General features: G+C 37.3%; 8 protein-coding genes and 1 pseudogene across 17 annotated transcripts; 6 read left to right on the top strand and 3 right to left on the bottom strand.

The window, feature by feature from the left end:
- Positions 1 to 59151: 59151 nt before the first annotated feature.
- On the bottom strand, positions 59152 to 67150 carry LOC121325307 (thyrotropin-releasing hormone receptor-like). The gene is made up of 3 exons (XM_041267740.1): positions 66771 to 67150; positions 65564 to 65987; positions 59152 to 59574 (listed from the first exon to the last, which is right to left on the bottom strand). The coding sequence occupies exons 1-3, from the start codon at positions 67148 to 67150 to the stop codon at positions 59152 to 59154; spliced, it is 1227 nt and encodes a 408-aa protein (XP_041123674.1).
- A 14814-nt stretch (positions 67151 to 81964) lies between these two features.
- LOC121325730 (zinc finger CCCH domain-containing protein 18-like) lies at positions 81965 to 117657 on the top strand. 7 transcript variants are annotated; one of them, XM_041268634.1, is made up of 20 exons: positions 81965 to 82148; positions 83781 to 84481; positions 85974 to 86058; positions 88698 to 88846; positions 89299 to 89391; positions 90190 to 90347; positions 90520 to 90552; positions 90893 to 91007; positions 91117 to 91463; positions 106637 to 106822; positions 107284 to 107415; positions 108029 to 108130; positions 108663 to 108806; positions 112949 to 113089; positions 113811 to 113819; positions 113983 to 114143; positions 114504 to 114736; positions 115101 to 115197; positions 116142 to 116229; positions 116830 to 117657. In XM_041268634.1, exons 2-20 carry the CDS (start codon positions 83798 to 83800, stop codon positions 117029 to 117031), a joined length of 3159 nt encoding a protein of 1052 aa, XP_041124568.1. In that variant the 5' UTR covers positions 81965 to 82148; positions 83781 to 83797; the 3' UTR covers positions 117032 to 117657. The 7 variants fall into 7 exon arrangements, with proteins under 7 accessions (XP_041124568.1, XP_041124569.1, XP_041124567.1 ...); XM_041268635.1 differs by having other exon boundaries at positions 106634 to 106822; positions 114513 to 114736; XM_041268633.1 differs by having other exon boundaries at positions 106634 to 106822.
- A 5829-nt stretch (positions 117658 to 123486) lies between these two features.
- Positions 123487 to 125534, top strand: LOC121326220 (interleukin-17C-like). The gene is made up of 3 exons (XM_041269447.1): positions 123487 to 123710; positions 123915 to 124201; positions 124469 to 125534. The coding sequence occupies exons 1-3, from the start codon at positions 123624 to 123626 to the stop codon at positions 124707 to 124709; spliced, it is 615 nt and encodes a 204-aa protein (XP_041125381.1). The 5' UTR covers positions 123487 to 123623; the 3' UTR covers positions 124710 to 125534.
- A 267-nt stretch (positions 125535 to 125801) lies between these two features.
- tango6 (transport and golgi organization 6 homolog (Drosophila)) lies at positions 125802 to 179805 on the top strand. The gene is made up of 18 exons (XM_041268773.1): positions 125802 to 125912; positions 129093 to 129748; positions 131258 to 131374; positions 132893 to 133043; positions 133431 to 133567; positions 134803 to 134965; positions 135384 to 135457; positions 136133 to 136245; positions 136766 to 136942; positions 137072 to 137198; positions 144768 to 144962; positions 146952 to 147086; positions 147623 to 148162; positions 149778 to 149835; positions 156900 to 157052; positions 161555 to 161706; positions 166235 to 166348; positions 177770 to 179805. The coding sequence occupies exons 1-18, from the start codon at positions 125852 to 125854 to the stop codon at positions 177944 to 177946; spliced, it is 3300 nt and encodes a 1099-aa protein (XP_041124707.1). The 5' UTR covers positions 125802 to 125851; the 3' UTR covers positions 177947 to 179805.
- Positions 179806 to 185974: 6169 nt separating this feature from the next.
- LOC121325340 (hyaluronan synthase 3-like) lies at positions 185975 to 206462 on the top strand. Its single transcript, XM_041267767.1, has 4 exons — positions 185975 to 186270; positions 192760 to 193380; positions 200326 to 200427; positions 201606 to 206462. Exons 1-4 carry the CDS (start codon positions 186103 to 186105, stop codon positions 202533 to 202535), a joined length of 1821 nt encoding a protein of 606 aa, XP_041123701.1. The 5' UTR covers positions 185975 to 186102; the 3' UTR covers positions 202536 to 206462.
- Positions 206463 to 206610: 148 nt separating this feature from the next.
- Positions 206611 to 213726, bottom strand: LOC121326236 (annotated as a pseudogene).
- A 55-nt stretch (positions 213727 to 213781) lies between these two features.
- LOC121325702 (U3 small nucleolar RNA-associated protein 4 homolog) lies at positions 213782 to 226653 on the top strand. Of its 2 annotated transcripts, none has more exons than XM_041268568.1 (17): positions 213782 to 213914; positions 214857 to 215022; positions 215250 to 215441; positions 215820 to 215904; positions 216329 to 216418; positions 216928 to 217139; positions 217304 to 217475; positions 218528 to 218619; positions 219175 to 219271; positions 219521 to 219585; positions 219689 to 219811; positions 222028 to 222184; positions 223265 to 223371; positions 223720 to 223815; positions 224122 to 224307; positions 224664 to 224774; positions 225519 to 226653. In XM_041268568.1, exons 2-17 carry the CDS (start codon positions 214864 to 214866, stop codon positions 225633 to 225635), a joined length of 2061 nt encoding a protein of 686 aa, XP_041124502.1. In that variant the 5' UTR covers positions 213782 to 213914; positions 214857 to 214863; the 3' UTR covers positions 225636 to 226653. The 2 variants fall into 2 exon arrangements, with proteins under 2 accessions (XP_041124502.1, XP_041124501.1); XM_041268567.1 differs by having other exon boundaries at positions 214834 to 215022.
- An 811-nt stretch (positions 226654 to 227464) lies between these two features.
- LOC121325703 (WAP four-disulfide core domain protein 1-like) lies at positions 227465 to 236183 on the bottom strand. Of its 3 annotated transcripts, none has more exons than XM_041268569.1 (6): positions 235807 to 236181; positions 232757 to 232952; positions 231990 to 232073; positions 231200 to 231340; positions 230250 to 230300; positions 227466 to 228505 (listed from the first exon to the last, which is right to left on the bottom strand). In XM_041268569.1, the coding sequence occupies exons 1-6, from the start codon at positions 235933 to 235935 to the stop codon at positions 228435 to 228437; spliced, it is 672 nt and encodes a 223-aa protein (XP_041124503.1). In that variant the 5' UTR covers positions 235936 to 236181; the 3' UTR covers positions 227466 to 228434. The 3 variants fall into 3 exon arrangements, with proteins under 3 accessions (XP_041124505.1, XP_041124503.1, XP_041124504.1); XM_041268570.1 differs by lacking the exon at positions 227466 to 228505 and adding an exon at positions 228512 to 228735 and having other exon boundaries at positions 235807 to 236183; XM_041268571.1 differs by lacking the exon at positions 230250 to 230300 and having other exon boundaries at positions 227465 to 228505; positions 235807 to 236182.
- Positions 236184 to 272534: 36351 nt separating this feature from the next.
- On the top strand, positions 272535 to 282811 carry LOC121326065 (potassium voltage-gated channel subfamily G member 4-like). The gene is made up of 3 exons (XM_041269215.1): positions 272535 to 272694; positions 273281 to 274105; positions 280580 to 282811. The coding sequence occupies exons 2-3, from the start codon at positions 273356 to 273358 to the stop codon at positions 281345 to 281347; spliced, it is 1518 nt and encodes a 505-aa protein (XP_041125149.1). The 5' UTR covers positions 272535 to 272694; positions 273281 to 273355; the 3' UTR covers positions 281348 to 282811.
- The last annotated feature ends 5547 nt before the right edge of the window (positions 282812 to 288358 follow it).

The raw sequence follows: 288358 nt of genomic DNA, 5'->3' as shown, positions 1-288358 counted from the left end.
ATGATGAAGGAAAATGAGAATAGAAAGTGGTTCTTAGCTATGTATTAGTAACTCTTTATTGCGATATGTTAATGCATTAAGTAGCTAATTATTATTATTATTATTATTATTATTATTATTATTATTATTATTATTAATAAACTTTTGCTACAAAATATTTTCCTATAGTTATTTGTTTTTTCGCGAAATTTCTAGAAATTATAAATCTCCATTGGGGAATGTAAACTTTTGACTACAACTGTTTTCTCTCTGAACAAATGTCACCAATATAAAAACTGCTATTTCTACCCGTTATATCACCACCCCACTGTCCGCCACCCACCAACTTCCCAAGCCAAGCAAACGTAAATATAATCATTGCAGTTTCCCTCATTGTAGTGCCACGAAATAATCATGGTCAATTAAAACACCAAAGTTATGCAGTTAACCTTTGACTCGCTTTCCTAATTCCTTGTTAACTGAACGTTCATACCAATGTCATCAACACTCCCGCTCCCAAAGCAAAACAGAAACGACAACATGGCGAGTCGACCCTACATTTAACACCAGAGCAAAAGAAACAAATCTGCATGTATGCATCTGAAAATGAGAAAGCATGTCAGCAAGACATTGCAAATGTTTTCTCGCCTAAGTGAGGCATATATTGTTGATCGAAGGACAATTGGAGACATTCATTTTCGTTTAAAAAAAGTGTTTGCCTGTACATATTCTTTTTTTTAACTACTTAAAAAAGAATGCTGTTGAGCTTAAATTGGTTTGTGAAGTAAATAAACGGTATCGTTCAATGGGGGATAGTATTCAGCAGGCTTACAGTCGTGCCACAAACAGTGAAGGTCAAATGACAGCACAGTAAAAAAGAAAACAACAAAAAAAGTATGCTTTTTTGTTTTTATGGAATTATTGTTTGTGTGATTTGAAACTAAATGAGTGCTTTTTTAAGTATTAACTGTTCCTCAAAGGTAACGATGTATGCTTCATACAGATGGGAAAAGATGATTAAACGTCACTAGTATACCTACTGTTGTGTTAAGAACTAGTACTGTAGTTTAAAAAAAAAGATGAATGTTTTATTAAAATGGGCTGGAGATACTGTAATTGTATAACAAAAAAATGAAAATGTTTGATATTACGAACATAGAAGGTGGTGTGTGTGTGTGTGTGTGTGTGTGTGTGTGTGTGTGTGTGTGTGTGTGTGTGTGTGTGTATGTGTTTGTTGACCCTCACTACAATGTCACCCTTGCTTATTGCCCGTTTTTATCCATGGAGGTATAAAAAGGGTTGACTGTATATATAAAAACAAACATTTACTAATTTCAATAAGAAACTGTAATTTCAAGGAAAAAGTAAGTTCAATTACTTAACAAAATATTATCATTACCCATCTCAAAATGGAAAAAAGAACTAATTAATATGAGTGCATTCTTGAGTAGTCATCTGTGATTTTGCAGTGAAGAAGACAGTATCTGAGGTAATGCTTATTGCTATTGTATGTGGGGCTTGCTTTTGCCTGTAAAGTTCCAACATGCACAATTTAAATTTATATGATATGTAGGGAAAAACAGCCTTTAAGCTAATTTTCTAACAATGAAACCTGACCCTGGCAGTTACTTGTCCATCCTAATTGTTTTCTGAGTGCTGTAAGAGATGATTGGCATGCTTTATTCCAATAGCACTGCTATTTTAGTAAAATTAAGTGCTGAAGGTGCTGGAAAGCCTATAATTTATGATAACCTGATTATAACATTGGGGCGTATAATGAACCGTTTATCTTCACTGTACAAACAATGTAGTCAATATCTCTGATAAACTTGCAGCCTGGATGCTTCTCAACAGCTCGGTAGAACAGACAGCGCAAATATATAAGTGCTTGTAACTCTGAGTAGGGACTTCTTGACTCGAGATGTGCATTTTTATTTCTGTACTTCTCCTGAATTTGAAAACGAATCTACATATAGTTAATTAGCTGGGCACAATTGACTGGCCGAGGCTTTTAAAAAGACTAGGGTACAACTCCATCTGCATTTACAATCCAAACTGCAGCCAGGCATTACACAACAGTAAGATTGCCTGTATGTAATGTTTTGGTATCATTTCCATTTATTAATTAATTTGCAATCCCCCAATGTCTAAACTATAATGTATTTACTGTCTTCATGTTCAACATCGGATTGAGTTCTGCCTTCCTGCAATCCCAGCATGAGTGAAGTTATCTAGCAACAAACTCCTCATCCCCAGTTGTAGAGCTTTCCTAGAAAAAGGAGAACATTTCAGATACTATTCTACTTGTGTGATGTCTTGCTTATTAAAATATTTAGTACATTTTTAAAAAGGAAACGATTATCTTTCAGGGATACCAAGATATTTGGTAAGTAAATGATCTGAGTAAAATGGGCAGTACAATCTTTATCTCTTCATCTAAATCATTTGTTGTTACCATAATTGGTTCCAGTACTGTATATTACAGAAAATGTGTTTGGTTTACTAAAACTAAACAGCTGACTAAATAGTAGCCAAGACATTTTAAAGATTTTTAAACACCATGTCAGATCTGCTGTATTTTGACTGTACTTGCTTATATTGGGGGAGCTCAGTAAACCCTTTATGACTCAAGAGCCATCTGTTGGAGAGCCCAAATATTCCTGCCACTACATACCTCACATTCTTGCCTTAACATACTGTAGAATATTGGTTGTAATCGGACTACAGGTACTCGTTGTATTCAGCCATAGATATATGTAAGTGTAAGAGCCAGCACCATCTTGTGATCTGCCTCTTTGGAACACGTTTTCTTTTTCTGGCAATACTCACCTGTGCATTAGATGGCTTACTAATATGATGACACATTGGCTGATCTAGTCTACCTTACACATGTCAATTGCAGGCAACTAGAACTGAAGAGCAGCTCCTGAACCCAAAGACAATGTACCTTAATACAGACAAACAAAATGCAACGTTAAGGGCACAGTAAAAAACAAAAACACAAAAAACAAAACAAACAAACAAAAAAACCCTTGAAGCGCCTTAATCTTTATTAATTATTTTTAATTTACAAAAGTGGACTGCACAAAAATATAAGCTAGGTAGAAACACAACGAGTTTTCTGAAAACTACTGGGGTCATTTGAATAAAAGAAAACCTAATTTAGTCTGAATCGCTGCCTACTGATGATAACAATTAGACTGGGGTCTCGTTTTTCTTGTGATCAACCTATTGCAGGTATAGTTTGTACAGAATGGATAGGAGCCACAAAACATTATTTGATGGAGTAAAATTAATCCTGATAATCAGTGGTCTGACCTAGGAGTTGCAAATCATGACCATCTCAAATTGTATTATTATTTTCACATTGTAACCATTGAGGTTATGCAAAGCAGGTGAAGAGAGGAAATTAGTTCAGAAAAACACTCTTTTCAAATATTGTATCTTAATACATTAAATGTATCATAAAAAAAGTGTTTAAGTGATTATACCAGTAGCTAACAAAATTATTTCATAAATCTGCATTGCAATAGTTACATACTGTAGCTCTCAAATGTGCAGTTGTGAAAGAAGCAAAAGTTATAGCAACCACATATTTTAATTTTAAAACATGAGATCTGGTATGGGATTTGGTTAAAGAAAGTTTTCTTTGAATTTGTTTGGAGACTTATATAATGAACGAACGCGCACAACATGTACATTTGTAGGATTATTTTGTTTGCTACAGTCACTTTAAAATAAATACTGACATTTTCAGTACAGTGGGCCCTATTGACTACACAGAGTTATTTCATTGTTTATGAAGCCTATTTTAACTGGATTAAATAGAGTTCTGAATGCCAAGAGTTCCTGAACTAACATAGGTAGTAGGTGCTTCTAATGGATAGCAGTATATCCTTTTAAGTGATGTCATTAAGCCCAATGCAGCTCTCTCACTGTTAGCAGAATGTGTGATTTGATAAATGGAAGGTTCTAATGATAAAAAAAACTAAACTCTTTTCTGCTATACTTAACCCTGTCCTTCAGCTGTCAACAACCTTTGGTCAAAATATGTGAAATGCTGTCAATTTAATGGCCTTGTCATTTTTCTTCTTCATAAGTACAATCATGTTTGATTTGCTATTTTTACCACTATTCTGTTTTATTACTGACCAAAAATAGCCACAATTTTCACCTCTGTTGTCTCTGCCAATTTCTAGTCAGTTATTATTTGAAGATTGTCAAATTAGAGGCCCTGTCAGTTCCAATTACCTTCTCATCACTGAAGCCTGAAATGGTCAATTTTTAAAGCTGCTTTATTCTCACAGGTTTGTTTTCTGCTTCGTTGCTGGCATTATTAATGATTCTTCATGTTTTTTTTATATAGATTTTTTCTGAAGAATAGCTAGTACTGAACACTTTTTCATGTTTAAGAATAATATCTACAGGGGCTCCCGAGTGGCGTATCCAGTAAAGTATGCGCCCTATAGCCTGAACGTTGCCGGTTCAAGTCCATTTTATTGCACAGCTGGCCATGGAGAGGCACTCCCAGCCGGCAGCACACAATTGGCCATGCATCACCCGGGTGGGGTTTAGGTTAGCCAGGGTGTCCTCGGCTCACCACACCCCAGCAACCCCTGTAGTCACGCTGGGTGCCTGCAGGCTTGCCAGTGAGCTGCCCAGAGTTGTGATTTCCGTAGCTCCTGGGTGGCTGAATCGTGAGTTCACAGTGAGGTAGGGGGGTAGGGTGGAGGGGGGAATTGGCAATGACTAAATAAAAAAAAAAGAATTTCTATATATTTTTGAATATTTATTTTTCTATGATACAAGGCTCACACTTCATAAGACATCCCTTTTATACCACTGAACCAGTTATATGGAGTCATGGTCATGGCTCCCATCTGTCCCATAATGCCACTCCACTCGCACTTTTATTCTGGTTATAAGGTGAAACACAAATAATACAGTCTCATAACTACAGCACCTGACTATAGCGTTATAGAGGGTATATTAGGGGGGTTGTTTCAAAAGGTGATCCCAGTTAGAGTAAGTCTGATAACCACTGCTGTAGTTCTCCTCAACATGACTCTGCTTGACTTTAAAGTTGTATAATTGAGTAAAGTCAGTGGTATTCACACCCCTAATAGTGTCCACAACCTTAATAGTACAGTTCATCTACTAAATTAGGAGGAAAAAAAAACTAAAAACAATAAATCCTAATCTCCTAACCTATTGCAGATACATCCAGTTCAATCACAAAATATAGCACCACATTACACTTGTGTGTGTTGAATGTTTCAAGTGGATTTTTTACAAACAGGTTAACTATTCCAAAATGTGTATGTGAGAAATAGCTAGAGGTTGATTTGAATTATCAGTTACTGCCTGAACAACCTAAATGATGCAGAACAAAAGATAATATGAGAAATAGGTAGAATACTAACCCTTAAGTGAACCCTAATCCCCATCTGCTGGTGATCAAGCACACTTCCCATATAATTGTTTATTCTATTTTGGTACAATCAGTGAGATGTTAATGCTAAGACATTAAGCAACAACCTGTTATGGATGAAATATGAATGTTTTCACTTTCATTTTCAGTTTCAGCCATCAACTCAGCAGTTTAAAGCATCTCCAAGCTCCCAGTATTGTGTCTAACTTCGAAGTACATCTGGTATACCAGTGTGTAACCATTAACCTCTCCTCCCCTGCAACATCAGCAAGAAAAAAACAATAGAACAGGGGGCAGGTTATTGGTTACACTTTGGTGTGTCAGATGTTCTTAGAAGTTAGGCATAATTTACAAAAGGATTGAGGTCACAGGGGTTTTTGACTGAAAACATTACATTATATGTAATGTTTATTTATACACAAATAATTCATTAGTTGATTCCTATTGCATAACCATCCTAGCTGATCTTTAAAGTACAAATAAAAAAAATAAAAACATCTTGCAGTTGTTCTTTATTTAAATATATTCAAATGGGTGGTACTGTGAAGAGCTTTTCCTCAGGGAGCGTTTCAATTTCAATTTTGGATGTGTACTAGTTATACTAGAAATGGCCAGAGAAGAGTGATGATGTATCACCCCACTTTTAATTGTTCACTCCCCTATGATCACAGTACTTTTTGGCCAAGATGTTAATGTCTTGGCTTGGTATTTTCTTTCTCAAAATTAAACTGATAATGTCACAGTTAATTACTGTAATAAATCAAGGGAGACAACAATCTTAAAAGCCATTACAAACAAAACTGATGTAAAGTATGCAGATGCAGTGCTCCCTCGCTATAAGGCTCTCGGTAATAACACGCCTTGGATATAATGCTCCTACAGCATGTCCCCCAATTCCCTATACTAGTGATTCATGCAATATTTATACATTAAATACAGTACCGGTGTTCAAACTATAAACAACTTCTCAGTCTCACTTCTGTTTCTGTCTCTCCTTTTGATACAGTATCTGAACTGAAGAAAAGCTGCACTGGCACTTAATAACACAGACATCTTATTCAGCATTAATTTAATTAAATAAATATTAGGTATATTAAGTGGTTGTCTTTTTTAATGTATTTACTTTTTTTGCTGCGGGAGGAGCTGCAGCTTTCAGCTCCGCTTCAGCCCCACTCCGGGAGCAAAACCGCAGGGCGAGCTCATTCCCTCTTCCCCTCGCCCGACCCGCACTCCTTCTCCTACTTGGTTTTCTTGTCTGTCTCTTCGAAATGAACTCTCGACTGCCATTTAGTCAAGCTACTTGTAGTTTAAAAACTATTAATTAAAATGATCCACAAGTGGGAATGTTAGTTTTTTTTTTTTTTTTGTTTTTTTTTTGTAAAAAATATGACGTTGATTACATGGTGCTTTATGCATGATTCATTCACAGAAAGTAACATTTCTGCTTCACTGTATGTGCATTATAGAGAGGGAGTTATTTTGTTTTGCATGTTAGTCAGAAGTGTGTTGCTGTGTGTCCCGTGGCGCCCCCCCAAACCCCCACCTCCTTCTCTGTTTATAACACTCTTCAGTTATAACGCTCATATTGTTTGTCTCCTGAGACCCACGTTGTAGCGAGGGAGCACTGTATGTATATAGAAAAACTCCAAACAATGGTGCTAATGCGCTGCTAAGGGGCATTGCTATGGATACAGGTAATAGGTGATGATGCTGAAGTATTTATTGAACATGTAAGCTGCTGTATAGCAAGAGAAAAATAAAATTTGAAACCAGGAATGCATTTTTTCTTTTTTTTTGTGATCAGATGTTTATTGGGGAAAATACAAAACATATCATCGTAGATACAATACAATAATTCCCCAGATTTTACACCCCCCCACCCCCAACAAAAATCACCCCCCACAAAAGACAGATAAAACTGAAAACAGATTAATCAAGGACCTAATGGAGTCTGCAGCCGATCTCCAGGCCTGCACAGTCCCCTCCCCAACGCCGTGGACCTGAGCAGTAAAAAGTTCCATATAAATTATATCAAGAAAGGCAAGGGTCCACTGATGGTAGGGGAGGGAATGTGGAGGTTGCCAGCAAAGAGTTATCATTTTTTTAGTAGCTGTGAGACTAGCCAACCATATCCATTTCTGCTGCAATGATAGATTGAGGGATGAGTCATTATTCAGTAATACTATCTTCTCAAGAATAGTGGACAGAGCTGAAGAGACCCAATCCCAAAACACAGCCACAACAGGCCACTCCCAGACCATACGTAAAAAGGATGGAATGCATTTTTTTCTTAAATACATATTAATGCTTTACTTAGTTAGGCAAGTCAAAAACATAAGATGGAAGAAGGTTGGTCATGTAAGTGTTTTTTTGTGACATATTTTGTAATGTATAATTTATTTTCCCCAAGATAATGAACAAAAGTATGATCTGTCTGCATCAGGTAACCATTGTGTTCCCTTAACCTGTCACTCCATTCATCTCAAGGCCTGTTTTCCATGGTGATATATCTAAAATTCACAGGGTTCATACCATCTTTTATAGTACACATTCAAAATAAACACCCTGCTTTTTTTGAGAGAAATAAAAACACAGGAAATAATAGATCACATTTAAATGCCAGTGCTTTCATTATTTTGCATACATATGAATTTTAAGATGCAGGTGAATTATGCTTACTTTGTAGGGCGGACTGTGATTAAGCTGTGTGGTGCAGTGTGGTGCGCGGTCAATGCTGGTCAAAGGCAGGAAAAGCAAAACAAAGCCCTTGTAAACTGCAATTCAGTGCTTTGCACACTTTTATTATTAACAATACAAAAGGTTTAAACAAAATCCAAATAATATTGTTATATAGCAGACCACCATCACAAAGTGTTTTACAGAGGTAGGCTGTGAACTGTGCATTATATGCAGAGTCACTTATAATAGGACATTGATTTAACATCTCATCCACAGGATGGAGCACAAGGAGGTTAAGTGACTTACTCATGATCACACAGTGAGTCAGTGGCAGAGGTGGGATTTAAACTGGTGACCTTCTGGTTAGAAGCCCTGGACTTTAACCCCTGGACCACACTGCCAGATGTGCATTTTTTCCATGGCAGTCCAATCATAGGTGAGTGGAGGCGGGACATAAACCGAAGGTATTTCAATTGAAGGTCTTGGGAGTTTAACCAATGGGAAAGTGAAAGATCTGTCCTGTTATGCAGGTGTTCAATCATAAGTGAGCAGAGGCAGGACATAAACCGTTGAAGGTATTCTCAGTTTCAGTTGAAGGTCTTGGGAGTTTAACCACTGGGAAAGTCAAAGATCTGCCCCTTGTTATGCAGGTATCCAATCATAAATGAGCAGAGGCGGGACATACACCATTTAAGATATACTCCATTTCAGTTGAAGGTCTTGGGAGTTTAACCATTGGGAAAGTCAAAGATCTGCGGAAACTTTGGTGGTATCTACAATCTCTGAACTAATCTTCTCTGTTCAATAATAAACAATATCCTGCTACTCACCCTTTTGTCGTCGGTTTCGACTTGCTTACTCACTCGGTATACAACCCTAGTTCTGGTTCTCTCTCACTCACTCTAATTCTCTCTCTCACACACACACACACACACACACACACACACACACACACACACAAACACACTTGATCATGGTGGATAAACGGTTAGGGCAGATACGCTGTGCATTACTGTACTATTTCTCAGCAAACAAACTGGTCTTTGTTCCCTTTAATAGAATGTGGCCAAAGGGCGGCCACCCTGCTTCAAGCTGTTCGCCCACTCTTAAGCAAAAAAGGCTGCCAGCCACAAAAACTCATATTTTACCCCTGACCTGCCACAAGCTGTTATATTAAACATTTTTTTAAAAAAAGAGGTAAAACTATAAGACAAATATTTCTCTTGCCTTAAATAATGAGTTTTCTTTTTCTTTTAGTTTTATGATCATGTTTACAGTCTCATTGTTTTTTTTGTTTTGTTTTGTTTTTTAAGACATACCCGGTTGCAATGGCTAATAAAATATTTAAAATGTCTGCTTGTCTTTACAACAGGGGTGTCAAACTCAATTTTACCAAGAGCCATATCTTAATTTAACATTTGATTCGCGTGCCACAAAATGCACACCTTTTACATATACACATGCATTTTAATAGTTGATATAGAAAACACATGTTTATATTCACAGTTTTTAATACATACACATGTATTTTATATATGACTTGTTAATTTAAAACACATGTTATCTATCTTGCCTAGTTGCTGACCTGTGCATTCTCATTTACTGAAGAAATCTGGTACCTTCTTTGTGAGACAAGCTTGTCAATATTGTGGTTCATGTTTTGTGCTGAAACGATCTTTAGCACAGAATGTCATTCAGGCGAGATCTTTGAGCGGATTTATTAATCTTCATCAGTGAAAATATTTAACTTTGCAGGGGGCCAGATAACGTACATCCAGGGGTCGTATTCGGCCCGCAGGTCTTGAGTTTGACACCTCTTCTTTACATATTATGATATCCACATGTTCTGACAGCTGAGCTGCAGTTACCCGGCAAGTCGCGTCATTCAGCTCTGACATTACAGTCCAAATTGGGTACAGATTGTATAATGCACATATCTAGATGTGCCCTCAATGGCACATCATTTTTAGTAGGATGCTGGGAAGGTGAAGCAATTCACTCTTATTGATTACAGCAAGACTCATAATGGTCTGTATCTAAGTTTACACAAACTGAAAGCACAAGGATTATACAAAGATGTCTAGTTAACAATGGAACAGAACTCAGGTAAGATATATGGAATTTGAATGAGATTTCCCCTTCAAAAACACATGGCATTTTAATAAACATAAAACATCATAGTTCATCTTTTAATTGTTATTTAAACGAATGCTTCAACCTCAATTAACGGTTTACTGTTTAATTTCTACTTTGTGATTTATAAATTCACATCAAATGGTTTTTAAATTAGTTATCTCATTTGGGTTTCTAAAGTCGCACTGACATAATCATTGAAATAAAAATCCATTTTGTATCTCTTAATTGCTTTGGCAACGTTATCACTACCTCTTTCTTTTGTGCTGATCATTGCAGGCTTATTTGCTTTTTTCAGGATAACTGTATGTAGATTTTTCAAATACAGAACACCTGTACATAATGGACTGTACGTCACATGGTTTGGTTTATTTAAGTAGATTTGAACTACAACACAGGAATGCACTATGTACTAGGAAGCAAAATGTTATTACGTAAAGTTATGATGATTAAAGAAAGTACAATTAAGAGGGGACTTGTCTGAAGACTGTATATAGAGTTACTTGAGCAAATACCTTAAGCACAGCGCATATACCACGACCAGAGGACAAAGCTGGAAATGGACAAGAGGGTGGGAGACTCCTGCATTGTCCATTGTTTTACAAGGACTTGTGTAATACAACACGTTTGTTAGTGACCAAATATAGGGCCGTGTTAACTTTAAAATGAAAAATAATTCCAATCATGTGTAAACTCAAGAAATCTCAACACCCGTCTGTATTAACTTTTCCTCCTGTTTATGTTGAGGTTGCCATGGAGAAATGACATCTGGGGTGATGCACTTTAGTTCAAGGCAACTGCGACTGGTTCAGAGCGCTGCTCAAGGGTAAACAGGTGGCTTAAATTATAAGACTCTTTTAGTCCAATCTAACACTACTCAGTTTGGAGTTTTAAGTGTAAACACATTGAGTGGTGAGCTTATGGATTGGGTTTACCAGCCACTGTGTTGATGCTGAATTATTAAGATTAATTAATAATCTGGAACCAGGCATGTATTGATGGGTCAAACTTTGTTATATTCTAATGTTCTTATGAAATACAGGTGAACAACCAAAGCAATCTTCAGCACAAGAAAAGTGATGCTGGTGCAAATTAATGGTAAGAAAATGGATTCAACATATTAAAACGCAGTGAAAAAAGGTATATCTGCTGCTAACTTATAATACACTGTATACACTTTTTGTTTTCATTATTATTAACCCATCATATTTGTTCCTCATCATGGTTTACTACTATGTTTGCACATGTGGGTCTGTGGCATGTTCAAAGCATACCTGGTAATTACTACTCCCCTCAGACATTGAAGTTGTTAGATATTTTCCCATTGCAAATCTCATAAACTCAGAAATTATTGGTGCACATCACAAGTGGACTTTTTTCCTTGTCCTCTTTACAGAAATTCTACCTTGCTCTGGCTTGTTTGGAGACTTTCCTAAAGGTCAAATATGTTGGTGAATTTATTAAACATGCCAAATATCTATGGGTGAGGAAACAGTAGCACAACATCATTGAGAACACATTTCAGATTATGATACGCAGATATAAAATAAATATTATGCAAATTCTGTAGGTATGAAGTATTCCTTTAATGGCTGTCTGTCTGTGTGCCCTACAGTGTGATGACAATGTCTTAATCAACCTAGCATGACTCATCTTTTTCACCTGTGGGCCACTATAGTTTCTAACTTAACAAAACATAACTCTGTTTTTTATTAAAATTTCTCCTAGAAAGTGGACAAGCAGCAACCCATAAAGGATGTTTCTGTTCTGTTTATTGTGAAAATCTATAATCATGATGAGGCTCTATTATTCTGACTTCATACAATAAAAAGGAATCTGACAATATTAGCTTTTTATATTCGACTGCAGTCCTTTGCAGACGTTTTGCTTATGGCCTGCAGTGAATTTTAATACTAAATAATGAAATTGATAATAAACTGGGGAGCAGCTGGCTGTTACACTAGCCGATTGTCTTTCATCTTCTATGTTCAAATGTGGATTAACCCCATGCAAATCATGTGACAATGTGAACTTTCAACTGTCCCAACCACATCTCTTTGTCTATATATGAATGTGGTTACTAAATAAAGTTTATATATATATATATATATATATATATATATATATATATATATATATATATATATATATATATATATATATATATATATAATCTTTTGTTTTATATCTATTGTTATCTATTGTTTTATATCAGGGTGCATCTTTTTAATAGGTTCCCCCTGGTGTAGTTCTGAGTAACCAGCAATAACAGGCTGTTTAGTTTAGTGTAGCTCTCTGTTTGGAGCGCAATGTTGATGTTGCGCTTATTTGCACTAGATAGAGGTTATGTACTGATTCTTCATTATTCTCACATTCAGTCCACAGTACCTCTGTGAGTGTTGCCTTGCCCTTTGAATTAATATTAAAACAACATTAACTTTTCAAATTTGGATGAATCAAAGGGATGGAAATTAGACTCCCATGGTATAGCCGTTTGATCCATTCCTGGTTTTAATAAGAGTTTAATTAGACACGACTGAGCTTGTTACCTATGCAATGTGACTAATAACAACCTAGAATGGAGGAAGCTGCTATGGAATAGGAGTCTAATTTCCATCCCCAATTCACTGTGGCCTAGCAGTGCATTGTACATTTAAATGTTTATGATGAAAGAGAGGTTGGAATGAGTTAATAATAATTCTATCATGCAGCAAGCATTCTTTGCACTTTAACTGAACACAACACACCCACAATGTTACACTAATGCATGAAGTATTGTCATTTGTTGAAGGTTTTTCAGCAATATCCCAACTTCTCATTTAATAGTATGCACTGCCAAATATAAAATAACAACGATGACCGACAACCTAAAAAAAACTAAATAATTTGAACAACAATTTCACGCTCTAAGGACCACCTACTCAGATAAACAGTCATTTATCAATTTACCTGCAAATCGAAAACAATTTGAAAGTAATATTGTGCATCTGGTTGATGCAACATACACATGTTTGAATTTTATTTTGTAATTTAAAATGTATTTAAGAGGGGCAAGGAGATTGATTTTGGGGTTATTTCAATGTATTTTTGTACTCCAAAGACAAATACTTACTCTGCTGTATTGTACTCAAGGTTAAATGCTGATGTCTTTCATTTAACAACTGATACATACATCATCAATCTTAAACGATTTGGTGACAAGTGACATCTCAAGCGATTAAGGATGGACTTTGTTTGAATTATTAAGAAACTCTGAAGGTCTTGAACAGGTCCTGGCGGAGTAGCCCCTATAGAACTACATGACTAATTTTAGGGGTGATCACCCACACTAGATCCTGTAATTCGGGCTCTAGTTTTGGGCCTGGTCCTCTGGGGATTCCCTGGCTAGCTGAAGGAGTTTGCTGGGATTGTGGGAGGACCCTTGCTAAATAAATAGATTTGCTTTGGGTTTTCACCTCCTACCAGTAAATGTGTGGGGAGGGATAAGGACTGACTGCCATGGTGGCTGGGGCATGACATTGAGATAGAGATATGCAACCCAAGTGGAAGGGTTTTTTAATAAGACCAACAGCATGAATAAAAGGACCAAGTTAGCTGTGTTCTGGAGCTCTGTAATACAGTCTGCTCATTGGGTAGGGATGTAGACTTGTGCTCTGACACCTGTCATTTTTTCCTGGAGTGTTGATAAAAGCACCTAGTGCCTTGCACTCCAGAGTGGGTGATTGTTACATTGGGTCTTGGCTTCTGCCTCTATGTCTCCCTTTATTGGGGGAGACTGGGTATTGGGTAATGCCCTCTCCTGGTACGTGACAGTATGTATTAGAACTCAAACATCCATCAGGAAGCTCTGTAAGTGGAGCACTGGCTCATGGCAGACAACTGCAGAACATTTTAATAGAACTTCCAGCTGAAGAAATGCAAGACAGCATTGAAAAGGTAAATAAATCTGTCATTTAAAATTGTTTATAAAAGCAATAAGGCCTTGTTTACCAGTTGCTCTGTTGTTTGTAGGGTGTCTTTTATTGTACAAGAGATGGCACCTTGTGAAGTTTGGGCAGGTTCTAGCTGGTCAGACTGTGCAAAATTATATACAATAACAGACAGCTTACACTCAGCGTCCTCCACTGTATTAACATGTAATAAATCAGTGGCCAACTAGCAGAGGGTTCATTAGAAATTGCCTCTGTTTTGCACAGCAAATCACTTCACTTGAAATAGTTTGAAAACTAATGCATCATTAAGATTCACTTCCTGTGTGTTGTTACCTAAAAAATTCCTAAGTAACCCAAATATCACAGTTTGGGTTGAAGGTACTTTAAAAGGTGTTCTTTTAGTTGTATTTATTTATTTATTTATTTATTATCTTCTGCAAGGGTTTTTATGTGTTTCTCTGTATGTCTTGATTCATCTGGATACAAAAATCTTCTCCTCCAGGCATATCTACTGTACACAACCCAAACCACAATTTCATCCCAAATCTGCCACTTAATCTTACCGTTAAAACAATATCATATTTCAAAATCGCTATTCCGTTGGTCAATTGAAAGACATTCACATCTAGACCAAAAAGTGCTCTGAGCAGAGGGGAGTGAACAATTCAAAGTGGGGTGGTCACTCTGCCAGTCAGATGTGTATAACCATGTGAAAGGGTGGCGTGGTGGTCAAGGCTTGTTACCTGGCAGGAAAGACACCCAGAGACAGAAACTGTAGTTAAGTGCAATGCACACTTTTATATACAAAAGAAACAAAGCCATAGCAGCAAAAATAATCAGTTCTAACAATACAGGCTGGATCTTCACATGACATACCATGACATGACATGACATGCACAGTATAAACACTAACCCCAAACTCCTCTGGATATTTCTTTAACATGGTACCAGCCTTATTATATTTATATATATATATATATATATATATATATATATATATATATATATATATATATATATATATATATATTTGTGAATAAAGAGCAATACCTAAATCTTTTACTGTGTTTTTTAAATTGTGCTTTAAAAATCAACTTGGCATGGTTATGAAATATCAAAATAAATTGATGATTTATTATTATTATTACTGTTTATAGTTCAGATGCTAATGAATTTGCAGGGGTTACCAGAGCATTTAGTACTAGAAGAATTTTCAACCTGGATATTTTACACTTGCCATGACATTTTAAGAACCTGAAAAGAAGTTAAACACCTTAGTTCAGACAACAAATGAGGTCTGTGTTGTAATGCTTCTGCTTATTACAGACATTCGTGCACACATGTTAATACAGCTATCACATAATAGAGGATTGAATCTGATGAAAATTTGCAATGCAAATATTCCATTCTGCATCCCTTTATAAATTGAAGCATTAAAAAATAATATGATTGCTGCTTCTAAATAGAAATGAAAACACTGTTCAATGACCTTTCAGCGTATCAGTCTAACAGGCACATACTGAGAATCATAATAATTATTATTATAGCAAGGACTTGAAACAAGCTTAAAATACAAATGAAGCTAATTATGAGTCAGAAGAGAACTCAACATTCATATCTAACTAACAATAGTGTACTAATGTAAATACACACAATCACTTAATTGTTGGCTAATTTTAAAAAATAAGAGTTTTTGTCATGGGCTAACCATTTCCTTGGTTCAGCCTCTCACTGGGTTTCACACTTATGTGATATGGTTCTATTCATTGTACATAAAATGTTCATTTATTGGATTTGAAGTTAATTGGAAATGTATTGTCGTGGTCAATACTGTATATGACTATTGGAAAGCTTGGCATGAGTGCATGTGTGGTGAATGTACAAAGTGTATTTACTGTATACAGGTTTATACAACGCTCAAGGTTGTTTCTGCCATTCTGATTTATAGCCATTCATTCATGAAGTAGCAGCACAAATCCATCTCAAATCATGTAAATATAACCAGTATAATGCAGTTATACTGCTATAAGTGTAAATATAGCCATTCAAGTACTGCACAGCTATGGCCAAAAGTTTTGCATCACCTAGAATTTAAATGATAAATGAATGATTGGAATATAATTAATATCTTTTATTAAACATCACGTAATCAAATAAACTACAAAATGATATTGCAAAAGTCTACCCGAAGCCATATCAATATGTTAGCGTAACAGTAGCACATTTTGTGAGGCAAAATTTGTTATTTCTATAGGGCGATGCAAAACTTTTGGCCAGAGCTGTAGACTATATTGAAACATACAGTACAAGTATCTATTTGTAGGATCCAAACCTAAATTCAAAGGATAAGAGGAGATAAGGGGAGAGTCAGTGCAAAATTTTGTAAATACGCCCCCTGACACTCAGCTAGTTTATTAAACTGGGAGCACTCTTTTTGGTGAGGTCAACTAAAGGGTTAACCACTGTGGCATACTCGGGGATAAAGCGGCGGTAATAACCGGCTAATCCCAGTAGTGATCTCATCTGAGTCTTGGTTTTGGGGATCGCAGCGCCGACTAAAGCCTGGATTTTGGTGACCATGGGTCTCACCCTTCCATTCCCCATTAAAAATCCTAAATATTGAGTCTGTCTTGTCAAACGCACATTTTCTCAAGTTAGCTGTCAGCTGGGCTATCCTTAGAAACTGAAGGACAGCTACAATCCTAGCCAAATGCTCTCGCCAGGTGGAGCTGTAAATAACCATGTCATCAATATACGCTGCTGCATATTCAGATGTGGGCGTAAAATCTGGTCCATCAGTCTCTGAAAGGCAGCAGGCACACCATGTAGCCCAAACGGCATGGTTTTAAAGTGAAACAGCCATTCTGGTGTTGAAAATGCGGTTTTCTCTCTAGAACTGCGGTTTAAGGGGATCTGCCAATATCCCTTTGTCAGATCCAGAGTGGAGATAAACTTTGCCTTTCCCAGTCTATTTAAAAGTTCATTGACCCGAGGCATAGGGTATGCATCGAACTTGGCAATAGCGTTTACCTTCCTGAAATCTATGCAGAAGCGGTTGTTGCCGTCTTTCTTGGCCACTATGACAATTGGACTGCACCACTCACTCCTGGAAGGTTCAATCACCCCAAGCTCGAGCATGTCCCATACTCTTGCGAATGCCACTTTGTCGACTTTCTGGAATAAGGTACGGTATCTCATGGTGTCTAAATCATCCTCTACATTGTCTGTTTAATAAATTTATATAATAAATTTCACGTTCATTAGGGTGATCGGGCTATCTAATTTCATAATTCACCCTCCCTATAGCCCAAATCACTTCATAAGGTCCCTGCCATTTAGCATACAATTTCAATTCTGATGAGGGAAGTAGCAGCATTACCTCATCTCCTGGCCGAAAGGTTCGTATTAGTGCAGCTATGTGAGTGCGCTGTGGTCCATGATCTCGTTTTCTGACACCACTTGTGGCAAAGTGGCTGCTGATTTAATAGGTGCAGAGGTGATGCAGTGCAGGAATAAAACAGACAGAGATTTGTAATCCGGTATGGAAAAGTGTGTTTTATTGTTTGTAATCCTGGTCTGGCGACCAAATAATAAGCTCTGGTTATACAAAAAGATACGTATACTATCACGCATGACCCCTTGGTAAACGATTGCAGCTGCCTCTATTGCCTGCAGCTGCTACATCATTTAACTTCCGGGTCAATATGCTCCTGCAATGTTGTCTCGCCTTCTTCCAGGCTGACCGACTTCCCAACCCTGGAAATGAATTGTCAGGCCAGCCCGTCCAAAGACTACCCCTTTTGCTACTTAACGCCCTCACAGGTCGGTCAGGAGATTTACAACCAGAACTCATTATATTTCTGTCACACTCTCTTGCCAGGAGCCATCCTCGGTTAAGGTGTGACCCCTGACACTCTCAGGAGTTAATCTTGGCTAGGTGATGGAGCATTAGCCCCTGTAGGGAGATGCTGCTGCAAAGGAGGCCGTCGGGACATCTGGGAAAAAGCAAGTGCTGTATTTAAGCAGCAGTTCAACCAATGATGGCAGTGAAGGGAGAAGCACAACATGTTTTCAATATGTAAATGCAAGAATTTCAGTTGTTTGATATTTTATAGGGGCTATTCAAGCAAAATTTGGTGTACAAAAAGAATGTTGATAAGAATGGTGTCTTAATTGTAATGGTTAATAGTGCTTCGGTCATATTAGGGCTGTGCTTGGGATAAAATGTACTTTACTTTCCTTGAGAACACCACCTCATTTTCATAAGCCAAGTAAAAGAAAAAGCCCACACTTTAAAAAAACATAAATCTTGAGCAATCACCAACGCATTTTCAACTTTGTCAGAAGATAAACATTACTGGATAATTAGCAGAAATATATTGAGGGAACAGTGCAACCTGCAGCCAAAGGAAATGTATTAACTTTAAACACAGGTGAAATGGTTTGTTTTATTATTATTGTGTCTTTAATCTTCAACAAACCTTATGCAATGATGTACTAATTAGCTCTAAATCATTAATATCTTTCTAACATTTACATAGGACATTAAGAATGACATTTTCCCTGCTGCCTTTTGCATCACTAATTAATATTTTATGAACCAAGATACCTAAAAAAAATAAAACTAATTTTCATGAAGTGCTAATTGACTGAAAAGGCTTCTTCACTGGTCACCAGGGGGTTCATTCAGAAAATCAGATACAAATTTGCATTTTAAAATAGATTTTGTGAGCGGTAATTAAAGGCACGTTTTCCCTGTCCCAGTTTTCTTTTGCTAATGGCTTGTGCCAACGGAACACTTCAAAACCGGCACCTTCCTCCTCCTCCTCCTCCTCGCCACCTTCTTTGCAGCTGCATCCAATTAGGCAAAATAGCTTTGTTAAATGAATCAACTCTTCATGTGGTTTAAAACTTCTGTACAATACTAAAAAGCAAGTCATTGGTTTCCTTTTGCTGTCCGTTTGCCAATCATTCAGAATGATTTGCATTGTGTTTCAAGTCTGTTTCAAGGTGAATTCAGGAGCTGCTCTTCAGTTTTAGTTGCCTGCCATAGACCTAGTTCAAATTGGCTCAAACTTTCTTTTTATAAGTGAGCACCATCTAGTCCACAGATATGTATTGTCAGCAAAACAAGAGGAAATGTTATCCAGTATGTCAGTCCACTTGATGACACCAGCTCTTCTGTAAAAGATCATTTGGCTGATCTATCTCCCTTGTCTTCCTTTCAGTTACAATGCATGCAGTTTTAGGTAAAGGGGACATTAGGGAATGCAATAATCCATTACAAAAGTATAAACAAGAGTCTGCAGTATCATGTGTATACAGTATGTCAGCCCTGCATTTCCTGAAATGATAATTCATTGATTTACTAGTTGCTCTAATATATACAATTTCAAAGTAAAATATTTTCACTCTACAGAGACTCCAAAATCTGCTTAGAAATACCAAATCATTTTAATTAACCAAAATATTTTTAAATTAAGAAAGCCCGCTGTATGTCAAACTGTTCTTAATTAGTAGTTCTGATACTCCAGCAGATTTCATATGTGAACTATTTTTTCTTGTTGTCTTTTTTTTTTTAATTATCCAACTTGTCTTGAATGTACTTGATTACCAACCTTATACAAAATCGTCAACAGATGGATTTGCTTTAAAATCAGATATTCTAATCAAGAATAGAATGGCAGGTTTCTGATTTTATAATTATCATTGATTAGATGGATTCCTAAGTTTGACTAAATTAAATCTGATTTGATTAAAGACACCTGCTGTAAAGCTGTTTTGTATATTAAACAGTTCTTCTGTCTGCTGTGAAGTGTAAAGGAATGTAAAGCAATGTGATGGTTCATGTACAGCTATGGCCAACAGTTTTGAATCACCTAGAATTTTATTTAACATCATGTATTCAATGAAATTACAAAATGAGATTGCAAAAATCTACTGGAAACCATAATAGTAATACAGTATTTCATGTTTAATTAAAAAATGTCACATATACCTAGTTTTTCAACTGCAAAGCAGTACGTAATTAAATATGGTAATGTAGCATTATACAGCCGGTTTCACTGAACTTTATGAAGCACAATTAGTCAATTCTATAGAGTGATGCAAAACCTTTGGCCAGATGGACAGTGTTTGTCCAGTGACTTAACACAAACCGAGTAAAATAATATCAATATTGGTGCAGAACACGGCTACTTTAAAACCTTCCTCAGGATTTCATATCTTTGGTCTTCACAGAGTTCATGAAATTGTTTTTTTGTACATAATCATTTTCCGGTAAACTTTTGTTCAATTCTCCAACTACTTGCAAGTGCCGATGCGGTAGTTTTAGTTTCTCCACACTGCTTCCCAAAGCTTGTAAAGGTCTCAGTTGCACTATTTAACATTTTAGCTGTTAGAGAAAGGTCTACGTCCTTAAACTGAAGCAGTTTTGAGTCTCTAGTACTTTGGACTGGATCACAACCATGAGCATAAACTCGAAGGTCTCCAATCACTTCTAAACTGTAGAATGACTGTATTTAGTGCTTTCATGATATCAACAATGCAGAAGCGTAGAGCAAGGAGAGCATTGTTCCTGGATGCCCAGCGTGTGGGACTTTTTTCAGCATCAGGTTTGCAGAAGACGTTACTTAAGTAAGGAGCTCTCACCGTTTGATGGTTTGACTAAAGAATGAGTATTGTCGCTGCAGGATGACATAAATTTCCCTAATTTCAGAAATGTTCTTCCAAGCATCATTCAGTACTAAATTTTAATTATGAGCAGAACAATGCTCATAGACAGTGTTGAATTATTTTTTACGTAATTATTTCTGGACACTAGAGTAAATTATGCTTGCTCCATTGTACCCATCCTCTACATTTTTTTAACTGACAAGCCTTTGTCTTTGATCATTTTCACTATTTCGGTCTCTAGCCCCTGAGCACATTGATCCGTAATGTTATGGAAACTCATTGATTTTTACCTCGACTGGAATTTAATTACCATCATGGGGTACAGTCACATATCAAAAAAGCTGGTCTTCCTGAATTATATCTTGTGTTGTGTCCATAATAACAGAATAAAATTGCGCCTCTTTTATCTCAGTAACTATTTCATTTTGTATTTTTTTATTTATTCATTTTTTTTTTTTTACAGCAAATCTATCAGCTCGTTTTGTATTCATGGGCTAAGATATTCTACTTTGGTGTCTTTTTCAATTAAGTGTTTTAAAACTGGGTCATGTCATTATTTTCTCTCCTAACTTTTCTCTGTGTCCTTGGAAAGCTAGATTGCAAGTAGCCAATGTAAACGTAACGTCAATGACTCTGTAAAACTTGTGTCCAACAGCTCACCTGTCCAACAGTCTCTATATTCAGCTTCAAATTCCAGGTCGATAGTCTCGTCATTTCTCCATGTGCCATAAATAACACAGCTGCTAAATGTGAACTTGCCATTCTTTAATTTTTCATGAAATGCCCTGCCAGTCTTTTATTCCAGCTGCCCATGTTTATTGGTGAGAAGCATGTTTGCGATCTCTAAACAGTCAACATGGTTCAGAGTATGCACTGTCTAGTTTTAAAGAATAACAGCCACTTCCTGGAAACCTTATCTCCATTCTTATTCACTTTGTAATAATATGCACTTGAAAGATATCTGTTTTTGTTACCTCTGTTTGTTCTTTGGGCTTGCAAGACCTGTTTTTAATAATTAACTTTATTACATTTGCATCATCGATATATACCAGATAATTTGCTCTATTAGTTAAGAATGGGCCATCTGGACAACAATTTCTAGTTTCAGCTTCCGGTTTGTCTTGTTTGTTTTCAATCAAAGTTTCATTATTTGCATTACTTGCCTCATCATTAGTCTCTAGTAGCATATCATCAGGGTTGTCTGTGTTTTGACTGGAGCAGGATAATGATGGTTGGTCAAGGTGTAACTCTGGCTCTGGCTATGATGATGACGATGCTGATTCCGAATCATGGGTAGCAGGCCTAAATAGAGTTGTTATTTTCAGCAACTTGCTTTGTGAACTGAACAAAATGTCTGTTAACACTCGTTGGTTCTGCAGAATGAATCCTACGGGGCAACGACATGCACGAGGCATTGACCCATCCTGATGCCGATTGGTCACAGGACCAGGAAAATTGCCAGGGAAAAAAATATATATACACCACAGCATTTTAAACCAATTAAGATTTACATATTGTCTTCTAATCTGAGGCCTCCTGTTAGAGACATGGAGGCGAGGCCCCCACACTGAGGGGTCTGCTGTTGCTTACGTTGTGCCACTGTGTTTGTCCTATTTATTATAAGTCCAGCATTTGTTTCTTCAATGTCTCTTAACCCTTTGCAGTCCATTTATTCAGCGCATGTCAGGCGCGTCAGGTCCAATTTAGTTTCACGCGCGCTGTTTATTTTACACACACTGTTTAAAATATTTTTTTTCAGAGTAAAGCAGGTTTAAAAGGCACTGAATCGCAAAAGAACACTCAATACTGCATCTCCAGCCAAGCCCCACCCCTTGTTCGTTGTATGTTTCACATACCTCTTTAGATGTGCATGTTATCTCTATGGTGCATGGGACTATCAGATACGTCCCTTTTTTCTGGCTTCATTCGGCTCATATAGGTCAAACTCGGCCATTGAAAGGTTTTCTCGGCTTTTTTTTCTAAAACACTATTTTAATGGCCAGTCTATGAGGGTCTCCTTGACAGTCCCTGGGATTTCACTGGAAAAAGAATTTTGTTATGTACATAGTAAAGCTTTTTCACTTTAGTTGTATTTTCTAAAAGGAAGAAACCAATCACACAAAATTTGAGTTTCATCTAAATTATTCCTCTGGAAGTTCATTTCTAGTTTTTGGTAAGTTTGCACTTATAAAACAGCCCCATATGGTTTGCCCTTCCGTGACCCTTGCCTTGTACACTGCTTCAGAACAAATGAAAGTGTGCAGCCTCAGAACTTTGAAAGACATTTTCCAAAATCATGATTATACCAGTCAAACATAATGAAGTCCCGGTGGGTCAAATCACTGAAGATGTACAAAATTGCCCTATTCGAAAGAAGTGAGGATTGATAGCTATCTATTGTATTGTTAAAAAGGATAATTTAACAAAGGCTTTTAGTTTAGCAATAATAGCTCTGACATGCTGCATTATCACTTAGAAAAGCATTAGGCAGTCTTATAAATAACGTGTATAAATAATACCTGCAGTTTTCCCAAATGGTGCCTAAAGTATTGAAAAATGCCCTACACCTGGTATCAACCTTACTTTTAAAGTGCTTGGCTGTGACTTGTTTATATAGTTAAAACATGCAAATTAATTAAATCTGGTTTATTCTGTAGACAGCTGTTAAAATTAACTATAACCTAGCAACCACCATTGTAGGAGTTGGGGAAGAACGCTGCATAGAGGAAGGAGCAAGTGCTACTGGTGCATTAATAATAATAATAATAATAATAATAATAATAATAATAATAATAATAATAATAATAATATAATAATATACATTTAGATTTATTAATGTTAAATGTGCATCATGCTGAGAGAATCTTTTGCAACATATATTGGCCATATTCCACTGTTGCTGTTGTGGTCGTTGTTAACATGGCTGCTATCTATGCTCAGTTTTAAAATTAATGCAGTAGTACAGCACCGCTATTACGCTATGGACTGTCACAATAGCTACCATTAATTGAGCCAGCTGGATTTTGACAGCAGTTGCAAAAGAGTTAGTGGGACATATGCATCTGTTTGGTTGTAACAATAAAGTGCTGTTCCTGATCACTAAATTCTGTCTTACGAATATATAACAATGGTATCCAAACAAAGCATTGGGTGGAATTTCTTTTCCAAGCAGGAGAAAATGGAATTTGCAAACTTCCCCAAGGAAATATTTCATTCAAAGGAAGAAGCACACTTACTTAATGTGCTCCACATTATTTTATTTTTATTTTATTTATTTACTTATTTATTTTTAAATAAAGGCTGCTTAGTTTATCTTTTTGGTAAGAAACTATGTCTGCGCAATGACTGTAGATAAAGCATTCCGTATTGGAAGCCACATGGTTATTAATGGATCACAGAGTTATCACTGACATAAACCAACAGGAAGTTATGTTGTTTTCTTTCCAGTTTAGTTCCTGAGAAGAATAGTCGCTTAAGACAGTTATTATTATTGAGGTGTACTGTGTGTTATTGTTTTCTGTAAAACACTGATATCCTGTCAATAAAGTTGTTCCTGATCACTAAATTCTGTCTTAATACATAACAATGGTATCCAAACAAAGCATTGGGTGGAATTTCTTTTCCAAGCAGGAGAAAATGGAATTATCAAAAGTATAACCCGGGTAGTAGAGACGTAATAGTAAGAGTTTAATTAAAAGCTATGGGCCCATCATCTCTGGGCCCATAACAAACCCATTAAATTTTGGAACTAAAAATGGTCCTTCAAAGTCCATGGGCAGTGTTGGAGATTATGGTTTTTTAAGAAGTGTCAGTCGATCAGTTTTTTGTTTTAGCAACAGCAACAGAGCAGTTTTTTAGAAAAACATCTGCTTAGGCTTCCCCTTGTTTCTTCCTAGACGAATCCGAGAGGGGAACAAAGAAAGATCACAGTCTTAAACTAAGACAGTGTGAGACATTATGGCCCGAGTGTGACCGGGTCAGCCCTTAATTTACTTTTGTATTCTTCCCCCTGTCTCTCTCAGGCAGGTATTCAGACTCCTCCTCTGTTAAATATTATTACCCTCTGCATCATCCCTAATCCAAAGCAACACTTAACACCCACTGACTGCTATCAATTGCCTGATGCTGACAAGAGATTGAAATGTCATCTGTGCAAGTCCATCTTTCCCAAAGTTATCAAGTACAGAAACTGTGAAAGTGTGACTTGCGATCTCTTTGCAGGTCCAGATGCAGATGATGAGATATGTCAGGCGATCATTGATCCGTTTCTGCGTGAACTGCAATGAAAACTGACAGCTGCTTTTTGCGCCTTGGAACTGTATTTGTCAACTGCCTAGCCATCCATTATACGCTAATCTGAAACCAGCAATTATTTATTTTTTATTGTACGCTCAAAATCGAGTTATTATTACACTCTTGGAAGGTGATGAATAAATTGAGTTCCGAATGACAGAAATGACAAAGTCCTCTGCCCTCAAAGTGTCACAGCTGTGTGTATGTAAAAACCACATAGCGAAATAATGTGGTAGCACTATACAGCTACGGCCAAAGGTTTTGCATCACCTAGAATTTTAAGATTGAGACATCATTTTAGATCTTTTATTTAACATCATATAATCAAAGAAACTACAAAATTATATTGCAAAAATCTACCAGAAGTCATAATAATAGTACAGTATTTCATGTTAGATTTTTCTATGTTTTCATTAAGTTAATGGAAACCTACAAAGGGGTATATAGTTCAATATATTAACGTAAAATTATTCAGCAGGATTCATTCGACTTTATGAAGCAAAATTAGGTAATTCTATAGGCCAGAGCTATAGATTATAATCTATCAGTTGCTTTTAAATAGCTTCAAATGACATGTTCTTCCTTTTTTACGGTCCTCATTACTTTTAATGATGTGAGCAATCACTGTGACTGGTTCTTATTACGGTTTTGATGTTTCGGTTCTGGGACTGAGTTTAGGAGCTGCTCTTCAGCTGTCATCAATAGACTTAGACATCATGACTCTATATAATGCAGGGTAGATCAGCCCAAGTGTCTTTATATTAGTAAGCACCAGCGCCGCACAACAGTGTATTGCCAACAAAACTAAAGGAAACTTGTTTCCAAAAGTGGAAGATAACTGGATGGTGCTGGTTCCTGCTTCTGTAAATCTATGGTGGACAACTAGAACTGAAGACCATTAAAAGGTAAATAAATTAAATCACAAGCTATATATGTCACAAAGTGACTAACAGAAGTATGTGTGGCAAATTATATACACTTAAATTGATGATGTATTAAGTAATCAATTTGTTGTTATTGTTTAGAGTTGCCGTTTAAATGCAACAACTAGAACAAGCCTTAATTCGTCAAAACTATAATACTCACAGCTGCAGTGGATTGACTGTTTAACTGTTTCCATTTACATAAATTGACCAGGCTATAAAGACTAGGAACCAGAACTATGGGAGGGTAGAGACTGAAAAGGAGACAGAAAATGATGCAGCAAGCAGCACACAGCATCACGAAGCACAAAGCACAAAGCACAAAGCACAAAGCACAAAGCACAAAGCACAAAGCACAAAGCACGAAGCAGGAAGCAGGAAGCAGGAAGCACAAGGAAAGTAAAACCTATTTAAGTTGTTTTGGACTAGGACTGTCAGTTAAGCCTCAAAATAGCAATGGATTAATAGGTCAAGCTGATTGTTACTCAAAAATTGCATTTACCATCACTAATCGTTGTTTTTTTTTTTTTTTTTTTTTTTTTAAACGTTATTGAATATTGTTAAATATCCATTATATAACAGCTCATTTTGAAACTCCAAAGAAGTGCAAACTATATACAATCAGTTTTCTTCAATGTGCACAATTTATTTACAAGCTGTTTGCCAGGAATACAAGCCTGTCTTCCTGCTTTGGATTCAAGGTGGCACGCTTTATTTATTTATTTTTTTTTACATCAAATACATAAAAGGGTGTACTTACAAAGCATTTTCAAAACTGGTTCACTGGTAGGGTAGGACCAGCAAATCAGGTGCTAGTTTTAACACGAGCAATAAAAGAAGAGCATTCCCACTGCTTGTCAGTTGCAGAAATACTGTAAATAGCAAGGTATTCGATGCATTTTCGTTGATAAACTTAAACAATGTTATTAACTCTGCGTGTTACAAAAATGTAATTATTGAATAGATTATCCGGTGTTTATATCTATCTCCAAGAGAACACTACTTCAAAACACTAAAGGCAAGGCAATAAAACTATAGTTGAAAAGGGAGGAAGAGAGAAGAATAAAGGAGTGAGCCTTTTGCCTATTTTTGTTTGAAGTTTAAACTGTGGGAAATGAATGTTTAGCCAAAGGTGCCACTTCCCTAAGAACACACAGTACAGTGCAATAACCTTTGTGATATTGTAATGTTCCCTTATATATTAATACTAGCTCGGCACCTTAAGGTTTTGAGCTCTTGAAAGACTGACTTCAAACTCCACCTCCCAACGGAGGAGATGCAGCATGGTTGCATGTGCATAATGAAGAGAGTTGAACAAGCATGGCGGTTAACAGTTGTGCAGATCTATGGAAACTCTTGCGCTACTATGCAGAAGCTATTTGTGGTTTCTGTACCCGAGTGTGAGGATTGAGTAATGAAGTATGTGATGACTTCTGTGCATTCTCTTAAGGACTCTTTCCTGCACTGTTGCTCTGGCAGAACTCTTACGACGTGCTAGAAAAAAAAAAAAAAAAATGAAATAAACAACTTGGGCTAAAAACAATTTCACTTTAAATTAATTACTTAATAATTAATAATCTTCATCCCAATAATCAACATCCTAACTGTTTAGTATATGCTAGAGCCAATGGGAGTGAAGTAGCAAGCAACAATGTTATGTAGAATGTGCTGGAAGGGCTCACAGATATATAACTATGCAAGGCTTTTTGATAGTTACTTAAAAATCAGAACAATGAACTGAAACACAGCTGAGCAAGGTTTGTATAGTTATTTAAAGTCTTTATTTAAAAAAAAAATTGCTTTTACAAAAAAACAACAAAACCAAAAAAAAAAGAAAATGTTTTACTTAAATATTATTTTCAGTTCATGGGGACTATTTTATGTTGTGGAAGTTATACTTCAAAATGTTAATAAATCTTCAGAAACAATATAGATTTCTCCTTTCTTTTTTATATAATTTTTATAAATCAATTTTATAATAGCAATAATGCACTTGAGGCCATGGGTTGTGCTGGCTATTGTCACTTCTTGGTTGGCTGCAGGCACTCGACTGTGTCTCATGCCTAACAACGCACCAAGAAGTGAAAATAGCCAGCACAACTCATGCCCTCTCATCCCTTATTGCTTTAACATATAAGGTTACATTATAGAAATATCTCATTTTCCATTGATCTGAAAATTTCACCTTATCTATTTACAGCAGTTTATTATTATTATTATTATTATTATTATTATTATTATTATTATTATTATTATTATTATTATTATTATTATTATATTATTATTGTTAGCTAGGAGATGAAAGCTGACCATGTGACCCTTTTCAATTACTAACGATTACCGGGAAACAATATACTGCACCATATAATTAACAAACCAAAACTTCAGCCAAAAGAACAAGTTCTGAGTGACAGAAGGAGCATTGCAATTTGAAAGAAAAAAATCTAAAATAAATGTAATTTTCCATTAAGTAGCAGTAGAACTATAGCCATCTTATTTCTGAACCCATGCTGATGTATCGTTCTACTTACTGGTCAAGCAATCACACATTGCTTTTGATTAATCCAAAAAAATTAAAGACCAGCAAATGATGTTACCTTAGCACTTTTGTGAATGAAGCAGAGAAAGCTAAAGAAGAGACCAGATATTTTGAGATCATATAACCCTTTCGATGTTGTACTCTCAAAACCTTAAGCTAAATAATGTTGCTACCACATTTCATTACAGTTGGATAAGTGGTTTTCCAGTTATAGAAAGATGGACATAAACAGACAGATGCACCTCATATATCCCCAGAATCTGGCATTCTCAATAACTTAAGCTAAATAATGTCACTTCTAAGTTTCATGACAATTGGTTAAGTAGTTTTCCAGATATATGCAAAAATGTGTGAATTGTGAAGAGTACTGAGGTATGGACTTGCGTCCATATGTACAACTGACTCAACTATACCCCCTCACAGGAGATTTCATTCCTAACTGGGGATAATAATAGGGAAGCACTTGCAACAGAATATATTGTTGAGCTGGGGAGCCAGTGCAGTTTGTCAGTTTTACACTTGAATATTTAGGGTTTCGTACTGGTAGCATTTGTGAGTTAAGTTAACTTTAAAATATATATATATATATATATATATATATATATATATATATATATATATATATATAGTCTTCCCATTACATTTTCATATATGATCATGTTAGTAGCCTCAGTCTTGGCTATTAAAGGGTTAAGTGAATAAAAAAGGATTGTGTTTTGTACCATTATACAAGCTCTGTGTTGGTATTTCATTTCATGCACCTGCTGTCATTGTAGCATAACTATATTTATGTTGTCGCAATATTGACTGAACATACTTAATGGATAGCACACTGCTGTAAAATAACAGAAAATGATATGTTTTCAGGAGGCCCTGTTGTTTTTAAAACTTCATACAGTATGAGCAAGGGATTCATGTGCTATTCACTATGTTGAAGAGTTGACAGGCATCGAGAGCTTCCCCAGACAGCTGTATCCTGAACACCCTGAGCCTGCCATTCAGTACAGGGTCAAGCAACCAAAATGCTTGGTGGTTTTGTGGCTTTAAAATCCCCTGGGGTCTAAGTTAAGACAACCAATTAAACATCAAGACATAACAGTTCTGAAAGGGTACAACAGTTGAGGTTATATTAGCGTGGGAGTGATGTTTTAAAGCGTAGTTGGTGTGGCAGAGATTAATCTACCTGATACAGAGAGGTCTCTCAATCACTGCAGTTGTAGAACTCATTTCACTTTGACCAAAGATGTGAACTCAGGGCTCCATTGATGAATGGCTTGTATAGATAGGGAGTTTACCCAATGCACCACTAATACCTTATGTGCTGCTTTATTTTTTTGCTTGGGTATGAGTCAAAGATATGAGGATCTGGTCATGTTGCATTTATTATATTTTTATTGGTTCGTTAAAATAGAGTAGCCTATTTATAAACCCTAACATGGTGTACATTTATTTAAAGGCACTGTTGCTGCAGTAATGGTTAGTGAATTAGTTTTATTGTAGTATACATTGTTTTTATTTGTTTAGAATATGGTTAGTATACTGAGTATTAACACAAAATGAACAGTATTTGTTAAGCTAGTTCTTCGCTATTAATAAACCTAAAAATGTTCCCTTAAAAAAAGTGTGATCACACTGCTCGCCGAGGGGGATGATCACTGAGAAGATGACATTTACCTGGGACCTTGATTTTTGCAGTGATAAAGTTATCTTATGTGCTGAATGCATCCATCTGTCTGTCACACTCTGCATGGTGAACTAAACACTTTTTGTTTTTCATTTAGCTATAATCCAATAAAAAATAATTTTATACAACCTGTCAGGTACTGTGCGATTATTATGTACTGTAATGAGGACCCTCTGAATGTGCATGCACTGTTTTTTATGATAAACAATGCATTTGTAATTATTATACATCAAATACTGATGTCCTAGACAAATGTGCTATACACCCTACTTAAAACATGCTCTAACACAAGATTATACTGTACAATCCCAGACAATATGGTATGACACGGGCTGGATGATGGGAAGATTGGTTCTTGTTTCAGCCTAGACCGAGATGACAGCAGCTGCCATGCACAGTGGAATGAAGGAATGTGTTTCAACTCAATACAATTACTACACTGCTCAGGGAAAAATAGATGGGCTGATGGTGTTCCGAGATAAATAGATTGTCACAGGATGGAGCTAAAGTCACGTACACAGAAATACTGGCAACTTTTGCAGTGTTAAAGCTGACAATCACTTGCCTGTTTTGCACTCACATTAGCTATGTAGAACTTGTGCAGTTTTGAAAGAAACTCATGTTGTATGGCATGATATCTGGTACTACACAAAGTTCAAGAAATCTCTGTTTGCAAGCCATTCTTTCAGATACTTTTGCACTTCCTTGGCCATTTCATTTTATTCGAAGGATAAAATTGTCCCCACCCCTTCAACAGCTTTATTCCTTTTAGCCAGGAAAATGCATGACCCCCCGAGACACACATGAGATGAAATTGTAACAGATTTCTTGAGAATAAGCAATGGAAAAATGATTTAACCTAATGTAGTTCTAGATACTGTATCATGTTTTAAAATGATAAATGTTGTTTTAAACCGTTAGTTGTTGTATTCCGCCCAGAAAAGTTCACTGGTGTTGTGTATTTACCAACAGTTTGTGAGTTGTGTAAGAAAAGAGGCAACAAGGTTGTAAAAGGGCTGGGAGCTTTGTGCAGGAGAAGAGGGCAGGACAGAGCCCTACTCCTATAAAGTGTATTTGTTTTGTATTATTATTTTTGTTGTTGTTGTTATGATTTATTATATATTTAAATGAAAGCCGTGCATTTATTATGTATTTATATATAACAGTGTAGCAGTGAGCTTTGTTTTTTGTCCTCTGCCAGTAATTAAAAAAAAAAAAACTTGTGCAGATTAATTTGTTGCTAATCGGGAGATGGTCACCTGCATAAAACCCTGAAGTTTTCCCTGCTCGAGGTGGGGGTTCAGAGGAGGAACGGGCGAGCGAGAGGTGAGACAAATTTAAAATAAACAAACGTATAGGATCAGTGAAGGCTATTGTCCACCCTCACCTGGCTTTTCTTTATTGTTTAGTGTTCATGATTATTTTTGTCTCTTTTGTGCTCTGTGAGCAAGTGTTTGTTTGTTTAAATATTTTATTTATTATTGTTTTTGAATAAACAGCGCACCACTCGCCTTTGCCCTGCAGTACCTTGCTATGTTTTTGCTACCTGCATTCTGGCCTGACATCACTACACACAGCCAGCCTGTCACAAAGGTAAATAGGAAATCAGCCATCCACATTTATTTTGGCACTTAATAATAGCTCTCCAAGGGTGGGTGCTCCACGTGATCTAGAGTAATCTGGCACTAAAAGAACATGTTGCCCTATTTATAACCTCTGCCTAGCGCAGGTAAAAAAAATCCTTGCGACCAACCAGGAGCATGCATTACATTCACAGTGTATTGCTCAAATGAATTACATGCATTGATGTATTGAACATAAGAACTGGCAACATTACATTTTCTGTAAGGATTTTATATATTTTTTGCATATATAAATGATTGCTAAGAGATGGTTAGCCAACAGCAAAGCCCAAGCACTCATAAAGGTTTGTTCCAGCATAGCTCTGTCTCAGATGAAAGGCATTTGCTATCTTGATATATTCTTTAATCAACAGAGTTTCAGATAGGAAGCATTAATACAATGTATTGGGTTTATTAATTTGTGCTACTGCTGAGTGCATCTCCGTGACTTGAGAAGATTAAAAGTGGAGCCCTGCTGTCTCTGCATACCCCACAGACACACAATCAATGATTTCTTCTCATTACTGCAAGTGTTCAGCATTTTGTTTCTAAAAATGCAGAAGACTGTCTCTGAAGTGAAGCCAGAATACCAAGGAGTTTATAAATATAGCTTCTAGTCTGGTGAATATAAAATCACAAGCTGCACTTAACAGTCCCTTTCGTCAAACAGATTAAATAAACTGAGAACTGCAATTAATTTATAGCAGTGACTAGACCAGGGGAAATGGAGACTTATGAGAATGATCGTAATTAACTAATTAAAACATGCACCCTGTGTATAATGACCATTACCGAGCAGCTTTGGATTACATTGTATTGTACATATTGCATAGCTCACACCTCGTCTATTACACTATCAAAATCACTACAGTATACTTAAGCAATCACTTTAGGGCTGGATAAGTATCCATGAAAGGGCTGTTTGTACAAGCAAGGGACATTATAGCAGCAAATGTTTTAAACATACCTTTAAAATGTCACTATTGTAGACCCAGAATGTGATTCATGTTGGCTTCCCTCAATAGAAGAATCTGTGACTGAGCTAGAAATAATATGCTATGGAACCGCTGTATATTTCAACACAATGTAACACATTTTGACGGTTTGAAATATACTTTTTTAAAAGTATTTATTTATTTATTTTAATTATATCGACAGCTATTTCATCAAAATGATAGACTTTGAAAGTGCCGGTTGCTGTTTGTTTAGTGGTTTGAGGCTACATTTTAAAAAGTAAAGCCTTTAAGATGGTGGGTTTACAGGATATACCGATGATGTACTGAGGCAAAGAATTCCACTGTCATATAACCATTTGTAGATAAAGCACAACTTTTACAAAACATGCAGCAGTTAAAAGGATGCATGTTATCCAGTACAAAACTGAGTATCAGATTACCAGTCAGCTAGGACATGGTCTCAATAAAACATGTATTTTTCTATTTTTTATCAAATGTGTTAGTTGATTGACTATTTCAGTTAAGCCTGTAAGTACTAAACCCTTTCATTTACAAGTATTTATTCACCTTTTGTCTCACCATTAGAGCAAAAGGTGCTCTCTTAATCTTACAGTATAGAAACCATGGTAACCAGCTGAAGCAAGGGTTCTGCTTCCTCATTCATTCTGTGAGCTGACTGAAAGGCCTAGCTCAAAGGATTCTGACCCCCTCCCACCTCTAGTTATCTGTTAGGTGCCTATGAGTATGAGAAGATCAGAGGCTAGAGAAGATGATAATGGATGCAAACGCCAGCTCAGACACACACTAACAATCAGACAAATACCTTCATGTTATGACACAATGAACCTGCACTGATTTGATCATAACCAAGGATTTCAAATTATTCTTTCATTTCAAATTTGTTTTTATTTTAGACATGTAATCGTCAAGACCATGAAGGTGAGATCCCCGTTATACAAGTTCCCCGTTATACAATACAGTCCTACATAAGGACAGTAGACAAAATTTCAGTCCTATACAAGGAGTGCAACTTTGCATATACTGATTTTTGTCCTTGTAGCCTAGCGCAGACTCACAAAGGTTGCGTTCGCATTCTGTGGTGTATCTAAATAATTAGCTTTTCATGTTAACTGACACCAGATCAGCCCTCTGGAGAAGATTTCCTCTAAAACGTATTGTACCAACAGTGGAATGGTAAAATATGGTTATGCTACAAGTAAAACATTTTGACAAACGTTTCATCTTTCCAAAAGGCTTCATTTAAAGATTCTTCACACCCAAAGCTAATTGTTCTGAGTTGTCATCACATAGGTATACTTATACATTATTTTCACCAAGAATAGAACCTGTTTAATTATTATCTTCAACTAACCTACAAGATTAAACTATTTTAAATTTGAAACAGGGTTTAAACCACGAGCTATATAATAAGTGTTATATTTATTACATGTATTTAAAGATTGTCTCCCCAGTGGCTTGCTTGTCCCTTTGTTAATTATAAAACTAATTAAACCAATTAGAGTATTAGGTCAAACATCTTCTGAATTACTGTCAGAAGAGTCTATTCATGGTTCACTTGACTGCAGGAAATGGAGGAGGGTCAATCACTCAAGGAGATATTGCTCCTACTACTAATAAGGGTGCTTGTAGAACCATGATTTGTAGTTCAAACGTTTCAAGTGTTCAAGTGATTTTAATGTCACCAGAACCTATTGATGGAAGTATAGCTTTTAATAACATCATATCCAAATTGATTTGACTAGTTATGGAACTGTATGCTTTTTGTTAATTAAAGTTCAATGAATCTGGACAGGTGGATGGACCAAATGATTCCAGGCAATCTTGTGTACTTGGGGCTGTTTGGACAACCTCTTTTATTCAATCCATTTCCTATCTGTCTGTCTTTTACAGTTCAGGCTTGTGCAGCTAGCCTTTCACTCCCTTTTACATAAGCCTCATTTCCACCTGCCACTGGAATTTCAAAGCGTTTTTGGAAAATCAGGCTTGTTTATTTCAAGATCATCTAGATTTCAATAGGGACTCTTTCTGACCTGGTTTGTTAACTTGTGCTAATGGTGTTACCTAAAAAGCGCTCAGTGCAAAGGTGTGGGTTTTAAATCACTGACTGCAGATAACAAAATATATAAGCAAGACAGGGTAAATTTGTTTTAATTACGCTCAGTAAGTCACTCATAGATGACAATTTTAGAGGGCATTCTCAATGGAATTATTTTTAAAATAATTTTAAAAAGATAAAAATCAATACACTACAGATGTTTACCAACAAACCTCCTGTGCATATTATACTGTGCATATTTCCTTTAGGCAAAAATTGCCTGCAGGGTCTCTTGTTATCGTAAAAAATATGGTAAGACCATCAGAAGTTTCCATCGCTGTCTTTAATAAATCTTGATTTACTGGAATTTGTCTACAGCGACAGATTGTTTTGTATAGCTGATAAATAATGCATATGACTGAACAGGCACAATAAAAAAGTACCTTTTATCAAGTCAATCAAGTCAGAGAGATACCATAATGACATTTAAATGTGCTGGCTCTACAAATCACTTTAATGCTGTCTCTGTAATGAGGTAGATGGAGATATTCATCTTAATTTAGTAAAAATCCACAGGGCAGTTGAGTGCTTATAAATTATCCCAGGAGAGAAATAAGTCCTGGAAGAGAAGCCCAAATTAGCATAAAAAAAACAATCAAGGGGTTTAAATTGATTTCACATTAATAAATAGCTCCCTTCACCTGCCTGCAATTTGAATGTTGGGACTGCAGAAGACAAAGAATCACACTAAACGATTGATGCATGCTACCTGTTACTTTATCTTAATGTTGTAGGTCTAATTTATCTCATAGATGTATAATGAAATACTTAGAATAAGTCAAGGCACCAACATGTGGTAACTGTGTCATTAATAGGATAGGTGTCCTTACCACGAAAGGTACTTTTTTTTTTTTTAACAAATTATTATCTTTATTAAGATTATTACTGGTCCCTGTGATGGGCTTACCCTCACGGTCAATAACAATGCCAGTGCTAACACAGGTAAACCTTGGTTATCATTTCTTTAACGATTTATAATAATGAGAACTTTATAAGAGTAATACAAATAAAGTGCCACCCCTATACATGGCATGCCAGTGGTAATCACATACCACACTTAACCAGGCAATTTTCTTTCTTTTTTTCTTTTTAGCGCCCTCCATTATTTCATCAATACAGTACTTTGACCCTTTTCATTCAACTCTGCAGACTACACTTCATAATTTAATTAAAAACACAAATACTCCCCATGACACTTTTAAAAATAGATTTTCCTTATTTCAGAAGCTTGTGAACTTATAAATCAATGGTAAAAATAAATAAATAAATAAAGAAAACATGGATTTCAACTGTAAACAATAAAAGTTTACCATGTTGAATTTTATCAGTATTTTTGAAGTTATACTGTGTGTTTACTGTGCTTCACTTTGGTAAATCATATTGTATCTTTGCATAAGATAAATGTTTAATTCTTAAAGACAAGAGTACAGTACTTTTTTTTTTCTTTGCAGCACTTTTCAAAGCAAAGGAAGAAATACAGTGTATAACAATGCTGTCACTTACAATAGTTTACCATAGTAAAAGCATGACAAAATGTAATAAAGCACAACAAATGCTTGGAAAGGCATAGGTAAGCATTGTAAAACCCAAATTTATGTTAAAGCTTGTTTAAAAAAACACATCAGTAAAGTAAATGTATAGTATTATCATGTGACATGCATGGGAAAACTGCCAAATTACTATGTAGATTTATTCTGTTAAACTTTTATTAGGGTAAACCAACTTGTTCTTGTTTTTTAAGATAGATAGATAGATAGATAGATAGATAGATAGATAGATAGATAGATAGATAGATAGATAGATAGATAGATTTCATTTTCATGTTCCAAAACATCAAAATAAATGTACTGTAAACCTATTTTTGAACTGGAAAGTAATATGCTGAATTAACACCTGCTCCCTGGTTGAAAGCAGAGGTCCTCTGTGGCTGGAAACAAAATATTATTGATTTGAGGGGGCAGAGATGAATTTACTTTCAAACAAACACCTTGAAAAGAGGATACGTTTCTTGGGAAAACGGTTCCATACTAATGGAGTATTGAGATAGATTGGTGAAACTACAAGGTTCCTGATTGGACTTTGGAGGGAAGAAGAAAAAAACATGAACATTCCAATCCATAACAAACCACATGTATTGTCTTTTCTTAATTGTATTATAAATGCTTTTTTCTGACAGAAAATTACAATATAAGGAATAATGTATATAAAACTCTTTATAGAGTAATATTGCTGTAATTCCTTATGGGACATGACTTTCCAATGTCATTGATAACCAGAGATCAAATAACAACATTATTGCATATACAATATGCACAGTAGGATGTAACTATTTGTTTTAATACATTGTAAAATATTTGAACTTCTCTTGTTTGTACATTTTTCACATCCCTATTAAATATGTATACCTCTCAAAATTTTCCTGCATGCTGTTTTTTTTTTTTTTTTTACATTTAAAAAAAATGGAATACATATTTTCTTCTTCATAAAGCAGCATGATTTGAAATCTGTTTGTGCAGCTGTTCTGACGAAGGCACTGAAGATGGTTGTCTTTATTAACTAAAGGTGGCACACACAGAACTATATTACCTTTTTGGTCCAGTGTTAGATGTACTGTACAATGGCAACACCATCTGAGTCTGAATTCATATACTCTTGTTTTTATATAGCATATGTCATCATTTGAATGGTGTTGTTGTCGGTTTGGGAGCTTTTCTCTGATAAAGCACATAAATACTGCAATATGATCACTCTAAATGTTCCCATTAATGTATAGTAATTATTGGATGTATTAAACATAAACCTTGCATAGGTGTGAATAGGCCATCTCTAGGTACTGTTCGTGACATAGGCAGGGTAACTTAAAGTTAAAAAAGGGAGATTAATAGTCAATGATTAAAATAAAGTTGAACATGAAAATGTTGCAGGTAAGAGAAAAGTGCAATTTAGTAAATTTGGAAAGTAAGAAAGATAACTGCAAGTGGAAACTGATATAGTTGCATGCTGTTTGAGGTCGTGATCATGTTAATTAAAGGTAATGGGACTGGAGTCACAATGCTCATAACATGTTTCTGCTGTACAAAACTAGTTGCCACTGATTTTCTAGTTTTGCAAATATACTGAGCTGTGAATTTATTACAATGAATGATGTAAATGCACTTAGCAGTTTGGCAATAAGGTGATGTTGAATACTTACAATTATATGTATGTATTTGTGCAATAACATATTTATAAGTGTAATAATATTAGGTTCTAACATAATGTATAATTTGTCTTAAGAATATTAATGTTTTTAAGAGCTTGAATTGTAGAATATTATTTATTGTTTTTTTTTTTATAAAATAACTGGCTATATTATAACAAATAACTTTACTCTGAATCACTGAAAGCTAATGAAACCGCTACAGTACCCTGCCAGCAAACAACAGACAAGCTATTTTAATCTGATCTTGTTCTGATGATGCATAGACTGGATTGATTTATGCCATTATTCATATTTCATTTATCACAATCTAGGTTATGTGCCGTTATGATGAATGCATTTTTCTTTTTCCAGAATAGGTCTGCACAGTGACAGACTGTGTTGTATAGCTGATATCAAGCACTCTTTTGTAAATTGTTCCCCTCCTCACAAGAAAGCATTCTGAATGTGATATTGGTGCTAGTTGAGTAATACACTGAATATTATGAATTACCTGGGCATTGTGTGAAAAACATTATAGAATATATTTTATACTGTTACAACTCCCTTTATGAAATATTAAAGCTTGTAACACCCCACCTATACTGAATCTCGAATGCCGAACACTAAAGGCATGTTCATTAATTAATCAATGGGACCAGAAGAAAGCAGCTTTACCGTCTGGTAGTATAACATAACAAGGAGGGCCTTGACAGATGGTAAGGCTCTCTTATGAGGGTACTATCGCTATTATTAAATAAATGCATGTATTTATGTTGGAGGTTCAATGCAGAACTAGTCTTAGTTGCTGATGACCACAATTGTTTTACTAAGATTTGGTCTATTCAGAATTCCATAGGATCTGGTAGATATCACGCTTCTGCTCAATTTAGAACTGATTCATTTAGGATCCTAAACAATATTAACAATATTTACTTTTTTCAAAGGAGACTGTTCATTATATTTTAGAATTCTAATGTTGGATAATAATCAAATTAATTGAATAATGCATTATTTAGAGCCCATTACAAAAACAAACAAACAAACAAAAAAACAGTAATGCTTCTTTTATCTGTTGTTGCGTTGCTTTATTGTAATAATTTTCACTGTTTTCTATATATTATAAAATAAAGTGAGCAATTAGACTGGGCAGATTAATGAAACATACATTGCTTTCACGATGAATCTGGTATTTAAAACCACATTCAATTATTTTTGATCTGCACAGTAGCTCAAGTTGTAGAAATCAAATCTTACTTGTTATAAGTAAGATCACGTTGGCGATGCATTGGTTTGCAATGCTTTTTTTGCACTGCACATTAAAAAGATAGATAGTTAGGTGCCCTCTCGTGTAATGATAAACAGCAGCAAGTGCTAACCTTATGAAGAAAGCAGTATAAATGAGCACAGAAATGTATTTCTTTCCTGTCTGTTATCAGGCAAAACTTCAAACCATCTGGACAGCAAGCAATGGATTTTAAAGGATAACTAATTGATATGAAGCAGAGACAGGTGTTTCTAACACAGTGTAATGCCACATTTACAATATTGCATTAAGATTGATTGAATTACATAGGTTAGTGATGATGACCAATCGTCTAGAGTTCATTTCCAATTATCTTCAAATGTAAGCTGTAATTCCTTCTGGCAGTCTTGGGAAGTCTCACGCTGGTAAATTCAGGTGTGAGGAATCCTCAGTGTTATTTTGTTGGATCGAAGGAGACACATTAGAGAAGTGCAGTTATAGGTGTTTCAGGAAACACAATTTATGCAATAGACAAATCTATTATATAAGCCGTGTTCCTGCCATTTCACTACTGATTCAATGCCAATATTTTAACATTGATTTAACTGCACATTGCTCAATTTATCTCTTCAGCCCCCCAAATATTCTAAGTTTCAAAAAGTCATCAAGATGTGATGATTGAAGCAGAAAATCATAAAAAGTGGATCTAAATAAGAAGAATAGAAACCATTCAAACCACAAACTTCTCCAACAGTAATACAGACCTTTCAATAACCTCCCTCATCTCAACTCTGTATGTTTGTGTCCTGCTTAATTTAGAAGTAAAGCAAAAGCATGATTGAGTGTTGTGTGAAGTGCTGGCTAATTACTTTTTTTTCCCAAACATGGGCACTGTACATTTCATTCGCAGAACACGAGCACTCCCACAATACATTGAGGGCCCTGCACTTTATTAGGTAATAACATCAAAGAGTATTATTATTAAACAACAATGGGGGAAAAAGAACATGCACTTCCCAGATTTGAACTTGATCACCATGGCAATGAAGGGAGACAAAAACCAAGAAAGCACGTTCTTTCCTGTGCCTCTCACTCCTCAGAACATCCATGCTCCAGAGATTAAAGATTCAACATCAGGTCCACTACTAGATCAAATTGGTTCCATAAACTGAAACTGAAGGGAAATCATCCGTAAGAGACTGTAAATTAAGTAGACAAACATTTTCAGTGTACCTTCGTCAGTGAACACTTAAGAAGAGACTAGCCAAAACATATGTCTACTTGAGTCAGTTTCTTTTAGTTTTACTGTTGAAACTTGAAAGGTACTGTATGGTTTATGTAGGTTGTGCATATACTCAAAACCAAAGGCTAATCTTTATATATATATATATATATATATATATATATATATATATATATATATATATATATATATTATATATATATACCATATATATATATATATATCTTCAAGCCTTATGATTTGGTGGCCCTCAGACAGCATTATCCATATTACTTTAATAATGTTACTTTGTGGTACACAATTAACACTGCTTCATACAACCTTAAGTTATCCTTCAAACAGCAAATCCTTTAACCCATATTTAACAAGGACTGGCTTCTCAGGTACATGTGTGCATCTGCAGGCCAGACGCTCTGCTTGTGACATGCTGCCAGCTGAGTTTTGTTTGCAGGGAATGGCAGCTGGGGATTGGCCAGCTGTGGTTCCCTGTCAAGCAAGTGTCCATGTCCCGGAGGAGCGTTGCGCTATAAAAGTGAGCTGCTGACATGCTCCCAGGCCGAATATCCACAGCAGAACCATCCACCCTCCCTTGGGTAACCAACCTGTGAGGTTTACTGGCGATAAACAAAGAACAAAAAAAGCAACCAAGTGTGTGGAACCGGAATCTGGGTTTTCATTCTCCAATCCCAGGGAACAGGGATTAGTTTAGTTGGACTGTAATGGAAAGGCATTTTATGGCAGGCAAGTAGTACTGAAGAGCAACTCCTGACAATACATGAAACCAACTTAATATAGACTTATCAAAAAATATAAAATGAGTAACTGCAGTCAGAACTGTAAAAAATTGCAAAGAGATGGTTAATAACAATAAGAAATCTGAATCTACAGAACTTTGAAGCTATTTAATTATTTTATTAAGAGTAAAAATGGTCCAGTCTATCACATGTCCGTTAGTCCTCCTTCTTAATCCTAAATCCATGTAGAAAGTTGCCTGTAACTCAAACTGACACATCAACATTAAGGTATAGTGGTTTCTCCACGCCTTGATTTGCTAAATGGCTTTCAGAGGCAAATAAATTTCCCAAGCACAGGTCAATGATTGCCTCTGAACATATATCTGATTAATCTAATGCTAAATGACAAAAGAGGACTGGAAAGCGATACATCCATCTATAGGAGAAAATATTTTTTTAACTGTATGAGGATTTGAAACCAAATTATGTTCAATTTATAGATTACCGCTATGTTTTACAAGACAGACACATATTCACAAAAGATGCATCATTGCTAATGGTCAGTGTTAGGACAGTGATATACAACATGATTAAGATAAATCCAGATGCAGAGCATTCGAATTACGTTTTCAGTGTGTATTGTACCAGTATTGTTTTTCTTTGCACTTTCCCATCCAAACCCTTGGGCACAATAATAAAGAAAAAAAAAAGAAAGTTGGGAAGTTCTTTGAGATCCAGGGAAAGAAAAACAGTCAACACATCACTTTAAACATTTTTTTTAAAGCACATGGGTCTAATCAAATATTTTCCTATAAGTGTTACCTTCTATAGGTCTTAATGGTAAAACTGTCTTTCATTTTGTAATGGGGTTTGTAATGAACAGTTATAGAAAAGGCAGTGATTGGTTAAGGTACTGGGAGTTGGAGTTATTTTCTCCAATAAGTAAGTTCTCAGTTCTCCAATGGCTCATATGCTTTTTATATCCTTGTAATCTTGAAGTGGGATGCAGGGACCTGTCAGAAATGCAGCTGTGCAGATATCTTCAAGGAGCGATCAGTAAATGTTGTTCACTCATTACCATGTGTGAGTCTTTTATAATGAAAATGTTAGAGCCAAATTCCCTATTAAGGATGGTTTCAGTACAGTTTTCAGCCTACTTGTGACTCAGCAAAGCTTTCTGTCATTTTCCAAATGACCCTGTGACATCACTTACTACAAAAAAACACAGTTAATTTTTAAAACAGCAGGAATAATTTGCATATCAATATGACCGTGTGGTGATTCATCACCATTTTCTTTATGACTAAAGGCACTGCGTTGGACCACTCTGACACTATATAGAAGGTTATGGTAGCTGGGGATGATATTGTATAAAAGCATTGAGCCAGGATGCAGTAACAATGCTGACTGAAACCCCCACGGAAATGACCCCGTGGAGTCTATGTTGAATGATTAATAACAGATTGGGTCAATAGATCCCACCATATCATCAAATATTAACTTTATTAACCTTTAGTTTGCTGTTACATTTAAGATAGGCGCTCTTGTTGCTTACGAAGGTCAAAATGTAAAGCTTATAATGGCCAGGATTGATATTTACTGATAAATACACTTTCACTTTGGAAATCTCAGAGTGATTATCATGCACCAGAATTTCTGAAAGCTTTTCATTGAATGGTATTGACATTTTCCAATTTGATTTGATCTAACTTGGGAAGCGGCTGATGGAAGAGCCAGACAGCTTCAGTAACAGCAAAGTATCGTACCACACTGCCTGTTAGACCTATAGTCAATACCTCTTGTTTACCAAGAGCAATGGTTCGTGTTCTGATAAGCTTTAATCAAATAATCAAAGGCAACTTTCAACATAGTCCCTCCTGGGCCACAGTTGAATACATCAAGCCAAGGGCAACACTTTATTCTTGTGAAGAATATCACTGAGTTAATCAGCTATCTCCGACGTGTCTTTCCAAAGAATCACTCTTGAATAGGTGGTGGGTACGCATGGTCTCAAGAGGAGAGGGATTTTGTTTTAGAAGATAAAGTGCCATTTATTTTGGCCTTGAAGTCTCCTTGAAGATTCTGAACCAGGTCACTATCATGTGCAACACAGGCTGACCCGTTCAAAATAAGACATACGGCCTAGCCTGTTTCAACTATAATATCAATTTTATATCTAAAAAACAATCGGATTTTCTGTAATCTTCTCTGTGCAGATAAAAATGCACAATGCAATCAATGTGGGCTGTAATTGTGTAATGTATCCAGTCCTTTTGATGCTCTTGTCACATGTGTTGGTTTCTTATTTCTGCTATCGTTCCTTTTTATTCCTGTGGCTTGGGTGTTGATTTCATATTTTTTATACTCTGTCAGATTATGGAGATATACATCTCTGTCAGGATTCATGGGCAATCCCTTCTTAATAAAAGATATGATTAAAGTTCAATGAGCGAAAGAAAGAAGTGAGAAATCTTTTTGTGTGTAAGGGGCTTTTATAATACACGGTAATGTGCATACTGTTCTTCAATAAGGTTGTATTGTGCTCTATATTCACAGGGCAAAACAGTGCACCAGAGGAGAATGCTTCTCCATTCAGCTTCCAACTGAAATTTCTACAAACTCCTTGCAGCTACCAGGCAGGACATTCATTATTTTTTCTTTGCACTTAAATAATGGTTGTGTCATTCAAACGACTACAGTGTTGCTAAATGGACTGTTTTCTTGTGCATATGGAGGCTATGTATGTTTTTTGTATACACGATGATCGATATAGAATTTCTGCCTGTTATGATAAAATGATAAAGTGTCCTTCATTAACTGGTCCTGGGGCAACAATAAATGAGAGGCAAGCAAACGACTTTGCAGCTTTGTACAATAGAGCCAAAGTATTTAAATGGTAATCAAGACATTCGTCAGCTAGTATTGTGTCTTTATAAGTTATAACTAGATGTATCTTCCCAGTCTCAGGACTGATAATTCTGGTCTATTTTAAGCCCATTTTGATCAATGGAATCATGTTTATAGTTCACAGAGCCTTTTTCAACTGTTTTAAAAAGGTTTGAAAGCACTGTTTAACACAAGAGATTCTTTAAAACCACTCTGAAAACACAGTCCCTAAAAACATTATAGTGCAAACTGGAGCAAAATCTCAATAAACCTGGCCCCACATCTTAAGGAAAGTAGGCTGGGATCAATAAGCGTGACACACAGGCTCAATGATTAAGTGATTGTATCAAGCAGACCTTGGTCTAAATTTGATTAAACTGAGCTGATTTCATTAGATTTGATGGCATTTTCTCTAAAAGACAAAAGAGTTTTCTAATACTCAGTAATAGTGGGGTTAGTCAGGTCTATAGATGTAATATTTACACCAATTCATTCTTTAACAATGCTGATTTAATGATGAAAATTAGAAATCTGAATGCATAATTAATTTGAAGTTTCACATGACAGACCTCTATTTAGCTGAATAATAGTGCATTTGCATTGTTGATTCTTTGTCACCCACCAGCATAAGCAAATGGTTCACCCCACAGCTGTATCTGTGCTGTAGATTGGAGGATCAAACCAATTAATATTTGGGACACAGTGCAATAAATTATTCGTGAAAAGTGGTGATAAGTGACTGCTGAAGCAAAAAGCTATGCGTATAACTGTTCTACAGAAACCAAACCCCAGTAGATCGCCATTTGAATTACACTGTGATCGTAATCTTTTTCTGCTATGGCTCAAATGTTAGGTGAGGTAATTTGCTTTTTAAGAGTAAGGGAGATTGAAGCACTATATTCAGGTTAAAAAAGCAAATTCGATAGAAACCGTCAACGCTTTTTAAGTCTGTAAGGGAATTGGTATCTGATTGAAAAATCGCTGTGTTGAGGTATAGTCATTCTGTTTGATCTGATATGCTACAAACCTGCCAGCTGTAGCAATGGGTTTACTTCACTTCTCAGGATTAAAGAAAGCTATTCAATGACAGAAAGGTGTTATTTTTTCCATTTTGTGTTAGTATTGGCGTTGTTCATGAAAGCTTCATTAACACTAAAAGCTTTACAAACCTGCTCTGCTTATCCTATTACATCGCTTTCCCATGTATTGGCAACATGGCTTACTGATATTGGAAAGCCTTATACCTTATATTTTAGCCTTCATATTTGAATTTTAATTGTTGTCTGTTTAATCTTAGTTAATCATGTGACAATGTGATTTGACAATGTAACCTTTCAACTTGATCAGTCCCATCCACTGCCTCTGTGTATAAACAGTATATAGAATATGTTGGGCTAGCAGAGCTGAAACATTACATTGTCACACGATTTGAATAGACAAATGACTGCTTCCTAACACAATTTGTCAAGGCACCGACTAGAGGGGAGGCATGCCTTAATTTAGTCTTTTCAAATAACGAAGACAGAATAACTAAAACAGAGGTCAGAGAACCATTGGCAAACTCAGACCACAACATTGTCTCATTTGAAGTGTTTTTTAAAACCCCAAAAGTAATGACTAAAGCTAAGGTTTACAATTTTAGAAAAGCAAACTATGAAGGTATGAAACAGAGACTAACAGAAGTAGACTGGAGTAAAATAGAGAAAACACCCACAGAAGAAGGATGGTTGTTCTTCAGAAATGTAGTACTAGAGGCGCAAAACAATTACATCCCTAAAGTAGACAAATCTAAATGTAAAACTAAATTGCCAAAATGGTTTAATAAATCAATTAAAAAAAATATTCAGCGAAAAAAGGCACTTTATAGAGCATTAAAAAAGGACCAAAAAGAAAGTACGCAGAAAGAGTACACCGAACTGCAAACGCAAGTCAAAAAGGAAGTTAGAAAGGCCAAGAGAGAAATAGAAACGAACATTGCTAAGGGAGCTAAAACCAATTCCAAAATGTTTTTCCAATATTACAACAGCAAGAGAACATTCAAAGAGGAGATTAAATGTTTAAGAGATACAAATGGCAAAATCGTAGATGAAGAAAAAAAATAGCAAATATATTAAATGATTACTTTTCACAAGTTTTTACAAAGGAAGATACTGACAACATGCCCCACATGTCATCCAGTTCCTATCCAGTTTTAAATAACTTTAGCATAACTGAAGCAGAAGTGTTAAAGGGACTAGGAGAGTAAACAAATCCCCTGGGCCGGATGAGATCCTCCCAGTAGTACTCAAAGAAATGAAAGAAGTAATTTACAAACCGCTAACCAAGATCATGCAGCAGTCTCTTGACACAGGGGTGGTACCGACAGACTGGAAAATTGCAAACGTAATACCGATCCACAAAAAGGGAAACAAAACTGAACCAGGTAACTACAGACCACTAAACCTGACTTCTATTATATGCAAACTTATGGAAACTATAATAAGATCCAAAATGGAAAATTACCTATATGGTAACAGGGTCCTGGGAGACAGTCAGCATGGTTTTAGGAAAGGGAGATCGTGTCTAACTAACTTACTTGATTTTTTTGATGATGCAACATCGCTAATGGATAATTGCAAAGCATATGATATGGTTTATTTAAATTTCCAGAAAGCTTTTGACAAAGTCCCACACAAAAGATTAATTCTCAAACTGAACACAGTTGGGATTCAAGGAAACACATGTACATGGATTAGGGAGTGGTTAACATGTAGAAAACAGAAAGTATTGATTAGAGGAAAAACCTCAGAATGGAGTGTGGTAACCAGTGGTGTACCACAGAGATCAGTATTAGGTCCTCTGCTATTCCTAATCTACATTAATGATTTAGATTCTGGTATAGTAAGCAAACTTGTTAAATTTGCAGACGACACAAAAGTAAGAGGAGTGGCAAACACTGTTGTAGCAGCAAAGGTCATTCAAAATGATCTAGACAAGATTCAGAACTGGGCAGACACATGGCAAATGACATTTAATAGAGAAAAGTGTAAGGTACTGCACGCAGGAAATAAAAATGTGCATTATAAATATCATATGGGAGATACTGAAATTGGAGAAGGAATCTATGAAAAAGACCTAGGAGTTTTTGTTGACTCAGAAATGTCTTAATCTGGACAATGTGGGGAAGCTATAAAAAAGGCTAACAAGATGCTTGGATACATTGTGAAAAGTGTTGAATTTAAATCAAGGAAAGTAACGTTAAAACTGTACAATGCACTAGTAAGACCTCATCTTGAATATTGTGTTCAGTTCTGGTCACCTCGCTATAAAAAAGATATTGCTGCTCTAGAAAGAGTGCAAAGAAGAGCGACCAGAATTATTCCAGGCTTAAAAGGCATGTCATATGCAGACAGGCTAAAAGAATTGAATCTGTTCAGTCTTGAACAAAGAAGACTACGTGGCGACCTAATTCAAGCATTCAAAATTCTAAAAGGTATTGACAATGTCGACCTAAGGGACTTTTTTGACCTGAAAAAAGAAACAAGGACCAGGGGTCACAAATGGAGTTTAGACAAAGGGGCATTCAGAACAGAAAATAGGAGGCACTTTTTTACACAGAGAATTGTGAGGGTCTGGAATCAACTCCCCAGTAATGTTGTTGAAGCTGACACCCTGGGATCCTTCAAGAAGCTGCTTGATGAGATTCTGGGATCAATAAGCTACTAACAACCAAATGAGCAAGATGGGCCGAATGGCCTCCTTTCGTTTGTAAACTTTCTTATGTTCTTATGTTCTAAGGCTGTTAGTCACAGCACTCTCCAGACAATAAGTCAGGTAGAGAAAATAGTAATAACTCAATATGGGATAACAAAAACAAGAACCACGAAGATTGATTGTAGTCACTTTTTCTACTCTTTAAATAGTTCCAATTTGATAGCTGATATGTTATCAAATTGTCTTCCTGTTTTTTTTTCTTTTTAGCTATCTAACTCTAATTATTTTGCAGTCTGCAGTCTTCCGCCTCTCTGTCTGCTATTCCTGCCGCTAGCAGGCCTTGACGCAACCACAAGCAAACTGACCCAGTATTGACAGCTGAGGTGAGCTTGTTTTTAAAAACATGTCTGCTTTAATTTCATTGTCTTAAATACAGCATAAGAGTCTTGCATCCAAAGTTAACCTTGAGTAATTTATAGACAGAATGAAGTAAATCAATGAGGCAAGGTAGGAACAAATAGTAATAATGATCAGGAAAGTACAGATATGGGAAAAGAATTGAGTTTGATTGTGTTTTTCCAGGATGAAAATAGTGACCTTTGAGACTTCATACTGTATGAAAGAATAGGGCAAAGTCTGTCCATTATTTTAATTATGTAAGCAAGCTTTACTGCTCAAAAGCATACAAATAGAAAACACTGTGAACATGAAATCTACTGTAAACTGTGGGGTAGCATTACTAAAGCAATCATCTGTGACAAAGCAGTCAATCCCTAGCACAGAATTTCAGTTGCAAACTCCAAAATAACTTCATACAGAATGAACGCTGTATTATCACAGCAATCCAAGACTCCTGATAGCTTTAAAGTGTTGCTTCTTGATGTCTGTGAGCAGGTACAAATCCATAAGAAGAGATGGTGAAGACCTACTGTATAATTACAGTACGGCCTCCAACAGCCTTAAATACCCTGTTTTGACAACTGTGACAGCTTGACTGTTTTCTGTATTGAATGGAGGGCATAGTTCTCTTGCTGCCTCATTTCAGTAGAAAGGAACATACCTGTTGTGTACCACATGAATTGATAGTATAAATACTGAAACAGAAAGGGTTCCCAAGACTGGGATTTAGATACAAACGCAGAAACTAAACTTTGAATCAAAATTTTATTATAAACCTAATATAATATTGGACATGGCCTTAGCCAATCATGATGCTGAAGTTCAGGTCATTATCTGCCAGTAAAGACATGCCAGTTTAAACAGAAAGCCTCATTACTGTTTTAAACAAGCAATATCATTTCAATTTAGTGAAAGTGAACAAAACGATACACCAGAGTATTTTCTGTATAGAGATTTAGCATGCAGGATCTTGACAGCTCTGTTTGTAAGATACAATGTTATTAACCCAAGATCCATGTCCCAAGTGTAGGTTTCTTTTTCCAGCTCCCAAAATTGCCTACGTACCCCATTTATCTGCCCAGTATAATATTAAAATAATAACAACCAAGTATCTCATAACATTTTGGGAGCTTATGTTAATATAGGTAAGTACAGAACAAAAACAAAATGGCCAACCATATATATACCAGTGCCAGTAGTTCATTTTCTTTTTCTGTGTTTATTCTCTTTTTCAGCTTTTATTTTCAAAATGTTCTGGATGTACAGGAAATGGATAAATACCTGTTATGATCAAGGCTTTACTCTTTTATACCATTCAGATTCTTTCTGGTGTTACCCATAATTACTCTTCTGTAGTTTTGATGTGTTGAGACATCCCTTACACTGCTGAATTCAAATAACAGCTGAGATGGGAATCACCGTCACAGTGTGTGCTATATCTCTAATGTGGCACAACACAGTAACTGGGAACACTGTCGTTCACTCAAATAAGATTAAAACAAAACAAAACAAAACATTTTTGGCTGCATTTATTTATTTTTGCCCGAAATCACTTTAGAGAGCAAACACAATACATGCATACGTAACTCACATTTGCATTTACAGGCCTGCAACAAATCACTGTTTATACTTTTCAAAACATAGACTTTAAGCATAGTAACATTGTACCAGTGGTATTATCCTGGTGCATCTACAGCTAATTGATGTAAGTGCATGGATATAAAAATAAAGATGAATAGAAAATGAATCTTTCATAGTCTGTTTTACGTAATAGTAAAACATTAGCTCTGTAGCAATGTTTGGTCTACAGTACATACCAATACACTTGTCTTTCTAATTGTACCAGAATATACAATGTAGTTAAGTGAACAATACACTTCAGCCTTACTGCTGAAGGGCATGGCATTTCTTACCAGTAAAAACAAATATTATTAAAAAATGAAGTTAGCCAATGTATTTTCACTGATTAATACTTTAACCATTCTTCTTGGTTTTATGTATTTAGTTTTATTTATTTAGTTTAGCTTAGTTATTTTTTTTATAAATATTGTTCTAATCTACTGGTTTATTGCAGGTGGTGCCTTTAATGCTGGATACAGGGCTGGCTTTAATATTGAGGTTGAGCGAATCAGGACTGTAAATAAAAGTGACCTTATTTGGGAGGTTTTTATTAGGGGTCTACAGATACTCGTATTTTCTGAGTAATTCTCTTTAAAAAGTTTTAAAAGTAACCAGACAATCAATGCAAACTAACTTGTGCCTTGAATGGTTTAAAAGCTGATTGGAAGCAAATGGTCCTTTGATGCAGGACTTTTCTATTTGCGTACCAATGTCTTAGACCGACAATGAACTATGTCGCACAACTAGCAAGTGCAACTGATTTGTCACACGCACTTGAACTATCCTTACCCTGCCTTAACAAGTGATCACACTAATTGAATTATCTACCGCTGTGTACAACATGTTTCTTCTCTGAGTTTAATCAGAGCTTACATCTTGCCCAGGACTATAATCCCACTATTCACTGCAGAGATATGCCTTTCAAAAGAAATAAGCAAGGTGGAATCAAAATGAATTTTTTTTCTCAAAAGGATAAAAGAAAATAATAATCACATATAAAATCTAAGTGATTTTAGTTGGTTTGATCAAGACAGGTTCTATATTGAACTGCATGACATTGTTATTGATTGGTAATAAACAAGGGCAACCAAGGGAACACTTTGTTTTCTGTTGAGTAATTAACATGTTTTATTCCATTTAAATAATATCTAACAACTTGAAACTTTCTAAAGGAAATTACAAGTAAAATATGAGTATGTGCACACGTCTGGTCCTTAATGAAGTGGTTTTAAATCATGTTTTTACTGTTTAAAAATGTATGAACCATGTATGCTTGTTTGATTCTATTGTACTTCTTTAGATGCATGCTTTTAATATAATGTATTTTAAAAATATATATTTTAAATAACATTTCTTATCATGCCACAAGGAAATTTCATTTCAACATTGTACTAATTGCACTTACATTCAGCAACATTTGGTGAAAATAAATACGCATCTTAATTATACAAATAACTCTTAAAGCAATCCATGTTAAATGTTGGGTTAGGTGAAGCAGTTTTCTGTAAAAATCATTGTTAACAAGGTTGATAGGAAACCGACAAGCCTCTAGGTCAATTAGTCCCTGAGATACGATTGTGAGAAAATAGGGGTCTACCTCCAAAAGTGTCATCAGAAGTACTGCACCTAGAGAGTTTAAACATTCAAAGTTCATTTCAAGCATGCTGGTGTTCAATAGTTCCAGAGATAGACTACAATTTGCAGGTTGACACGTTTAATCACAAGGAGCCAAATGACCTTCCCTTTACCTTTTGCTAGCTTCTTAAGAACGTTGTTAACAGACGAGGAATTATCCAATATAATAATGGAATAAGCCTTTAGATTACAATAGCAATCACATTGGCTAATGCAGTCACTTCACCAAAAATCATTGCTCTTGCTCACAAAATTGCAGGTTAACCTTGTTTTCCCATAGTTATACTATGCATTTACCATAGTTTACTGTACATGCTTTAACATTACTCTCTGTGCTTCACAATGCTTACCCAGGCTTTCACTCTGCTTTATTACACTTGCTATACTTTTATTGTGGGAAACTTTATTAAGAAAAGCCTGAAAAAAATGGTGCATCCTAATAAAACTTGTACAATAGGCAGCACTACCTTTGTCACATATAAGGATAATCCATACACATAACACATGCTGCATTACATAATACACAATACACCGTAATTGTAAAAAGACATATTCCTCAAGCTTTATGTACATTCTGTGTACAGTAGTATTTGCAAGGTCATTGTGCAAAGTGGTTTTCCTGCGAGCTTTGGAATGAGTTTCAAGTGCTTATGTGTTGTTGTATAAAGTGATTGTAGCTAACAAACTTATTACATGAATCTGACCTGTTGTGTTCCATTTACTATATACGTATGAAATCTACATGTACTACCCAAGAGTAAATTAATTTATTGTAACAGACTTCCTGAAAATAAAGCAAGCAAACAAAGAACTTTCTTTAACCTAGAAAAGTACCAAATAACAGTTTTAAAATATAAAATACATATTTGCTCAACCATATTTGTTTTTTTTTTGTTTGTTTGTTTTTTATTTCAATCTGCACATCTGCAAACTTAGCGAATGGATGTGTACACCAATAAGGTTTATGACATTATTTTGTTTGGTACAATCACTTTAAAACTAACAATCTACCAAAGAGTTTAATTTCAAACTTGTGATTGTACAGTACTTGTGATTATCTTCTAATGTATAAAATTAAGCAGGCAGACTGCTTGGAATAGTATGTTTAGAAGACCATTTTGTGTGTTTGTGTAAGTTTTTGGGTTTGAAACAAAAGCTGATGGAATAATATTTTGAAGATGCGTTTTTTTATGCTTAAAGCCCCCCCCCCCCCCCCCCCCCCCCCCCCCCCCCCCCCCCCCCCCCCCCCCCCCCCCCCCCCCCCACCCCCTTCTTAAGCTAGTGTTTGTCTACAGTATATAAGATGATGCTTGAATAATTCCTATCAAGTTAGCCCTGGTCTGACTCATGTTTGTTCATCCTTCAATACAACACAATGACTGCTAAAGACATCTAGCTACCAATAGAGGATACACATCAGTGCACATGCCAAATATCTATTAAATACTGTACAAACCATATCAAACCAGCACAGGCACAAGTTTTGCATAAACCATGACAATTAATAAAATGAAAATTTGTACAGTTTAGGATTGATTTAATCGAACTATACCCCCCTGGGATAAGCCACAGATGAGGTTTAGAGCATTTTACAGCACTAGGGAAACACCCCGGATTGTGTCAACCACTTATATATAGTTATCTCGAGAGTACCCCAAAATATAGTAAATATGGTCTATTTTTTACAAGGTTATACCTTAATTAGATCAACTCCTAAGTTCTTAACCTGAAATTAAAATTCAGTGGTAGGACAGGTAACATGGCATGGTCTAATTCATTGATCTAAAGAATGGTCTATTGCAAACATGTATCCATTGTATTTGTATTTTAATTTTTTATTGATGACTGACAATATGTTGTCACTGGAGTGGGGGGGTACCATAAGGATTAATGTTGCTGGTATATTTAGATCCACTGCTGTGCTGTTAAAGGATTGGTTTGCTGTTACCAAAGATTTATGAAGTTGGGTAGATAGGCAAGATATCTACAGCTGTGGACAAAAGTTTTGCATCACCCTATATATATATATATATCCCAAACCTCCCCAAGATTCTTCTACAAAAGCATGTCTGCTGCATCCCTCATCCACGTTGCTCTGGATTGTTTCCTAATTTAGTCTTGCCATCTTGCTGGAGGGTCTTCTTGGTAGCTTCATATCTCTTGGGATCCAGTCTAGTATCTCTTTGGTCCAGCGATGGTCTGTTCTTCTTTCTGCATGTCTGTCCCACTGCCATTTCAGTTTTTTCACTCTTATAATAAAATTGCATACTTTTGTTTGCATTCTTATCCATTCCTTCCTTTTCTTGTCTCTTCTTGTTATTCCCCTCTGGAATCTTTCCATACTCTGAGTCGTTTGTAATTTTTGAGTCATTTTGCATTGAGGGTCCAGGTTTCGCATCCGTAAGTTAGCACTGGCAGCATGCATTGGTCAAAGACTTTTTTCTTGAGGCATAAAGGTAGTTTCCCTTTCAGAACTATTATTAATCTTCCCAAGGCTCTCCAGCCCATTATTGCTCTTCTGTTGACTTGGTTCTCCGTTGCCGAAACTAACTGTCCTAAGTATACATAGTTATTGACTTCTTCAAGCTTGATCCTATTGACTTCAATTGCCTGTGGAGTGGTATGTTTATTGGACATGACTTGAGTCTTCAGGTTCATTTTCAAACCCACTTTAATGCTAGCCTTGTGTAGTTCTTGTATTCTTGTTTGTAATTCTTCTGGGCACGTTGTAAATATGAGGATATCATCAGAAAATCGTAGGTGATTCAAGTAGGCTCCATTGATCTTCAGCCCCTTATTTTCCCAAAACAGTGTTTTGAAAATGTCTTCTAGGGTGGCCGTGAAGAGCTTTGGGGAAATTGTATCTCCTTGACAAACTCTTTTTTCAATCTTGATTTTGTCTCTGTTTTTATGGAGTCTTACTGTGGATGTTGCATTCTAGTATATGGTGCTGATCAAGTCTCTGTACATTTTCTCAATTCCTTGTTTTTTCAGAGAGCTTAATACAGCTCTTGTGTAAACAGTCAGCTTTTTCACAGTCGATGAATCCCAAGCAAAGTGGTAGTTCGTACTTGTTGCTTGTTTGAATCAGTTGCTGTACAATTTGAAGATGATCCATTGTGTCTAAATCCATTCCTGAATCCTACTTGCTCATTTGATTGTGCAGAGTCAAATTTATCTTGAAGTCTGTTGGTGAGTATCTTTATAAAAATATTGTTGATTGTAGGAATTAAGCTAATAGGTCTATAGTTCTTGAGGTCTTCTTTATCTCCTTTCTTATGTAATAGTTTCATCGACTCATTGTTCTAGTCGTTGGCACTTTCTTTTGTTAATACAATCTGTAAAAATCTGCAATGGTATTTTGTCATTTCTTCACCTCCTTCTTTCAATGTCAATTGTTATGCCATCTTCTCCAGGTACTTCTTCTGGTAGAGCATCTGAAACTTTTTCATCGGGTTGCATTTTTTCCGCCTCTTCTTCGTCATCTGCTACATTTCCCTTTTCATTTTGATATCATTTTTTGTAAAAGTCTTCGACTCTCTTCAAAACAATTTTAAGGTGCTTGATGACAGTCCCGTCCTCTTGTTTGATTGCTAAAATGTGTTTTTTCCCAACGATTACTCTTTGTTTGCTTTCTTCATGCTTCGGTAGTTCAATAGTTTTCTCTAGCAACTTACAGTTGAACTACTGTATATCCTCAGTAATGCACTTTCTTACTGTCTTGCAGAGCTGAATGTCAGAACAATGTATACTAGATATATATATATATAGAATATATCTAATATATATATATATATATATATATATATATATATATATATATATATATAGTGACAAGATTAGTGACAGGGCCCTGCAACTTAACATGTTTGTTTTATAATATTGGCAGGGATTGGGGTTAAAATTCCCCTTCCAACGTAATTGTTTTCTGTTGTTAATTATCACCTGCACCTGGCCACGATTATCAATTAGAGGCAGATGCAGAGTATTTAGGAAGAGCAGGTAGTCTCTTCTGAGTATCTACTGTGTGAAGAGGCCTGAAGGTGTAGTTTTGTGTTGTTGCAACCAACAGGTAAAAAAAAAAAAAGGAATAAAAGCGCAATCGTGCATTTGAAACTAAGATCCTGTGTGTGTTGGTCAATCATCCGTAGCACAAATCCCTTACTATATATGTAATTAAGGAACTGTCTCAATTAAATGTTGGTCACAGTCATTCATTTTGTGAAGTTGAACAAACAAAAAATATTTTTCTTGTTGATTTGCGATCTGCCAACTTAGAGACTTACACTCTGTCAATTTATGATTAAAATATATTTTATTGAACAAACGTTATTTTCAAAACAAAAAAAGAACCACAACGCATTTTGACACAATCATAATCATTAACTTCCTGACAAAGACAGTGTGTTGAAACGCGTTGTGGTTCTTTTTTTTATATTTTGAAAACAAAAAATATCTGTTCAATAAAATATATTTTAATCAGAAATTGAGAAATTGAGTGTGTGACCAAGTGTTTCTTGATTATTGACATTGCTTATATTAGTCAGCACTACTGTTAAGCACTGTAGTGCACGGACAGTATCGCTCTGCTTGGAATATTATATCTATATCTATATCTATATCTATATCTATATCTATATCTCTCTCTCTCTCTCTCTCTCTCACTCTCTCTCTCTCTCTCTCTCTATATATATATATATATATATATATATATACAGTGCCATGAAAAGTATTTGCACCCTGGCTGATTTTCTGCATTTTTGCACATTTTTCACATTGAATTTGGTCACTCTTTTTGTAGGTTGTAGTAGTATATAGAGGAAGTCTGAGAGAAAAAATGACACCAAAGTTTGGTGCTTTTTTCATTTGTTTGGTGTGCAAGGTAATCAAACATGCAATCTTCAAGTGTGAAAAAGTTATTGCCCCCCTAGTTAACTCAACTTAATTTAAGTGATAATTAGGGTCAGCTGTTTGAATACTTTGGTTAACAATCAGGCCTAATTTGGGCCAGCCCTGCCCAATATAAATCTGACTAACTTTGGCCCTTACTATCAGAGTGAAGTTGTCAGCACACAGGTTCTAGAGACACATCGTGTCACGATCAAAAGAAATTCCTGAAGACCTCCAAAAAAAAGTTGTTGATGCCTATCAGTCTGTAAAGGTTTACAAAGCCATTTCTAAGGCTCTGGTGCTCCACCAAACCACAGTCAGAGCCATATTGTCCTAATGGAGAAAGTTTGGGACAGTAGTGAATCTTCCTAGGAGTGGCTGTCCTGCCAAAATCTCTCCAAGAGCAAGGCGTAAAATTGTTCAGGAAGTCACAAAGAACCCTAGAACAACAACCAGGGATCTGCAGGCCTCTCTCGCCTCGTCTGAGGTTAGTGTTCATGATTCCACCATCAGAAAGACACTGGGCAAAAATGTGTTTCATGGCAGAGCAGCAAGGCCGAAACCACTGCTCACTAAGAAGAACATGAATGCCCATCTCAGGTTTGCCAAAAAGCACCTAGATTATCCTCAACAATGTTCTATGGATAGGTGAGTCAAGAGTGTACCTTTTTGGCCAACATGGGCCCCGTTATGTGTGGTGAAAAGCAAACACTGCTTTCCACAGTAAGAACCTCATACCAACGGTCAAGCATGGTGGTGGTAGTGTCATGATTTGGGGATGCTTTGCTGCATCAGGACCTGGACAACTTACCATCATTGAAGAAACCATGAATTCTGCTCTGTATCAGAGAATTCTACAGGAGAATGTCAGGCCATCCGTCCGTGAGCTGAAGCTGAAGCTGAAGCGCAGCTGGGTCATGCAGCAAGACAATGATCCGAAATAAACAAGCAAGTCTACATCAGAATGGTTGAAGAACAAGAAATTTAAAGTTTTGGAATGGCCTAGTCAAAGTCCAGACCTAAATCCCATTGAGATGTTGTGGCAGGACCTGAAACGGGCAGTTTATGCTCGGAAACCCACAAATGTCACTGAGTTGAAGCAGTTCTGCATGAAGGAGTGGGCCAAAATTCCTCCATGGTGCTGTGAGAGACTGATCAATAACTACTGGAAGCGTTTGGTTGCAGTTCTTGCTGCTAAAGGTGGCGTAACCAGTTATTGAGTCTAAGGGGGCGATTACTTTTTCACACAGGGGCATTGGGTGTTGCATAACTTTCTTTAATAATACATAATTTTATGTATATATATATATATATATATATATATATATATATATATATATATATATATATATAATAATATAAATATATATTGACATTTTTTCTGATCTCCGATAGATATAAAAGAACTTTTGCCGGGTTTGTGTCTGTACAGTAGAGACAGACTTCATGGCCTTGAACTGCCAAAAGATTTCCTCATAAAAGCTTTAATAATAGATAGCCTTCGGAGCAATTAAGTTCTGCATCGTTGCAACAAAATCAAATTCTTTACATTATTTCGTTGATGCTGGCAGGTCTCTGATCAAGTGTTTACAGCCCCTGCCCGTATACTGTATGGTAATGTTATCAGTTTCATCTTCAGGTTCAGCCAAGCTAGAAGAGGAGCCATTATCCCAGGTAATGTGTACATTCTCATAAGTTAGCTTTGTCATATTACTGACTAGAAATACCTATGACAAAGATATGATTTATTTTGGGAAATGTAAACTTCATCAGCTGCATGTTCATGTAACACATTCATTGGACACCGTCAATTAAATGGAAAGAGACGGTGTATGGTTCATGTCACACAAGAAAGTCGCAATTAGCACTGCATCTGTGTTGTTGCTAGGAGATTTGGACATAGGGTTACCAAGGGGTACCAAGCTGTCGGTTGAGGGGGTGTCTGCAAATTTCAAGACCAGCTGAGCAAGGGACTAGGAAAAAAATATCAAAAGGTGTAAAACTTAATACTGAAATTAAGTGACACACCCTACTAAAATGCCACTGGTCTTCACTGAAGAGAGTGGTAAGTAACTTATTTTCCATTTCATTAAAAGCTGACCTGAATGTTGTCAATGATTATTTACAATAGCTGTCTCATTAATTTCAAATTGCATTTTTGCATTATTCTTTTTTTAAAGTTATTTTACATTGTTATGATGTTTGCAATTATTCTGAGTATTTCTTGTGCGGCTATTATTCAAATATTGTGTTTTTTTTCAATTGGGTAAGCCTATTCAGATGCTTTGACTATGGGTTCAGAAGCAACTCATCAGTTCTGGTCAAAAGTGTTTTAATGTTAGTAAGTGCCAGTACCACACATAACTGTGACAGGCAACTGAAGAGCATCCCCTGAACTCACTTATCAAAAAATAAACCACAGTATTTGAGTAATTGCAATAAGTACTACTGACAATGATTACACACATCATAAAAGAGAAAGATGCAGCAAAAGGGGAACACTGCTAAATAAATGTGAAGCTGTTTCATTTTAAAATAGAGAAAAACACTTGCCTACCTGTTTAAGACTGGCCAATTATATTTTATTCAAACTAGTATTGACGGTTAACTTGTGTGTTGCTAATGGACACCTAGGTTGTCTTACTGCATAAAAAAGAGAGAACTCTTAAACCACACTGAAGTAAATCTCCTCGTCTACACTGACAGTGGCCTGAAGCCTCTGAGAAGGACCCCCTTTTCCTTCTGCCTCCTGTTTTTTGTCTGTTTTCTTCCCATTCACCTCAGGGCTCCCGGTCACTGTGTCCCTCACCATACTGTAGTTCACTGGCGTCAAGTACATGGTGCGTCTCTGTGTCTCCTCCTCTCCACACTTGCACAGCTTCTTAAAAGCCGACCTGAATTTCTGGGACATGAGGTTGTACACGACAGGGTTGATGGCGCTGTTGGCGTAGATGCACATCCGGCAGAACAAGAGGAACCAGGCATTCAGATAGGGCTTCTCAATGAAGGAGTTGACGAGGACCAGGGTTCGATAGGGCATCCACAGCAAGGCAAAGAGGATGACTACAACAGCCAGCATTTTTGTGACCTGATTCAGAATAAACAATAAGAAGAAAAATGTCAAGAGAACACATCATGTCATTTTAAAACCCCTGCCTTATGCAGCACACTTTTGTGCGACAGATTGTGTAAACACCCCTGACATGTGTTATTTTGTGGTATCATAAAGTAAAGTTGACATTTAAACCCAAATGAATGCCTTTATAACAAACATATATGAAGGTATTAGTGGACATGCCTTTTTGTTTTGTTAAATAAAAGATCTAAATTATGTTCAGATATTTTTTTATTATTATTATGTCTCAATCCTAGATTATCAAACCTTTTGGCCATAGCTGTAGCTTCGAAAGTCATTTTATACATTTGTTTCACCTTATCCCTTGTCTTTTTGTGATGTTTACAATTATTGACAGTGGTCCTGTGTTTTCCAGTATTAAGTTATTATAGTTTATTTTTCTCAATCTCTATCTTTACCTGGCTTTAAACTTGCCTATAGGACTGAGACTTTCTCATTTCATTCAAACCATGGGACAGGGTGAGCAGCTGTGACCATCCAAGTTGAAAGGTTACTTGGTCACATGATTTTAATGGAAGGAGGGAAGTCTGTTGTGGACAGTTGGAATTTTCCAGTCAGGTAAAGGCGTATATGGAGAAAAATGATAGTAACTCAGTGCTGGATCAACAGAACCTAGAACCGCACAACATAATTAAAAAAGTAAAAAAATTACAAAAAATAAAATGACATTTGAATCTACCTCTTTTGTATTCTATGCCCAGGGGCTTGTCACAGCAACAAACAAGCATACGCAGTTTGAAACCAAAATGAGAACAGGATAACAATTCGCTCTAGAGCACTTAATCCTCATTGATTTTGCTTCTTGCAACAAAAAAAACAAATATTGCCCTGCGTGGTTCCCAGTCCTGTATTCACTTTGTACGTTTTTGAAGGATGACATTGTTTGTTCTTAAAATGACCACAATTCACTGCACTATGTGCTGAAAAGAAAATATGCCCTCTGGTTACGAGTTTAAAATGCAGCAATACATCTCTATTTGCTTGTCCCCTGTATCAACCACTTTATGTGAGAAAGGTAATTACAGAATTAAATCCTCCTCCCGCCTTTGCTAATGATGTCTCATGGCAGCATAATTCCTGTTCAGTATCTCTGTCATCTAACTTCCCTTTTCTGTGTCGGCTGTTTGTGATAAATGTAATTACATTCTCCATTGTTGCACTGCAGAATGGTACACTCATTAATAAAAAGAATACAATTTACAAAATTAAAGCCCTTTGGGGCTCATTCCAACACTTATTTCCAGTACATTTTAATTACGTTTATCACTTCTGTCTCTGACAGTTGTTATGAGCGTCAATGTTATTATTGTTTTTCCACTGGCATTGAAAACCCATCTTCCACAGAAAGCAATAACCAAATCATTTCAATACACCTTAGTTTCTTAAATGTAAATTAAATGATGCATTGAAAAAGGAAAGTTATTATTCCTGTAGAGATTAAACAATTATTGGTTTTGTAATTGATAAGTTAACATGACTAAAGCTCTCATGTTTGTATTTATTTTGCTGACAAGATAGTGCCAGAATCTGATAAATAATCAGCTGTCATCTTCATTTTTAATAGCAATGTTTTCTCAATGCAAATGCTATATATGTATAATAATATCCACATGCATATTTTCAGTTTTATTTCATTAGAGTCCAATATTTGATAAGGAAATTGGTTTATTCCACTCAAGTAGCTATTTGTATGTCATGTGTCCAGAAAAAAAAAAAAAATCATTGTTATATACTGCAACACGAATGCTTCCTATTCCCTATAGTAACAGGGGTGAACTGCCAACCTTGAACACCACAAGAGAGCATCTTCCACTATGCAAAACAGCCAGGCTCGTCTGCATTCATGGTTATAGAGTTTTTAACCTAAACTCATCTCACCTACAAGGGACAGAATCCATAACAGCAGTGCATCACACAACATGGCTCATTACATAATGATCTACATATTTACTTAGATTAGGGTATTTTAAAGACGTGCTCCATACTGCCTACTCTGTACTGCCTTGTAAAAGTAATAGATTACCGTACAGTAGCTTCAAATGAGTTAGGGTAGCTACATAAGCGGTGTGCGGCGAAGGATAGCAAACTCCCCCAGAGGCCTCTATTGTTCATTGCAGGTCTTTGGACCTCATAGCGCCACACAAGAAACAGGACTAAGGACTGGATTGGCTGCTTATTACTAATGAGCAAAATTAATAAAAAAAAAAAGAGCTGCAAGGCCCATTTCCTTACTACAGCTGACTCCTTTCCTTTCTGTATGTTGATATGTACATTCGCACAAGCTCTTACAGTTTTTAGAGAGTGTTGTCTCTTTCATGTTTTGTATCAGTCCTGCAAAGCTCAGCTGAGTATGCTTTATGTTACCCAGTTGATACTGGATTCATTACAAACATGTTGTATTGAATACAAAGAACAAGAAAACAATGGAGCTTGGAGTGAAATAAGAAGTTATATGTCATGGACTGGTTGCTGGCATGCTATTAAGATCTTTTTGTATTTAGCTCAATATGCATGTGGAGAGTAATGAACTTGCATTAATATGTCCCCTATATCTCAAAAAGCTTTACAGTTGAACTACTGACAAGCAGTTCCCCTTGAATCGGAAAGATGGGTGCACACAACCCATTAGCCTTCATTTTCTGGTGCTGTATTTTTATCATTTTATAACAAAGTGCTATCTGAACTTCTATTGCCCGTGTGCAAAGGTAAGGATGAGCAATACTTGAAGATAATATCCTTGAGGAATAGAAAGTAGACAAGCATTGAATTGACAAGAGAACTGGCAGAAGGCACAGGTGTCGTTGTCCTTCAACTCAACAGTATGGTCACTCTTGAAATCAGGACTTAAAGGATGTGTTGCAGTAAGAATACCTCTGTTAAGAAAGGGGAACAAGATTAAAAGGCTAAAATAGCCACAAGAACACAGAAATTGGACTATGGAACAGTGGTCAAAGGTGCTTTGGACTGTTGATGGGTGGACAATGACACCTGTGCCTCCTGCCAGCTCTGTTGTCAATTTAATGTTTGTCTTCTTTCTATTCCTTAAGGATATTATCTTCAAGTATTTCTCATCCTTGTTAGAAAGCTTTTTGGCTCTTCCAGTCCTGGGTTTGTCAATTACAGATGATGTTTATCTGTACTTGCTGATTATGCTTCGGATACCACACCTTGAAAATCAAGTGATGCGAGCTATTTCACTCAAGTCAAGGTTGTTATAATAGTAGAAAACACTAGTGGAGGCTTTGAGTAAATTGTTAACGTTCATAATGCATCAGAGTAGAAAAATGCAACATGTCTAAGACTTTTGCACAGCAGTTTATATTTTTTTTCCATGAATCATCCTTCTTTTCAGACAGAGGACAAAAGAGGTGAGTAAACTGATATGCTATCTTTATTTCAACCACCTTCTTGACAATAGCCTTCATAATACAGTGGTGATTTCTCCCTGCCTTTAGAAGGGCAATGGCTTTTGTTTTATTTATTCTAGCTGTATGGCAGGTACCAGCTCTAGTTTAGTGACAGGAGCCATTTGAGGCTTGAGGTTCATTGTGCTATCAGCATGAGAACAGATGCATCCTTTGGAAATGTGAAATGGTTCCTACCCTTTCACTAGGAGCAACAGCACTCTTCCTGGCATGCATTTTCAAAAAGGTTATTATTGTTTAATGCCGGGTATGCATCGACAGATAAGAATTTAGAGAACAAATCCTAAAGAAATATGCAGCAAATCGGGAAGAGGTTGGAATCAAAGTTTTATGTCCAGTGTTTCTGTTTATATATCTTTTGATTACGTGAGACATCCATTGAAGCCCGCTTTGACTACTTTTACAGATACATTAGCTGATATGTAACATAATTGATTTGTGCTTCATACAGAAGTGTCGCTTCCCTCTTCAGACTCTAGATGGCAGCATCATCCCTCTCATGGCTCCCTTTTTATCCCTGGGGTGCATATCATGGAGACAGGACTACACATTATTGGTGTCATAATCTCGAGGTAAATGGTCACAATTTGCGCATATAGAAGAGGAGAACATCTTGGCCAACTGTGATGAAACCCACAGAATCCCTTCTTTAGTTGAAGTTATTTAGTGTACCATAATCTGGGGGTGTGTGGAGGCTGTCTGACTGTTTATATGTGAAACTTACAGTTGCATTTATTTTATATTTGGAGAAACGTTATCCAGTTTATGACACAACTTGAAAAGGAAGCACAAATTATTAAAGAATATCAAAATTTGGGAGCATATAAAGAACTGCTTGTTCAGTGGTGGTAAAACATCACCAATCAATCTGGGAGAATACAAGAGATGTATCTACTTGTCAAATGTACATTTTTCCATACAGTGGATATAGGCCATAATGATCTATTGCCATGTTACTGATGGCTCTAATTTTGAATTTATAGCCGGAGGGAGAATGTCACTGACATTATTGTTGTTGCATCTAAAAAAATATTGCAAAACTAAAATCTAATATATTTTGAACTGTAGTTTTTAAATATAAAACGGCTAAGTACATTAAAACTAGTTAACCCTTTTTTTTTTTTTTTTTTGTTAATATATTTTCACAATTCAGCCTAGATAAGACTAATAGGGAGTCGGAGGAAACTGTATGGACTGAATCTTTTTCTACAGCAGTAATGGCAGTGAGTGGTACTCTGAAAGCAGAGGCTGATAGCTGTAAACCTGAATCAACACTTAATAGTAAAACACATGGGCTGAATAGGCTACAACCAGACAAATGCGTGTTCCTAAAACCAGGTGCAATCCAGCACTAATTGTACATTAGAGCACTGAATACATTATAGGTTTCTCCTTCATCCATGTCCGTCCAAGCTTCAGTTTACATTAGTATTAGCCACACTCTCTCTTTCTTCTTATCAATTGAGAAGACCAAATTACATTGAAAAGGTGAGGACTCTATAATGTGGATTTCTGTCCATCACAGATGCAGTATTAGACTTGAAATGAAGTACTGGGCATCTGATAAGAAATGTTTATGTTTCAAACTCATGTATGTGAAGTTGTTTCATGTAACACACAATTGTGAAGTAAATCTTAGAAGAGCTGAGCCCGAACCTGCTTTCTTTATTTCAATCTGTAACAAATCTTGCACCATTGTTTGCTAATCTTACAAAACTAAAGCACTACTGAGGCACGCTTCTTTATAATAATAATAATAATAATAATAATAATAATAATAATAATAATAATAATAATAATGTGGTTCAAATACAGTAGTAATCATTTTCATGTGTGTTTATTGTAAGATTTGTTTGAATTCCTTTTTGGTCTTGCAGTGGGTTGTTGTTTTTAGAATGTGGGTCAATTATGCAGAAAATCGGTAACCAGACTTCTTACACCTACCATTGGTCCGGGTACTTGACATTGTGGTGTAATTTGTAAGCCGTAACTCATATAATCCAAACAATAATTTCTAATTTTGTTTCCTTTCATTTGCTTCCAAAGAATCCCCATTCATGACATCAGGCATATTATAATACTTTCCAACGTACTTTATTCTCAATATCCATATGGTTGACGTCACCTGTTTGAAAAAATCATACTTGAGACTAGCTCGGAATTCACTTCAAAGTCGATTTAAAAAGGTGACAACTCAGCAGCCACTTTGGTTTTAGTCATTTAATTGTATTTTCTTTAACCTTTTCCCTCTTTTGAATGAAAATCACAATGGATTAAATAAAGGTCGTGCATAGAATACAAATGTAGCTGTTTAAAAAAAAAAAAAAAAAAAAAAGCTTGTACTGTATATCGTAGCACAAAAATAGACCTTGTTTGTTGACCTTGGTCAGTTCACTTATACTCATTGATAGACATTTGTCATCCTCCAAACCTATATCGTAACCAGTGTATCATCATATACTTCGGACATTACTTATCCTTACACCCCTAGTCCATGGGACAGTTCAAAATCTCACCTGCTTTCTTGAAGAGGGAGCTCTCTTGGTCTGTGGGCGATTGGTGGTTTTACTGCTGCCTGGTTCTGATCCGTTCTTCTGCTTTCCACTCTTGCCTTGCCAGCGCTCAGTGGTGGTGTCAGCCCGGTTCGGGAGGGGGTTGAGAAACAAAATGCGCGCAATCAGCCCGTAGAGCACGATTGCCATAAGCAAGGGGGTGACATAGAAGATGGCAAAGTCAATGAGGTAGATGGGCAGATAGAGATCCCGAGACACTTTGTACCCGCACTCAACTTTGTTGTCTTTGTTGACATTGATGTCGACCAGGAAAAACCACAGCATGCAGTAGACTGAGGTCAGGACCCAGACAAAGGCAATGATGCGCTTGGCTCTCGACACTGTGCACACTGTCTGCGCTCTCATTGGATGGCAAATGGCGATGTACCTTTAAAAGAGAGAGTGGCAAGCAGAAGTCTTACATTGTGCACTCATTTCATGATTTTTTTTAATGTATTTTTTATATCCCGATGTTGATTCTTTTAAGTAAATTATGTAGGCTCATATTCTAAAACTCATTCCTTTTGAATCTGACTTTAAGAGAAACGCCAAGAATAGCAGCGTCATTGCAATATTCAGCTACCAGATGAAGCAGGCATATGCGCTAAGGTATGCAATATCAAAGTATTTTCCTGGTTTCACTTTGTAACATTTTCTGTTTCAGCCATTACATGTCTTCAGACCTCGACGGTCTCAACAGAGCTCAGAGAATCATGTCTAACCTCAAAGTACATGTGGTACACCAGAGTGTAACCATTAACCTGTCCCCCTGGATGTACCACAATGTCAGGAGTGGCCAAAGTTAGCCCTTCCAGTCCTGGCTTTCGTTCCAACCTCGCTCTAAATTGCTTGATTTAACCAATTAAACCTCCATCCAGACCTGATGTAGCTAATTATCTAATGATCGATTTCTTACATCCACTGATGTTACAGGCGGACATATTTATAGTCACACTGTGATGTACCAGATGGGTTGTGATATACCAGTGATTGTAGCTAACAAACCAATTCCATTAATCTTACCTGTTTTGAACACAGGACCTTAAACATGAAGTTTTGAAGGAAAAACATGTATTTTCATTTTATATCTGGCTACTACAGTAGGTTAAAGAAAGTTCTGTTTCCATGTCATACTTTCAGGAAACCTGTTTATAGTAGGGGAGAACCTTACCTTTCCACAGTGAAGGCTGTGATGGAACAGGAGGATACATTAATTCCAAGGTACTGGAAGTAGGTTATCCCCAGGCAGCCAGCGTGCCCATAGACCCAGGTCCCAGAGAGGCTGTCTGAGATGTTGGGCAGCCCAGCCGCCACCAGCACCATGAGGTCAGCCACGGCCAGGCTCACGAGGTAGCAGTTTGTGGGGGTACGCATGTGACGAGTGGTGAGGACCACCAAGACCACCATCATGTTGCCAATGATGCCTATCCCACAGATGAGCAGCACCAGAAACACAGAGATGGTTTTGTATTCAATGGACCTGAACACAGAGTCCGTGCCAGTAACCAATGAGACATTGGTGGGCGTTTCAAATCTGCTGTTGTTTTCCATTATTTCTTTTAAAGATGTTTATCTGCGTTGCTAATGGAATGCTTTTTAATTCCACTTTACTTTAGAATGGTTCAATGTTAAGCCTTCTCTTTCCATTTCCCTGAAAAATGAAAAAAATAACATTGTAGCCATTAATGATTAATGCTTCACTGAATCTGTATTCATTTAAGGAATATACAGGGATTTTGAATACTCCATTGAGCAGCTTGTCAAAATGAACACACTCTATTTTTTATTAAGACTATGAAATTAAATACTTTATAATATCATTATTTATTGCAGAAATCTCTTTTGGAACAGAAAGAAATATCTTAATCTTGTGATATTTTAGTAGAACAATGTAAAACTGCCATTTTAGTCAGCGGGAATATAAATGTTCTGTTTGCTGGCAGTCAAAGGTTGAGAAAACACTAATTTTAGAAATACTATGAAATTTTAAAAATTCAGTGGGAAACATTACAGCTAAAATTAGTATGAATGCCTGACTTTTAGTCGAGATGTTTGTCATTGAAGGTAAAAACTTTCTTTTAGTATTTTTTAATTTAGCACTATTGACTGTTTTACTGTTTTATAGCTATGGATGAATCATTAATTTGAACTGTTAGGTGTGTCTTAGATACTAAGATTGCCCCTGCTGGTGTCCTTTTCTATGTCATGCAGTGATTAGAATCCACAAACACAGCCTTGCTACCAAAGAGGGCATTGTAGGAGTCTTTCATAATCTCAATTGTTGTCCTGGAAATAGTCCAAGTATAATTCAAGTATAGCAAGCCTCTTCTTTTTTTTCTGTCAAAGGTCATTGAGATCATAGCGAATCCTCAAAGGATTTTAGGTTGGAAATACCATTTGAAGATTTTTTTTTTTTTTTTTTTTTTTTTTTTTTTTTACAAAGCTTCTCGAATGTGGATTTTGTTTATTGCATATCAGAAAATAAAACGGTTGTTTGATTTTTAAGCTTTGAGTTGAATAATGAAAAAAAACACTGCAAATGGTGGACTTAGTAATGTTTCTTTGTAAGCAGCCAATCAAAACACTTTTTACAGAGGAAACCTGGTCTTTTTTTGTCCTTGGAATACAGTGCAGACACTGTAACAAAAACAACATCTTTGAGCGCAAACAAATCCCCAAAAAACCTAGCATTGACAAGGCAGGTGTAGCTGTTTGTGATTCTACCTTAAAATAGGTTGCATACACAGGTTATTTTCTTCTCAAATCACTTTTACTTGGAAACAGTTTCCAAATTACAGTATGTTAGGAAAACGTATTTAGAAAAGCTTTTCTTCACTGTCATATATTACAGCATCAACAGATAACAGACTTACATTTCACCAAAACGATGTAAATCCACATCAAAGGTTTCTTGAGCACCAAGCTTTCTACTCTCAAGCAAAAGGAAATTGCATTCCATCAATCTGTCTAGGAGTTATTGTATGGCTTTGACAGGGTACTGTGATGTCAGACCAGGAACTGAAACACACACACACACACAGCACTGTAAATGAATGTGAAATGTGTTGTTTGCGTGTTTATTATGAATGAACAAATAAAACAGTAGAACAAAACAAAACACTGCACACAAAACAAATGACACGTTGGCCAAAAACAAATAGACAACAAACAAACAAACAGTGAACGAACACTAAACAAACAAGTATAGATCAGCACAAGTAGCACTTGCTTTTTAGATTGAAGTTTTTACTCTCCTTCTCTCTTCCTTTCTTTCCACATATATTGGGATTCAATTGCTAATTATTCACTCACTTGAATCCCAGTGTGAAGTGATTGTGCAATCCCCATGCCTAAATGCAACAATATATTTTAAATTACTCGTGATAACCCACACTCCAATACATATATACCAACATTAAAATGCCACATACAACATGAAACATATAAATACGCACAGGGGCGGGGAACCTCGCCACATATCTCCCCCCTTGTGCACAACACACATGGCCTTAATGGCCACCTCTCCCTTAAAGTCCCAAAAGTCTCAGTAATAGTCCTGGGCCAGAAACAGTGGCATCAGGGGGCCCATGGGTAGCAATGTTGCCAGTAGCCATGCTTTCAGCGTCAAGGCTGACAGCTCCCAGGCTGGCTACTCAAGCCGGGGTAATTCCGACAGTGGAAAGGCTGCTAACAGCAATGCTGACAGCGGAGTGCAGTCCTCCTCCTTTGGTGATGCCATCAGCGCGAAGTCTGACAGCTCCCACATAAGCTCCTTTAGCCGGGTCAATTCCTCCTCCCCTGGCACCACTGGCAGTGTTAATGCTGCCAGTGGCAACGCTAGCAGAAGAACAGGGGCATACTCCACTAGTGGCCACAGCAAATCCCCAGGGGTCAGCAGCAAATGGCCCCCAGGCAATGGTGAATCGGCAGCCCCAGGCGGTGCAGGACAGGCAACCCCAAGCTGTGCTGGACAGGCAACCCTGGGTGGTGCAGGCTTATTCACCTGCAGCTTCTCTCCCTCTGGTGGTGGAGGTAGCTCCAGCTCCTCTGGTGGTGGAGGTGGGAGTGGCAGGTAGTCCTCCCATGGCGGCGAAGTTGGGAGCTGCAGGTAGTCTCTCTCTAGTGGTGGAAGTGGGAGCTGCAGGTAGTCTCTCTCTAGTGGTGGAAGTGGGAGCTGCAGGTAGTCTCCCTCTGGTGGTCGAGGCGAGAGCAGCAAGTAGTCTCCCTCTAGCAGAGAAGGCGGGAGCAGCAGGTATCCTCCCTCTAGCGGTGGAGGACGGGTGCAGCAGGTAATCTCCCTCTGTCCCTGAAGACTGGTGCGGCTCTCCCTTGGTCACTGGAGACTGGTGCGGCTCTCCCTCGGTCACTGGAGATGCAGGCTTCCCCTTCTTGGACGCGAACTTACCCTTCTTAGGTGCTGGATACTCGTGCTCCCCCTTCTCGGTGCTGGATGCTCGTGCTCCCCCCTTGTGGGCGTTGGACGCTCATTGTCCCCCTTCTATGGGCAAGCAGCTCCTTCTCTTGGAGAGGGCAGCATACCACCGTATTCCCGTACTCACCACATACAAGGCACCATCATTGCTCAAGACCACTGAGGAGGTCCTCCAGCCCGTCATCCCACTTGGGTGCTGGACACAACAGGAATTCGGGTTTATCCCGAAGTCCTGTTGTGTCCAGCACCCAAGTGGGATGTCCCTGTCGACCTCTGGGCAGCTTTCTTCCTCATGCCCATAGTGACAGCAGTAGGCGCACCACTCCTCATCCTCCTGCTCCACAGTGGAGTACTCCTTTTGTACCCACTGCAGGTAGTCCCATTGATGGATCACAGGGTTCACTTCCCTGCTTCCTCTGTCCCTCTGCTGGGCAGGTGCCTGAAAAGACACATGGAAGTGGCAACGCATGGTAGTGTGCCCGGGTATGGTACAGGCAAGGCACCATAACCCTGCTTCCTCCTTTTGGCTTTGGGACTGATATTCTTCTGCTTGCCCCTTCTACTCCTTCTCCCAATGTTCTCCTTTATTCCCAAAATAAAATCACACACAAAAAAAATGTTCTTCAAAAAAATATTCACCTGCAATACCGTTCCTGGTCTGTATCTTGGAGGCATTGTTTATCCCCAAGCAGGACAACATATGTGCCAAGCCGGCTTGAGCAGTGACCCGGAGATGGAAGAAACACACACACAGCACTGCGAAATGTGTTAATGTGAAATGCGCTGCTTGTGCATTTATTATAAATGGCAAATAAAACAGTTGAACAAAACAAAACACGTGGGCCAAAAACAAATAGACAAACAAACAAACAGTGGACGAACACTAAACAAACAAGTATCATGTTGACATAGGTCAGCACGAGTAGCAATTGCTTTTTAGTTTGTAGTTTTTACTAGTTTTTACTCTCCTTCTCTCTGTCTTGCTTTCTTTCCACACTGAACACCCAACCCCGGGTGAGTGATCTGTGCATCTATATATATATATATACATGCATACATATCCATATATTGTCCAGTGTCCATATTTATCTGCATGTGAAGGGATTGTGCAATCCCTGTGCTAAACACAACAACGTATTTTAAATCAATCAATCAATCAATCAATCAATCAATCAATATTTATTTTATATAGTGCCTTTCATAGTGGACCACCATCACAAAGCGCTTTACAAGATAGTGAGGAACTATGCAAATACATTAAATACAGTGAAATACAGGGCATAGTACATTAAATACAACAGTAAAAAAACAATGCAAATACATTAAATATTGGCATAATACATTAAATAAGAGCTGTGAATTCTAAATATTGTGGATGTGTGTGTCAAGCAGAATCATACGAGTAAGATGGAGTGAAAAACCTGAAATAGCAATTTAGACAACAGCTAATAACAGATATCAGGCTTCGAGAGCATTGAAAGGAAAAGAGAACAAGTGGGTCTTGAGAGTTGATTTGAAACGAGCGACTGTGAGAGCTGCACACACTAAAGCTGGGAGAGAGATCACTCTTGATAACCCACACTCCATGCACCAATACATATATACCAACATTAACACCCCACATACAGCATAAAATACTTAAATACACATAGGGGCGGGGCACCCTGTAACAGGTACATATAAGTATTTGTCAGTAGTCTAAAAGAAATCTGAGATGGACTAGCTTTTTATACCAAGGTTAAAGACTGTTGTCTTAAAGTACACTTGAAAAGGACATTCCTTTTTAAGGTCTTTGAATGTTTAAAAAAGGCTGTTTTTTGTAGCTTCTTTTGATGGCTGCTATCGTTGTTCTATCAGTAGGACTATTTGTGTCATTTGTTTATCCCAACACTACCTGTCGGCTGTGTTACATATATATATATATATATATATATATATATATATATATATATATATATATATATATATATATGTATTGAGTTCAGTTATAAAATTAAATTACGGTCTGGACTCATTATTATGTGATATTGTTGTTTAAATATAGCTCGTATAAAACATGCTGGTGTACAGCTTATAATCTGCAGTTGTAAATAGTTAAATGTAAGGTATGTATTTAATTTTTTTTTTTTTAAAAAAACACCAGTTGCCAGCCTGATTGATGATGACATGTTTCTAAAGCTGTTTTGTTGGTCTCCAGTCAAACTCTCAGCTAGTCTGTTCAATTATGTATGTGTCTGTCTGTTACAGACAGTGATAGCTATTCAATCAACTTACAACTCATCCATGACATTCAACAAGGCAGGGCTTAAACCATATTGCTTTAAACTAAATCAATACATATTACATGTTGTTCAGCTGTAATGCAATAATAATTGGCTGAAACAAGTTCTTCTAAATGTAAAGGTATTAAATGAAGCACACATACACTTTTTAAGAATAGTGGTAGTTAAGTCATTTCTGGCTACCTTAGTATAGCTTGTTAGAACATGTGTCTTTATGTCCTATACATACTCTAATGTGTATGTATATAAATTGTTTACAGTACATGCTCTGCTATTAGTTGGTACAAAGAAAAACAATTGGAATATAATATATTTTTTTAATGTTTCATTTTCCTTTTATGCACAGTCTAAGTTTATTCTTTTAAATTGTTTAGTAAAATGATACAAACTTAATCATTTTCAAATACGCTTTTTATAGTTACAAATATAGATGACAGTTATAGTTACAAACAGCTGGAATACCTACAACTGTTACTGTATGTTCTATGTGCTGTATGTATGTTCTAAGCTATATATACATATGTATATATATACAGTTTAGAACAAACACACACACACACACACACACACACACACACACACACACACACACACATATATATATATATATATATATATATATATATATATATATATAGGGCTGTGTGATTTTATTTATACATATAATATGTAAGACAATTTGGTAAATCCAATGTACAAATACAAAATCTAATCAACAAATACGTTTAGTTGAGAAAACAAATCTTATCTTTAAACCATTGTTGTCTTTCAGCTAATTTTACAAATAAGTACAAAGTGAATCTTACCTTAAATCCATAATCTGAATAGCTTTGAGAAACCTGTAGTTGTTTGAATCCACAGAGACTAATACATATTTTCTGTTTTACTTTGTCTTTCTGTGTGTTAAAATGCTTCTCTAAAGTATTAGGTGTGATAAAGTATAATGTTAACCCACCTTCTCTCGGTGTAGTAGTGGTTCTAACCTCTCCTCACTCTCTCCCTCTGTCAATATATCCTGCCTCTCTTGGTTAGGCTTCGGAGCGCCCTGCTGTCAGATAAAGAGGTCTTCTCAATCAGCTGATCCCATTTCCACTGCAGATTTGTCCTACAGTGGTGCGCTCGGCTCCCATTTGTATACAGAATGAATGCATATAGAGCCTAGAGCTTCAGCAAACATTCCTATTTATCAAAACTCAATGCACTCTTTGATTGGCAACTGCATCTCCTCATGTTCTAACAAATCGGATGAAGAGATTTTTCTTCAGTGACACATAGAGCAACGCACCTGTGTTTCTTGTTTTTCTTTTTAATATAATTAAGATTGTATTATTATTATTATTATTATTATTATTATTATTATTATTATTATTATTATTATTATTATTGATGTGTTAATCAAGGTAATTGTCCTTTCTTCAGGTGTAAGTTGAAATATACAGAAATGTTTACATTTACACATCAGAAGAATGCTCTGATTTTTGGAACAGTACAATTCTGAAATTTCATAAAGCATTCCATTCCTATGGTATAGGAATGGGATGCTTGAAAGTGACATAATAGGAGCAAATTTGACAAAAGTCAGTAATAAAAGTATCAAAGCACCAAAATATAAGGTGCACTGTAGCCTATATTCTCCACTATTATATTATTTTGCCCACTGTGAAAAATCAGACCCCACTATTTTAAGATTAACATTCGTACAGTTTACATAAGATTGAAAGCCCTTGTCTGGATTTACTGAATGATCAATAGAATCAAATTGGTCTCTGCTTCCCAAATGCTAAGTATCCTGTTTTATTAGAAATGTGTAGTCAAGACGGAAACAAAGTTGACAATAAAATCAAAGCTGCCATATCCCACAGTGTCCTTTTTAGTTGGATATTAAAACATGTTTGTTTTGTGTCTGTTTACTTCTTTCTTATGTGTGTTAGCTTTTTGAGTACTTAACTTCAGCATGTCAGGATTGTCTACATTCCCAAAAGGTAGCTTTGCCATATGGATATAAGCTTCCAAGCACTTTAAGCACCTGAGTTAACATCATTTTATAATAAATTGTAATAACAACAACAAAACATCAGTCAAATACTTTGATTAATACAACACTTTTTTTTTTTTTTTTTTTTTAAATGAACTGTTTTTTAAACTGTAAAATGATTGTATAAAACATACAATATTTAACTGTATAACAATTTATAATGTGTTAGGCTTTATAAATTATAATGTTTTTATTTTTTGTTTTGTTTTTATCTTTGAGAAATCCGCTTATGGACGATACCTAAGTTGCAGTCAATACAATTTTATTATTCCATTTTTCCATTCCCCATTTAAATCGAAAGATGGTCTTGCATACTGTGGTCACCATCGCACAGCACCAAGATAGGAGCTCCATCTAGTGGCACAACTCTGAAATGCAACATTTAAAATTACATTGCAGTGATGTCAAGATAGTATTAGTGACATAACCCAGATACACGACAGTCGCGTTTTATCGCCCTTGAATTAAAAATCAAAATAAAGCCCAAATGTATATGTAACAAATTAATGCACATACCCGCCACACGCGATTTCCAACCGTCACCAATTTTCTAATACAAAGCCCATCTCTTAAATGTACGTGTTTAACCGTTTTTCTCACATGCCAGATCTGTCTGTATTTATTGTGCCGTTTACACAGCGCTTCCTACAATTCACATAACGAAAATGCAGCAAAATTTGCATTATCTTGTATAGGCAGTTCTGTGCATGGGTAACATATTGAATGGAAAATTTGACTGCTACGATGCATACAGATTCAAAAGAAAGTTCAGTACTGTATTACAGTCCACGTGTTTACAAGTGTCTCAAGTCTTGGTAAGTGATATTTTCAGAATCATATAATTCTGAATTTAAATACTTGTGTTTTAAATAGAGTACTGTACAAAACCAGTTTAGTGCATCTAAATGGAAGCCAACTTATTTTTAAATACAGTCATTTATGTATTTTGACATCTGTGTCTTTCTTGTGTTCCCTGAAAAAACTGACAAGGATTGGAACGTGCCAAAATGAAATAATCAGTTCCCTTTCAATTTGAAGATGGCATCATTGGTACATGTGAGAAGTGATAGAAGATGTTCCTTCCCCTGCATGACGGTTAAGTACCCTTGGGAGGCGGGACCGAGGAGGTCACTGGGGGAAGGGGGCCAATCAGCAGCTTTGATATAGGAGCTCAGTGACACCTACAAATAGGCAGGAATGAATCCCATAACGATGTTTGGTGGCTATCTTCTCTTTCAGGGAATCAGGTTTACGGTAAGTAAACTAACGATGTGTGCCACACTCGTTTAACCCTCACTGAAGTGGACTTCGGAGCCTAAGGCCACCGCACACTAGACCAACCCGATAAGACACTGTGGCAAAGTGGTTTGTAGTGCTCCAGTGTACAGGTGATTCAAGGTGCTCCAACAAAGGACAAACACAAAGTTCACCGGTCAGGCTTCTTTAATTTCCTTACCGGGTTTCAAATAATAAAGCTGGCTCTACCCAGCAATGGGTATTACCAGCTACAAAACAAAGGGGTTGCAGTCCCGAAATAATAAACACAAAACACGTCTCCAGACTGGGTGCTCTGGTGCAGGTTCGGTGCTCTGAGTGCTGGTGCTCGTGTGCATTCAGGTCCGGACTGGCTTCTCGCTGCAGCTCCGGCTTCGTATCAGCCATCTGGCAAAACAAACACAACACTTTTCTCAATGAACCCACACTTCATTCTAGGTTCCGTCCCTGTCTCCTCCCATTAACCACAACAAAAGGAAGCGATTACGGCATCACGTCCCCCTAAAGTACCCTAAGCCCCGCCCCCTCCGATAGCTAGTTCAATCATGTCTCCTCCAATTCATGACTGAAACTTTGCTCACCGTACTAGGGCGATGACTCCAGGTACCGTAACGCCGCCCTCTTCCTGAATGGCCGGCTCCCGACTGTCCCCGGGATGAACTGCCCAACCATTCAGTAGGAAGCCCGCAGCTCCTGTTGTACAGTGTCCTCACCGGTCGAGAGGGAGACTGTTGATTCGGATTCATTCGCTCTTCGTCACAGACACTGACATGATTTATTTGTGTAGATGTCACGTTGGTTTTGTGCGCGACACGATACCGATGGATTTTGTTCGTCGTTGCTCGTAACCGTCCAGTGTGCAAGACTTTTGGTGGGACCCATAAAACCTGATGTATACTGAGGCCATGTTGATATAGACTGTACCAATAAAAAACACTGAACAACAACAGCAATGTCACAAAAGGTTTGACATTGCATGGCCTTCATATGGGTGGTATATATATATATATATATATATATATATATATATATATATATATATATATATATATATATACTGTACTAATATAATAATAATAATAATAATAATAATAATAATAATAATAATAATAACAATAATCTTTATTTTTATTTGGCACCTTTCATAGTGGACCACATATGGACCATATTCGACGTAGTGGAGGAGTGTGCTGGTGTGGATGTGCCCTTACATACCAGACACGACACGACAAAGCGACGCGAGAAAATCAATAAAATCTATGCTTTTCAACAGCATCCTTCACACCAAAGGCGACACGAGAAGCAATGTCGCCGTGACACAAATTCCACTGTGAACAATGAAAAAAAAATAGAACCTGGTCCTATTTTTGTGAATTCGTCAAGCCACAACTGCACAACTTAGCAATGACTAGAGTCAAAGCAACTATTTTTGTGTGAGTGCGGGCCAACAATCTGCAACAGGTCTTCAAACTGGGTTGTTGACATAAGAAAGAACTATCTGAATCTGGCACCATCTAATTTTAGTTAGGACTAATCTATGGAATTCACTGATCTCCTTCTTAGGATGTCGTGCACCCAAACCCGGTGCTTTTAATGCTTTGGACATATGTGGAGTAACAGCAGTAATAATAAGAGTTCTCGTTCTCCCCCCCAACACCCCACACCTTTTCATTAAAAATCAAAATTTTGGTATAAGACAAAATTAAAATAAATAGTTACTGGACCGGCTTTTTATACCACGAAATTAAGATGTACACGAATAGGGTTATTTCAATGACTGGAATCACAACATCTAATGGCTATTTTTAAATGTTATTTCCGTGTCAGCATCTCTCCGCTACTGCTGCCCTGGTCCCCACCATAACATTTCACAACCAGACAGACTGCAGCATGGATCACAAAAGACAAGGTTCGATGTTGGCTTTTGTTTCTTGTTAAAAAAAAGGAAAAGAAAAACCCTTGTATTTCTTAGTTATGTGAGGAATTGGTGCCATTAGAGGTGAGGCTCCCAATGACAATGACATTTCACATTGTGAGAGTCTCGCAATAGAGCTAAATGTGGAGAGATCAAAAATGTTGATACATCGCACCAAATGCCAATCAGTTTGCTTGCATCCAAGACACTGCGAAACAGAATTATTTTCGAATTTGACATGCTTAACATAGAGCCTTGCTACCTGGCCCGAGTATGACGGGAACCGACAATATAATGTTTTCGGGTTGGGTTGGGTGTAGTTTGTATATTATGCTTCCAGCTCGGGCGGGTCGGATTAGTGTTACCAGTGAGTGGATTATGACCTTTTTAATTTTAAGTGAGTATTTTTTTTCTTCCTCTGTGAGCAAAATTTTTGTAAAACTCACTTCCTGCTTCATGATTTTTGATAAACCACTCGCCATGCACCATACATGAGAAATGACCTCTCTTAATATAATCTCACAAACCTGCTTATTCGTTTTGTGCAGCCTGTCAAATATGGAGGATAAATAAATAAATTCAGAAATAAAAATAAAAATACATTGCATGATTTCCATTACATGAGAGTAGATGTTAAAACTTCATGCTGATTTGAACTTGGCTCTCGCCAAGATAAGCACCAACTAGGACATAGCTTTACAGTAAACTAATGTGATCCATCTGCATCTCCATCCATTTGCGTTTCTTTCCATCGGACGATGTTGATATCATTCTGTCTCATGTTGATAGCTGAAGTGTAATGCTGGCTCCAGGGATCAGCTTATTTTGCCTCCCCAGCACATCAGCACACACAATGGCTGTGATGCTGGCTCCAGGCATCAACCACAGTGAGGTCTCCACAGTGCATCAGCATGACAACCGTCTGCACTGAGCTAAGTAGGATAGATCACTGGGGTCATCAAGTGAGCACCTTCCGTCCTCTGTGTTTCGTTGACTAGCCCACGACACCTCAAGAGAGCTCGACAGTGATTCTGGCGTCCCATCATTACCCCCGTCCGTCCCCCAGCTTACTTACCCAAACATTAGTGTTGCTTTCTTTCTATTGTGTTTGAGATCCCCAGCCAGAATCTTTCCGTCTCAACCACAGCCACTTGCTCCTCCTTTCTGCTGCTTCAGATAAGTTCTTCACTGTCCGATGCAACTTGGCCACTGAACCCGACATCTCTGAGAAACCGGGTTGCAGAGTGTGCCACAAATCCTCAACATCTCACCTCCACTGGGTAAACCCAGACTCCCCATTCTCGCTGTTCCGCTTCAACAGCTAGTTGAGCACATGCCTCATCCACAGCATTCTCCCATGGCACTGTTAACTATACTAGATGAACAAGGCATGATGATCCAGACCACAAAACAATGTCTGGTCGAAAGTTAGTGGTGGCAATCTCAAGTGGAAAAATAAGCAGTTGACCAACATCTGCTAGCATCTTTCAGTCTCTAGTAGCTTCCAGTTGCCCTGGGCGAGGCTTGGTTTTAACACCTTTCCTTGGTGGTTGCTCTTCTGGACAGAATATTGTCTTTTTTTGTAACGCTTTGATGGAACTGTTGGCAACTTATTGGTCAGGTTACGCTTGTCTTCCAATGCTAAGGCCAAACATCGCAGCACCTGGTCAGGGCGCCAAGTAAACCATCCTTGGCTAAGACCCACCTTACATCCTGTCAAAATGTGCCTTAATGATGCAGGTGATGAACACAAAGGACATGAGGGATCCTGACCCACCCAGTGTTGGGAGAACATCATACGTTGATCTGATGAGGAAACTGATGCTGCTCTGTTCCACTGTCCATAGGTCTTGCCAGCCGATCTTGCGTTGTTTCACAGTCTCCCATCTCATCCATTCTCCCTGCTTGGCCTAGGAAACGGCCTTTACACATCTCGTCCTCTCCTCCTGACTACCAGCATCCTCCGTTGAGCAGGGGTTGCCTTCTGCCATATAGGGGAAGATGAATGGAGACCAAGCCCCTCTCTTCCATGCTGAACTTGCCCCATAATATCATCGATTCGAAAGGCAACCTTAGCATCTTCCACGGCATTCTTTGCTGCCCACTTTCTTCCAGTTTTCAACACAGGTGCTGCCACCCTTACGCATTTGTCGCTTGAATCTACTAATGTAATGTAATTTCCAGTGGGTCCTTGGCGCACTTAAACTCCTCAGTAAGAGTAGAGACTGATAGCTGCAGTATTTCTTTACAATAAAGTTCCACTCTGCTGAGGCAGTGTGGAACTCCCAACCATTTCCTGACATATGAACTGATTAAAGCTTCCAGCTTCTCAACTGTTGTCAATGAAACCTTGTACACAGTCAGTGACCACAGCAGCCTTGGCAGCAGACCAAACTGAAAGCACCAGAGTTTCAGTTGACCCGCTAAAGCACTGCTGTTTATGCTCTTCAACCCTTCCACTGCTTGTTGTCTAACTTCTCCCACACAAACGGTGTCCTTTAGCTCTCCGTCATATCATCTCCCAAGACTTTTCACTGGCTTCTCAGACACTGTCGGTATTGCCTCATCATTAATTTAGAACTTTTTATCTAATACTTTACCTTTAATTATAGATATGAGTGGGCTTGAATTGCACTTGTGCCCATTCAATGTTATTGGTTAATTTGCCCAATAGCAGATTAGTGCAGGCTACTGTTGTAGTCATGATTGTCATGTCATCCATGTATGCTCGAATTAGTGGTAGTCGCATTCCAGAATCCAAGAGCTCTCCTCCCACTACCGATTTTGAAGCCCTAATAATTACTTCCATTGCCATGGCAAAAGCCAGCAGAGAAATGGTGCAACCTGCCATTATTCCAACTTCTAGGCATTACCATACAGTGCTGAATTCTGAAGTTGAAAAACTTTTATGACCTTTTGTAACAGATTGAGTCCCTCCTGACTTTGTTCTGCTCTTCTCCATTGCTTCCTCAACTGCTTCCTTTCTCTAACTAAGTGTTCAATCTCCTGCTACCGTCTAGACTTTACAGGAATAATTTGAACATGTATTTATTTAAGCATGTATTTATTTATTTATTTATTTTCATTTTGGCACAGCCTTTAACTCTAGTATTTCTCATTGAGCGTCAATCATAAGGCCTGGACACTGCCGCTGGTGAGTTTGATTATCTACTAAATACGAGTCTGGTGGTCAACATAGAATTGAGAACTGGGGGCTGAAACCATTCAAAATTCTCAAAAAGAGGTTATAAAATAGGTGAACATTTAACAAATTTTAAGTAAATAAATAAATAAATAAATAAATAAATAATAATAATAATAATAATAATAATAATAATAATAATAATAATAATAATAATAATAACAACAAAAGCAGTTAAAAGGACTGTAAATTCCACAACTGCATAGCAAAGCAACCTACTTTCAGGAACCAAGTTTGTATACCCTAGTCCCACCACTGTTTCCAGCAATACTAATACGTCACACGTAACTTATTTGAGCTCAGTGAGAACCGGGGGCTCGTTTCTATATTGCGAGATAGCAAGTTCAGATGTGATAGATCGATATGATTGATTTGTTTCTTCATTTTTTTACGTTTTAACTTGAAACCAAAAATACTCTCCACTGAAGTTGGTTTCAGTAGCTTATGTTAGGAATATATTTGTGGAGATGGTCGGGTCGGGTATGCAAGTATTTCAAGGATCTTTGGTCCGGTTCAGATTTTGTTTAGTCGGGTCAGGTTCGGATCGGGTTTTAAATTTAGGCCCAAGCAGCCCTCTACTTCGAAGTACTAAAACAGTGCAAAGGTCTACAATGAAAACATTTTCGACGAAGCATGTTAAAGTCAATCCATAATACAGCTAGATCTATATAAATGCACCCACGGCATAAACCATGCAAAATAAATAATATTCTGTACAATAAATGTCAAAATATTGTTTACTTTGGCGGTGTTTCGCAGGTATCCTCCCACCCTTTTTTGTAGATGACAGTCTTGACCTGCCCCCCCCCCCTCTCAGGAAAGTCTGAATCCGTCCTGTATGATTTGTTTATCAATGGTAATAAATTAATGTCTCGACTTTAAATTGGCTCATAAGCATTTTTCACAAGTGACCAACTGCGTCAGCCTCGACACTCGTAATACGTTTTAGGTTCTTGCATGAGGACGTTACATATGAACAAAAACTAAAACTTTACGGGGCTGTCGGCTAAACAGCTTGCAATGCGTGCAGCACAAACTGCGTTGATTCATGCATTTATCAATCGTTTAAAGGCTGCAAATAGCTTAGTTACTTTTTACAATATATATATATATATATAAATCGTAACTGTTAAGTGTTTTTTTTTTTTTTTTTTACACAGACAACCTTGTTTTTTTTAATTCTGTGGTGATTTAGAAATTGGTCATTCTAAGGCGGACTCTGTCGTGCCTTGATGACGTCATGGCAATGGCAGCTCTGTTAGTATAGTGCAGGGGTTATGATTCTGTCCGTAAAACAAAATTATTTAAATAATTACACTGTTTCTACTTCAGACTCTGAAGCCGAGAGACGGGATAACAACAACAACGCCTAGTAACCCTGTCTCAATAGACGTACAGGTTGGAAACGGTAAAGAATGTCCATAGATCTCTAGAGTTCATTTTGTAAAGGGGGAGTTCTGTATTGTTGATGGAGGGAAGCATGGCTGATATTTACAGAACGCTAATTAGAATGCAAAAGCGGTATGTAATTTCGTTAAAAAGTAGCTTATTGGAGAGGTAAGTTAATCAGGTTGTAAATGTACGTAGATTACTCGCAAAATGCACAAAGATATGGAGCGATGTTAGCTTGTTCCTCTCGTCGTACCGTAGTTTGGGGCCTGCTTTATATTTTATGTTTTCACAGACGGGCTTTCTTGGCTTATTTATCATTAAACTTTATTTGATGGTGTTCTCGTGAACTTAACGTTACAAATATAGGGAAAGTTCTATAATTTCTTGAGTTTTTATGAAAAAGGGAGTACCTCGCCACAGACGCCTTGCAGTCTGTAAACAATACAACAAATTAATGTGTTTAAATGTTGCCAACATTGTAGTTAACATATATAATTGAAATATATAGTGTACTTCCCTTCTGATGCATAACAGAATATATTGTTTTATTCCTTTGACAGTGATCTGTCAGCTTCTCTGTGTACCTCTTCCTATCGCAAAGCAAAGTTGCTAATTAATAAAGAAAATGTGCATAACACGATCACAGATTTCAAAGTGGACGTATGTTTTTAGGTACAAAACAAATAAATGTTAGCCAATAGTAGGTAAGTATTTTGGGTAACAGAGATATCGCAGTTGTACAGTCAGTATGCAAAAACTGCTACTTGACCTGACATTTTTGTTGCTATGCTTTCATACAAGTAAGTTATTTGACTTGTCGCCACTATACATCTATTGCAGTAGTTCAGTCAATATCGAGGATGATATCGATTATAGTTCATTGTTCTTTGTTGTACAGTCTGTTCGTTTAGGAGCATTTAGAGTACAAGGGGTGGTACATTGGGCATCATAAAGCTTGAGTCCTGGGTCACAGTAGTGGTTGTCGTTTGCCCCCAGAACACAGTACTATAATTGCTGCAGGAACTGGAGATATACGACAGAAAATAACTTTCAAACACCATGGTTTAACTCTGTATCAAACACTTTGTAGTAGTAAGATTTTTGTAAGTGGTCTGTCCAGGGTTAATTAATTGCTTGGTCATTTGAACAAATACAATTAAGGGTTTTGAGTCGTGCATTTTCATTAAAGAAATATGATTTTACTTTTAATAATTATGTGATTATGATATTTGTTTATTTTGCGATTTATTTTGGTTTTGGATTGACGGCAGTGGAAATTTTCTAGCTGTCCACAGTGAGAATAGCGCAGGCAGCCCTCATGTCTGTGCTGGAGGGACAGCAGTTCAGGCTCCCTGTACATCCAATACCTGGCATCTCTGTGCCAAATTGTGGGGTGGTTTTTGTAATGTGTAGTGGCCTACTGCTCACTGAAGGCAAAGGTGAGCCTACCATAATAATTTCACATTATGTGGGCCATGTAACCTGCTTATAACAATGTTTTTTTTTTTTTTTTTTTTTTTTGCACGCACATACAGGCATTCAAAGTCTGTGTGTAGGTCATGGTACATTTTTCACACTGGTGGCTCTAATTTTTATTTTCTAGCTGTGGCGGGTGTGTTTGTGACACACTTGCCTTTTTTTATTGCAGAATAACCTCCTCTACTAATGGATGTGCCTGAAAGTCCAAATCATGACCCAAAATCCCCAGATGTGGAAGAGCAACAACTCTCCGACAGCGAACTCCTGAAGGATGAGCTCTGTGATGAGGATGGTGAGGAGGGCAGCAGAGACTCGGATCTAGAGGATGAGGAGGGAGAGCAGGTCTCTGATCACGAGGAAGATGAGCCGGAGGTGGTGGATTCGGAGCAGGAGGGGGAGATCAATCGCTCGGAGGAAGAGGAGGATCTAGGCAGCGAGGCAGAGGTGCGCAGTGAGGCCAAATCTCAGGACTCTGATAACGAGCAGGGTCAGGAGAAGGTTGTTTCACCTGTTAACAGGGAAGAGGGAGATGAGGAGGGGGTGACGGTAGAGGAGCAGGAGCATGAAGAAGAAGATAGGGTGAACAATCTGAAGGATGAGTCCTCCTCTGTGAATCGAGACTTGGATGAGCATGAACTAGATTATGATGAAGAGGTACTGGAAGAACAGAGCACTGTGGTACCTGGAGAGGAGGGAGAGGAAGAGGATGATGAGGAGGAAGAGGAGGAGCCGAAAAAAAGGCTGAAGGACGAAACGGCAGCCAAAAAAATAGAGCAACAGCAGAAGCCCCCCGAAAGGGGCCAGCGAGATTCATTCAAGGATAAAAAGAAAGATGAAGATGATGGGGAAATTGATGAAGGGGAAATCGATGTAAGTGAATATCTCTTTATTCCAAGTGTGACTAATGCTGTCTTTAGGAAACGCAAAGGATTGCAGTCCCTGTTAATCCGCATTCTGTCATGATTATGAATTCAACATGCTGACTGTTACGAAGTCATTTTCAAGGGATCATTGTCTTACTGCTACCATTAGATTAATATGTTTTAAAATGTGTTCCCAAAAGTTAATATTAGAGTATCTTGCCAGCATATTTACCAATAAACTGTCAATTTGCAGAAATTCAGTTTTAACAAAACTTAATTTCTGCATATTCACACTTCTGAAATCTATACCTTAAATAGTCTGTTAATGCTAGATGATTAATAAAGTTGTTGGTTTTGAGACTCATTACTAATGAGTATACTTCTATAACATGTTTAGGATCTATTTTAATGATAGATGAAAATACAGCTCCCCTAACTGAACCACTTCAGTACGATAACATTACATTGGAAAGAGGTCAGCATTAAAATCTCATGCAGGGCTTGAGGGAGCACAAATATATACTGCAGGAAGTTGAGTTCTTGCTGGCAAACTAACTGCAGTAAATGTCTTCCTTTCATGCAGTTCAGTAATTAAGTCTGTCATGCTGCATGCAGGGGTAGAGTCAGCATGTGGCACTTTGCTTATTACAACTCATTAAGGTTAACCTCTGTTTGATAAATACTTGTCACAACGTAATACTAAAGCAATAGCAGAGCTATTATATACATGGTAATATAACACGTACAAAAGGCTGGAATCTTGGTTCTGCAGGTAAAGTCATCTGTCTAAAAGCAAGCAGGTGACATCTAGCAAGATGCTAGTGCATTATTGTTATGGTTGCCCTGTCTACCTTAAGGATAATATTAATGGATATGAATATTTTTCAGCCTTGCCTAAGATTACATTTAAATCATGTTTTAACACCCCCCCCCCCCCCCCCCCCTACTTTTTGCTAGCTTGTGTTTTGAGAAGGAACCTGAAAAAGCTGTACCGTTGTTATAGACAAATTGTCTGCAGGAAAAGAGGAACAGATTACTTTAGTAGCAATGGTGCAATCTGTTTTGGCCTTACATGACAATATGTATTTTCTGCATTATAAATCAGAATGGCAGAGAGTAATTATTACCAGTTATGCTCCTCATCTTAATATAGGTTTAACTTTAAGGCTAACAAAATAAATACATTAACCAGGCAAATGGCAGAGCTTGTGACTTCTATGGAGATTCACAGCCCCGGTGACAGGAATTTGGACATATAGCTAGAGAATCCAAAGTAAAAAAGGCTTTACACAATGACTATCACTGTCTGGGGATTTACATGCAAAATGTGGATGTAGGGTGGTGTATTTTAAGCTATGATGTAAGATATGAAAGTTTGTACCTTGCTATGTTTTTAAATAATAGGTAATAACTGGTTAGTGATCGCTGTGAAACGATATTGCTGTACAGCTGCTGACATGCAGAAGACTGAAAAAATAAATAAACTGTGTTGTTTCCAGGATGATGACCTGGAGGAGGGAGAGGTGAAAGACCCAGCTGACAGGTGGATCAGACCCCGTCGCATCTGCAGGTTTTTCATGAAAGGTACAGGTATTGTGACATTAATGGTAAATTTAAATGAGCGAAAACCTAATCATTAGAGCTGTTGGAGATCTTGCTCAAATGTAACGTGACACATAGACTCCTCTGGCCAAAAGTAATGGTCCTCACAGTTAGCCTTGAAGTGTCTTGGATACAGGTGTCATTGTGGTCATACGACTTACTGGTTTCAAGGTGATAAAGACCTGACTTTCAGAGATTGGTTTCACATTTAATAAACAACAGTATTCTGTGATTCTCAAGGTCAAGTTAAAATATGGTCCAATAATATTTCACAATATTTTGTGAAAGCAACTTTATAACGCTGCAGCTACCTGTGAAAGCCTCTCTGATTTAATTTAATTTAATTTAGAAAGGTAACGGATCAATAACAACTGTTTTGACTACATGTCTCAGTTTAGCACTATGGAATGTTGTCTTGGAATGGATGCTATTCTGAATATGTTGGTGACTTTGACTTCTGATCCAGTGTGGTTGCCGCATTGAGGTCCTCTGACTTTCTGTGAGTGTGTTGTGCAGACGGCACTCTGAGATGTTGTCTTCAGGTGATTTCTATGAATTACGGATGGGTTGGTATACTGGTTTTTCTGTTTACCGCGGTTTAGGTACATTACGGTATTAATACCATTGCTTTCATTCTAAACCTCAATTATTGTAATTCGGTTATACACCGGTTAACGGATTTTTTCAACTGCAAACGCACTTCTTCCAAATCAAGCGATGGTACTTGCAGCCTTAGCAAAGTGTCTGAGGAAGATCTTTTTGTGAACTTGTACTACATTTTGATAATGGTTTTGAAGGAAACGGTCAGTGACACAGAATACATGTTTCAATTGCTCCCTTCTATTACCCAGAGCTTGCTGCGCCAGCTGTTTGTGGCTGCTGTCTTTCTGATGTCACACGCAGCTTTTAGAGAAACGCCTTCTCCAAACCCTGCAGCGTAGCACACATTTTCAACGTGCTATATTTACATTTGTCTGGATTATCAGCAGTCAGTTTAATGTAATAGATAAACGTTAACTATTGTAATTTTTTTAATTGATTTATTTAATATAGCGTGGACAAGGCTGTTCATGTCTTCATTGTATAATGATAAAATGTTGTTTGCCACCGTTAACAAGGTGGCAGCAGCAGTAGTTTTGTGGTTATTTACATTACAATTAGCAGGTCACTCGTGATCTTTGCATCGTCCATTTGGTTCACAGCCGCAGCCAGCCTCCCGTAGTAACATTTCAAAGCTGCGCTGGGCTATACAAAATCTGCACATATTTCTGTGGGTGTTGAGTGACGTCTACAGCGCATCTCCATGATTCTGTGCAGAACTGCGGGAATCTGCGCTGTAAGAACACGACCAATGTCTCAAACAAAACAGACCCACGATTGCAGCAGGATAGCCTACTTATTATCAACATAGTTTTGTTTAAACAAGTTGTAACAGTATTCCAATTTTCTTAGGTAAGTGAAGAAATCTTTTTTATATTTTTTTTTTTTAAATTTTACACAAACTCCACATGTGTAATAATCATTGGAATCTTACTTGTGCAATGTCGTAAATGTAAATCCAATAACATGTTTTAGTATTAATACTTTTTTTTTATTGCTATACATATTTTATTTATCCGGTTGAAAAAATAAACGACTAATCTCTGCTCTTAAATAATACCTGTAAGGGTACATGTTTGTGTTTTAAGCAAAAGACCGATCATTTCCCAATTCTATTTGCCATCAGCTAAGCAAAGTATTTATTTATTTATTTGTTTATTTAATTTTATACATTACAGACTACAGCACCATGTCATTTTGAGCAAATAATATATCTTAATACTGTTGTAGTATAAGATTGAGAGTGTAAACTGTAGTTTTTTTTATTATTATTCTGATTGTCTTTATAAAAAAGAAACGTACCACGTTATTTGGCATAGTAAAATACTAAATACCAAAAGTTTAAATCATTCCATGAAAGGAAGTGTGATTTGTTGGTTTTATTTTTGTGAATTACCGTAATCTAAGTGATTTGCATTAGTCTTTCTTTTGAGCCTTTATTTGATAACTTGCATGATGTACTGCATACCGTGATATTAAGGTTACCACTGTATTTTCTTCAATGGTTATCATAACGTGAAAATTTTAATATGTCCCATCCCTGCTATGAGTACATTTCTATGATATTCAGGAAGACAAAGAAAAAAAGATATTACTTGGTCCTGAATGGTGCATAATTACTGTTTAGACTGTTTTTAAAAAGAAAGAATGCAAAATAGATTTTAAACTCTCAACTTGCAAAAGACAAAATGCCTACATAGCTTTTTAAACAAGACTTGCTTAAAAAAATCAAATTTTCTTTCTGCTTATTAAATGTATTCTGTTTAAATGGGTAATATTTTTGGGTTCCATAATGTTACATGTATTGTCCCTTTTGGTTTTATAAATACATGTTACTTATTTAAAGTGGTTGAATCAAGTAAAATGACAAAATAATTGGTGGAAGGTCTTTTTTTTTATTCCAATTGTTTTCTTTTATTTAATCAAATTGACCTGGCCAAAAAAAAAAAAAAAAAATCTGTTAGAATGTCATTTCTATGCAATAGCGTCCTAACTGTTGTCTCTTTGTTTTAAATCTTTAGGTAATTGCACTTGGGGGATGAATTGCAGGTTTATTCATCCTGGGGTAAATGATAAAGGAAATTATTCTCTCATTGCCAAACCTGACCCCTTCTCTCCTAATGGGGGCCCCACTGCAGGACCTCACCCGCTCATGCCAGCAAATCCATGGGTATGCATGTTAATATCAACTAAAAACATTTTACTTACTAGCACTAATGATGGACTGCATAATGTTACTGTTGATACTATAGCCTGTAGGAATACCACCCGCTGTAAATGTCTGTACAAGAGCCTGTTGCCAAAGTTTTACTTGTCTGAGCGACAGAAATAATGCTTTTTTGAGAGGCGCTTTCAGTTTGTAAAACAAAAAAGGAATGATAATTGGGCTTCAGTGCACAATCCAACACTAGAGTTTTCAAATGTTTTCAGTCAATGTTTTTCTTGAATATTTAGAAACAGTGGAGAATGATAGAGAACATAATTGGATATTTAGATTAGAGACAATAAATATTAAGTTTCAACTGCAAACCAGCAGGTGGCGCTAGTAGACTTTCTCAAGCCTTTTGATATATAAAAAAAACTAGTTTGACATCAGTGCATCATGTTTGCTGTGCATTGTAGGGAGGACCAGCAGCTGAAGAAATCCTTCCTCCGCCCCCAGTGGAGCCCCCTGTGGAGAGTGCCTGGGAAAGGGGACTCAGACACGCTAAAGAGGTAACCACTGCATCCAGCACAGACTGCTCAACTAGAAAAAAAATATATAGTTTTGTGTATTTCATTTGTGTGATATTGTGACCTTTGCAATCCTGATTCCACGTAGTTCTATATTTTAATATGGCGATGGAGTCAGCGGCTGAAAGTTTATAGCTAAGTATTTTGAAAATGGCAGCAATAGAAAGACATTGAAAAAGACTTCTAGTGAAAATGTTTCATGTTTCTAAAGTAAAGCCATTGTTAACCATTTGCGGTCCATTTATTCAGCGCCTGTGAGGCGCGTCAGGTCCAGTTTATTTTCACGCGCTGTTTAAAAGTATTTTTCTCACAGTAAAACAGGTTTAAAAGGCACATACCTGTTCATAGTCTTGCATACTGATAAATTATCTCCTCATCACTTGTTTTATCGCTAAACTCCTCAATAATGCAGTCCAAGTCATTATTTTATTACTATTTATTATCCTATCGGTCTCACTCAGCCATTGAAAGGTTTTCTCTGCTTTTTCCGGAGAAAAAACAGCTAGAGACCTGTGCTTGATGTCTTTTTGATGATGTTGGACAGGGTCTGACATCAGACCGGAAAGGGAAAATTGTAATTTCGGACCTGGTCCGACATAGGACCGCAAAGGGTTAAAACTTCAAAACCAGCCAGAGTTGTTTACATTGCTGACCTGCTTCTAAAAGCATTTGTAAAATTGACCAAGCAAGCTAGAATAAAAACCGTGGTATCGTGCTCTCCAGTCCCTAGTAAAGCTGGGCTGAACAAGGTATTTAATTAGTTTACAATTTCTTTTGCAGGTTCTAAAGAAAGCAACAATACGAAAAGAGCAGGAGCCAGATTTTGAGGAGAAAAGGTTTAATGTCACCATTGGAGAGGATGAGAGGGATTTTGACAAAGAGAATGATTTTTTTAGAGAGAGAAGTTACCGGATAACAAGAGAAGTTCGAGAACCAGGGTAAGTCAAACAGAGACACAGGAGATGAATTGGTCTTGTCTAAGTCGAACTGCTTTGTGTTTCATTTTGCATTTCAATTCTAGTTGCAAAGGGATTTCCTTGCAATTTACAGCAGTATTGCAGGTGTTTCTACAGTCTTAATGTTTTTTTTTCTTTCTTAATGCTGCCTCAGTGATATGGAATACAGGGATACAAGCAATTATGGGTAAGACTTGCTGAGCTGTTTTGTCTTACCATTGTAGTAATATGAGCTTCCACAGAGTGGCACTGTTAAATACTACTTCTGAATGAGAAGAAATATTTATACAAATTTTGGTAGAAAATTCTCTCATGAAAACCCATGTTTGTCGCAGCACTGTTAATATACTGACACAGTAAATTATCTTGTTTCGGTGAAAGCCTTAAACTTAGAGTAAAATAAACTTTTTGAATCATCAGGGAAACTGGTCCACTGCCCTTGAGATCTTTCTTCAAACCTCAGAGCTTGTTATTGTCTTTCTTTTAAACACTTGAACATATTCTCTATTTCTCCGTTTCCCTATTAGGAATGATCCTTATGCTGATCCCTACTATGACTATGAAATGGAATGCTTATGGAGAGATGGACAGTATGAGAATTTCAGAGTTCAGTACACAGAAACGGAGCCTTATCCCTACAGGGTAAGTCATGGAAGTGAATAACTAAACAGTAAGGCAAAAACAACACTGGTGTATTTCAGGTTCTGAGTCCACGACTGTTCAATGTTGGAGGTTGACTTTTTTGTTTTAGGAAAGAGAGAGGGAGCGGGACACTCGGGATCTTCGAGACCGGCAGCGTGAGAGGGATCGGGAGCGTGAGAGAGACCGAGAGAGGGAACGGCGGCAGAGAGAGCGTGAGAGAGAGAAGGAACGAGAGAGGGAAAAGGAGAGGCAGCGCAGGAAAGAGGAGTGGGAGAGGGATCGCCTCAAGAGGGATGAGAAGGAGCGACCGCGGGAAAGGAAGAGAGAAGGAGAGAAGGAGAAGGAAAAGGAAAAGGAGAAGGAAAAGGAGAAAGACAAGGATAAGGAGGAGAAGAAGGACAAGGAGGAGAAGAAGGAGAAGGAGAAACCGAAGCCCAGATCACCACCTCCACCAAGGTAAGCATTTCCGCAATAATTTAAATAGATTTTCAGTTGATTTTTAAACTTTCATACAGTCACAGACTGCTTTGACAAAATAAACATAAGGATCTAGCTCAGGGGTGTCCAATCATGGTCCGGGAGGGCCATTCCATTCCAAGTTTAACAGGTAAAATCAGATAATTAACTACTTTAGGGTCAGGACTGGTTTAATTGATTCAATTAAACTATGTAGAACAGTGTTAGAGCAAGGACCCAGACTGGAAAGGCTAACTTTGGCCTCCCTGCTCCTGTGCTAGCAATAATCAAAAGCCAGGTTGAAAAAAAGAAGCCTATATTTAAAAACATTCACTGCATCTGCATCTCTAATATTCTGCTGGGTTTTCTGTTAGTTTTAATGTATGTGACACTTACAAGGTTGTAGGGGGCCGATGGGGTAGTGAGAGAGGGGTGTTCCCCCTCCCACTGGTACATTTTTGAAAAAAGGGATTAAAATGGTGCATTCTTGCACAATTTTGGATGGTTTAACCCTTTAAGTAGTACGAACGTACCGGTACGTTCACTGCTTTCTGGACCCCAGGGATTACGAACGTACTGGTACGTTTTGCAACTTCACATTTGAATTACTGAGCCTACAACACTTCTGATAACATGATATTGTAACACATTTTATTGGTCTCTTGTGCCCTGTGCTAGATGTTGACTGAATTACATACAATATACCTTCACAAAAATGTCAGTGATGTCTGTAAACTGGAGAAAATGGCTCAGTGAGAAAGAAGTATTAGAAATAATACTGAATTCAGATTCCGATTTAAATTAAAATAAATACAATTCTTCCACTGAATCGCAAATGACGAATATTTACCATCAACATCAAGTGACAGGCGTACAGCGAAGAGGCAGCGCCAAGCTCTGTTCATTGCTCCATGCTTCAGTATCATACGCTTAGACACTCACTCCTTCTGCCCCCGCCACCTGTTTAACTGGATATGATTTATGTGTGTCTGTCTCTCTCTAACTCGCTCTCTCCCTAACTCGCTCTCTCCCTCTAGTTCAGCTCTTTTTTTTTTTTTTTGTTAGGACGCGTTATTGTGGCTGTTGCAACCCGTTGTTTATTGTCTACCCGTTATTTTTAAGTCAAAACCTTGCCCTATGACAAAATAAAACATACTCTTTATTTCTTTTATTTATGGTAAAAAAAAATATTTGTCTGTATTTTCAGTGTTCATTACATACATGCAAACGTATAGCTTTCAGCTTGTTTGTACGCTGTACTCGTAATAATCAAGTACATGCAGTGGACAGAAAAAACACTCACTCCCGTAGGAGCGGCAGTGCATTTTAGAACTAGCTACTCAAAGGGTTAAGCATGTGCTTGACTAGTGGTCTGCTTTAGTGTGTGACAAAGTACTTTATTTCAGCACTGCTCACAGCAAGGCAAGTTCAACAAGAACAATTTGACTTTTGGAGCACCAAGGCCCCTGCAATACAAGATTGGCTGAAAATGTGTATAGAATTGGTGCCCATACCTTTAATTGTGTACAGCTCCCATGCTCAGTGTTATGTCAAGTCCTGATCTGACAGCATGTAACGCAGACCGCTCTTTATGATTACACGTTAGCGTTTATTTACTGTGGTCAAGCTGCATTACATTTCATTTTTAATTTCATAAATGTTTAGTAGTACACTTCCTAATTGCAGCCCCAAGTATTTGTATGCGTTCTATTTTTACCTTTCTGGTTAGTTTGAGAAATAAACTATTTTCTTTGCAACAGCTGACAGTGCTTTAGTACAACACTCACGCTACATTACAATTTTTCATTATGGTGTCGTCTTAAATTACCGTGCTTGCTGCTTTGGCTGAGGAGATATTATCAGCTCATCTAACCAGGGAATCTGCTGCGCAATTAAATCATCCTTAAACTCCTGATGGTAAACAGTGTTGCAGCTGCTAAAGAGGATGCAACTGATGATAAAAAATCTCTAAATTTTAGTCACTCTGCGATTTGACTGGTGAAAGATAAGATTGGTTTATTAGAGCTCACAAAACTTTTTTCAGTTTGTTACAGTAACATTTTTACTTCCTTTTTTGTTTAATTATTTAACCTTTTGCTGCATTACAGACGTTCATTAAAATTGTTTTTTATGTTACGTTTTTGGAGCATTTTGTTAATGGCACAATGTGTGCAACACAAACCTTAAGTGTATTTTTATTTTAGATTTTCCCTTTTCTTGTTTTAAATTTCTTGAATGCAACTGTTCATTTTTAAGCATTTTTTAAACACAACCCACTCACACACGTTTGGTCAACATGGCAACTGTTGCATGAAACTGGCCTTACCGTATTCTGCTGGTGTTAATACAGCACCTCTCTCTGCACTGAAGCATTTGTATGTCAGCTGAAAAGGGGCTCAGCTGATATCCCATCAAGCCTGCCGTCTTAAAGTAGTACAGCCTCCTTACATGAACCCCCAGCACTTGGGTACATATGTCTACGATATCACAACAAAAGAAATACACTTTTTTTTGGGCACATACGTATAGCTGTTATGTATTTTACAGTAAGGTAATGCAATGTGTAATGCAATGTAATGTGTTTTAATAAAGTAGCTGGCGCAAATATAGTATTCGGCGGGGGATTGCGCCGGTCGCCATCTTATTTTGATAACCCTGATTATGGCGAGGGCCATTTCGATTGAAAGTCCTTGATCCAGCTGATTTAAGCAGAAACATAGAGACTACAAGGAGACTAGCAGTCTGAGATATTGAGTGTTTATCCATAAATATCAAACTTTCAATAGTGCTACATTTTGAAATACTTTAAGAAACTTAAATTAAGTGACAAACGGTTTGACTAGAAATCTTTTTCGGTTGTCTTCGTGTCGAAACGTTTGTCACCAAATTAAAGTTTCTTTCAGTACTTCTAAAGTTCAAGTGAAAAAATTAAATTCAACAGAAATACAAAACTTGTGAAATAAATTCCATATGCCTGAAATATATACTAACATTTTTCTGCGAACTGAATAACAAAGGGGAATGTCCAGTAGAACAGTGGTTCTAAAGCCTTTTGGACCTTGCTTCCTCTCGTCTGGTACTTTTTTTTTTTTTTTTTTTTTTAAGGTAATATGTATAGGTTAAGATGTACATGTTATTTCTTTTTTCTTTTCTAAACCTTCTCATGATTATCTGTTCAGAGATACCAGGATCCAGTCACGTCTGGTGCGTTCACAGATTTTTACATACTCTTTTTTATTTACTCTGCACACACTCTTAACTCAGGGGAGACGTTAGGAGGACAGAGATGTTATAAACTCGTAGTGGTTTATGTTTGAGCGCTGGACGAGCTTGTATGTATGTCCATATAACCCATATTTTAATCAAGAAAAAACACTCAAGACTCAGTCATCTGAAGTTTTACGAATCAGAGCAATGCTCCTTCGCTTTATTAAAATGCTTTAATATTGAAAAGGTAGTTCGCGAATACCACCAAAATCCATAAACATGCAGTAACAATTAGCATTTCTAAGTTAGTTGCAAGTTCAGCATTAACACTTCAATTGGCATGATACATCTCCGTGCATCAGTGCAGCCACCGGGCCAGCTATACACACACCAATGACCTAATACACTTAGATGTATTTGTGTAGCACCAGGCCAGCTATACACACAGTCTAAAAAAGCACCCACTTCTATATTTCAGTTCATTCAATATAACACTCTCTCAAAAACTAAAACATAGTTTCAATACCTTATAGCTATGCAACCAATACATGTGAGATATAATATTGTAGATAATATGCTTACCTCATATTATAAGGAAGAGTAGTGTGAACAAAGGAATCAGAGTTGTCTAGTGGAGATCTGCAAATGATGGACCACTTCACTCTGCCAAGCTGAGTCTTGATTGTGGTACCTCATTGTAAAAGACATGAGGTTTTATAGGTTTTTGTCTCCATTGAAATACATGAAGAGACTTTATCAAATCCACTTCTTATCTTTCTTTGGCACGCAACAACCTAAAAATTTAGAGCCATATGTCAACAACTTTTCAAGATATGACACCTGTTCCAAACACTTGACCATGATCTCGCTCATTTCTCGACCCCCTCCTTTATCTAAAAAGTTAGGTGAAGTACAGTTTACTATTCCTTTATTTTATATGTGTATATAAAAAGAATAATGTTAATTTGAGTATATGAGTGTTGTTTAAAATATATACAACACTATTAGTTATGATTATATTGATTATATGTATTAATGTCTAAGTATATATTCCCTCATGCCATTCTATTCTTCAAATTAGTTTTCCTTCTCTCTTTACAGGCATGTGCTTAACAGATATTATAAGGAATTTCCATCTTATGTTTTTCTAATATCGAGTTTCTCTTCATGGATAATCTATTTGTTTTTTATTTAAGTGTAAGACTATAATGTCTCTGTCCTATGAGTTTCTTAACCGCGTGAACTCAGCTGAACTACGGACAACCTCCTATTTTTTCAGCAGCACACAAGCCAGCTAAAACCAGTTCGCTAGTGGTACACCAATCTTCCCAATTTCCAGCGATGAGCAGTGTTCCCCCTTCAGCATCTCTTTCTGCTGCATTATCTTTTAACTCGGAGTCAAACCAAACAGTTTATTCCCTATGGCACACGATTACTAACTATTTTAAATGCGACCCTCTCTTGATGAGAAACAATTTCATGTATATGATTATAACAGGCAGTGTTAAATATGGTCTTACACACACACATTGTTTTTAGTAAAAAGCAAGCATATTAAACCTTATTTCAACATTTAACAACATTTTTAGTAAAAAGCAAGCATATTAAACCTTATTTCAACATTTAACAACATTTTCTTAGGTTAAAAAGGGTGCTGTAGAAACTTAGCATTCAGTTCTGGCAATCAAGCCCATCTTGATAAGAAACTGCCCAGAACTAGCCACTCGTATCAAACTATACCAGTTTCTACTGCATGATTTTATATAAAGAAAATACATAAGTTTCAAAATTACTGATTAAAACAGCATAACCGTTGCTTTTGATTACACACTTACATAATTTTCCAAACTAAAGATTATACAAACACTACAAAGGATCATAACACTATTGCATTAATACATTTCATTTTAAATCATCCCGTCCATGTCCAGGGTTTCAGCTCGCTCCTAGCAGGACTACACTTCGGTCTCAGGTTCAGCTCGGGTTGGTTCAGCGACCCCGACAATAGGCTCTCGAATCCATCGTCTCGCATCACAGGTGTGAGTCGCCATGGCCTTGACTTTGTACCTACAAGACACTTGTACACGCTTAGCAGGGACACCTTCCTCACATTCTAATTTTCTCAGATTTGCCCATTTCAGTAAGTGACCCTTTCACAACTCATGCATTCAATCCTCTTAATATCTTTTTGGGTTTACATTTAAATGAGAGAAAGAAACTCCTACAGAATCATTGCATTCAAACAAGATTCTGCAGTGTTTAGCCAAATGACTGCATGCCAGACAAAGTCTGGGCCCAGTCACTGATGACTTGCTTTATCACATATTACATGCACAATTAACAAGAGGATTATGTTTTAATTTATGTGTTAGGGTTACTTCTTTACCATGCACAATAGTTCTGGATCTGTACACATTGTTACTATACATTTCTTTCTGCTCACACAAGGTCACTTTGTGAGGTATGCCTTCCATTCAGAATCCAGTAGGGGGCCAAAACTCACTACTGTTCATATTTTCTGGTATCCAATTACTGTTCTGTCTCACATCATCAGTTGGCAAACTCAATACAGCTGAATCTGAATCAGTTGATGAACCATGAGCCTTAGCTACTGAGATTCTCCATACAAAGGAATTCAATGTTTTACTGACCAGCCTAGCTTATTCAGCGTTACTTGTGGCAATCCCCTAGTCAGGATACTCATCAATCACTTGAAATACAGTGCTTCATGAAGAACAAAAGTAATTGATAAACTGACAACTCACTAGTTTAATTCTACTGTGCTATGTGAAGAAGGGGGAGGCTGAATTGTTGTAGCTGGTTATTAAAATAGTGAGTTTTCAGTTTATCCATTACTTTTCTTCTTCATTATATAGATAGGTTTGGACAAAAATGTAACACCTGTCAACACTGTCAATAGACAGTAGCCAACACAAATATTTTACACCACAATTTTTACACTCTGCTTAATAGAAGCATGTTTATATATTGCACATACATATCCACATTTTCTAAGTGATAATTACATCAACCTGAATTAGAGCATTTTGCACATGGACACCAGTTGATTTGTTCCAGCTGATAATCACCAATTGATTTGTTCCGATTGATGTCTGTTTCATTTGCTATTAATGAACAGATTTGTGAAAGAACATTTCTGCTGGTTCTTGTTACTAGACCAAATATTATTGTTTTGCCTTATACGACAAGCAAATATACTTATTGATGGGTTATCTGTTTAAAGTACGTCAGCACCTCAGGTATTGTTTTTGAGCTGGTGCAATATAGGAAGTTATGGTGCATGGGTGTCGTCATCATTTTATTTAGTACAGGCTGTAAAAAAAAAAAAAAAAAAGCTTGATGGGTGAAGTTGTGTTTGCATACCATTCTTGCATGCCACAGGTAAATATTAATGATTATTATAATATGAATTATTTTCAATTGTGGGTGAATGGTTTTATTTTTTTTAATACGTTGTTGAAGCAAAAATAGGAATAATGCATGTTAGGTGTCATTATTCCATTGGGTTGCCGGACAATTTTGTTGTCACCAAGGTTGTTAACAGTTTCCTTATCTTTTAGTTGTTGTACTTTGTAAAGCAATCATGTTACTGATATTTAAAAATGAAACACAAGACGTCATATCTGGATAGGTGTGTGTAATGTTAACAGAGTCTTAAGAATGAGTTTAAATATATGTATTTGGGTCATTCCATGGCAACTCAACCAGAAAGGGGGCATTTTGTTGCCGACCATCCTCAGATTTAGCTAAAAAAATTCACCTGGGGGGTTTCTGGCCCGCTGAGTTCAGAAGTGCTAATTTATTTTTAAATTTTTTAAATTTTTTTTTTTTAAACTTCCCCTTTGAGCTGTGACTTGGCAAAGGTCAACCTAAAGTGAAAAAGTGACCCTGACCAGAAAAATGACCCCCCCCCCCCCCCCCCCCCCCCTGCATAGCAAAAAGACATCAGTACTGCATCTCCAGCCAAGCCCCACCCCTTGTTTGCTGTATTTTTCACATACCTCTTTATAGACGTGCATACTGATAAATCCTCTCCTGGTCACTCGTTTTGTCACCAAACTCCCCAGTAATGGGGTCCAAGTCATTATTTTATTACTATAATATCTCAAAAAGCTCTGCAAATGTCCCTGATATTCTTTGACCGCTGGAGAATATTCTTTGATAGCTGCAGAAGCAGCTAGCTCCTTTGTGTCCGTGTTATCTCTGTGGTGCAGGGGCTGTGTATGTGTATTGCTCAGATACGCCCCTTTTTTTCCGATTCCATTCTGCTACTGTCGGTCTCACTCAGCCATTGAAAGGTTTTCTCTGCTTTTTCCGGTGAAAAACCACCAGACATCTGTGCTTGACCCTTTTTGATGATATCGGACAGGGAAAATTGTAATGTCGGACCTGGTCCGACATAGGACCAGAAAGGGTTAATGACCGGTGGGGGACTTGAAACCAAAAGTGTTTCACAAAATTAGTAAAAGTGGTCGCTAAAGTTCTTACAATAATGCTGGCATTTTAGGACCCGCACCATCTACAGAGTAAAGTGTTGGGCTGAATTTCGAAAAACTCGTCACTTACCCCTCATCTGGCAACTTGCCATAAGTGAGTTAGGTGCTCCTGGTATGTTTTTCTCGAAAGCCCTGTTCGTTAGGAGTCGAACGAGATGCTACACATGATGGTAGCATCTTATTCAGGGATCTCAAACTCCGGCCCTCGAGGGCCACAGGATCTTCTGGTTTTCATTCTAACTTAAGCTCTCAATTAACATAATTGATCTAATTATTTGTTGAATTTGACATTTAATATTTTTCAAGGTCTTTTACAGTTGATGTTTTTAAAAGTGCACTTGATTCAAGATGCACTACCTAAGAAACATGTTGAGGCCTGAAGAGAAATGTTAAATGTGTCCCTGTGACGGGGAACTCCCTGTCTATATGAACATGCTTGGAACTGGCAGGGAGGGGGTTAAATTTCTCCCTGCCAGAAAAACATGTGAGAATGTGACTGGAGCCCTAATTGAATAATTATTGATTAATTGGGCTCCAGCCACAGGGGATAAAAGCCAGGGGAGAGGGCTTGGCTGGCAGTAGGTAGTAGTAGGGTGTGTGTTTTCTGTCTGGGGTATGTTTGTGTTTGTTTGCTTTTGTGTTGGAGAGTTTTGTATTTTAAACTAAAGGAATATCTTGTTTAAAAACCTGGAACCTGACTGTTTTGTGAGTTCATTTTGATTATTTCTGTTAGAACCTTTTTTTTGTTGGCCCTTGTTCCTATTTAGTTGATTATTTAATTTAATAAAATAACTTTATTTTTGCCTCTATTCTGTCTCTGAGCCTCAATCCGCTCGCCAGTTTTTCACAGTCCCGTTAATCAAATAAGTAATTGACAGCTTCGGTGGAATGAAAGCCAGAAGACACTGCGGCCCTCCGGGAACTGAGTTTGACACCCCTGGTCAAGTTGAGCCCAGGGTGGTGTCTTTCTGGTCAGGATCACTTTTTCACTTCAGGTTGACCTTTGCCAGGTCATAGGTCGAAGGGGAAATTAAAATAAATAAATAATGATTAGCATTTCTGAACTCTGGCCCAAAAACCCCCAGGTGAATTTTTCTAACAAAATATGAAGCGATCGGGCAACGGCTGTGGTTGAGTTGGTATGGAATGACCCGTGTTTGAGTAGATGCATATCCCTGTTTTCTAACGGTACACTCCATGTGTGATAGTAATATGTTTGGTGGAGGGATATGTCTCTTACTACATGTCTTTATTTCCTAGTTGACGCTGTTTTGAAATTGGGCACAAGAGAGGTAATGTCAAGTCAAATGACTGTAACCCATACTATTGGTATATTGGATTTCAGTTGTTACAGTACTCCACCCAGTAACAACTTTGTCCAGAATGGAGGTGCTCAATCATAATTAGGGCTTCTGATTTTCTATTTTAACTGCTAAAACCCGATTTAAAAAAAAAAAAAGGTAAAAATTAAATCGGTGCATAGCCAGTAAACAACGGAAAACACTGGAAAAACTGTGGAAATGGTTGATCTATTCATGTTGACTTTTACTCTTTTTTTTTTTTCTATTAAATACAAAACTAATATAAAAATAATAGTAAGTACATTTCCCAGTGCTGCTGGGCAGTGCCCCGCCTTCCTGAATTGCATCTATCATTGATTTGCTCAGAATACTTTCAACCCGCCCCAACTACTGAGTGACAGCACATTCCTACATTTCTATTGGTGACTCCGCTTGCGAGATTTAAAACAAGATTACAGTCAGGATGGAGGCTTGTTAGTGGGATTTAAAGTTGTGTTACAGTTAAGATACAGAGGATTTAAAACAGAATTGTGCCGAAATGTACAAAATGCCTCCACACAAAAACCCAGAAGAATGTGCCCGTGACCATAGGGATTTTGCTGTGGAAGACAGCAAAGGAAAGAAGGGACAACTTAAGTGTGCAAGTACTGTCAAGTTACTATACATATTTTGACAGAAGAAAAAACGCTCAAGCTTTTTGGAAAGTAACCGAAAACACTACTTTCATACAGTATATCAAAAACAAAAGGCCTGAAAAAACCCGATTTACATAAAACTTGAAAATAGCTAAAAATAAGCACAGAAAAATACAATTAATAGAATCTGAAAAACAGAAGTCTTAATCATAATGCAAAAAAGAATACAGGCAGAGAGGATGCAGAAACTAATGCCAGCTTGAAGTGTGGGAAAAGTTAAAGGAAGTGACATCATTTGTTTGCTGATAACAAGCCACAGGAAAAGTTTAATTAATTTATTAGTTGATTGGCTTTGGAAGAACCAGGGATTCTGAGAATTGGCAGAATTTCTGAGGTGTTTTCCAAAGTGACATACCGCATTTTTGGTTTATACAGTAACTAAATTCCTGAAGTTATGTTGTTTTTTTTGTTTTTTTTTCATTTGTACTTAAAGTCTTATCCCTTGCGAAGGGAATACTGTGGAGGCCTTAGTACATCTATTGTATTATTTATTTATTTATTTATTTCTCAGCAGACACCCATATCTTGTTTGTACATCCATACATCTGTATGCTGCACTTACATTTTTGCCTGTATTTGGGAATATTGAATTCTGGGTAGATATATACATTTTTTGATATCTGGAGAATTACTTATCAAAATGTGATTAAACATTTCATTGCCAATTCGTATTCTAAACTGTTCTGTAATAAATATTGATGTCATGGTCATACAGCCATGACTGGGGATATATGTTACTGACATACTTGTATACTTATATTGGAAAATATTGTTTCTAGCTACGTATGTCACTGCAACTGTATTTTTATTGGGGTGGGTAGGATCAGGATATCAGGTTTATTTTTAGAGCGTGGTTTAAAGCAAATGCTGTTTTTTTTTTTTTTTTTTTAATTAGATGAGTCATGTTGAAAAGCAAACTTGTATTTAAGCTATTCTTCCTGTTGCTGTTGTCTTTAATTCATTCCTTTCTGTATTACTATTTATACAACACCTTAGTCAGCCAAGCCAGGGTGGGAAGTTTGTATGGCCTTATTGCCGGTGTTATTTGTCTATACTGTAAGCACTGTTTCATTGAAAGTTTCTAGCCTGGAAGTTCCAAGGTTGTAACATGTTTTGTTTCGTCATCTAGTGGCACAAGGCACAGTTGAGGGATGATTTAGGGCTTCTGATTTAACATTGTGTGAATAGCAAATTCCATTTTTCAGAAATGACCATTTCTGCTTTCCCCACTCTTTATCAATTTATTGATCATTATTAAGCATGGCATTTAAAACAACATTTGAACATGTCTTTGTAAAGCAAACGGTGTGTAGTGTAGTGATTACATCCTTCACGCAGTAAAGTGATTCATTTCCTTTAACACTAGAAGCGCCGGAAGCTCCAAACTTGTCCTTTTTACCGGTAGCTTTTTAACAGTTTTGATATGATAATGAAAGACAAATGATCGTATAAAACTTAAAAATGTTATTTATGAACATCAAATCAAACATTTGCACAGCAGAAACACCATATTTAAATGGAAAACGAAACATAGGAGCAGTACAAAATAAGAAAAACTTAAATAAAACATTTTTTTTATTTATTTATTTTTTTTGGCAATTAATTCCGATTACCACTGTTTTGCGAATAGAGCTGAGAATGAACCTGCAATGCTATACACAGAGGGGTACCTATGACTCAGAGGCGTGTTTTTCATGCACTCAAAGATTGTAGAGTGGTAGACTTATTATTTTATATATGCTATAATTGGTCAATAAATATGTATCGAAATAACCAGTTAATGAACGGTTTTGACACTTCTAGGTAAATGTGCTTAATTATCAATTTCTTGCATATATGCAGCTCAAACTGCATCAGCATTAAGGGTGTGAATTTCGAATAAGACATTTGAATACACTAATGCCACATTGACTAATCTACCTTGAATTAAAATAAATAAATAATTACGTATAACAAGCGTACTCCCTATTAGCAATATCCACGCCAATATAAATGCATTATATAAATACCTGACAAATAATTGCTTGCAAAAAGGTTAACAAACAATAACTTAGACCATAAGCAAGAAGTTAAATACACAAGGTTTTTTTTTTTTTTTTACTTTGTGAAACAAAACTTTTTTTTAATGGATCTTCAAAACTGTAATTTATTTTCTATCCACTGTGTCACAGCGACTCGTGTGCCAAAACACACAACATAAACTAACAAAGTTCTTGCTAACAAAGCAAAAATGTCTAAATATTTATATTATAACAATAAAATAAAAACTGAGAAAGTACTTTCCTTGCTGATTTCAGTATAAAACCTGTAGAGTAGAACAGAATAACAAAGGCTTATACTTGTAGAACTATTTTATCAGTCAAATCCAAAAAACAGTAACATAAAAAGTCTGATATTGGCTCGAATGTTCACTTTACAAGTTCTTGTTTTAAAAAAATAAATAAATAAAAATAAAAAATCGGCATGTCAGCATGTTGCTAACCGTGCTAATTTTCTGTAGCGATTTTCATTTAGTCTTCACCATGGATGTGGGTCTTGATCGAGTGAAACACATGGCTCGAGTGTAGTGTTCAAGTTCAGTTTGCACCATTACTTTCTCTTGTAACAGTCATCCCCAAAAAGTGCAACCTGCTTGTCAGATTCTACCAACTTTTGTATTTTTGGATTGTATCTTTCCGCAGATGTCTGTGATCCCCCGCCTTCGATGTTATCTTTGCTGTCTGGCAGATTTAAAACAAGTTGTTCCAGTTTCTCCTTTGCTGCCATTTGGTGTTTGTGTTTAGGTTCCAATAATGATGCGATAAGTGTTGCCTTTCCTGCTGTAAGTAAATTGGCAGATTCCATGCAGCACCTTAATGATTCTGTCACTTTTTATTTGATTCATGAGGCACCGGTTTAAAATGTTTTGACAGAAGGGTGGCACAAACTGGGTACGTGATGGGTATTGTCACCACACAGAGCAGTTGTAGCACATTTCAGGCAACATAATACCGGAAGCAATTATTCGATAATTGCCCAACTATCATCCATCAGATCCAACGTTCAGGCTTCTGCCAGCTTGGTAAAACTTCTGTCCGATAACACTGCTGCAATTGCCCACCTTTGTTCCTGAAGGCGTTCAAACATGTCGTTGATCGAATTCCAAAGCATACAACAGTACTGCATAAGAGTGCTCTGGCAGATTTTGCTGTTGCTGTTTCAATTTTAAAGCTTTAGTTGCAACTGCATTATGCTGGAAATGTGATGAACTGGTCGTAATGGCAACTTTTTCTGCAATTGCTAAATTATTGCTAACAGCAGAAGTGCATTCTGAATGCATGGATTTTGCATGGCTAGTAGATATTAATAAAGTATATAAGGCCAGAAATAGGGTATGACCTCTTACTGTACTAGAGAAAAGAATATGCAGTGTTTTACCTTCATTACTTGAATGTAAGGAAATATGCTTTTAAACAATGAAAGTACCAGACTCTTCCAATCTTGAAGTACTGAACTAGGACATATTTTGAAATACTGATATGTTTAATGTTTGCCTACAGTACTTGTCTCCTTAGCTCTGTGTACTTATTTTAAGGGAAGTTTTTAACAGGGTGGGGCAGGTGGTGACTAATCCCTCAACTGTTGATAAGAGGGATTAGATTTCAGTGCTAAAAATAGTTGCTAAATCGTTACTGAAAATACACTGAACAAAAATGAGATGTGTCGGCTGCATGAGGAAAGTGGTGGTCACACCAGATATTGACTGGTTTTCTGATCCACGCCCCTACCTTTTTTTTTTTTTTTAAGGTATCTGTATTCCTAGTTATATGAAATCCGTAGATTAGGGCCTAATGAATTTATTTCAAACGACTGATTTTCTTATATGAACTGTAACTTGTAAAATCTTTGAAATTGTTGCATGTTGCGTTTATATTTTTGTTCAGTGCAGTAACAGTAATGCCACAGACAGGAGGAGTTAATTATAAACCAATTTATTTATTGTTCTGTTGATGCACACTGTAAATAGATCTTTGCATCATGTGGTGTGCACGTTTCATATTCGGCTGACATCAATGAAACCAGACGCTTTGAGAACCAGGTACTACAACAGTTCCTTATTTTCAGATCTATTCAAATTCATATTTCAAATTCATATTTTTCCCATATGTATGGAAGGCATTTTTAAAAAGGGTTTCTATTTTGATCTACTTTTTATTTTAATCTCTGGAAGTGTATTTTTTAACACACATATGCAGAAAAGAAAGTGCAAATTATGCAAAATTGAGGATTTAACAAAAAATGACATGCTACTAACTATCGGTAAATTTATTATGAGATGGAGAGTACCTTGATATGTCTAAGCATGAATTTCTTCTTGGTCTTCCTGCATTGAGGCTATAGATTAAATTAACTGGAAATATTACATTTGTTACACTTTTCCACCATTTGCACAGTTTTAACAGGCAGCATAGCATATTTTTGTTTGGCATAAGACAGCTTGTTTTAAGGATTAAGACTCCCCCTGCATAGCAGTCAAATTGCTGGAAGATGGGTGTTGAAGGTGTGGCAAATTCACTCTCCAGGGGAAATGTTTTTCCTGTAAGTCAAGCTTACAATTAGAGCTTTTCTTTACCTTGTATAATACTAGGTGTTATTGTTTTTTCAATGGCACACGTTTCTTTCAAATGAAGTAACACATCAGGTATGATTACGAAGATTATTGTTTGCTAAAACCACAACAAGGTATTCAGCATCTGACTTGCTGAGCAATGGGAGTCATTGTATAACATCCTTATAAATCTCCTATTTCGTTTGGGGAATATTGTAAGCATTTTCTTTTTATGTGGGGGGGAAAAAAAAAACAACAAAAACCTTTGTGTCCCAGGCAGGACATATATTACATTATATATCCAAAGGAAGTCAATCCTGCTGTAATAGGAATACAATAAGATGCATTTCAAACTTATGATAAAACACTGGCATGGTGTGTTATTCCCAGAAGCTAGGAGAACAGGTTAAAATAATTCAATATCTTGACCTAGAAAAGAAGACAGGAAAAGTAGGGATTTAGTGCAAGTTTATAAAATCCTAAATGGATATAGATCAAGGTAACACAAGTCTCTACTTCAAACTTAATACAGAGATTTGGATTAGAGGGGGTAAATGGAAGCTGAGCCAGTTCAGAAAAGCAAGTACGAAGCATTTTTTTGTACACAGTTCCATTGCCATAGCGGTAACATCTAAAGCACAAGGTACATTAAAAATAAAAAACATATCTGGTTCTTCTCTAATAAATATGGTGTGCTACAAAGAGTCTTTGGCTGAATGACCTTGTCTCATTGTGTAAACAATATAATATAACCTCTAGTACATAATCAGTGTTTGAGGAAGGACATGCTTTTTAAGGTTGCCTATGTGAAATGCCCTCATGCTGTCCACAGTGTTAAGTTTTTTTTTTTTCTCTTTCCCAGCAGACAGATGGAGCCGCCGCCCAAGAAAGACATGGGGCTTCCAATGATCAAGCGACCAGACGAGTGGCAGGACCCTTGGCAGCGGTCGAAATCCCCAAAAAAGAGGCTTGGTATGAGCGGTTCTCCGATCAGGGGACGACGGAGACACAGACCCTCTGGGTCTTCTGTTTCTCTGTCCAACTCCTCAAGGTACCTGGGTTAATTGTAAATTAATCTTGGGATGCAATTGTATACTGTAGTAAGAAAAAGAGTGTACTTATTAAAAATAACTTTCTTTGTTTTGGGATATATAACTCATATTATATGTTGATTTGAGACATGTATTTGTAATCACCATGAATTGATACATTTGCGAAAACACGTGATTTTTATTTCGAAGGGTGATTTTTTTTTTTTTTTTTACTGCTTCCCATAATCATTTTTTATACAACACAGGTGAAATTTCTCTCCCTTTTGAACTTTTCAGACCTTCATGTTTTCCTCTGTTGCTGGCGGGTACAGACCTGTCCAAATAGATATTGGCAACCACTACACCCTTAATGCTGAGACCTGTAGGGTTTTTTGTTTTGTAGATCCTTGCTTCCATCCTTGATAGAAAAGCCTAGTTTGTTGTGATCTGTCCCGTTGTTAACAGTTCACCGTGTTTTCAGGTCGTCGTCCCGATCATCTTCTTACTCCGGCTCTGGCTCCTCTCGCTCCAGATCTCGCTCCTCCCACTCCTCCTATAGCTCCTATTCGAGCCACTCCTCCCGGCACAGCTCCTTCTCAGGGAGCCGGTCCAGGTGAGCAACACCATAGTGGAGGCATATGTATGTGTTTTTGAATGTACAGGTAAGTCAGACATCATTGTCAGTCATGGGTGTCTCCTATTTATAGCAGGTGTATTTTAAGCAAAGAAGAATACATATGGATCATTTTGATGTGTGGTGCAAATAGTCAATGCAATGACTAACAGAAAAATCTTTACTATCATAATATAAGATATTGCCAGTGATGCCTCACTTGGGGGACACCCTGAATATAGATTTTTAGAGAACCATCAGTAGTGTTATTTTTTGTTTTTATTTTTGAGCGTATTAGAACCTGGGGATATATGGAAGAAGTAGTCCATATGTGGGTACATACATTTTGTATACGTATGCTGTGGAAGTAGGTCATAGTGCTCTACTTTATAATGTTACTGATAGGTATACATACTAGTGTTGTGGTAACATGGAAAATGCACTTTGTAACCCATTGATGTGGTAGTGGTTGACCCGGTGGGGTCAGTGTCGAAATTCATCTTGTGTTTAAAGTTGTGCTTTTTTAAAATTGACAAATAGATGAGGTCTAAGGCAGAAGCAAGAAATGAGGCTGAGTATAATTTGAGGGTTTGTTGTTTCTCCTTTCTTGCAGATCAAGGTCATTTTCCTCCTCTCTGTCTCCTTCACCGACTCCTTCAGCTCAGAGGAATGCTGCAAAGACTAAAGCTGATCCATCAGTGCCCCCTGTCAAGGGGTAGGAATATTTTACACGTCACACACTTGACACTCCAACAACACTCAATATTAACAAATGACTAAACACAGCTACATACTGAACTTCGGTAGACAAGTCTCAACTACCTCAACCTCCAGATTTAATAGACGCAAATATTTAATATGAACTGATATGATTGACATTGGAATATCGTCATGTAAACAGTGGCTAATGAGAACATTTTCAATTTAATACCGAAAACTTTGCAAGATTTCAGGTGTTAGTATGGTTTTGCTTCATAATATAGAATAAAAAAAACAGACCGCAGAAACCCTAGCCCAACTACTATGTATGTAGTGGCTATTTAGTATGAATGTAGTGGCTATTTTCATTTTTTTTTATAAATCAGGAGAGCCAACTTTTTTATATATATATACACACACACACACACACACACACACACACACAAGGGAAGCGAAATGTAATTTTCACAGGTACTGGTGCATAACTGTAAATTGATTGCACCTGATGCTGTCTCAGTTGTGTTGCTAAAGACTAGTTCTTCCCACAGTGATAAGCCTGTGAAGAAGCCACCCACCCCTCCGCTCCCAGGGCCTCCTGGAAAGGGTGCAAAGCCAGTCCCTGAGGCAGGGAAACCAGCTGATACCCGGGAAGGCAAGAGGAAGGCACGCCAACAGCATAACCCACCCAGGCGGTAAGACTTCAGTGGAGTACCAACTGTGTGCAATTACTGCAAAGCTTCCACTACCCAGGCTAAGTGGGGGTGTTGAGTTGAGTACAAGAGCTGTTGTTAATATAGCAATCGATAAATCTTCTTTCAAATCATTACAATACAACCCTTGTGCCGTGTGTTACAGACCAGTGCATATGATCACACAAAGGGCTGGTCGGTGATTTTTTTTTTTCTGAAGCAAGTATAGAGGTTAATTCATATTTTAAAGTTCAGTATATTGAAAACAAGAACACTTTTTTTTTTTTCTTAAATTTTATACCAAAAATGGTGGTATTCCTCTCTTGAAAATATGCTTTCACACTTCAAAATCATGCCAAAAATGTTATTCCAATTTTACACATAGATAACAAACTTGAAAAGAAACATTCTGTCTTTGACAGCTCTTTTATAACTTTAAACTAGAGGTTGGCACGGGTAGAAAGTCTAGAACAGAGTACCTGCCGTGAAATACCCGAGTACCCAGATCTTTTTCGGGTGATAATTTAACAATTTTTTTAAAAATCACATATATTAATGTTTTAAGTGCATGATAAATATTTAAATATTATATAATACACATACATTTAGTCCCTTTAGATCTGTAGACTTAGATCTGTGTAACCTTTTTCAGTACTGGAAACATCAAAATAATAATAAAAAAATCTCTGTTTTAAATATAGTTATTAATGTTAAATGCACATCATGCTGCGGGATTCTTTGTGACATATATTGGCCGTATTCCCCTGTTGTTAACATGGCTGTTATGTTCAGTTTTAAAACTAATGCAGTAGTACAGCACTGCTATTACGCTATGGACTGCCGCAATAGCTACTGTAAATTGAGCCAGCTGGGTTTTGGGTTTCCTGATCACTGCAGTCTGTCTTGTGAATACATAACAAAGGCATTCAAGCAAAGCATTGGGTGGAATTTCTTTACCAAGCAGGAGAAAAAGGAATTTGCAAACTCTGCCAAGGAAATACTTCATTCCAAGGAGGAAGCACACTTACTTAATGTTCTCCACATTTATTTTATTTTTATTTAATTTATTTACTTATTTGTTTTTAAATGAAGGCTACTTATTTTATCTTTTTGATAAGAAACAATATCTGTGCAATAACTGTAGATAAAGCATTCTGTATTGGAAGCCACATGGTTATTGTTAATGGATCACAGAGTTATCACTGACATGAGGCAACCGGATGATGTTGTTTTGTTTCCGATTTAGGTTCTGAGAAGAATAGTCACCGCAGCTATTATTGAGGTGTACTTGCCCCTCACTGTGCGTTATTGTTTTCTGTAAAACGTGTCAGTTAAGAAAAGGCTAATGCAGAAGCTTGTTTTAACATTGTCTTTATTATGCCGGCCAGAGACCCACGCTTACAACTGTATTGTCATATTTTCTATGTTTTACTTTTAAATTATCTAATTAATAAATCGAAACCCGGGTAATCAAATTAGACCCGAGTAGCGTTGGGTCATTTAAAACCCGACTGGTACCCAGGTTTTTGGGTACCTGTGCCGACCTCTTCTATAAACCCTGTAATTGTTTTTAAGAATGTATTTAAATACATATGGTTTGAAACCAGTGGAATGTTCCCTAACGTTTTCTACCAGTTAATACAAAATTCTTCCATGTTCCCTGAGAGATTTGAATCAAAGGCGTTCTGTCGATTTTGGAAGCATAGTAATTGAATGTGTTACTTTCTACAGTTAAAAAAAAGAAAAATATATATATAACATATTTGCTTATTCAAATTAACGTTGAACTGGGCATTTTCTCCACAGCTTCCCTCCAGCCTGACATTCTGTCATAAGCAAATCTCATATATTTTAGTGTAGGAGCACATAGCAACTTAATGTAAATAAGCATCTAAAATAACGTTATAACACAATTTTTGTTTATAAATACAGTGTAATCGTAAATCTCGAAAAACTACTCGCTTCTAAATCTTTTGTAGTCATTTTTGTATTACTTTAGTATAAATACATGTTAATTTGGATTCATATGTTGTTTTTTTTCTGACTTTATGTGAACGAAAATACACAAATTCGCCGGTTTTCTCATTGGAAATAGTGATATTTTTAAATTTACCTGTCCTGGTCACAAAAGCAAAGTTTGTGGGGAATAATAGCCATTTTCTATACTTTTGAGGCATAAGCAATCAGGAAATAACACTTACTACCCAGGAACAAAAAAAAAATAATAATAAAAAAAATTGTGTATTAGTTGTGTATCTGTAGGTTTTGTATATCTTGTTTAGTTGTGATGAAACGGATGTTCCTTAGCACATATTCATAAGGTTATTAAAATGTAGGCTGTCGTGATCTGCTTTGTTGGAATTAGTTTCTGTTACAACATTGTGTGGTCACGGTTACTTCTGTTTTGGATATAAGATAGTATATGGATCTCAGAAACCACTCTTAACCCATTAAGTGCCATTGTCCTCGGGCTACTTTAGCAAATAACTGGCATGTACCTTTTTTTTTTTTTTATTTATAAACTATGTGGTTATGATAACTCACTGTAATTTTGCTTATGCAAATGTAGTCCGTCAGATGCTTTTATAATAAATAATAATAATAATCTTTATTTTTATGTATCGCCTTTCATAGTGGACTACCATCACAAAACACTTTACAAAGGTAGACTGTGAACATTGCATTATATGTAGAGTCGCTTACAATAGGACATTGATTTGACATCTCATCCGCAGGATGGAGCACAAGGAGGTTAAGTGACTTGCTCAGGGTCACGCAGTGAGTGAGTCGGTGGCAGAGGCCTCATTACAGCATAAACTGTGAACTCACCCAGAACTCTGAATGGCTATTACTATGTGAGCCAGTTGCATGGACATTTGTTACAAAAAATGACTAATGTAAATATTGATCACAGTTGCTTTTTTAAAAAAAATGTAAAACTTGACCAAACTAAGCTTGGGAGTTTGTCATGAGATTGTTTTATGTGCAGTGGATGCATCTAGGTAGCTGTGTTGATGGTACTGTAACAGTAAGCATATTGTTTTGTGAACTATTTCCGTATTGAATCATGTGAAATCACTGGGCAATATTTGAATTTGTAGGATGGTGTGGTTGTGATGGCGTCTAAGGTAATGCTTCCTTTGTATCTTTACAAGTAAGGCTGGCCTCGTAGCACTCTTTCAAAATACCAGTCCTGCCCTTTCAAACATATTTGTGGTGGTGTCCAAAAGGTGGAATCCCTGACTTAGTAATATCCTGCCTGTAAAAAGATTTACACTTGTGTTTTTTTTGTTTGTTTTTTTGTTTGTTTTTTTATATATATATATATATATATATATATATATATATATATATATATATATATATATATATATATATATATATATATATATATATATAATGGTGGTTCAAATGTTTACAGCATGTTCTTGAAAGGACACTGCTATGATAGTATCCTTTTATGAAGGCACTGCCTTTTAATATGGGGAAATAAGGGGGCTTAATAAAGACTTTTTTTTATGTGTATATACAACATTGGGTTTTTTTTGTTTTGTTTTTTGGGTTTTTTTTGCACTAGCATAGCTTTCTTCATCAACATTATGCTTGCAATTTTAAATGAACAGAAATAATGTTTCTATTCTCCACTGAATACAGTGAAGGCTAAACACACCATTAAATATTAATATATACTTGCTTATCTGGCCTAATTTTGAAGTTGGTATGATAACCTATTCCGCTGTTCTTAAGGTAAAACCTCTAAAGGTCAGTCAAGGAACCAGCAAAATGTGGTCTTAAGGGGTGGTCTTACTACTGAAGGATATATTGTTGAAACATTTCTCAAAGAATTTTACTAAAGTGCAAATAGTCCCATCCAAGTTTCAGAGGGTTTATTAGAAGTAATTTAACAGTGGCTTGACGCATTTAGGACTGGTGGTGGCGGCCTTAATACTTAATAAAGGGCAGCCTCATTATTGAAGAGCACTTTGTTTTGATCAAATTAAGACCTTAATTGTGGGGTGCCTTTTTTTTTTGTTTGTTTGTTTTGTTTTTACTGATATGACCTTTAAAGGTTTTACGGTATTTAGTATTCAGAATGATCCTTTCAGTGATTCCTAGTTGTTTGTTTGGAACTCTCTCCTGTACAGGCGAACAGAGAGTGGCAGCATGAGCGGCAGTGCCAGCAGCTTCTCCGGCTCCAGCTCTCACTCCCGATCCCCCTCTCAGTCCAGGTCTCGCTCCTCCTCAGTCTCCCACTCCAACTCCCCTTCCGGATCCAGGAAATCCAGGTTTGTGAGCATTCGGATCAACAGTAAAGCATCTAGAAACTAGGAGTTAATTTGAGCAACCCCCACCATTGTTGTTTTTTTTTTTTTTTTTTCGCATTTTAGCATTTTAAAGCTCTGGAGTAATCCTGGGATAACCACACATAGGTGGTTGATGCAATCTAGGCAATTCCTCAGTGCTGTAAAATGTTCTGAAATCCATCTGTGGTTTATTCCGGTGTAGTGTAGGTTATTCAAATCAACTCCCAAGCCAAGTAGACAAACATTTCAGGCCCTGATGAGGTCATTTGCTGGAATGTTTGTCGACGTGACCTGAAGGTCATCATGCTTTTTTGCTTCTTTATTTCAGTTTTGATTTTAAATATTTGTTTTCCCTCCATATATGAGAGTACATTCTTACATCTTTGCTTTTTAAAAAGGGTTTAAATTAAATTGTATGCTTTTGTGTTTTCATTGGTAATTTTAACAATTAAGGGAAGTGGTCATTTGTGATTGGTTGTTCAGTGGATATTCACTGGCTAAGCAGCAGCAAATGCCAGTTAAGATAAGATGGAATTAAGATAGGCTTTTGATATGAATATATGAATTGTTCAAATTGTCTTCTATGACAGCCAATTCTGTCAGCAAATATGCTCAATAATTACATTTTAAGGATATCTTTACTCATAATGTAATTATTTCTCTCTACCCCCCCCCCATCCCTTTCCAATTACTGACTACACAGAAAATCCAGGTAAGCTTTGTTTTCTTCAAATCTAGAATGACCAGTCATTATTAAAACTTAACAAATCCTTGAGATCCAGTCAGATGTTCATCGATCAGTTTTGCTTTCTTGTTGTCAATTTGCAGTGATTTGTATGCGCTCTGATATCTTACCTGTTGCTCATGAACCACAGGGGTCTGAGTGTGAGCAGCGTGTCATCTGTATCCAGCGCCTCATCAAGCAGCAGTTCTGTACACAGCGCGGACTCTGAAGACATGTACGCAGACCTGGCCAGCCCAGTGTCCTCTGCCAGCTCGCGATCACCAACCCCAGCGCAGCCCAAAAAGGAGAAAGGTAACCCCTAGGTATTTAATGTATCCGGTGGAGGGGTGTGTTTGTTCATTTACCAAATCCTTTAAATGCAAACGAAGAGTGTACCTCTCTTTTCTTTAATATGTTGTATCATGAGGTGCATAGTTTATTTTACTCCTGGGAGTTTCTGTTTTTATTTATTAGTTATATGATACTAAAGAATGTTAACATATGGGGGGAAAAAAAAAAAAAAACATTTTTAAATATTTAAAAGTAAAAGGAGAAAGTTTGTGAAAAAAATTTCATGCTAAAAGTAGCTTCTTAAATGCAGTGAAAAAAAACTATGTGTACAACCCCCCCCCCATTTGAAAGCTTTACTGTAAACCATTTCTGTCTTTAATGATCTCCCAGGAAAGCCTAAAAAGGAAGATCCTGTCAAAGAGGAGAGGAGGAAACAGGAGTGCCCTGTTGAGCCCTCCAAACCCTCCTCGGGTCAGAAATCAGGGAGCAGTAAAACCTCCCAGTACCCTGTACACCATCACCACCACCCCCAGCACCAGCCACCACCGCCACAGTCACAAGCGCAGTCTGGGTACGGCTCGCACAAGGATATCAAACTAACGCTGCTCAGCAAGGTAACTAGCTGGCTAGCTGCACATGTGTTTATTGACCCATTGAGTGCCATTGTCCTTCTTTGAGGACAGGCTACTTTCACGTTTTTGGGAGCATTTTTAACTGGCATCTACCTGTTTAAATTTTCTCTAACTATATTGTTATGGTAACTCAATCTTTTATTTTCTTAACCGCCATAGTTAAGTCTTTAATTCTGCAAATATTGCCCTTCCGACCCTTTTATGACCCCAATATAAAATAAGAAACTGAGAAAAAAAAATTATAGATTTCTTTCCTACCCACAGTGTACTGTTCCAAACAAAATAAGGCTGCTTCCTGTAACATATTAAGCTGTGTTTTTAATCTGACTAATTTCCGTCTGTCCAGCAAACTGATAGGGGAAACAGGAAGAGATACCAACCATCAGATAAAGAGAGGCCATCGTCTCCACTGAGCAAACGCATGGCCATGTCACCGGAGAGAGGTATGGTGGATGGAACACACAGGTTAAAGAAAACATCTGGACGTAAAATTGTTAATTAGTGTAGAATTAATGTGTAAGTTACTGTCCATTTTTTGCTGCCCTGCCATTAAAATGCTACAAGCTAACCAGTGTCTTGAATACATAGATCTGTTAGTAGTAGTAAAAAACCAAAACCATTTTATGGTGTTTTCAGTTTGGAGAAATGAGTTTAAATTCCAGTGTTAAGTACTGTAAATATTGCTGGGCAAGTCTGACAGGTTTAGGGTTAGGCACTTCCATGTTTTTGCTAGGGGTTGTTTCTTGGGGCTACTGATTTACTATTCAATAGTAATGCTGTGCATGCTTTCCTTATTTTAAAAGATGACACAATAAAGAGAGATTGCATTGTATATATTTTTTTTTTTTGGAAGGGGGAAATAGTGTGTTTTTTTTGTTTTTGTTTTTGTTTTCTTGATGTTGCATCATACCTTGGCAGAGATACAGGACAGCAATATTGTTGTTTTATTTTGAGATAGTATGTTTTTAAGGTTTTGAAGGAGTTCTGACCATAGTTTACGACTGCACACAAATATTGTGATTTTTTTAAAATATGAAGTAAACCCCTTTCAAGCCTAAAGTGACAGATTTATCCAGTGCAAAATGAAGTGTAGATTAAGGCACTGGGAGCTTACTACATGTGTCTATTGTCTATTGAAAATTATATTTTGCTATCTTCAACTCTGAGGAAGGCACTAACCAAAACTTACCTTTACTTGACTTCCAATAAAACTGGTCCTATTTTCTAATAGTTTTATATCAGAACATAAGTGTTGACCAATGAGAATTAAGGCATTTGTGTTCTATTGGGGTACTATAACAATGACATCACTTGCTGGAAAATTATTGGACTGATTCATGGTTAAAGCAGACATTTTCGAAAGTGTTTTTTCTGTTCTTTTAAACAGGTCGTGACAGAAGATTGCCTGGACGGCCACTTTCACCCAGACTAGAGCGCCCAAGAGGGCAAAACCAGCGGCCAGCGCAAATGGAGAGGTCAGTGTATACGCCACCACAAAACCTGCTCAGCAGTCTGTAAGTCTAAGTGATTTACTAGCTGTTGGACAACCTATTTACTATAACTGGTTCAGTGCAGATTTAATATGGGCTTGGTTGTTTTAATTGCTACCACTTATTAATAATAATTAAAAAAAAAAAAAACAGGTATCAGATAAAAAAAACAGCCACCACGTCAGTGGTGGATTAGACAAAATCTGATTTCTAACCATTAAATATGTTTTTATATATATATATATATATATATATATATATATATATATATATATATATATATATATATATATATAATAAACAAACATATTTTACTCTCTCTCTTTTTGATATATTTGCAACTTGTGACCTTTGTTGTGACATTTTCTGGCAAAATCGATCAATGTTCCCTTTATCCTCGGTGTGATCCAACATTATCTATCCTTCTCTGTTAACAGCAATATTATATCACATTACGCACCTATGTGTGGTTATATGTTTTATGTTATACATTTTTTTTCTTTTCATTTTAGGAAAACTAAACACTGTTTTGATCCGATTTTTCATGTTAGGTTTTCATATGAGAAATTATATTTTGATTTTCAGGAAACGTCCCCTATCTCCTCAACCTAAAGCTTCAAGCAAAACCCCAAGTATGTCAGGCAAGCCCCAGACGACCGGATCGGCTCCTGCTGCCAAATCAAGCAAAGCCAGCACACTGTCCCGGCGTGAGGAACTCCTGAAACAACTGAAAGCTGTAGAAGATGCCATTGCACGCAAACGAGCAAAAATCCCTGGGAAAGTATAGTCAACAAAACAGTGCAAAGACAGGTATCAAGATTTTATATTAAAAAAAAATCGTAAAAAAGACAACGAAACAGCAAAGCAGAGGTGGAGCAGAAAACTTCAGTACAGTTTCTTATTTAATGGGAAAACCTTTGCTATGTTTTTTCATAAGATTCTTTGCTGTGAACTGTGACTATTAGACCCCTGCTATACTGCACTGGGGGGTAAAAAAAGTTGGGGAAACAACTTTCACGATCAGTAACAGTTTGGTATGTAATATTTCAAGAGACCAGAATATCAGCCTGCGTTCAAAATGTAGGGACTTTCGTAACCAATGATCTGTATTCTAGTTATTCTGTGCAGTTAGTGTTTTCAACATTGTATACTTCAACTTCTTACAATGTACAATTATAGAAAAAATGACTGTGATGTGAAGTATTTGCCATACTTTGTTTTTAATCTGGCAAAAGTTTATTTTTTATTTTATTTTTTTTCCTAGATCTTCCTAAATAAAATAATCATTCTTTTATTTTAATTGTCCTGTATTTTTAGTTTATACAGATAGTTTACCTGGTGCTTGTTGGGATGTCAGCCTAATAGAAGGAATGCATCTTGGTTTCCTGGCAAAAAATAAACTATTTTGATAAAGATGTTTATTTCTTTCTGTGTGTTCCCTGGACAGATCTATCATTTTGTTGTTATTGTCTGACATCAAAACCAATGTGCTTTCTCAATTTAGTTGTATTGATATTTAATAGCCCGATTTTAAGGTGGTTCTGTAGCTATGGCCAAAGGTTTTGCACCACTATATATATTTTTATTTATTTTAGATATTTTATTTAACATAGAAACTACAAAAATTATATTGCAAAAGTCAAGCAATAATAGTACAGTATTTCATGTTAGATTTCGAAATGTCACACTCGTTTCTCTCAGCAGAATTTGTGTTGCACTTGTACTCCTAAAGAAAAAAAAAGTACACAGCTTGTATAATGACAAGAAAAAGGTTGTATGTTTTGAATAGTTCTCACGCATGCACCTAACGTTGCAGTGAGTGGAAATGTCCACAACTGATAGTAGTTTAGGGTGTAGTTTTCATTGTACAATGTAATATTAAGAACAGTATCTCATAGTGATTTTTAACAAGCATATGAAGGTTCTTATATAAATTTACTTATGTCAAAACAGCAAAATTGTTCTACTTGCCAATAAAATGGGTTTTACCAGATTAAACCTACACTTAAACCTGGACTTCTAATGTCTAGTTCGTACTTTAATCATGTGACCATGAAGGTAAGTTTTATGTTTTTTTTCTAGTCATATGACTAGCGATCCAAGGGATAGGTTGAATTGTTGATCCATGTGCCACTTTTAATGACCACTGAATACAAGATTTGGACAGGTTCCACTTGTCTTTTAAATTACTTGTTAAACTCCCTCAGGCCAGAGAGGTATTTAAAGCCATGGTAAATGCATAACTATTAAACTACTTTTATAAGGGGGAGTGAGTGTCTCTTATTACAGTCAGCACTCAGATATACGACACTCAGATACACGTCAGTCACATTTTACCATCCTTGTATTAAGAAACAAAATAAATCCCCATATATATATATATATATATATATATATATATATATATATATAATTTTAGATATTTTATTTAACATAGAAACTACAAAATAATTTTGCAAAAGTCAATAATAGTACAATATTTCATGTTATATTTCGAAATGTCACATTTTTGCAATTTGTAAGTTTTTTTTGTTAAGTATATGGAAAACTACAAAGCTGCATGCAATTTATTATGTTAACATAACATTATTCAGCAGGTGCCATTTGACTTTATGAAGCAAAATTAGTCCATTCCATAGGGTGATGGAAAACGTTTGGTCATAGCTGTTTTGAAATCACCATAACAATAACAAGAAGAGAATAAAGAAAAAGCAATTATTTTTAAAGCAAGCCTTTCAATTCTATTGTGAAAATGTAAACCTAACAGAATCGGTAAAATCATTTTATCCAGAGAAGGGAAAGTGTGTCAAAGCTAAGATTTAAACATGCTCCTGCCCCTTTATACTGTTTCTAATAGATTCTGGGTTACATTAGGTACCCTAGCTTAACCCATTCTTATACAATCTTTCAATGAATTGTCTAAAGTGATTTTTACAACTCCATTTAGGAGTAGGAGTGTGTGTGTGTATATATATATATATATATATATATATATATATATATATATATATATATATATATATTATATATATATATATATATGATATAATAATATAATAAGGAGAAACTTCATTTTGTAGCAATGTGTCTATGCTGTAAATAGTTTTATGCCACACTTAAGTTTTTGACATCTAGTGAACCGCTTCTCCAGTTAGGATAAAACTCGGTAAGAACATTTTTGGACAGTATAAAAGTGTGTGAGTGTAAAATGACTCTACCATGCATATCCTGCACACCTAAAATGTATTGAGGAAGGAACAATAGTTTCAAACATGCAGGTTGTGTAGAGTAAGAAAACAACAAGGTTGCCTACAGTACTCTAGGCTGAAAGTACTGAGCTCTCATTTGATTTTACTTTGTTTCCTGGAAAGAAATCAGCAAGCCCAACCTTTTTGCCTAACATCTATTACTAGAGAGTTCTGGGGGGGGGAGGCAATGTAGATTGTTTTTATTATACATTTCTATTAATAATTTAGGAAGTTGTAATTAGCTTAAGGGAGCATTTACTGTAATTAGATGAAAAACGTAAGTGGATTGAAAAGTGTATTGGTTTCTGTGTCTCAGACCAGCTATACAGTAGAACCCTGCACATGCAGGCCTCTCTGTTTTTCATAACATGTAATTACACACTTAAGTAAAAAAATAATGTGTAATTTACTTTTTTTTTCTTTCATTCACTTGTCAATGAAAAGCAATAACTCAGTAATGTTAAGTAATACAACTGGCTTGACATCAACTATTACAAAACAATTGCTTGATTTGCTTACTACCGTATTTCAAGGATATTCTGACAGGTAGAGACACACATTAGAGTTGCCTACACCTAATAACACCCCTAATATTGTATATCTTGCCAAGGACATGCTTTAGTCAAGTTATTAGTGCACGTTGCAAGATAACAAAAAAACACTAGTGATGAAACTTGCCAGAGGCCTTGAGAATATCAGTATCTGTATGAAGGCAACATCCTGCCACTTTAAAGTGTAAACTCTGTTTAGTTTACTACAAATAAACATTTAGAAACTTCATAAACTATAAGCATCGAGCAGCTTAATTTATCTGTGGTTTGTTTTGGCTAACACAACGGCATTCCAGTCAAATATTGAGCTGCCACAAAGATGGGCAGTGTGCTGCAATTGGTTTTTGGATTAAATGTGTTTTTAATGTGTTACTCGGGGTGTGGGAAACTAGCTCTTAGTGTAATATGTACTACTTTGAAGTCAATGTGAAGTACTGTTTAATCCTCTATACTGTTATGTCTGTTACACTTCTTAGGTCTTCATGGTTGGTTGATGACTGGGAAGAAACATTGAAGGGCTGAAGATCATTTCACTTATATAGTCATGCAGGTGGAAAATATTATGGCAGTACCTCAAACTTCACTTTGAACCCTGTATTTACAATTCATGCTGCATTTATTATAATAATAATTAGAATAATGCATATTTTGTTTGAAACCAGTATTTACATTCAGTACTGACATGCTACAGTTGCATCACCCAGGTGTTTCACATACAGTGTTGAGGTGTATGACTAATACCACACCTTGATCCAAGAATGCTTTGATTAGTCATCTTTTTAAACCTGGATGTGTTTTGTTTTTTTTATTACGAAATGCAAATGTTTTTTTCTGCATTCGCAATTACATGGGCTTTCAAATGAGGATCATTAAAAAAAAATTACGTCACAGGTAAGTACAGATGTTGTTTACAGAACATAATAATTGAACTTGTATTGTGTGAGGGCTGCTAAGCAGTTAACGAATGCAATGTGTGTGTGTGTGCGGCCCCCCTTGCCTATACGACCAGTGCCCTTCATTTACCCTCTGCGATGGTGATATAGTGGAGGTGGTCATGCATCACTCTTTCAATGTGTCCATATGTCTGGATAACCACACAATAAATTGTAATGAAACATGGTATTCACATTATTTAGCATAAGTTACTGGGCACATCAGATTTTGGGGATTTATGGTGGGGTCTCTGTTCATCTGTAAGTCACCCTTCCATTTTTACATGTATCTTAAGAACTCAATAAGTTATTCCGCATTTGCTTACCATACGACAATGCGGTCTGAAATACCACTTTTCCAGTTTTCTTCCCTGTTTACTGGCATTTGTTCTACATTATGTACTTACTCTTAATATAACTTATCGCTCTAACATTGAATTTACAGTTGTAGCCAGGGTTGTGATATATTACATTATCTGGTGAGCAATTTTTTGGGCTGTGATTATTGATTGTTAATTTAATACAGAATTTATTATTTATAATAAATTCTGTTCTATTATACTTTATTTTTAAACTTAATTGCATTTTAAAGTTTATTATGAATCACTCATGAGAAATCAACCACTCACTGCTAGGGATTTATCCAAATTCATTCCATTTAATCTTATTTTGTGTGCAGCTGTCCTCTTGCAGAGAACGAACTAAACTATTCTAAAGGTAACAGATGATCAATCTGGCTTCAGTTTTCAAGTGCATTCAAACGCCACAAAACTTCAAAATACTGAATACTTGGTGGGAACAGAATATAAGCAATATTTACAATATCGGACTTCAAATGATATTGTACATTTGAATAGTAGATCAATAATTCCCATTCAGCAATTGCACCTTTGGTCGACATTTGTGCGTAATATGACCTTAAAAAGACTATCCAACTAGACCTGCAGCATTTAAGCCAAAAGTTGCAGGAAGGGGTTAAACAGTAATTAGCAGTTAGCATCATTGGTTTCAGGAAATACTGTAATACAGCAGCAGCCACAGGTATAACATCACTTTAATCTGGCATCTTTTTTACTTTCTAAGATTACTAAATCATCCACTACTTCCAAAACACTCAATCATAGATGATGCTCTAACAAAAAAAAAAAAAGGTAGATTTGAACAACCTGTACTCCGCTGGCATGAGCCACAACTGGATTTTATTAGAGCTTTTGACAGCATCCCGCTGGCTTGCATTAACCACCTATTTTATGTGTAATCCTGGGATAACCACTGATAAGAGGTGGTGATTACCCAATACTGTAGAATGTTCTAATAAAATCAATCCCCGTTTGTCAAGTAAATGTTTCTGCTCCTGCCTTTAATTCGAGGATTTTGCAGCAATGGGGAATCCTGGAGTGCTTCAAACCTATGAGGGTTAATTCCAGGTTAATTACAAATACAATTATACGATGTAGAGTGCATTGAAATGCTCTAATGAAATGTCCTGATCATGGTGAGGTATAGATTGCTCAAATGAAATGCCTTGCTCTTCTTTGCAATGCTAACCCATGCTTTACCATGCTTTTTTACAATTGGCTATGCTTTTACTGTGGTATACTTTTATAAGGGAAGGTATAGTTGCTATAATTGTGCATGGGGATATTATTCCAACTTTGTAACCTTCTCATCTAATCAACAGCAACTTCATCTACAAATCTGTTCAATTACATAATGGATAAAATAATTGAAAAAATAAATTAATTAATTAAAAAAATCCTAAAGTTGGGTGTCCTTTAAGATAAAAATATTATATGGTACAAAACATATTATATATAATAATATATATTATATATATATATCTATATATTCTATATATAGAGATATTTATATTATATATTATATATGAGAGAGAATGAAAATACTTTTCTCAGGTACGTCTGAAAGTTTACAAAACACAGCATTCTCCATTAATGTTTAATGAGAGAACCTACAACTTTTCAGAACCACTTGGTGTTTATTGTTTGTGTTAAAAAAAAAAAAAAAAAAAAAAAAAAAAAAAAAAAAAAAAAAAAAAATTACACTGTGTAACAAAAAAAAAAAAAAATAATAAAAAAATTGTTCCTGGGTAGTAAGTGTTATATCCTAATTGCTTATGCCTCAAAAGTATAGAACATGGCTATTATTCCCCACAAACTTTGCTTTTGTGACCAGGACAGTGATATAAATACGATGTAAATACAGTATAATTGTAAATCTCGAAAACTACTCACTTCTAAATCTTTTATAGTCATTTTTGTATTACTTTAGTATAAATACATGTTAATTTGGATTCATATGTTGTTTTTTTCTGACTTTATGTGAACAAAAAGACACACATTTTCCCATTGGAAATAGTGATATTTTGAAATATCACTGTCCTGGTCACAAAAGCAAAGTTTGTGGGGAATAATAGCCATTTTCTATACTTTTGAGGCATAAGCAATTAGGAAATAACACTTACTACCCAGGAACAAAAATTGTGTTACATAGTGTTATTAGTTGATTTATTTAAATGGAATATTTAGAGGCGGATACTTAAATGTAAAAAAGGAACTTCCAGGATTTTCCCATCTTCAACACGCAAGTCTACAGGGAAATGGTGTCGCCTATAAAACGAGTGAACAGAGATGAACACACCTAGCACACCCAACACCGCTGTACAAGTGACATCATATAGTCCACTGAGTACCACCCGACTTCCTGCAATGAATACGGTAGGAGTCTCGGCAGTGTATTTTGTTTTGTTTTTCATTGGGTCCTGATAAGGTGTTTAAAGAAACATTACTTAAGGCTTGTAAAATTAATACCGGGTAATATGTAATGTACTTACATTGTATGTGTTTTAGTTGAGGCAGTGTTATAAGATATTTGTTTTCATGTTTCTTTGTTTTTTAACCCCTCTTTTCCTTCATTTTCAGATTCTGGTTTTACTCATCGTGCTGTTTGCATGTTTGACCGAAGGGAATATTACCAAGGGAGGTCATTGTTACGGCGACAATGACTTGCAAAAGTGCAAACACTTTGTTGGAAAACATGCATGGAATAATTACCCATCATTTTACATGGTGAAGGAGCTAGAACAACTCGAGAGCAGAGGGAACAGGCAAAGACGGCACATCAGACACAGCTGCCCCAATCTTGTTGCCAGTATTGAGCAGGTGACAGAGGATCACAGCAGTCGCTCTATCTCCCCCTGGCGTTACACGTAAGGAAATGCTCAACAAATTTATGTCTGATAAAGTTTGATATTGTGCAGGTAGTCCTGCAAATATGAGTTTTGCCAAATATAAATTTTTCAGATGCTATATAATCTGAATTTATGTAATGCGTGGACTTTTTTCTGTAATGCCTCTGCAGTACCCAAAGTGTCCATATTAATTATCTAGTAGTGCCTAGATTTTTATTTTTATTTATTTTATTGTTTTTTTATTTTTATTTTAGGTAATAGTTTTCTATTTTGAAATCTTTGCAGGATTGATGTGGACGAAAACAGGTTACCGATGAAACTCGCCTTTGCTGAGTGCTTGTGCTCGGGGTGCATTGACGTCAGGACTGGGAGAGAGACCGACACCGTCAACTCTGTTACAGTGAACCAGACCATGATGGTACTTCGTCGGAAGCAGTGCGCAGACCAGAAGACATACGCTTTCCACGTGGAATATATCAAGGTCCCGGTGGCATGCACCTGTGTGATTCCAAAAAGCCATTACTAAATGCCTCTTGTAGAGGTATTTGGCATTAAAATCAGTCGTAGTGGCATGTATCACGTAACTGAAAAGTTGTGTTTGTTATAAAACGCGCTTTGTTTTAATGGGTCACATTAACCCAAAACAATACTATATTATTAATCAAACATGTTTTTACATGACAATGTACTGTTATTACACGCAGTGTATTTTGAATTTGATATTTAAATCAGTGATTATATTTATTTCGATTTAATTAAAATTATGTATAATTATGTAGTTTGAAATGCAATATTTTAAAATGCCTAATGTAGTTAGAAGTTTTATAAACTACTATTGGAAGCAGCTTGTGTGAGGCGTTTTTGTTTTGTTATTAATATTCAAGTGTATTATTTATTTGAGTGATATTTATTTCAATATTGATGCTGTTTCATTTATTTGAAATGTTTTATGTTATTTGTTAAAAGCACAAAATAGGCTCCACAGCCTTGTGAAAGTAGTTAGACATTATTAAATTCTCTAGTATGGTCCTTCAGAGAAGGTCTGTTTATTTTAATGAAGTGAAGTGCAGTCAGAAGGCTGAACTTTGAATGTGTAAAGCAGTTTACCACTGATGATATTTTAGTATAAAATTGAACATCAAAGTGGGACACTGTAGGTTTAAATTATTTATTTAATTATTTAAAACAAATCGTTATTTATTGCAAAACATTTGTTTGTATGTACTGAATATTTATTGTATTAAAGAAGAGATGAACAGCGCTCTTGTGGTTCATATCACAGAACCGCTCTGAAATTATTTCCTTGTAATTCTGAACGTTTGACTTGTGTTGTATTCTGCCTATTTAAATAAACTTTTTTTTTTCCTATGAATTACTGTCTTATTTTTTAAGCATGTTTTTAGCAAGCAAATTAGTCTGGTTTAAATTTAGAATACACGATCCTCTATACATTTATATATGCAGTTATTTATGACACTGGTTTAGATACCGTGTGCTTGATATGACATTATTATGTTTTGAAGTTCATCCAACGTTTTGCCTCACATAACATGGACTTGTAATAGCGACGTTGAGGTCATGTAATGCTCCATGACGTCTGTCGAGTGCGACACCAAACCGGAAGGCTCATGAAACACAAGAAGTTCACGATTTTGCGTTCTTAAAAACATGACATCAGTGACGGCTGTTATTACTGAGGCTCTCAACATCCTTATCAAACCTGTATTAGGTTAGTAGAATTTAAAATGCGTGATACGTGTTTGTTTTGTTGTAGTAACACTTTCAAGATGTGCGGTGCACAGCATGTTATACTGTGCGCATACACGCAGATGATTAGATACTGCTAGTTGATGATGTACTATAAAATAAACAACGGACATCACATTTACACAGTGCTTGAACGTTGTTTTAGAAATAAGCTATCAATAGTCAAGAAATATGTTACAATGTGCACGATCTAACTATCATGACTAATACTCGTTTTGTGTGTGCGTGGCGGGCTAGTGACACGACAAGCGGTTATTTTAAACTGTTACCATTAAGTATGCAGTAATTAGATATTTGGTTACCAATACATAACATCGGCGTTCTTTGAGGTGATGCAGATATTAAACTGGTCATTTGTTAATAGTATACATAAGTTAATCATAATTGAATTGTTTGCAGTAGCGTGTGCACCGTAACAGTGGATTTCCCCTCAATTATATTTTATTTATTTATTTATTTTACAATACATAACGAGAAATGTTTTTTTTAAAAAGTCTCTTGGTATTCTGTGTTTACAAAAAGAAGAATTAATATTTGAACACAGGAAAAGCTCCATACAGCAATTGCAACACATTACCAGTAAGAGAAAAACAGTCATGTACGTTTTTGTAGAAAAAGTTAACATTCTCACAAGACCTTAATTAAAATATTCACTTTGCATCCGCTTCGACTAGTACGGTGCCCATTAGGACATCTTCATACATCAGACAAAAAGGGAGTCATTATGTGCTCCCTCCTCAAAAACAATGCGCTTACTCTCTATGAGAAGGATGTAGTTTCTGTTTCTCTTGCAGAGAAATTACAAGCAAGTTACAGTGAGAAAAATAATTGATATATTGTATTTTTTACAGAAATTAAAACAATATTCCAAGGAAATTTTTGGTACAGAAAAAACATCTATGTCACACTCTTGGATTTAACTGCCACACCAGCATTGTCCCGCCCTTTAACAACCAATACACACTCCTGATTCGCTGGCACAGTATTACCCTGACCTTCCAACTCCCACCTAATAGTCCCTCGGTAACTGACTGTCACCGTTAAATGTACTGTAGTCAAAGTAGGTTAGCCACACGCTGCTACATACAGGTAGGCTACCGTATTACAGAAAATAAACAACCGTGATACTTCTAAAATGTCATAAGTCATGTAATTAAATATTGCAGCGTTTGAAAACCGTGGTCACACTCATGTAAAGGCCACCCTCTTTTGAGCGCCGCAAGCATTTTGATCAATTTAAAATTGATATATATATATATATATATATATATATATATATATATATATATATATATATATATATATATATATATATACAGTGCCTTGCAAAAGTATTCAGACCCTCTCACAGTTTTCACATTTTGTTGCTTTAAAGCTTGCAGTCATCTTTGAAGTAGGAATTAATGTGTTATATACACAACCTACTCCACACATTCAAAGCAAAAACAAAAGAAAGAAGTAAATAGATAATTAATATGAAATAAAAATGGAAAAGTCATGATTGCATAAGTATTTAAGCAAGTCAGGGATAAAGTCATTGAAAAGCACAGATCAGCAGAAGGGTACAAAAAATATCAGAGTCTCTGAATATCCCTGTGAGCACAGTCTACTCAGTCATCAAGATATGGAAGGTGCATTTTACAACCCAAACATTGCCTAGATCAGGCCGTCTCTCCAAACTGAGCAGCCGAGCAAGGAGGAAACTGGTGAGGGATGCCACTGTGAGGCCAGCGACAACTTTGAAAGAGCTACAGAGTTCAATGGCTAAGATGGGAGAAAATACTTATGAGTCAACAATATACAGAACACTTCAAAAAAGTAGCCTGTATGGCAGGGTGGCAAGAAGGAAGCCATTACTAAAAATAAGCCATCTCAAAGCTTGCATGGAGTTTGCAACAAAGCACCTGAATGATCCTGCAAAAATGTGGCAACAGGTGTTGTCATATGAGGCCAAATGGGAACTTTTTGGTCTAAATGCCAAGCATTACATTTGGCGTAGACCCAACACAGCACATCTCCCAGTCAACACCATCTCCACCAAGCATGGTGGTGACAGAATCATGCTATGGGGATGCTTCTCCTCAGCAGGGACTGGAGCTTGTTAGGATTGAAGGAAAAATGGATGGAGCAAAGTATAGGCAAATACTAGAGGAAAACCTGTTTCAGTCTGCTAAAGATTTAAAACTGGGATGAAAATTCACCTTTCAGCAGGACAATGATCCAAAGCACAAGGCCAAAGCTACACTGGAGTGGCTTAAGAATAACAACGTGAGTGTTCTTGAGTGGCCCAGTCAAAGTCCTGACTTGAATCCTATTGAGAATCGGTGGAAAGAGTTGAAAACTGCTGTCCATAAGCGATCCCCAAGCAACTTGAGAGAGCTTGAGCATATCTGCCAAGAAGAATGGACACAAATTGCACCAAGCAGGTGTGCAAAGTTGACTTGCCCAAAAAGACTTGCAGTTGTAATTCCTGCCAAAGGTGCTTCCACCAAATATTGATTTGACAGGTCTGAATACTTATGCAGTCAACATATTTCAGTTTTTTATCTTTAGTTTTTGCTGACATTTACTGTAACTTAGCTTACCCTTAGAAGTCTTCAGCTTGAGCATTCGAGTTTTGAATAAAATATTAAGTTTAAAAAAATGTGTATGCATCATTTTGTAATTTCACAAAATGGGACACCATAGGATGGGTCTGAATACTTTTGCAAGGCGCTGTATATATGCTGTCTTCAGACCAGCAGAAATGATGTGGGAGGGAGCACATAATTACTCCTGTTTGCCTGATGTACTAAGATGTCCTAATATGGAAACCGTAGTCTGGGATGAAGTCAATATGCCCTGCCCCGACACCGTCATTTCCCTTCCTGTGCAGCAGTTATTATGGCCTCAAACTTACCCAATATCCCTAGCACAGGAAAACAGCCGTCCAGATTTTTCTTTTTGCCTTAACCAGTGAGATGGTCTTAAAGTGTTTGTTGAAACAGACATAAACAATAAATAGTCTTTTTTAAGAATAAACTGTTTTAACATGCTGGGTTTCCTGAAATGTACAGCAGTGTTTCTTTGCACTTTTGAGAAACGTTGAGCAATGGAAGGTCAGAAAAAATGCTTTTTTTGTGTGTGTGTTTTTTTTTTCCAGAATCTTCTTCGAGCTCTGCTCCATCAACAGCACACGATGCTCTGCTGCAAACACTGCAACGCAACCTGTCTGTCATGCAGGAAAAGTTCCAGACGGACCCTGTGTACAGAGAAGTGAGCAGCCTGAGACAGCAGGTTAAGGCTGGGGCAGAGTGGTCTGAGGAAACCAAAGACATTGCTTGGAATTTCGTAACAGAAAGCCTTGTGCTCCTGACCTGTCTGAAAAAGTGCATGGCAGATCTCTTGGGTTTGTTCAGCCCAGCTGAACCCAACCTGAAGACTCCAGAGGCAGCTCCTGCCCTCCCCCCTGATGTTCTAAGCATTGCCCAGCAGAAGGTGGTTCAGTCCGCCCTGCAGTTTGTGGTCACCCTTGGGATCTGCCCCTATCTCCTGCCTGGGGTAGGAATCCCTCTGAAGCGCAGATCAGAATTCGGGGCCATGCTTGAGAACGCAGCCATGCTGGGTGGTGCGCCCCCTTGTGGAATACGCAGGTTGTTCATCAGCTGCATGGTGCTTTTAGGAGTCGCGGAGCACGCCTCCTTGGGCAGCATGGTTCTGACTCGCCATCTGGGGGACATCCTGGCAGGGCTGTGCCAGCTGGGGCACTGCCCAAATCGATCAAAGACAGGACAGCCCACCAACTCTGATAATACAAAGGTAATGAATGCAGGTTTGGAAAAGTGTTTTGAATTCCATCACACGTCCTGCTTTCTTCAGACCCTGATTTCTCCTGGTAAACTGGATTGGATTTATGTCGTTTGTAAATCCCAGTTTGCCTAACAGTAGCAGGGATGAAAGTAAAACAACACCATAGCATAGCAGTTTTATCCATTCCTGGTTTTACTGTAAGACACACCTGAGTTTGCTACCTATACACTGTGGCTAAACAAGATTGTATTAAAACATGGAATGGATGAAAGTGCTATGCAATAAGAGTTGCAATTCCATCCCTGCAGCAGCTTTAAACAGCTCTCATCTATGAAGCAAATGTTTGTACTCCCCGTGACTGCTGAATGAGCGGGTTGATTTGTAAAATTCCAGTTTTTGTAAAGGAAACATGTGAATTTTAAAGAGCAAGTAGATTAAAATTTAATATACTGTCCCTTTGACTTTTTTGGGTTTGTAGTTATTCTGATTGTTATTGCAATGTACCCTCGGCCAGATCAGCAAAGAGGCTGTGCCATCTGATGATCTCAAATGTCCTTTGTTTTACTGGCAATACACTACAATGCTCTATGATTAGATGGTGCAGACACTGGCTAAGTCAGCCCACATTACATGTCTGTAGTAGGCAACTGAAGTTGAAGCGCAGGTTCTGAACAGTCCTAAACACGCAATATTGGTGGTGACGGGCAGTGGATAGTAAACAGGAACCAATTTGTTTTGAAGAGTTCTAAAGGAACGCTTGACCGGGACAGTGGCACTGGTTATAGTCAGGCTCCATGTGAGCTTCCCCTCCCAGCTCTGCAAGTGAGCAAGTACACCTCAATTTTGACCTGAACACCCCCTCCTTGCCATTCAGTCCTGGGCCTGTCTCAAGCAGAGATTGTGTGTGGTGGTTTAAAAGTGTGTGCTGTATGCTAGCAGTAGAATTGGGTTCACCACACACAATTTTTTGCTGGATTCAAAACCAGGCATCAGAGGTTAAAAGCTTGGGAATTGACTCCATTTTGCCTTTTAGTGTAGTAATTTGATGGTTTTGTTACTTCCTGATATTATACCTGTAGCACAGTACTCTGAAATTGTATGAACCATTGTTCTTGAGCCTCAGAACTGCCTAGAAATGACCTGTAATCACTCATGATTTAAACTTTACAGCAGGATTTTAATCTGGATAGTCCTGTCCAGCCCCGTGCAGGTGTTTTTCCGATAAATTTACCATTGTTTTGCTAAACTGGACAGTTGTAGTTCTCAGATGGCCAGCAGAGGGTGCCATTGTATCTTTCATACATTACATGAAACTGCATGTCAAACATTCTCTGAAACAGTTTCTCAGATACTGTATTGGATCTATAAAAAAAATGTTAAAGAAGTTATAGACAGTAGTTTGTTAAAATTGCAGGTAGATTATTAAGAAAATAATTAGCTGTTAAAATGTTAATATAAAAATTGTACTCTCTAGATGGCGCTGTTTCTCTCTGGTATGCTAAGCAATTCTTATTGCAGATTCTCAGTGTGGAGGAACGTGCCGGCTGTAAGAAGGCATTACAGAGCTTGCTGGATAAAGTCTACCAGCCAATCATAATCCGAGAACTGCTTATACTGCAGGGAGGACCAAAACAGGTAACTTTTTATGAACCTCAATTAGATTAACATCTCAATAACTTACAGTAGGTGCCCTTGGAAGCTAAGAACCATGAAACTCAGCAGTGAACATGATTAGGGTTCTTTGTTTTCTGTGTTGCTTTTGAAGAGCACACACAGTTCCATAGTAAAGCACTAACATTTTGGGATACTTGTTAGTGAGCTGACTTGGGATCCTCATTGAAAAATTGTGAAACATGTTAATAGTCCGGTTTTGCCACTTGATAAATCCAGGGAAACAATATGAAACCTGTGAACTGGAGGGAAAACATATATGTCAACTTCAAGTGTAATTATTCTTTGTCTTTCATAAGGAATCTAAAAAAGTTCTGAACTTCAGTTTTACAAATACTGTTTTATTTTCTTCTGTGTACCCTGATAGTAATTGTGCAATTTTCCAGTAAGTACCAAGGGGGCTTTCTAAGTGTCTTTCTGATGTGCTGTAAGTATGACAAGACAGGTGATAGACGTGATCGACGCCAGGCTTGTCTGCTTAGATGTCTCCAACCCTGTTTCACTCAAGTCACGCTGTGTATCAGCTCGTTAAAAACAACAAATATTAATGCATGAAGCACCAAAGGCTCTGCCATTCACACAATTAACAGGATATAATGATGTTTCAGTTGGGAACCTGCGTTGGCTCAAAATAAATACGTTGCTCTAAAACAGGGGTCGCCAATCTTTTTGTACAAGAGAGCCAAACTGAATAGAAATTTAGAGCAAGTGGTTTGCAAAGAACCGGTCTTTGCCTCAAACCAAACCCTATACATGGTAAAACAAACTAATAGAAACACCAATAAGAGCAGAGGGTAGGTGGACCTAAAGGAACAGTGTGTATAGTAGTATGTGATGACTGAGTCGAGCAGCGGTACATGTGTGTGGATGCTACCAGTACGGTGTTAACGGTACATGTGTGTGGATGACTAAGAGAGCCATATTTGGTCATTCAAAGAGCCAGGTATGCTGCATTATGGTTTATTTGTATGCAATTTTGAAAAATAAATAAAGATTAGAGATTATGTATTAAGCTGGATGCCATAATTAACATTGTATGATCAGGGTTGTGGTCAGTTGTGCCAATGATCAATTATAATTTCAGGTTAGCAGCTATAGAGTTCAATGAATATGATTCACATATCCTGTCTTAACCAATTGCCCAGCAAGCATTTGTGACAAATTCAGAGTAGTTCTGCTCAATATTTAGTAATTATTTATTTTCTCGAGATCTGCCTTTACCTGCGACATTGAGCTTGTCTGAGACTCGTAAGTGCCTGGACTGAGCAGACTTCCTAATTCCATTCAAAAACACATGACCATGTGACTTTTTAACTCTACCGGCACTGCTTGCATTTACATAGATAGAGGCTAGTTACATATTGTTACCTGATTTTGAATGGAATGAATGAAGTCTGTTCAGTCCAGGCACTTAAGACACAACTGAGTATAAGCTACCTACAGCACTGCCCTGATCCCTGTGACGCCATCTTCTTCCCCCAGGTGAAGGCGTCTGCAGGGAGCGGCTCCCGACAGCCTCTAGCCCAGGCCCCCCCCTGGCTGAGGCGCCTCTGTGGACAGCTGCTCTCAGAGAGGCTGATGCAGCCAAATGGAGTTCAGGCTGTAGTCAGGGGGGTTTTGGAAGGAGCTGGAGGTAAAACGGTTGCATACATAATTAAGTATCACACTGATCTTAATTGATGTATTCTCGCTGTTTAGAATCACTTTGCATATCATTTTATGTTTGGTGACTCAGTTTAAAACTTCATGACAATTGGGTATCCCTGGAATCTAATTTTCTCATAAACCTATGTTAAATAATGTTAATACCAATTTTCTTGACAATTGGATAGGTGGTGCTCCAGATATATGGAAAAATGTAACATAACGGACGTACGTACGATCGCCTCAACTATGTCCCCTCTCAGGGGGTCTTCCCATTTTTTTGATGGGAGGTGATCTATTTAGGGATACCGTGGTATTTAGTAGTTCTGAGTGGAGTTAATGAGCAGTACATCTTTCTTGTTTTTCTAATCTGAAGCTGGGGCAGCAGGAGGTCAAGATGCTGAAGCTGCTGCTGCTGATTGGAGGAAATGTGACTCTATTGCACGGATACTGGCCTCGTGTCCCCAGCAGTCCATTTCACTGGTTGATTATTACAGGAGGGTGTGTCCTCAGGTAAAAACGACATTGCATTAAACACGTGTCTCTGTTGCTGCTGAGGTTGTTGCAACACAAACTCACATAGTCTGGTCATGTGACTTACAGTTAGTACATGAATTATTTATTTATTTTGTAAGAGAAATGTAACAAAAATATCTGAAAAGAAAGGTGTTTTCCAATGAGGAGGAAAAACAGGCATTATTTTATAGTGATTGTCTTCAGAAGAATCAGATGAAATCAACATGCTCAGTTAAGAGAAGGGAAATAAGAACTCTGCTTTCAATAAAAATAATTTAAAAAAGCTCATTTAGACCTCTGGCAATGGAATATGAAAAAAATAACCCATTCAAATAGTGTTGATTGCCAGTTTTCCGTGTCCACCAATAACCACAGGTTATATTTAATTTCAATCGAGCATGTGGAGGTTTAACTTGAACAATGCATTTGTCATCATCAGGGATCTTAGTTTTCCGCAATAAAAAATTAAATTCTCCTATTAAAAAATAATAATATCTGCGTTATTCCGCAAATAAAATAAAAAGGCTAATATAAGATATCACATAATATAAGATACACAAGCAGTATTGTTGAATAACAGTTAAGATAGGAAGCATTTATTGGTATACTTTTAAATTCTAAGGAAGATACAAGCTCGCCTGTGCCATGAATCAATAATATAAACAAGCTTACCATTTTACTTTAAACATTACAAGTACTTCTGTGTTGTAATAATAAAAAACAAAAAATAATATTCATATTAGTTTTCATATTTATGAGTTTGTCTGGGTGGCTATTGCCAAACTCATTGATCCGATCTTTAGGGGAGATTTTTATTGTTTTCAGTATCTTTAAACAGCTTGTTTAGTAGTAAAACGCACTGCATACGGAAGTAAACTGCAGCTATGTTTCAACGTGAATGTGACAGTACATCTTGTTCAATCTTGACCACCAGAAGCAATTTTGTTCACGTAAATTTAAAGCAAAATTGCCTGTGTTGATGATTATATATGATACGTGTATTGATTTGGTTATCAAACAAACAAAAAAAGCCTTGCATGTTTTTTGCCACGTCCCAAGTATAAAACGAAAAATTCTTCGACAGCATAGACAATTCGTGTTTTTCCACGTTATTCTGCAGCAAGCGGATTCCTAGGATCCCTGATCATCGTGATCCTCTGTCTGCCTCTCTGCACCAGTTGCGTGGCAGTATTATAAAGGCCTCTGTATTTAGATCTGTTCCTAATGTCTAGGTGCTGGATTTGCTGCATATCAGGGACAGGCTGACGGCTCGGCAGTTTCAGCGTGTTGCCACCACCACTGTACTCACCCTGGTGCAGGAGCAGCCAGAGCTCGCTGAGAAGTACCTGCTCACCCCATTACTGAGTCCTCTCACCTGCTGCCTGGGCACAAGAGGTATGGGGCACCTTTCAAACTTCTGCAATAAACACCCCAACTAGAATGCAAAAAAAGTGATCTCTGCTATATGTTTGCATGCTTTACTTCCACATAGTCATTTTAAACGCTACCCCAGTGATTGTAGCTAACATAATGCTTGTATAAATCTTACCTGTTATGCACATCCATTCATTCAAGTCTTTTTTACTGTAAATAATAATATATGAGAGAGAGAGAGAGAGAGAGAGAGAGAGAGAGAGAGAGAGAGAGAGAGAGAGAGAGAGAGAGAGAGAGAGAGAGAGAGAGAATGAGAATGAGAATGAGAACTTTCCCCTCAAAAAACTTAAATATATTGTTAGATCTTTTTGGGGAAAAAGGTGCCATTGGCCAGAAAACCCCAATAGTAATCATCCTTCCCTTTCTGTCTTGATGCCAGATCATAAACTGAGTCCGGGGTCCATTATTGTTGAAGAAAGTGATCTTAGTCGATGTATAGAGGACATTTATAAGGTAAAAGATGAAGAAAAAATAAAACATTTTCTTGCATAAGTTAGATTGCACGAGATTTGTACTTTTAAGTATGCTGTACTGCTTGTAGTTGTATTCCCATTGTTAATTAATTTGACAGCTGTTGAAAGAAGGTTGTATATAGTTTTGTAGCTTGTCCTGGACCCTAACAGAACTTCTAGATCTCATTATAACCTCCTTATGCTGCATGGAGTAGCAGGAACATGCCCACTCGCAGGTGGACGTGGCATACTACGGCATCTTTTGAATAAACCGAAACCAAGGAACTGCACATTAGTGTACAATATAAAATGATTGCAGGACACTGTAGCTTTAAATTCAATGACTTGTCATGGGAAGAAGACTTATGCTCTTCCCATTCCCTTTTTTAACCAGCAGGTCAAAGTAAGAGAACAGGTTACTGTTGATCGTGCACTTTTCAGAGTCTGGAACAACAGTTTATGAAGATTGCATTAACAGTTCGGAAATGCTTAATTTATCATTGATATTGCTGTTCATGAACACATATCATGGCTTTGGCAAGTTAACAATGTCCTAGAAGGAAACCTTAGTTTCTGCCCTCTGTAGCACTTTTCATGTTACTGATCTCTCTTCTTTTTATTCTTCGCTATGGGAGGGGATGAAAGTCACAGGCACACTTGTTAATTTCCCCCTCAGGTCTGTGTTGTCGGGAATAACCCCAGTCCGGCATTGTTAAACTCCCTTGGAAATGTAATTCAAGTCATCTTTTGCCTCTTCTGTTTTACCAAACAAAATGTCTCACATTTACGGTGAGTGATTTATCTTTTTTTTAGTACATGCACTATTACAGCAATCCCCTTTTTACATTTTCAGAAAGTCTCTTTTCATCCATTAAGCCTCTTTGTTCTTTTTCTGTGCTTTTTAGATAAAGCAAACAGAATAATACCAGTAAATCTAAACTAATATGAAGAACAAATACAACACACAGAGGAATAGAAAACACGTGTTATAGGAGAAGCAGCGAGTCCTTACTGCAAACCAAACTTTAAACTTAATACTTCCACTTTTTAAATCTGTATTAATTCAACTGGTGTTTTCCCAAATGGGGCTTTGTGTTTTTTTTTTTTTTTTGACTAACTTATTAGCATTACAGCATACAAAAAAATCAAAAGTGTTTAATCGTTAAAATAGACAACAATCATTGTCACAGAGAGTGTGTCTCATCTCTAGAGCATATTTCAGAATTCCATTCTGACACCAGTGTTCATTACCGAGACCCAATTTAAAGATTGTAGCACAGTGCTGATATGCCCTCTGATTTCCCATCAGATCTGCCTGTCAGGAAATACTGCTTTGGTTCCTGCAGAAGGCCGACCCTCCGCAGGCAGTTACTGCTCTGAAACACATCTCTGGTCTGAGTGTGCAGACTACCGGGATCTCTCCTGATCATCACTTCTCACCTGGCAGTGAGGGGGGAGCAGTGTTCACTGTGAGAGAACCCACATGGTAAGAAATAATCAGAGGCCTTTATTACATAATAACAAATACAGTCGCCCATGTTAGTGTGTTTCACTTTCACAGTTGTTTGTCGTATTTAAATCAGTCTGGTGTTTTAACCGGCCCTGTCTGTTTCAGCGATGCAGACGATGCCTTGTATGAGAAGATTTCCTCAGAGCAGTGGGCTGTTGAGTGCTTCGTGCACTTGCTTGCCAACCTGCAGGAGACTCGTCTAGCTGGAGATTTCTTCATTCACTTACTCAAGGTATGGGATGGGCAGTTATTAACTGTCAACATTACAGACTCCACTCAAAGCAGCAGACCAGTAAATCTAATATAGTAATATGTACAAACTTTGGTGTCATTTTTTCTCTCAGACTCCCTCTATATACTACTACAACCTACAAAAAGATTGACCAAATTCAATGTGAAAAATGTGCAGAAATGCAGAAAATCAGACAGGGGGCAAATACTTTTTCACGACACTATATATATATATATATATATATATATATATATATATATATATATATATATATATATATATAGTCATTCTATGCACTTGTCAGTAAAAGACATTGAAACTATTTGATTGATAAATCATAAACTGACTCCTGGATCCATTACTTTTGCAGAAAGTGATCTTAGTCTTAGGACATTTTTAAGGTAAAATGGGAAGTCTTTCTGTAAAGTTTTTTATTACTGAAAGACTTATGTGGCTTAGTACTAGCCTTTATTGAGCGCCTTGGAGATTCTGACTCTTTGGAACTCAACCAAAACAACATTTAGTATAGGTTAGCATAGGGGGTGCTGTGCTGTAGGAGGCATTACCATTGGAGTAAGATCCTGTAAAATCTGTGGCCATCTCAGCGTAAGAGTTTTAAACAGGAACTTGATATGGGATTTGTAAAATATTAGTTATCATAACTGATGTTTTTTTTTTTTTCACTTTGTATTAGTTTCTGTTTCAGCCATCACAGAATTGTAAAGCACCCTGTGGCCTCAATAGAGCTTGTAGAATCATGTACATTAGGTACACCAGAGTGTAAACCTTAACTTATCCCAGTGATGTAAAAAATACAACATTTGCTTTAAGACTCCTTACCCTAGCTAAGAGTAATGCAATATTTATTAGAATATGGTCTTTTTTCTACATCCACAAAGGGCAGAGTGTTGCAGGGGGGTAGGCTAATTCTTACACTCTCATGTACATGTATTCACCCCCCCCCCCCCCCCCCCCCCCCCCCCCCCCCCCCCCACCCCCCACCCCCCCACCCCCCCCGCCTCCAGGATTTTTTGTTTTAATTAATTGCATTATTTCCACAAGCCAATAAATATATCACACACAACGCATACCAATACACTTGTTAAAAAGTCAACGTTAAAAAAGATGAATGGTATTGGGAGTAAATAATGATCAAATACATAAACGGTACCTTGCTTTCATTAAAAGCATTGTCTCCGGCACTTTTTGGATGCAAAGTGATCAATCACGTCATTGTGTGACATTTCTTCTTAAATTATCATTGATGCTTATAATTGCCAGTCCAGGTCCTGAGCCATAGATGACCGCAAGAATGTTTTTTTTTTACCAGCTTTAACTTTGAAAAGCTCCTTTCTGCAGAAGCTATCGTTACTAGGAGTGTTACAGCGGCTCTCAAAGAGATCCAAAGGTTAGGATAGATCTCTTAATTTTTCGTGTATAAAAGAGACCACTTAAAAAGTTGTCATTTTCTTTGGAAGGAAACTGTATATGCTTCCAATTTCTTAGAAAAAATATCCTTTCCATTGAAGTCTGATTCATGTTCGGAGCTCAAGTAGTTTTGCAAGTTACTGCAGCGTTCGCTTATCGACTTCTTAAGCAATTCAGCTGTTTGTTTTAAATCCCACAGTATTTCAAACTTGTCTTTAACACTTTTCATAGTTTAAAATCTGTCCTCAATTGATTTGCTGACTGAGTCCACAACCCTGTTAAAAAAAAAAAAAAAAAAAGCCTCTAACTGTTTAAGTGCATCATCAAGTGGCTTGTCAGGTGCTTCATAGGAAAAGTGTTTTTTTTGTGCTTCTAAGACGTTTCTCTTTGAGATGCGCAGGTATATTCATTTGTTCACAAATCTCCTTAGCTGTTATTTAAGCACCAGCATCAATCCATTTTCCCTATAATCCATCAGAAATGATTTGGAGCTTTCTAGCAAATTTGTAGCCAGGTCCATTTGCATAGAAGAGGATTGTAGAAGTTTGCTGACATGTTGATGTTAATCAAAACGTAACACCACACAACTGAGCATATTAGGAAACGGTAGGATCTAATTTCTTCAGCCAGGGCTTGAACTTCTACTTTTGCCAGAGCCTGAGTACATTTCTCTCTTACCTCCAACAAAGCCTGCCTGACTTCAGCAGCTTGAAACCTTACTGCTTCTATGCTTTTAACTCTGCTTTCCCAGATGTTGACTCCAGGATGTCAGCTTCACATTAACGTGGTGACACAAAACATCCCATTGCTGTGTAGCAGCAGAAAAAAAAAGGTATCCAAACAAACTGGCAGCATCCCGTGATGATTTTGCTGCATCTGCAATAACCAAATTGAATGTGTGCGCCCCAAAAGGAACATAAGCAGCTTGAGTATGTTATTGTAGCAGTCGAGCCTGAACACCTTGCCTTTTGCCTTGCATGTTTGCCCCATTATCATAAGACTGATCTCTGCAGTCATCAAATGGAATATTAAGCTTTTCAAGCTTTTCTAACGTCGCGTTTGACAAACTGAGACCAGTTGTTTCAGGCACTACCAGGAACCCCAGGAAATGTTCTTTAACTTCTGGCATCAACTGCAACTACTATAATTATCACAGACATCTGTTCGTGGTGGCTAACATCAGGGGTGCAGACTAAAATGATTGAGTAGTATTTTGACTCCTTCACTTGTGTCACTATTTTTTTAAGCAGTTTTTTTGCTGACGCTTCAATCAATTAATTCTGAATGTCTGTCCCTAAATAGTGAGTATGGGGCTTACCCCGTTGAACACGCCCTACATGGGTCAAACTTAGCAAGCAGTTCCACTTCTTTCACAAAGTTTCCATTCTTTGTATAAGTTCTCTGAGCCAGAAGAACCACGGAAAGCAAGATTTCTTTCTGCAAGTGGCTGCACTATTTAAATCAGGTGCGTCAAAACATCAAGCCAGTACTTTCCTTCAGCTTCAGCAAGACACATTTGTGACTGATCAATCGTTTGCCCTTTCTTTAAATGAATTTCGAGCTCTTCCCAAGACTGCATATGTTTTATATGTTGGCTGTTTTGATGGCTCTTCAGAAGTGCTTCGATGGCCATCTTTTCCCTTGGGGAAGCAAAATCTTGGCTGACTTTAAATGGTCCTCTGTAACCAAACTTTAACCTTAGTGATTCTGAAAAGGTTGGGTGCCAGTCAGCAGGATCCAGTTTTGCAGCAGCTAACTTGTATCATCATTAACTTGGTTAGCAAGATATTTCAGTTTTTTTTTTCTTAAAAATATTTCCCAATATAAAACCAGTGTCACCTTACAATAATTGATTCTGAGTTTCAGTGTTTAAAAATTAAATATCAAACATAACGAAATTTCAATGTACCATTTGTAATTCGGTAATATGAGAGAATTGGTCAGGGGTAGGAATACCTGAATACTGAATATTAGAGCAACTCAACCCAGAACCACTCAGACATCAAACAGGATAGTCACAGAAATGCAAAGAACAGTTCAAATGACAGCTGAAGCTACTTACTCTTTAAGATTACCGAAATAGTTTTGACTTCAGGTATAACAACAAAACTTAACCTAGACAAATGCACCAAGCATTAGCAAACCAACAAATAAATGACCAAACCTACACAAAATACAAAACAGTATAGTGTTCATACAAGTCCCAATTTTAGTTTTAGTGAAGAATACAGGGTTTCCAAACCCGTGGCATCAAATGAGCATGTCTGGGTACTTCAATCCATAAATCAGGCAGGTTATTACTGGGAAGAACACGAACTGTTATTGTTAAAACAACGTACATCCTTATCCACTGCTAATAGGAATCTCCAGACTGTTAGGGTAATTAACAACGCTGGGAAAATAACAGTATGCAAAGTGATATATGTATAATGACAGTGCCAGCTGTTCCCTTCAGTTATTTCCCTGTCTCTGGTCTTTATCTGCTTTGTTGACATTTGGATTTGATAAAAGACAAAACGTGCAACGTCTTATTAGCTGGGAGGACCCGGAGACAGTGGTGTTGCAAAAGACAATAAACAATCACAAGTGAAATCAGTAATTATAACTACATGTGGTCGGAATGATATTTAAAGTTTCTCAGGAATCGGGTAACAGCAATTGTTCAGATACACTCATTCTGGCTCTTGTTTATTGATTCTGCACAGTCACGTTATGTTTGCGTAGTTGGTGTTTAGTCAAAAAATAATTTACAAGACAGTTAAAAAGGTAAAACTTTTATAATAAACTCAATCAAGGAAAAAAATGTTTCAGTTAATGCCACACTGATTCTTCTAAGTTTTACCTGAGTGTTATGGATTTCAATAAAGTCCCCTTCTGCACGCTGCTACCATGGAGTCACTGTGTATAATTGTACCATGTTAAGTTTCCTGTCTGTCTATCTGTTTTAAATATATGTTTTTTTTTTTTTTTTTTTTTTTAAAGGTATGGCAGGGCAACTTCTTGAACTCCATAGAAACGGATTTAAAATTTCTAAAAACGTAATTAGACATTTGTGACCAAAGGAGATATATTTGAGAAGCAACAAGCGATTATAATGTATTACTATTAATGACATATTAATTCCATTATTTAAAACTAGATTTTCATTAGATTCAGACACTGTTTTCAACTAAACTAATGCAAACATTGGAGCTGTAGTCTATCAATGTGCAAGTAAAGCATGTGTTTGACTGTAGCTGGCTACATGAGGCTTCAAATAGGGCTTCAGGGATCAATAGATTACTATATGTTTTAATTGAGGCTTTCAAAATGAAGTTTCATAATCGATTCATAGAATAATTGCATAATCTGTAGCATCCATCAAGAGTTTAGTATCCCTGTGAAAGTACTGTAGGCTGTCGTGGGGGGGGGGGGGCGACCAGGCAAATTCCCTTTATAAAAAAAAAATTGGATTTCACTTGCTCTTAACACGGGGACAGGCGCTTCTTGGCCCACTACTTTAATGTTTTTAAACATCTTGCACGGCTGTCTACTGTACTGAAATATCTGAGTCTATCAGAGTTAGGGAAATCAGGCGGTGAATAATAATACAGTTACTGGGTTCTCTTTGAGAACCCTAAAACCCTACATGAAGTAGAAAAGCAAGTTTCCCAATCCATGACTAATCTTGCCTGGAACCAAAGTGCTTCTAATGAAGTTTAATTACTGCTTGTTACTCGGGCACCGAAAGACAAGTCTCCTAAAAGATTGCTAATTTGTGGCATGTGTGTTTAGGCTCACATAGAAAGTTGGGATCAATATTTGCAGCTTAAGTAGTATTTGTAACCTTGAGAAAAAAGTGCTGATTAGCATATTGGTTGGTGATTCATTATTATTTACAAGCACCACTTAAAAGTTACATCTAGAATTAATTTGTAGATTTTATTTTTCACTTTGACATTATGAACATTTTTTTGTGTTGATCAATGGCAAAAACTCCTAATTAAATCCATTTTGATTCCATGTTGTAACACAATAAAATGTGGAAAAGTCCAAGGGGGGTGAATACTTTTGAGAGCCACTGTAAATGTATGTGTGGTACAGTCTTCAACGTGTTAATTCTAAAGGTAACTTCTAAACCCTCAACGAAGAAGAAAAAAATGCTTTAGCAAAAGACAGAGCTAAACTATTGTCTGATTATCTACATGAGGATGGTGGGATAGTAGTCTGCAAGTTTTGCTGTCGTTTGATTGATCATGTACAAGTCAATTCCATTACAGATCATATTGCCAGTCGCGTAGAGAACAAGAAAGCAAAATAGACAGCACCTAAAGCACTGCATTCTTATCTATGCTGAAAAACCTAGAGTCAAGGCTGGGCTTTCCCGAAGTAAGTAAGCTAAATTAATTGTGTATTTCATTATTGTTTAGTTTATTTCTTTCCACTCAACCTCCCTTTAATAAAACTATAATTGTCAGTGTTAAACTATGACCGTTTCTTAATGAAATTATATTATCTGACGATGAAGAAACAAGCTCAAAGCTATTTTTCTAGATGTAGCCTCTATGTTCCTGTGGCAAAGTGGCTGCTGATTATTAACAGGTGCATAGGTGATGCCATGCAGAAGTGAAACATACAGAGATTTGTAATCTGATATGGAAAAGGGTATTTTATTTTTGTAATCCAGATCTGGCGACCAAATAATAAACTCCAGTTATACGCAGCGATGCGTAAAACAAGGAGGACAGTAAAGGGTTTGCAGCCCTAAACAATAAACATGGGTATCTCTCCCACAATATACAAGCATGGTCACCAGTCCTGGGTGCGTGCTGTAGTGCTCGTGGTGGGTGATACAGTTTATAGAGTGACAATGGTGCAGTTCTGTCCCGGGTTTAATGCTGGCCATTAGCGACAGCCCTGGAACGTGTAAGCCATCTATAAAACACAAGTAACAATTATAGACGAGACAAACAAACAAACACTCACAATATTTTTACAGCTTACTGCACAGGTCCTTCCGGGTTATAGCTCGTAACCAAAACGAAGGAAAAGATAAACGATTCTCCGGTTCCTATATGTTATCCCGCATGACCCCTTGGTAAACAATTGCAGCTGCCTTTGTTGCTTGCAGCTGCTACCTTGTTTACCTTCCAGGTCAATATGTTCCTGCAGTGGAGTCTTGCTGCCTTCCAGGCTGACCGACTTCCCGACCCTGGAAAAGAAGTGTCAAGCCAATCCCTCTAAAGACCTTACGTTAGTACCTTCACAGGTCAGGAGGGAGATTTCCAACCAGAACTCATTATATTTCCATCCCAATTCCTTAAAGGAAATTGATTGCTTTACTGTGTAAAGGATGTAGTTACTACACTACACACCGTTTGTTTCATAAAGAAAGTCTGGAGACGCACCTGTTGTTAAATTTTGCAAACAAAAAGGCAGAATTAACAAAGAAACAATTGGGAGGATGCGTTTATATTAAAAGGGGAACTATTTAATTACAACCGGGTCATGCACATGCCTTTTTTTTTTATCAAATTGTTTCATATTATTGTAATGCCAGTAAAACAGTAAACTTCATTTGTGGAGCAAATAGGTTTACTCTCACATGACACTGCTGGCCTGTTGCTTAACTGTTTCATATTTTGTTGTTGTTATTGTAATGCCAGCAATAAGATAAACAGGTATTTTTAAAACACCTTATTTGTAGACTGAACTACAGGGTCAGTGGAAGACTAAATATGATTCTCTCACAACAGTGCTGGTCACATGTTTTTTGAACTGTTGTAATATAATTCTTAAGTTTGCCTCCTTATTTTAATGCTAGCAGTGAGCCAAGTGATGTCTATAAACATTATGACAGGTTTGAAGTATCTTCAGCTGCTTTACTTACTATTACAGCAACAAGGGTCTGATTGAAAATCTTGGCTTTCAATACAATTTATTTTGTATTTTTATTGTATTACATTTATGTTCAAATGCTGTGTTTATTTATTTAAGAGATCCACAAACTAGGCTCCAGTCTATGGGAGATACAGCATTTTGCTGTTATGCACACAAGTTATGGAATGCCCTTCCACAGACAATTAAGGATTAAAAAAAAATATATATATTTTTTTAAAAGTCACGTAACCCAAGCATGATGAGCACCCATCTCACCTGCAGGGTCTGACAGGTATGGCAGTGGAAGGGGAGCAGGAGGATGAAGAACCTCAGCACCTGACTAGCATTAGTCTCCTGGAGCTGGAGCAGCTTCGAATCCAGCAGGCTACAAGGCAGGAAGAAAGGCTGTTGACATTACAGCTGCTAGCAGCAATGTGTGAGAAGCTCTCGCACACTCTGCTTTATAACCCGGTCCAGGTCAGTCACACATTTAATGCCAGCTTGCATGGGTCGTTTAATCTCAGTTGAATAGGAGAAGATATTTCCCCAATTTGGTGTTGATAATCCACAGGTGTAGGTGTTCTGTGTGTTGTGTAACCTATGCAGCCCCACATGGTGAGAATGTGTCTGAAGGTAATACAAAAAATACAATTTTGTTGACCTTGGGTTTTTCTCCATGTAAGGATGACCCAAGTAAATAACCTTAGCTTGTTTCAAGGGCTTTATAACAACAATTAATTTGTGCAAGTTATTGACTAGAGGCAGGGATGTCTACACTTTTGTTAAAAGAGCCATACCAATGATCAGGGAGTTCTTCAAGAGCTATATTTCTAATAGAAAAAATAGTAATAGTAAATATTTTTAACACATCAGTTTGCTTAACTCTAACTGTAAACCTAACCCTTCGCCCTCTTGAACTCTATTATACACATGTTTTTAAGGGTTGTCCTGTGTAAAAATGAGACACCTGCTTCATTCACCTGATCCACCCATTGCCTCTGGCGATAATTGAAAGCAGATGGGAATCAGCTGTAGACTTCACCCAACACACCTGTGTTATATTTCTTTAAGGTTGAGACGAACCCAGCCTCACATATATGAAACTGCTTACTATGATCACGTCAAGGTGGTCTGTGGGTTAGAAGCATAAAACAACAAAAACACCTCCTGATTATAACCAGGTTATAAAACAAATGTATATGTATATGACTTGTGTTTTTGATAGACACAATCTTCTGCAGTTGACTTGTATAGTTAGTGCAGTGTATCATACCTGAGGACCTCTTCTTGACCAGACAGTAACGGGTATGGGTTTTTATAATTGAGGATCGAATCAGATGCAGTTAAACTTATTTCTGTTGACTGTGTTTAGACTTTGTTACTTGGCTGCATTTTGTTTCTTTATTTCTATTTAAGCATACAGTTGTTAAAAGCTAGAGTTGTTAAGCTCAGTGCACCCTATTGACAATAATTACAACTTGTGCTTTAAGAATGTGTTTTTATCCCTAGAAAAAATGGCAAGAACTATTTAATGAATACTGATCGTTGTTTAAATAAACAACAAAGTTTTGTGAACTGACCCAATCATGCAAATCTGACAGTCCAGGGTTATGTTTCTGGTTTAAATGTTGCAGCCCTGTCATTAAGCAAAATGATCAATAGAAATTGAAATCCATATTTTAATTTCATAATCACAAACCAGATAGGATTCTCATTAATTTTTCATTTGTCTGGGCTAATTTGAGATACTGTGTGTACAAATGAGTGCCTGAGTACATGTCTTACTTCTGCCAGCTACTTTGGGACTAATTCAAAATTAATATGACTCTCTTATGTTGTGGATAAAGATCCAAGATGCCTTATGCATGCCATCTTTAAAGGGTGATTATTCAAATGCCTGAATTTGAAGTGATTGCTGTTTCCAATTGAAATTTAATACTCTACTGTATATACCATCAAATCAATAAGAATATTAATTGTGGGGCAATGTACGTACATACAGTAGATCATGGTGATCTTTATGATAATCATAGCTGATGTTTGTACAAATTATACAAAAATTACAAAGATTCTGGAAGGTTCCCCATGCAGTGTCCTAAACATAATTTTAATTTGTCCTGCCACCACTACAGGCTGGATGGAAGTTCTTGGTTTCCACTCTCCATTCACTTCCTGTATTACAGATAATATAGCCCTTCCTGACCTCACATTGTTCCCTATATGCAGCAGAGAAAGCAAGTGGTCGTTTCTGGTGGGGTCCTACTGCTTGTAACATAGGAAGTGAGTTTTTCGTCTTTTAAAGAGGCTTCAAAGTGAAATAAATTCTGGAGGCTTTTTTAAAGCCTTCAAAATACAGTGAATCCTACAACGATCATCAAAGATACTGAACATTGGTGACTGCTAATTTAGCTTATATTTAAAAAATATATATATTTTGAGGTTTTCTGTTGGGTGTGTTATCGGCAGGTGATTGAGTTCATCTGTGCCATGCTGAAGCGAGCCTGTGTCAGTCTGGATCAGGGTGTGGAAGGAACAGTGGAGGCACAGACACTCAGCATGGGAATGGGACTCGTGGCTACCATGTTAGCTGGGGCAGCCAAGGTAGGAAGACTGTAGAAGTATTATGTTTCCATTCTGTCTTACAGCTGGTAGTGGTACTAGTATAGTTTTAACTATAGTAGTACTATTTGTACAGGGGATGGGAGACAAAATGAAAACCTACTATATTATCACATATAAAAGCACATGCGAATATATCCGAGGGTGTGTTTATGTACAAATATAGGCACGTGCACTTTTGTGGGGAGAGTTGAAGCAGAAGACAGACCAAATCTAAAACGCAAGTAAAAGCATACATTACTTAATTTGAGAATGACTTGTAATGGAAATGAATATATTAAACTAAATACTGCGCCATATACAATTGCAGCTGTTTCAACATATTTTACTCCACTTGAATTTCAAAAGTAGCCACACTGATCTATTTGCTATTTAGAAATACTAAAAGAAACGTAATAAATTCAACAACAAACGTTTTGACTTAACGTCTTTATCAACGTTTGTCATTGACTCTATTAAGTTTCTTTTTGAATCTCTACATTGAGGTATGTAAGTTATTTCCCTGTCTTGTTTTTTAGCTGCAGTCAGAAGATTATGCTGCAATGAAGGAGCTCTTGCCTCTTTTAGACCAAATATCCCAACGACACCCTGAACAAGTTATCCAAGAACTGGCCTCGGATTTACAGATCTCTATTGCCACTCATGGAGCGTTCACCGCTGAAACTGTGACCAAGGCGGCTTGCAACACAGCTGGGAAAGAGGAACTGATACCAGGAAGACCTTCTGAAAACACTGCATCCAAAACCAATGAGAAAACAAAGAGAAGAGTCAGTGACGAGACACCAAAGCCAAAGAGTAATCCAGGCACTGGTGTGACGAGTCAGATGGACACTGCACACTGTAAAAACACAGGCCCAGTTTTAGATCCCATGGCTCAAAGCAGCAGCAAAGGAGGTGCACATGCTGATCCTGCAGAGGCCAGGAAACTTCTGTCTGAATGTCTTCTTGAAGCGGTAGACCCTGAAGTTCCTACAAGAGCAGCTGCCTTAAGAACATTAACTCGTATGGTTCAGAATAGAAATGTTGAGGCGCTTCACAACCAGGAGAAACTATTAACAGTAAGTTTCCATTGAACAGAGTTTTTGGAGCACCATTCAACTATAGGGTTGGACGAGAATGACACGTTCAGTTATTGATTATTGGCTCAAAATAGTCAGTTATCTTAAATCATGTTTTAACTATCATTAATCACAACTTTCTTCCTACTTAGTAGTCCACCTTCTCTTGCACACTTACCACTGTTCTCTCCCCCCAATAATGGGGGACCTGTTGAATGTAAAAGATATATATTCATTTGATATGATCTGTAGCCTCACAAAGCACGTCACAGTTTACTAAATGTATGCTTTTCATTTGTCCACACACTCTACCTCGCAATCTAGGTAGGTCATGGAGATCAACCAGGCTACATACAGTGGCTTGCGAAAGTACTGACCCCCCCCTTGGCATTTTTCTTATTTTGTTGTGGTGCCATATTCTTTTCATTTTTTAATAATGGCTTTAATGGTGCTCCGTGGGATGTTCAAAGTTTCGGATATTTTTTTATAACCCAACCCTGATCTGTACTTCTCCACAACTTTGTCCCTGACCTGTTTGGAGAGCTCCTTGGTCTTCATGGTGCCGCTTGCTTGGTGGTGCCCCTTGCTTAGTGGTGTTGCAGACTCTGGGGCCTTTCAGAACAGGTGTATATATACTGAGATCATGTGACAGATTATGTGACACTTCGATTGCACACAGGTGGACTTTATTTAACTAATTATGTGACTTCTGAAGGTAATTGGTTGCACCAGATCTTATTTAGAGGCTTAACAGCAAAGGGGGTGAATACATATGCACGCACCACTTTTCCGTTATTTACTTTTTAGAATTTTTTTAAACAAGTTATTTTTTTCATTTCACTTCACCAATTTGGACTATTTTGTGTATGTCCATTACATGAAATCCAAATAAAAGTCAATTTTAATTCCAGGTTGTAAGGCAACAAAATAGGAAAAATGCCAAGGGGGGGTCAATACTTCCGCAAGCCACTGTAGGTAAATTAGGTCATATACAAGGATTGTGGGAAACCTTTGACCTCCAGGTCAGGATCACTAGGCTGAACTGAAATTTGGTTCCTGCTGTTAAACAGCAGTACTGTATATAAATTTTGCTGCTATCACCTGCACAGTGCAGATGCTATGATGGTATTGTTAACAGAGAGCATTGGTACCAGACTATAGGATTTTATTCTGACATGGCCTAATCTTAAATACGCTTCTCTGTTGTATCTGCCAAATGCCCTCCAGATTTCCAGTAGCTGAGATCGTTCTGTTGTTTGAGTTATTCTCTTTCTGTTTTAATTTCATGTATAGAATCACAGTGCATCAGATACAGTAATTAATAAAATATGGACTATTAATAAAATATTAATAGAAAATGGTTGGATTTGAAGAGGAAGGGTGGCTTAGGTATCACTGGAATTCATTAATTACTGGGTTGCTGGGCTTATTTCCCATTTAATATTCTTTATAATCAACCCTGTCTCGTCATACACAGAACCCACTGGATTATCCTTAGGGATACTGCTTGGGGAATATTCAAATATCAATAGAGGAAAGGGATTTATTCTCCTATTTTATTTTATTGTACCTTTTAATTTTGAAAATGACACAAATTACTAATTTTATATTTCAGCTATTTCTGGAGAATCTAGAGCACAGCGACTCGTTTGTGTATCTGTCTGCCATTCAAGGTAAGAAATGCTGAAGAGGCAGGGAATGTGAGATTGTCTAGATGAAGTTGACCAATCTGTTCTGTGTCATTGGAAATGAGAGATATCTTTTGTGTTGTCATCCATAACTTACATTTTATAAAATATGGGCAAAACTACAGTGTGGCAGAGCAAAGCTCTGCCGTTTAGAAATTGGCAGGGATGGGGTTAATTTCCCCTACCTGCCTGGGTTTATTATGTTCAGGTGGCTGGGGTTGATTAGTTGATTAAATGATTAACTTAATTAATGATCAATCAACGCCCAGCCACCTGACATAAAAGGAGGCCTCTACTTCTCATTTAGGAGGAGGGAGTTGAGGAAGCAGGTTGTTTGTTGTTTGTGTGGGTTTTTTCAATTTTGCTAAATCCAGTGAAGGCATTGCCCAGCCTGGAAACCTTTATTTTTGTGAGTTTTGTTTTTGCTTTATTTGTGTTTGAATATCTGTTATTTTACCCTTGTGCACCTTTATTTTTGTGTTTATTTATAATAAAATTAGTATTTTTTTTTTTTAACTGCAGTCTGTCTCTGGGCCTCTATCCACTAGCCAGCCTGCCACATACAGAGACTTCTGCATCTAGTAATAGAAATATTTTAGAAAGTTTTTATTTTTTATTTTTTATTGTTCAAATATGTTCAAATCCTTTGACAAAGAACTGTTTTAATGCTGGGGTCATGCCATATTTGCATGTAACTTACGGGTAAAGATAAGAGTGTTCTACAAAGTTCCCTAGAATTAAGAAAATATGTGTTTTAACTTGTTGGTTCCTCTTGAAAGCATCCTGCTAATATACAAATAAATCCAGCAGTGATGTCTGATCATGTTAGTCAGGTGTAGCAATCTAGGGGTCATATGCAAGTTACTGGTGTGGTGTCACAGGAATGGCTGAGTGGTGACGCCAGGCCAGATGCAGGAACAAACACAGACAAGTGCTGCAGGGCAAAGGCGCTACGGTGCCATTTATTTTAAACAAATTAAAAAACTGCAGGCTTTTTATACAGGTGCCCATCTCCCGATTTAGTAACAATTAATCAATGAATTAACTTGGGAGATGGTCACCTTCTTCACAAGGATTTTATGATGGGGCTTTTAATCCCATCTATGCTGCCAAACAATAAATCATAATACAGTAAATAATAACGGTGCACATATGCTATATACTTTGCCACAAGTGGAATAGTCTTTTTCATGGCTATTACAGGTTTTTTCTCTGATGAATAGTAAGTGAATCTCTGTTCCCACCCTGGGAGTCCTTGCTACCCCTTCCCTCATGATTATTTAAATACCAGCCAGCACACAGATCCAGATAGGCTGTTTTGTTAGCTTTTATTATAAGCTCATAGTTACACGCTGTATCCTGTGCTAGTCATGTCTTAAACAGCTTTGGATTGGATGCTGATTTTCTCAAGGAACCCTGAGTTCTTCACCTGCTGCCTTAGTTCAAACATGCATGAGGTCAATAAAAAGGGAAACAGAAGAATGATCCTTTAAACATTTAACCATGCTATCAAGTTCCAGAGCTCACTGTATCAGCAAGTGTTGCCTAAAAGGGTGTTCAACAAACAAGGTGCGATGGTGCCATTGTTTTCAATGAAGGCGGTCATACTGACGAGGGCGCGAAGCGGCACTCAGAGCGACGCGCGGAAGATAAAATATTTTCCACTTTCGCCGTGCCGTGAAGTATACCACCATCAGGGGAAAGTAGGAGGCTTCTTTGCGAGGAAGACGGACAGCAATTACAATGGAAGAGAAGCAAATTTTAACTGTCTCAGAGTTCCCAGTTGTACAACACAACTCTCAATGTGTGCTTTATTCTTTGCTTGCTGCGGTAGATTAGGTCAGTCGCAATTATCTTTTTCTCGTTGCTGTTCAGGATTCCAAATGAATTAAATAATAAATGGTATTATGATGTTTGTGTGGTATTGCAATCACGGGGTTCTGTACCGTCACGAAAAAATAATTATGTTTGAGACATTAATGGTACATAATTGCTCTATGTTTATCCATCATTTCAAACAACCCTCAACCATGAATTCTGAGACAAAACTATAAACAAAAGTTTCAACTAAGGCCCTTTTCAAGATTCTTTTGGCATGTTTGTTTACTGTAATACTGTTAACTGTTTTGTTTTGCGTATACACAAATGCATGATTTATTTGTGCATGTGTTATATACTGTACAAGGTGTGCACTATTCTGGAATTCTATAAAGAGATTCCTGGCGTTTTGGATAAAATAGTGTACAACAGGATAGTGCGAGTTAATTTTTAATACAGCATAATTATTATTTACAGTTAAAAACCATAAGTAGCTTAGATGGGCTATTTACAGTGCTTTCTCATTATAATGAGGCTATGTATACTGCAGGATGGGTTGTCAGTGGGTATGGTCATGGCTTCCTTTCCCCTCATAATGCCATTACATTAACACTTGTGTCCTTGTTAGAACAGGCAGAACAGAAATGGTCTCTTAGCTCTGACTCCTGACTACAGAGTTCTAAAAGAGGAGTGTGACAGAGCAGAGCTCTGCCCTTTCTAGATTGGCAGAGATGGGGTTAAATTCCCCTACCTGCCTGGGTTTATTGTGTTCAGGTGGCTGGGGTTGATTGGAGTAGTTAACGATCAATCAGCACCCAGCCATCTGATATAAAAGGAGGCCTCAGCTTCCCATTTGTGAATCTGCTGGTCCAGTGAAGGCATCACCCAGCCTGGAAACCTTTATTATGTCTTGTTTTGCTATTTGTGTATAAATACCTTTGTTTTGGCCCTTGTGCCCTTTTATTTTGTGTTTATTAATAAAAGTTTATTTTTTTGAACTGCAGTCTGTCTCTGGGCCTGTATCCACTTGCCAACCTGTCACACTTGGTGGCAGTGGTGGGATATAGCGCCTCCAGAAGGCTCAGCGCAGTACTGCAGGGTTGTTTTGTTTTTTTTAACTTTTGGGACAATTTTTTAATTAAAAAAAAAATAATAAATGGAAAAGAAAAGCAGGCAGCGGTAAAGGCAGACAGAGATGCAGCAGCCAAAGAAATGTAAGCTGCTGCAACAGCCACCGCTGGAGGCTCTTCCCCTGGTGTTCCTGGTGCGGGAAGGAGGACCACCACTGGAGGTCCTGCCCAGAAGTGCCATCGGCAGACTGGTGTGGCCGTTGTGAGGAGGACAGCCACAACTGGGTAGGATGCCCCTACAATCAGGCCCTGGAAGAGGAGCAGTTTTCACCCCGGACATCAGCGGCCATCCCACTACCTCCAGCATCACCACCTTCACCACTGTCCCAGGAGATATGAAACTGGCTGATGCATCCTGAGGCGGACCTCTTCCACGACCTCCCCGTATTTATCAACACGCTGTGGTGTCAAGATCACCCGGCGTCCTTCCCAGAGGTTGCCCTCATGGGAGGAGCCGCCGTCCCGAGAGCCAGAGAGGGAGGAGCCGCCGTCCCGAGAGCCAGAGAGGGAGGAGCCACCACTGCCAGAGTCCAGAGGGGAGGAGCCATGGACCAGGGAGCCAGAAGGGGAGAAGGCTGACGCTCCACAGCAGCCTCTACAGTGATGCTGAGAGGAGCCAAGCAGAGGTGCACCCGATTGTTATGGCAGGTACCAGCCCTGCCTCAGAGGCCTCTAGAATGGCCACAGCCCCCACCACCGGTGGCGGAGGGGCTGCAGCCGTTGCCGTCGGAGGAGCTGGAACTGCCGCTACCAGAGTTGCCACAGTCCTCGTCTGCTGTTGTAATGAAAAAAAAAAACCCTCTGGAATTACTTTACATTGAATTGTTCTGTAGTGTTTTATCCATGGGATCCTGTACCCAGGATACGATATATTGTAATTTTGTAAAATCCCTAGGTTATTGTTTATTTTATGCAATTTTTCTGTAACAGTAAAGGGTTCTCTTCCAGAATTTAACTTATTTACACTTTCAGTTGTAAAGAATATTGATTTGTACTCCTTTGTGTGGAAAAGAGAATATGGTTTGTACATTCTTGACAATGTAATGTAAATGTTTAACCTCCCCTTAAAGAGCTTACATTGCAATAACTTGCCTCACCAGCAGGGAAATGTCTTGCAGAATTGACAAAACCAAACACAAATTGATTAGCCCACATAGGAATCCTTATTCTGTAAATTAAATGTTTTACATTCGTTAAAAAATAAATAAATAAATAAAATAGAAAAATCAAGCAGTTAAAAGTCTTTGTCCTGTTTAAATGAGTCAGCTTTCAGACTTTAGAGCTTGTTTTTAGTTCCAGTAATGCTGTTGATGAAAACCTATGCCGAGGTACATGCCTTATGCAAAACAAACTATATAAGCCCTTTTTTCTGTTGGGGTTCCTGGCATTGCCACTTTTCTCAGAGGAGCCCTGTATTGTGTCTGCTTTTATCCTCTGAATGTGGCGTATGCAGAATTCAACACAGTTCTGCAGCGCTGTGCAATCCTGTCTAACAAAATAATTCCATAATTCCTACCTGTCGTGCACTTTAATTCTGTACATAGATCTCAGATGTGCAGTTTTGAATGAAAGAACCACATTTTATAGAGTACATGTTTTGTCATCTTAAAAAAATGGTAGCTGTACAAAACTGTTTGCAAGCTATGCATTCACTTAGTCATCGGCCACTTCGCCAGGAGGGATACATTGTCCCTGCCCCTTCAATGGCTTATTTCCTGTCATTGACCAACCAGCAGCTTCCCCTATTGACAGACATGCTTTCATCCAGTAACCTGCTTGCAACCGGAACAGACTGCTGAGATGAAATGACCTATGCAGCGCAAGTGTAACAGATTCCTTTAACCTTGTGCAGTACCTGATACTGAAAATGAAAACACGTGTTTGCTAAAAGATTGGTTTCTTTTAAAACCGGGCATTTCACACTTGTATAGTGATTGATTGGTGTGGAAAATGTATGCAATTATCAGGCGTGCTTGATAATTGAAATAGTTACAGGTTTTAAAACCTCTGTCTCTGGTGTGCTTACCTTCCAGCCTACTCTGCTGTCTCTGCACTTTGTTTATATTATGAAAACTGGTACTTAAATGCATTCTGGACAGAGACAGTTTACAAGGAGAACAATGAAACTGTTCTATACTTGCATTCTGTCTACTGCTTCTCTTCAAACACAATGTATTATTATTCCAAATAAATTGGTGGTTGTTAGCCCTCTTTATTGTCATGTTATGAATCTCGTTTCTCTCAGAAGAATTTGTGTTGCACTTGTACTCCTAAAGAAAAAAAAAAGTACACAGCTTGTATAATGACAAGAAAAAGGTTGTATGTTTTGAATAGTTCTCACGCATGCACCTAACGTTGCAGTGAGTGGAAATGTCCACAGATGATAGTATTTTAGGGTGTAGTTTTCATTGTACAATGTAATATTAAGAACAGTATTTCATAGTGATCTTTAACAAGCATTTGAAGGTTGTTCTTATATACATTTACTTATTTCAAAACGGCAAAATTGTTCTACATGGCAATAAAATGGGTTTTACCAGATTACACCTACACTTAAACCTGGACTTCTAATGTCTAGTTCGTACTTTAATCATGTGACCATGAAGGTAAGTTTTATGTTTTTTTTCTAGTCATATGACTAGCGATCCAAGGGATAGGTTGAATTGTTGATCCATGTGCCACTTTTAATGACCACTGAATACAAGATTTGGACAGGTTCCACTTGTCTTTTAAATTACTTGTTAAACTATTTAAAGCATGGCAAACCATGGTAAATGCATAACTATTAAACTATTATTTTATAAGGAGGAGTGAGTGTCTCTTATTACAGTCAGCACTCAAATATACGACACTCAGATACACGTCAGTCGCGATTTACCCTCCTTGTATTAAGAAACAAATCAATTCCCATTTATATATATATATATATATATATATATATCATGCATATTGAGTATATTAGGTATGTGTTATATATGTGTATATATAATATATATATAATATATCAATATATATATATATATATATATATATATATATATATATATATATGTATATATATATATAATATACATAGTATACATGTGTGTGTAACAAATTAATGCACTTACCCATCACACGCGATTTCCGACTCTGTCACCAGTTTTCTGATGAAGAGCCCATCTCTTCAATGTTGCAATGGATTTGCTTATCTGTCACAGCCCTTGGGGTTTTTTTTTCTTGCTTGTCAAATCAGTCTGTCTTTACTGTGCAGTTACACAGCGCTTCCTCCAATTTCGCATGACTAAAATACAGCAAAAACAAAGCGAACGAGACAAGCTACCATGATGTAAAACAGTTACTCGTTAAACAGTATTAGATACTGTGATGCATTTTTTTTAAATCTGTGCTCTTTGGTTGCTTTTGTGCAGTTTTATTTTCAAGTGAATTGTGACATTAGGGCCTTATTGAGCACTATATTCTGCAATTTGGAATACTGACTTTTTATACTGGTTTAATTCTGTTTAATAATTTTTGTTTTTTTTTAATCTTTTGCTAAATTGCATTGCCTTTTATGTTTTACACAGTTCTGTGCACTGATAACATTTTAATTTTGCTGGGGAACAATACGTACCTGATTTAAAAGTATGTACTGTATTACAGTCCATGTGTCTTCTCTTTTGGCAAGTGATATTTTTCGAGTCGTATCGTTCTGAATTAAAATACTACCTCTGTTGAAAACATAGTACTGTACCAACAAAAACAACTACAGTACATCTAAATGGAAGCCTACTTATTTTAAAAAGCAGACCTTTCAGCTATATATTTTTGACATTTTACCTTTTTTGTGTGCCCTGAAAAAATGGACAAAGGTTGGAACAATCCAAAATGAAATAATCAGATATGCGTCACAATTCTATACGGTCAGATATGTGCTGACTGTATAACACAGATGATTCTGCACAGTTTGAGCTGCCATCTGCACAAGATGACATCATCTCTTACAATGAGACCCCCAACACACAACGTACTAACTCGTATCAAGACTTTATTGCAGATAGTTGTTGGAGAGTTTGAATTCTCTTCCTGGAGAGTGAGGGTTGTGCTGTGCTTTGGTTCCAGGTCTCGCTGTGCTCGCGGATGTGTTTCCTGAGCAGATCTTGCTGCGGCTGCTGAAGGAGTTTGAGGAAAGTCCTAAAGAGACGAAGAAACCCCGTTCCCTTGAGACCAGGCTTAAAACAGGAGAGGCGCTGATGAGAACAACCAGGGCACTGGGTAAGGTCAGCTCTTTCAATATTGGCGAGCACAGTGTGTCTGTACTCTAGCCTGTTCCTGATCTTAGGCCTAGGGTGGTCAAACCTTTGACTGGCTTGCTGGGTTACTGATCTGAATCATAAATGATGTGTATCAGGAAAGAGCAATCTTCAATCTCCAATTCTCATTTGATAAAAAGACCTTAGTGATCTTGAAAGCTAGTGTATGTTTTATATATATATATATATATATATATATATATATATATATATATATATATATATATATATTATATATATATTAAATTTCTATATATATAGTCGTGCACCTATTAAAATGCATCACCTTATATGTGGACCAGCAAGGCTTATTAAATACTTTTAAAACTGCTGACTGTGGCTGTTTTCTAGAATAGACAAAATGTTATTTAATAAGCCTCTGGGTTAAGCCTAATTCTTTGTTAAAAAAGAAAAAAGTAACCCATTAATTATAAATATGCTTTTTTAATGCAAGAACCTCACCAGTTGTTGAAATGATTGAGCTTCACAAAGCAGACCTGGACTTCATATAATCACAGGTTTTTTGAATAACTGCATTGGTGAACTCTGAACCCTTCTTTAAAATATGACACATACTAGATAAGGAAGCCAAAGTGATACCTGCTGTCTGATTGGATCAGCTGTCTCAGAGAGTCAAACTTCTTAGCCAGTGCTATTGAGAAACAGATACCTTTATATTCTTGTCACTTAGCTGCAACAAGAGTTGAGAATTAACGCACAGTTATCATTTACAAGCGTATTCATTAACCCTTCTTAATTTTAACTTTTTTACTGTGGTTTATAAAAGTCACTTATTTTAGACTGCGTCAAGCCTTTTTCAGGTTAAACAAATCGACCCTTTCCTTCAAGGTAAGCTATTTGTTTTTATCTATTAGAATGTCTCTAATTGTCCTTCAATTAATACTATATACCTCACTCAGGCGAGAAAACATTTGCGATGTCTTGCTTTCTTATTTTCAGATGCTTTTTTTCTTTTGCTCTGGTGTTAAATGTAGGGTCCACTCGTCATGTTGTGCTTTCTGTTTTGCTTTGGGAGCGAGAGTGGATGACATTGGTATGAATGTTCACTTAACAGTGAATTAGGAAAGTGACTCAAAGGTTAACTGCATAACTTTATTTTACTTGGCCATGATTATTTTGCCGGCGCTACAATGAGGGAAACACAATGCTTATATTTGCTTGGCTTGGGAAGTTGGCGGATGGCGGACAGCCGGGTGGCAATATAATGGGTAAAAATAGCATATATATAATGCATACTGTAATGTACATCTTTCATTAAGGGGTGATAGTTCTTAGTACTGATATAGTAGTGAAACCTCCTATGTATAAAGTACTGTAAGTGACATGTTTATAAGGTATATTTTTATGTGATGTTTTCAATTGCAGAGAAACTAAGCCTTTGCATTATCCAAACACTTGAAATCAATTGAACGTTGTCAAAACTTTAGAGCCAGTAGATATAGGCTTTACACAAACTAATTTGCAGATACTGCTCTCTATGCAGGAGCAATGGAGGCTGACGAAGAGATCAATACCGGCTTTGCTTTAGCATTCACATTTCAATTTGCTTGCTTACCTCAATATCTTAAAATAGCAGCCCTGTGCTACAGGGAGGTGTGCACTGTGTACTGTACTGCACAGATATATGTATAAAAAGTAATGTCCCCTTGCATTCAATCAGTTAAATGTGTGTTTGTTAAGGTACTTTGACCAATAGCGGTAGTTCAGGAACTGTTCTTCAGCCATAGACATGTGCAGTGTAGGCTAGATGAACTGAAGTGTGTTTTATTAGTAAGTACCAACACCATCTAGCACTCACTATGTATTGCTGGACAAACTAAAGGAAACCTCATCCAAAATAGCACATCACTAGATGGCCTTTTATTTCTATGAAGACAGTTGTGATGTCTGATCTTACCTACGTTAATGTAAGGAAACCAATTTGATGTCTGTAAATGAGTGCGCACAATGCCAATTGATGTGTTTAGTAAGTTTCCATTTATTGATTCCTTCCAATATTCAAAAGTTGCACACGTACATCTTAGACATATAGCACTTAATTATCAACAGAAATCAGATAGTGACCAGTTACCTGATGATCTGGGAGAAGCTGTCGGGTATAGCGATGGTCTGTCATCAGACGAGGATTCATAGGTAAGTTTTCTCACTTGCCCTCTCAAGTGCCTGTCTTACACAGTGTTACCCTCTTGTAATGCGATTGTCCGGTTCCATAATTAGGAGACTGCATTATAACGATTATTAGAATTTTTGTTCCCGAAAGATTTACAGTACCCACAAGCCAAATTAGTGTTGTAGTGTGTGGTGGAAAATGAAGGAAGGAGACACACATACAATTTGCAGGTACTTGCAGGATTATTCCTGGCCCCTGCTCGCCTGGGCCACACCAGAAAACAGCAAACAGTCTTGCATTCTCACAGCAGCACATTCACACAGCAGCTTGTCTTACTCTTTAGAGCAGCGCATTTTTTTCAGAAAACAGCCCTCTTTGGAGTCAGTCTTATCAAGAAAACCTCTTAGTTTTTCTTCATCTTTTTGCCATCCACGCAATGTAGATTGCTGCTTGAGTTTCACCTTTTGTTACTCTGACCACCGCATCGAGTTTCATTTTAACAGAAAGATTTTCATTTTTTGCTGTTTGCCGTGCTTCATACTGTATACCTGGAATGTTCACCCAACGTTTGCAAGTCATATTGCATTGTGGGGGAAATGGGAGCCACAACCTTACCGTTTTATAACCGATTTCACACTATAGCAGGCTGTGTTAAAACAGGGCAGCACTGTATATCTTGCCTGTCTTGTACTTTAACAGTGAATGATTTGTAATGAGAGTTTGTTTTGTGACTAACATGTTTTCCAGACTCCAATGCTTAACTGATCCTTTCCCCTATGCAAATAGCCAGTTGTAATTTCCAAACAGGAAATTACGCTGTCATTAAGTAGATTGAGAAATGTATATTTGCATTAAATGTATGAAATGTATGGATATTCAGAACTATCACTCCAAAGTGTGTGACTTTGTTTTATTCTATGATTCTAGGATATCGTATTTGTCTATGGAACAGAATTTTAAAATGAATGTATTGAAAATGCCAAAGAAGCGCATGCATAATAGTTTTCCAGCTAATATATATATATATATATATATCGTAAGGTACCAGGGAGGGGGTTAAAATCCTTCCCTGCTAAAAACCTTGTGAGAATGCACATTTGGGTGTTATGGGGTTTAATTGTGTAATTGTTTTATTGTTTAGTAATCCCCTGCACCTGGTGGTAATTGTAAATTAGAGCCAGGTGCAGGGTATTTAAGAGAGGCAGCCAGTCTGTTCGAGGCTGCTGCTGAGGAAAGAGCCCGACTGTGTGTATGTGAGAGCAGTCGTATCAAAGGAAGGTATTGTGTGGAACGCGAGTTTGAGTTTTTGTGTGACAGGTAAACGGCTTAGCCGTCCTGTGGTTTAGTGAGGAACCAGTCTATGTTTAGTCAGAGCTCCAAGAGGGAGCTAGGTGTTTGTTTTGTTTTGTTTTCATTTCTGTGTTTATTAAAAAGTGCGCTTCAGCGCCGTAAAAAATCAATTTTTGTGTCCTGGGTCTATTTAAAGGGGCAACGAACTCCGTGAGTGCGAGGATCGTTTACAATATATATATATATATATATATATATATATATATATATATATATATATATAATATATATATATATATATATTATGATATATTGTAAGTTAAATTAAGAATATCTTTCTAAAGTTGGAAGAATATTAAAAGATGAAAACCCATGTTCATCCTACCACTAATAGATACAGTTGTCACACCAGGATTGACACTTCCTAAGCTGCATATCATTTCAGTGGTGTCAAAAAATGAAATAAAAAATAGCCAAGCAATGATAACAGAAGTGAAGAAGGGTTATTATTCATTTGATAAAGATTCAGATTAATGACCTACAGTCTTTAGGTAAAGGTATTATACTTTGAAACCTGTAATTGGAGCCAGGCGATGTTTGGGTTGACAATAATTATCTGAACAAAGCAGTCCTAACTAACCAAGTCTTTGTAAATGTTTACCAAAGTCATAGCAGTGTAATAAAGCATTAGTAAGTTGTAAAACCCAGAGACTTAAGGGAAATCATATTTTTAAAAAATCCATGGTAGCTTATGGTAAATGTATAGTATAATTAAACTATACCATTCTGGGGGCCTTGCATCTGATTCCTGGAGGCCACAACATTAACTGGCAAAATTAAAGTTTTGCTTGTGTTGTAGAATTTTGCAGAAATGTTACTGTATTTTTATTTGTCTGTACTCACTTTGTGTCAACTTTTTTATCACTATGCTCCACTTCTGTTGACTCTGGTGGATATCTATTAGGATGTTGTAGTTACAGTATGCATCCAATTACTCAGGCGAGAGCCAGGACTAGACTAACAGAACTATCTTTTTCTTTCAGGGGACCTGGCCCCTCGATTTGGGACACCCCTCATCCACGCTTTCCTGAGAGGAACCAGAGACAGCGACAGCACTATGAGAGCCAGCAGCCTGTCTAACCTTGGGGAGCTGTGCCAGAGACTGCACTTCGCACTGGGGGCGGTGGTACACGAGGTAGGCTCTTCAGCACGTCTCAGTGTAATTGTCTGACACACAGGATATGTGTGTCAGAGGCAAGTCATTTGTGTACTTGAGGGAACTCGCCCCTGCTCATCCCAGTAAGCAACTGCACTGAAAGACAAAGCCCTGGGTCTGTATCAAAAGGACAACAACTGCGGTCAGTAACAGTGACAAGGAATGCACTCCCCTTCCTTCTTACACTCTGCTGATAAGTACAGTCCAAAGCAAAAACTGGAGACACTGCTTCTGCTACACTGGCTGATCTCTAGTGCTGTGACAGCGTTTGTCTGCATGCTGCAGGTTTAAACCCTGATTTGTTGCTTACAGTGGCTGATCTTGTGTAATGTCACTTCTGTTAATGTAGCCCTCTGAGAACTGTAATGCAAGTTAATGGAGAAAATCTCATGACAATGTCACTTTTTTAATATGACACTCAGGTTGTCCCTGCAAATGATGTACTTTCATCTCAGTACGCTAATCCTGAGAAAATATTTTCTAATTCTAGTAAATAAATAAATGACATATAGATTACTGATCTTAGATCTACACTGCAGAAAGTATTTTGTTTGTTGTCATTTAACGGAATGCCTTTTATACTTGAATGAAATGGGAACCTAGACATCTCTCTAATCAGGCGTAATAATTAGTGAATTCCTTTTTTTAAATGTTTATAACACTTACCAGTTACTTCTTGGCAAGATAGCCAGGGAGAAACCCACACCCAAAACGGGTGTGTGGAAGGGTGTGGGAAAACACAATGCAAACACAAAGCTCAAATATGAAATGCCGGCAAAGGCGCCTAGATTTGTTAGTCCACGCTCAGTTGGCAGGTGTATCTGTGACAGTTCGGGGGCACTCTACCAGCAATGGTATCGTGCCCTGTCTTCATAACATACAGGTGTGTCAACAAAAAACGAATAAGTAGAAGGACGAAAGGAAAAAGGAAAACAAAACATTTTAAGAAAAAACTACAAATAAAGTGTACAGGTTTTTAACCGCGGCGCATTGCTTCCTCTAGCGGTGGAATCCCTGAGAATCAGGCACTGCTCTATATCCTCTCTTATACACTGTGGGACAGCTCAGTTCTGCTACGCTAACTATCTAAGATAGTGACAATGTAAATAGCTGGTACCTGGCTTGCTTGCACCACCGGGTCTGTGTTTCTCACTCTGGAGCTGCCGTACTGTCTCCTCGACTCGCTGCTTCAGAGTTTCCAGTTTCACTTCATAGTATCAGGATTCCGCCGTGAAGTCATGCTTCACCATACTTCCTGTATGAGCCAGAGAGGATACAAACAGTGCCTTTTTATTTAGCCATTCACCCTGTATAGTCCCTAGCCAACGACAGAGCATCGGCCGATTTCTTCACAGCTGACTCTTGTGAACAAGACATTGCCTGACACCGTGGGAATACGCGTGGTGTTCGAACCCCCTACAAGCTCATGCATGCGCCTGACAGCCAGTCCAGATACCTTCTCTCTCACAGGGTGTGTGTGTTTTTAATTTTTTATTATTGGAACACCTCATATTGTTTGGCAGCTTTACAAAGCCAGCTTTTGACAGCTGTGCTGTCCTGTCTTAGCTTAGCCTGGTCTTATTTTTTATGGCAGGCAAGGAGGACTTTGAAAAGTCTGTCTGGAGGGTGAACGAACCCGTTACGTCCCTCCCTTCACACTCTGTTCCTTGAGCTCAGCAATCCCGTGACATGTATTCCTCTCCAAGGAGTTGTATAAATCAGCATCCTCCTACTGGGCTGAAATTCAAATTTATACCAAAGTATATACAGTGGCTCTCAAAAGTATTCACCCCCCTTGGACTTTTCCACATTTTATTGTGTTACAACATGGAATCCAAATGAATTGAATTAGGAGTTTTTGCCACTGATCAACACCAAAAAAAGTTCATAATGTCAAAGTGAAAAATAAAATCTACAAATTGTTCTAAATTAGTTACAAATATAGAACAGAAAATAATTGATTGATAAGTATTCACCCCCTTTGCTATGACACACCTAAATAAGCTCTGGTGCAACCAGTTGTCTTTAGAAGTCACATAATTAGTTGAATGGAGTCCACCTGTGTGCAATTAAGGTGTTTCACATGATTTCAGGTTAAATACACCTGTCTGTGGGAGATCCCACAGTTGGTTAGTACATTTCCTAACAAAAACTGCATCATGAAGACGAAGGAACATTCAAAGCAAATCCGGAATAAGGTTCTTCAAAAGCACCAATCAGGGGTAGGATATAAGAACATTTCCAAGGCTTCAAAATTGAGTTTTTTGGCCTCAACACTAAGCGCTATGTTTGGCGCAAGCCTAATACCGCACATCATCCTGAGAACACCATCCCTACTGTGAAGCATGGTGGTGGCAGCATCAAGCTATGGGGATGCTTCTCTGCATCAGGGCCTGGAAAGATTGTGAAGGTAGAAGGATCTCAAGTTTGGAGCTTACCAGCGTTCTGAAGTCCCTCAGGGCAGAGAACAGATTTCATCTGAAGGGGTTGAGGGCCTGGTTTCTGTGACCACCCCAGCACTTGGGACCAAAGTTAGAGAGAAAGTTCACACTGGAGTTTTAGGACTCTTATAAAACAAAAAAGGTCAGGTCTTAAGTGGCCAAGAGCAAAGCCGGACCCTCAGGGGTGCCCTGGCCCAGTCAAAGCCCGGACCTCAATCCAATTGAGAATATGTGGAAAGAGTTGAAAATTGCTGTTCACCAAAGGTCCCCATCCAACTTGACGGAGCTTGAGCAATTTTGCAAAGAAGAATGGGCAAAAATTGCAGTGTCCAGATGTCAGCATATCAAACATGCGTTGCAATTATGTCCCAGAATATCTAAAAGCCAAGCAATTTTTGCCTTGGTTACATGTCTGCTTACAGATTAAGTTGTGGACTGGATAAGGAAAACATGGCAGCCACAGGTAGATACTTAAAGATCTGCTTTTACACACATTTTCATGATGTGATATTAAATAACTAGCCATAACCTTCAATACAACACCACCTTATACAAAAAATGGATGGTCAAGTGGTTAAGTTACTAAACAGATGGTGGGAGAAAAGCAAACTGGCATAGCCTGCAAATCTGTCCTGAATGATTAAATAGAGGCACGTACTTCAGTCAGCAAGAGTGAGATTGAGTAGACAGATCAATAAAACAGGTTTCATTGTTGGGAACTGTTTCCTCTGTCAGTGAAGTGCTTCATGTGATTGGGGGGGGGGGGGGGGGGGGGTGAAAACTGAGCTTTGTTAAAGGATGATGGTGGAATAGTTCTCTTATGAATGAGATAATCTGTTTAACTAATGGGATAACATTTGTAGCCCTTGATTTCCTTGCAGTGAGTCTCGACAGGCTTCATATTACTCCGATTATGATCAGTCGTACCCACTGTACTGAAAGGCTCCGATGACTTTACCTGTTTGTTACCTCGCAACTGGATTGTAGGCTCTGACTTGAACTTACACGATAGCATAGTAAATCTTATTTATATTGCACACAAATCTCACATTTTATGTTATAAAAGATGCACATATTATGGTAACTGTATGATTTTGTTATTGGTATTCTGTTTATAAACTAATCTATTAACCCTTCCATGCATGGCGACCTTATATGTGAACGGATATAAAATTCTACTATGGTCTGTGTATGGGGACATATGGAAAACGCAAATGCATGATAGTCTTATAGGAGGCTGTCTGGTCCAATGGTTAAAGAAACTGGCTTGTAATCAGTTTCCAAGCGTTAATGAACACAATTTACATATCACTGCATTTGCATGTCCCTGTATTCCACTCCAGGCGGCACTGGAAGATCACATGGACATTGAAACATGTGAGTCATTGGAAAAGCACCGCTTGCTTACTGAGGAGATCTACCAGTACATTTAGAAGAACTGTAAGCTCCTGAAAGCATCACGCTTTGGCTCTCCTCAGTACAGTAACCAATTGCAGCTTTTTCTATGACACTTGTTGCATGTTTTCAACTGATCTGAATTCCTTGTATGTGACCTTTTAAAGGGGAATGCAGGAATGCGCCACAATGGTAGCAATGAAGTATCTTCAAGGAGTGATCAGTAAATTATGCTCATTAATACTATTAAACAATCAAATACATGTTTACCATCTTTTATACAGGAAATGTAAGACCAATGAAATGACATTAATTAATAGAAATTACTGAAATTGTTTAGTGCGCTATGTGTACTTTAAGCAGGTTAATTTTAGCTGGAGGTCACCACATAAGTTGCCTAAGTAAATATATTGCTATGCAAACCTTATAGAACATAACATCTAATTTCATGTTACAGAAATGTGTTTCTAAATGTATTTTCATGCTTTAGATTGTATTACCTTTTACACATTTTTATAGTTTGTAATATTTTCTTTTATTTCTAAAATGAAAGATAGTGTGTTCAAGTTTTTTGTGGGTTTTTTTGTATGCTTTATAAATTCAATTTACTTATCAAAAGATTTAAAAGTGCGTAAGTTTGTTTCCTAAATGGGCTTTGTCTTCTTTTCCAGCTGAGTTCTTGTCTGATAGCCCTTATAAAAACTGACAGTGAAGCAGAGGTGCGCAGAGCAGCAGTACACGTCATTGCTCTTCTACTGCGTGGACTGAGTGACAACGCCACACAGGTAATTAATATTGAGCACATCCCTAAATCCTTATCTCAGTTATATTTAAAAGAACGTTTTTGTTTTAACCCTTTTGCTCTGGCGAACTATCAACCTGTTTGAGGTCTGACTGACGTAATTTGACTTTTCAGTTTGTGTATCAGGACAAATTATACTTTTCTAAACAGCTGAGAATCTGAAGATTATCAAGAGAACATTTTCAAGTCAGTGATGAAATATACCCTACGATTACCAAATTTGAATGTAAAAAAATGTGTTATAAAGTATACTCCAATTCATTTTTCTTTAGAAATGTCTTCAGAAGTGTAATCTAGTGTCTCCTACCTGAAAACAGTGAAGTGTCAGTGTTAGCCACAACACAGGAAGTATGATCAGAAAGAATTGCATAAATACCGTGTCTGGATTTCATTTTACACTAGACTGTTTGACGGGTGCGTAATGCGAAGAAGTTTGCCATCAGATAGATCTGTCAATACATCAACTTTTTCTGTAAAAATAAATAAAATAAAAAATTACATACACAAATAAATAATAATAAAATAAATAAATGTTTTCTTTTGGATCGGTAAGCATTTTGGGGTTTTGTAAAGCAATTTAGTCTGCTCTCTGGTAATGCTGCGCTTTGAAATCATATTCAATAATCAAAACAGAAACCAAGATACTGAAATTCTGCACCTCGTAATAAGAGGTATTTCTATTGGCCTGGGGCTTCAGTGAAATGCATTTTGATTAGAAAGTCATCTGTGATGTGTATCCTGTGAATATGCCACTACAGTTAATATTTTGTAAATTTATTTTTGGGTTTATAAACATTTTGGACAATCTAGTAGGATTTTTTTGTTAAGCTTGAACTTAGCTTGTAAAAAAAAAAAAAACACTTATCTAGTTGTCTGTCTATCTAACTTTTACTTTCGTTTTGAAAGTATGTAAAACCATCCCAAATACATTTTCAAGTACATTTTTTAACTTATTTTTTACATTCAGACTAACTCATCGTAGGGTATATTTCATCATAGAGTGAAAACGTTATCCTCTTGATAATCTTCAGATTCTCGGCTGTTTAAAAATGTATAATATGGTATGTTTCCGTTGGATATTTGTCCTGATACACAAGCTGAAAGTCACGTTATGACAGTCAGACCTCAAACAGATCGAATGTTCGCCAGAGCAAAATGGTTAAAACAAACCATTTACATTGCTTTTTTCATATTCAAACTGCAAGCACTTTTCTAATATATTAGCATCCTCGAATGTATATTTATCTGCAAATATATGCAGATGATTAATATGACTATTGACTATTTCACCTTAGATCCCACCCCTTATTCACTAACTATCTTGATATCCCTGAATAGATAACCGTCCCTTCAAAACTAGGCAAACTATTAATATAATTTTCCTGTTAAAGGATTTAGGAAACCAATTGTTCAGTTTTGATAAGTCTCTGCATGGCTATTTTTATGACATTCTGTACATACCTTATTGAGTTCACTTAACCTTTTATCATTCTAAAAATTGGATTTAGTTGTTCTGTGTTGTGCATGTGGGTTACTCAACCAATACTCTAGAGGCCTTGTGTCTGTTGCCTCAGTATGTGTGGGGTTGACCTCATTAATATTCTGCCCAAAAACTTAGTGCTCCAGTCACTGAACTCCTTGCTGCAATTCTTGAAGGTGCTGCTTTTAATATTGTATGTAAATATTTACCTACATTAAAACATACTTTCAAATGTTTGTTTTGTTCCATTGAGGAACAGAGGTGATTTTTGAATTTCTCGTTAAACTGAATGATACTGTTAGAATGAATCGCCCACTCCCACAACAGTTACGAAAGAAAAAGCATCATGTCTGAAACGTGGTCACAGGTCGAATTTGTAATAGCCAACAGCAATAGGTGTGAAAGTGATTCATGTAAGGAGGAAGGAGGGCAAGAGAGAACAAGTTTTGAACGATGAGTTAGTGTGCATGCAGGGGAAGGGGTGGGCACACTAAACGCATGTGGGTGGAGATCTCAGATTAGTTCCCAGGATCAGGAACTGTTCAATTGTACACTGAACTTGCATTATGCTTGCTGTGACATTGCACATGTTTGTCTGCCAAAAACTAAACAAGAAAAACTTAGAACGAAAGATTGGCCCCCACATACACCACGGCATTTAACCGGGAAACACGATTAAAGTGTTTTTATCAAACAAAATAATTTCATAAACCCTATTTGCAAAAGTTTGTGCAATTCTAAAAGAAACTCATGTTGTATGAAACGTGTTTTCATTTTACTTCACTTTCCAGGTCATTTAATCTCTTCTGGGTCAAAGCATGTTTCTGGATGCAAAGCCTCATGTCACGTAATTGTAAATTAAAAAAAAAAAAAAAAAAAAAATGTGGTGTTCACATTTCTGATCTCCAGCTACAATACCTGGAGTATGCCTATATTATGCATTCTGTTCATAGAGTTATATTGGAAACCTCTGTACCCCACATACCGCAAAGTAAATCCTAACTATATAAGGATAATGTCACATGGGCAGATTAATCTAAACGAGAATGACATGTTGGTGATACAATAATGAAATTCATTGATGTTATGGTAAAATGGTGAGTAGATACAGATACGTGGAGTTCAGAGAAGATACAAAACAGACAGACCATGATTTCCAGTTGCAAGGGTGTTTATTGATTTGATTAACAATGTCCAGAGTCTTTTGGCAAACACCTGTAAATAATAATGCTGGAGAGATACAGCAGCGTGTATCACTCGGTATTTGTAAATCCCCAGATTTGACCTGTAACCCAAAAGACAGTTTTTGCACACCAACACAAAACACAAACACAGTTCCTTGTGACAGTGAATAAGTGTTAGTGGTGTATTACAGTTCTCTGTGATAATGCAGGGGTGAAAGTGATGTCAGACAACAGTTAACAAAACATTAACACACACAAGACAAAACTCGCGGGGTACAGTGAGACAGTGTTACTCTTGCAGGAAACCCTTGCAACACATTAGAAGTTTAAGACACACACTTCAGATCGAACGTATAACACAGTTACTTAAGTGGCTTGTTATTTTCCTATCCCAACAAACCTCTATTGCATTGCAATGTGTTATTCACCCTCTGTTTGAGACACATATCTACAACCATAGGGAGGATATTTGAATAATATCAAAGCAATCATGATTGCTAGGTACATCTCAGGAAACCATTGCAGTAGTTAACGAGTTTGTTCTAAACACTTTACTATATACAGTAATGTATTCAATTTCAGATAGAATTCAGCAGATCTGGAATGTATTTCACTTTGCACTTAAGGATTTCTGAATGATTTACCCATGCATCACCTCATCCATAACCATCTAGTCTTTAGGGGTACTCGCACCAGGCACACCGTGCATGCCGCCTGCTTGTGTGCCGCTCTGCAGTCGCGAGGACCACTGTTCACACCGAACGTGGCAGGGAAAAGTCAGTGGGCGGTCTGTTACGTCACGGCTGCTTGTACAAGCAACAAACAGTACAGCAGAAATGGAAAACTCTATTTCTACAGAAGACACAAAGCTTAGTAAAAAGGAAATATTTCAAGTAATGAGGAGCAAAAGATTATATATTTTTTATAAAACCTAATTTTAACCCCTCAAACACAAAATCATAATCACCCCACAATTACTCAACATATCAGGCAAGTATGTTTAAAATAAAATAAAAACATGTTGCTTTTAAAAATTGAGAGTTTCTTCGTGAGTTTTGTCTGGTTTGCTGGGTATAGGCAAAGAGGCATCATTATACATTGATGTTATCGAGCATTATCGTGTACACATGATTAAAACATGCAACTACTGCCATCCCATCATATCAGTCTTTTGGAGGGGAAACTGTAAAAGTGGCAAGAATCAGTAGTACTGTGCATCTGACAACACAATACCTGGAACAATGAACAGCAAACAAAAAAAGAGAATTTTGATCGCCCTGCTCTCCTGGAGAAAGAAAAAAAAATGTGCTGTGGGTCCATGGCATCCTCAAGAAAAGAAAAGGGTATGGTGAATATCATCGGCTGATACAGGAGCTATGTTTGATGAAGACAGATTTCAAAGCTTAATGTTGTATTATACAACCACTTGCTTTTGCTCCATTTCATTGCCGAGCCATGTCCGGTCCTTTTAGTGTAGGATAGCAGATGTGCCAGTGGTGATGACTAGATGTCTCTTTGGTGGCTGAGATGCTCTTTGGTAGAGGTTGTCTTTGACATCTATTTTACAATTACCTTGTAACAGACATAAAAAAAGTACCCATAACTGCAGATTTGGAGGTGATAGATGGGTGATTGGTTTTTCTGGAGTGATGTAAATATAATCAAGAAGTGCTGGAAGAGATAACCACTGTGTTTTGCCGACTTGACATAAAGGTTGATTTGGTCAACCTCTCCTCTCCTGGCTGGGAAAAGCTGTATTTTTTAGAGCATTTTACAGAACTAGGGTATAACCTTGGATTGCGTAAACCAAGCTGTCTGGGGTTATCCCCAAGATAGGTTGTTGATTCAATCATGGGGGGTTTCTGAGTCATGTAGGGTAGACACTGATCAAATCAACCACTCTGTTACTAAATTACTAGAAGTGAACCACTTCATAGTTTGCTTATGTACCTGATGGTGCTGGTGTACTTTCTCAGGTATCATAAAATGTGTCACACCATAAAACAACCACAGTCTCGCTCCCTTTGAATGAGTTGTTCCTTGGCTTTACTTCCCTTAATTTTAAGTGACTAATCACATCTTATAAATTGGGGTTATTCCAAGTTGGCCAGCATGAATGTATAACTAACTATAAATCAAATTTTTAGATGTGTGGGTTTTGTTTGGTTTGTTTGTTTTTTTTCATATGGAGAACTTGATTTTCAGATTATCCATAAAATAAATAAAATGTTGTGGTTCGTTTGAAATTACTGCTGGGACAAATATTCAAATAGTTGAACAAACACTGCTGGAAATGTATTATGTGGCAGAAGGGACAGGATTTATAAAAGACTTGCATCAAAGATATTACCCGAAGGAAACCAATGCATAAATGACACAAGTCCTACTGTACAGAATAGTGTTGCTTTTCTTTCTGTTAGGGGTCATTTGATGGGGTGCCAGTGGGGTTATTGTACAAATTGTACTTTTGTTTTCCAGATTTACAATATTCTGAATATTTGGATATTCGTTTAAATTTTGAAAGACTATTGGAACATGAAAAACCAATATTGACCCCAGCAGTATTTTAATTAGGGGCAATTATCCTGAACTCCTCGTGCAATAGCAGGACGACAAGTCACGTGCTTCAGTTATTAGGAGGTGTATTTCTTTTCTGTTGCTAACTGAATTTTAAGTATAATGGATCTGAAAAATGTGGTGAGGGTAAACAAAAGTGCACATACAAATCTGGACATGCTAGCCAGCGGAATTTCTCAGACAAGTCTTTGGAAATGCACCAGGTAAGCATTAAAGCAGAAAGACAGATCTGAGGGACATGAATGAAGGCAGTGAGTGCAGGAAGCAGTGATTAATGCAGCACTTAACAACTATAATAAAACAAGCATGTTTTTTATATATATATATATATGCATGCTACTATTTTTTTTTTTTGCCAAATCAACAATTAATATAGACGTTTAGGATTTTTTTTTCAATCTTTATTTTTCAATTCAAGCAGAGAATGGGTGAAATCGACCTTTATGCTTTAAAAAAAAAAAAAAGACTTTTTATGCCATTTAAAAACATCTCATTTAGTGAAACCCCATTATCACATTTAACAAAACCATGGTTACCAACATTTTAATTGAAATAACATTTCTATACATTTAAAAATAGTCTCAAACCGTAGTAAACACAGCAAATAAGTGTATGACACAGACCTTTATAGCATAAATTTACAAGTAGAAATAATATGCACAGAACAAAACATTAGATAGTTGAACAGAACTAACTTGTACTTATACTTAGTCTGTCTTTGTTAGATGTTCTCTGAGTTAACTAGCTTGTTACCTTATTAACCTTTTGTCACCAGTTATTGTTAACAGGTGAGGGTCCATGATTACTATAAATATAGGTAGCATAGGCACAAGTTTGTCATTCCTGAATGTAAGGGAGCAGAAAATGGCAAAATAAGCTCAGTTAAGCAAAGAAAAAAGACTGTAATTACTTTAAGAAATGAAGGTTCATCTTTAAGACAAATCACCAGAACTTTGCAAGTGTCTGTAACTGCTGTGGCCAGGTGACCTCAGAATCAGAGAACAAGTCCATTCGAGTCACAAGTCTGCGAAACCGGTGATTAACTGCCCCTGAAATACAAGCTCAGCTAAATGCAACTAGAAGTACAGATGTTTCAACATCAACTGTTTAGAGGAGATTGCATGAAGCTGGCCTAACTGGAAGAATTGCACTTCAGAGAAACCATTGTTAAAAGTGCAGAATAAGAGGAAGAGACTTGCCTGGGCCAAAAAACACAGAAACTGGACGTTTGAGGCGTCGAAGTCAGTCTTATGGACCAATGAGTCAAAATCTGAAATATTTGGGTCCAGCCGCCGAGTATTTGTAAGAGTCAGAGAGGGTGAGTGCATGAGTTCTGCAAGTGTGGTTCCCACTGTCAAGCATGGAGGAGGCAGTGTCATGGTCTGGGGTTGCTTTGCTGGTGACAGAGTTGGTGATCTTTACCAAGTCCATGGCAAGCTCAACCAGCATGGCTATCATAGCATACTTCAGAGGCATGCCATCCCATCAGGATTATGGCTAGTTGGGCAGTCCTTCATTCTTCAGCAAGATAGTTCTTGCACAACTTTGACAACTATCTGGCAAAGAAGGAAAGTGAAGGACAACTCAATCTAATGACCTCCCCTGCCCAGTCTCCAGACCTCAATCCCATAGAACTTGTATGGGACGAACTGGACAGAAGAGTCAAAGCAAAACTACCGACAAGTGCCCTACATCTCTGGGAATTGCTGCAGAAGAGCTGGGAAGACATGTCGGTGATTTCCTGCTGAAACCTGTTAACCGAATGCCTCGTGTTTGTGAGGCTGTTATTAAGGCAAAGGGTGGCTATTTTGAGGAATCCAAGATTTAGAGACAATTTTCAATTTTCTTGAAATTTACAGAAACGTATACGACGTAAAACATTGTCAGTTATGAAAAAAACCTAGTTTCCAGCAAGTGTACTCAAACTTTTTGACTGGTACTATATATATATATATATATATATATATATATATATATATATGTATATGTATATAATGTATTTGTGTGTGTGTGTGTGCAAATATCAGAATTACAAAAGCTACAGTTCTATAGTTACTGCTTTCTTTCACCTTAACTTGAAAGCTCCTTGTTTTTACTTACGCTACTGAGCTTTTCACCAGTCAAAGTACAGTTACGCTGCACTGATGAGCCCCAAACAGAGTGAAACATGTCTTCAGTTACTGTGCTTTCACTTTTAAAATGCTGCAAATGTAGAAGACTTTTGGCAACGTTCACACGATTTGATTTGCTCTTATAATTCAGATATTTGTATAAATCCCGACTTCCCCACAGTTCTATAGTTACTGCTTTATATATATATATACACACACACACACGAAACTCTAGTGTCTACATCAGATATAGCTCCCACAACTTGCCAACTTCACTTAGTTTATTGTACTTTTACCATAGGTTTTCATCAGTGCTATTTAACATTTCCTTGGCATTCTTTGCAAGATCTTTTGAAAATGTTGTTTCTGTTGATTTTAACTTTGAGCTGCTTGTATTACAGAGTGTGAGGCAGACACCAGGCTGCTTGTGTTTCTACCAGCCATTCTCTGCACTTCACATGCATCCAGAGAACTGCTTCTCTCCGTGTGATGAAACTTGCACAGGACATTCAACAGAATAATTCATTTAAGAGTGTCAGAATCTGTGGGGGTATGGATTTATACAACATTCAAGGTCGTTTCAGCAAATCAGAGCACAGATAGACATATCCAACCCAAGTCATGTAACTATACAGTACCCTCATCCAGTTGGTTAAAGTGTTATGATACAGGAGCTATGCAGTTCAGCAGCAGTCCCAGATGAAACATCACAACTGAATTAGATACAATCTGTGTGCTATGGATTGCCCCTAAGAGAACTCCCAGCCCATCATTCTGATGGTTATAGGGCAGTCCTGATCTCTTGTAGTATTGCTGTTTCAATTGTCACTTAAACAGAAACAGGTGTTTTAATGCAATGTAATCACTAACAAAGATCAAGGAGTTGTTTAAAACAGCTGCTCTGTGCTTTGACACCCAAAATGTAAAAGGCTTTCACAAAAGCGATGTAACATTTTACTGGGGTTTTTTTGTCCTCCTTTTGTTCATGTCCTTCAAAGGAGGCTTTCTGTGTTGCTAACAGAAAAGAGACATTGCCTAGCTTAACTGAGTCCCAGATTGTGTTTTTCAGTGTGAATTCAATGTCCTTGATAAAGGATTAAGACATTGTAGTTAGACAAGGTGCTGTAATAATGAAAATAATGACTACATGTTTTGAAACGGATTGAGTTCAAATACGGACCATGATTCATTAATCCAATGGATACCATACAGAGACAAAGCAGACAGTTAACTTTAGAGAAAGACAGAGCAGAGTGTGATACGTTAAACTTTAGGAAAAAGATAACTAGCTTATTGTGATTTTCAATCATAGACTCACTGTTATCACAGCCTACTGTTCAACAATTATTTTTGAAGTGAGAAAGTGCGAATGCGTTCAGTACTGATTCAGAACATTAAAAAAGGATTGCATGTGAACACATTAGCAGTGGAGATACTTTTGAAATGTGATTTACTTGTCATAAAGCTTTGTCTTTTTGTAATTGTATTTTTTTTTTAACCTTCAAAAATTACTCAGGCCTGTCAGCTGTTTCCAAATCCTAGTAATCCTGTGGGTCTACGCTTATTAAAAAGATCTCAATTATCTTACAGTACATGAGAACTACATTTCTTTTTAAGCAAGCGTGCCTCAGCTCTGCAAGCTTGCAATTGAGCACCAAGGCTCTATCTGTCTTTCTTTGTATTTCAGTGTGGATTTCGCTAATGTCCACTGGGGACTAGTTTGACACTACCTGAAATAGTCCTGGAGTTAGACACCTTTTATATTAGTCATACGATAATGAAAGAAACAGATACCCATTTGTCACTTGTTTGAAAGCCTGATAGATATAGTTATTTCCCCCCCCCCCCCCGGGCTTTTCATGTAATTTAGTGATAGTTAATAAGGTGCCCCTATGTTTCATGTAGGCTTTGAAAAAACAGCTGATTGTTGAAGTGGAGGCTTTCCTGTCCTTTTGATGTGGAAGGGGTACTGGTATTGGGATCCGTTGCCGAGCTAAATGGGTGTATAAAAAATGTAGGGCACTTTTGGTAAGCCAGTTTTGAATTCCTTCAGCAAATTAAAGGGATACTTTATATCATCTGCATAGTCCTGATATTTATATAATTTCCTATTATGTCTTTTCTGTATGGTTATCTATTGTTATGTTTGCTTAGATCATTATAAGAACGGTTACAAATGAGAGGAGGCCATTCGGCCTATCTTTATTGTTTGGTTGTTAGTGACTTATTGATCCTAGAATCTCATGAAGCAGCTTTTTGAAGGATCCCAGGGTGTCAGCTTCAACAACATTACTGGGGAGTTGGTTCCAGACACCCACAATTCTCTGTGTAAAAAAAGTGCCATCAATTTTCTGTTCTGAATGCCCCTTTATCTGACCTCCATTTGTGACCACTGGTTGAAAAAGTCCCCTGAGTCGACATTGTCAATACCTTTTAGAAATTTGAATGCTTGAATCATATCTCTCTTTCAAGAGAAGAAATATCCTTTTTGTAGTGTGGTGACCAGAACTGAACACAGTATTCTAGATGAGATCTTACTAATGCATTGAAAAGTTTTAACATTATACTTAATACTTAAATTCGACACTTTTTACTGTATGTCCGAGCATTTTGTTGGCCTTTTTTATAGCCTCCCCACATTGTCTAGGTGAAGATATTTCTGAGTCAACATAAACTCCTAGATCTTTTTCACAGATTCCTTCTTCAATTTCACTCTCCTATATGATATTTCTAATGGACATTTTTATTGTCTGCTTGCAGTACCTTTTCTGGTGGTTGATTGAGTTTAACTATGTTTCTTTTTTTCCCTCTCTGCCTATCTGAACCCAGCTGTTTCAACCCTCTTCTATCTGCCTGGTGGCTTTCTGTCTGTTAGTTGTGCAAACTTCCAAGAAGTTTGAGTGTGCTTTCTCCTCAAACTCCTGTATCTTGCAGAACTTTACACACACAGTTTATCTCTGCTGGGTTTTCTCAGATTTCCCACATCATGCAGGTGTCACAGATTACTGTCTTGAAGCCATGTTAAATTAAATTATTATTTATTTATTTATTTATTTATTTATTTATTTGTAACTTTAAGTATAATTTCTGCAGCTGTCAACCTGCTTTCAAACTTCTTGTGAACTGCTCTGCCCTTTTCCAAGAAGTTCTCCCACGCTGTCGCTGTTTGGACTGCCTATTGCTTTTGTGTGAGTGCCTGTGTGCACTTTGTTAACTCCGCCCCCTTGTCTCAGAATGGCTCCAAGTTTGATTTTCAGCTTATCAGAAAAAGACATGCAGCTGTTTAGAATTGAAGCTGCAGTAAATTCCCAATTTACTTTATTTTCTGATTAAAGCAGTTAAAGATTACATTTCTCTTAACTCCTTCTAAACTGCTCTGCACTTTTCCACAAAGCGCTTCTTCCATGCTATGCGGAAACAACAACAATCATACATAACATATATTAAAAAAGGATATTAAATGATATAGTATATTAACTACTAGCAAGTGTTGATTATATGGGTTATTAATAAAAACAAAAGTACCTGTTTTATTAATAGCTTTGGTTATCATTACAGTCAATGCCAATTCACAAGCTGCAGATACAGTTCTGTTGTTTGACTGCATCTGGCTGCTGACAGCCATGTGTGTAACTAAAGGAGAAAGCAAATCAAAAGTTTAAACAGTGTTACTGCTGCCCTTATAGATTTTGCCAAAAGAGCTTAGTTTTGTATGTTGCTGTATATTTAATTACTGATCATGTTTTTCTACTATTCTGTGTAACCGGCTGACATTATGCTTCTATTTACTGTACTATAAAGCAGATGGTGTTCAATAGTGATTTCTCATGAAGCAGGTGCCAAAGACACATGGCAAAGCAACACAGGCCTGCAAGCAAGATGACGGGCACAGATTGAGCAATGGATACAAAAATCAGAGCAAAAAAATGAATTACAAATACTACATTTGTAGTAGCTATATGCTCTAAAAGGAGTTAAGTAATAGCTAAGTCTTAAAGAACACTATTTTTAAAGGAACGTGTCTGTTCTGCTTTTTGTTTTTGTGGTTCCAGGTGCTCAGTGGCGTGCTGCGAGATCTGTACCGTGTCCTCAAGCATGTGGTGCAGCACGACCGCGATGATGTCACTGTGCTCCAGGCCCAGCTGGCGCTGGAGGAGCTTGATGATGTCATGAGGCGCTACATCTTCCCAGCTCAGAAACTTGAGAAGAAGATCGTGGTGCTTCCTTAGAACCTGCTGTTTCTACACAACGCTGTATTGTATAATGCTCTTAATATGCTCCTGCTCATTTTAAATTTCTATAAAATGCCTGTTAAATGCGAGTTTGCTGTTGTTATTACTGCCATGGGATTGTCGAAGTTGGTTGTGCCTTAAAAGGGTTGCATTTAGTATTGTAAAAGGGGTTGTATTTAGTTTTCTCTTGGCTGCCGTACAGCAAGTGTGCTGTGCTTAACCTTACATACAGTACAATGTTGTGTTAAAGTCAGAGGCTGTGTTTAAATAACCACAATACATGAATGTATGCTGGTGTAGACACAGAGACTACTATTGTCGGAGTTGTTGCAAAGTGAATGGTTGACAGATTGTTTTGTTACAAAAGTAAAAATGCTCACGATTACAGCAAGCAAATATAGTAGAAATAAAAAAAAGCCAAAACCTTTTAAGTTACTTTATAAAAATAAAAAAAGATTACCAGCAAGTAGAAGTCCAAAAACAGTGAAAAAATATATAGACCATGTTTCATTTTAATTTTGAAGCTATTTTCTCAGGATGCAATTTCAGTTACATTACAAAGTGAGGTCTGATTTAAAAGCACTTCGATCATACTGATAAAATGATCATGTCATGAATGGGGTTTGTGTAATGTGTAGCATGCAGCAGGTGAAACAGGAACTCTGGCTCAGTGCTTATGGAAAAAAAAAGTTATTTACCATAGACACAGTTGAATGAGAGATTTCTAGTCATTCTCTGACTTTTTTCTATATATCAATTTTGAAATGTTTTTTTTTTTTCACATACTTGTATCAGTGGGTGATATCTGCTGGATAACGACCAAGATATTTTCTTCCTTAGGATCTTGGAAAAAAATACCATTCAAAAATGGAATGTATCTTTATTACAATGTATGTGTCTTTGAAAAAGGAAAATGTGTGACCTATGAAATGATGTGTTCTTGTTTAGCAAAAGAAGTTACCTATGTATAAACCATTTTCACACTTTCCCTGATCATTGTAAAGTTGAAGGTGTTATTTTAAGCTTGTCGTTGAGACTTATTTATTCCCTAACAGATGAATCAGGAAAAATCTAAATTCTCAGTTAGGGGGAAAGTCTTCCTAAATATGTAAGACCGATTTAACCAACAGCATTACAATAAATACAATAATGGTAAACATTTTATCCTGGATAACCGTGCAGTTGGTTTGCTGTGTTTAATTCAACTCTATTGTGAGTGCAGCTATAGAGAAGGTAGTGCAATTGAAAGGTGAGGTCAGAACTCTGAGTTACGGATTTGTCAAAAGTCTTCCTGTGTACAGATGTTACCAGTGTATAGAACACTGCAGTAGAATTAGTCATATTGTGTGTGTTTAATAGCGATTTGTGATTGGTAACAAATGAATATGCCCGGTGTATCTGGTACAGCTACAAGGCTTTGTATTGTTCTCACCTAAACTGCACAAGATAGTGATTTAAAGCAGTGTATTTTTACACATGTTCATGCTGGCTCTTATAAGGATCCAACACCTTTTGACAGTCCTTGACATGCCTACAATATAGACGTTAGCCCCATCTTTTAAAACTTGGTTTTCCTATGGCCAAGTGCACATGCTATTGCAACTACAGCAGTAGAAGGCTATAAATTAGACATTCAGACTGCTGTAGCTCAGTGGTTACTGTTACATTGACTAAAAGCACATATACAGTACATCTGATACAAATTTCCTGTATATTGCATAATATATACTGTATTAGATAACAGTTTAACAAAATAAAGCACTAATCAATATTTTAAACACAATTTACTTCCTATTGACTATTTTCCTTTATGACTTTATTTTTTGTTTCTTTACATCATCGTAAATGACCGTAGCGCCCAGTATTATTATTATTATTATTATTATTATTATTATTATTATTATTATTATTATTATTTCAACATAACTGTTCAACACCAAACAAAAGCAAAACAACGTCATTGATGATAATACAAGGAAAAAAAAACTGTTTAGTACTCTATTAAATGTAAAATAATAATTTATGAATTAACATTAATAGAATAAAATGTACAATGAAAGAACAATAAAAGAATGATAATAATCAACATACTACGAACTACAGTGATAGACTGATTTTCTTATCTGCACATACCAGAATTGCCTGCACTGCTTTCATTCATACTGTCCAAGGGCATTTAGAGTACTATGATGCTAAATAACCTTGGTGACACTAATGTTCTTCTGCCGTCCAAAAAAAAAAAAAAAAAAAAAAAGCCCCCGGCTGCACTATTTAAAGAATCACTGATCCCCTTTTTTCTGAGGCTGAAGCTATTACTTTAATTACCATTCTGCCATGTGCTGCAGTTTTTTGGTACCTAGCTGTAGTGCGGGCAGCTATGTTCATCTATATTGCTGCAAAACAGATTGAATGCACTATTAGGATGCCTTGTGCAGTGATATATTCGGCAGCAGGATTTATTGGTATAGAGTTGATATGAAATAGAATGACTAGGGTGAAAGTTTCACAATAGCCAACACCGGACTGCAGTATGAATATTAATTATACTGAGCTTTTTTTCTTCTTTCCACCTCTGCTGCCATATTCCCTGTGCCTTACTAGCAGGGAGAGCAGTGTTTTATACAGGATGTATTGACATGCGAAGACGATTGGATACTACGTTAGTGAATTGATAAGAAATCCATTTCCATGATTTAATCATATGAAGATTTTTTTTTTTTTATCTTATTTTTATTTATTTATTTATTGCAATGGATTCAAAGGATGCTACTGCAGCAGTAAAACTGGAGCTTAATATAAAGTCTTTACCTCAATCTATAAGGAAGCTTGCTTCAGGCTTTTTCCTATCCTCGGGTAGGATCTATCTCAGGCAAGGGTGAGAAATAAGGATCTTGAAGCTGTGTGTGTTTTGATTTTTTTTGGTTTAATCCACTGATTATTACAATTATGTTAATGAAATAGATGCAATTCCCCAGCCCCAGGAGCAAAGGGCTGCTTTTTTTGGATGAAGATATTAATTGGATTTTAAAAAGTATTTTTGAATTTCTTCTGATCCATGAAACAAGGCAATTTCTGTTTGCTGGATAACTCAAGTGGGACTTTGTGAGAAGAAAACACAGAGGGCATTATCTGTGATTAGAAGGTAAGGGATTTTAATAAATTAAAAACTGTTTCTCCTGTCTAAATGTAAAGTGTGGATATTTTGGAAGTATACAGGTACAGTAATGTAGCTGCAGCATATCATTTGTTGGAAAGTTATGCAGAGAAAAATGCACTTCAATAATCTGAACTTAATGAAAACTCGTGTGTAATGGATTACAATAAATTATATCTTTATGATTACGAAAGTATTGAAGCCACTATTGAAAAAAAAAAAAAATAAAATATTTATATATATAGATATTATATATATATATATATATATATATATATATATATATATATATATATATATATATATAGTGGCTCTCAAAAGTACCCCCCCCCCCCCCCCCCCTTGGACTTTTCCACATTTTATTGTGTTACAACATGGAATCAAAATGGATTTTATTAGGAGTTTTTGCCACTGATCAACACAAAGTCCATAATGTCAAAGTGAAAAATAGAATCTACAAATTCTTCTAAATTAATTACAAATATAAAACCAAACTGATTGCATAAGTATTCACCCCCTTTGCTATGACACACATAAATAAGCTCTGGTGCAACCAATTGTCTTTAGAAGTCACATAATTAGTTGAATGGCGTCCACCTGTGTGCAATTAAGGGGTTTCACATGATTTCAGGTTAAACACACCTGTCTCTGGGAGGTCCCACAGTTGGTTAGTACATTTCCTAACAAAAACGAAGATGAAGGAACATTCAAAGCAAATCTGGAATAAGGTTCTTCAAAAGCATCAATCGGGGATGATCTAAGAACATTTCCAAGGCATTGAATATCCCCCAGAGCACAGTAAAGTCCATTGTTAAGAAATGGAGAGAATATGGCACAACTGTGAATCTGTCTAGAATAGGCCGTCCTCAAAAACTGAGTGTCCGGGCAAGAAGGGCACTAGTCAGGGAGGCCACCAAGAGGCCTATGGCACTTCTAAAGGAATTTGTCTTCCATGGCTGAGCTGGGAGACACTGTGCATACAACAACAATAGCCCGGGTGCTTCACAAAACTGGCCTTTATGGGAGAGTGTCAAAAAGAAAGCCATTGTTGAAAAAAACTTGCATCAAATCTCGGCTAAAGTTTGCCAGAATGCATGTGGGAGACCAAGTGGAAGAAGATTCTAAAATAGAGCTTTTTGGTCTCAATGCTATGCGCTATGTTTGGCGCAAGCCTAACACCACACATCATCCTGAGAACACCATCCCTACCATGAAGCATGGTGGTGACAGCGTAATTCTATTGGGATGCTTCTCTGCGTCAGGGCCTGGAAAGCTCGTGAAAATAGAGGGCAAAATGGATGCAGCAAAGTACAGAGAAATCCTAGAGGAAAACCTGCTGAAGTCTGCAAGAGACATGGGAAAAATTGTCCTGGTGTGATTAATTTTAGAACAATTTGTAGATTTTATTTTTCACTTTAACATTATGGACTTTTTCTTGGCGATCAGTAGCAAAAACTCCTAATTAAATCAATTTTGATTCCGTATTGTAACACAATAAAATGTGGAAAAGTCAAGGGGGGGGGGGGGGGGGAATACTTTTGAGAGCCACTGTGTGTGTGTGTGTGTGTGTGTGTGTGTGTCTATATATATATATATATATATATAAATGTAGCTTGCACTGTATTCTTATAGTAAAGATACAATGAGTACAGAAATACAAACTTAGCTGCTGTTTGTCTCCTGGTAGAGGAGTGAACATCCCAGCAAAAACAGTCTATAAAATCCTAACCAAGGACTAAATTAAAAGTCATGCTTGAATGGGTGAAATCTCTTCAATCACTAAACTTAACCAATGGTTAATTTACATTAGTTTGACTACACCGCTTTTCATTGACAGTTAATTTGATTTATCCTGGGCCTGGCGCCAACATTATTTATACTCTCACTTGGCTTCCTGTCTTAATCCACAAAAATCCACAAAAAAAGAAATCACAACGATCAAAATCTAGTTTTAGAAATATCCTCTTTATATTATAGATATATATATATTATATATATATATATATATATAATTAATATAATATATATATATCTATTATAAATTGTCTCGTATGACGAGTATAAAATACTTCTATAATTTACTGCAACATTGTTTATGTAGATTTTAAAATATAAACATGGTTGGTTTAGTTTTTACATACATCAGAGTACAGCTGCTTAATTACAGCTTTACTTTTATGTGAAAAAATGACACCAATTAGGAACGTTCATGAGAAATTGGGACATCTTACAATTAAAACTGCTCTTTGGATATTTGTGTGTGTTAACTTTTTAAATACCTAGCAGTTGGTATATTTTCCTTTACTGTGTTAAGCCTGGACTGGAGCCCCCACTAGTTGTGTTTGGGTATACAGTGCCTTGCAAAAGTACTCAGACCCTACCTATGGTGTCCCATTTTGTGAAATTACAAAATGATGCATACAGATTTTATTCAAAACTTGAATGCTCAAGCTGAAGACTTCTAAGGGTGAGAAAAGTTACAGTATTTGTCAGCAAAAACTAAAGAGAAAAAACTGAAATATGTTGATTGCATAAGTATTCAGACCCATCAACTTAGTATTTGGTGGACGCACCTTTGACAGCAATTACAGCTGCAAGTCTTTTTGGGTAAGTCTCTACCAACTTTGCACACCAGCTTGGTGCAATTTGTGCCCATTCTTCTTGGCAGATTTGCTCAAACTCTCTCAAGTTGCATGGGGATAGCTTAAGGACAGCAGTTTTCAAGTCTCCACAGATTCTCAATAGGATTCAAGTCAGGACTTTGGGCTTTGCAACATGCAAAGGGTAGGTACACATCTGAATGTGGTCAGGTCTACTTTCCTGGCACATGCCCATTATCTGCCAAGCTCTTATCAATCTTTGGGGACACCGGTCACTTAAAGGGGCAACAGTACAGTTGGCATACTGTTAAAAGTAACTGTTAATAGGCTTTGATGCAACCTCCAAACTGGGCATTCAGCATAGCAAGAGTTAGTAAAAATCATAAAAATAAAAACTTGCTAGACCTATTTAAGGTTGCACCATCCAACCCTCTTCCCCCAATCACAAGAAATACTTTCTATTTAAAACTCAATATCCCATTTTGGAAGCCAAGAGATACACAACTTGTAAGCAGTGTTTGTTTGAGTGTGGGTGTACTTTCCATTGGTCCTTAAGAGGCCAATAGAAGTGGGAGTCATGTGATAAAGCCATGTGCCAGTGCCAGTGTACAGCTGCTTCTGCAACACTGATAGTAGTTACAGTAGCTTGTGCGTGTGTGTGTGTGTGTGGTAGAGTACTGCCCTGAACACCCTCTAGTGGATCAGTTTAGATCAGCTGGTATATCAGTTGAAGTTGACTTTAGCACTGTGAAGCTGATCACTGGCTGGAATTGCATAAAATATCAGAATTTGTTTAATAAAATACTATCACTAGTTATGGTACCTTTTTTTTTGTTTCATGAGTTTTACTGTATTACTTCATACATTATTGTAGAGTAATTTATACGGATAGTAGCCATACATTGTAAACCCATAGTTTTAAAAAACAAAGTGCCCCCCCCCCCCCCCCAAGCCTTTTGCATGAGGTAGTACCTCATGTACTATGTTTCTTTGCCAGTACTAGCGCTAATACTACTTTTTATCAAAATGCCAGTCCCTCTCATCTTGTGTGTGTGTGCTTGTCTCTCTCTCTCTCTCTCTCTATATATATATATATATGCATAGAACATATGAGACAATTCTAAAGTTAAAAAAGCAACTTTCTATGTTGAATTAACAGCATTCCCTGAGTAAAATGTTTGCTTTTGTGATTTATAATACCTTAGTATGATCTTGCGTAGGGTATTTCTTATGAAAACCATTTTGCTCAGTTTAAGCAGACAGAACCCAACCTGCACTAGATGATATCCCTGTTCCAATAACACCTCACACACAGCGCATTAGTTTATATTGTCCTCAGTATTATTGGCAGAAAGCCTTCTCTACATCACATCATGAGCCTTGCTGGCAGTGCTTGGTTCATTGAGTTATCTGAAGTTGTGACTGCAGGTTAGCTCCCAGGAAGAGGTTCCTGTTCCTTGAGATAGCTGTCTGGATAACTTTGTATTCAGTGCAGGAAATAAACAGTATGGAATTATTAGATTACCCTCATTCGTGTTTTTATAGTGACTTTAATTACCCCCCCCCCAAAGACAAAAACATGTTACCTCATGGAATACAGCTCCCCGCCCCATTTATAGACTGCAATGCCAGATTTCCAGAGTGCTCCGGCTTATTTAAATTCTCCATTAGAATCAGACCATCTTAAAACCTTTATGCCATGCCGCCAGTTGTGTGGTGTTTGACCAAGGCATGCGCTCATTTCAGACACTGGAATAAGTGTTCAAATAGGTCCCTCATTTTTCTGCTCCATTCTCATTGGTCTCATTGATTGCATATTGTAGACTGTCAGTACTGTGGCTGTACGTATTGATCTTTCTTAAAAATGCATGTTTCTATTGCAGCACATTAGAGTCTTTACAGAATGTTATTGTGTTTTATGATTTAACAACGTTAATGCCACAATATTGATTTATATTATGAGGAATAATAATAATAATATTAAGTACACATTAATTAGCAAGGCATCTTCAAATTATCTAACATTGTTTTTCAGACGTATTTGAAAATAATAAGAAACATTAGTTTCTTCTTGTATATAACTATTGCCACAGTCACTCTGTCATTCCAATAGACAACCTCCTCCAAAATCAGCAGTAACCTAACACAGCACTGTATATTATAAATAACCCTGTTTTCCTTAGTTATTTGTATGCTTCCAAATTTGTTGGAATCCCAATTGAATGGGTGCAGTACATACGCAATATTTACACAGGAGTTCCCTTTTGAGATTTATTTTTATTTTCCAGTGATAAAATTATTTTCTCCTATCTGTAGTTTTCCATTTTACTTGCTCCTGCAGTTTCAGAAGGAGCTCCGCATGCATTTAGTCATTCAGCCCACTCCTCTCATCCCTACATATGCTCCTCCCTCTCCCTCCTCTTACCCAAACCTCAGCACTGGAAGTGTGGAGATTTAAAGCAAACTTTCTCAGGAGCTCCTTCAATCAAAAATCACAACAACCCATCACACCTGAGATACAGGTCAACTTCAAACGGACTAAACTGCCTCTTTACAACAGAAAAACAGTGAGTACTTATAGCCATTACTGATTTGCATGACTTTTATCAAATAATGAAAATTTGTACAGTTGTATTTGAACAGTGTAGCTTATGTTACTCCACAGCTGAATGTGTGGAATGGGTACCACTAGCAATTCAAGCTGCTTACTGTCTGTCAGATTACTGAGCTGATGAAGTGAATTAAAGTTCTATCTGTGTATAATAATGTTCTGTGTAGAAAGCAATTACACAACAAAAGAAAAATAATATTTTCAAGCATACACTGTACTTAAGGTTAATTTTATATACATACACACACACATACCGGGACATACATAATATATATTTACAGAAATACATCCAAGTTAGAAAAAAAGTAAAAATAAATAAATAAAAATTTAAAAGTAGGAAATAAGTAGGATATTTTGTATATAATAGAACTTCTTTAATGGATTGAACTTGTGCAGATCAGACTTGTTTTGTACTAACCTGTGCAAAAAAATCTTTGACTTTCTATCTATGTGTCTGTGTGCGAGTATGAGTGTGTGTGAGTCTGTATATGTGTCTCTGTGAGTCTGTGTCTGTGTGTATTTGTCTGTGTGTGAATCAGTGTATGAGTCTGTGTCTCTGTGTTTATGTCTATCTGTGCGTGTGTGTCAAAGTGTGTTTTCTGTGCATGTGGGTTTGTTCATGTTATTCTACAATTAAGAGCAGCCACTTTTGCCTCGTGTCACTCCAAAATTAATCAGTAGAGTAAGGGTTTTTGCTTCAAAAATCAGCACCACAGAAAACCATTTTATTTTGTGTATATATATATATATATATATATATATATATATATATATATATATATATATATATATATATATATATATATTCTATTCAAGTGTGCTTCTAAAAAGAGGAAAACATATGTATTTGTATATCTATGTAGCAGTATGTGGATATTTAAAGAATTATTAAACATATTCAATAGCTGTTTTTTTTTTTTTTTTTTTTTTTTTTTACAAAGACCTTATGCAAGTTAACTCGATTCGATTACATTGTGGTTACATTTAATATAATAAAGTATACAATAAATACAAATCGGTCAGCACTTTTTTTTAAATGTATATATATGCTAATATTTTTAATAGTGTATGTGTACAACAATTTTATATTTTTGTGAAAGGGGAGGGGCACTGTTCAAAATGGCACATCCCTTTTGTAATATTTCAAGTTAATGTACTGTACAAAAAACATATTTTGTAAACTTCTGAATCCTGCAAATCCTCAGCACTGTGCTTTTCCCTGAATCCATGCTCTGATAATATTCCTCTGAAAGAAACCTCTCTTTGAGTCTTCTCTGTGAGGTAATTTAAAGAATGAATGAGTGAGATTGTTTCAGTGCCCCAGGCCTGACAGAGCCAAGACAACCTGGCCTTTTAATTAAAGCCATTTCCCTGCCAAGGCTTACCTGAGCCACAGAGCAAACCCCATCGCTCCAGCAGAGAGAGGTGAAAAAATAGCATAACCCACTTTGTTTGAATGTCATGTCTCGTTACATTAGAAATCAATACCACATTTATCTTTAAATGTTACATTCTACACCCATAAGCAGTAAAACCTTTTAAGCATTTAGTTTTCCAGTTTAGAGTTCTGTAATATGTTAAAATATAATTTTTAACAAGAAGTGTATTTGCTTACCCTGGATCAATTTTTATAGTACAGCTACTGTATGGCCAAAAGTTTTGCAGCACCCTCTGGAATGAATTAATTTTGCTTCATAAAGTTGAATGAAACCTGCTGAATAATGTAACATTAACATTAAATCACATTACATACCACTTTGTAGTTTTCTATTTCAAAATCTGAAATACTGTACTACTATTATGGCTTCCGGTAGACTTTTGCAAAATCATTTAGTCATTAATTTAATTACATGATGTTAAATAAAAGATCTACATTATGTTCATATACTTATTATTATTATTATTATTATTATTATTATTAATATTTTCTCAATCTTAAAATTCTAGGTGAGGCAAATTTTTTGGCCTCGCTGGAGACTTATTATTTCCTGTTACTTCACTGTAGGGGTAGAATGACATGTAGTTGAGGTAAAAAGTCAAATATGTCAACTAGTTGGCACTTATATACAGTAAACACACACACACACACACACACATATATATATATATATATATATATATATATATATATATATATATATATATATATATATATATATATATATATATATATATATACTGAACAAAAATATAAATGCAACAATTTCAAAGATTTTACTGAGTTACAGTTCATATAAGGAAATCAGTCAATTCAAATAAATTCATTAGACCCTAATCTATGGATTTCACATGACTGGGAATACAGATATGCATCTGTTGGTCACAGATACCTTAAAAAAATTAAAATAAAATAAAAAGGTAGGGGCGTGGATCAGAAAACCAGTCAGTATCTCGTGTGACCACCATTTGCCTCATGCAGCACAACACATCTCCTTCGCATAGAGTTGATCAGGCTGTTGATTGTGGCCTGTGGAATGTTGTCCCGCTCCTCTTCAATGGCTTTGCGAAGTTGCTGGATATTGGCGGGAACTGGAACACGCTGTCGTACACGTCGATCCAGAGCATCCCAAACATGCTCAATGGGTAACATGTCTAGTGAGTATGCAGGCCATGGAAGAACTGGGTCATTTTCAGCTTCCAGGAATTGTGTACAGATCCTTGCGACATGGGGCCGTGCATTATCATGCTGAAACATAAGGTGATGGCAGTGGATGAATGGCACGATAATGGGCCTCAGGATCTCATCACGGTATCTCTGTGCAATTGTGTTCATTGTCTGTAGCTTATGCCTGGCCATACCATAATCCCACAGCCACCATGGGGCACTTTGTTCACAACGTTGACATCAGCAAACCACTCGCTCACACGACACCATACACGCTGTCTGCCATCTGCCTGGTACAGTTGAAACTGGGATTCATCCGTGAAGAATACACTTTGTGCTGGTGGCCATCTAAGGTGAGCATTTGCTTACTGAAGTTTGGTGACGAAGGTTATGACGCCGAACTGCAGGTCAAGACCCAGGTGAGGACAATAAGCATGCAGATGTGCTTCCCTGTGATTGTTTCTGACAGTTTGTGCAGAAATTCTTCGGTTGTGCAAACCCACAGTCTCATCAGCTGTCCGAGTGGCTGGTCTCAGTTGATCCCACAGGTGAAGAAGCTAGATGTGGATGTCCTGGGCTGGCATGGTTACATGTGGTTTGAGGTTGTGAGGCCGGTTGGACCAAATGCCAAATTCTCTAAAACGACGTTGGAGGTGGCTTATGGTAGAGAAATGAACATTCAATTCTCTGGCAACAGCTCTGGTGGACATTCCTGCAGTCAGCATGCCAATTGCACGCTCCCTCAAAACTTCAGACATCTGTGGCATTGTGTTGTGTGAAAAAACTACACATTTTAGAGTGGCCTTTTATTGTCCTCCGCACAAGGTGCACCTGTGTAATGATCATGCTGTTTAATCAGCTTCTTGATATGCCACACCTGTCATGTGGATAATTATCTTGGCAAAGGAGAAATGCTCACTAACAGGGATGTAAACAAATTTGTGCACAAAATTTGAGAGAAATAAGCTTTTTGCGCGTATGGAAAATTTCTGGGATCTTTTATTTCAGCTCATGAAACATGGGAACAACACTTTACATGTTGCGTATATATTTTTGTTCAGTGTGTGTGTGTGTGTGTGTGTGTGTGTGTGTGTGTATATATATATATATATATATATATATATATATATATATATACACACACACACATACATACATACATACATACACACACAGTACTGTGCAAAAGTTTTAGGCAGGTGTGAAAAAATGCTGTAAAGTAAGAATGCTTTCAAAAATAGACATGTTAATAGATTATATTTATCAATTAACAAAGTGAGTGAAACAGAAGAAAAATCTACATCAAATCAATATTTGGTGTGACCACCCTTTCCCTCCAAAACAGCATCAATTCTTCTAGGTACACTTGCACACAGTTTTTGAAGGAACTCGGCAGGTAGGTTGGCCCAAACATCTTTGAGAACTAACCACAGTTCTTCTGTGGATTTAGGCAGCCTCAGTTGCTTCTCTCTTCATGTAATCCCAGACAGACTCGATGATGTTGAGATCAGGGCTCTGTAGGGGCCATACCATCACTTCCAGGACTCCTTGTTCTTCTTTACGCTGAAGATAGTTCTTAATGACTTTCGCTGTATGTTTGGGGTCGTTGTCATGCTGCAGAATAAATTTGGGGCCAATCAGATGCCTCCCTGATGGTATTGCATGATGGATAAGTATCTGCCTGTACTTCTCAGCATTGAGGAGACCATTAATTCTGACCAAATCCCCAACTCCATTTGCAGAAATGCAGCCCCAAACTTGCAAGGAACCTCCACCATGCTTCACTGTTTCCTGCAGACACTCATTTGTGTACCGCTCTCCAGCCCTTCGGCGAACAAACTTTTGACTCATCAGTCCAGAGCACCTGCTGCCATTTTTCTGCACCCCAGTTCCTGTGTTTTCATGCATAGTTGAGTCGCTTGGCCTTGTTTCCACATTGGAGGTATGGCTTTTTGGCCACAAGTCTTCCATGAAGGCAACTTCTGACCAGACTTCTCCAGATAGTAGATGGGTGTACCAGGGTCCCACTGTTTTCTGCCAATTCTGAGCTGATGGCATTTCTGGACATCTTCTGATTGCGAAGGGAAATAAGCATGATGTGTCTTTCATCTGCTGCAGTAAGTTTCCTTGGCCGACCACTACGTGTACGGTCCTCAACATTGCCTGTTTCTTTGTGCTTCTTCAAAAGAGCTTGGACAGCACATCTGGAAACCCCTGTCTGCCTTGAAATTTCTGCCTGGGAGAGACCTTGCTGATGCAGTGTAACTACCTTTTGTCTTGTTGCTGTGCTCAGTCTTGCCATGGTGTTTGACTTTTGACAGTAAACTGTCTTCAGGAACCTCACCTTGTTAGGTGAGCTTGGCTGTTCCTCACCCAGTTTTATTCCTCCTACACAGCTGTTTCTGTTTCAGTTAATGATTGTGTTTCAACCTACATATTGAATTGATGATTATTAGCACCTGTTTGGTATAATTGTTTAATCATACACCTGACTATATGCCTACAAAATCCCTGGCTTTGTGCAAGTGTACCTAGAAGAATTGATGCTGTTTTGAATGCAAAGGGTGGTCACACCAAATGTGGATTTGATTTAGATTTTTCTTCTGTTCACTCACTTTGCATTTAGTTAATTGATAAATATAATCTATTAACATGTCTATTTTTGAAAGCATTTTACAGCATTTTTTCACACCTGCCTAAAACTTTTGCACAGTACTGTTGTGTGTGTGTGTATGTATGTATGTATATATATATATATATATATATATATATATATATATATATATATATATATATATATATATATATATATATATGTGTGTGTGTGTGTGTGTGTGTCTGTGATAATCACATGCTTTATTTGTGAACATACTGTTTCGTAATACTGTAACTATTTTAAAATTGCTTAGAATTTTTTAAAATATTTTTTGTAATGTTCAAAGGTGTCATTTATGTTAATGGATTGTAATCTGAAACCATATGGTTAACACTTACAAGTCTCTGAGGTGTCCCTCTTCTATTGGACCAGTGAACCAGTCATCTATTCGCTTCTACCCCTACTTCATTGTATGGTCTGCTTGTTTTTTGTAGTTATTTTATATTAAACAGTATGACAGATATTGGTTCAGCTTAGGATTCCTGTGTCTGCTGTGAGGCTGTTCGCTAGAGGTTTTTCCTCAGCCTGTGTGACTGACTGCATGCACCTTATACACCAGATTGTCAACAGACACATTCTTTAGGTGCAATATATTATATTAAGTATTCAAGCTATCAAAGATTAAAATCAATGGCTAATGTTCCATTCTGTGTAAATGCATATGTTATTTGACATGCATCATTTACTATTTTAAGTCCTTTCTTTCTTGTCCTGTGTGGTCTGGTGGTTAAAGAAAAAGACTTGTAACCCGGGTTCACATCCCAGTTCAGCCATTGACCGACTGTGTGATCTTGAGCAAGTCACTTAACCTCCTTATGCTCCGTATTTCGGGTGAGACGTTGTTGTAAGTGCAGTTGATGCTTAGTTCACACACCCTAGTCTCTGTAAGTCGCCTTGGATAATGGCGCCTGCTAAATAAACTAATAATAATACAACACATTTTGAGTGGAAATTACACTTTGGAGTAATGACCTTGGTACATCTTTGCTTTGTGCAAAATATATTTTAACAAAAAAAAAAAAAAAAAAAAAAAAAAAAAAGATTATAACAAACCACCCAAATAGACCTGGTTGCAACTGAGTGTCTGGTCAAGTAAGTGTCCTATCCATTACCTAGCAGCATACTGAAATCCTGTTAACTTACCTGCCAAAAACCCCAGCATCTCTCCCTTGGTTTGTTCCCAGATGCCATCGAGATGCTCCACAGTGCTGAAGGTTATTGGCACCACCATCTTTGCCTTGGCTGTCCTGCTGGGAATCCTGGCGGCCTACATCACCGGCTACCAGTTCATCTACACAGAGCAGCACTACCTCTCCTTTGGACTGTATGGGGCCATCTTGGCCCTCCACCTCTTCTTCCAGAGCCTCTTTGCTTTCCTGGAGCACCAGCAGATGAGGAAGGAGACCAAGAAAGAAATCCTGAGCAAGACGGTGGCCCTGTGCATCGCTGCCTTCCAGGAAGACCCAGACTACCTGAAGAAATGCCTGCGGTCCATCAAGAGGATCGCCTTCCCGAACCTCAAGGTGGTCATGGTGGTGGATGGAAACAACCCCGATGACATGTACATGATGGAGATCTTTAACGAGGTCATGGGATCTGAGCTGACAGGCACCTGCGTGTGGAAGGGTAACTACCATGTGGCCCCCGAGGGAGAAAAGGACTACACCCTGGAGGAGGGCTCCAGGAGGATGAGTGAGATCGTGAGGAACTGCAGGTACTCCTGCATCATGCAGCAGTGGGGCGGAAAAAGAGAGGTCATGTACACGGCCTTCAAAGCGCTTGGAGACTCAGTGGATTATATACAGGTGAGTAACGACACTAAAACATAAGGTTTAAGCAGAAGTCTCGAATGCTCAATAAGATGTCATTGTGGAATTTGTGATGTGGGTGCAACAATTACTGATCGCTATGGCTTTCCTTTTGTGAGCCAAAATTAAATAATCACAGATCAATCACCCTGGTGCCCTACTTGAAGCCTCTTGTATATACTACTAGCACCTCATGTTTTCTGATGTATCTGAATATTTTAGTCAAGGGCTGGTCTACATTTTCTTGCTTCTTGCTTCAGCTCTGAGTAACTTTACAGAGATATTACTCTAAGATAACCAATTCAATAGTTTTAGTCTTACACTGAATATGACTACATGTTGGAAAGGTATACAGATCATGCGGCCAGGGCACTGGTGGGTGAGTTGGACTGCTCTCACTGATGTAAGTTCTCCAAACAAACTAAGTGCAGGGCAGCCCTCTCCCCAGTAGAATCTCTCCTTGGGGCAGGGGAGAATGAGATCTGTGGTCCAAGGCCCTTCCCAAAGGTCCTCGAGAACCCTGCCTGCCACTGTGACCGAGGAGCTTCTCTATACCCCTGGAGACACCCCTCCGTGGATGCGAGATGGTCGCCGCCTAGGTGACACTGCTCAAGGGGGCGTTCCCCAAGAGGCAGGAGGTCACTAAGGAGGTACCACTCTCCTTCCCCATGGAGGCGCAGGCGCTCTCCAACCCAGTCGCCACAAAGGTGTCAAAGGTCGGATGAGCGGTGAGGGCTCAGCAGACCATGCTGAAGACCCTCCTGAAGTCTCAGGGGAGACTGCACCCTATCACCGGGCAGCCTCAACTTCCCCATTCGCACTCCCCATCCCCAGTCCCAACAAGACCCCCAAGCCCTGGCGAGCTGTCGTTCACAGCATCAAGGTCAGACGTGTCCGACCCCGCCACTTCAGTTGGACAGGGCATAGCGTGGGGGCTCCGTACCACCCCTTCCACATATATCGCAAAGGGAGTTCTGGACCTTGATGCAGCACACAGCTTCTGCCATGGATGTTCCCTGGCTGTCAGAAAAGGAGGGGAATCGCTTTTTAAAGCTAAATGGGCACCCACAACAAGCCCTAGCCTTGTGCCAGGACTTCCTGGAGCTGGTTTGAGCATCTTGGGGCAACCCAGCGTCTGCTCCCTCAAGCTTCAGAATGGCAGAATCCCTTCTACACATCGCAGGAGCTAAGGAGCTGGCCTAGGCACATTCCCTACCATCGGGGACACAGTCACGGTGCTGGTGCAAGTTTCCACCTTCACCAGAGGGGACAAAGACCCTACTTGCCCATCCAAGCGCTGCAGGACTAGTGACGCCATGCTCAAGAAAGCATATTTCTCAGCGGCGTTATAAGTCCGGGCGGCCAATGCAATGGCCATAATGGTACTGTACCAGTCGCAGCTGATGGAGAGGCTGCAGGAACGGGGAACTGAAGTGGATGCGGTAGAGTGCCAGGCGATGACAAGGGCGACGACTGACCTAATTGGGGAGTTAGGTCAGGCATCAGGCAGGTCTCTAGCGGCGTTGGTAGCCACTGGCAGACACCTCTGGCTAACCAAGACCAAGGTCATGGAGACAGAGAAGGTGGTGTTATTAGATGCCCCTATTACACCGGGGCAGACATTTGGAGTGACCATTGATGTGAGCCTTGAGAGGTCCCTCAAGGCCACGGAGCTCGTTTTGAAATTCTTTGCCTCTCTGCCTACCACCAGCGCCCTAGGTGGCCTTCACAGCCTGCAGGGGCAATGGGGCCTGAACGTCACACTCTACCCCAGACCAAGTAAGGAGGCAGAGGAAGAGCCGGCGGTAAGGGCCCACCACCGGCCAGGGAGAACCGGTTCTCCAGCTGGAGACCGAGGCCCAAGGGAGACTGCCCCTGAGGGGCTCCAGCTGCCACCTTCCCCCCTCACAACTGGACTGAACACTGGACACGACCCCATGGCAAGGCTGCACGCTGGACTCCTGGGTGCTATTGACAATGAGACATGGTTATGCTCTGCAATTCCACTTAGGCCTGCCACCCTTCAAGGGTGTGCTTCTTATCACTGTTGAACCAGCATGCGCAATTCTCCTTAAGGCTCTCCATACATCAACAGAAGAGTAACTTCGTACCGTCTCAGTCCACATTCCACAGTGGTCCTGGGGATCAAGCTGGACTCTGTGAGGATGCTTGCCTCACTGTCGGATGACAGGATTCGCTTGTTGGAAGTCACAACACCCAATTCAGAGAGGATGCTCTTCTACAGGTCAGAATATTTCAAAAGTTGTTGGGGCTGATGGCAGCCGCCTCCTTCCCTAGGGCTGCGGAGAATGTGCCCGCTTCAAGCCTTGGTAAATACGCTCAAGGTGCACCCAGTACGCGATCGATACCGGCTGGCGTGAGTGTCCAGACAATGCCGGAAGACACTAGAGTGGTGGCTTCGTCCTGACAATCTGCGCCTCGGATCTCCCCTGAGACTGCACCCTCAAGTGGTGAAATAGATTTGGGAGAGGTTTTGTACTGCTCAAGTTGACCTCTTTGCCACAGCTGAGTCCACCCATTGCCCTCTATGGTTCTCTATGGAGAGAGACGGGGGTCCCCTGGGAGTAGATGCACCAGCTCATCCCTGGCCACAGGGGCTCTTGTATGCATTCCCTCCGCTACCACTATTACCACTGATACTAGAGGATTAGGGTGGAGCGAGCACAGGTTTTGCTGGTTGCACCCAGATGGCCGAGGCGCCCCTGGTTTGCTCTCCTCTTCAACATGTTGTTGGGTCAACCGTGGCAGCTCCCGCTACACAAGGACTTCTTGAACCGCAGAGGGGTTATTATGGCACCCGAACCCAGCCCAGCTCCAACTCTGGGTCTGGCTGTTGAACGGAGCCGTCTATCCAGATGAGTTTTGCCAGATGCAATGGTAGAGACACTACAGTCTGCTAGGGAGCCTAGCACTAGAGCCCAGTACTCATATAAATGTAAAGTTTTCCAAGACTGGTGCATTGTTGAAGGTCACGATCCTGTGATCTGCCCTATTGAGACAATACTAACCTTACAACACCTGTTTGATGTGGGAAAATCCACATCCACTCTGAAGGTATACCTGGCAGCAATATCAGTGTGCCACGATAAAAATGACTCTATGTCCCCTGGGACAGACTTCCTGGCTGTGCAATTTCTTAAAGGCGCTCAGAGGCTTCGTCCTCCCACGAAAAGCATGATCCCTAAATGGGATCTGGAACTGGTACTGTGAGTCCATACGCGTCCCCCATTTTGAGCCCATGGCGTTAGCAGAGCTGCGCCGTTTCTTTGAAAGTGGCATTTTTATTAGCCATTGCTTCTGCCAGACGAGTAATTGAGCTTCATGCGCTGTGCATCGATGACACATGTATGGTTTTCACTGGAAATGACACAGCTGTCATTAAGAACAAACCCAGCCTTTTTGCCAAAGGTGGTCTCATCATTCCATATTTACCAACCAGTGGTTTTCGAAACTTTCAGACCTCCGCTCTGAGACTGTCGATAATCTGGAGCCACAACAGCTTTGGTACAGCTTCCCATTAGGTAATGGTTATCATTCCACTTGAAAGGGAACGTTATTACCATAACCCTGGTTCCCTGAAAAGAATGACAACCATTACCCTTTGAGGTCGTGTCCCCAGCTGACCTCCGATTTCGAAAGAAAATGGTTATATGCTACTGTGAGGATGACCCTCTTCAACAGGTGGGAGGGATTTCCTCTGCACGGCAGTGCCCTGATAGGGCAGCTTTTTTATATCTGCTCAGTAAATGATGGTCAGCGAGGGCTCTTCCCATTCGGTAATGGTTGTCATTCTTTTCAGGGAACCAGGGTTGTGGTAATAACCTAACATTCAGTCTAATGTGTTTAACTGTTAAGGATAATTGACTTTTTCACAAACTGGTTTATGTACATTGTGGCAGGGACAGGGTTAATGTCTCTGTCAGCAGCCAAAGGTGTGGCCACTCTCCAATTAGTGCAGATTGATGCTAATTGGGGAGTGGCCACCCTCATAAACACAGGCAGAAATCCTGTGTCTGGGAGAAAAGGAGCTGGTGAGTTTTCAATCTGTGTTATTGCGAACGGCCATCGTACAAACTGTGTTTTGTTTGAATATTTTGTTTTGGCCCTTGCACCCTTTTGTTTGTGTTTTGTGTTATTTTGTTTATTAAAGTGCGATTAAGCGCTTAAACTGCAGCTTCCTTGCCTCTGAGTCTCTTTCTTGCTGTGACACTGCTACATACATGCTTATCATTTCCTGGCTTTTCTCCAGACTTCATTCATAGTTTTGTGTGGGAGATCTATTAATCCATAAGCTGTTCCTTCCCCCAAAAGTTCCATTCAAAGGCACTTGTGGCTGAGAGTGAAAAGTGCTATGTAATAGTTTATCAGACAATTCTTAATGAATCATCATTTTCTTTCAGAATAATGAACCAAATTAAAGACGATCAGCAATACAAAAAGGAAACTTCAAAATACACGTACATTAACTACACTGAACTTGCACTTTTGTTAAATTATTTAATACATTTACCACAAAATTACTTAAATGTAGTGTGTAACTACATGTACTTTTTTTTACAAAACTGTTTTCAACAAGCCCCAGCTTGTACTTTTAAATCATATCTTTAAGGGACCTTTTTTGTAACTAAGCATAGATACTGCAATCTATATTTTTCAATGTGGAAAAATTTCTATCAAAATAACTGCATAGTAAACGTTTGAAGCTGGCACACTGTATTGTACAGTGAATGCCAAGGTATTTCAGTACACCTAAACCCCAACCCCCTGGTCTGTCGACACCCAATCAACAGACTCTCCTTGATTGTTACCTGTTGAAATGTTCCAGCAGCTGGAAGAGGCCCGTAGAACCTGACCCGGTGAGAGCAGGCATGCAGTTAATGGTGTTTGGCAGACTGCTCTGCGACGCTAAGCCGCTTCATATTGGAGATTATGAAGTAGGCAGGTGCTCTACAGGGTACACATTGGCTGTGTTACATTGTAATGAATGATCACGATCTGGCCTAGCACCGAAGAAGGCTGGCACTGGTTGAAACATTGGTCTAGTTGATTAAGTTTCACATACCCTTATAAAACCTGTTTATTTTTTATATCTTTTAAGTCATTTAAAGGGGGTTGATACATTATTGAGTTGTTTTTTGTTAAACATTACTGCAAATTACTGCATTCTTCAGAAATCAGCCAGTGTTTAATTAGAGTTGCGGTTGTCCTTGTTAATCCTATAATGAACTGTAGGTAATAGTGTGCTTTATGGGTGCCTTAGACGCCACAGCCAGTAGAGACACAGTATTCATATAAATGGAAAGTTTTCAAGACTGGCGCATTGCAAAAAATGGATGGTACAGGGAGGTTGATATGTAAAAGAAAAATGTCTATGACATAGATGCTCTGTGACAAACCATTTGGCCACCAGAAGGCTGTTCAGGTATAGAGGCTGGATGCCTACAGTTCCACAGTACGCACTGGGTGTGGGGGCAGGTGGGACTTCAGAAGAAGAATATGTGAGTTAACATTTGTGAGAAGCAGAGTGTTTAGTTGCTTTCTGTATTCTGCTTTCTCTAAAAAAGGTTTTTTTTTTTTTTTTTGAACGACAAAATGATATCGCAAAAGAATACCAAAAGTATTAATAGCAGTACTGTATTTCATGTCGGATTTAGAAATGTCACATTTTAAATATAAAAAAAACTTCAAAGTGGTATGTAATTTAATATTTTAACTTTATGAAGCAAATTTAGTTAATTCGATAGGGTGATGCAAAACTTTTGGCTGTGTCTTGCCTGTTATGCACGTGGTTCCAAATTATGCTGTGCTGCTAAGCAGATGCAAAAATGTATCTCAGGAAAGTAATTCTTCAAATTAAGCTTTTTTTTTTATTTTCGGTTTAAACATACTGTTTAATTCTTAGGTGTTCCTTCATGACTCACCTCAAAAGTTGCTACAGGTAAATGAGTGTATAGTATGTATGTGATAAATAAATCTGTAGAGCCTTAGGAAAAAAATAAAAATTAAGCTTTCTTTTGGGAGTTTGAACATGTCTTTTGAACTGAGTGACTATTGGAATGTCGCTGGTTTCATGTGCCACCCAATACAATACTTATCGAGCCTATCTAGTTATATCTACCAAAACTATGATTATTAATTCAAATAATAATATACACAGCTTTCTTTTAAAAAGCAATAATGGCTAGTCACACCCAGTCAAATGTAAAACACTGATAGACAGTACAAGTAGGTATACACTGTATACATAACAGTCATGGAAGATCCCAGGAAATATCCTACCTAATCCAGACAGAGGAACTCTTCACTTGAAGAAAGGAAATACTTCAAAACTCCTTCAAAGACTTTATAGAATTACTTTAAAACAGGAAACTAAATTGTTCATCCTGAAAGTAATTCTTAAGTAATTGAAAGTAATTAATAGCTAACCAGCTGTTCAAAATGTATAATCCAAAGTGGTAGTTATTTCAAGCAATTTGTAATTAAGATTTTTTTAAACTTTTACTATGTAATATACACACTACCCTTGTTGCTAACCAATCCATTTAAATGCCTTTTCTTACTTGTCTTCGATTTACAAAAAAATGTACTCACCTTATTGAGATTACAATGTTTTGGTTCTTCAGGGATTTTTTTTTTATTTTTTATTTTTTTTTAAAGATATGCAAATGTTTCAACGGATATACATGAACGGCTGCATCTTGGTATCTTTGCAATAGGTTACACGGTCTGACTGCAGCAGGAAAATTTGAGGGAGTCTGAACTACGAGCCATGAAGTGATTAAGTACTAGGAAGCAGCAGCAACTTTTCATATTGTGTTATTATATTTAAAATACGTGTTTTAGTCTCAACTACCTATCTTTTGTAGTTGCAGCGTACACTATGTTAAATCCCTCCCATGTTTGTTCCGGTGTGTTTGTCAGGTGTGTGACTCGGACACTGTCCTGGATCCTGCTTGTACCATAGAACTGCTGAAAATCATTGAGCAGGATCCCAAAGTTGGAGGAGCTGGAGGAGATGTGCAGGTAAATACTCTGGTGACGTCACTGTATCTGCATTTCCTCTTAGTCTCTCTGTGTGACCTTTGAGATAACTTAAGAGGACAACCTGTAAAGGGAGGCAGTGTGGTCAAGTGGTTAAAGTCCAGGGATTGTAACCAGAAAGTCACCAGTTCAAATCCCACCTGCCAGATGAGATGTTAAATCAATGTCCTATTGTAAGTGACTGCATCTAATACACAGTACGCAGCCTACCTCTGTAAAGAGCTATCTGATGGTGGTCCACTATGAAAGCTATATAAAAATAAAGATATTATTATTTATTATTATTCTCTTACCACTCATCTATTTACAAAACTTAAGGACTGTTTTAAGAGGTCCAAATTACCCTCCCAGGAAAGTCTTTGGGTCATGAACTTAAAATAGCTTTCATTTGAGCTATAGCTGGAGGTGAATCTGAAAAGAATACTCAGTTCAGAGTTCAATAACTTATGTTAATTTTGATGGGACCTATTCGTGGGTAACCATGGGATCAGGCAAGTGTACAAGCCAGTATCATGACTGATGACCGAGGTGGAATAGCAGCTGCTGTTATTTTCTTATTGGGTTCATGTTATTGCTCTATTCACTCGACCCTATCCTGATGCATATCCCATATTATAATACAAATACCCTAAATCCATTATGATATTCATTTCATATTAAACTATAGTTTGAACCTTGGACATGTGCCTCTTGCTTTCTCGAAATGTTCAACAATACAATTACAAAGACTTTCTCAAAGACTTCGACAAAATGGTTACTATTAAGCTATTATTGTATGATTCAGTGTTCCTCAATGGCACACAAGCAGGGGGTATAGGAACACCTTGTTGTTTTAAATTGGTTATAGCTAATGAAATAATTTCATTAATCTTACCTGTCATGAACTCCCATTAATTATTGAGATCTCATTTGTTTAGTTTTAAAGTAAGCATGTGTCATAACAAAACAGGTATTTTCCTTTAAAAAAAATCTATCTATCTATATATCAATCTGGTACCAATAAATACAAGAAAACTCTTGTGTAGCTTCAGGTATAAGTCAACAACCCAATATACAGTAATCAGAAGAATTACCATAGCATTTTTTTATGTAACTTCTCAAACTTCCTGTCTAGCAATACGAAGCCTAATATAACTTTTCTTTCTTTTAATGCAAACTAGATCCTGAACAAGTATGATTCGTGGATCTCCTTCCTGAGCAGTGTGCGTTACTGGATGGCCTTCAATGTGGAGAGGGCTTGCCAATCCTACTTCGGCTGCGTCCAGTGCATCAGCGGGCCCCTGGGCATGTACCGCAACTCCCTCCTGCAGCAGTTCCTGGAGGACTGGTACAACCAGACCTTCCTGGGCAGCAAATGCAGCTTTGGGGACGACCGCCATCTCACCAACCGGGTCCTGAGCCTGGGCTACAAGACCAAATTCACTGCTAGGTCCATGTGCCAGACCGAGACGCCTACCAAGTACCTCAGGTGGCTCAACCAGCAGACGCGCTGGAGTAAGTCCTACTTCCGCGAGTGGCTCTACAATGCCCTGTGGTTCCACAAGCACAACCTGTGGATGACTTACGAGTCCGTGGTGACCGGCTTCTTCCCCTTTTTCCTGATCGCCACCGTGATCCACCTCTTCTACCGGGGCCGCATCTGGAACATCCTGCTCTTCTTTCTCATGGTGCAGCTGGTGGGCATGGTCAAAGCCACCTATGCCTGCTTCCTTCGGGGGAACGTGGTCATGATCTTCATGTCTCTTTATTCGCTCCTCTACATGTCCAGCCTACTCCCGGCCAAGATGTTCGCCATAGCCACCATCAACAAAGCTGGCTGGGGCACCTCCGGCCGGAACAAGATTGTGGTCAACTTCATCGGCCTCATCCCTGTTACTGTGTGGTTTGCCATCCTGCTGGGAGGGATCTCCTACACCATCTACTGCGAGACTCAGGACCCTTTCAGTAAGACCGAGATAGCCTTCCTGATCGCTGGGGCCATCACTTACGCCAGCTACTGGATCATACTCCTCGTCCTCTACTTGGCCATTGTGGCCAAACGGTCCAGCAAGAGAGAGAAGCAGTACAACCTGGCGTACGCTGAGGCCTAAACACTCTGGTGCTACATCTATATCAACCTTAACTGGGCAATGCAGTAAACTATTTTCAGTCTTAAAGCACATATTAGAGGTAAAATCTGGCTCTAACTCACTTAAAGACCACAGCACTTACATTGACAGAAAAGTTGCGTGGTTACTGTATGCTGCACAGGTACTAAGATTGAGTGGGGAAAACAGGTAGATTTCCAGCAGCGCCAACTTATTTCCTACCTATTGCTATTGGATGCAATATATTCAATTAAGACTGATAGAGGTAATGAAGAACACCGAACGCAGGAGTATCAAAGTGTTGGGCTCATTTATTCCTAAATCTTAATCAGGTATTAAAATAGGTCGATTTTAATGCCTATGTTGCCTTACATTTATTCAAAGCAAGGTGTCTTGCCTATTTCTAAAATTGATTGTCTTTACGGTATATCCCTGATACAGGGATTTTTTGGAGGCAAAATTACAAGTATGTTCATCATACTTACATTTTTAGATGCATCTAAAGATCACCTAAGGCGTGGTGAAACTTAGCATGGCTATTTGTTAGCAGTAATGATCATTAGTTCCTAAGAGTATGAGATGTCGACCAACTTATTAATGGATTCTGGCTTGTGATTGGTTGAGCTGAAGACTATGAAAAACTCAATATCTTTGAATGGACACAACAAACATACATTTTACTTAAACAAATACAGCTGTAACAATCATACATTCCGTAGACAAATGTCTAAGGCCAAGCAGATAAACGTTTCAGCTGATTGTTTTCTTGTAAATTTGACCACAGCCCAGAATTTTTCCTGGTTCGTTTTTTTTTTTTTTTTTTTTTTTTTACAGAGCGATTTTGTGTACCTGTTCAGTGAACTATAAAGGCAACTCAAAATAATCACACATAACTAACTACACAATCTAAGCATACAAATGAATTCATGATATGTATTGTATACTTTAAAATATTTTACTATGAAATTATCATTTTCAGTGCACAACAAAACTGTTGTTCTTCAGGAAGATCAGGATTTCAAATCCAGTCCACATTTGGTGCCAATAACAGAGTGCAGGGCAATAATTTGTGACATATAAGGCCACGATACAATATGCGATTTCCGTGTGATGCAATCAGACTGCAGGCATGGATCGCATCACTATTGCACCCTGCGATCAGCTGCATTCAGTCGCAAGCTATCGAGCGGGGCTTTTGCAATCGGATGCGATCGCTCTGGACAAGTATCCAATCAGTGAGCAAGTTCGAGTCATGTGACAACGTAATGGACAGTGACAGGTAAGCCCTTGAACTTGACAGAAAAGACCTAGCTGCAGAGGCAATTTCCCGATGCCTGCATACTGTACCTACACATGAAACTGCCAATTGGTAAAAGCTGTACATTTATAAGTATTCTGTCAATGTACACGTTTATAAACACCAAGTCAACTTAAAAAATAACGAAAGGGGAAATAAAAATAAAAAAATACCAACTGATCAAAAAAAAAAAAAAACACATACACACACAACTTCACCTGGAGCGATCGGCCACTGCTGTTTGAAATCGCTTGCATGCAATTGCGTGCAATCAATCACATGCGGTCACATCGCACAGCAATCGCATAGTGTATTGTGGCATTAAGGTATCTCAACTGCCCATGCATCAACATTACCAGCTATGGTCCCAGCAGACTCACACTGGTGAATCCTTTTAATAATAAAACAATATTGTATTTAAAGATTTCATAGAAAATATGATGAGTTTTTGATGTTTTTGTACTCTGAATTTTTCTATTTATTTCTTTAAACAAAACTGCTGATGTTTTATAATTTGAGTACCTCAGTCATTGAGCCTTTATTAACAACTTGAAATGCACTGAAAGCAAGACATTTTATGTTTGTTTTTTTAATTTAATTTTGTAATTTAAATACTTTGTTTAAGAGTTACAACCAAAGACAATAATTTCCAAGTGTTGAGAACCTATACAAAAGAAGGAGACAACATTTGGCTTGTAGGGATTGATTTGTTTTTAGCCACATTGTCTGAATTTGCTGCATACCTTTATTAAATTTCCATTTAGGTGAAGGACAAGCAAAATATTTGCAATGTCAAAAAGTGTGTGTGCTCTGTTAACCTAAAAGAGCAATCTGAATTGCACCGTGACAAGTGTAAAGCAGTTTAATGCACTGTGCATTAGTCAGTCTGCTGAATGATGCTCATATGCTGCTACTTGAAATGTGATTCGGGTTACCATTTGGCTACAGGTGCTCCGGTACAGTTTGGGTCAGTTATGTTTTTTTTACCAGCAACCCAATGCACTGAGGTACCGTTTTCAGGACTACATGTACCAGAACATTGCAGGCAAGTTAAAAAACAGGAACTGTCCAAAATTGTCACAGTAACCAGAGCCACTATGGTCACCTAAATGTGTTTAGTAACATTAGGTATGCCAAGGTTAGTGCTAATCGGGGACTGTGAAACCAGAAATTAGTGTCTTTGGGGAGAATCAATTTTAATAATCTCAACAAGACCTAAATACAGCCAACCCTAAACTCTATATTAATCCTGCTGTCTTTTCAATACTAAATAACTAAATCAAATATAAACAGTGGGAAGAGGTCTGCATGTCCGGTATTTAGATTAATTACGGTTTATATTAATAATAAAGACCCTTGTGTCGTTTTAGTTTAAAACCAAACAGCTATGCAGCTAGCTGCATGTCTGGATAAATATATTTTTTTATTTTGTAAATTATCAACGTATATGTACTTTACACACATTATTATTATAATTTTAAATTGGGGATTGTGGCAGGTTTGATAGTAGTGCTTTAGAAAATAGTTCAGTGGAATGGCGCTGAAAGCATAATTGCTGCTGAGTCCAGTCTTTTAGGTGCAGCATTTCTTTAGAGTTATTTTTCATTTTCTATAGCAGAGCTCCTGTTACATTTCCACAGCACTGCCAACTGGAAACCTGCGGCTACTGCATTCAACTGGCTGCTATGTATTATTACATTTTGCTTACATTTGAACCAACTACTGCCATCTAGTGTTTGGTGAAGTGCCACAAGGAATACTCGTTAGTACAATTATGTAGAAATATTGTTAATTTCAATGCCAGTTTTGTGACTGGCATTGATGACAATCTGTTGGGTTGCTGAAATGTCTCATTTAGAGAGAAGGATCTACTTGTTTAAAGCGCCGCAGCCTTCCTTCCTTTCTTGTTCATACAAGTAGTTAAGTCTTTCCTTATACCAGTTTAATATCTTCCAGGACATGTCAGGTGTGTTTTTTTTTTTTTTTTTTAAAACTGTCCCCTTACATTTTCATAATGTTCCAATTATTCTTCAGTTATTTTTGTATAAGTCTGTGTTAAGGTGCTTTGACTATTAGATCAGGCACTGCTCTTCAGATCTAGTTTCTGATCACACACATGTAACGTCAGCTCGATCAGCCAGTCTCATACAGGGGTGGTCAAAATTGGCACTCAGACCCTAAATTAGTTAATCATCCCATTTTACCTGTTAAACCTGGAGCCATTTCGTGCACAGCAGTGAATTACCAAAACAAAAATAAACTTGTTTCCAAAGTGGCATATCATTAGATGATACTGGCTCTCAGTACTATAGACACTTCATCTAACCTAGGTTTGTTTGTTTATATATATATATCACCTGTGCCAGGCTACAGGGCCCTGTGGTGGCAACATTTTCATTCTCTACAGTGAATTGCAATGACTTTAACCACCCCTGTATCTTATCATACATTACCACAGTTAAAATAAAAAGGTTTACAATGCTTTTAAACTGGGTTTGATTTCCTTTGGTTGGGGAAAAGACATTACTGTAACGCAGCAGTTACATTTAAGCAAGGTTTACATAAGGTTAAAAAAAAAATTAATATATTATTCTATTATGTATTTTTTTTTTTAAGCTGTATATTTAATACCATGGATGACTAACTCACGGGAAACATAAAAAAAAGAAAAATTTTTCAACCCTATTTTTTAATATATATATATATATATATAACTAAAGATTTTTCTAAAGAAAAAAAAAAAAATGTAATAATTTTATTTGTATTGTTGCAGACATTTTAAAAGCCTTAGAAGAAAAATGGTTCAGATTTCAACTTGTTTTGTTTTTTCAATAAATCTCTCTGGAATGTATTGTGTTTTTTTTTCTTCACAGTTAAGGGTTACAGAATTTGAGACATGATTAACAGCTTTACTTACTGAGTGTATGCATTCCTGAAACCGTAAAATTATCACTAGGGCATTTCTACAGTAACTGGCTTAATATCCAAAAGGTAATTCACCACAGGTACTCGAGTCTCTTGTTGTCTGAGTTACATCAGTTACAGCACATTTAACATGACTTGTGATTCAAAATTCCCCAGTGCATTTATATGCAGGGAGGGAGTGTGTGTGTTCCTTGTACAACAAAGGAGGAAAATACAACACATACAGCATCTAGAAGAGGAGACATCACATGTTCTTGTGAAACTGTAACTATAACCCCCTTCCCCCAAGCAATCTTTATAACAGAACTGTAAAGGTAGAAATATTATAAAAGATATTAGACAAAAACACAGCAAATGTGTAAGTTTTGTGTAAACTCAAAATAAGCACCCTCTCACATAAGATATAAGATCCTCATGTGCGTGAACAAGCACTGTAGTCACTGGGTCTGCCCTGATAGACAGTAGATCAATGGAAAATTGTTTAAATCACTTTTGTAATACTGCCACATTCAAATTAGTTTGTGTAAAATGCCACCCCCCCGCCCCGCCCCCATGAATTTAGTGCTCATGAGAGTACTACCTCACAGTTCTTCGATCGCACCTGAATCTTGCCCTGAACACCCCTTGCCATTCTGTCCTAAGCTTCCCTCAAATACTCTGCCATTTGCCAGGACAAGACTAATTTTGCCCTGAACCCAGGTCTCCAGAATGCAAAGGCATGGGGGTGCAGTATAATTTACAGCATACAATAGACATCCCTCCGAGTCCTGTTTGTACAGCCCTGCGACTCCACGGTGCTATACTTTCTTAGGCACATTAGTGATGATGGGCTTTGGGCGAGTTTTAAAGATTTTTTCTTGATAAGTGCTGTGACCTGATAATTGATGGAAGGCTTCGCTTCGCCTGTTTCCATGGCGTTCTCATCCACTTCCTGGTGTCCAGATCGCTTCACAAGGACTGCAAAAGGTTTCTCCAGTTTGACGACCTTCCCATACAGGATGTGATGGCCTACTATGAGAACAGGTACTCCCTGGAGTCAAACACACAGTGAGCAATTAGTAGAAGAGCAAGAAGCATTACAGATTTGTCATTTTCTTCTAAAAAGGTGAAGCATAGGCTAAATCTAGTGCTGGGACAAACACAGGATTTTCATGCTGGGATAGTCGCTCAATTTAAATATTCGCTCGTTTTCAAAAAGTAATAAAAACCATTACAGTATATTGCTCAGAACACAGGCGGACAGCATAGCGGTAGGGGTAAGGGGGCGTGGCCCCTGTGTGTGTGCTTTTATACAGCAAGACGTTACAATATGCAACATGTTAAAGTTAAAAAAATATCCCAGGAGTAAAGAATATGTTGTGTAGGACTTACTTTACCCCAGAGAATTAACTACAAAACAAAGGATGCCAAATAGCAGTTCAAGTTAAAGGGTGTTTTGTTTATTCCTGAAAAGAAAACAGTAGGTAAAATTAACACTGCATTTTATTTATTTATTTTTACTTTTTTGTCATTCCTTGCCATTGCGTTTCTTCGCAGTAAACAGTGGCCACAGACACGTTTTCATAAAGTAATAACATGAGGTTTACGTTTCCATTTTGTAGCTAACAAGCAAACGAAAACTGAAATTTAACTTCAAACACTTCAAATCAAACAAAACGTGTAAATAGCGTTGGAAAATTAAGAGGGAAAAAAACTCACTGTTTTGGTTCTCAATTATTACATTGCACATAACAAAGCCGCAACAAAAAGTATATAATATATACAATCTATATAAAAATCACTACACAACAGTTCCAGCAAGTTGGGCACTGTTTAAGCGAGGCATTTCAGAATGACGTGCTTGCCTTTTTTCCTGTCCTATGAGATTCTGACTCGCGCTAAAGCAGCACAACTAGGGGTGAGCTAATTCTCCGATTCACACGGTGAACCGTAATATTTTTCTTGATGATACGATTATCGATAGTGACCCCCCTGTTGATGCACTTTTCTGAGTAAAATTTTGTCTGCTACAAAACATGAGCATGCATTCATTTGTGTCTACACTGATAATTAGAGAATATTATTTATTTATCATCATGTACTTAGCAGCCTCGCCTACCATTCACTGTGTTAAAGGTGTTTTTGTCAAGTCCGCTGATAGCTGAGAAACAGAATTTGACCAGAGGCGGGTTATTAATGTTGCTAATCTCATCAAGTTGATGACGAAACGGACTCGCCTCATGTTCCATAAAACGTGCAAGGCTCTAATTTGCAGGGCTCCAGACTCGGACTAAAATGGTTGCAAATGCACCTGCAAGACAAAAATGCTGCCTCTCCCTTTAAAAACATGTGCAATATTTATGAATACGCTATGACATCGGTCCGTAAGGTGGAAATAAACGCATATCACAGCAGAATACGATAACCCCACGTTCATGCAACAGTTGTGACAGTGACCAAGTGTGTTCGAGTGTTGTGTAAACATTTAGTATTTAATATATCGTAAATAGCAGAACCAACTCACTGAAATTTAAATTAGTTTGAAAAATAAACAGTAACATGTAATCACAAGAGCTGTCTGTTTACATGCTGTCATATCAGGATTTCACCGATACAGAGCATGCTAATTCACATGTTACATTGGCGCTGTCACCAATTCCAGACACAACATTTGCAAAACATTTAAAATCTAAACATGCTGAGATCATTGCAGTCAGCTGCATTAACTAACCACTCAGCAGAACGTGGCAACAAACAAGTGAGTACTGACATTAAGTTACTGTTTTAGTAACACTTTAGTGTCTTAACAACTTCTTGTATTTTAAGCAGTTGAATATGATAGCAACCAACTTGCTCCTGAAGTGGCACCCGCAATTGAATTTGGCTTTTTTTTAAGCAAATTATGACATTCAAGTGTGTGTATATCAAGACCCTGTCATGGCCAGCCCAATCTCCAGACCTGAACCCCATTGAATACCTCTGGAACGTGATCAAGAGGAAGATGGATGGTCACAAGCCATCAAACAAAGCCGAGCTGCTTGAATTTTTGCGCCAGGAGTGGCATAAAGTCACCCAACATCAATGTGAAAGACTATATATATATATATATATATATATATATATATATATATATATATATATATATATATATATATATATATATATATATATATAGCTCTGGAAAAAATTAAGAGACCACTGCAAAATGATCAGTTCCTCTGGTTTTACTATTTATAGGTATGTGTTTGGGTAAAATGAACATTTTTGTTTTATTCTATAAACTACTGACAACATTTCTTCCAAATTCCAAATAAAAATATTGTCATTTAGAGCATTTATTTGCAGAAAATGACAACTGGTCAAAATAACAAAAAAGATGCAGTGTTGTCAGACCTCGAATAATGCAAAGAAAATAAGTTCATATTCATTTTTAAACAACACAATACTAATGTTTTAACTTAGGAAGAGTTCAGAAATCAATATTTGGTGGAATAACCCTGATTTTCAAGCACAGCTTTCATGCGTCTTGGCATGCTCTCCACCAGTCTTTCACATTGATGTTGGGTGACTTTATGCCACTGCTGGCGCAAAAATTCAAGCAGCTCGGCTTTGTTTGATGGCTTGTGACCATCCATCTTCCTCTTGATCACATTCCAGAGGTATTCAATGGGGTTCAGGTCTGGAGATTGGGCTGGCCATGACAGGGTCTTGATCTGGTGGTCCTCCATCCACACCTTGATTGACCTGGCTGTGTGGCATGGAGTATTGTCCTGCTGGAAAAAACAATCCTCACAGTTGGGGAATATTGTCAGAGCAGAAGGAAGCAAGTTTTCTTCCATGTTCATTTTACCCAAACACGTACCTATAAATAGTAAAACCAGAGAAACTGAATTTTGCAGTGGTCTCTTAATTTTTTCCAGAGCTGTATATATGTGTATATTTATGTGTGTGTGTGTGTGTGTGTGTGTGTGTGTGTGTGTGTGTGTGTGTGTGTGTGTGTGTGTATATATATATATATATATATATATATATATATATATATATATATATATATATATATATATATATATACACACACACACACACACACACCTACATACAAACACACACTGTATTTATGTTTTTTTTGTAAGTACTTTGTCTAAAGGATTGCTAATTAATAAGATATTTAATCCTGAAGAAAATGACTGAATATGTGTTATCAACAGGTTTCCAATTTCAAAGGATTGGGTTATACATTTTACTCCCACAAGCCAAATACAGGATAACATACTCTAATCATCCAAAACACAAGGTTTATAAATCTGAATCTCCTAAATGAAACTGCCCAAGTAAACAAAAAAAAACATTATACAACTCCTATCTTGAAACGACTGTTGGCAGACAAAGTTTCACTTTATTCTGCTATTCTACTCTTTTAGGACCAAGCGTTTTTCAGTGGGATGCTCCCCCAGGAACATTTTTTTTTGGCTGTTATTGACTGTCTTCTTATAAAAAAATCACTAACAATATATATTGTTTTTTTACAGTAGCACCCCTTTATTTTTATTTGCTGATCAATACATGTGGTGGTTTACAAATGAAAATATAATTTGGCATGTTTATTGCTTTATCGTGATACATAATCCATGGATTTGATCATTTTATAAAAGATCGCGATGCAGCGATATTTGATGAATCATTACACCCCTAATCGTGACCCTCATATCGCAATATGTATCGTGAAGACACTGCCGATACCCAGATGGCCCAGATGGCTTTCCATAGTCAACACTATGCCTGTGCCTGCATAATCTGGTTTGTTTACTTTTTGCTGTCTAAAACTTTTAGATAGGAGTCTCAAGATCTGCTGTGTATTGATCCTTTTATTTTGTGTGTGTGTGTGTATATATATATATATATATATATATATATATATATATATATATATATATAATCTCAAAATTCCATCATCACACAGAGCTTTTTTTATTTGCTATTTTTTAAACTGTCATGCAACTTCTGGTGCGGCGGTAAATAACTGCAAAGAATTTGACATTTCTAGTGAATGCGAACATCTGATTTTTGTATCCAAATACCTGTCAAAAAATGGATGTCTGAATATTTGCATATTTGTCCCAGAACCAAGTAAAACTGATCCTGCCTTTTTGGTCACTAAACACTAGTACCCTTTCATGACATAGAACTGACTAGAGTCTCTTATTCATACTGTTCAATCGTATGGAGAGTATATGCAATATTTAACTAATTACAGCAGTAATAAACATAATACAGATTAGGAATAATCAATTAATAAACAGTGTAATCACATGGAACTTTAGTGTAAGTAGCTTAAAATGATAGTGGCTCATATTGCAATTAGCAGGAGTTAGAAAATGTAGTTTGAAACCACCTATTCTTTATGTGAAACGTTAAGTACAATAACCTGTGCATTACACCAACCCCACCCCACTGAAAATGCCTGGGGTTTGAATGTGCATTTCAAGCTGTATCTCCCCAGTAATGGTTCTTGCTTACGAAGCACACTACCTCTTTGGTGTAGTGCAGATCCCCCATTAGGCTCCCAGCCATGCCAGTGTTTTGACGTGACTATCTCCCCCTGCAGCTCAATCAGCATCCATTCCCCAGGGCTTCCTTCCTCTGGGCTGGAAGTAAAAAAAAAAAAATAAATCAGGATATCTCTTTATTCAGTACACTCGCACTGGCTTCACAAATGTCAATTTTAACATCTAAAACAAATCCAAAAATCTTACTGATTAAAACATTGTTGTGATACTCAGCTTCGCAATCAGAGCTGACTTTCTACTGAGGTCAAACTTAGGCTTCAAGCTCTAGCTGGCAGTGTTTATATGTGCTTGGTATTCACTGTTCAACCTCCAAATCTATGTTACAGGCAAACCAACAGATAAAATTAAGGAGTCTTTTGTACTTTACCAAAAATTTTGATATGAGCATTGATTATGCATAAATGGGTGGGCTAGCTGGGCAGCAGCGGTCAACCAACTCATCTGTTGCATTTTGTAGTACAAGAAAGCCAATGAAGACAGTGATTGAATGGGCTTCCCAAAATATGCTAAATTATTGGTAGGCCAATACAGAATGGATTACCAACTGCAACGGTCACTTTTCACCTTTCATGTCTAGGTTAGTACTGCCATCTGGTGCTAACTTCGTTGGGTTTTTGGCGTTACTTTGACACAGAGCAAAAAAGAGAAAATTTACATTATATAAACATCTGCATTACCTTGAGATGAGGATCTGAACCATTTCACAGGCTTCATTCTTGATGAATACGCGCTAAAAGAAACAGCATGTAGAGATAGGTGGTCCATATTAGAAATACATTATGTAATAATTTACTGTTTAATTGAGTTTTTATAGATGTACTGAAATTGCTATGGGAGGCACTTAGACCTTGAACACGGAAGTTTATTGGTCATTCATTGTATTGAAAATGCGACAGCAGCAGCTCAACAGATTTTAATGTTTAAATAAGCGTCAGTCATCAGCCTTGCAATATTACGTGTTGGAATGAATTAAGCTTTAAGCTACAAGAACCGAAACCAGACAAATCAAGGCTGTCGTTTTTCTAGTTGTTAAACGCAATTACGTCAACGGTGGGTTATCAAATTACTCCTGTCACTGAAACTAAATATGAGCAAAATACTGACGTATTTTTCATTTGTATATTTTGAACAGTCCACATTACACTGACACGTTTACTTGATTATACAACTTTGTTAAGAACTTCACTTAATTTATACAAGCGCCAAGTACAAAACCAAAAGAGGCACACTACCAGATTTATATGAAACTATAATATACATATAACACCCATTTATCAACGTACTGAGGTGGCTATCATGTGTGTAGAGTAGTATATAAAACACAGCACAAACTACAACATTTTAACATTACCGTTCCACGTTTTGCTGTGCCTAGATAACCAGCTCTATCTCTCAGACAAACAAACTTCCCGCCAGCGTCCCACAGCAACCACATGGATCCGGAATCGGTGAATGTTGACTGCTTCCAGTTCCGGGTTGAAGGTTTTCAACGTGGTACCCTTGTGGGGGAGTTTGGTGTGTGTTAGGATCTCGCTGGAATGGATTCAAGAAAAAGCACAAAATAAGAAAATTTAAATAAAAAGCAAGTAAAGAAAGACTGGAAAACACAAATATGTAAGAATACTCCTTACACATTTTTATTACCCAGGTAGATTTAGTTTAGTAATGTAAATGCAGTTAAGCCGTTTTTGTTTGTTTGTTTGTGTGTGTGTGTCAGTAGAAGTTACCACACCGGTACTTGTTTTTGTTTATGTATAAAACTAACTAAGCATTACTTTAATCTGTTATTATGTTTACAGAGGTTCACGTAGTGATTACGGTACCGTAGTTATTATAGCTTCGAATAAAATGTGCGAGACCCCGGCGTTATAGTTCCATGTGTGTGATTTACCCTTTTTTTCATTTTAAAGTATAACAGCTAAGTTTGGAATGAAGGCTAGAAGGGTGATGATGTACTAAATCAAAACAAATAATCAAGTAACGGTAAATATAAAAAATAACATCTGAGCAAGAAAAGCAGGGTTTACTGTGAAAGTAAGTTAGGTGGGTACTGATGTTAAGAATCTAGCAGCATGTGGCACAGGGAGCGGCTGTGAACAGTATCCGATTTTAAAATGTAAGGTACTATACTGAAACTATATACACCATGCCTAATATGTAACTGTAATTCTTATAAAACAAGTCGTCAGACAAAAACACTCATCTGCTTTAATAATGAATGTTTGATATTATAGTGAAGCCACACAAACTGGTGTGAGAATTGAACTTGTGAAAATGCTAATTAATCAGTACAACATATTGCTACCAGAACCAACCACAACCACAGAATTAAACTGTCTACAGTAGCACAGATAGAACATATTCGTCCTGCTTGATACCTTTACAAAAGGATCAGCTGAATAGGTATCTCAAATACACTAGTCGTCAAGACCAGAAAAGTCCCTTCATCAGATAAGAAAGACTAAAAAGACCTTTGGTCTTGAATGCTAGTGTATTTTATGTACTTTATCTGTTTGAATTTCTTTTTTTTCAGTCTCAAACTTGTTTGAATTTCAGCTGAAGGATGGGGGAGTTTAAGGTTCACCGGGTGCGTTTCTTCGACTTCATGCCCTCAGGGATTCGCTGCATGGCCTTCAACAGCAAGGCTGACCGGCTGGCCCTTGCACGACTGGATGGAACAGTGGAGATTTTCAACTTCTCCAACAACTACTTCCAGGAAAAGGTACATTGTGGAGAAATGCATCGACAGTCCAATTACTGACCCCTTTAGCCATAGCTAATTCCTCACTTAAGACCATCTGATTCAGTGGTTTTTAATACAATGCCCTCTAAACAAGACTCGTCTTACACATATCCTGAGGTGTAACACACACCAGTAATGTATTCCAAAAGCTATTACATTATACAATTTCAGGCAATTTCATTATTAGATATTTGGCTGTTTTTCAGGTGATCCCTGGAAATGACTCCAGGTCTATTGAAGCGATTTGCTGGGTTGGCTGTGATCGTCTCTTCACGGCTGGTTTGAATGGGGAGGTTGTGGAGTATGATCTGGAGCGACTCTGCCCAAAATACACGCTGGATGCTTTCGGAGGACCGATCTGGACTGCAGCCTGCAACTCTGAAGAGACTCATTTTGCGGTCAGTAGATCTAACCATAAATGTACAGTAAATGTTATTTTGATGCCATTATATAGTGCTTCCTTATTATAATGCTATAACTGGGAGCCATAGTTGCAAAACCATACCAGGGCTGCAGAATAGTTGCTCACAATGTGCGCTGAAGGATTTGGTCGGAACCCAAAAACTGAAATACTGTTGCGATTCAATAAATAAACTAATATGTTAGGTTCATTTTAATTAGCGTTTATGTCACATTACTAAGATCTGTTGCAAAAACACAATATTTTTGTTCCCAGTAATTTGTATTGAAGAAAACCAAATATAACTGCATAGTAAATATACTTTATTCATTGTTTGTAGTTTTTTATATTATTTTATGTTCTTTTTTTAATTTAGCTTGGGTGTGAAGATGGGTCTGTGAAGCTGTTTGAAATTTTACCTGATAAAATTCAGTTTGAGAGAAACCTGGATCGACAGAAAGGTAGGTCCGATCAGAGAGTCCAAAATCATGTATAAATAAAAATAATGAACAGATTATCCAAGACAATCAAGCAATCTTTCTAATATGAGCTATTTTAGTTAAATCCATATAAAATGCCACAACAGGTAAAAATGGTATAAAATCAAGCAAAACTAAGTTCTGTTTCATCTTGCTGCATATCTTTGGTTAAGAACACAGTCTGGATTTTACAATGGCTATAGTAAAAATACTTAATTTTTAAATTAATACAGGGGTAAAAATACTGAAATCCAGTCCTAGTAGTAAGCTATTTTATAGATTACATAAGAGGTGCAATCAGCAACCAACTTCCTGTTTGAGAATCAAACAGGGAATGATCTACAGCAATTAATGCATTAAGAAGACTTATTTAAAAGCAAGAATGTCTGATTTGTTGTCTTTTCAGGACGCATCCTCTCCCTCTCGTGGCACAAGTCCGGCACGCTAATCGCTGCAGGTTCACTAGATGTGATTCGAGTGTTTGATGTCAAATCAGGTGAGTTCAATTTGTTTAACTGCAGTGCGCAAACTCAAAAGCACTTGTCCTGTGCCGTCTCCACAGTGTTGTGATTATGAACAGAGTTTGCACTGGTTGCCGCTGTGGATTGGTTTACGCTGGCCAATCAATGACAAGTGTGGGGGTTTAAGGCCACCGTTGTGCTGTTTCAGTGATTTTGACAAAGAAAAATACTTTTCTAATAGTAAATATCCCATAATAGGAACTTTTATTGGGACAAATGAAAACTGCACGTGTTGCCTATCAAACGATACTCTCTCCACTGTGGCTGTTGTCCTACCTTTGCTCCAATAAATACTGAATTGAGACCATTTGACATGTGACTTGGGCCAGATTCTAACCCAGGCCTCCAGAAGTGAGGTTTGAGAAACTTTGAGATTTGCTTGTAGTGCCACTTGCAATCTAAGTGTCTTAAAAAGCAGCCCATGAAGGGGGAATACTGTAAGGCACTCTGTGATGTAGAGTATTGACTTGCTGTTTGTTTTCAGGTCATTCTGTTCAGAGGATACTGGTGGATAGGGGGTCAGCAGGGACCTGCAATAAGGACTGTGTGGTGTGGAATGTTGCCTTCCTGTCGGATTACACCATAGTGAGCGGAGATTCTGCTGGGAAGGTCCAGCTCTGGGATGCAAACAAAGGAACATTAATAAAAACCCATCTGGTGTCGAAATGGGATGTTTTATCACTATCCGTATCAGAGGTAAGGTATTGATTTCATTAAAAAAATAAAAAGCACTAATGTTGCTGTAGAGGTCATATTTAAACTAGACAGATGCTGTTTTCATCAGCATTACAAACCTTCAGTAGTACACCATTCTCAGTGGGTAGATCAAATACATACTGTTAAACAACTTTAATTTACAGAATGAGGACAGCATTGTTGCTGGAACATCAGAAGGTACAGTGGTTCAGTTCCAGCTGCTCTCTCCAAAGATCGGAGACACGGAGACCCAGTGGGTCAGAACCAGGATCTTCAAACACCACACCCATGATGTGAGGGCTGTAACACAGACAAGGACAGCTGTGGTGTCTGGAGGTGAGCCTCTGCCCTCTTACGACAGGGTCTGTCTTCTAGATGTTGACAGTATAAAGTCAACTTCACAGTGGATGACTTTGTGCATTTAGTATTCTCATACTGACAAATTGAGCATCTTACCCATAAGTAATAAAGGGTAGGTAGCTAAGGGAGTTTCTTACCTGTTACCATCTGCAGTGCTGGCACTTCCTTTGTGCTGAAAACCTTTTGGTTCTTTGCTCTTGGATAATATATACTGAGCATCAAAAGAAACGTATCACTTATATTTGGATAAAATTCAACTGTTTTAAGAGCAGATACAGTGACTTTTTATTGTGCTGATTTAACAACTGACATCACAAAGATGCTGCAAAATGATTTGTCGATCTTGGGCAGGTGTTGTGGCTCTTGGTCTCCCAGTTCATGGCCTGTTATTAACAGAGTGTGTCTGGTTATACCATCTCGCCAGGTTTGAAATTGCTGGCTGTGAGCACCCAAGATGGCGAGCCAGTTCGCTACCCTAGTCCCTCCAACATGCCGATTGCACGAAGGCACTGCTCTCTTGACAGACGTGGCATGTTTTTTTTTTTTTTCCTGTTTTTTTCTTTATTGCTTTTATTCAAGCTTGCAATTCAACAGCTGAAATCACTCCGTATCCAGTGTCCAGTCAACTGTCTCACTAATTAGGTAATTAAGTGCATATGCTTCAGTCATAGTCACTCAAGAGTGTCATGGTCAAGGATGAATGATCGAGTGATTAAAAAGAAACCAAAAACATTTTGTCAGTCTGTCATTGATATACCGTTTTTTTTTAATAAATGTGTTAATAGTGAAGTTTCTTTTGATGCTTGGTGTAATATATCTGTGTGTGTTTTTTTTTTTTTTAAATATGTTTAAGATTAAAAGTGTAAAGCTGCTTCCTCTGCTATAGGTCTGATTACAGTTAGACCATTTTTATATTTCTGAGCTATGGCAACTACTGTATTGTGTGGTATTTAATACAACAAAATAATTATTCAGATCTATAGATATAGGAAGGCTAAAAGTTGGTAAACTGTCTTTTCTGGCTTCAGGTCTGGACACGCAGCTTGTGATTTGTCCCCTGATGGATAAAGTGGAAGTCAAGTCTAGTGAATCAGTACTTCGGAAAGTGATCTTCCCACATGTAAGTCAACTTCACACAATTGGATTTATTTTTTTCTCCACCAGTAATGATAGAACCACTGGCAAGCAATTATTAATGAATCGAAAAATCATGATTGCATTTCTGGTTGATGGCACGGTTCTCTCCTCGAGGGGAAAGGAGTTACAAGGCGTATTTTTACATGCATGTCTCTGGTGACATGAATACATATGTACAGTATGTCATACTCTTATTATTACATGCATCAAGAGAAGCACCTGGCTACCCTTGATCAAACCTTTAAAATCTGGGGTATAGGAGCTGCCAGTCTGTCTTTCTCTGTGTGCGAACATTACACGGTGTATGTGAGTCAAGCTGATGTCATTCAGACAGGGCACTTAGGAGGGGCTTGAAACCTGAAAAGTTGAAGAAAATGACTCTAGTGAAATCCAACAACTGGAAAATGCACCAAATAAATAATTTTCTTATGGTAGGATGATCTTGGAATTGTCCTGGAATGGTCTTGTAATTTACTTAAGATTTTTATCTTATTTTAGTGAATTGATGAACCCACATTTTGTTGTTGTTTTTCTCTAGCGGAGTCTTGTTTCTTGTGCAAAGAAGCCCAGCCTCCTCCTCTTTCAGTTCCCTGACCAGCTGGAGCTATGGAGACTGGGGGGCACAGACACCATTGGTGAGTTCCATCAAACAATCTTTCTTCTTTTATATTTATCATACCTCTATAACAACAATTTAGCGGGGCAATTGTAAAATTTGAATTGAATCAATCTGCTATATCACAAGCTAATGCAAATATGTTTTTGTATTATTGATGTCTGTTGGTAGTTTAAGTCAAAGTTACAAATACAGGGGAATTCTGGATAAAAATTGTCTGGGTAGCCTTGTGTTTATGCTTTTGTTTTTTTTTGCTTGTTTGTTTAAGGAAAACCAGGAGAAAGCTTACCAGTTACAAGAAAACCAGAGAAACTTCTTCAGCTTAAGAGAAAGGTACTGTTGGATTTTTTTTTTTTTTAAACACTGCAGTGGAGTGCAATCTCAAGGAAAAAGCAAAGTGGTTTAACTTTTTTACACTTTTTTATTTAATTTCCAGGGTGACGATCACATTTGCTGCAGCACTATATCAGAATGTGGGCACTGGATTGCCTATTCCACAGTGTCCAGCATCCGATTGTATCAACTCCAGTGTGAAAATAACATCATCAGTATTACAAAGGTAGGATTGTAACCAAAATCTTACTAGAAACTGTATCTAGCATTGCAGGTGTGATATTTTGCACAAATGTACATGCTGTATTTTGAAAAAGTTATTTAATGCATTTAAAATGTAAGCACGTTTTTTGTAAATATGAATACATATTCTTATTTAAACTGTATGATCATTGATTTTTTTATCAGCCAGTTATTGATAGTGGAACATTTGTTATACAGGGTTCGTACGCTAGTCTGAAAGTCTGGAAAAGGTATGGAAAAATGCCAAACTGATTTCCAGGTCATTGGAAATGCTTGAAAAACCTTGTCTCTGTTATGAGAGTCTTGACAAAGTGTGGCATTTTACTAGTATCATGGGAGAATGAAAATAATTCCGTGATTATTTTTTATTAATGATAAATGATCTCGAAAGCGGGTCAGCAGCTCTGACAACTGTCTAGGCAATTTACTAGCAGTAACTATATTGCTTGCGACCAAATCCCGAGAGGATTGCCCTGTGTAACACCCCTGACAACGTCCTGACAACTCGAGCAATCCTATCCAGTCAGCGCACTGGTATATTTCCCATGACTCTGTCTACTGCAGTGAAACGAAGGGCAAAATGGACACTGCGACAGCCAAAGTATATACATTTATATTGAAGGCTGTGATTTTCTTAAACTAAGTTACAGCCTGGAATTACAAGTTACTGTGCTCACCAAGATTCACATTTTGTTATCTTCTTATTACCTTTTATTAAAACGTTAACGTTATTTCAAAACCCAGGGGAAAAAAAGCTCGTTATTATCACTGACTCGGATTTAAAGCAAAACAAAAAAAACCCCGCTTTCTATGGTTTGTATAAACATAGCATGTTAACGTTGCTTTTTTCATTTCTTTAGTGTGATTAATAAAATGTACCGGTAATTTTATTTTAAATGTATGGTGCTTGCTTGTAACTTACAGTACTGAGTGCAGCAACAGTCTCGGGTCCAAACCGTCAGCCGAGTGTAGATCTACTGTTTACATCTTCGCTATAGGTTTTCATTATACGATTAAATACTGATTTAAAAAATAAAATAAACAGCTGCTGATGTTTCGTACAGCTCTATGCAACCAGCACGGCAAAGTTTTTTTTTTTTTTTTTTTTTTTAAAAAGGAATCAAGATTTAAATTAACATTTGCAATTAAAACAAAACTAAAACTTTGATGCGCTTTTTTGGGGTGGGTTGGGGTGTTGTGTTCTTCAGCAAATAGGATATAGCCAGAATACTGCCACACATAGGTCCTGTACTTGTAATTCTACTTTTATTCACAATCTCATTGCTATTATTATTATTATTATTATTATTATTATTAGCGGTAGTAGTGACAAATACTGTAATAATAAAGAAAATCAGAGTAAAAATAGTACTAATATTATTAATAATTTAGCAAATGCCTTTATCCAAGGTGACTTCTTTAACTTACTCCAGCAGCTTATGTTGTTCGTTTTGGATTCTCCTTTTAGAATAGCGAACAAAAGGCTTTGGACCCAAACAGGGTTGTTATAGCGAGGGTGTATGTTTAATATACAACACTTGCACATATTAATATATAATGTGTGCACATTTGTTGTTTAATTATAGTTACTTTTCACCTCCCATAGTGTTCAACATTTAACAGAGAGTATAAAGAAGTTTGGATCATTACAAAAAAGTAATGTACTTCAAGTATACTTGTGCCAAAATTATTTGGTTTTAGTATACTATTGGTACCATTGTACTATCCTATTTTGGCTCAAGTATCCTTGCAGTATACAACTTTTTATGTTCTTGTAAATAATGCAACGTAGTTCTCAAATATTGGACATTTCTTAGATTGTAGTTTACTACTTTTTTGCATACCTGCATTGTTTCTTGCTAGATATGCACCTCCAGATTCTGACAAATACTTCTAGAAAACCAGGAGCAACTTCTGCTCTGGATCAAAAAGCTATAATGCTCTGCGGCTGCCCGCCTATGTGGATAACTATCAAAAAACTAGTAGAAACTAACTAAAACACAAGTCTGGGAAACAAATGGAAGTATGGAAAAAGTGTGGAATTTTGATGTTGAAAAAGTGTATGAACCCTAGTTATAGTTGTACTACATGTTTTCAAATTGTTAATAATGGGAGGTGAACATTGGATATTATAGTTCTGTCAGCAGGACTTTTTAGGAAACTTCAAAAATGTATTTAAATCATCAATCACTCTTGTAGGTCTCGAAGCTCCCAAAAGTTTTGAGGTCCGCTCACCAGCTTCAGTTCTCAGCCGATTCCTCGAAGCTCTTTGTTGCTTCTGAACGGGCGACCATCCATGTAATCAGCCTGTCCAGGTCAGAGTGCAAACATGTGCACACATTCAAACCAAAGTCAGGTGAGTGAGTCTTCCATAGAAGAGTCCTGCTAGATACTAGAATAATTTCATGTGGCATTTTAACAATCACTGCTTTCATTATTCTAGTAAGGCAGAAGACAAAACGTGAAAGAATTGATATACCTATAACCCACCGGTTTAAGCCACAGGAGCATTTTACAGCATGGGAGAAACCCTTAATACATACTAGAAACATTTTATGTCTTAATGAATCTTTTTTAAAATTCATTTCAATTTCAGATTTTGCTCGGTTCTGGAGTAAGTAGCGGCATTCCTAAAAATATATAAACATATGTCTCCATGTGTTGCTACAAATTTTTGCCAATTGTTTATCATTTTTCCCAATTTAGAGTAGCCAATTATTTTTTTAGGCTTAGCTCAGCCCTACCACCTCTGCGCTGACTTGAGAGCGGCAAAGACGAATACATGCTGCCTTTGGAAGCGTGTGCCGTCAGCCGACTGCTTCTTTTCACATTGTAGACCCACAATGCAGCCACCTCGGAACTATAGCATCGGAGGACAACGAAGTTTACAGGCAAGCCCGCAGGCACCCGGCCAGACTACACTGGTCACTGGTGCGCAGTGAGCCGAGGACACCCTGGCTGGCCTATGCCCCCCCCCACCCCATGTGCCATTTGGGAGCTCCATCCCTTTACACTTCTAACTAAAGTCTGTTTCAAAATGGCCGCTCTATTGCACTGATAGTGTAAGGATTATTGCCCACATTGTCAAACAGGTAACACAGCAATAACGATCCATGATGTGGTATGGAACAGAAAAGCCAGAGCACTTTTATGTTGTTGTTTTTGTTTTTTTTAATGCTCTTCCTGCAGTGATTTAGAGGACAGGTCTCAAACCTTGTTAACAATGAAAATAAAAATGAAAGGTATGTTATTTAAAAAGTTGTAGCAACACGTGGGGACTTATAACGCTATTTTTCGGAAGCGTGCTGCTTACTCTAAGAATGGTAGTTGGCTGTGGACGGCAGTACTGTGCTTGTCAGATTAAGCACATTTGGTGGCTGAGGAAAGTGCTCCAGTTCCTTTGTGTTTCATTAGCTAGCCCTGTTTCTTCTTACAGGATCCTCTGCGCCTGTTCATTTGGTGGCTGCAAGTGCAGACGGGAAGTGGCTGACATCAGCAAATCGGCACTGTGAGGTCAATGTGTATAACTTGAAAAAGTTGAAGGTGAGGATTGTGAATTTTAGTTGTAAAGTCTATATTTGTTCTTTTAAAAATAACGAGGATTTGGACAACCACACCATTTAAGAATACCTATAACTAAATGGGGGGGGTATGCTAATTAAAAATCCTTTTATGTCATCAACTATGTGGAAAAGCAAATGTATTAGCCTTTACATTGGAGGCAGTACAGCTAACAGTAAAATATATCGTATGATGGCTTTGTGATTATTTTTTTTATGGAAATAACATTTATGAAAAGAAAATGCTCAAAGTCATTTGAACAATGTATCACTGTGTTGAATGCACGTGGTCCAGAGCATCATAGTGACCAACCATCCATTTCTCTTTCAGCATCACTGCACGGTGCCAGTGTATAACTCTCTCCCCAGTGCAATGGCGGTACACCCAGAGACCAACAATCTGCTCATCACCCATGCAGATCAACAGGTGTGAAAACCAAGGATATCTAATAGAGCTCTCCACAAGGGATGTCATTGGTGTTGATAAAGCTAATTTAACATTCTAGGTAAAACAAGTGAATTAACAGCTGCATGAATTTGTGTAGATTGCTGTTCTCCACTGAGTCTTAAAGTAGCAATGATCACAAATCCATGCAGCTGTTTCGCCAGTTGTTTTACTCAGAATGGTAAATTAGCCCAGTGAACACCTCTGACCCTCTTCTGATTGTGTATACCTGATTTTTGATTTGCGGAACATGTATTCACTAATTGGTGTTCCTATTTACATTGGCAGATGTTTGAGTTCAGTATAGTGGACAAGCAGTACACAGACTGGAGCAGGAAGCTGCAGAAAGAGGGATTGCACAAGTGCCGGCTTAAGTGGGGTACGCCCATTACTCATATCGCCTTTAACCCCCAGGCACCGTCGCAGGTTATTCTCCATGACATGCACATGTTCTGCATCATTGACCAAAGCCTGGTAAGCACCTTTTTGATGAGTTCCTGTTTTACCAGAAGTACAGTGTTGAAACGATTCCACCAATGGCTCTTGACAAAGTCAGTCTTATTTATATTTGGTATGATCCATGCTCTTTTTTTTTTTAAACACAAATTCATACTTCTATAGTTTAATAATTTCCAAAGATTTTGTTTAAATGTTATGGTGGAAGTTTTATTTTAAATTTGGAAATATTGCTGGAAATGCTGGAAATATTTTATTTATTTAGTGGTGTATGGGTTTTTTCAGTACATTTTCACTGCCCCCTTGTTCCAGGGCTGTGCATTGTTCTGTACATTTTGATTACATTTTTGACATTTTGTTCATCTCTCCCACAGCCTCTGGATGGCTTAAAGGCGCAGTTCTATAGCCAGCTGACCTCAAAAGATGTGTCAGAATCTGACAGGCCACACAAGAATAATGCCTTAAAAATCTGCAATAAATATCAAGTAAGAGTAGTTTAAAATCAAGGCACACAGAAACCAAACCTGTATTAATACATGTCCCACAGTGTGGGGATATTGTGAAGGTGCTTGCATGTTCAAGTTTTTTACATATGTGTAGAGGCCTGCTTACCAAGAAAACTTGGCGAGTACATTCTGCAGCTTTAAATCTTTTGGAAATCTAGATGAGTTGGCAGTGGTTGGAAATTAAAATGTAAAACAAACAAGAAAACAATGTCATTATGGGTGACTGTGTAAGACTTCCATTTTGCGTCTTATCCTGGCATACCCTGGGTCTCTTGATTTTACTCATATGCTGTAGATTACTTAAGCTTTGTTGCGGGTCAATCCATCTCGCTGTGCTGTACTTGCACTCTGATGGCAATGGCTGCTTTCAAGTTAGTATTGTGGTGGCCAATAGAGCTCCACGGAATGATTATGTAGATAAGCTCTCCATAGGTGAGGGTCTTTGGTGTTGATTGGACTATTTTACTATTCCAAGTGAAGAAACAGCTACTTGGATTTGTACCATAAATCCAATCTGCTCTTTCTTCACTTGTTTCACTAGGAATGGTACATTAGCCCAATCAGCCCCAGTGGAGAGCTTTCCCCAAATGATCAGATAAGCAAACCTGATATGATGTACTGGTCCTAATAGTGCTTATGACTGATGTGGACTCGCAGGGATCCTGTTGCTAGGGTTATTGACCCTGATTCTTACATTGTACTTCACTGCCTTGTTCCCCGCAGCCCCTCCTCCATGTAAACTTGCTTGAAGATGACTGGCTGGTAGTGGTAGAGCGCCCCTTAATAGACATCCACTCCCAGCTGCCAGCCCCAGTAAGACAGAAGAAATTCGGCACATAAAGTGAACTCCCTGGACTCTCTGTTACCTGCTTACTACCACAAGGATAGTGTGGCAAACAAAAAAAATGCATATTTTCCTCTATTTTTGGGGCATTCAGTTTAAACTTTCCTCTAAATAGAGGTACCATGTTTATTACTGTCCTACTTTGACATTTGTAGTTACAGGGTGGTTTTCCTGTGTTTTAAAAATCACACCTCCTTTTAAGCAGTATCAGTGGTCTGTTTTGTGTTGGAAGAACTTTTGGTTCATTACTGTTTGTTTTCTATTATTATTTTTTTTTATGTTATAAAGATGTCTAGAAATACTAAAAAACTTGTTTATGGTTTAAAATTAAAACACACATTTATGATCTGTATGTTTATTTAAAATACCTTTGCATTGTACATACAGCACCCGTGGCACACTTACAGTACACAGATTTAAATCTACTTTGTAACAGTTTAACAGCAACACTGGACAAATGCATATAGTGTGTCTGTCAAGGTCAAACCTTCATTCGTTGGTTTTAATACATATTTCTAACTTCACAGATGGAAACAGTTCATTTTGTAACTGCAGAACAATGTTGCTGTACCACTCTGTATATAGTATATCGTTTTGCTTGCAGTAGTGTTTTAAGAGCCATAAAGGCAGATGATATAATTAAGAAACAGATATGGTAATCCTATCTGTGATGAATTGTTCTGCACTGAATGAGGATTTGACCTTAACAGATTATCCATGTAAAAATTATACATGCACCTCTGATACAGTCACAATATACAAGCACCAGAGGCCTTCAAAACCCCAGTACTGCATCCAAAGCACAGTCATGCTCTTAAGATGCAACACAATCTGTGATCACTTGCATTGACCCGTATCTGCTATGGTGGTGAATTTTAATTAAGCGCCAGCTGCCTAAAAACAATTTCCCTCAAATATTTGTACTAATTTTAAAATCTGGAAATAAAAATTCCCAAATCTGTAGCACCATGTTTTTTTTAGAGGTATGGAATGAGTATTAAAGTTTTTAGTATAGTGCTGTATTCAGGGTTATCTTTTCTTTAGTTCACAGGTAAGAAATCTTGTTGTTAACTATAAAAGTGTTGGTTGTTTAAAAAAAAAATAAAAAAGGCAATTTAAATGGACTTTAGCCATTGCCACTTCTGAGAACTATGAAGAATACACAGTCCTGTTTCCTTAGTTCCGTGGAACCTTCTTTTCCTATGGCACGGTTAAACATAATACATTGCTTACATCAAAGTGATTTGAAGAGAGAGAGGCAGCACATGTTTCATAGTTTCTATTCGAGGAAGGTTGACCTGGTTTCCATTGAGTTATAAGTAAACCTAATAGGAATGCGGTCGCTCAGGAGTATTCTGAGCAGAATTTAGAAAAAGTGGAACTCTGAATTTAATTTTCTCTGGTGTACGCAGTCACACGGTTTAATCTTCATAAAGAGATGGATGGAGCATGACCGCTCTTTTCTTATTTGAAGATGCTTGTGCAGAGTATAGAGTATAAATGAGCTTATCCAAAGAGCCCTTGTTGAACTAAAGATTAAACAACTGAAATGTTGGCAGGATAAAGCATTTCAAGGCATTGGCTACAATGTGAATGCAGGTATGTATACAGCATAACACATTTTGGAATGTCTTTGCAACCAAATAAGGCACTGACACTTGTATTCTAGTTCAAACTAATTTGGGTATGTCTGAAAATTACCTCAATGATACATTTGCTTTATCATTTCTTTGGAATTTTCATGTGCACCAAAAAAAGTTACTACTAAGTTTATTTTTCTTTTTCTCTTTTTGTCCAAATTTGAATAAATGTTTTAAAAAGAAACACAAAATGAAAAATAATGAAAGCACATAAAAATTAAAAATCTGAAATAAAACTTTAAAAAATACATGGTCTATCACTTTGATTGTCCAGTATACTGTGCATAATGCAAGGGTTAGTTTGTATTAATTTGAAATATGCTACTGATTACTGGCTCCAAAAAGTAATATGTTACATTATTAAAGTAATATGCTGTATTACTGATTACATATTACTTTTGCCAATAAAAATAAAACACAGTAAGAAACCTTTATCATGAGTTTTACTGCTACTTTTACTGACCAGTGTCTAGTGTTTATGTTAGTAAGTAAAAATTTTTAAAAAAATATGCCACCTGAAGTAAGTATTTTACTTTACTTTTGGCTCTGAAAAAGTCCTTGTCAATATTACATTTAAGTAATCTGATTACAAGTAACTACTTACTTAAAAAAAATACATGTTTTGGAATGAATGTTTAAAAAGTTCTGAATGTAAATGAGAGGGTGCTGTATTCATGTGCTCAAAGTCAGACACAGTCAAATAAAATTCCCTATAGCTTAAGCAAGAAAAACGAACAAAAGTTTTGGCATTCAATTATTTAGGTCTCGTATGTATTTTGATGGGAGATGGCGAATACAGCTTATCAATGCGAGTCAGAGGTAGGAAGACTGATTGATATAGAGCAAAATAATCTGCTCCCTTTAAGGCCAAGTGACTACTCAAAACAGCTTATTTGTGTTTCATAAGAACTGAAAGCACTGTAAACTCATTGCCATACATCCTCCTACCCCTTGGGGCACCAAAAAACTCCTGAGAAGAGTTCTACCACCAGTCTATTAAAAGTAAATAACTACTCTGGTTTACTGCAATGCTTGTTTTGATCCCTGCAAGTTCATGTACAAAAACAGTATTTTAAGATCTAAAAACCCTTTGCTGTGTGAGTCTTTGTGTAAAAAGAGCTGTCATTTTTCCTTATTCAGCAGGTTGGTTCCTTGTTATGATGCGTTCTCTGGAACTGAGTGATGTAGATGTTTGCTTAGTGGCTTTACCCTCATTTTCGGATACCCTGTACAGAGACATGTGGCAGATCAGTTAGTGAAATGTCTTGCAAGATGTTCTAGATTAAAGTGGTTATAGCTAATGTTATCTTTTCATGCACCTGATCTGTTGTTTTAAAGGGAATTCTGTATTTCTTACTTTCAGGTTGTTATCTGCTCTTCCTAGGTCATTTCATGGCGGCAATGTGTCTTCACGGTTACTGGCTGCAAAGTTTTTAGGGGAAGCATCTGGTTGGTCCTGGAAAGAAGGCGTTGAAAGGGCCGGGACAATTTCAATAGCCTTTGCTAAAATGAAATGACCTAGGAAGTGCAAGGCTATCTGAAAGTAAGCCTTATAAACATAACTTTCAATACAGATATCATTTCTTTCAAAATTGCACATGTCAATCCTATCTAGTGTATAGGACTGTATGATCTTTGCAATTCATTCTTCCATTGCTATGCTGATGACACCCAGCTGTATTTGTACCTAAAGCCAGGAATGTCTTCTACCTGGGTGTTATTAATTACTTGCCTTACCGACATCAAGCGGTGGATGTCACAGAATTTTCTGATGTTGATAAGGTTATGCTAGTGGGCTCACAGAATCAACTAAAAGGAAATGTGGGATTAAGTGAACTTGACCCTTGTAGTCTCATCAAAACCTAAACTAGAAATTCATTGTTTGGAGGTCATCTTTGATCCTGATCTATCATTTAAGACTTTTATTAGGGAAGTTACTAAAGTACTTTTTACCACTGGAGAAATATAGCCAAACTTAGACCAATTATTTCTGTATTTGATGCCGAGAGATTAATGCATGCCTTTGTTTCATCTAGAATTGATTATTGTAATGCACTTTATTTCTGGTGTCCCAAAATGTGTGGTATCCTGCTTGCAGCTTGTTTAGAATCCCGCATCTAGAATTCTGACTAAAACCAGGAAAAGTGAACATATTACCCCTGTAGGACTCTTTATATTGGCTCCCTGTGCAGTATATAATTGATTTTAAGATTTTGCTGTTAACTTATGGCCCTGAATGTATTAGTACCTAGATATTTGCAGGAATTACTGACCCTGTATCTTCCTAACCGCACTTTGAGATCACAAGATGCAGGGCTGGTGGTCAAAAAAAGCAACCTGGTAGGGCTTTTCTTATAAATTAATTGTATGTTGTAAGTGTGACATGCTACACAAATGTATTTTGGTTTGTTATTTTTTTCTGCTATGTACCGTACAATGCTTTCTGATACTTTTGTATAAAAAGCGCTATATAAATACAATAAATAATATAATTTATTAGCCATAACCTCTTCCAGATCATTTAGATAGTTCTACATTTTTTTTACTGCCTCTTGCCTTTCTATTGTTTGGGATCATTCTGATTGTTCATATTGCAACAGTCAAATATGTACTGTGGCAGAGTAAAAGCCTGTCTGTGTGTTTGCTGGGGATTCACGGTGTGTGGTGTAATTTTGTCGTGCACAGGAGGGTGTCGTGTCTGTAGCCTAAAAACTACATCTCCCAGAAGCTTCTAGGGCTAAATGGCTCCATATCTATGTGTTGTCTTGCAGCAGAATACTAATATGTTGATTTGACATGGAAAGACCAGTAGATTTCTATTGCCAGAACACATAATCAATATGGCCAGTGACAAATCCTGAATATCTGCTGGACAGATGGTACTGTATATCTGTTAAGACCCTGACAGACCTCAATCTTTCATAGCTTGAGTAAGCAATTCCACATGTTCAGGATTTCAATGCATCTTACCCAGATAATCTTTGTAATCTTTAAAGTATTTATGTCGTAAGCTGCGTCCATCTGCAAAGAATAAAGACAGATGTCAGTGAAGGTTGGGCTTTTTATGTAAATAATAGCATTCAAAATAAAAACAGCCCGGATGGGGGGATGGGGGGTTGGGGGCACTGGGACCCTTTCAGGTGACTGTTTTTTCTTTTACAATTTTGAACTTCGAATTGAAGCTTAAAGAGAAGGGAGGTAATGCTATATCTATAGCATTTAGCTTTAGTTTTACCCCTCGACTGTTTTTTTCTTTAAGAAATTGTTTCAATTGAATTATTGCTACCCTAACTCTGTTTATACAGTCTCATTTACTGTCCAGTCTGTTGTACTTGTTGGATCAGATACAGGATAACTGATAGAATCTGAATGTCTTTCATTTTTGAAGCAAACTCACTAAAGGGTCAAGCGATGCTACTGGTAGCCATGGAGATAGAAATTCTGGCAATAATTCCATCAGTCTTACCTGTGCTCTTCCATTCATAGGGTTCAAATGTGTAGTTTTGAAAGAAACACATGTATAGTAAACATGTAATCCCATTTAAAAATATCTGGTGCTACACTAGTTTATCTCTGTAAGCAATGCTTTCTTGGCTATTTCGCCCAGAGGGTGAAATTGTCCTCCCTCCTTTGACAGCTACTTTTCTGTTCTTAAACAACTGCTTACGTGCGTTCAGCCTTGCTTTCACCCACAAGACACTGCTGAGTAGATTTCCTGTGAGTATGGCAACTGAGATCTTTCATTAACCAAATGTACTACCACCTGTTTTAAAATGAAATCAATGTAATACCATCAATTTAAAAACTGCAGAGCTAAGCCCAGTAATATTTCCAAACTCATTTTAGCTGCGGTCTCGTTAAGACAGTTTTAGATTGAACCCTCCTTTTCATGTGGCTGTGCAGTGTCTGTGTGCGCTGACCTGAGTTTCCGCGCTGTTTGATGCACTGCCCCCTGTTGGGAATCCCAGCTGCAGGGTTCCCAGGGTGGATGATGTGACACTCGTATCCCGTGGGGCAGTGCAGGGGCTCGTCTCCATCCTCTGTGGTGCTGCAGGCTTCGGCTGAAACAAACGGAGGGAGATCAGAACAGCGCTACTTACTCACTGCAGCCACAATCTGGGAGAGGGGATTTCTGCTTATTTAGTAGCTGTGAGACCTTGTGGTTACAGATACTAATGACCCCTGCTGGTAGGATACAGTAATAGCACCAGTCCCGGTGAATGAGACAAGATTTCAACTGGGGATAATGGCAAGACTCAACCATTGGGTTGGACAATATCTCACAGCTTTCTACCTAGTTAGTAGTTCTTTCTCTCTCACATATTCTTTTTTTTTTCATTGTCTGCTTAGCATACGACTGGTCTGCCACATTAGAGGTGACTGGATGAAATGAATGTCCTGTTGCTCCATTAAAGTACATAGTGTACAGAAATAAAAAAATGTAACACTATCTCAGCAGCAGAGGTCATTATCCCTTTTATTGACAATGCGATTATCAATAATAACTTTAAATTAAATCAAATAACCGAGATACCATTTTTTTAATACATCACCATAATTGTTATTTAAACTTTGCTCAAAATATTTTTCTTTCATAAATAACATTTGCATGATTTTCTTCATGGGGTATTTACTGCACAGAGTCTTGGTGATTTCTATTCAAATGCAGATCCTGTTAACCACTGTTTTAAGGTGACAGTAATTGTTTACCCTGAAGCACTTCCTCTGGGCCGTCCAATAGCCACCCGTTTCCTCCAAGCCACCGGGGCTTGGGCTGCACGAGCCAATCAAGAACTAGAAAAAAAAAAAAAAGAGAAAAAGAACATTTCTTTTGACTTCCTCTTGGGAGAAGACAATTCATCTTTTTTTTTTCACTGTACCTTTTCCATTTTATGATGTTTGCAATCATTCCAACGGGTTATTATTGCACTTTTGTAATATGTGTCAATCACATTGTCATATACTCTTATGCCTGAGTTCAGGAGCAGCTCTTGAGTTGCCATGGTGACAGTGTCACCTTCCAGGTAAAATGACCAAGAAAGTGCAACCAGATCTGAAAGCATGTTTTGAAAACCACAAGTGTTTTAAAATAAAACGGTAGCACTGTACACTGTGTCTGTATTGTGTATTTACATAGTCGTTATTTAGTAAATTCATGTGTACGTATACATAATTACAATGTTATTATGTACAGTTACAACGTGAACATCTTTTTTGTACGCTATAACCACCCCCTAACCCTAAACCTTTACTCTGTAATATGCATAAAAAACATTGTAATTGGGTGTAAGTACACTTGCATTTACTAAGTAATTACTACGTATATACAAATTATTTCAAAACACAATGTAAATTGTTACCAATAAAACTACATGTTAACTATTTCAAAACTGCAAAGACCTATTTAAATGGAATTGCACAATAGGTGTAAATAATTATTTGGTTAACTCGAGTTTCCATTATTAAAGTCCACTGACCCGGAGGTGGCTGCACAGACTCCAGGCAGGCGTAGATGCAGCCGTTGTAGCAGCAGCGCTTGTGTCGCTCACACTCGGAGTCGGACCTGCAGCTGGGCACCTCGCAGGCACGCTCCGGCAGCATTTGAGGTGGCGGGGGGCAGCGGTCGTTCTTCTGATACTGCACCGACTGCGGCTGGTTTGGATACTCGTAATCCTGCATAGAAACAGGGAACGACCATATTACCTACAGGGATCTAGAGTTGAGCCTATTCTTTATGTGACCAGCAGGTGGCACGGTGTAGTAGCTAAACCTGAACAGCAAACTGGACGAAAGAACCAATTCCTTTTAAGGAATTACATGAGTTTTAAAGCAGGACGGATTCATTTTGATAAGGGTCCCCTGGCAGGGGAGAAGAGGCTGTCATTATAACTATCGCTACGGTATTTGTTTCTTCGTAAAGATAATTATCAGGGAGTGTTAAACGTGAGGATATGAAGATAACCCCGCCTTTTTCATTAACTGTAGACTGTCCAGATATTTTCCTGGACCTCAGAACCTACTGATAGCTGCTTGTCAAGGGGTATCTGCAAATTAGCTAAGCTACATTAAATGTGTATCTACAAATATGTAATTAGGAAGGAAAAAGGACTTGATTGAAGTCTATAAGTATAAACCAATTTGCTACCAAGGAACAAGCCTTGGTGAACCGAATGGCCTTTTCTCGTTCCCAAACTTTTCTTATGTTTTGAAGCAAAAAAAAAATAAGTCTCTTTATTTTTATTGATGCTGTACTGACAACATTAAAGCAACCACCCATTCATCCACCTGCTTCCACAATTAATGGCAGTGTACAGGTGCCATCTTAACATTGTGCAAGGTTCTTTCATTCCTCCTTGGTTTCTGTTTTCCAACAGGTCTTTTGCAGATTTTCCACATCAAACAGCCCTATGCTATAGACTCACCAGAAACAGCTGGTCGGCACGGTGCTTCAGGGTTCATTCATTATAATGTGAGCTGACCATTCAGCCTGGTTTAGCTGCCAGATTATTCACAAGTGTACCCCGGGTCGGTTTTAAGTAACAGCCAGTGCATGTGTCCTACACACATTGGTTTAATGCAGAAGCTTCTGCGAGGGAACCAAAAATGATATTCCAGGACTAACAAAACCTGGAAATGGCACAAATAGAGCTGTTACAATTGGGGTTGATTTGCTGGACTGCAGGTTTATACCCCTGACAGAAAGAAGCTGTCTGTTTGGAGACCAGAAAGCTTCAACAAAGTAGGGAGCAAAAACTACCCCCACTAACGTAAACAAACTGGTAAGCCAACAATCTGCTCAATAGGGTTTCCACTCTGCCTGTTTTCCCTGGATCATCCTAGATTTCAATTTGCCTTCATGAGACTAGTAGATCTTGGATTTTAATCTTATCACCATAATATTATCCCGAAATATGAATTGGTTATAGTGTAGTAGTAATATTATTAGTGTTGCCTATTGGATGAATCTAGGATTTCTATAGGGAGTTTAAACTTTTAACAGCCCCTCTTCTTTTCAGATGTCCCAGTTTTTTGTACCTCAGTAGCAACCCTAGTGCACAGAAGGCTGGACTTGTAACATTCATCTTTTAGTATAACATTACATAAGCTTGTAGACTGCTGTAGAGCAAGTATTTATGAATGTAACATTTTTTTTCTAATATGTACTGCTGTGTTTTCCCAAGGTTACTGGTGTGTGGGCACTGAATAACATTTCTCAGTATGTGGTGGGCCCCTGTGACAGAGATAACATACTCGATTTCACATTTCATTGATGACACAAGGTTCACGGGGTGGTAAGTGTGTATAGTATGATGGTCCATTTCTCTGTAATGAAGTGGTACTAGTTGGGCAGCCTTGATGACATTGATAGTCTGTTTCATGTTCACACAACACTAATAAAGCCAGTAGCTAAAACATTTACCTACTCGTCTTTTTACATGTTACTGAAAGCGTGGTATCTTTATAGTGGCTTTTTAAAATGATAAACAACAAGCATTAAATAATTGCACGCAGTTGTCATAGTTTGTGTTATCTGGTACTTTAAAACATTAAAAGCTGCTATAGGGAAACACAGCTGAAATTCCTAATTCTGTGTAAATGAATGATCCATTTGCCTTTCTAACAGTTTCTTTCTCCTCCTGGGCCTCAAATAAAACCTATTGAATAGTTCAGGCTGGAGTACATGTGTACAGTACAAGAAGTACACATACGAGGATGGCAAATGCTCAGGAGTCCCTGATATTGTGACAAACTATATTGGGACATATTTTCATAGCTCCAGTTTTCATGAACTGCAATATTTTTATTTATTTTTTATAGCAAAAACTAATTTGAATTTTATAAAAGTAGAACTAAACTCTTTCTTGTTTGTCAGTTTTGACTGTATCACAATGCTTGAACAATTTTCCAAAGGAAAATCAGTACAGGTTTTCAGATTGATAGTTAATCAAATAAAACATTGAATTATAATAATAAAAAATAAATAAAAAAAAATAAACTGCAGTCAGTTTTAGAACTATTGCTTTTCTAAAAGGGAAAGGGTTTTATTTGAACCAAACCTAGGTATTTTTATACACGTTGTAAAATATATATTTTAAAAAAGATCACATGTAACTATATCAGCAAAACTATATCACAGTTGCTGAGTGTCCTGGAAAATATCAAATAAATTGAGATCCCACATGCTCAGTGTTACGATCAAAAAACAATTTTTTTGGGGGAAAATGTGAAAACGCCAATAACCAACAAACATTTCAGGTAATATGTCATCTAATGTTATCTAAAGTTTTCCCAGTACCATCTAATGTACTGTTGACTCAAAAAAGCACTACAGCATGTGTACCTTAAAAAAAAATATAAACCTTGCTTGTCCTTCCAGCCTGTTTTAATTACAGCAGGCTTGGCAGCGGCAGACTACAGAGTTACAACTCCAGTCCAGCAATGCCTTCCAGAGCTCTCTCCTTACAAGGTTGATACACTTCAAAGACAGAAGAGAACCTCTTAGAATTCATCTTTGAAAGGTACTCACGTCGTATTTATCTGCCACTTTTTGGTGCAGACCCCTTTTTTGTAATTTCCAGGTGTTTCCAGCTCCTGACCATAGCACCAGTATGCAAAGACCTGCAGCCAGAAGCTTCTTTGATAGACTGCTCTGCATTCTTCACAGTCAGTATTCCCCAAGTCTTCTGAGTGTATCCCTTCAGCTGTAATTGTATCCGAGTGTTGATTTAATTGTCTGACTGTAAAACAAAAAAAAAAAAAAAAAAAAGGAAAATAGGAGCGGGAAAGAAAGAGTGTGATTCTGTTCTTGGTTCAGGTGGTGTAGTCAGTTAATTCAGTCTGCATGTGCTTCACATGCTGTCTGAGAGAGAGAGAGAGAGAGAGAGAGAGAGAGAGAGAGAGAGAGAGAGAGAGAGAGAGAGAGAGAGAGAGAGAGAGAGAGAGAGAGAGAGAGAGAGAGAGAGAGAGAGAGAGAGAGAGATACAGATACAGCGAGAGAAAGATATTTTTAGACTTCCAAGCTCCCTGCACTACTCATATCTGGCACACTCCATTAAAAAAGGCCAGCAGGCATGGTGTGATGGTTGTGGGAGTGCTTGTGTGTCTGTGAGAGGAGGGGAGATGGTGGGTATTGAATCAGTTTGGGAAAAAAAGGGAACAAATTCCATGCTTGCGAATATTTATGCTGTATTTATTTTCAAGGAGGGGGACACTGTCATTATGCAGAAGGCTTTGGCAATAAAAGTAGCAATTATGTGATTGCTGTAAGGAGAGCAACAAAAGTGTCTGTTTAAGAGCATACCTCTCAACCTATCAGCAGTATTGAGAGGCACTGTGCAACAGAGAAACGGCACAGACATAAACAATTAAAAAAGCTGATCCTTTTTTCAACTGTATTTATTTCAAATAGTACTCATGCTGTACTGCTCTTTTGCTAAAAGATTTGGAACAGTGTTACCAAGTGCTGTGAAACATAAGAGGCTTTTAAGAGCCACCTGGTAGTTCAGTGTTATGTTAACTAATGCTTCTTGTTAAGATTCAATCTGTCATTTTCTGTCATTACATCCTGGTGACTTTAAAAATAAAATTTTCAAGCACCTGTGGCCTCAACAGGTCTCTCAAGCATGGCTTTTCTCTAAGCACAGCTGGTACAACAGAGTGTACCGTTAACCTGCCCCCTCTGCAACCCTCTACCCCCAGGAGATACATCAGTCAGAAATGCTACAAGAACAAATGTACTTTGTCTTACATCCACTGGGGGCAGAGTGTTGCAGGGGGACTGGTTAATTGTTACACTCTGGTGTACCGGCTGTACTCAGAGAAAATGTATTTTTGAGATCTCCGTAGAGGTCACAGGGGTACTTTTAACCACCAGGATGTGATGACTGAAATAAAAAGTGATATACAACATTATTCTAAACATCAGGAAGAATCCATTTAGCTTCTTATGTTTTATCATACCACTATTTTGTTTGTATTGTATTTTAATATGATTAGCTGTTGGTGGGTGCAAGTGACAGATGCTGCTTACTTTACGTCATCTGGAAGTGCTTTAATGTTGTGATTGGGTGCACTCACGGGTTGCACCCAGTCATATCTCTGAACAGAACAAATCCCAATGCACAGGATGCCGGTAGAAGAGACTGAGTATTCTTTATCCTGGGGTTCTGTGTCTTACAGTACGTTTATACATAGAGGTAGTACAGCTTGCTGTGCTTTTACCATGGAATACAGCATTATAAGGGTTACTTCAAAGGGAGTTCGTTCCTTGCAACTATATATAATCCTTGTTACGGCTTTTTCAAGTCTTGAGAAAGACTTTTAGTTGAAATGTTTGTCATCGAAGTTTAGTTTCTTCTTTTTTTTTTTTTTTTGTATTTCTTAATTCAGCACTATTGGGTGTTCAATAGTTTTGATTGATACATTTCATCCCCTAGGCGGGTGGATTTGTATGGGCTGCAATCATGTCAACCTGCTCATTTGGCATCATAGAATTCTGAGAAGAAAGGGAGTATTCCATTAGTAGTTTTTCAAGTAGCCTCAAGCCAGGATATAGGACTTGTGTATATATTTGCACAACTTTACATTTTAGACAATTAGATACTATAAACAATGCTGAGCTGCCAAAATCTTTTTAATAGATGAACAGGACTGTATAAAGATTTAGCCTCTAGTCTAAACTTTGTTTGTTGTTAATAAAAACAACTGTTTAGAGTTAAGAATTTAGCATTTTGTTCTGTGAGGTATTTCTTACTGATGTATTTTTGTGTCTACAGGGACAGAGTATTGCAGGGGTACAGGTTAATGGTTATACTCTTGTGTGGGGGTGCAGTACAGAAGCAGCTTTCAAATTGGGCATTTAAAATTGGGTAGAAAGATGGAGGTAAAACCATTGATAGAAATCCAAAAAAGTGCTTTTGCAATCACTGTGTAAACTCCATACATCTGGAAAACAGATTTGTTTATCATTATTTATATGATGTAGAGTAAAATAAAGTCAACACATGATTTGTCTGAATGTGCTGGCCAACTTAAATGCTTCCCTGTTGAAAGAAATGCATCAAGAAAATGATCTCTGGATCTTGGATAAAACTATGTAACACAATTTTTGTTCCTGGGTAGTAAGTGTTATTTCTTAATTGCTTATGCCTCAAAAGTATAGAAAATGGCTATTATTCCCCACAAACTTTGCTTTTGTGACATACACGTTGCTATACTTAGGTTTAATTGTAATAAATGTATTTATACACAGAAGTAATACAAAAATGACTACAAAAGATTTAGAAGTGAGTAGTTTTTCAAGGTTTACGATTATACTGTAAATACAGTATAATCATAAATCTCGAAAAACTACTCGCTTCTAAATCTTTTGTAGTCATTTTTGTATTACTTTAGTATAAATACATGTTAATTTGGATTCATATGTTGTTTTTTACGGACTTTATGTGAACGAAAAGACACACATTTGCCCGTTTTCCCATTGGAAATAGTGATATTTTGAAATATCACTGTCCTGGTTACAAAAGCAAAGTTTGTGGGGAATAATAGCCATTTTCTATACTTTTGAGGCATAAGCAATTAGGAAATAACACTTACTACCCAGGAACCAAAAAAAAAAAAATTTGTTACACGGTGTAATTTATCGTGTATTTTGTTTTCCTCATGTCCTTAATGTACTAACGTAAATCTGCACATTTTTAAATGCTTTGATTGGCCGAAAGGGATTCCTGACTGGCCCCTAAAGCATGTTTTGTTTTTATTTCATAACGTCGCTACTGAAAATGTTATTTTAATGTTTAAATTCTTTCTTAATTGTTGAGCAATAAATGTAATTATGGGTTATATTTACTTTTTTATATCTGTTCTTGCACTTGATATTAATAAATATGACCAATAGGTCGATTTTGAGTAAATTGCAAAAGTTAACTAATGCTTAGCTATGTTGTTAAATGCGATTTTCCTTTTCAGTTTCAAAGTTTTATTAACAGGCACTTAGTTTTCATTAACATCAGGAGATGAAATAGTTAATGAGAGGGTTGCATCTAATAAAGACTCCCCTATTTCCCTTTGTACAAGAATCCCTACGGGGTATATAATCTTTGTATAAATCAGCTGTTCCAACAATGACTTTGTTGCACGCTAGCAAGTATTGCAAATGTTGCAAAACTAGGCAGGGCTGACAGACTGGCTTGCCCCAACTCGCAGTCTCCTCTGTGCTGTTTCCAGTTATTTTAATGACCCAGCCTGGTCTCCTCCCTTTATTACAAGTGAGTGTTCCCCCCTGAGGAGCGTGGTAACGGTTGGAAAGCACAATGGAGTAATAAAGCTTGCTCCGAGCAATGGGGCCTCCTCTGGATACAGAATATGTGGTACGCTGTGTCTCTTATTTACACTCCAGGCTGTGAAGGGTCACTGGCTACCTCAGACACAGTAGACAAGGCCTGAGTTTTTTTTACTGACTAAACATGAAAGAGAGAGAAAAGCATGCGACCCAGGACTTGTTTTTACGGTCGTGTGACTAGGCGCTGCACCTGCCCCTGCAGCTGGAAGTTTTATTGTTTTGTTGGATGTTTTTCAACAGCAGTAGGCCTCGCTAAACCCTTCAGTCAGGAAAACCCCTTTGGTTCCAATTTAGTTTGCTGCCTTGATAGTAAAGTCTTGTACTTATGGAGTAGTGGAGGACTTAAACATGAAGCTTCTTTCCCATATACAATACTACAACCTGCATCAAAAACTATGAAAGGGAATTAGATTAAAGAAGCAATTTTGGGGTTAAACATGATCCTATGAGCTTTACTGGGACCACAGTGTTGCTGTATACATCCCCAGAATGTGATGACTGAAACAGAAAATAGTTAAAAATTGTAATGTTATGGAAAGTTTCAGGCAGGAAACTGACAAAAAAAATATGACAGGAAAATTGCCAAATGTCAAGCAGAAATTGAACTATGGAGGTAACTATGGAGGTAACTAAGGGCAACTACCAATAGTATTTCAGCTAGTGTCGCAATATTAGAAAACGATGGTTGTATGTATCATGTTTGTTTTCACATGTTGGATCAGCTCTCACTGATTATGTAATTAATTTGCACTTGTTTTTGTTTTATGTATTTGTTCTTTTATATTTTCTATTGTTGTTTGGTTTATGTACCCTCTGTTGATGGTGGGTAGTTATTATTATTATTGATTAGAGATTTGTTTGTTTTTTGCATTGGGGATTTATTGGTGGAATTAGTCAAGCATTTCAGCTGCTTTCAATCTAAAAACAGACATTCTACCCTCTAGAGTGGGGAGGGTGGAACGAGGAACAAGGCTTGACAGGGACAGAAGCTGCAGTGGGGTGGTAAGCTGGAGACCGAAGGAAGGAACTGGGAAGCAAGGCCCGGTAACTCGAGACTTTGTTATTAAATTCTCTACAGGCACCTGGGACCGAGGACCACTGAGAAGAGACAATCCTATATTTGGAGGTTTCACAGACTACAGTTTTCTTTACAAGTGATGCCCCCTGCTAGACAGAGAGCTCCGAGTGGGCCTTGATTTTGACTGGGCGTGAAGATCTCTGGTCCTGGAGGACGAAGAGGATTGGTGGCCACTTCCCTGGATAAGGATTAATGACTCCCATTCTTCTTGTGTGCTCAGGACTGGACTCAGTAACCGTTGGTCAGGACTGTGGGCTTCCTTGTTGCAGTACCCACCCATTGTGCTTCGTGAGTGGCAGTCTTGGCTCTCTTTGATTCTGTTTTATTATGTTAGCTTGATAGACTTAAAGAAGTATTAGTATTGCATATACATACCTGTAGGGGATAATCCAGCATCACTTATATTTAAATGTTGAATTTTGATTTATTATGCCGGCTAAATGATTTGAAGTACTGTGTGTGTGTGTGTGTGTGTGTGTGTGTGTGTGTGTGTGTGTGTGTGTGTGTGTGTGTAATAAACTATTGAACTCACATTGTGGCTCCTGTTCATTCATTCTAGGGGTTAAAGAAATCCAAATTTCCTGAGCAGAGAGAGAGAAGGACAAGGTTTAAATTGAGCAGTCAAGTCGTGGAAGTTACAGTCACCTGGTTTTCTCTCTACCAGTGTGCATGGCACTAGATTAAACCTGCCTTTCTTTGCAGTTTGTGCCTTAAGTTTATCTCTCTCCTCCTTCACCTGCACCTCATTTTCACCCTCGCCAGGGGTGTTCTGAGTCAAACTGCCTCCCTCAGCGCTGTCAGTCAAAATTCTGAAACTGCACCAAGTGCTGTAAAAGGGATCTGAAAACCAAAGTAAAAATTCTGTCATACATGCTTTTGTCAACTCTTTTATTCTCTAATAATTGCAAGAATTGTCCTCACTGAAAACTTTTACTCTTTCAAGTACAGACAGCTACCAATTCCTTTTAAATATGGAGTAAACCCTTACCATATTACAAAGTTTACCGTCATTGTGAATGGTCCTGGTGCTCGGATATTCAGATTTCTATCATTAGACCCTGTTGGAATGATTGCTATGCTAATCCTGTATAAGAACTAAACCATTCACTTTAATTTAAGAGAGATTAGGAGTATGTGATCCAGAAAGGCAAAATCCTTTGTTTTTCTACCTGACAGGATATCCACATTAAATGAAAGCTTTTTAATACCCGCAATTCTATAGGGCTGCTAATGCTCTATACAGTGAATAATTATTCCTGGTAAAGATTCTAAATGAAAACAGTTTCCACACAAAGGGAGATAAGCTGGACCTCTAGCTAGTGTGAGATGAAAAAAAAACAAAACAGTATGGTAGTTGAAAGGAAGAGACTTGGCAAGTACAGAATAGTTTATCCCTCTTGTGTGTTCCAACATTGTACTGATTTGCTGTTTAACCAGGCATGCAGTCTCATTTACAATGTCTGTTTAAACATGCTTGCGAAGGTGTAATCCTTTCCCGATTCAGAGCAGTCGAAACTCAGAAATACTCCAATTGTTATATAATTTGATTATTGGCACACTGGCCAAGTTCCTTTCTGATTTGCCTTGGCATCGGTACAAGGCAGAGCTAACCTCTTAGGGACAGTTCATTAAGATTGGATCACACGTGAAATCACCTTGGCCTGGGCAAAGAAGATAATTGATAAATGTGTGGCAGAAACCTGTTTTAAAATAAAAATACTCACATTTACTGCAGCACATGCTTCTTTCAAAACTGCCCACTGATACATATATATATGCAGAGCATCAAAAGAAACTCATTATCATTATAACACATTTATTTCTGAAAAAAAAAAATAAGGTGATTGGACACTGGATATGAGCGATTTCAGCTGTTGAATTGCAAGCTAGAATAAAAGCAATAAAGAAAATTACAGAAAAATTACATCTGTCAAGAGAGCAGTGCCTTTGTGCAATCGACATGTTGGAGGCTGGACTAGGGCAGCATACTGTGGCTCTCCGTCTTGAGTGCCAGCAATTTCAATACTGGCGAGTCGGTGTAACCAGGCCACAAACTGGGAGAAACTGGTCACAACACCTGCCCAAGATCGACAGATCATTTTGCAGCATCCTTGTGATGTCAATTGTTAATCAGCGCAATAAAAAGTCACTGCACCTGCTCTAAAACAGAGTTCATCATTTTTCAATCACATCTAGTGAATTTTATCTAAATATAAGTAATATGTCTCTTTTGATGCTCAGTATAATTAAATGGAAATGCACAAGAGGTATGATTTATGAAATTGTTTTTTTCTTGAAAGTTGCAGTGTCCCAAAATTGTGTTCAATAAAACCTTAAAATATTATTCCTAGGTGTGTATTTACTACAGCATATTCTTCCACAGTTCAGCTTTCTGTGCTTACCTGTTTGCTTGCCTCAGATAGTTTTAGCTGAAGACTCACAAGCTTCCTCCTTCCTTGAAGCTTTCTGGCTACTGGTCACTCTGTTAACTACAGCCATGCTGTAGAGACTACCTGCAGCAACAAGGGCGTATGGATGCAATACACAAGCTCTGTTTCAGCTCAGGGTGTCTCATCTTGTATGAGAGACATCAGCTTGAGCAGTTTGGGAGATAGACCTAGTAAAGCTGAGCTGCTCAAGCTGTGAGCAAAGACATTTTGGTATACAGTATAATATCTTGTAAATCACAAAAATGGTTATGGACCCAAGAATGAGTGATATTTTGAAATCTAGGCTTTGATCTGGTCTTTTTAGAAATGTTAAGCACAGTAAATTAAATGTAACTTTACCCAATGCAGATGAAGTGCAGTGGATGTAAGTAGACAATGTGTTTGCAGTGAGTTGGGAGGAATGTGAAGACCACACATTTAGTTATCTGCAGATTCCCATGGCATGTTTAAAAAATGCACGCAGTGTTTCTTTTCAGTGAGGTTGAGGTTGTTTATTAAACAGATTCAGATGTCAGGACTGATAAAACAGCATCAATAGAAAAGACCAGCAAGCGGAGACTGTAAAATACACTGTACTCTCTATATAATGTATCTGATAACATTGTTTCACATTGGGACTGTAGAGTTGTGTTTTTTTAAAGCCTTTTACTCAGCTTTTTCCTCCTCTCTAAAAAACGACATCTCGATTAGCTCAAAGCCAGATAAAAGCAGATCTAGAAAAAATTATAATAACCCATTATTGTGAAAACAGAACCAGAACTATTCAGAATGATTGCCAACACTATAAAACTGAAATTAAATTGACATTTGAAGTCATTCAAGTTTTGTGAATAGGCATAACATAGACCTTATCTGCCGTGTTTTTTTTTGTATTTTTTTTAATACTTTTGATCTCTGTTTGCAAGGCAGGCTGTACAGCACTGTTTCAAAGTATTATTAAAAGCTACAGGCTGAGATCTTACTGCCTGGTTTCAAATACAAAAGTATGGCCAAGCTCCAAAAAACCTCATCTGTGCATGTGGCTCTTGGAATATAAACATGGGACTTGATACAGTCCGATGTAAAATTGTTTCTTATTAAATCCAAGGAATGCAGCCTGTGTCCCAGCATGAGGTATGACCTACAATTGAGAATACAGCAGGACCAGAGAAATGAAAAGAAATGATAAAATCTCAAAAATCTACATCTGAAGAGCAAGCAAGACTGAAGTGTTTGACCTACTTAGAAATTGAATTGATCATTGTGTATACAATGTATATATGCTGAAAGGAAAGGTTCAAATATTAAGTCAGATCTAAAAGAGTATTATGTTTAAGCTGTGAACAATAACTATTATTATTTATTGTGTCCTCGAAATACAAAACCGCCTGCCTCAACGGTAATAAAATATCTATATGTTTTGAAGTGATAACTTGTATTATTCAATCTTCAATCTTAAAGACAAACAACAAAGAGCAATAGCTTGAAGAAAGAAATTAAACTATATGTCGGCAATGATTTCAAACAAATGGACATAATCCAAACCCAGATACAGGTTGCTTGAGTACAAAACAAAGGAAATTAAAGACTGTGTCGTCAATATGGAATGATTTCCTTTGATGAATGGCTAATGGTTTTGTAGGTTTAAAGGAAGTCTAAATAAAGGCAGGTGGAGGGACAAGAGGTAACCCAGCAGTTGTACTGAAGACAGAAAACCACCACCTGCCTCTGAAGAACTTAAACCTGCCGTCTATTCTCAGGAACTTGATTTTTTTAAATATCAGAATGATGAGAAAGGGCTCCATGTATCTAAGTGTTGTTCCCCCAGGTCGAAGACAGAGCATCCATTGCTATGACTATGACCGTTCAAGAGTTGAACCCCACTTGCAGGAGCTGGATGAGCTGAAAGACACCTAACAGGGTGGCTTCCTTCAGATCGATAAATTACTTAAGCACTTAAAGTCTCATTTGGGCTTTTTTAAGATCAGTTTAAAATGAACAATGAACATGCTTGCATTTCCAAATAAAATATCTGATCTCGTTATTGTATGTCTTGACTGGGGTGCTGCAGGTACCCAATATGCTGTGCTACTGAGCTCTTACATTGCATTACATTACAGTCACTTTAAAGAAAGATTTTTCTTTTGTTCATAAAACCTGTGTGTACACTTGAACTGTAGCCAAACCAACTCGTTTCTCATGTCAAGCCTTGAATTAAACTTTATTTTTTTTGGTTTGACTCTGTGGGATACAATGGGCAAGTATACCTGACAGAGCATATATTTGCTGTGCTTTTGTATATTCACTTTAAAGTAACTTCTATTTTGCTTGGTACAGTAATGCTTTTTAAGAATATACGCAGACAAAAATATTCATTTTCTAGAGCTTTATTAACAGATATTTAGTTACAGAGCTTTATTAATGTCTGTAGATCATATAACCTCTTATAACTGAGTCGCAAACTAGCGAGTTACCAGAAAATACAAGCTCTAAGCAGGATATGTAAATGGAAAGAGAGGGAGGCATGGAGATAGCAAAGCTTTTAATCTACGTCAATTCAGATTACTGAGTGATACGATTCCTCTGAGAAGCTGTACGGCCCCAGTCACATTCATTGGCTGCTGATATTAAAGCTGATTAGAAGGGGTAATCTCTTGAACCCTGTACGTGATTCCATAGAGTCATTAGCTGAACTCCAGCTGCCACAGAATCGTAGCTCGTTAGTGTAATTTTCTGAAGATTATTCATCATCATTTCCATCTGAGTGCCTCAAGAGAAATACAGCGCTATTCTGCTTAATATGTGTCCACTAAAATAATTGTGCTTCTAATGTGTTGCACACACTGTAAACTCAGATGCTTGTATGCATTTAACCTTTTAGGACCAAGGCCTATAGAAAAACACTTTTAAGATTCTGTTGCTATAGCTACCATTAGGCAGAAGGTCAAGGTTGAAGACTTGCTGCTAAACTCTAAACTGTCACATTGTTCAGGTGTGAACAAGGGTGCTTAAGTGATGAAAAAATCCTTTTGCTTCAGCTGTTTCTGCTTAGATGTTGCTAAGATGATTTAATTCATTCCTGTTAACTTGCATCTTCCAAGTAATAAAACACACACACACACACACACACACACACACACACACACACACACACACACACACACACACACACACACACACACACACACATTATAGAGGAATGTTGGGCTCCACGTGAAACAGGCTTGTTTTCAACTGCAGTATTTTATCTGGGGTGATCACAGTGAAATCATGATTTACACTTTTTCAGAGCTAACATTTGGTTTTGATGTGTAAATGTTTTATTGCCCTGGGTACTCTTCAATTAGAAATGGAGTGTTCTTGATATTGTGGGGGAATGGAACAAAATGATTAAAGCGATGTCTGCTCTTTGTTTTAATTATTTTCCTTTTTACGAAGCCAAATGTTTCTAAACAGCCTGTAATTATGAATCTGTAATACTAAGGATTTGTTTAACAGTACTACCAAACTATTTATATGTTCTTCAATGATTTTACCCATTGATTTTTCCATTTTAAAATGCTTAATTTGAATGATGTCACACTGCTGCCACCCACTTAGACTGAGAGTCAGCAATGTGCCGGAATGTGCCGGAATCCGCCAGAATGCCCCAGAATACCGTTCCGATACTATTTTCTAACGACACCAGTGACATACAGACATGTAAAGTAAAGCACTCTGACACAATGGATGTTTATAGATGAAATGGTAGCCGTATTATTAGTCCAGAGATGACAGACAAAGAGAAGGAGATGTGATACCTTTTATTGGACTAACTAAACAATAATTAATCACAAGCTTTCAAAGACCTCAAAGGTCTCTTCTTCAGGTGAAAGTAGGAAATTAGAAAGAAACATAAATCTCCCATTCCTACTCTCACCTGAAGAAAAGACCTTTGAGGTTTGAGGATTTTAAGAATATCAATATTTGAGTGCCGTTCTGATACCTTCAGATCTAAGACTACACCACTGCATGTGACCTTTCCTGATGTAAAACCAATACACACTCTTCACAAAAGTTGCTAAGTTACTAGGTGCCTTGGTTACTCTAGAAGACCAAATGAATGCAGTACTTAAGTATTATCGCGGATCAAGTCCTCCCAACAATTCTGCTACTACTTTCGAGAAGAAAATGCACCCATTTGCAGTGCCAGAATTGTGTTAAATGGTGTGAGAAGCATGATAGAGATTTCAGGCATCGGATAAAATCAAGTTAGTGGGCCCCTGTTATAAATAGAACTACAGTATTTAGTTAAAAAATAAAAGGTTGAACACATTCCAGTTTAAAAGCCAAACTGAAAGCAGCACATTTCAAATTACTCATTATAGATTGGCATCTTTTGAAATATTAAAATATGTCTTGTTTGCCAAGTGGCAGGAGTTCAAGACTGCTGGTCCTTCCGCTTGATATAAACACTAGTTGAAGAAAGAAGATTATTAGCTGGTATTGAAGCCATGACCTTCTTTCAGACCCTCACAGATTTCAGGAAAATTGAGATGTTGGTTAATTTCATTAATTGATTAGAATGTAGGTGACTTCTTATCCTGTTGTCTGTTATGTACTAGCACAGCTGTCTTTCTGCATTATTTACTATGATAGTCCAGGATCACCAAATAAGAAGCTCTGCAGGCAGGGGGACATGTTCATGGTTACACTGTGGTGTACCAACTGTACTTAGAGAGAAGACATGTTTGATGGAGAGCTTTCAAAGGCTGTTCTAATAATAGTTTTTTATATTTCTGTGATATCTATAATCATTCTGAGTAGTTATTAGTGCTGTTGCTGAATAAAATCTACACCCAGAACTACTCATAACCAGGGATGGAAAAAAAGACTCCCATTGCATAAAGTTCAAGATTATATGTCTGAGCTTGTAACATATACACTGCTATGCAATGTAATGTAGTTGCTCTTAAACAGGAAATGATATACAAATCCGACTCTAAACAACATGTAGAATATATTAGTTAACTGTGATATTTCAGACCAAGCTGTTCTTTAAGCGTCTCACTGTATAAATGAACAGGGGTTGGAATGGTGTTTGGCATCTGGATCTAAGTCAGTGATATAAAGCAGTGATTAAAAGTTTTAAAAAAAGACAAGAATGGAATATTCCATTACTCAGGATCTGCTTAATACTTGCTTTGAGATGGTATTCAGGCTTGGCTGCAGCCTAGAGTTTAAAATAATAAATCCTTATTTGGAATTTACTGTGATTCTTTTCTGAAAGTGAGTTCTGTGTATTGTCGCTGAAGAAGTGACACCAGAAATTATTCAGAAGTATTCATTTTCACGGTTTAATTCCCACGTGTATTAAAGTGCATATAGCGCTAACAACATAATTTCAGTAAATCTTACCCGAAGTGTATTGCCATCACTTTGTATGTCTCATATTTTCCTATATACGCACATTATGGTAAATGCGTATTTTGAATGCAATGTTTTTAGTGAAGAAAATGTATAGCTCCTTGTTGACTTTTCAATGGTTGACTTCTGGGTCCCTAAGAATGCAATTGACACTGAAAACATGTGAGCCAGCCATTTTTGCTTTTCCTACTGGGAAGTAGAGCCAAAGTGTAAAGCTTCTGGGAGTTTAGATACGTATTGCAATAACCAGTGTAAATAGTACTTATTTCTTTCTTTCTTTTTTTTATTGCTCTTTTTTCAGTATTAGCCATTTTTTGTGTGTGGTTACAGCAACACCCACTTAACCTACTTGTCCTTTAAGACACTCCTAACAAGCAAATGCATGAAGCAGAAGGAGCTTGATAATCCTTAACTGCTGATTACCTACAATTGTTGGGTCCAGTGAAAGGGGGTATGGTTGCACTGATGAAAAGTGAGATGTACTGACAGCAAAGGAAGTTGAATCTTAAGCACAGTCCAGATGTAACATGATGCGGATCCTGAGACAAGCTTCTCCAGTGACTTCCTGTTGACATGTGTGACCAGCAGAGGTCATATTTAAACGACCATTTGGTTCCTCTTGGGGGGTACTTTTACATGTAACACAGGAAGTGAACTTCTTGTGGCAGGATGATTGGGCTTCATCTGGGAATGAAGTCTGCTAAACTGTCAAAAACATGTAAACAAGTGTGTTTATTTTATTTTTTTTTTATAGAAATGCTTCTTCTGTTTGTGACATAACGAATTGTTTACTGTTTTTAGGTAAAGTGTTCCTGTTTTTTTTTTTTTAATACCAAATCATATTTTACACTTGTATTTCTCCCCAGTTTGAAAATGGATGATTTGAATGTCACCTGACCGAAGCAAATACACTTACCAAAGATCAATGGGCGACCTCCAGTCCCACTGTCGATCAAATCACCTCACATCTCCCTGTTAAGCAGCCCTATACCAGCTCAGCCTGACTGGTTTTACATTGTCCTTGACCAGCAGGGGTCACTGTGGCACTATGCTTTAATACACTTTACTAAGCTACTACTCTGGGAAACTTTAATAAGGGTTGTGAACGAATTCTTAGCCTTGGTAATAAACCCTGAGCTCTAAAATGTTTGTAAGAGCTATCTACTTTTTACTGTGCATATGCTTAATGACCCTTATTTAAATAGATAATCCTTTTGCTGGAATACAAAGATTTCTGAAGAACATCTAAGTGGCTCCCTGATAAATCAAGGAACACAACTTCAGGAACTAAATAACACAGGCTTCTATAAATTCAATTCTCTTAATGATTTACCAAGCTATCCAAGTCAAAAGACAAATGTGCATTCCATTTGTAATATGGAGTAAAATTGTTGTTATAAAGCACAGAATGTATTATTTAAACAAAACTGTTTTAAAGAAGTGCTGAATGAAGGTACAAAACAAGGGTTAGTGGTAAATGTTTACTGCTGCTGGAATTTAACCTAGACGGGCTGCCATAAAGAAATAAATGAAACGACCATGGAAAAAAAAACTGCTTAACAATATAAATCTAATGTTAGTGAAAGGTTGACAGATTGCAGACCCGCATTTGGCTTAGAAGTACACATTCCTGATCTGAACTTCAGATCTTGCTTGAACTTCATGAAATGTTTGAGAAATATTCAACTGCTAGTCACCAATTGCTAACACCGAACTTGCATTTGTTTGCAGGTTACATTTGCTTAGACAATCTTTTTATTAATACAACAGCACTGAAACTTGTGTCAGAAAAGTGAGCAAATTATTTACACCTGAAGTATTGCGCTAATGTCCTTTGAAGGCTACTGCTCCAAAACCCTTTTTTAAAAATACCGTAGTAAATTCAGTTACACTTCACTCCATTTCACAATGAAGTTTTACTGCATTCCACATGCTTATAGTATGTACTGTATACATGAATCTTCCAGTACAACTTATGCCATGTACAGGCATCACCCAGTTCATATAATAACATACCAGCAGAACTTTTTATGTTTAATAGTAGCTCCTGTATTTATCATCAGCTTTTGTGATTTATAATAAGGCAGCATGTCATGTGTAGAGTAAGATTTTTATTATAACTTCAAAATGAGAACTGCTGTACAAATAACAGTTTAGACAGATGGAACTTTTTTTAAACAAGGAAATTCAGTGAACAGTGCTTGTGTTACAAATAAAAATATAGTCTCCAATAACTGTGGAATAATTTAATTGTTACACCAACAATATAAACTAAATTACAATACAACCTGCCTAATATCACTCCTGTTAATATCACCCTCCACTTATTATCACCACGTTGAAATGTCCCGGCCAGATTGTTACAGGAGCCACATGGCACTTTAGTTATTAATTCATCATGTGTAATGCCAGTCACATGTATCAGTCATACAACTGCTTTCCATCACTGTGGAAATGAAAGCATAAGATTAGAAGGTGTACATGTGAGTAAGGTTCTGTTAAGCACTGAAATATTCCGAGATGAATTAATATATAGCGTATAGAGCACTGGAAAGTGTAAATAGCTATCATATGTGTTTAATTATTGCAATATGTTGTACATGTATGATAGAGTAGTCTGTATAATGAAAAAAACATTTTTTTACTAATGTGACTAATCAATTCTATGCCTAGCCTTATATTTTGTATATTTTGAGTTCTATAGCATATTTGTTAAACGAACATCGTCTGTGTTAATGCTTATTTTGCCAGGTTGTTGGTGAACTCCTCATAGTGCCTGCTTAGTCTCACAATGTTTGCTCAGTTCCTGTGAAGTGATGTTAAAAAAACAATATTAATAGTGTACATCCAGACTATGTTGTTTGAGAAACACGATTAAGCCCCAACAGACAAGGCTGTAACTAATAATGAAAGTTAACACATCTCTGCATTACCCAGCTGTGCAAATGCATACCACCTGCTATATTCTTAGCTTTTGAAGTCTGTAGCTCGATTTGCAGGCTTTGGACTGGCATTGCACACACAGCTGTATATATGTAGTTGTCACAATGATGATTTCAAGATTCCCAGAGTCGCCTGTAGAAGTTCCTTTGTGCTATGTTTGACCTGATGGTCAGGAGACTAACTGAGACATTCCAAACATTCTTCAGCAAACCTGAACCTTGACGAATGCCCCATATAAGCTCATGGTATGTGCAGGGTAAGGCGCTCACTTTTAAGTTTTAAAACAGCGTATTCCTTTTTATCAGTTGCATATATCACACTCACAGTGTCTTTGTAAATAAATAAACTCCCCACTAGAGGGCAGACAAGTCGTCAGCAGATGGCATACTGTATGGAGCTAACTGTATGCAGCACTGTATAAGGGTATCCCTTCCTGCAGGGTAACTGCTGCACCAATCATGAACAACATCTGGGGATCACATGCTTAATAGATGGCAGGACATTGCTCAATCTTGCACAACAACAAATTGTTTTTTTGTGTTGATATATGCACTGTCTACTACTAAGGAGTAAAATATTGTTAATTATTTTCCAGTTACAAGAAGCCACACCCAACTGGGTATTTACATTTATCTTCTTTTTTATTAGGTATCTGCAATTCCCCTTGCTAGCCACAAGGTGGCACCAAAATATTATTGGAAATGTGAAGCCCTTAATGTCCACAAGATATCAGTGGACACAGGTCATGTGTACTCATGCAACTAGGCGCTATGAGTGCTGTGCATATATGCCAGCTATCTAGAGAGGTGAGAAAAGTGTATATATTAGAAGGTCAATCACTAAGCTCATGGACCTATTTGTGTGAATACGGAAATGATAACAAACACTTAATGGTGTGTCACCCTTTCTTGTGTAACCAAATATAAATGTATAAAGTACAATTCAAGAAATTCTACATTAAATATATTCTATCTTTTCAATCTGGTAGATCTGTCTGTGTCTGTCACAGGTGAACCAGAAAGAGAGCAATGAACAAGATACTCGACTGCTGATTTTCAATGGAAACTTCGGTCTCACAGCGCGCAAAGCGTTGTGGTATATAGAGAGTTAGGCAAAAAAATATATTTGGCGAGTCAATGCAGGCGTATGAAATGTTGCTAGTTTTCGCCATGTTAAAAAAATGCATAAAACTTTTGAAGTAGATTTCATATTTGTCCTTTGAAGAAAACGGCAATATTAACAAATTATGGTAAGGTTGCAGTGTTTTCGGCACAGTGCGAGATTGACAGTTGGAAATTTGTCTGGTTGTTGGGAAGTTTGTCTGGTTGATTGGACATTTGCAGGTCCGTACAGCCTTTTGTATTAATCAATTGACAAATCAATTAATGAAGTATTAGATGAATTAACAAATTACTTATTGTTAAAATTAGTTTATGAATTACTGTATGAATTGACAAACTTATGGACGAATTGCAGACAAATTGACCAATTCACAAATTGACAAATTCATGAATTAACAAACGAATTGACAAACAAATTGACAACTAACAGACAAATAGTTTTGGCACAAATCCGGTACAGCAAAAGCTGGAAGAGAGCTGACACAATGAGCCACTCCTGCCCTTAGAAAGCCAGGTCCATAGCAGATCATTTTGTCAATGAATAAACCTGGAAAGACAAAATAAGAAGAATCAATATTTTGAGTAGTTTTAACAAGCTGGTAGTGATAGTTTTACATTCCCTTGTGTTTATTGTAGTCATTTTGCACGATAATATTCCAAGAACCCTGTGGCAGGATTGGTGGTATGGTGATGTCACAGACCCCGGAGATTATACAGACAGGCACAGTACTGGGGTAAGAACACTTTCGTGATTGTATTTATTAAAGTAAAATAAAGAACAAAACAAAAGGCATGTTGGCCAAAATAGACAAACAAAACAAAACCCTGTACAAACAAGTAAAAATTGCATTCTTTAATTATTAGTTCTTACTTTTACCGTTAGTCCTCTAAACACACTTGTGCCATCCTGCAGTATTAAAGAAAGAAGTGCATTACCTGTCAAGATCCAGCTCCTATTAAAATAGTTTTCTTTATAATAATAATAATAATAATAATAATAATAATAATAATAATAATAATAATAATAATAATATCTTTATTTTTATACAGCACCTTTCATAGTGGACCACCATCACAAAGCGCTTTACAGAGGTAGGCTGTGAACTGTGCATTATACGCAGAGTCACTTACAATAGGACATTGATTTAACATTCCATCAGCAAGATGGATCACAAGGAGGTTAAGTGACTTGCTCAGGGTCACACAGTGAGTCAGACAGTGACAGAGGTGGGATTTAAAAGGGTGACCTTCTGGTTACAAGTCCTGGACTTTAACCACTGGACCACACTGCCTCTTCCTTATGGACTTTCTCCCACTGCATTTCCTCAGTCCTGGCAGCCAGGGTTGAGTCCCATGTGAGGAACCCTACCAGATTCTCAGCACAGACAATGCAGGGCTGTCTTTCTAACCTTGCTCTTTATTGGCAATAAATTAGCAGGCTGTAGAACACAAAGATCCCTGAAAGCATTTGGCTGCTCTAGCCATATAATCGAACAAGATGTAATAGAAATGAATTAAGCAAGAGGTAGATTTCCTGTTTGTCTTGAAGCAGCATCATCTACTTTGGCATTTCACAGTTTTGTTCATTTCTCTGATTGGGTGCAGCTCATTAGTGCACCCAACCGCAATTCAAGATTCTTCTAGGTGCACTCGGCAGGTGCGCCACTTAGAACATATCAGTGATGCTCCATTTGATTGTTCTGGTTTAGAGCACGTAATGCTGGTAAACGCAGGACCCCATGATTACTATGGAAGGCTGAATGAATGCTCTAGTTAGCTTAAGCATCAATGGGGATTAAGTCTACCCAGCAATGCTGCACTTGTACCCCAATGACGAAGGCTACCTTACAAGATGATAATGCACCCATCTGTCATGCCTGAATTACAGAGATCTCGTTATCTGTGCTTCAGGTGCGTAAAATAATACTGTCTGAATGAATTAGCATCCTGTTAAAAAAACAATGCATTAAATTTTTTTTTTTTAATAAATATCTTTCTATTTTACACATTGCTATGCTTTATGTGTGTATTTCCTAAAACTCGGTGTAAAGACAAACTGGTAAAAAGGTTACTGATAGGGGCATTTCTTATCTGGGTGTAGAGGTTGTTGGTGTCTGGTGCTCTTGTAATCTCTTGTAGTGATATATCTTATTAGCATTGTGTGTGTGTGTGTGTGTGTGTGTGTGTGTGTGTGTGTGTGTGTGTGTGTGTGTGTGTGTGTGTGTGTGTGTGTGTGTGTGCGCGTACAATGCATTAATTGTGAGTATTATTAGAAGGACGAAGGGGATATCACAGCTGTAATGGAGAACAGTTATAAAATGAATTGTGAGTACAGAGAGGTTACCAAGCTATACTGGAAAACAGAAACAAAAGAGAACAATTATTAAAGAAGGACTTCACCAAAGGCTAGGTATAAAAACCCTGTAGCACAGTCACCTGAGGTTAAGCCTTGAACCCAGTTTGCTGATCACTGAATTAATGATACCTGAAGTTCGGGACTGCTGAAAGACATCTCCTAAAGGACAATTACCGTTTTTTACATTTTTCTATATGAAACACACACGCATTATGGTATAAGTAGAATTTACTTTTTAATATTATTATTTTTGTAGCAATTAATCATGATCATTTTCACTATACTAAACTGATTCCTTTATGGATGAATTTGTATTGCCACTAGGTGGTGCATATTGTACACAATTCTGTGCTGTAGCATGATAAACAGCACTGACTAAGTAAACATTATTTTTATAAAGGCAGTCCAAGTCATTCAAAGATACATGACCTATCCCTGTTTTTAACAAATTAACTTTAAATGTTCTATTAAATCGACTGTTTTTGGCAGTAACTATATTTGACAGCTTTCCTCTTCCACACTTTTGAATTAATCCAAAAGAAGTCGATGGGAGAATAATTTATCAGCCATTGTGAGGAAGAAATTAATTTTATAAGAAAAAGGATTTAAATTTGTTTTTGTTGATACAAAGTCTGTCTGACAGTCAACGAGAGATGTTGTGGTGTAATGCAATCTGTAGCAGCACAGATAAATGTCACATTCTCCGCCTAGCAATGCTACAGGGTACACAGCACTGAAAAGAATGTAATTATCCTAGACATGCGAGTGGAAACTGCATTAAAGTCTTGTAACTCAACAAAGTAATACATCATACCACTGAAATAAAAACCGACAAATGGATTACATCATGAATAAGCCTGCAGACTGAGGAAAGAACAATACAAGCCAAGCATTGAAGTCTCATCTGTCAACAAAAAAACCCCTCAAACTCAATTAATTTTAAATTCAGTTGGTTTTTATCTGCAGCCCGCAAAGTGGAGAGCAGGTTATGGAGGTAATTGTCACAGAGGCAGACCAGGGGTTCTCAAACTCTTACCTGATGCCCACCTGTTCAGCTGCATTAGACACTGGGGCCCACTATTAGCACTTTCTATGAAAAATTACCAATTAAAAACACTTTTAAACCTGTAACACTGTAAAGAAACCGAAACTAAAGGTTATTTTTCATTTGAATCTTATTATTTCTTCTTTAATATTTGATTATTGTCCCTGCAGCTCACAGTTTATTGATTTTTAAACTGAACAAACAAGAATTTTCATGTACTCCAGTCTGTCTAAATTGCAATTTTAGTGTAAAGATCCATTAAAGGTGTAAACTAAAGTCTTATTTCAAAACATATTTGAAACACATGATTTATTCAAAGTCACTGCTTTCAAATTAAGAGTAAAGCTAATAAATTCATTGAGTCAATCCTACGTCCAATGAAATGCATTTTACTGGGCTTCTTTGAAAGCAAAGAACCACTGAAGAACTATAACAGTTTGTGTGGCTGTGCTTTGTCTCCCCTGAGACACCTACCTGACACTTCGATGATTCTGGGAAACCAGTACAAACCCAGTCTTCACTGTTATACCAGTATGGTAGTGTACGGAGCCCTTCCTCAATCACACAATTGTGTGCTAAGTACATCTACAGCTGTGGCCAAATATTTTAAATCACCTCAAATTTTACGATTGAGACATAATTTTAAAAAAAAAATACAAAGTGATTTCAAGATAGATTTTCGAAATTTCACATTTTTCAATGTTTTTTTTGTTCAGCAGTATGTAATTCAATATGTTAACATAACATTATTCAGCAGGTTTCATTTGACTTTATGAAACAAAATGTAAGCAAGAATTAATTCTATAGGGTGATACAAAACTTTTGGCTGTAGCTGCACATGGTAATGTATTAAGCCTTACCTCACTATCACAGAATTCTGTACTAAGTACATGTAGTAAATATTAATACATGGCAACTACAGTGTAACTATGTGTAGTTAATGCCATAGTCATCTAGCTAATCTATAGCAGCACAGTATTTACTATAATGTTTGCTTTCAGTCCTGGGATGTAAACCTGAATGTGATGTGTATATCCAATAAACTATGTGTGTGTGTGTATATATATATATATATATATATATATATATATATATATATATATATATATATATATATATATATATGTGTGTGTGTGCAATCTGGATCATATACTCATATACTCATCTGGATCATATACTCCCTTATTAAGTCAAAATAAAAAGGTACATTTTAGCTTATTTGTATTTTACGGGAAAGTATACACACCCGCTATTTCGTTTTTTCCAGGGTTCTGGTCAAGCTGCGCAACAGATGCTTCGTAATGCGGCTCTCTGTGTTCCTCCATCCAGAGATTTTCGCGGTCTGCCTAACACGTTCCGATGCAATCCCTTATAACTCAGTGCCTTAAAGGGATAGTCCTGCATTTGGTTGATTTAAAACCACTACCTTTTTTACAACCCGGTTACATAAATGTAAAGACAGATGAAATCTTTGCTTGGGTAATTTAAACATTACCTCCTTGATAACTAGCTCCGAAGACATACTTCTGTGATATATATAATATATATATATATATATATATATATATATATATATATATATATATATATATATATATATATATATATATATATAAATATAAGTTTTCTCAACCCCATGTCATTTGATTTATCTGAGTGCAAAAACATGTATCTCTATTCAATTGATGTAAACCGTGCCAGTGGAAGATATTTATTAGGATCAGTCTACCTGGTTGAATTTGGCATTGCCCTCGTATACCCTTGACAAATGCAGCAGTTCACTTAACAATCGTTGGGAAACAAGTCCATCCTGACAGCGATAGCTACTTTCAAGATGATAACCCACCCATCCACAGTGCCTGAATTGTGTGTGAATAATTTGAGGAGCATGATTGTGCATATAGTCTGATTTTCAATAGTACTGCAATTTAGTCTCAATGTATTATAGCCCAATTAAAGCTAAACTGTTAGTATGTCTTTGTATTCTAAAGTGCTTTTCGTGAACTTGTGATGATTTCTCAGCTTGCTCAAATATACTGCATGATTGATTCTGAAGCACTTTCTCACACAGTTTTAAATAGTTGGTGAAGCAGTAACATTAAAAATAAATCTTAGATTTTGTCCTTAGATCTCATTAGTCAACAGAGATGTTGTGCTAGGAAAGAACAACAGACAGTATACACATTACAATAAAGGCAATGTTTTGCTAGTTTCTTATCACAATGAAATCTATATTATCAGATATTGCCTTTTTAATTAACCTTGTCTGTGTGGTATCTACCAGTATCTTAAAACCAGACAAAGACACCTGTCATATAATAAAGTTCTCATTATAAAATAGCTATAATATAACTAGAGCAGACAGTACACTAATGATAGAATTGGCCCAAATGTTTATCTGCTTGTCTTGTGGTTTTACCTGTTATCTCCTTATGACATAATTAGATGGATCACTTAATATGATCAAGGCTGACTAATCCTGCCATTGAAGATCATTTGATAGGGAGCACTAGCTTTCTGGTAAAATATCATATTTTATTTCAAGTACAGTTCATCTGGCATGCAGGGCATCAGTATTAACTAGACTTAGCTTTTTTTGTGTGTTTTAGACAAGTATAAAAGAATCACATTTTTCATCAATTATTTATTTATTTTTTTCTGCAATAATGCACCACTAGACAATTACAAATTGATGTTTGTCTCTGCAAATGAACAAAGATTAAATGTTTTAGCAAACATTCATGTCTTGGCTTGACAGCATATAATTATTTCTTATTCATACTCACTTATTATATATATATATATATATATATATATATATATATATATATATATATATATATATATATATATATATATATATATTTTGACAAAACAGTTTTAAGGGATGTGTCATACCTTTCCCATTGAACACACTCTTTTATAGTTTTTTTCTGTAAATATCTTAAAAGTAACACTTTTTGGTGGCAGATTGCATAAACATATCATGCTTTTTTAGGCCCAGAAGCTCATTTTCATAATATATTTTTAGAAAGGATAATACAGTTTATATGATTCGATCTTGGTTGGAGAATTCTAAAATGAATAAGTCTTTGACCAATATGACGATGAAATTAATGGCAACTGCATGTAAGAAACTTGCATTTTTACTATAGTGGGAAACATTTTTAATGCTGTTCCATGTTGATGCTAGCACAGAGAGATAAAAAAAAAGATATATATATACTGTACTGTATAGTGACAGGGAAGGGTGAGTGGTGATGTCAGTCCAGAAGCAGGAACAAAAACAAACACAGTACTGCAGGGCAAAAATACACTGCAGCACCGTGTTGTGTGTGTGTGTGTGTGTGTGTGTGTGTGTGTGTGTGTGTGTGTGTGTGTTGTGTGTGTGTTGTGTGTGTGTGTGTGTGTGTGTTGTGTGTGTGTTTTGTGTGTGTGTGTGTGTTGTGTGTGTGTGTTGTGTGTTACTGAATGTATTTTTAATCATAACTGGGGTTTGAAAGCTCTGGCTTATACTTTGAATACAAATATTACAATAAAAAGAATGTACCATCATGTGTGGTGTATTGATGAATCCACTCAAAACCCGTTGTTGGAGCCAAGGTTGCATTTAAAACACTGGAGTTTAAAAGTGTAGACAATACCAGGTTAGTGCGATGGAAGTGACAGTGATAGATTTTTGTTTAGCACCAGACACTGTATTTTAAAAGTAAAATATATCACCAACAATGTGTTCCTTTCAAAACTCACCATTTGAGAACTCTATTTGAACGAGGGTTAAGATTTATGGAATTATTCTGATAGCCACAACCACTTTGAGCTAATAAAGTCACAGCACTGTAGTAATGTTTTGCTAGTGGGACCAGGATGGTTTGTAAAACCCTGTTTTAAAACCTACAGTACGTGGCTTCATGGGCCATGAATTTTCGACCTCTTGTCTTAGTCCATTAGCGTTGCCTTTTAGACAAGACTTTCAGCTAAGTCAGGCAACAATAGGTGTCAAAAGACCATTAAGCTGTGTTAGAGAAATGTCTTTTTTCAAAAAGTTTGAGGTCTCACTTTTTGTGAAAAACTTTTAAAATGTCAGTGCCTATACAATGCTGTATCACCCCTGACTCTTACTAGGATATTGTCGATTCTGTTTACACAAGCATGGCCTGCTGTGCCCATAGTCTTCTAAGCAGAAGCTGTCACAGCAAAAGGTGAAGTTTGGCTTTTACCCTTGTGTGTCCTCCCCCAGAAATAAAGGATTCTAACTTTTGTTGTTTGAAGGAACTAGCAAACCGAAGGTCAGTGATTTAAACTGGAAAGAGGTTTTTGTAAATGTCAGTATGAAAAAGGACAGTGCGCAAAGCCTCTCTGGGGAACGCAAGGGGCCTTCAGCTACAGCAGACCACTGCAGCTCCTGTACAGATGACCTTTCAAATGCCTGATGGGTTGTGGTTCACTGACTGCCTAAATTGATATAAGCAAGCCAGGAGTAACGCAATGAGTGAACTAGGCTGCTGTGTTATCTAGCCTTCCAAAATAAACATACAGAAAACAACAATGTGTTTTCAGATTGATGTCTAGTAGTTGCATTAAAGAAACTTACAGTAGATGTATTTTTTAATCATAAAAATAAAGCTAAATAAATGCAAACCTGGCTAGAATGTGTGTTTTGCATTTAGTTTTTAGACATTGGGTATCCACACAGTGAATCAACCATTATAGCAAAAAATGTTGATGGCAAGTAGAAAGAGATTTATGGTGCTTTAATGCTATTTAGATCCTTCATAGACCCCGGTGTATTATAATTGCATTTGGAATATTTATTAAAAATTCTATTAATACAGAACTGAGTATAAAGACATTAAAACAGGATATATATATATATATATATATATATATATATATATATATATATATATATATATATATATATATATATATATATATAACTGATTAAAAAATTGACTTGTCAGTTTATTCATTCAGTCCTGGAGTTCATTCCTGAAGTTTATTCAATAGGCAATAATGAAATGAATATATTATGTATGCAGTATCCAATATATTACTATTTATTGCAATCTTTTGATTTGCATTGCTTACTTGCTGTTTCTTCTCATATATTTTTTTTGCCACACTATTCCAGCAAAAGTCACAAGGGTGATTTTCTAAAGTGAGGTGGGTTAGCGTATTAGCATTGCAATGTGTACATGTAATGATTTGCATTGAATAGCAAGATGGTTTGCGGTGGACATGGGCAGACTGACGTAGGGATAATAGACATTGGATTGCGTGGAGCTTGAAAGGGAGGCATATATAAAAAAGTAAATCTGACTATAATGAGGCCCCATCTATAACTTATTCTGTAATCCTTTATTTCTTGGGGTATTGAAAACGTTTATAAACCCTTGTTTATTAAGGTTTCCTGGGTAGGGTGTTGTTTGAAAGAAACTTGACTAAAACTGGTGTCATTTGGTTCTAGTTTCGCTAGGTTTTATCCTAGAGACTATTATAGTGTAAAAATGAAGACCCATTTCCAATTGTCCAACTAGTAAAAGCTGACCAATTTATAAAAAATGTACTAACCCATAAGCTTCCTTATGGCAGCAAGTTTAGGGTTACTAAACGTCAAAATGCACTCTCCAGAGGCTTGGAATTTAACAACTGTAAATAACGAATTGGCTAAGTTTGTTTAGTTTATTTTACATAATCTTGTAATGCAAAGGTAGAAGAGGGTGTAATGGTTCTTAAGACCTTTATAATGTTTTTTAAAGCCACAGCTGCTAGTCCAACAGTACTGATAAGCAAAAATTAAACATGTTCTCATTGTCCCTGACTTTAATTAACAATAACTATAATTGCGTCTTCTTCACAAGGGTCAGCTACACCAAAACAAGGCTTTTTTTTATACCACACTTGACAGAGTAACTGTAAAAAACATATTTATTTACTTCTTAAATGTTTTTTAAAATGTTTTGTGGATTTTAAGTCTTGCTTTTCATATATATGTGCAAAGATTATCTCCCATCACTGTGAGAAAGAAAACACCAACAAATGTATCATTTGTAGGCTTCAGTTCCTTATTTTATATTGATGTGTCATAAAAGCATCTGAAGGGCAGTATTAACAGCTACATTTAGATTTAACTTTTGTGGTTAACAACATTAGAATAACAATATAGTTCAAGAGAAAATTAAATAACAGGTAGACTCCAGTTAAAAGTCCTCCCAAAAATTGAATGAGGACAGTGGCACTCTAATGGGGTAAACACACAAAAACATTACTATGTTAGTTGCTGCTGCTTTGAATTTGAAGTGTTCAATCACCTTTAAAAAACAAAACAAACAAACAAAACAAAAAAAAAAAACGTGTTGCCGATTGGTCGCACCTTTCAGTCCATTTGGGGCTGCTTTGAAATTTTGATTGATGCTGCTGGCGCTGAAAGATAAAACGTGAATATGTTTCAATTCAAAGCTTCATGCTATTGCAAAACTTATATATATATTCTCAAAGCTTATAATTATAAAGCTAATAAATAACAACTTACTTCCTGCAAGCTCTTAAATTAAATGGCTGAGTACTTTTACACTTACGACATTTTGGATTAAATGGTTTTAATAATAATGTATTTTTACACTAATACATTATACATAATCGATTAAGCATCAGAGTCCAAGCGTTTTAATAGTCAAAGATTACAACCCCCACCGATGAAGGCACCAGCCAAAACATTTGCCTATTTGATTTAATCAAATCATACTTAATCTTCTAAAGATTACCTTCCACATCCAATCCATAATACTGCAAACCGTAACCTCAAGCCCTTTACAGCCGCAATAGAGACATCTGAAACAGAATCCCTTATCTCTCTGCCATTGGAGACCTCAAATCCTTTAACTCTCCTCTTCAGTTATTAAAAATGTATTGGTCTTATTCAAAGCTATCAAGAAGTCAATATTTTATGAGGGCATTTGAGTTTCTGACTAATAATCTATTTTTTTTTGCGTTCAGATCCTGTTATCCTTGGAGAATTTGTATTCAGGATTTGAAATTTCAGATAGATGATACATTAGAATAGAATCAGTTTGGACCAAATCTGTTCAGTTATTTTTTTTAGGTATTTTTGTTATCTAACTTGTATAATTACTTTTAGTTTAACTGATTTTATGTATCATCTTCCATATGTGTAACCTGGTCCTTAGCTTTACAGGAAACTTTACAATAGAACTTAACTGGTACCAAACAGGACGATGAAAAATGAAATAACCGATTCATTTTCGGTGTGACGGTGTCTTATTGTGAATCACTATATCACACCAATATGTGGGATAATGTGGTGTAACCAGGTGAGGATGTGCTATTGCTGGAGTTTACCACCAGAGGTGCTAAATTCAGATTCTGTTTTTCAATCTGTTTTCTAAGAAAAGATCACCCCATTCTCAAGCCTGCTTAGTACTATAGGTAATAAGGTGAAATGCCCTTAATTAGTATGTAAGGTAAGGTATGTAGGTCATTGCCATGGTATTAATAAAAAATGTGGTGTCATACCATAAACATCAGTAGATGTCGCTATTACCAACACTTCTGAAAGATTTAATTATTAAGTGATATTGTTCATGCAATATCATTCTGATGGTACTAAGCCTAACCTTAATCCTAAGTAACAGTGGTAGTTGCTATGTACAGTAACTATATCATGTGTTCTAAATAAATGTTACGCAGCATCATAGTTAGTAGAACACATACTAAATAAGCCAGCTTCACTTTAATATTTTTTGTACTAAATAATTGGAGAGTGTCTTGCACCAATCAACAATATGTTATTTTTTTTTTTTAATTAACTGCTTATACCCGCAAGTTTTTTAAAACATTTTTATACCCTTAATGCCCTTGAATTTTCACAATAGCAACTACTCTTCCAAAACCCTGATCAGTTTCATACGTTTTAAGTATGATTCTAAAGTATGACTCTATATTTTTTAGTTGTAATGACCCGCTGTGTAAATTTAGAACATGTGCTATTATGTGTATGTGTTTTTAGCCACAGCAGCCTGTTAAGAACGGTTAAGGTCAACATTTGCATTATAATGTTTGTGTTATACAAGACCAGCTCTATTAAAGTACTCTGAGAGGGATGACAAACTACAAGCTGTAGTGCATAATCCTAGTTTCAAAAGTTGAGGTCACCACAAGTTTTATCTGCTAATCTATCCGTTATGTACATAAGAACATAAGAAAGTTTACAAACGAGAGGAGGCCATTCGGCCCATCTTACTCGTTTGGTTGTTAGTAGCTTATTGATCCCAAAATCTCATCAAGCAGCTTCTTGAAGGATCCCAGGGTGTCAGCTTCAACAACATTACTGGGGAGTTGATTCCAGACCCTCACAATTCTCTGTGTAATTTTCTGTACCACTGTGAACGCTTTCAAAACTCCAAACCAGAAATGTCTTGTATGACTCGCAGAGCTCCCCTGGAAGACTACAAAGGCATTCTTTAGTAGAGGCAAATATGCTTTTGTAAATGATAAATGCTGCAAACGTTGTTGTGTTTAATGAGCACAAACATACTGAAGCTGTGTCTTAGAGCAGCCTGGTTAAACATGATAAAACTCTCCTGGACAGAAACTGAATTTGTACGATATAGTCATCACTACGTCAATGCTAAAATCACTTACAATCTAAATATGGCCATGTTGCTTTTGTTTAAGCAGCCTGGACCTTTGTAGGAACCTGACAACTCTGGTAGCAGGTGTGTTATTATGGATTAAGCCAGCTGTAGAGTGCATTGTCAGAAATCGCATGTACTCTTTTTATTGATATATATGCTCTGAGCACACTCTTAAACTCAGGGGAGATGTTTAAGGAGGACAGAGATGTTTTAAGCTCCTGTAAATTTTGTGAACTGGGTGTGCTGTATGCCCAGAAAACTTTTTAATATTCAAGAAAATCACACAGACTCATTTAATTTGAAGTTTTAATGAATCAGAGCACTAGTAGTGCTCTTTTCGGTTTATTAAATGCTTTAAAAATTGGTTGCAAGCCACTTTGGATCCCTGCTAATAGGCAGCCTGGACATTTCCAGTTCCTTTACAGGTTTAACAGCATTAATACTTCAATACAGCAATACAAATATGGTTTTTATATATTTAGCCTTCAGGCTATAAAATGCAAAAAGCTAATGCACCCACTGCAGCATTCTAGAACATTCAATATATCATTCTCTACAGCTAAAATATTAATATTATACCTTGTATCAATGCATCAATATAAAAGAGATATTAACATTACATTCAAATATATGCTTACCTTCCAGTATATGGAAGTGTAGTGTAGAATATATTGAAAAATAAGAACTGTCTTCAAAAGGCAGAAACTTGACTTTGACCAAACAGCAATCAGTTTTTCAGAGATCCTCAGAGCGTGGACCACACAACTTGTAGTTTTGAAGTCACACAATACTTGACTGAGGTTTTACCTTGGTTTTTATAGGATTGTCCCTTCATTGAATACATCAGGAGTCCCAATTAAACCTGATCATCAATCTGCCTTGACAGTTCCTATCTTTGAGTTAATTATATTTTCTAGAAGGATCCGGTCAACTCTGTTTTCAGAATTAACTGAATGTGAGCTCATGGTTCACTATCTTCCACCCCTCCTTTCCCTAAAAATGAGATGAACTGGAGTTCACAGGGTCCTTGCTACCAAATACAATACAAGTATATGTGTATATATGAGAGATGTTTCTAATATGTAACACCAGATCTATTTAATTATATTAACCTCTGAGCCGCATATTATGTTACCTTTTCTGTGTGTTGTCAATGGGTCAGTTTAACTTCATATACAAATGTGTGTTAACAAAGTGTAAAACAAAAAGACTGTAGAGGTTTATCACAAGTCTTTGATTAAGCATACAGTGGTCAGTTCAGTTATTTCCATTTAAATTTAAGCTATAATGAAACATGTTAAACATAACAGCCTTATATTAACTTGTACCATGCTTGGACTAAAACTGATTCTCTGTTTCTAAAATTCGCCTGCACAAGCAGTTTTCCACACACCTTGTTTACTTGCCAAGCCTAGTGTTTTAATTAGTATGAAACTCCCCTGTAAGCACTTTTCAAATTCACCTCATGAAGTCATTTTTTGGCCGATTGAAGAGACTCACGGACCGGTTTCTTTTCAGATAATACAAAAAAAACGTACACCTCTCATTATTTTCTTATAATATAATGAGATACATACTCCTGTCTTTCTTAAAGCACCTTCTTTTGGTTATCATTCAAGGTTGGCAAATCACGCTTTTAAGAGCCAACACTGAATCCTGCTTTGAGGTGCCAAAGACAAAACCTTATCTTTTGAAGGTCTAATGCCCTTCCAGAATTATACTGTGTGGCTGAGACAAACATTTACAGAAAAAAACTGTAGAGCCCAAAATGATTTATTTCACTTTCAAACTCTAAAGCTTTTTTCCTGCAAATAGGTACCTCTGTTTATTACTGCAGTAAAATATTTATACAGTACAGTATAAACTAAACATGTATATTCTTTGGTTTAATGGATATTGTAATGTCTAAAATAAGTTTTGTTTAGTTGGAGAAAATGAACTAATTCTTAAATTGATTAAATTAAATGAACATTATTTCAAATGTGTCTTAACAATATGTTTCCAATTCAGATACTTCAATAATTTAATTTTACGCCATTGATCTGTTAACATATTAGAATGGTATAGTGTTATAGTGACTGAACTAAGTCTGACCTTCTTCACTATTCATACAAAATCCAGTTAAAGCAGGTTTTACAACAATCTCTGTTTTTTGCCAATTTTAGGGTTGATTAATATCAAACACTATCGTAAGCATTTTCCAATACTCATTATTTCAAACCAATATTTAACTTAATGTATTAATACATCCCACGCTTTCCATTCCCATCCCTTCCTGCCAGGTTCTAATTAATTTCTGTTATATATAGAAAGTGATTATCGTAAGATAAACTCCTATCTTTAGTTATCCAAAAGTTATTTCCATTCTTTAATATTAACGAGAGCACTCCTTATAGAGAGGATCTTGGCTGTTAAATCTCTGACCATCAAAAATCCCAGCTTCGTCGACCAAAACCAATGAGTCATTTTCAACACTGCCTGTAATACAAGCAGGTGAGAATATTGTTACAAATCGGTTCACCGTATATGTAAAGTTATAGTTTATACTTTAAATGATTTTATAAAGTAGTTCTAATTTGGATATGTCAATATAGCAATCTTTTATAAACTGCAATATATTTTATTTCATTGATATACATAGAAGGAAAGAGGTTAATTTTTAATTAGGCACCTGATGCAACCTTGAATATTAAAACTTAGGACTGCTCACACATTTACTCAATGTTATTATATTAGGTTTCTTATTTATTTAAATACTTTTTTTTTCTTACTATAATCGAACATAGTTCAATTGCTTCTGGCATGTTAACAGACCTCCATCGATTCTGCCATTCTGCTCTCGCGGGATCAGAATGTTTTAAGACTCTGAGTCTAATTAAAAAAGATGCTTTTGCTTGATAAGGGAGGTTTGGAACTTTCAGCAGGTCAGTCTGACCTTCAATGCAATGAAACTCTCCACACAGGCCTTACACAGATCTGCTAATAATATTTTCTACTGGTTTTATATTCTTTAAAACACAGTACAGTCATTACAATTTTGTTGCAGTTTCACAATTTGTATCCCAAAGATCAGCCTGTTTCTGCTCTCAGTGAGTCAGTTTTTGTGCTCACAGGTGTGGGATATATTCCCTCATCCTTACAACAGCTCAGGACACTGAAGATCAGTGGGCGTCCTCTGATCCCATATACCATCCTCCACCGAGCCAATAGCATCTTAACACTCCGGAGCTGTACAGAGTAATACTGACAAGCTACCAGCCCCTGAAGGACAAATACCAATACCAATATGAGCTGACCAGGCCTGACCGGTAGGCTCTGCAGTAGTTTATGACTCACCCTGCACATCACGCAGTCCTGCCTTTTCCAGTTGAGCCACTTAGGGAAATTTTTTTTAAAAAAGTGTTTTTGACAGAACTTTTCATTTTGCTTACTAAAGTATTCATCTAACAGCAGTATCCATGCAAATCAGTTTACATATTTTACACATTGCATAATTATTAAATGTCTATCAGATTTTCTGGACTATAGTAATGGAAGTATGAGAATACAATTGGGTTGAAATAATGTCAAAAAATGAATTTAATTTATGCAGTGGTTTTTGGGGGAAACTTGTTACAGCTGCGGGTTTTGGTGTTGTCTACACTGCAGATGGTGCCCAAGAGATCCTGGGTATCATCTGTTCATTATATTTGTGACTTTCTCTCTGGATCTGAAGTAATTGTTCATGGTGTTTGCTCTCAGGAGGCTACAGTCGTTAAGAGGGGACATGTCAAGTCTTGTTCAGCAGGGACATTCCTGTTTGAAAAGTTTCAGAAACAGCAAATCTCTTCCAATTTAATTTTCTTTCTTTCCTTTTCTGCCTCCTTCGTTTTAATGATATTTGCAATCTTTCTTTCTGAGTGGGTCTTATTACAACTACTCAGTTACTCGAATACTGTGTTTTAGATTTTTTTTTATTATGCGAGCTAAGGACCTGCTCTATAGTTCTAGTTTCTGCCATATATATATATATATATATATATATATATATATATATACACACACACACACATACACTTTATGTAGCGTAGGCTAAATCAGCCAAGATGTCTTAATACAGCCAACGTCATCAAGTGATCTGCTACTTTCTCTTTATTTTACTGGTAATACTCTGTGTATTAGATGGCATTGGCATTTACTATTAAAAAGACACACAGCTGATTTAACCCAATGTATGTCTTTGGTTATGTGGAAGTGTAGGGGTTAAAACCCTGCCTGCAAAAACACATGGGAATATGGCTGGAGCCATAAATTGAATAAATGATTAATGATTAATGATTAATTAGGCTTCAGTCACAGGCAGGCAACTTAAAAATAGAAGACTAGCTCCTGAATTTATACTTCTCACAATTCCCTGGTGGGCGAATAAGAGGGTATGAATTAGTGAAGAATAAACAGTGAATTAATTATGAACAGATGGAGGGGAAAGGGGAACCTAAATGTTTTAAAATCATGATGAATAACAGTGCTGAATTCAAAATGAATTACTTCAGAACTCAGAGGAAGTACATAAAATATTCAAATGTTATTCCTGTGGCATTCAGCCGGAATTCCTTAGGAATGTGCGGCCATTATATTTTCCAAAAAATACCCCTGCCAAAAAAATACAGCATTTGAATCCCTAAGAATTCTTGCAAACAGCATATAAAATTAAAGGGACAGAAGAAAAACCAGAAGAGAATGTAATTAAAAGCTAATGTTAATGTAGCATGTTGTACATAAATATGGTCATGCTGTTTATGAAACAATGAAAAGCAATTTATGTACGAGTTACATGGCTGTGACATGATTACACCACTGTCATGTTATTTCAATCAAGTAGAAACATGAAAACAGCGACAATAAAACTGTTGACTGATTGATGAACCTAGACCTTCCCTGCAAATTAATACACAAGCATCCCCAACAGAACCAGCTTGGGTTATCAAGAAGGTGTTGATAGCATTATATGAAACAGCAGAGAGACGATGGAAGAGGACTAATGAATTGGTATAGACTATGATATGGTTTACAAGGTTATACAGCATAGTTTATTGTGTAGCAATGCAGCAAATGACCTAAGGCTACACTTCCACTGCCTGGCGTTGTCGTTCTCAGGTGCATGCAGGGATGTGTTCATATTGAGCACTGTGCTCTTGAGATTCATCGTAGTTTCCAATGACAGTAAGAATCAGACTTGTAATTAATAAGAAACCTGTGTGATGAGTTACTTGTGACACTGATGGGTCAAATGTTTTCTTCTTCTTCTTCTTCTTCTTCTTCTTCTTCTTCTTCTTCTTCTTCTTCTTCTTCTTCTTCAAGAATCAGTAACATCAGTAAAACATCTAATATTAATAATAAATAATGAATCCTCCTCAATTAAAAATGCTTTACTAGTCATTCTTATACTGACATCTGAATGAGCCTGCTTGCAGACGAATGGGAGGGCAATCACTGGAACAGCAGTGTGCTCATTGTGGGAGGTGTTCAGAATGGGTTAGTGGCAGTGGAAATGCAGCTTTATGCAGCTCCAGATGACAAAAATATCTATATTGAATACTATATCTAAGCCTTTACCACTTTATTAGTACCCAAATATATACAATCATCCAAAACAATGATCGACCAGTCCAGATATATCCAATAGTTTTGTTTGAGTGGCAGTTGTATTAATTTATTAAAGTGTATTCGAAATCCATGGGGAATTACAAGAGGCAGAAGCCAGTTTTCTAAACACTGTGTTGCTTCAGCTGGATTAGACTGCTGCACAGTAAAGAACACTCAGTAACTCTCCCCTCACAATGCTGCTTCTTACTGTATAATGCTGAGGAACTTTGATTTTCAAGCAAGAGTAGACATTCTTCTGACACAAGGCAGCCACTTTGCATGCATTTCCTTATCTAAACTTTAAGCTTTTTTTTTTTAAATGAGAAAATAAAGATCTATTTCTAGGCACATCAACAGCAAGTCCAATTGTCACCTTGTTTCCAGTCCATGTAGATTACATTTTAATTATTTGACATTTTCAATCATGGAATGGGTGTACAAACAGTCGCTATTAATTAAAAGGAGTTACATGTAGGAATATTATTGTAACCCACTTGGTACCCCTTGATTTAGCCAGCCAGTTTTCCAGGTTTAGAGTTATCTATATGTAGGAAGATATAATATGTGTGACCTATAGCTGTTGAGAAAGTTGTCGACTAAGACCAGTGTACTTTAGCTCTACTGTGTGGATTTTACAAACTATGAAAGGCATATCTTAGGACTGAATCAAGATTGCTATTATTTTCACCTGACTTTTAAGTATTTCAATCTTGACAGTTTTCTTTGTTGAAAGAATATTTATTTAGAATGTAATTCACCTTGCATGCATTCTTTTTTTTTTTTTTTCAAATCTGGTATTGACATTACTGGTTAATCAATGACTAGTGTTACACACACTGTCTCTCCTCGATCCTTCCTAAATTCCTATACTCTGACCAGCTTCAGGTTGGAGAAGTATGTCAAAATCATAAATCTGAATGTTAGAAGCCTTTACCAGTGACCCCTTCAAATCTTTAATCCATTTAAAAAGTAAGTGCAGTGCTCCACCTTTATAACACTATATTTAACAGACATGCTATTTGTGTTCTGCCGCATAACAAGCATGAAAGTGCTACTGTAATAGCATTACGGGCAAATGGAAACCAGGACAATGTTGCCTTATAAGCAATTCTGCTCTATGAAGGACCATTTTATAATGGGGGAGCACTGTAGCATTAAATTTACATTTTCAAAGTTCTTTTTTTAATCCCTCCTTACATTTTTATGATGAATGCTTCTTACGATTTCTTAAAGAGTAGGTAGCGGGGTTCTGGAAAATATAACATTATACATCCCTACATGTTTCTTTTCCATACCATGTCATGTGTTACCTGTGCACCATAATCCTTACACTATCGGTGCATTAGAGCAGCCATTTTGAAATGAGCATTGAGGTGAAAAAGTTGTCAGGGTGTTAACAATTATAATAAAAATTACAGGTACATTATTCAAAGCGGTAGCAACACATAGGGATGTGTAATGCTATTTTTTCAGAACCTCGCTACTTATTCTTCAAGCTGTCACTTGATTGTTAAGAAGATTTGAGCTGAGTTCGAGTTTGAGCTGTTCTTCTGTTTTAATTGGCTGCCATAGACACTCATATAACCTAGGCCTGATCAGTGTCTTTATAAAAGTTAGAGTCACTAATTAATTCAATATGGAAGCAACAGAACACAAAACCTCTCAGAATGATTTGTTGCAACTTATTGTTTTCATCTATTTGTACTTAAAATATAATAAAAAAAAGATCATAAACAAATATGTTGATAAAAAGTGAAATGCCATTTTGAATAAGGTGCTCTCTTTATTCCTGTCTGAAAGTAAATTAAGCTTCTGTAAATTAATGAGGCAGACAACTGTTGTCTGCTGAGCATTGGTTAATAAGGACAGCAACCAGCTGTTCCAGAGAAGCAAGGGGGGGGGGGGGGATAGATTAAAGGAGTATAAACAACTGGAGCTAGATAATCTGTTTCACTTGAACATCAGTGTGAGAGGTGATAAGCCAAAGAGGGCAGTCAACACGGGAACAGCAGACACTATCAACATACCACTTTCTCATTCAGAACAAGAAGAATATTTGGCTAGGCGATTAGTGTACATTAGTGGAACTCTCCTTGGCTCCCTCTCATTGCCTGCCCCTCCTCTGGGGAAGCACAGAGCAACAGTCAGCTGAGCTCTTGTGTCCAGAGAAAGCCCTCTCAGTGTTGATCAAAAATAATGTTTTTTCTGTGACAGGCAGTGCTGAAATAAAGGGGTCTGGAGTTCTAGATCTGCTGGATAATGCTGTGCTCTCTTGAACCAGGGAAGGTTCCTAGTGAGATGTTGTGCAATCACTGTCCTGCTGTGGAAAAGGAAGTATTTTAAAGTTTTTTTTTTTACCGTTGTGAAAGGATGGGACTGGGTCAAAGAGAAAGGGGACTGTCTTCCTAAGCAATGGTAAGTGCAAACTGTTGTTTTTACTGCATGTGTTTTTAATTTACCGTCTCTAAAAAACAGAATTAAATAAGTTAAAACCATTGGCAATATAGTTGTTAAAAAAGGTATATGTAAACTTGTGGAAATGCGAAATATAAATGGGGAGAAATAATAAATGTATTTATGTGTGGATATAAGCTATATTTATATTGAGATGGATACTTGAATGTGTATGATAGAAAGAAATTATAATTTGATTTACTTAGCTATAGAGCTGTGGATAAAATCTAGCTATTTTTTATAGAGATGGCTGTGTTTTAGTGTATGATATGAAGTTTAAACCTTACTTTTTTTAATTTAAACATTACCATAGAACTATAAACCTATATACCTCAAAAATCCTAATAGAAAGAGCTAAAGAACAAAAGAAACACATTTTAAAGAAATCATGAAAAAAGGACTGGACCCACAATATAGTATTTGGAACCTGAGGAACTGAATGATAGCAGACACAACTTAAGAGAGAAATAAATGTTATGACTATAACATAGATACAGTCCTAGATCTTTATAATGATTAGACTCTTTTCCCACCTCTTTCTTCAAAGTGTCCCTACACTGTTTCCCTGGGTTCCAACCGGCTCTGATCTTGCAGATGCTGTCGTCCCAGCCTTGAACCCACCATGCCCATTATCTCTGGAACCAACGACCAGGACTTTAGCAACCTGAGCCTGAGCAACGATAGCAGCCTTAACCAGATAATCACCAGCACCCCGGAGACCCAAACTATCAAGGGGGTCTACTACAAAAGAGCCCAGAGAATATACAACCAGGACCAGCTGTACACCATCGACCAGAAGAAACAGATCCTCATCAACGTGGGAGGAAACAAATACACCATCCCCTGGAACGCCTTGGACGAGTTTCCGCTTACAAGACTGGGAAGGCTGAAGTTCTGCAACAGCTACGACGAGATCATCCAAGTGTGCGACGACTACGACAAGAAAACCAACGAGTTCTTCTTCGACCGGAACCCCTCTGCCTTCAGGAACATTTTGAACTTCCTGGCAGCCGGGAAGCTGCGACTCCTGCGTGAAATGTGTGCCTTGTCCTTCTATGAGGAGATGACCTACTGGGGCCTGGAGGTGACCAACATGGAGCGCTGCTGCAAGAGGAAGCTCTACACAAGGCTAGAGGACGTGGCTGGGATCAAGAGGAAGGAGGAGGCTCGGAGGTACAAGAAGAAGGAGCACGTCCTGGTGGAATCCACCAGATCTGGGATTTATATGAACAAGCTGAGGAACATGGTGGAGAACCCTCAGTCTGGTCTCCCGGGGAAGGTGTTTGCTTGCCTTTCCATCTTTTTTGTAGCCACCACAGTTATAAGCCTTTGCATCAGCACCATGCCGGACTTCAGAGAAGAGGAGGAGAGGGTAAGCCTATTTGTATATCTTCATTCTACTTTTCAGAGACTGACTAACAGACTGCACATAGATAGTTAGATAGATGGATAGACAGACAGACAGATACTCTTATATGACTTTTAGGTTTGAATTTAACCATTTACTTGCTGACAAGACATCTGAGTCTCGCTTACTGTATGTTAATAAATATATTTATATTGATTTCTCCTCTACAGAGCCCAAATACTGTCATTTTCACAGTGGCAAATAAAGACAATTAAGATACAAATTCTCCTCATAAAATAATTCTTATGGCCTGAAACACTAAACAATGATTATGCTGTAAAATCCAATGTTATGTGTTTCAGTTTATTTGGATACTTTTACATCCTTGCTTATGCTATCTAGTTTATCGCATATGGTACATTATATGCTAATATAGCCAATAATGTACATGTTTAGTGAAAAATAATATGCTTTACCTCAGATAGTCAGGTCTGATAAGATTTGAATCACCACACATGGATAGCTGAATGGTGCATGGTTGGGTAAAATAGAGTGGCTCAGCAATGGGATGCAGGTGTAACCCTCAAACCTACATATAACCAATCAAGGGTAGTGTAGACAATATTGTAATAGTAAAAGATACTTAATACACTCTTTGACAAACTGGACTAGAAACCTTTATTGAAGTTTTTCATTACTATAGAAGAGGTCTTTAATACAGGTGTTTTTTTTTTATTTTATTTCACTCCAGAATTTTGTCAGACAACATGCCACATGTCAAAGCAGTCCCTTTTCATTTTACTGCCAGAATCTGTTATTATAAAGGTTTAAAAAAAAAAAAAAGCTTAATTATATAACAGCAAGCTGTCTGCGCTTTCATTGGCTGATCTCAGCTTTTTAGCATTATCCTTTTCAATCGCATACATTATGTTGCTATTCTGGAATGACATAGAAAAAATAGTTCTCCTTTGGCTAAAGAGGTGATTTTATAAGTATTGTTTTAGGTTGGATTTGATATCCTTTGAAGAAAGCATGCATTTACCTCCTATGCACAATGTACTTCATACATGCATTTACTAGAATACATGCAGTATTTCATATTGATGGCATTTTGAAATGTGGGCGTATTCATAATTAGTTAATGTTAGTGATAGGGTTAAGTATGAATTATGGATTACTTCATTTGAATTCACCAGGTTTTATCAGTAATGTATATATTTAACTGACTGCTGAAATAAATAAAACACATTACATTACACATATCAGTTTATCTAGTTTAATACAGTGCTATATTATATATGCATTGTTTTCACTAGAAACATAAAGGCATAATCAAATATTGATTTGAATTTGGAAAGGAAAAAAATGTGATGTTTGTCCCATTTACTCATTTTTATTTGCGCTTCGATACTTTATAGATTCCCCATACCATTCCATCCTTGGGGATGGGAATGTGGAAAATATTTACATATGTTTATACATACATACACACACACACACACACACGTTTGTATTTCTATACCTGTGGGGACTTCTCTTTGACTCTCACTATATTTTTATTTACTATTTCTAACTCCAGTCAGACAAAACGCCACACAGGATGAAAGTCGACAAAAATGAAATATTAGTTTTTTTTTTAAAGGCATATTTCGTTCTCAAAATGGTGTTTACAAACTGGGGACGTCCCCACAACATCATTTATTTCAGGAGATACTATCTTTGTGGGGACATTTTTGTCCTCACATTGATAGTAATACCTGCCTACACACACACAGACACATACACACACACTACACTGCCCCATGCAACACACTCACACAAGATGATTGCAACACAAAGGGATTCGTACTGAATATCATGGAGAAACGTTAGCAAATACTTTCTTCACTTTAGTTCAATAGAAATCTATGGGTCACATGGATAGCACATTCAAATACATTCTAATGGGATAAAACACTGGTGGGGTGTGTAAGGACACAATGTTAATATGCATAGTAATAAAGTAATGCAAACCATGGTAAACTATATTAGAATCATGGGAAAAACATGGGAAATCTGAAAAACGACTGTGCAGATTTACAGTGGTAAACTTTTATAAGGGAATACACATGTATTTGTGTGTTTTCCATATGTCCAAGTTGTATTTTATTATACAGAAGGAAGTAAACAAAAAAAGATTTGTACATCTGGTGATAAGAGCAGAAAATGAAGGGCATAAGGCAAAAAACCTCAGTAGCGAACATTATTGAAATATAGATTGAAACCCTGTTAATGACTGAATACATCTCTGTTAACTAATTACCATTACAGATCTGCCATAGACATTCTTGTTCTGTACACATAAGCTGGGCATGTGAGGTTGGAGTTGAATTACTTTAGACAATGTAGGGCACTGGAAATCCACTGTACAACAGTGAAAAACGGTAGACACAGCCCACAGTTCTGTTCTACTATTGCAGTGCACTGATTAACCTGAAAGGATTACAAAGAACCACTAAAATGGTTGGAAAGCTTAAAAAAGAAAGGTCATGTAATAAAACGATCAGCTCGGTTCAGAGGTTTCAATTTATTAGTTCATGAGTTACTCTGTATTAACTACTAGACAGACAGATAGATAAACAGAGGGAGATATATTACAATATATAGTTCACATGCTGCAAACCTCCTGTTTTTATCAATTTAACAAGTTGGTTTCAAGAAAACTAAATATTGAATATGTGTTAACGCCAGTGGTGTAGTCAAGGGTATTCGCAGGTAAATGGCATTTACCCACTTTTAATTTATATAGAGATTACCGACTTCTCATGTAAGGGATACAGTGTTTATTCATTTCTACTGTCCTGTGATATGCAAATTCTGGTTTAAAGACGAGATATTTTAATGGTGAGCATCTGTGGTGTGTTACTGAGCGCAAGACTGACAGCTGAGAACTCTCAATCAGAACTGTGGCGAGACCAGGGGGCGTGGCCACTGGACTGCGTGTTCTGTTTGTGTATGTATGTGTTCTGTGATTGATTGTTTTTGTCCTGTTAATGTTCTGTTGGGCACAATAGACCAGCAGGGCTGTTCTAGTAACCTTCATCCTAGCTCACAGAACTGTTCATGTGAAGCGCTGTTTAGAATTTGTTTTATTTTCCTCAGTTTTTATTTATATTAATATACTAAAGGTGAAGGGTGAGAAATTTGGTAGAATTTTATGTTTTGAATGTGTGCTTACCTGCAATTTTTGTCCATTTGCTTTAAATTGTCAGAAATCTGGGCATAAACTTTTTCATTTCTGATGCACGATCTGCTTTTATCTGCCCACAGAGAAGCTAGAGCCACTCTTCCTCAGCGTCCCAAGGCTATACTTTTCTCTCATCTGTTTGTCTTTCTGGATTGTACTGACTGATGCAACATAATGACGAAAATTCTTAACCCACCCCTGGCCTAGCTTGGCTCCAAGTCAGATTCAGATGTCTTGTGAGTTTTATGGTTTTGTTCTTCCTCGGCTCGACAAATAGCCAGTGGAGAACCACCCATACCCGTATCGTACCGAACTCTCACAGGCCGGGTGTGCCAGTGGATAAGGGGTATAAGTGTCAGCTGCACTCACTTGTACCTCATTGTTAAGTATGGCTGTTTGTCAGAAGTTGAGACATTCGGAGAACTATTTAAAAAAGGGTCTGTTGGCAGTTACAGAGACTGCAGGTATTTTACATTTATTTTTTCCCCCTGGTATATACACCCATTTCATCTGCCTCAAAGGTTAGGTACAGGGTTAGGCCAGACACAATTTGTACAGTACAGTAAGTTAATATGTCACATGTAGGATGTCCAATAAGTAATGTCATCTTGAGCAGTTTGGGGAAGAAAACTGCAAAGATTTAAGAAATGATTTCTTTATAATGAGACTTTTCATAAAACAAAAAAAATGAGGATTATACTCAGTAACTACATCTAACATAACTATGCTGATTTTTATTTTTTTTTTATTCCATTAGGATTGAAGGCTTAGCTGATCCCACTGATTATGTGTTGTTAAGATGCCACAGATCAATGCTGTAGATTAGGGGAGAGCCTTTTAAAAGTGAAACAGCTCATCCTCAGACATTTCTCATTGACTGACAACAACAAAATCCTTTTCTAAAGGCTTTATTAATGATTATAGCTTGTTATCAAGGGCATGCCAGCTTGTCTTGTAAAAGCTGTGGGAACACTGTGCTGTCTTTAAACAGAGCTGTTGAGTGGAAGTGAGTCTATCACTGATTTCTCATCCATCATGCCACAGCTTCTAATGAATATATGTTACCTACATTAAAGGCCTTCTTTGCATGTCTAGGGCAATCCATCAAGGCAGCCCATTTACTATCTTTTTGTTTCTGTTTTTACAGTACAACGAGCTCCTGTTGGCTACAGAGAGGGGCTCAACAAGTGAAACAATTATTTTGTTAGCTACAATCATGTTGCAGGAGGCTGGTTTACAGTTGGTGTGGGAGGCATTGTTCAGTCAAATCCCAAGAGTGCTTGTGTGGTACTTGCATTCCTAATTAGAGCTGTTTCCAGCTGTGTATATTCCCTGCAGCTTGTAGCACAGCTAATACTGGAAACAACTTGTTCCTTCCACTAGGAGGCACATGCTTATCAGTGGGGGATTTAATAGGTAATTGATCTTATTTAAAAAACATTGGAAAACAGAACCTGGATCATTTCCTAACCAAACCAAAGCTGTCAGTTCATTTTCACAGAGTATGAGCCTGTTTCCTGCATGTTTCTACTTGTCTCTGTGTACTGTGCAATGCTTTTTATCTTACCAAGGTCCCGGTTTATTTTGCGTCATCATTTAAGAATTTCCTCTGGAACAACTGAGGTGTCGCTTGTGTTTTCTTAATTAAACCAATGTTGAAGCAGTTGTTGTGTTGACAAGCAATTAGTTTGTTCTGCTTCATACTTGACAACAAATGAGAGCATCAGTTATTCTCTTGTCTTACAATTTCATCAGATATTGCTAAGATGCCAGAAATATACAGCGTTACACCTAGTGCATTATTAAGGTATTATCCACCCCTTGCATGCATGTATTATTCATCAAGGTGTGGGAAGTTATAAAGTTATCTATATATATATATATATATTATATAGATATATATATATATATATATATATATATATATTTGGGGATATTAATACAATATTAATTATTTGTTTCAAATAATATCAACAAAGTTTATTAGAGTAGACAATAAACGATCTGTTTGAATTATTATTATTATAATAATTAATTATATATTATTATATTAATAGTAGGGTAGTAGTATATCAGTAGTAGAATTTACAGTAGTAATTTTTTTATTATACACAGTTCTGAACAAAGATGACAAAGTACTGCACTGCATATATAAATTAATATGTTGTGTGTAGGGCATCTCTTATTATATATCTCTTATTGTACAAGAGTCCTCTCTGCTTAAACCATGCATAATTATGTATCTTTATTTTATCACAGAGAATCTACATAGGACAAATTGACTATGATATTGTAGCCAGGAACTACTATTAAAAATGTATTTGAATTGTGATCTATGTTCTGTGAACGAGATGATATCTCTGCACAGGATCATTAAAAAAATAAAATTAAAAATGGTAGATTTTTGCATGCATGGTCTAGAATTGCTTTTCCATACTGTTCTGAAATTATAAAGTTTCTTAATAATAATTAGTACTATACTGTATAGCCTTTGTCTTCTATCTCTGACATAACACAATTAATATATACAAGGAATCATTTCGAGATTCATTCAGATCAATACTTGGATTGATCGCTATAGAATCACAATATCCATACTTTTAGACTAATCTTCCCACCACTAGCTTTAAGAAACATGTTGGTGCTTCTAAAGCTGATGGATTGGGGGCTCTGGAGACTGAAGTCCTGTCTATTTATACACAGAGAAGAGATAAGCTTTCTCAATGTGAGCTTCCCCACATTGCCCCTTGAGGATGCATCAAACATGCACTGGAGGACCACCCATGCCCTTTCAAAAACTGCTTGAAACATTTATCAAGGTCTTTCGATTAAAATGCAGTTTGCACAACATAGGTCTGCTCTATTATACAAAACTACCCATAAGGTAAATATAGTGGCTCAAAGGTGTGACTAAGTCATTTATTAGTAACATGACCAGTTTTCACAAACAAAAGGGAGCCGCTTGCACTGTGGTGTAAAGACCATGATAAATCTTGCCCATTTGCACTTGTCTACATGTTCTGTAAATCTGACCCTACACAGTGTTTTAACCTGAATGATACACATTGTACTTATTTATAAGAGAGTAGACGTTGGGGATCTTGATTTGTTAATCTAAATACTGGCAGCATTAATTTGATTAAAATAGAACCCTTCCAGGGCTTTATATATATATTTTATTGATCTATTTAGATCCATGCTGTTTAGTTCTATTGAATAGGCCCCAGTGTGGTGTGTGTTTTTACAAATCCTTGTCTTTTCTTACTCCACAGGGCGAATGTTCTCAGAAGTGCTTCTACATATTCATCGTGGAGACGGTCTGTGTGGGCTGGTTCTCCCTGGAATTTGTTCTCCGCTTCATTCAGGCCAGGAGCAAGCTGGATTTCATTCAAGGGCCGCTGAACATCATTGACGGCATGGCCATCTTGCCCTACTACGTCTCCCTGGTAGTGGGGGACGAGCAGGAGACAAAGGACAGGCCCGGAGGGAAGGGCTACCTGGAGAAGGTGAGTCTGGTGCTGAGACTCCTTCGGGGGTTGAGGATTTTGTATGTCATGAGGCTGGCCCGACACTCCCTGGGACTGCAGACCCTGGGCCTGACCGTGAGGCGCAGCATAAGGGAATTTGGGCTGCTGCTGCTCTTCCTATGTGTGGCCGTCACTCTCTACTCCCCCTTGGTGTTCCTGGCAGAGAGTGAGATGACCAAGGGGCAAGACTTCACCAGCATCCCAGCTTCCTATTGGTGGGCCATCATCTCCATGACAACGGTTGGTTACGGGGATATGGTTCCAAGGAGTATTGCGGGCCAGGTGGTGGCGCTAAGCAGCATTTTGAGTGGGATTTTAATCATGGCGTTTCCTGCCACCTCTATCTTCCACATGTTCTCCAGATCATACATTGACCTGAAGGTGGAGCAGGAGAGGTTATTGAAGGAAGAGAGATGCGAGGCGAAGAATGAAATGTTTAATGAGGCAGATAGTTTAGAGTCTGATGAATCAGACTCCCTGGTGGAATACAACAGTATTGGGGAAAGAAACTGACTAGGAACTTGCTTTGTAAAGGGAACAGTTTGAAAATCTGGCCTACACTGTGTATAGCGATTTTTATATTGAGAATGACATTACAAGATGTAACTCATACCTGATTGGAGGAATATTATCTGATATTATTATGATAGAAAATATTCACAGACAAAAATAAGCTTAACCATTAAATCCAGCTAAGATGTATGCAGATATATAGTTTAATATTGTCTGTTAATAAAAGATAGCCTTAACATTTCCAGCTGATTTAAAAACCTTATGAGACCACCTGTGAAATATTCCACTGTGAGTTTAAAATATAATATTTGCTGAAATGAACTATTAATTTTCCATAGCAGACTTTTAACTTTAATCTGTTCAACACCTATTGCTTCCTTGAGACTTGCAATAAAGAATGTACATTAGCCAGAAAACAAATATTTCAGACACTTGATGATGAAATGGTTTGCTATGAATTCAAGGCAGTCAAGACATTATATATGCAACACCACCAGCAGAGATAATGGTCACCATAGGGTGAAAGTAGCAGAGCTACCTGGAATCGAGGTAGTATGTTTGCAAGAGTAAAACTACTTTCCAAAGATTTTCCAGATTTTTGGAGCACAGCTACACCGACTGATTCCTGAAATATTTCCATGGTTTGGGTAGAACTAGGTTTAGCTTGTCCAGTGTTGAAATTTTCTTTGTACTGGGCCACTGAATTTTCAGCATTTTCCACTGAATTTTCCATGGACTATCACATAAACTAATTGGCTATTTTTATGCTGAGTGTTTGTGATTTTCTCTGTCAAAATCCTAGATGGAATCCAACCACATTTGTGTTTTGACTCAGTTTCAATCAAAAGAGTCTGTGGGATTGTAGGCTGCAAACAAAGGTTTCATACAGTATTTGCAGGGAAGGAAAGGGTTAGTTAGCGAAACTATATTTTTAAGGCAAACAGATATTGTTCTATAAACCTCCACATTAAAACAAGTTTTATTTTCCCTCAAACATTTAAGAACATATCCATACATCTCCATGCACACAGGGATGACTCTCCGTGGGAATCCATGTGTTTAAATAGAAAAATAAAGTACACCATCTTGTGATATGCATTCTCTGCGGAGGTAAAGTGTAAGATGGGGTACCAATAGAACATCTTTGCACATGGCTGTGGGTTCTACTTTCTCTTTTTTTTGTGTTGTTGAATCGTTGCACACGGCTTTAACGCAACTTATATAGTGGGTCATATCACATAAACCTGTAATCACTGCAGAACAGGATTTTCATTACTTTTGTCTACTTTTGTTTTTCTGTGTAACATTTGCCCTGTTATTGGTAAAATAACGGATCATTTCCTTGGTAATATTTTTTTAGGTTTTTTTAGTAAAAGTAAAATAAAGATTGACCTGAACTGTTGAAAAAGCATTTGAATGTGTTTAAAGTGCACTTTGAACAACGGTACTTCTGAAAAATCAATGACCCCCTGCCAATTCTGCATTCACTATAGAGGGCATTGGGCTGCGAGACTTCAATACTACTAATAATAAAAAGATCAATAGGACTCACTTACCATGAAAGCAATTGGTTTAGATCAAACTTAACTAGAACAGAATGTGCTAGGAAAACAATAACCCTTCCTAAACAATCAATGCAGACAAACAGTGTCACTGCAATGGCAATGCAGACAGACAGTTTCACTGCAATGATAACGCAGACAGACAGTATCACTGCAATGATAACGCAGACAGACAGTGTCACTGGAATGATAACGCAGACAGACAGTGTCACTGCAACGATAAGGCAGACAGACAGTGTCACTCCAATGATAAAGCAGACAGACAGTGTCACTGCAATGGCAAAACAATGGTTCTGTGCTAAGAACAAGGCAGCTATGGTTTGTCTGGGGGAAACAAATACTATACAAGTTATATTTTCTTCTGTCTCTAGGAAATGACATAATTGAAAACTATTATTTGCCAAGCAGCCTTTTTGCCAAGATAAATGGACATGCATTTAAAATTATCTTACCCTAAAAATGTAAAGTCCTAAACTTTTGTTATTTGGCCTGGGTTCCAGGTAGTCTTGGTAGTGAAATTCAGAGTTGGATGATCATCACTGTTGTTTATGATTACAAAATTTAACCCCAAACTCCTGTTGAAATATGTATCTTCCCGACTAATTGGAAAATGCAGAAGTGGTTATAAATCCGAATATCAATCAATCAATCAATCAATCAATCTATTTTATATTGCACCTTTTCATAGTGGAACACCACCATAGAGCGCTTTACAAGATGCAGTAAATACAAGAAAATATATAATACTTCAAAAATATATTATAGTTAAAAATAAAAATATTACAGTTTTTCAATTATTGCTGTAGCTTTTTAAATACTATGCCAGAAAATGGATCTGCAAAAACAGCTTTAGTGTGGGCCTGCCATGGTTAACTTTGGAAAGTAAAAATTGATTTAGCGTTGTGCAACATTCCATTTGTTTCATTTTGACAGCTGAGATGGGTGCAGCAGCAATCACAGCGTCCAGGGACAAGGAAAACCAATTTATCACACATTACAGACAACTTTGAACTCTCTGTTTTCAAAACAGACAGCCTCTGTGTCTTTGCTGCATCACTTTCTAACTCCTTTATTTAAGAGTGTGGAAGTACTGTGAATTCTGTGAACTGCTGCTGAAAATGATGATACATAGCAGGTACCAGGGAGCACAGGTTTAAACTTTAAATGTGTAGTGTTGTAAAATGTTGAATCAAATAGTACAACAGAAGGTGGGTCAGTGAAAACGTTGCACATTTTAATAAAAGGTTGAAGGTTAGATAGATAGATAGATGCATAGATAGCTAGATAGATATTATAATTTTTTTTTTTTTTTTCCCCTAAATGATGACCAATATACAGTGTATATTAGAGCTGTTGCTTTTTTAGATGGTTTGGACAGTGAATTGTTTTTTTGCTACTGCCCAAAAATACTTTTTTGTTGCAACAAAAAGCACCTGCTTTGGGGTTCTACTATGCCTACATCACTTTTAATAGCAGAGATGGTGTGCACTCTCGTGCTTTCAATGAAACAGTGCTTTCTTTGGGAATAAGACACCCAGAAGTATACCATTAAGTAGGTCTCTGCTCCCATTTCTCTGCTCCATTATTATTTGACTTTTTCCAAACAGCATCTTACTGCCTGAAGCCTGAATAACTTGAGAGCATTTTTAAAATCTCTAACAAGTTGCTCTTTAACTATGAAAACATGCCAAAAGAGATAAAATAAGGCACATTTTATTTAAAAGCAAGACATTTATAGGTCCACTTATCGTACATTGCGAGGTAAAAAAAAAACAAAGCAAAAAAACGATAAGTAGACAAATATTTAGGCTAATGCTTTCATCAGTTTCTTCTGGTTATTTCTGTGAGCAGTCAAACACTGATAATTTATGAGGAATCCTTCTTGGCTGGGTGAACCGTGACCTCTACCCTTTCGGTCACACCCTCTCCTCTGAGTAGTTTCACCTGGTTTTTGTTTTGGTTGGTGTTGAAATGAGGTGTGAGGCTTTGTGAGGTTACAGCTCTGCTGTGGTGTTGCTCATTTTCGAGAGAGCTAATGGGATGTTATTTTAATTATGGGTGTGGTGGGATGTTTGGATGTGAACATGTTCTTTACTGATCGGGACTCCTTGACGACAGTCAGGAATTTTTGGAGAGGACAATGGGAGCTATTTTGTATCCCAGAAAAAGAAAAATAACCCTGAAGCAGTGGTGCGCATAGTGAGGAGGTAGCAAGTTTTAAGTTTTTTTTTTTTTTTTTAAGAACAGAAAATAAAAAAAAAATACATCAATGGCAGTTAATTAGTCAAAGTTCTTGCCTTTTAAATGAGCCATTGACGTTCACTGTAGGACTGCAATGAACAGTGCAAAGTGAAAAAAAAGAAAAAAAAAGATTAATATTTTAACAGGTGTTTTTTTCCCAGATTTGATGTAAATTGTGTATTCTTTCCCAGATTTAACCAAAAAAGTCCAGATTTTGCTAAACACATAAATGTTAACAACACATTCTTAAAAGTTTTAAAATGTATACATCTTTTGATATTGTATGCAGAGGAAGCAGAGAAGCGTAGGGATTGGTGGTTGGAGTGAAAGAGCATCTCAGCAGCATATAATGCCAAATCAAACGTGTCAGTGGGTGGGGGGTCATTTGTATGTTAGCTTCAGATTTATCTGGCAAAATATTATTATTTTTTGTATAAACCCAGATTTATTTTTTTCATATTTAATTTGCTGAACAATAATATAATGTCCGTTAGGTAAATATTGAATCACCAACTGTAAAAAAAATAAATAATTAAATTCACAGATTTGTTTGTTAGAAACCCAGATTTAATGTATCAGCTGAATGTTTACTAAATAACTGTTTTAAAAAAAAAGATTTATAGACTGATTTTCAATGTAGAATTTTTGATTTTTCAACATTTATAAATTATATCTGAAAGTACAAATTTCTAAAATTTTAAGAATGTATTTCTAAACTAATAAAAAATGTAAAATAATAATTTAAAAAAAAAAGTTTAACAAAAATCAGACCTACTCATGGGTCCAAATTAATAATATTACTGAAATGTGTTAAAGACACTTTTAAAGATACCAGTGTAGTAATGTATTGCAATTGAGACTGTATATTATACATTTGCATTATTATTTTATTTTATTATTTTATTTTATTTATATTTATATTTATATTTATTATATTTTATTTTTGCTATATATCAGTTAACCATAACCAGAAAATATGAAACATTTGCATTTGTTAAAATACATATTCCTCAAATTAAACAATACCGGTAATACAAAAAAACTTGATTAACAAATAATGAAAGTGGTTTCTATAGACAACAGTTAAACCACATAAGTGCAAGATAGCTTGTTTGTGGCAGAGACAGAATGATTCTTGGTGATAAATCTCCCTCCCAACCTGTGAGGATACAGTGTAAAGGGAACAGAGTGCCCTGGACTGGGTGACCTGACAATTCATTTCCAGGGTTAGGTGGAAGTCGGCAATCCTTACTACAATTTGCTATTAATTTACTAGGGGTGTAATGATGCACTAATGTCACAATACTCAGTGGCTGAGTGGATGTAGGTGCAAGGGTGATGTAGTGCAGTAAAGAAACAGACAGAGAGATTTAATCCGGTTTGGAAAAGGGGTCTTTTATTTTTGTATCCAGGTCTTGTGACCAATAATAATAACAATAAACAATAACAGGTTTGCAGACCCAAACAATAATAATAAACCACAAGTATCTGCCCCATGCATACACGGTCACCAGTCCTGGGTGCGTGCAGTAGTGCTCATGGTGGGTGATACAGTTTATTTAGTGACAGTCATGCAATGCTGTTCCAGCTTAGTGCTGGCCCTCAGCGACAGTGTTAGCCGTCTAGTGTAGTGTTACAAACAAGATGATTACACACAGACAGACAAACAAAAAACACTCACAGTACTGTTTCACAATACCTTTAACAGAGTCTCTCACAGTCCTTCTCGGTTCTCTTCATGTAAACCGATGCAAAGGAACAGATTACCATTCTCCGTCCCTTTTTATGCTGTTTCACCTGACCCCTTGGTAAATGAATGCAAACGCCTCTCCAATCTGCGGCTGCCATTTCGTTTCCCTTCCGGGTCAATGCGTTATTGCAATGAAGTCTTGCCCCTTCCTGGATAACCGACTTCCCTTGAACCCTGGGAAAGAACTGTCAGACCAGCCCTTCCAAGGAACTCTGTTCTCTCCGCAGCACCCTCACAGGTCGGGAGGGAGATTTACAATCAAGAATCATTGGATTTCTGTCACAGATATGTATCACAAAATGCAGGTCGAGTGCATGATTTGTTGATTTAAGCTTTGCTCCATTGTCTAGCACCTCGGTTATGCGGCTTGGGTGTGCGTCTACTCTTCGTTTTTCTGTAATACGATACACGATGCATGTGATGGTCCACATTTACTTGTATGATGCATAATAAGATCAAATGATAATTTAACAATGGAAAATGTTTTGGAAAAAACTAAAAATTAAATGAGATAGGGAGGGAATCAATTCATACCAACTATGCAGCATACTTATCCTTGATTCAAGAACCATTTGGTCAACTAAAGTTGTGTTTTTTTTTTCCCTGGTATTAATACACAAGTGATTCATTAGTATGATATTATATATCACTTAAAGCAAGTGTCACGATTCATTGATATGTGATGAATCGTTACAGCCCTAGTATTTACTAAAGTACACATTTAAAAGGGAACACACTATGTTTTTAAGAATAGTGGCATGTTGGCTTTCCTTGTGGTATTGGACACATGAAGCATGGTGTGTGAGTTATGTAAATGATTTTATCAGGGAACAGTGCTAGTTCTGTATGTAATCAGATAATACCATGACTGTATGTGACCTCAGTTCCTTAAAACAAATAACGAATGGTACAAATATGTCTCAGCAATACATTCCTCTAGCTTTGGGAATTTTAGATAATACCCCTGTATATCATAGGATAACGTTGTGAAGTTCTGATGGTCTATCTCTGAACTTTTAACCCAGCATCAGTAAACATCAGGTGGTAACAAACTGGTGAATCTTTAGGTCCAATGGTTGTTTTACATGTTTTAAGCAAGAGATGGATGAGGCAGATTTGTGCATGTTAGCAGATTTAATATCCCCTCACTTTATCAATTGGTCCCTGTAGCAGGGAGAGATCTGTGCTGACTCTACTGGCGTGTTCACGGGCTGCAGAAGGAGGACGGCAGTCGCCCAACAACCGCCTGTGAGTCATGGCAGTGACACGGGGAGGTGGAAAAGTGGGTGTGTGGACTTTCCCCCTCTCTGAATGGCTGGGAGGCGAGTCTTGGGAGACTGCTGGTCCTATAAAATAACGCTCTGCTGTTTCCTCAGGTCTGCCCTGTTAAACGTGCCGAGAGTGCGGAAGCGCTGGTCAACGACCGAGAACCAGTGGGAGAGAAAGAAAAGGAGGTTC

The sequence above is a fragment of the Polyodon spathula genome, chromosome 13 (assembly GCF_017654505.1).
Source record: "Polyodon spathula isolate WHYD16114869_AA chromosome 13, ASM1765450v1, whole genome shotgun sequence".
Classification (NCBI taxonomy): Eukaryota; Metazoa; Chordata; class Actinopteri; order Acipenseriformes; family Polyodontidae; genus Polyodon; species Polyodon spathula.
The sequence above is the reverse complement of the archived record's forward strand: the minus strand, read 5'-3'. Positions and strand labels throughout refer to the sequence as shown.

Coding starts and splice junctions, on each gene's coding strand:
- LOC121325307 (XM_041267740.1), bottom strand. CDS start 67,150: ATGGAAAACAACAGCAGATTTGAAACGCCCACCAATGTCTCATTGGTT. Junction 65,988..66,770: donor ACAGCCTTCACTGTGGAAAG/GTAAGGTTCTCC, acceptor TCTCTTTTAAAG/GTACATCGCCATTTGCCATC. Junction 59,575..65,563: donor CTCCCTCTTCAAGAAAGCAG/GTGAGATTTTGA, acceptor ATTCTGAATCAG/GTCACAAAAATGCTGGCTGT.
- LOC121325730 (XM_041268633.1), top strand. CDS start 83,798: ATGGATGTGCCTGAAAGTCCAAATCATGACCCAAAATCCCCAGATGTG. Junction 91,008..91,116: donor CGGAGCCTTATCCCTACAGG/GTAAGTCATGGA, acceptor TTTTTGTTTTAG/GAAAGAGAGAGGGAGCGGGA. Junction 106,823..107,283: donor TCTCTGTCCAACTCCTCAAG/GTACCTGGGTTA, acceptor CCGTGTTTTCAG/GTCGTCGTCCCGATCATCTT.
- LOC121326220 (XM_041269447.1), top strand. CDS start 123,624: ATGAACACACCTAGCACACCCAACACCGCTGTACAAGTGACATCATAT. Junction 123,711..123,914: donor GACTTCCTGCAATGAATACG/GTAGGAGTCTCG, acceptor CTTCATTTTCAG/ATTCTGGTTTTACTCATCGT. Junction 124,202..124,468: donor ATCTCCCCCTGGCGTTACAC/GTAAGGAAATGC, acceptor AAATCTTTGCAG/GATTGATGTGGACGAAAACA.
- tango6 (XM_041268773.1), top strand. CDS start 125,852: ATGACATCAGTGACGGCTGTTATTACTGAGGCTCTCAACATCCTTATC. Junction 134,966..135,383: donor CTGCTGCCTGGGCACAAGAG/GTATGGGGCACC, acceptor TCTTGATGCCAG/ATCATAAACTGAGTCCGGGG. Junction 144,963..146,951: donor TGCTTTATAACCCGGTCCAG/GTCAGTCACACA, acceptor TGTTATCGGCAG/GTGATTGAGTTCATCTGTGC.
- LOC121325340 (XM_041267767.1), top strand. CDS start 186,103: ATGCTCCTCCCTCTCCCTCCTCTTACCCAAACCTCAGCACTGGAAGTG. Junction 186,271..192,759: donor CTCTTTACAACAGAAAAACA/GTGAGTACTTAT, acceptor GTTTGTTCCCAG/ATGCCATCGAGATGCTCCAC. Junction 193,381..200,325: donor ACTCAGTGGATTATATACAG/GTGAGTAACGAC, acceptor TGTGTTTGTCAG/GTGTGTGACTCGGACACTGT.
- LOC121325702 (XM_041268568.1), top strand. CDS start 214,864: ATGGGGGAGTTTAAGGTTCACCGGGTGCGTTTCTTCGACTTCATGCCC. Junction 217,476..218,527: donor GACAGCTGTGGTGTCTGGAG/GTGAGCCTCTGC, acceptor TTCTGGCTTCAG/GTCTGGACACGCAGCTTGTG. Junction 223,372..223,719: donor ATAACTTGAAAAAGTTGAAG/GTGAGGATTGTG, acceptor TTTCTCTTTCAG/CATCACTGCACGGTGCCAGT.
- LOC121325703 (XM_041268569.1), bottom strand. CDS start 235,935: ATGCAGAGCAGTCTATCAAAGAAGCTTCTGGCTGCAGGTCTTTGCATA. Junction 232,074..232,756: donor GTCTGTGCAGCCACCTCCGG/GTCAGTGGACTT, acceptor TTTTTTTTCTAG/TTCTTGATTGGCTCGTGCAG. Junction 228,506..230,249: donor AGATTACAAAGATTATCTGG/GTAAGATGCATT, acceptor GTCTCTGTACAG/GGTATCCGAAAATGAGGGTA.
- LOC121326065 (XM_041269215.1), top strand. CDS start 273,356: ATGCCCATTATCTCTGGAACCAACGACCAGGACTTTAGCAACCTGAGC. Junction 274,106..280,579: donor TCAGAGAAGAGGAGGAGAGG/GTAAGCCTATTT, acceptor CTTACTCCACAG/GGCGAATGTTCTCAGAAGTG.